Here is a 203,358-nt window from a genome sequence, read left to right as displayed (position 1 = left end):
AAAAAAAAAGCAGGAACTAAAAGTGAAATGCTTCCCTAATATTTCACAAATACATCATTCAGAACATTGTCTTTGATTGCCTCTAAATTTCCTTTCAGTGTACATTTGATATCTACGTTTGTTTATATTTTCTCCAGGTTAAGCCTGTTAGTCAGTTTCATTTCCTCTGTCATACCAGCCTTGGCTGAGTGCTGTGTTTCAAGGTTAGGATCTAAAAGGGCTCTGCGTCTGCCTTGTAGCAACTGCAGTGCAGGAGCTGGACCACATGGTGAGCACCAGAGGCACCAACTTCAAACAGTGTCTTTGTCAGTTCTCCTCCACTGTGTCTGTTAACACAGTTTGGATCAGGAAATAATGAGGTTCCCCTCTCTCACCTCATCCACTGATGTTTAATACTACAACTTCAAGGTGAGGCAGCCACAAGATTACATTACAGGTGAAGAAATTAAGCTGCAATATCAAGTATGAAGTTATGTACGATTAAGGGAGTGGCCACTGTGATTGACAGGTGAGTCTGTCAATGTCTTCTGTGCTGTTTGTGCTTTACCAATTTGGCTGCCAAGTTGGACATTCAGAGGTCTTGTTTTTTGAATAAAACTTAATTTTCTCCCTGATGAGCAGCAATTACAATAACAAGACATCAGAGGATTATGTCATTAAGTACTAAATTATAATAACTGGTGTAACTTGGCAGCATTAGTTTGCATTAATTTTGTGTTAAAATTATATGATGTATGTCCAAAACTAGTATAAGCTACTTTCACAAGGTCCATAATAATGTTCAGCATACTTCTGTTTAAATAAACACCTGAACCAGGATTACACTAACATTCAGCATGTGAATACATTTTACTTCCTGAAAACCTCCTTGTGAGTTGGGGACCTGTAACCTTAGTAACTAGCCCATCTCACCACTGCAGATATGACTGCATTGCATTGTGGGATATTTATGCTAGTGAACTGTCCAGAGTTTGCATATTGCAATATTTACCTAGAAATACAATTTAATTCAGTTCAGTTCAGTTTATTTGGAATATGCTATTCATTTACCTCAGGCTGCATGCTGTGGTTTTGGACACTGAAAATGTTGCATAGTGTTTTAACCTACTAATAATGTTAGTGTAATCCTGGTTACTATGTAACCTTAAATTACATAATTCCATACAACATTACACAAAAGCCTCGTGTGATTTTTCATGTCTTGGCCAACACAGTCACCTTCCTTTAGGAAAACTTGCTGAGAGAGATAAATAATGAAGCTTTGGCAACTTATAACAGTGAACAATAAATTGATACTGATTTAAAGTCAAGTAAACTCTTAACTGAGTCCATGATGAGTCAAGTCCGCTCTCTTTGTCCTTTGTAGACCTTCTATGGTCTTAGCAGGATGTACATCTTTATTTTAATCATCAACATAGAGCATAGTAGGACCCTGATCAGTATGATTTAAGTTCCTTTTTGATGAATCCTATAGTTAGGGCAGCTCAGGCTGCTCTTATGCTGCTATAGGTTTAGACTGCTGGGAGACTCATCTGGGTACACTGAGCTCTTCTCTGCTCCTCCTCCTCTCTGACCTTCTCTCTGCTCTTCTTTCTCCCTGACCTTTTCTCTCCTAATTTTCTCTTCTTTTTACGCGCCAGTGAATACATGTTACTGACTTGACTTCTTCCCTGGAGTCTCTGTGCTTTATCATCTCACAGGTTTTCCCAGGATCATCTCTGGACCTGCTGCTGCGGTCCTGCCTCTCTCCTGCCTTCATCGTCATCACTCACTTATCCATATAGTTATGATTAGGGATGGGAATTGAGAACCGGTTCTTTTTGAGAACCGGTTCCCAGTAGCTCGATTCCTTGCAATCGTTTGCCTGCCTGCTTAACGATTCTGCTTATCGATTCTGCCTTCGTTGTGCATGCGCAATGACGTCACACGTACCCTGCATTGTTTTGGTCAGAACAGGGCCAACATGGCATTGAGGCAGAAACTGTCTAAAAAGATGACACCAGGTCCACTTACTTGGAACACTTGCAAAGCTTCCATGTCTTCAAAAGGGTGGAATCCCTCCAATATCCTCATACATTTATCCACAGCATGTGAATCATTTACAGGAATGTCACATATTTGATACTCTGCTTAGCGGCGCTTGTGAATGTAGCAGCAGAGTGAATGCCGGGCCGGTTCCGGTTCCGGTGTGGGCAACAAATGTCGTAACTCCTCAAATACAAGTTTCTGAAGGTAAGAAGGGAAAGGAAATGAGGTGCACAACAATGGGAGACAAGCCGAGCCGAGTCGAACCGGTTCCACGTGGTAGAAATGCGGCCATAGAGGAATTAGTAAAACGTCTTTAGTTTCACACACACACACCCCCAAACAGGCTCGGCATCATCTGTTATTATTATTTGTACATACTGTATATGTTATATTTTCTGTGCAGAGATGGAAATATAAAAGACAGTTAATGCAAACACACCCGTTTGTACTCTTTTATTCCCTCACCCAATGAGAATCGATAGAGAATCGATAAGGAATCGGATCGATAAGCAAAATCGATAATGGAATCGGAATCGTTAAATTCTTAACGATTCCCATCCCTAGTTATGATAGTGTTTATTATATAGTTCCATAGGTGGTAGAGGTTTCTATTATTTGTACAAACTGTTGTAATAGTAGTATATCCACTGTTAGTACTTGTATTTATAATAGTAGTATATTCACTGTTAATACTTGTATTTGTAGCAGTAATATATCCATTGTTAATACTTGTATTTATAGTAGTGGTATATTCACTGTTAATACTAGTATTTGTAATAGTAGTATATCCACTGTTAATACTTGTATTTGTAGCAGTAGTATATCCACTGTTATTACTTGTATTTGTAGAAGTAGTATATCTACTGTTAATACTTGTATTTGTAGTAGTAGTATATCCACTGTTAATACTTGTATTTGTAGTAGTAGTATATCCACTGTTAATACTTGTATTTGTAGTAGTAGTATATCCACTGTTAATACTTGTATTTGTAGTAGTAGTATATCCACTGTTAATACTTGTATTTGTAGTAGTAGTATATCCACTGTTAATACTTGTAGTTGTAGCAGTAGTATATCCATTGTTAATACTTGTATTTATAGTAGTGGTAAATTCACTGATAATACTTGTATTTGTAGTAGTAGTATATCCACTGTTAATACTTGTATTTGTAGTAGTAGTATATCCACTGTTAATACTTGTATTTGTAGTAGTAGTATAACCACTGTTAATACTTGCAATTGTAGTAGTAGTATATCCACAGTTAATACTTGTATTTGTAGTAGTAGTATATCCACAGTTAATACTTGTATTTGTAGTAGTAGTATTAACAGTCATGGACCTTTGTTCTGGTTTCTAGTAATTCTACTAACACCAGCTGATCTATATTTGACAGTTCTAGTTCAGTTATCTGTGCATCAACTGCATCCGTGTGTGTCCCCCTACTTCCCCCCTTCTCCCCCAGTCTCTCTCTATCTCTATCGCTCTTTCTTTTCTCCTCCTTTACTCTCTCTCTTTAACTCCAACAGGTCAAGGCAGACAGCCATCTTCCAGGAGTCAGGGTCTGCTCCAGGTTTCTTCCTGTTAAAGGGAAGTTTGTCCTCGCCACTGTCACCAGTCACAAGTGTGTGCTTGTGGAGGATTCTGTTGAGTTTCTGTGAAGTGACTTAGAGTCTGGTTTTGACCAACTCGATATGTAAAGTGTCATGAGATAACTTTTGTTATGATTTGGCGCTATATAAAAAAAAATTGATTGATTAAATTTGAAGTTCTTTCACACATTTATTTTGCACTTTGCATTTATTTTACGGAGATATCAGAATAATGAATTTGGGCCCAACATACAAACTGAAACAGTGGAAATGTAAGACATGTAACTTAAAACCTGAACATCAGACAGTGAGACGCATTCAAATAACAATCAGTGAAGGTGAAAATTACAACTGGAAAAGGACAGTGTTAAATAAACAGAAGTTGGCTTCTCAAAATGAGAGCTATGGACATGCACTAAGGAGACATTCCAAACTGGAAACAGTTTGGAACTCAGCCTGTTACTGCAAATTGTAATTTGTCCTGGAAGTTATGTGGACAATGGATGTATGTTGTTAGGAACAGTGTTTTTGTATTCATTCCCATTGATTTTCCAATTACACATCCATACTTCTTCTTCCACCCTCTTATCCAAATGTATCCACTTGTTTCCTAAAAGAAAGGAAAAAAATAACATGCTATCTCAAGGCTTCAGATCAGCAGTTCACAAACCAATGGGTGATGTCACCAAGGCTTTGTTTGCTGTTTATATACAACCTATGTCTGAAAAGCCTAATTAAGCCAAGGTAAAGGTCAGAGTTCATTTACACAAGGAGACAAGCCCCAGCCAGCTGCTCTCTCTGTCTACCACACTCCTGACAGCTGGAAGACACATGGTTATGCCAATGGGTATAAATCTGCACACGGATGCTTATTTGTCCTAATTTGCTCTCCTGGTACTAGCTGTGATCAAGGAAGAAAGTGCCAAGGGGTTTAAAGAGGAGAAGGTAGAAGTGCACAATGTCAGAATGACAAGAAACACCCATGCAGGCTGACATCCCTATAGTCAAAACTATAGGGCTGTATGCGCCATACCAGAGGAGTCAATTGTCTCTTTTGACAAAGCTGTTCGTGACAGCGCCTGGACCGCCTGTGGAATCATTAGCAGAGGAAATTCAGTGTCCTGACAATCTTTCTGAACAAATGGCCTCTCTGAAGAGACAGGTGAGGCAGAGAGAGCCCTTAACACCGGACAGGAAGAATACTCGCTCCTGAAGCTGATTAAGTCACGGGGGGGCATCCGAGTCCCAACTGATTATCAACCCTAAAATCCAAATCCTCTGCTTTTGGTGCACAGGTCAGTCCTCAGTGTTTGATTTTCTCACCTTCCCTGAACCCTGACCTCAATGCTCCGGAGTGGAAAGAGTGATCAATTGTGAACCCGCTCCAATTTCACAAAGAAAATGACAGCGGTATGCACTTGGAGCAAACACCTCAGTCCCCAGATCTCCAGACAGATGGCATGTGCCATTTAGAGCACACCCTCAGCTGTCTGCAGCAACCTGCTCCACAATCTACGCGTCTACCACACTCCAACCACCATCAAAATTACATGACCAATATGTTGTGTTCCAGCAGGGGCTTAGGAGAATACGCAATTAAGGGCTATTTGCATCATGTGTTCTTTTCAGTATAATAAAACCCTGAAGAGTGAGGCAGTTTTTGGTTAATAAAGTTGAAAAACGCACATTTGTGTATTTCTGTTTTTACAATGCTCTTTATTGTGTATTTGTATTGTACTATCATATATATGTTTTCACTGTTGAAATCCTATGAAAAATGAGTCCTTTAAGAGTTCTTTAGTAATCTCTCTCAATAACCGTGTTTTAAATAACTATGAGCAGCCATTAAGAAGTCTCACTTGCATTCATAACTAAGAAGAAAATTGCCAATGTGGCGCAGTATAATTTTGTACACTTTCAAGATCATCACACTTTGAGAAGTAATTGCTGAGGCCGCCTCATAAAAGTTGCTGTTAATGTGTTTATTAAAGGGGAAATTGTAGTGACAGGAGGAGGAGACGCAGAATGTTAATCGATTCTGAGTTCCTCCTTCCTGCTTGTTCCTCTTTGTTGTGAGATTTTTCCTCACTTTAAGCAGCCTCTGAAGAATAGCAGAGGCTGATACTGTTCGACGGTAAAACAACCGTGGCCAGAAGGGACTCAGACCGATGCAGAGGCAGTCACATAATGAGGATGTAAATGCATGCAGGCAGACCGAGCTGCTTAGTTCAGCAGCTGTAATATGTCCTGGAGATCTGACAGACACTCAAACATATTCATATAATTCACACATCGATTATATGTGAAGTTCTCTCTATTCTGATGGTAGACGTTCTTTTTGTATGAATAAGCAGCACAGAGGCAATGTGTTCAATATACCTTCACTTTACAGACTGGGATTTATGCAAAACATTAGTTAATGACTCAGAGCTTGGATTCTTTTCAGCACCAGCAGCTTGTACCATTTTTCACTTTGGTGGCTTAGGCTAGATAAGCCCATACTTACATGTTAACGGAGGTATTATACCTCATTTTTGTCTATTGCACACATGTCACACATGTCCTGACAAACAAACAAAAAAAAGCTCTGCAAAAAAGGATAGTCATCCATATTGACTAAACTCTATAGTACTGATAAGTTTTGAGGGAATGAAACTGAATTCCTCACAAATAATTATTTCATTGTATTATTTACCCCTCCTCAAGGTTTTGTCCACAATTTACATTCATGTTAGTAATTCAGCATTGACCTGCAGATATTGATATTTTCTCCATGTTAAACCTTGTTTTAGCAGCAAAAACCCCAGCATGTACCTCCCTCATTAGCAGAAATGTTTGGACACACTCACAAAATAAGGTTTTAGGATATATACTGTATGTAACACTGTTCTGTCAGTATCACAGTCATTTGTGATAAATGAGGGGGGTCACAATTGGACATTAACCTAATAACAGGCCAAATTTTCCCCTTTGAGAATTGTTGGTCAGTTCAAAAGGCATTTTTAGCATCTCCAAAATTGCAAAGAATTTAAGTCTTTCACGATCTACAGGACATAAAATTGTGGAGAAACACACAATATTAAAATGCAAGTGTGTAAAAGCCAAGGGCAGGAACCAGTGTTGAATGCATGAGGCATTGCATAAGAAACTGTCATACTGCTGTGATGAATGGGCTCAGGAGGATTTTAAGAAGGCATTGTCACTTAACACAGCCACCACCGCAGCCAGAAATGCAGCCTGAAACTTCATTACACAAAGTGGAAGAACTATATCAGTTCTGCGCAGAAACAGCCAGTGGTGGCCTGTCAGGGCCAGGAAGACCTTCTCTGCTACCCTACACATCATCACATAACTGACCAACATTTACAACCTAAATTCTAATATTTGTTCCATGAAATTGTAATAATTCATTCCAGTGTTGGGCTGTGCATTTGGTACCTGGGCCTTCAGTGGGGACTGCCCCGACTTAATCCACCTCTTAATACCATCACTATCATGTCACAATTATAGAAACTATCATTACTTTACAAAAAAAAAAACAAAAAACGCAAAATAACTAGGCAAGGCATTAAAGAGAGAGAGACATTTGGTGTATTGAGGGTGAATGCCATTTTTACTAAAGCAAGAAACACAGTTAAGACAACTCCAAGCCTCTACATTACAACTAAAACTCTTCCATGTACATCATCTGGAGCAGTTCACAGCCAATGTTTATCTAAAAACATGACAAAAACATACAAATTTTAAATAAAAAAACGTCATAGCCTACTCATCAGAGATGCTCATTATTTATATACAAAATCCATCCTCCTTTTTTTGAAAACTTCAGTGACTATTGTAGAGATGATCTGTGCATTTCATTTCCATCAGGAAGTCCTTTTTATGTCCATGGAGGCCAAGGCTAAGAGTCTCCTCTGTCCAACATAAGTTTATATTCTCTTAAAGGCAGAGAATGTCCGCTCGACCAGCTAGCTAGCGGCAGAGTTGGCCGACCTTCTCACGATGTCCACCTTTTCTGGAAAAGTCCACCTTGAAAATGGATTTTTAAGTTTGTCCAAGATCAAATCATTTTTCTTTCCTCTGTCAGCCATTGTGGGGGCATTAAAAATTGTACCTTAAATGTATTAATAGTTCAATTAAATGAGTTTTATTGGCCTGGATCAAAAAGAATATTGCCAAAGCTATATCAAATAAGTTTTGCTCTCACCATTCAGTCAGAGCAGGGGTCTCAAACATGTGGCCCGCCAAAGGTTCTAATGCGGCCCCTGGGATGAATTTGCAAAGTGCAAAAATTCCACAGTCAAGGTTGTGGAACTCATTTTAGTTCAGGTTCCACATATAGAGTAATATGATCTGCAGTAAAATAATAGCAGAATAACCTACAAAAAATAATGACTTCATATTTTCTTCTTGGTTTGATGTGAAAAAAATATTATACTACGCCTATAAATAATGTCAACTTCAATTTTTTTTCATTGTTTTAGTGCAAAAAATAACATTAAATTATGAAAATATTAACATTTACAAACTATCCTGTAACAATAAAATGTGAATAACCTGAACAAATATGAACAACCTGAAATGTCCAAAGAAAATTAAGCACAATTTTAGCTCTTTTCTGCCTGTTACTAAGTGTTTAGTGTCTTTGTAGATCTGATCCATAATGCACATGTAGAAATGATAAGTTGAGGCAGAATATTGTTAAAATTGCATTTAGTTTTCTCAAGAAATTTCAGTTTTTTCAGGTGATTCACATTTTTTTGTTTGGATAGTTCATAAAAGTAAGTATTTTCATAATTTAATGGGGGTTTTTTGCACTAAAACAAAGACAAAAATTTGGAGTTGTCATTATTTATAGGTTACTATGTTATTTTACTGGTGTGGCCCACTGGAGATCAAATTAGGCTGAATGTGGCCCGTGAAAGAAAATGAGTTTGAGACCCCTGAGTCAGAGGAAGGATAAACGCTGATGACATTGGGGCCCTCTAGCTGGACCTGTGAGGTGAAAGTGAAATCTGATTGGTAAAAGAAACCGTCCCAATGTTATACAATCTGTTACACGGGCCTTCACTACTCATTCTGATAGCTTGTTGTCTTAAAAAATAAGTCAGTATTTTGGGTGATGCATACAATGGTTAAGAGCCGTCCACGTGTTGCTATGGCAGCCTGTCCACGTGTTACCACACTCTCATGTCAATAAAACAGAGATTTTTCAACATTTTACTCCAAATTTTATTTTCAGCAATGTTGTACATAATAACTAAAAGGTTTTGTCCGACTTGATATTAATTTCTGTCAAGAACCGCATGTTTTTAATGTTTGCATAAAGCTTCAAGCCCATGTGTTATTGAGCAGTAATTTGACATTTTTCACCTAAAAATTTTATCTCCCTAAATGCGGTCATACATAATGTTAAAGTGCTTATAAATACCTACTCAGATATGTATAATACATGCATATAAGTTACTCGGCTTACAGGATTTCTGTGGATTCTACTCAGTGGCTGCAGTTTGTATGTGACTTTCAGTACAGTGATTTATACTACATAAACTCAATCTTACACCTTTACAGATGAATTACAGCTGTCTTTCTAGTCCAACACCAATGTCACCCATGATAGACTAAGAAAATGAGGATTCCTATAAACAAGGATAGTGACAATAACCTACAAGCCCGTACAACAGGAGATAGTGCCTTGATACAATGGAAAGTCATTAAGCCATAAAATTGTGTTGGTAAAAGGATAGTAGGATGTCCTTGTAAAACACCCGAATGCAATGAAAAACTAATGATATTTATTTATAGTAAAGACTTTTTCTAATTTGTTGTGGCTTGTGCCCTTTTAATGCTGTTGCTGTGAATACAGCTGTGTAAACAGATAAGGGAGCGATAAGAAGAAATTGTCGGGCTGCCGTGTCCTTTGACTCGCACACTCTGCCCTTGTGTCCTCTAATTTAGCAGCTTAATGGTGCGTTAACAGAGAAAAAATCCTTCACTGTTAGATTACAGTATGTAAATTTGCCTTTCATTTTACAGTCAACATACAGCAAAGTGACTCCCCAGTTCAGTGTTCCATAACTTCAATGAGTGTATAAAAGTACTTTATGCTGCTAATCTGACTGTTGAACATGTTAGTCAAAGGCCTACATTTCTGACAATGAACAACTCAATTACCCAGAAAAGACAAAGCTGTATCATCTCAAAATGGCCAGTTCAAAGTCCCCTGCTGCCAAAAGAACAGAGATAAACAAGTCCTGAACAGACAATGAAGCCACCTGCCTCCTCTGAGTCTCAGGCCACTCAGCGGTCCCACTCCAATGAAAACCTCAAATAAGAGACCACAGCCTCGGGCCATATTTGGAGTAAAAACAAAACAAACTCTGGCAGAATTCCCAGGAATGTTAAATGGAAAATTGAGGAAGGACCCCAGAGCCTCCAGTGCCAACCAGTGGGTTAAATACTGTATAATGAGAAATGCCATTGGACAATGTTTATTGACTCAAAATGCAAAGAAGTAGTGGATGTTCGTTCAGGAAATTTTTTCCTCATATTTCCTTGATCCCAAATCAGACAGACTGAACTAACACCAGCAATGAACAAATTAATTGATTTGTTATTATCATTATTATTATCATTATTTCCTGAATGTCTTTATCCTCTGGAGGGTCTTGGTATCCCAGTGACTGAAGGCGGTGTTCACCCTGGACACGTCACCAGTTCATCATAGAGTTGACATGTACAGATGAACAGATCACTCTCACTCACAGGTAGGGAATGTGGGGGTGAAAAAAAATACATTTTCCATTTTTAAAAAAACATACACAGGGTGCTTGCACAGGTCTTGAAAGTCTTAAAAAGTATGGAATTTTGAAACTCTGTTTTCCAGACCTTGAAAAGTCTGGAATTTTGTGTGAAAGTCTTAGTAAAGTACAGAAAAAAGTTTCTCTCGCTGTCAAATTTTAGCGTATGTTCAAAGGCACCTAATCTTGTAAGATAAGAAATACATGAGGATCCCTCTGCTCAGTTTGTTCGGTTCTTGTTTAGGTCATTGTTGCCATTGTGGTTATCACCATGGTTGTTGTTAACGGTATTGTTGGTGTTCTCCTGTGGGGGTCTTCGCCACTTTCTTCTCCCCTTTTGTGCCCACTCCGCTCTCTCCTTCTCTCCTCCCCCTTTTAGAACACAATTCACTGGAGAACCTAAACTGAACCACCACAGGAAAGTATCTAAAAAACTTGATATGATTTCACTAACCGGTTGGTACTGGAATGATTCTAGTTAAACTTGTGTGTGATATCCATGCACTTCTGTGATATTCATATGTTTTGAAAATGTTTCTGTGAGTAAAACATAATTTACTGCGAATTATGCGTTCATTCATTCATTTTTTAAAATGAACTTTTCTGCTGTACACAACAGGTACAATCTCAACCAAAAAAGTGGGCACACAAGTATAAAAGTACATGAAGTCAAGGTCTTGGGGAAAAAAATGGTAGTTTTGAAAAAGTTTGGAATTTTTATTTGGATAAAGAGTAAACACCCGGCATACAATTTGGATCTTATTGGACCATTATTATTATTCTATTTGCATCCAACAATTCATTTATTATTTGGATCATTTAACAAATAAACTAAACAAGAGAAAATAGCTAAAGAAGTTAACTAGAACCAGAACTAAAATCATGTTAGGTGGTTCTCTCCACATTGACCTTACATTATTATACAACAGCTTTGTAATGGCGCTAGTACAGGCACAGAATCCAAAAGCAGAACTCAGAGGCAAGATGTAAAGTTCAAAAGATTTATTTGTCACACACAGGTGTAGGAAAAATATTAATGACAAAATCTTGAGGATAATAGGTGGTAATTTCCTCTTCGAATCAGTCCTCTGGACCGAGAACAACAACCCGTCTCCCCGTGTGGTTAGCGGGGTCTTTTTCCCGACTGGGGAAAAGCAAAGGGAGGTCAGGGACGGAAACAGGTCATACACAGGCAAGCAATTAGTCAGGCGACAGGACATAAGGGTAAGACAAAAACTCACGTACCAAAAGTCAGGCAAGGCGATCAGAACCGGGAATCAGATGAGGCAGAAGAACCGACAGGGAGCAGGCAGTAGACAAAACCGGGTAAGCAAAAAACGGGTCAAAAAACAGGAATCCAAAAACAGACAGACAAGATCAGAACGCTGGTAAGTACTTCAAGAGTAACAAACTGGCGTCTGACAGGGGGAAGAGACAGGGTTTAAATACACAAAAGGGAGGGAAGACAACTAGACACAGGTGGAGCAAATCAGGGCGGAGACAGGTAATCAGGTGAAAGGTAAGAACGATCAGGGAACAGGAAGTAAAGACGACAGACAAGACACATGAGGGGAAACTTAACAAAATAAAACAGGAAGTGACAAACAAACATAAAAGACAGACAAAACCAGACTAACGTCTGGCTGCCGGCATGACAAGCTTTGACTGTAGGGGGAACTGAATGGTTGAACAGAATAAAATTACTTTTACTTTGCACTATATGAACAATGGTTTTGTAATTCCTATGTGATCTCATGCATTCTTCCATTTGGCCTTTTTCACTTTTTTCCTTTTAAACCATGAAAAACTCAAGTCAACAATAAAACAAAATTAAAAAATACTCGTCAATTCCTTTTCAACCTCTTGTCAAATTATGACTAAACATATGCACTCATGAGAAAAACTCAAACTGAACTGAAATCAAACATGAAACTGAAGGACTGAACAAAAATAATTAACTTTATTACAGTAAACTTCCTGAACATCTACTTTGAACTCATCCACTGGACACATTTCCAGTCAGCGTTTGTTCATTAAGTAGTTAATCATTATTCTCGTCCAAGTTATCTTACGTCAGGTTACCAGGAAAAGCACCACACCACACTCTTCTAATTGTCCTAAAGGCACTGGGGAGTTTTTCCTCCATGACTGATACACAAAGAGTGTCTGAGATGCTATTGTGAGCAGTTATTACTCACATTACCCACAATGAGCAGAGACTATCCTCCAAAACAATACAGGCACATTCAACCACCCAACGTCCATCTCCTGTTTGTCTTGGCCCAAATCCTTTGTATGCATTTTATTGCGTACATGTGTTTTCTTTGTACTGTTGTATAAAGAAAGTACTGTTGTACAAAGAAAATGTGTGTACCACTGTTTTGTTTGTTTGTTTGTTTGTTTGTTTGGTTGGTTGGTTTTTTTTTTTTGGGGGGGGGGTATTTTGTGGATCTTTGCAAACAAAATTTCTCTGTCCTGTATATGCATTGTTCTTTTTCTGTTAAAATGACTCCTGTTTTTTACTTTACTTTTTTATAGGTTTTCAAAGCATTGTATGCTTTTAATTTGATGGAGAAGAGTAGACAACATGTGGATTAACATTTATCAAGCTGAACGAGTTGTTACAATAACTTTTGATTTTGCGGAAAACTCATTTGGTCACATTTTACTTTGAATGGTTTCATTAGTGTGGCTACAGAATTACATTTTTTGAGCAACGTTTTAATAAAATAGTTTCTGAATTGCTTCAAACTTGCTTGTATTGTTTTAATGCAACTTGAATGGTTTAAGGCAATGGGCTTCATCAAATGAATCGAGTAGACAAAGTATAGTACAAAGTAAAGACAGCTAGAATGTAATACTTTAATTGAATGAAAGAGTAAAGTGACTATAAATGGTAATGTTACAAGAATATATAAAATACACACACTGATTGGAATAAGTACAGTTCTGTACAGTAAAGTTGAATTAATGGAAAAAATTTAGTTCATTATACTCAATTAGAACATTTTTTTATGTTAAAATGATTTGAGTTAATCATCTTAAATGGTTCAAGGTGATTGGTTTCTTCAAACTGTTTGAGTTGAGTTTACTCACATGGTTTTACAGTGCAGGTTTTGTGGTTCAGAAGTTATTAAACGGTTTAGATCAGATCAGGTTTTGGTTGTCAGTGGCTGTTTGGGTCTTTGAGGGTTTGAGGTACATTTTACTGATAAAGTCTGGAGGTCGACCCACCTGTAGTGGACTGTAAAGGCCGGTCTGATGATGATACTTTTGAGCAGAGAAAAGCTGATTACTGACTACACAGCCAATATCAACCCCAACCCCTGTTCCCCAAGAGTTTTAACACTGAAAACACATCATGTATGTTTGAAATTATCTTTAAATTCTACCTTTATCCACATTCTAACTCCACCCACTGCACGATTCTGAAAACAGCTACACAGTCAGAGAGGTCAGTGTCTGGGTGTCCAGGGGTGGACATGAGACAGGAGTAGTTCAGGGACATCCATATGACTGAGAATCACACGATGCCTAGACTTTACTATATGATGCTCTAAAAGTGTTAGTTTGAATATCCATTTAAGTGAGTACTATATTTCATCATCTTTCCCTTCCTTAAGCCTTGAAACCTCTTAAATCCACCCGAGTTCAGCAACAAAAATATTCATTTGCATCTGGTGGATTTGTGTCACTTGTATGTTTTAATACTTTATTTCTGTTTTAAGCCAAAAACAAATTAACAAATTTGCATTTTTACAGGATAAACAGCTGCTTTCCTGTGATTCTGGTGGTTCAGAACAGAGCATTAAGTTTAGTTTGGGAGAAGATGACGCAGGTTTGACATCTGAACCTGACTGACAGACAGGTAGACTGAGCACTGTTTAGAAACACTATATACTAAGATAGAGTTGAACATTAACTGGTTTTGACCAACAAAATGTAGTTGTTTTTTTACGTATTTGCTGACTTTTATGTGCATTATCACCAGCAATGATGGGTTGCATCATAACTGAGTTAAATGATTCATTTTATAGTTAAACCACAGTGTTTAGTAAAACAGGATGATTATTAATCTGAACATCTAAATCAAAGTAATAAATGCCCAAATCATCAAATATCATGCTTGAAATCATTAACCAATCAATATGGTGTGGAACTGTACATTAAACTAAAAAAAATCTCAAAATCTGGTTCTAACTGTTACAACCAGTATATTATACGAGTTATGATTAAAGAAAATGACAATCGTTATGTTAAAACAAAATGACAACCAGTTTCACTGTTACTTTATTAAAAAAAAAAAAAACACTTCTTCAAGCCAATAAAATCAGGTATTTAGTATGAAGTATGGAGAGAAAGGAGGTCTCAAAGGGAAAAGCCAACAGTGTAGAAGTTTCTTTTCCACACCAGTAAAGTGATATTTCTATTTGGTATTTATATCAGTTACAAATGATAAATTCAATGAGTGTAATGATTATTGGTTATATACAAAATCCTGTTTTCCATGAAGATCCTCATTAGAGGTGTAGGGGAGAACTGGAGGTGGGACAGAATTTAATTGTTTCCTTGACATCAGCTCCACTGTCATGAATGCAAGATCCATCCATCCATCCATCCATCCATCCATCCATCCATCCATCGTACCCATCCATCTCATCTGGCTCCTCTCGATGTGGAGGAGCAGTGGCCATATTCAGAGCTCCTCCCTGGTGGCTGACCTCCTCACCCTATCTCTAAGGGAGAGTCCATACACCCTATGGAGGGAACTTATTTCCACCGCTTGTATCAATGATCTCATTCTTTCGGTCACTACCCACGCCTCATGATCATGGGTGAGAGTAGGAATCAACCTGTGAATTGACAGCTTTGATTTTTGGCTCAGCTCCCACTTCACCACAACAGACCAGTACAGCACTGATGTACTGATGTAGATTAGGTCAATGTAATGCAGTGGTTCCCAACCTTTTTTGGCCGGTGACCCCATTTTAACATCACAAATTTCTGGCGACCCCAGACATTCAAACAGAGACTTTTTTTTTTTTTTTTGCTAAAATTAATTGGTTTTTGATCATGTAATAGTTTGCTCTACTATGTTGTAAATAAACATTAAGTTTAGACGACATTTAGTCTATATAATGTATATTATTATGGACAGAGACAGAAAAGCCAGGTGTAGATTACTGCACTAAGGGAGAATTTTATTTTCCTTGGTCAGGATATGTACAGTTAGTCGAGCTTGTATTTACAAGGCTGCAAATGAATACTGAACAAACAATAACTCAAACTATGAATTATGAAAGAGCTGCAGCATCTGAAACCGACCACAATGAACATTTGACAGATAAACAGAACCACAGTGCAACCACAGTGCTCCCACACACACACACACATGTGCGCGCACACACACACACACACACACCTTTAAAATAAAAAATAAATGAATGAATGAGTCATGCAATACCTTCTATGACAAAACTCCTCCAACGTTACATTTCCATGCATCTGGATCATTCAGCACACTGTTCCCATTTGTGCCAGTGTATCCCAGAGCAGTTTTTACAGCGCATTGTGTCCAGTAGCGCATACAAAACCGTCATTTAAATAGGGTGGTCTGCAAGACTTTGCACCTGTTGCAATTTGCACAGGCAATCTTGGTAAATCACTCGTAAACCGTGGTCACACCCCACACGCAAAATTCTAGACTGCACAAGCAAATTCCAACTCGCAAATTGGGATCTAGATCTGGCCCTAAGTGTTTGGGGAACAACTTGGAAAACTGGGTGTTATTTTTCTTTTTTCAAGCTGAATCACCACTGTGTAATGAGCATTATACAAGTACAGTCTGTCTCCTTCTTTATGCATCAATATGCATCTATTTGCTGCACATCAGCTGTTTGAACAACATAAACAGATGGTAGGTTACAGGGTTTTGGACGGAAACTGTAAAACCTGGGTTTCTGTTATTATATACTTTTAACCCTCTGGTATTCCACACACTGTGCAGTAGCTCTGTGTCATTTTACAGAGCTTCTGTTAGTCATAAAATCTCACACAATAGAGGGAAAAAAGAAAGTTCAGTATGAATTGAACGAATGGTATAGCAATAAAATAAGCTGTACATTGTTTTAAAATGGAAAAATACAAACAAATCAGCAAAATAAATGAAAAAAAACAGAAATGAACGAGCAAAATGCATAAGAATTAAAGTAATTAACAAAATGTACAGAAAATAACAAAATAAACTTAAGAATGAACTACATAATCAATAAGATGAATAAAAATGTTGAACAAAAAATAGAACTAATAAAAAACAACTAAATATGTTACAAAATGTAAAAAAAAAAAAAAAAGTAATCTGAAATTACCAACAAAAATAAACAAAAATCAAGTAAATAACAATTTGGACATAGCAATTATCAAAATTTTCACAAATTTAACGAAAGTTACAAAATAACCAAAGTTGTGATGTGTAACAATATAAAAATATTCAAAAAACTTCAAAATAAGGCAACTACATAAACAACTAGAAGCACTCAGAGAGCGCTGACCTCCGCCAAGGCAGATCAGTGGTGCCCCCCCCCCGATCACCACCAAAATTTAATCATTTGTTCCTTGTGCCAGTATCAACATTTCCTGAAATTTTCATCCAAATCCGTTCAGAACTTTTTGAGTTATCTTGCACACAGACAGACAGAATTGGTAAAGCACTTTGTGACTCTGTCTGTGAAAAGTGCTCTATAAATAAAATTTACTTACTTACTTACTTACAGACAGACAAACAGACAAACCAATGCCGGCAAAAACATAACCTCCTTGGGGGAGGTAAATATCAATAAAACAAACAAAAACTAACAAAACAAGAAAGAAATGGAACAAAAGTGGAAAAATAGGCAGTAAGTGAACAAAAAAAAGAATAAAACAAGCCAAAGGTAAAATATCATTTTACGGTGCATCCTTACCTGAGTGTTCTGAAACTGGGTGTCCATCTGCAGCTGGTTCAAGAACCTGAGCTGAGATGATGGGACTTTGTAACTGGGTTTTTCTCTGTCTGAACTTTCACATCCCATCATCAACAGGAACTGACTGAGAGACTGATAATTGTGGACGACTGCGGCTTGACTAGAAGAGCAGTCGGTCAGGGTGTGGTCCTGCCCTCTCCAGATATTAGAAGAGGAATCATTGGTATAAAAATAAAACCCATGCTCTTGGGAAATGTGCAGCTAATCCCAGCATGCACCAGCAGGAAGGGGAACAATCAGAATAGCTCAAGTCACAGGGACACAGGTGTCTTTCTCACATTTATAAATAAGACTTATTAGGACTGTAGTTTTCAATTAGAGGAAGAGTTTTTTTCATCATCAGTGTCAAAACAGGCTCAAATCTCTGTGATACTAAAACAACCAACTACAATTTCATTGAGAGCCCTCTTTACTGTACATGTCATATGAATTGCTGTTACTAGTATAACTACCAATAACTAGTACAAATACCCATAACTGTTAATACTTCTACTCCAAATACAAGTACTAACTATGGATATACTACTGCTACTACAGCTGTTAGTACAAATAACAGAAACATCTGACATTCATTCATTCTGTAACTATATAATAAACACTATCACAACTATATGGATAAATGAATATTGATGGAAGAGGCAGGAGAGAAGCAGGACCACAGCAGCAGGTCCAGAGATGATCCAGGGAAAACCATTTAAGAAAGCATATATATATATATATATATATATACACACCTAAGTATGAGCCAAGTCTATGAATTTTGCCAAAGCTTTCTGAATGTCTGGCAGTGCAGTGCAGTGTCAGTGTTCACATACAGGATGCTCATGCATTTCAGAAGTAGAGGTTATTACCCCTTTGCAGCGACAGCAGTAACATCTGCACAGCTGAGCTCCTCTAGTTAAATCACATTTGACTCAATATAAAATTGTCTAATACACTCAGAAGAGGCTGAGCTTGACAAGAGCATAAGGAGGGTTTACCATGGTGTAATTTGATTACAGCACTGCGAGGAACATCCGAACATCCACCAGGAGGATGGAGAGGCTACAGTGGCCTCTCTGCTCATTCTCACTGTGGTCACTAACCACTGCGTGTACTGCAGGTATATGCTGCTGTACCCTGTTATGAAACAATATGCACAGCTTTAAGTTAAAGGCCACATGTTTTCCTGCCATGATATGTGAATTAATTTTCCTGTTTCAGTGGTGGAATGTAATTTATTATACAAAAGAACAAATGACAGGTTAATCCAATCTCAGTCTAATCAGGCATTTGGGGAGTCCTGGACAAACAAATCTGACCCATGACAGCACCAGATACCACGGTACACCTCCACAGGTCTTCAGGGGTGTTGGCCTCAGGTCAGAACTGTTTTTGCAACAGAAGGAGGATGTACACAGTATTAAGTAGGTGGTAGTGATGGTATGTTTCAGCAGATTCTCATTTAGGTTGAGATCCAGATGTCTGGGAACATCCAACAAGACCTGCAGTTCTGATCCTGTGAATATCATCACAATGTGCCAGAGTTCCTCAGAGCTTATTGCTGCCCCTTTTGCTACCTCTAACACATCAACATTAAGGACTAAATGTTCATGTCCTGCCTTTGCCACTACAAGATAATCAATATATTCTTACCGCTTCACCTGTCTGTCAAAGTACTTATACACAGTCTGCAGTACTACAGTACTAATCTACCCAGCAGTTTGTAATGTATCACATGTTAATGATAAAACTAAACCTGCACTTCCATTTTTATTCAGACTTTCAATAAGTGCAATGGAAATAATTATTATTATTATGTGTCTGAGCCAATAGGGAGGGTGTAATGTCCACTGACAAGAAACAAACAGAAATGTTAGATGGAAACAGCAACAAAACACCATCATGTATAAGTTGCAAAAAAACGAATGTTAGAAGGCTTGACAAACTTCAGCTCCTCTGTCAACAGCTCAGATCATTTTTCAATGATTAAAGATTATATTAAATAGGAAAAGTTTTAAGCCGTGTTGATGAAGAAGCAGTTCTTAATATTGACATAACAGTAATGGATGGAAATGCACATAATGAAGAGCTGTTTTATCTAATTTACTTTTGTTGTTTTTATATGATCCATATAGTTTTTTACTGTATGTACTGTTTTGTACTGTTTTGTCAAAACAAAAATATATTCTATTCTATTCTAAATTAGCATTTTCTTTTTCAGATTTTCAGAAATTTGCCTTGAAATTTGGAATATATTTGGATGGAAATCTGCCATAATATTCTAAGTTATAAAACCTTGAATTCTGCAGAATAAGTCGACCAAACATTATCTACATCATTATTTGTATTTTCTTTTTTTATTGAGGAATCTGAATATCCACCTCTAATTTATACACAAGAGTGTTTTTTTTTCTTTCAATAGTCCATTCAACTCAGATACTGTGTGCAATGTTTTGACAACGTTAAAAAAAAGTGTTATGGTAGTTCATAATGACTTTCTATACGTTCCAGGTCCCAGGGAGACATCCCAAAACTGAAAGAGTTTTGAGAACTGCTGCTCTAGGCCTTGATAGCTGTCCAACTCTGCACCGCTGCTGCCATGTCACATTAAAAACTGTAAAAACAAAATCATTGTCTGAGGTTGTTGAGGCACAAGGGAGTGAACAAAGATATGTGGAGGCTGTGGATGATGAGTGTACACTTGTTGAAGGTCGACCTTCCTCTCCAGCGGCCACAATGTCAACACATAAGTCTGGACACAAAGCACGGACATGGACTCTTTCTGGCTGAAATAAAAACAGAAATTCAATGTTTCTTTATGCTCAATGTAAAAGAGCAAATGGTTACAAAACATAAGCAACATAAGCTGTAATGCTCAATTCCAGGCATAAGAAACATCCTATTGTCATGTCAAGGCTGTCGAGGAACAGTGAATATTCTCTATGTTGTTGTGGTGTTATTTCATGACACAGATGCTGTAAAAACATTTTATATAATAGATGTGTCCTCATTTTCTTCAGGGCAGCAATGAAAACACTTTCCTGTCAGGAATCCTACAAAACTAACACTCAAATTTATTTGCAACAACAAATGTAATGCATTGGTATTACAGGCAACTTGCCACCTGTTCTTTGTTTGGAATACTGAAAGTGAGCAGATGGTGTAGAAAAAAACTGAAAATACTACATTTCATATTTATTGCAGAAAGTATCATGAAAGATTGATTCTGTAAAACAAAGGTCAAGTCCAAACTCAGCCCATTCCTCACTTTATCATTATCTCTTTCAGTTTGTTGGATTAATATCATGATCCAGTATTCCTGAAAATACACTGCTGAGGGTCTCATTTTGTTTATCAAATCATTCAACCGTGGATTTTATGTGACCTCTCCAGAAGTCAGCCCATGGATGGAAACATCACAATGCTTTATTGTGACATAATACCTGCAGAAAATGTCCATTAAAGTTGGAGCAGGTGGTTTGCATGGTCATGGTCTGAGATGTTACTGCAGTATGGTTTATTTAAAACTCAGTCTACTCTGTCAAAAGTCGACTGAGATGAAAACAAAAGATAAAAACACCAGGATTTAAGCTAAAGTTTATAACCCATAACACAACCACCCTTTGTATAGTACCGGATGGATCAACAAATTCATGGTCCCAGAAAACCTGCTGTGTTTGTGTCTTTGTTAAACACAATGGTCAAACATATGGCCCATGGGCCACAACCAGCCCACCAAAGGGTCCAATTCAGCCCCTGGGATGAATTTGTGAAATGCAAAAATTATACTGAAGATATTAACAATCAATGGTGTCAAAATCACTTTAGTTCAGGTTCCACATACAGCCAAATTTGATCTCAAATGGCTCAGACCAGTAAAGTACTATCATAATAATTTATAAATAATGATAACTCCAAATTGTTCTCTTTATTTTAGTATAAAAAAGTAAAATTACATGAAATTGTTTACATTTACAAACAAGTGGTGCCAGGCACAACAAACCCTGCCCCTCGCACGCACTGTGGCTTATTTTGGCATCAATCCAGGAGATGTCACCATGACTATGCATGTGCTGGTGTCAGCATAGACATGGACAGCATAGACAAACTTCCCCCATTATAAGCAAATGAGAAAAAAAATAAAGATTTTAAAAAATTCATAAAGAATTTGAACTTTGACCTACTTTTCCCAAAATGTAATCACATCTATTCTAGGTCACTGGCAATTTATAAACCCAATTTGGCATGAATTCAACCAATAGTTTTGCTGCTAAAGTGTTAACAAACAAACAGAGAAACAAACTGAACCAAAAACAATACCCCTTGCCTCCCCTTTGGGGGACAGGGTAACAATCCTTTCACAACAAAAAAAAATGTGAAAAACCTTAACAAATATGAACAACCTGAAATGTCTTAAAAGAGGTATGTGCAATTTTAACAATATTCTGTCTGTTATTACATGTTTTGTGTTTTTGTAGATCCACTATGATTTTTTAAGTTAGAATGCACATGTGTAAATGATAAACTGAGGCAGAATATTGTAAAAATTGCAATTATTTTTCTTAAGAAATTTCAGGCAGTTCATTGACATTCACATTTTTAAGGAAACTTTTGTAAACATTTTCATAATGTAATTTTACTTTTTTCACTGGTATCATTTTACTGGTCTAGCGCTCTTGAGGTCAAACTGGGCTGAATGTGGCCTCTAACCTATTTTTGTGTCTACTTCCTGATGATGATTTCTCCACATCTTATCTTTTCTAAGCGTTATATTACTTTGTGTGATTTTACCTTCTGCATTTTTCAGTAAAAATCAAGTATTTTCCTATTTTAATTTACTGACCATGTTCAAAGGTTATTCTACAAGGACAGAGAAAACTGAAGCATAATTGATTTTTTTTTTTCAACAAAATAGAACAATAACTGAATGTAAAACAAGCCTCTACAATCACTGTCATTTCTCAAATTGCACAGGTTTTACTGGTGAATCAATGTTGAAGATGATGGTGTTTCCATGTTCACTACAGAACCACTGAACAACCAAATGGATCATATCTGATGACCATGAAAACCTGAGAAACTGCATTTTATCTGAGTTCTTTAAATGTATTGATAGTATTAGTAGATCAAAAGATATGCTAAAAAGCAAAGTAAAAACATAAAGCAGTTTAATGGAATATGTAAAATATAATTTAAAAAGCAGTTTAATCCAGGACAATAATGGCAGTGTTAAAAGAGAAATACAGCTGAATTGATTTGTGCTGTTCTGTTCTTTATTTAAAAACAAATGCATTTGAATTGTGTGTAATGGGAAGGGGGTAGGGACATAAAAGATTATACTTCTGCCTACTCCTTTTCAATCATGGGGGGGGGGGGTGGAAAAGTGCTATGCAAGCACTGTGAATGTTAAACATGTTTGAAAGAAAGAAATATCTATATATCTATACTCAACATCTTAAATCAATCAATGCTTTTGGTTGCCAGTGGCTGTTTAGGTCTTAAAGGGTTATAATTGACTTCCAACAACCACAGACATTAGTAGGAGATTTCTGATTTGCAAAATTTTGGATAAAATCATGCGCCTTTTAAAACAGAAATGAAAGAAGGTGATTTCTCAAAATTCTCTCTTAGGGGAAATATGGGAGAATTCTACTCCACATCCATGTTGACAGAGTGTCTGCAGATGACTGGGAGGAGTAGTGATAATGGGGGCCCCTTTTTTTTCTCTATTTTACTCCTTTTTTTCTTTTTTCAGGCGGCAAATTGTAGATTTTTTTTTCACGTTCATTGAATGTAAATGTACATAAGGATGCATGGGTTTGTTGGTGGGGGATGGGTAAAGGCTAAAATAGCTATATCACATGTATATTATATGTGATTGTTTTTTGTACTTTTGTACTGTGGAATGCAAACTGAAAAAAAAAAAAATCATTATATATATATGTGTGTGTGTGTGTGTGTGTGTGCGCGCGTGTGTGTGTGTGTGTGTAGGTGTGTGTGTGTGTGTGTGTATACACATACATACGTGTGTGTTTGTGAGTATATATATATATATATATATATATATATATATATATACATATATATATATATATATATATATATATATATATATATATATATATATATGTGGGAAAAGACTTATATATGTACATAAATATATGTACATTATAGAATTGTATCAGTTGGAAAAAGCAAATCAAATCATTATCAAGTTATAATGTATAAAGATTCTTGTTTGAAAAAATGAAAAGATGTTTTTAAAGTTATAACAAGACATTTTTGCATCATTATGACATACAGTATAAACTTCTCACATCATGTTAAAATGTGAAAACTCTAATGTGTGATCATTATATGTGCAGCTAAACATAGAACTCTTCAGTTAACAGTGTTCAGTGAATAAATAAGTAGAATATGGATCTTTTACAGTTTTATTCAATTCTAGTCTATGTATGGTTCGATCCTGCTGTTACATATTGACTAATTGGATGATATTGTGATTAGGAAGCACATACTGAAAATGATTTTAAGATGCACAAAGATTCAAGTAAAGTTATTCCTCTACTTTACTTCATCATTTATTTTTGCTGAAACCTTTTCGTTTTACGCTCTATATTAAGACACAAATAGCTGTAGTTTCTATTCCTTTACAAACAGGCTCCTTACTTTATTTGTAATACATTCAGGGGGATTATTGATTAGTTTTTATTCAGCATCATTTTGTGCCTTCACAACATCAAAACCTACATGGATCAAACAATAACACATAGAAAAAGTGAGTCCTTGATGTACAGAGCACTGCATATTGCACAGGACAAGTGACATGAAAGAAAAAAACACAAAATAGATAAGAGAAGGAGACATGACAGTGGAGAAAAGGTGAGTAAAGTAGTTGGATCAGTACTTCTGCTGAAGTATGTGTCTACTTTTGTGACCTCTGAGGACGCACAGATCTATATAGGAGGAGGATTGAGATGTAATGTCAGAAATATCAAGGATTTAACATTAGAATAGGTCAGTGAATGCAGCAACAATGAGGCCGCCTGATCCTTCAGCTGATCAGTGACAAACGCCTCCTTCTGCACGGTCACATCATCCATCATCCATCATTATCACCTCAATCTCCATGTACAGGATTAACTTCATGAACTAGACATGACATTAAACTAATATTCACTCAACTCCAGCTTCATATCTTGTATCATACATATCCCTTGAGACGCTGGGCGGGGGTCATGTTACATTACTAAACAATCTGTATCCTTAAAATACATGCATTGTGGGGTTTCCTGCATTTATTCTTTGTAATTTCAACCTCATTAGTCGACTTTTTTAACCAACTATTGTAAGCCAGAGCAAAAAGAGCCATCAGTGTAAAACCTAGATCATGTAAGTTTCAGTCCTCTTTGCAGTTTAGTACGTCGTACACGTGGCAACTTTTAGTGCTATGGTGGTGCTAATTAAGAAGTACAAACTTGATGAAGATGGAACATAAAAATCATTGTGAGGCTGTAGAAATCCCATTGAAAGTCTGTTGCGCTGCATTGAACAAGACAGTTCTTGGAAATATTGCATACTACTTGTGACATGTCATGTGAACGTGTTGCAAAGTATTTTCACACAGGCTGATAAAGACATCAGACAGGTCTTACAGAGAAAAAGGACAGTATGGATTTTTTTATTGTAATTTTTGTGCAACAGTTAATTGTCAACTGAATTTTCATTATTGGGACAAAAAGTGCAGTTATACAAGATAAATAGCATCTTGTTTGCATAAGTTCATATGTTGTCATGTGAAATTATCTGAAAAATATCTTAGTATTTATGTTATATTATTATTTGTTTATTACTGGATGTGAATATATAACCCTACAACATATTTTTTGTGGTGTGACCGAAGTATGTTGTGCTAGATTCCGCTCATAAAAATAAATAAATAAATAAAGCTGTACATCAAAACATCAGACTTCAAGTTACTGGATCAATCTGTTCATAATAAGGAAATGTTCCACATATCCAACCTTCAAAACTGAGCTCAAACAGTGGCTGAAAGGACACCAGTCTTTAATAATTTCTAATTTTAAACCTTTTAATGTGCTATACTATCATCTTATTCTTTTATTGTTCTATTTTTATGTTTTAATTGTGATGTTTTTTGTTAGGGACTGTGGATGCACATTGGCATTTTAGCTGCAATTCATCATATTTATGTTCATTAAAGTGCACCGTCCCTACCCAATAAACTAATTTTTTAACTATCTTAAGACATAATATTATGACGACATCTGGGAAAAGATCACCCACTGAGTCAGACAATGAACCTTTAAAAATAAAAACCATGTAAACTGACTGCATGAAAATGAATGTCCCCCAATGACCATCTATTAGAAGTGCAAAAACAACACGACTCAGTTGAAAAAGAGACCAGGGGTGAAGGTTTACTCAGACTCTGGGTACAGTTACTACAGACTTTGATCAGCGTTAACACACACAAGCTTCACACAAAAACTCATCCAACATTTCCCCCAAAGGCAGAATCCGCCGTGAATTCAGCAAGCAGCTCTGACACTTTACCGTCTGGGTGAAGTGAAGGATGAAGTTAAACCACATCGGGATCAAGTAACAGGAGGAGGGACAGCATGAAGACAGAAACATTCACTCAGACTCACAGTCCTGACATGAGTACAGCTCTCATACACCAGAGATACAACAGGTCGACCAGCTAGAGCTGAGCAATACACACCAAAATATTATCACCAGAAAAATGATCATGTCAGTCAGTATCAATGATTATTATAAGTATCATTACCTGTTAGCACTGAGTGACAGTTGAAGTAACCAGTTATTTGTGGTTTTAACTTGACAAGCCATAAAATGACAAAAAAACAAAAAACAAAAAAAACAAACAAAAAACAACTTTGTATAACATGACTGCAGTGGCCAGTTATTCAATCTTCAATTAAAGCTACATTATTGCCAGCAATGACTCTAACTCTTAATTGTATTATTGTATTTTCAAATATTTGTTGTTTACTTTGCTGTAAATGCAGTTGTGACACTTGAATTTCCCCACTGTGGGCCAAATAGTCTTATCTTATCCTGATATACTGTTTAATGAATCTAAAACACATGAATACAAAGAAAGTCTGTAATAAGCTATAGTTTATTGAGTTGTTTGTTTGGTTTAATCCTTATTTGTCATTTTTGTCTCAGTGATGATGTGAGTAATAATGAGAAATATCAGCAGAATTTTATTTTTGTTTTTGGGCAGGACAATCATTGTAATTAAAATCACCACCAGGGTGGAATTTTCTAAGAATATACCTATCAGGAAACAAAGTAACAGCTTCCTCCAGTTTGTACTTCCTGAGAATAGTCTCAGTGAAATTGTATTGGGTTTTTTTTTTGGGGGGGGGGGTAATAAACAGGATGGACAATGAGTTCAGGGACACATAGTGATAGTAAATAGAGGTGGAGTGTGAGAGCGAATGAATAATGGTTCAATAATGTAAAGCACTCTGAGTGCCCAAAAAAAAGCGCTATAGAAATCTAATGCATTATTATTATTATTATTATTATTATTATTATTATTATTATTATTATTATTATCATCATCATCATCATCATTATTGTTATTAATAATAATAATAATAATAATAATAATAATAATAATAATAATAATAATAATAATAATAATATTCATGTTTTTAACATTCCATATTTCTGGTGGAAGTTGATTATCATTCACTGTGGACATGATAACACTGAATGCATATACAAATAAAAGGCTTTTGTAAAACACAAAATTGTGCTTTTAATGTGCATTACCTCTATGTAAATGATGATGACAAAATTATAGAATTTAAGACAATTGTTATAAATATGTGCTTCATTTTAGAGAAGAAAAAAAAAATCAATAAATCATCGACAGAAAAGTCACTATAACCTCATGACCCACCTCATGATAATCATAGTCACTGATCACCAAGAGAAATTATCACAACACATTATAAAAATATATCATCAGATTATAGAACATCCAGTCATGATAATTATCATTTTATCACTCAGCCCTGTTCAGCTAACTCTGTCATTCAGTTTGGATCAGGCATTGAATCTGTACATGCTAAGGCCCTTTAGCATCAGAGGATGAGGAGGAGGAGTGTGTCTTTAAGGCAATAACGTCATAAAACATGTATATGACACAGGGTGACCAGGTCCCAACAAGTCAAATGTGAGATATACAGTGAGTTTATGTCAATGTGAGACACATGGGGTTCAAATGCCAAGAGGTAGACTTACAATAAGACAGAATGTCTAACTTATAATAGTAACACACAATATTAATGCTGGCTTTCATTAAATGCATTCAAAATTAGCAAAATAAACACTAAATTAATTAAATGAACAAAATAAGACAGAATATTAGCAAAAAAAAATTATAAAACTGAAAAATTCAGCAATGAATTAAACAAAAATGAACAAAATAAGAAACAAAAAGAAACGAAACAAGCAACAACATGAACAAAAATTAAGGAAATAAACAACAAACTGGTCAAAAATGTATAACAGAAGCAACAAAATTAACAGAATGAGCAGGGGAAAAAATGAATAAAATACACAAAAATGAATAAAATGAGCAATAATTTATTTTACTAACCTGAAAATAATCAGAAAACCCACTTTCTGTTTTCCAGATTTTCTAAAAAGTTGGTTAAAATTCATGACATGTGGATGTAAACCTGACTTAAACCTGCCTGAACTCGTTCATGTGAGACACTGGATCCACATGCCCACACCAGGTGGTCCAAACCTGGTCACCCACAGTGAAAACATACACAGACATGACATGAGCTGAGTGGGATGAAGGCTCGTCCTGGACCACAGCACACTGTGGCACAGTTTGGTAAAGGCTACTCTACTGGGACAGCAGGGACCAGGTCAGACCTCGGTCCGCTCCAGGGTCGGACCTCAGTCCGCTCCAGGGTCGGACCCTAGTCCCGGGTCACTCTGGATCTCCTCCACGCTGCTGAAATGCGTGGCCAGCTCCTGCAGCACGGCTGTCCTGCCCAGGTGGTCGTTCCTCCTCTTCTCCATGATCATATCCTCCAAACTCTGAAACTCCAACACGTGTGAGTGTTTATCAGACATGAAGATTTTCAACCTGTACGGCTGTTTTCCGATCCGGATCTCCCCTCCCATTTTGAACTCCCTTTTGCCGAACCTGCACCAGGCGGCAAAGCACTCGGAGTTCCTCCAGCTCAACTCCCGGTCCTTCAAGCCCACCTGCTCCATGGCGTTCTGGACCACCATGTCCGCCCCCAGAGCTTTGAACTTGTACAGGTCGTTGACTATCCTGCACCTCCGTCCTTGACTGGCGTCCGTCAGGAAGCTGTTCTTCACCTCGGCTCTGTGCAGGTGCACCACCTGGAAGTCGCCCACGTACACGGCCCAGTGCGGGTACTGACCGGTGGCCACGAACTCGACCAGGTCCCCCGCCTTGCATTTGTTGAGCAGGTTCTCCGGGGAGTAGACCTCCAGGCAGGAGCCGGACCGGACGCTCTTCTCGTAGATGCATTCGTCTCTGTTGTACACGGCGCACTCCACCTCGTCGCGCTGGTCGAACTGCTTCTCTTCCTGGTTCGGGTCCTTGTCGGTGCCGTCGACCGCGCATCCGTCCTCCAGCTCGTCGTCGTCGTTTGAAAAGATGTAAGACACGCCGATCCGCGGGCCGTCCTCGGTGTCCACGCCGTTCGGATCCACGGTGGGAACTTCTGCGTAACTTAAATGTGACAGCTTGTCCACCTGGTTCCCCATGCCCCTGCGCACCCGTAGCTGCCTGTAACACGATCTAATGCTGGAAGCTGTTACCGGCGCACATCACCACCATCTGCCGCCCACGGAACTCCAAACGTCCCGGTCCCTGCCGTCGGACCGGGGCTTCATCCAAATTACGCAGAGAAATATCCCCGCGCTGCGAATTAGCATCAACATCAACAAGTGGAGTTTGGATGAAAGAGGAAACTGCCGAGTGGAAACACTATCCGTCCAGGTGCAGCCTCGCAGACTCACCTGCTGTTTTGTCTCCTTGCGTAAAGTTCCGTCCGCCCACTGTCACGGACACGTTAAAATCCACACGGTCTCCGGCTCCACACGGGACTGTGGTGTGTGTTTGTTTCCACTGCGGATAAAACTAGTCCACTGTGATGTCTGCGCTAACACTGCGCACTGTGCAGCAGAGATCCACTGAACCGAGCCCCACGCAGATCTGTGGCTCAGCATCGCACACACTCAAGCACACTCCACTTTTAAAGCGGAAGTGTGCGTAGTCCTCGTTGCCCCACCTTTTCTATGAGCTCCACACCTCCAGGAAACTTCAACACTCTTGAAACATAAAGGTGTTCATCACACATTATTATTATTATTATTATTATTATTATTATTATTTTTATTATTATTATTATTATTATTATTATTATTATCATGATGTGTTGTAATAATAATAATAATAATAATAATAATAATAATAATGACGATGGTAATAATAAATAATAATAATTAATGTAATAATAATTATCTCCACAACTGCCCACATTTTTTAAACCCAGGTAAGTGCTTCTCGAGACAAGAATCCAAAATAATGTTCATCTGTTGTAATATATTAATTGTGATCATTTCCTGTCAGTGGTGCTTTATTTTATTCAATTCAATGATTTAGTTATTGTAGTTGGTTTATACTGCACATATAATAAATAAAAATAATAATGGACTAGATTTCGCTTTTCAAGGCACCCAAAGTGCTTCACATTGTTGATGCATTATTCAGTCACTCTCACATTCACACTCTGGTGTATTTAAGGGCGTCTGGTAGTTTAGTGGATTGATTTAATAAAGGAAACAACCATGCATAATATGTGCACATTTCTGTGTGTATTGTGTATGGAAATGTCTGGATACACAACACTTACTGCACAAAAAGTCTGGAAGAGGCTTGTAGATTTTTTTTTTTTTTTTTTTTTTCACTTCCATTTTTTGTTTGTTTGTTTGTTTTCCATCACTCAAAGTGTGGGTCAAACTGAGGGTGATGTACTTTCTGCAGATTGTAAAGCATATCCCTGGCTGAATTGACTTACTTTATTTATTATTATTTTATTACTTGTAAACATTGTTTGATTTTGAGTTCACTTAAAAGATTTATATAACTAAATGATGCACCATTCATAACACTGGGAAAAGAAAAAATCAAGGTCCAGTTTTCTACTCATGTCATCCAGCCTTACTTTGACCCTTAAAATATAAATAACACCCATTCACCAAACATGTTATTGCATTGTTATTGCAAATTATCTATAAATGAACCCATCAGGTTGTTATCGCTGGGATCAACAAAACCATGGAATTAAACATGAAAAAATCAGTAGTACCAAAATAAACTGAGTTTCATGTTGATTTTCATTTTCTAGATAAAATAAGACAAAATGGTAACAGGTAAAATGGGACAAAATATTATGCTTGACAAGACAAGAGTGACTATGTTATGTATGTTGTATGTCACCTTGTAAAGGGAGTTGAAACTCCAGCAGGAGAGTCACTAAGAGGCGATCATACTGGTTTAACTACATAATCCAGTTATGTGACGTCATCACTTACATTGATCAACAGCATCCAGAGGGTGAAATTACAATTTCCTTAGTGTCCCTGAAGGTAGCTGAAGTTCAGTAGTAGTAGTTTTAATAGTAGTAGTAGCAGTAGTAGTAGAAGTAGTAGTACTGCTTCTGTGGTTCTTTTTACCCCAGGAAGACATGGGTTTGTACATAATGTTCCACATAATGTACATAATGTTCCACCTAGTAGCAGTAGATAGATAGATAGATAGATAGATAGATAGATAGATAGATAGATAGATAGATAGATAGATAGATAGATAGATAGATAGATAGATAGATAGATAGATACCAAATATACATATTAAAACACTCTGTTAAGACACAAAAGTAGAACAGCAGTTTGTCCACTATGTAGTATGGTTTAATCATTGTGTTTCTTTAGTTTTGATATTGCTTTAGATTTGAATGTTTAATTTCTCAGGGACAGTGCAGTGGACATAGTGTCTCATATATGACTGTGTTGGTGTGTAGAGAAAATGCAGAGTAAGCAAACTTTGATCCGGTTTTAGTAGCTGAATGAAGGCCTGATTAGAGATCTCCTTAGTAAGAGGACTGAGAGGGTCTGACATGTGCGGACGTTTTACTGTTTTGACCACCTGTCTGTCCTTGAATGAACCCAGCTGCACAGTCATTCGCTGCCTCTCCGTCTCCTGGTGGGACCATAATGTCTCCATTACGTTGGTAGTGGCTCATGGCCTGCCTAGACTTGCTCTCAGTTATGGGCTATTTTCTCACCACTGTATCCCACAGGCAAGGGGAATGTGCTCAGTCAGGATGCCCCAAAAGTGACACATATACACTGCAGCAGCCTGTGGGACAAAGCACCTGTCCTGGAAGTGGTGAGGGACAATCCAGAGGAGACGCTGATGGGTGGAAGCACATCTGAAAGGCCCTGAAGGGAAACAAACGTCCAGACATGTGTTGGAGATGGGCTAACACCAAAACTAAAAGCTGTGACCTCAGCGACAAAGTGGTCGCATACCCACTGGAGGGAGCGATTACAGACCGACCGCAAAGTCACACAGTAGATATGACAAAGGACACAGCTCAGCAGAATACGGCAGTAGTCTCCTTCTTATCCACTCATCTAGGTTAAACAGCCAGAGTGGTTTCAGTTGTGGCCACAGAGGCCTTTGAGCAGATCTCCTCATGATTACCAGGTTAATGAATGGACTGAGCTGCATGGGATCACACAGTGTGATTTCCAGCCCTGTTTAATCCACACTGAATGCACTCCTTGTTTAGTAACATTCAACCTGGTTCACTGGGTTCAATTCAGATTTCATCATGCTTGGGTCCCGACTGAGCTAGCAGTACAGTGAAGTCAGGTCATTTGGGACCTCAATAAAAATGGAACAAATTAGGTTTAACATCTTGGGTTCTTCGAATATTAGCAGTAAGTCACCAAATATGTCACTGTGCTGTTGTTGTAAATGTCCTGAACAAAGAATAATCACTTCGACTGATTAAATAAATCACTGGTTCCTCATGCAGTAAACGGTTACATGTTGATTTTCTCATTCTGGTGATAACAGTCCTGCTGCTAAAACAATAATAATACATAACACAGAAATGGATGGAAGCTGTTGTATTTGATTTCGTTTTCACTTACAATCCAAGTATTTTAACATACTCTTTATGTTTTACTGAAAAGTGCACAGTAAATACATGATGGATTCAAGACCGCCTTAACAGCATTATGGGCCCCCAGGCAAAGCAGTGTATATGGGGCCCCTAAGACAAATACTCACTGGAATTATTATTGGCTTGAAGTCAGTGGTTTTCAGGATGTCATATTCCATGCACTTCAGTGAAAGCCAGTTCAAATGATGCTGCCCCATTGTGCTACAAAGCTGATGTTTTATGTTTCAGTCTTGAAAAAGAACGTTCTCCTGTACAGTTGGTCACCATCATGCACATGAACACTCTGAGTTCAATTTCATGAGATTGAAATTTTTTAGTACACAATAATAATAATAATTTAAAAAAAGATGAATAAAGTTCAGTTAAAAAAAATCTTTTAAAAATAAAAAAATTCCAGTATAAAATAATTAAATCTACATAAAATGATTGACAAATTCTAGTACAAAATGAAACAAATCTATATAAACTTTATGGAAAAATCTGAGTACAAAATAAAAAAAAAAACAATAAAAAAAAAAACAAGTTAAAATAATTGAAAAATGAAAAGAACTTAAATAGCAATCAGTGAAATAGCTATACGCCTTTGACCGGCATGTATCATATTGATACGAGGTGCATTGAAGGGTTAACAACACAGATTAGCATGGGCCCCTGAGCTCATGGTGCCCATCAGGCCCATGATTTAAGACGGCCCTGGATGGATTCAGGTAAAATGGAACAAAAAATAAACATAAATGGGACATTTTTCCATTGTAGAAACTGTTGAGTTTCGAAGGGTGTTTTCACACCTGAATTTTGTTCTGATTCAGGGGGTAATGTTTACCGTGTGTTATCATGTGTTATCATGTGTTACCATGTGTTATCATGTGTTATCATGTGTTATCATGTGTTACCGTGTGTTATCATGTGTTATCATGTGTTACCGTGTGTTATCATGTGTTATCATGTGTTATCATGAGTTATCATGTGTTACCGTGTGTTATCATGTGTTATCATGTGTTATCATGTGTTACCGTGTGTTATCATGTGTTATCATGTGTTATCATGTGTTACCGTGTGTTATCATGTGTTATCATGTGTTATCATGTGTTACCGTGTGTTATCATGTGTTACCATGTGTTACCATGTGTTACCATGTGTTATCATGTGTTACTGTGTGTTATCATGTGTTACCGTGTGTTATCATGTATTACCATGTGTTACTGTGTGTTATCATGTGTTACCATGTGTTACCATGTGTTACCATGTGTTATCATGTGTTACTGTGTGTTATCATGTGTTACCGTGTGTTATCATGTATTACCATGTGTTACTGTGTGTTATCATGTGTTACCGTGTGTTATCACGTGTTACAGTCTTGCGCATCACCTTGTTTCGGTTCATGTTGACACTGCTCCATGCCCTTCATGTGCTCACTGAAAATCTTGAATACTTTGGAGTTTTTATGCATGTTATCAAGCATTTCCAATATATGCTCATCTTCCCAAATGCCAATGAGGCATTCTATCTCTTCCTCCGTCCAAATTGCTCCTCGACTCATTTTCTCCACTTGCTTATCCGGCAGCTGACGACAGGTATGGAACTCATTAAGCTCATTAGCCTACTATCTGTTTACATCTGGCAGCGGCACTTTTTCAACAGAGCTGCTCTACTTTATGGTAATGTTTGGGACATCACAGCGCATCATACCTAGAGTGGTAGAGAAAACTGTAGTTGTCTATTTCTATCACTGTGGTCATATTCACACTGTAAAACAAACCACTCTGCGGAGCAATTGCAATCAAGCTCGGGTGTTTTGTTCCCAAAACAGAGCACGATTACTGCTTTCACATATGCCCAATCGAACCGAGCCAAGGACTTGTTTCAGAACAATGGCTTCAATCAATCAAGGTGTGAAAACACCCTAAAACATAGACATAGGGGAGCAGGATCTGACCAAAAGAACATGTGACGATCTTTTCAGGAATTACTGTCCATCATCTGGGTCCTAATTTTCCCACCTTTTATAAAACATATGTGAGTTGCAACCAAACCAGTCTTCCTCTAGTTTTCTCTAGTTTCTGGAGCCTTAGTTTGTGTGTGAAGGCTTCTTGGTGTTGTATCTGACTAGAAACTCTGCATTTTACATCAGTTTGAGCTGACATTATTGCAACATTTTGCCAATATCTACATTAAATAAACACATGCACACATTTTGCTGTGCAGTCAGCTGCAGCGTTCCATTCATCACCAGAACTGTGGTTGAATTTGTTCCGCTGGAGTTTTACAATAAATCTTAGCTGTATAGCATCTGTCAGACCCATTATACATCAGAGTTCAGAAGATCAGACCCACCGCTGATGTACTTTGGGTAATTGTTTTGTTTTATTCATTATTTCTTCATCAGTGACAAAACAAAACATTAGACAAACTCTGTAGACTTATGTGGATGGAAACCAAACACAGACACTAAAGTATCACTATAAACAGACTGAAATAAAAGTACTTTCCTGGCAGCATTAATGCCGCAAACCCATAGGTTAGTGCAACGCTCGCTGTAAAACACCGCAATTACACAGATAAACAGGCCACTTAAAATGAACACTAGGAATAGGAAGGTTTTGGCAGCACTGTTGTTTATATTTTGTAACAGCATCAGCTGTACAATCCCACTAAAAAGTAGATCATACAACAGATTATAGTCATGAGCTAAGATCATGGGATCATTCAGCCCTACCTGGACATCCATAATGTTTAGACGATGTGCTGCAGCAACAGCCGTCCACAATTAGAAAGTGTACAACACTGACGTCTGCTATCATATGTGTCATTACCTCCGCCAAGGAGGTTATGTTTTTGCCAGGGTTTGTTTGTTTGTTTGTCTGTTTGTTTGTTTGTCTGTCCGTTAGTGTGCAACATAACTCAAAAAGTTATGGACAGATTTTGATGAAATTTTCAGGGTTTGTTGGAAATGGGATAAGGAAGAAATGATTAAATTTTGGTGGTGATCGGAGGTGGGGGGACCCACCTGCGCTCTCCGAGTGCTTCTAGTTTCTGTCTATTCTATTCTTTTCAGGCCAATAAATGTAACAGTTTGTAAAAAAAAAAAAAATGTTTTTAACAATGAATAACCGTAACACTTTTTTTTTTTTTTTTGTGAACTACCCAAAAGTGTGCAGAATAACCTGTTTTAACTATTCTTAGTGTGAAATAAATAGCTTTGAACTCAACAGGCAATATTAAATCCAACTGTGGAATGAGATGGGATGAAGTGTTGGTGTGTGTTTGAGTGCTGCATATTTGCAGGTCATTAGATTAGTACTAAGAAGCTCGGGATTATTGTGAAACCTTGGCTTACTTTTTGCAAGTCAAGCACATACTGTTACAATGAAATGAAGCAATATGCTGTAGATTCACTCCTATCGGACGTATTGTATAACTTTAGCTTATTATAAGCTTTAACTGAATTTCCTTATTTTTGGCCATAACTGTATTTAGTATTGCATGTCAGACTCAAATTTATTTATTCCACACTAGGACTACTTCAAAGAAAAGGTAATTTTGCTCATTTCTTCAGACTATCTTAAGCATAACTTGTGTTTTAATTTTGGTCGTTTTGTGCCTTTATTTACAACAGGTAGTAATGATAAGACAAGAAACTGAGGGAGGATGGAATGACATGCAACGTGGACGCGTTTATTACATGAAGAAGAACAATATTTCAAGGTTACACTGAATAACTTGGCTCCAGAATATATTATATAGCTGCTTCCAACGTATACCCCTGCCTGGGCCCTGAGGTCCTCAGAGCCAGACTGAGACCATGAGGAGACTGTTGAGCTGCCAACCCACTTGCATACTTTAAAACACAGCTGAAAACTTCTCTCTCTTTTTCCCCTCCTTTACCTTCTCTCTTTTACTCCAACTGGTCAAGGCAGACGGCCATCCTCCAGAAGTCAGGGTCTGCTCGAAGTTTCTGCCTGTTAATAGGAAGTTTTTCCTCGCCACTGTCACCAGTCACAAGTGTTTGCTCCTGGAGGATTCTGTTGGGTTTCTGTAAATTGGCCTGAGAGTCTGGTTTCAGCTGGCTCGATATGTAAAGTGTCATGAGATAACTTTTGCGATGATTTGGCGCTATATAAATAAAATTTGATTGATTATCTTTTATTTAGTACTTGAATTATTATGTCTAGTATCTGTTGTGTGTGACTTTGTTTTTGCTGTACAGTTTGAAATTCTTAGTTCTTGTTTTGGTATTATCTTATGAAACACTTTGACAAATATATATGAACAAAACTTACATAGATTAATCTTTAACTAAGAACTGAAATTTGGAAGTGCAATATCCTTATAGTGTTAGGAATACTGTTGGAGGGTTAACCCTGGGATTTTTTGTCAAGTGTTTGAACTGTGACGCCATTTACACATATGGTGTTTGTCAGTTTAGAAGATTTTATATGACAAGAAAATCATGGCTTGTGATAAATAGAATAAAATAGAATACAATACAATACAGTACAATAAGATACAATACAATACAATAGGCTTTATTGTCATTACACCAGTTGCGCAACAAAATTACAGGTGGTCTCTACCAGCGACAGTGCACTTACATCTAAATAACAAAATAAAAAAATACAGACATATATTAATCCATAAAGACCCAAACAGCCACTGGCGACCAAAACCATCTCCTGATCTAAACTGTTTAATCCCTGTTGATCCACTAATCCTATCAATACATGTCAATAATTGGTGTAAAATGCAGTTTGTCGTCTCTTTATGGTCATCAGATATGATCCATTTGGACGTTCAGACGCTCCATAGTTACTGTGGAAACACCTTCATCTTCTACAATATTGATTCACCAGTAAAACCCATGGAGTTGGATCAATGACAGTGGATGGAGATGTTTGGTTTATGTTCAGTTGTATATTTGATTAGTTGATATATTTTGCTGAAAAAGTCTTTTTTTTTTTTTTTCAGTTTTCTCTGTTTCTGATATAATAATCTTCAAGTATATTCTGAGCTTTTATGAACATTGATATGATCAGTGAATGAAATATAGGAAAATACTTTATTTTTATTGTAAAAACACAAAATACAGAGGATGCTATTAAAATAAATGGTGATAAATCACATTAGAAAAGTTAAATATTGAGAAAAGGCTATTTTGGAACTGCCACAAAAGTAGCACTGTCTTTATGGGTTAAAAAATATAAAATAGAATAGAAATAGAAAATATAAAATATGTGCAAATTAGAGATATACTGTTTGAAAGAGTAATCAAAATGTTCAAATGTAATAGTGTAAACAATGTAAACGTGCATGAAAACATACATGTAAACATACATGTGCCCATTGCACATTACAGTGATGTAAAGATTGTAAAGAAACATCAAGTTTTGTGTTAAACAGCTAAATTGATTGCATATTTTGTCACACATAATAGATGTCATCAACATCAAAATAGTCACTGACATACCTCAATTTACCTTAACCTCTTAAGACCCAGCTATGGGTTTTCTGTCCACATTTGTGGACAAGAGTTTCACAACTTTATACAAAAAAAAGAAAAGAAAACTGTCCACCACAAAGGACATTCCATATGAATTTTTAAAACTGCATCTGAAAAAACTGTTGCATCGTGATGTTTCCAATATAGGCACTTATTTAATTAAAAAAAAAAAAAAAAAAAAGCTTGTACTTTGCTGACATTTCCTGGGTCTTAGGAGGCTAAACACCGAGGGTGAGCTGACGAAGTATTAAAAGAGGTGAAAATCCCACCAGTCTGGTCATGTTGAAGCTGCAGACAGACAGTTAGAACCACACCACCTCTGGTTTCACACTCTGATACTAAAATTGTTTTACAGAAAACTTTCTTGTCTTGTAAACATATCTATTAAACAACTTATGAATAAATGGTGGCATCATTCAAAGCTCAAAAACTTAGTGGTCTCCTTCCATTGACTGTAATACAATTTTTCCAAAATAAGATCTCATGCGGAGGAACTACAAAGGATGGGGCTTTGCCTCTCTATTCCCTGGATACTGCCACATTAAAGTCTATTTAAGATTATATTGTAAAAAGTTTTCTTTGGTTAAAATTTAATGGTGTAATATTTCTTTAAAAAATACCTTTACCGTATATGTTGCCTTTTATTGCTTTTTTTCTTTTCTATTTATTTATGTATTTATTTCTTTATTTACTTATTAGCCTAATTCTTCTCAGTTTGTCTTTACAGTGCAGTATGCTACTAATAACCAGATAGTGAGTATGTTTGCGTTCATATCAAATGTTACCACTGTGAGCTCAAACACTGAAACAGAAAAGACAGAAACTGCAGCATCACAGTGACCTGGTCCACTAGTGTTAAGTGACACTGTGATGTCATCCTCCCACTTTTCATAGTAAGATAAAAATGATAAAGCAGCTGAATGCATAGTGAAAGGGATCAGAATAATGTCACAAACACCTCCACTGACATTTCATCAGATTCAGCTCATGTTTGTTAATGTACTATTTATTTACGCAACCTTTTCTCCAATCCCAGCATGCAGCCTGAAGGCAGCGCCACACAGACGATGGAGTCAAAAATAACAAATCTGCAGAATGCATTCAGCAGATGTATTACACCTTCTCCTGAGCATGAGGTTTCATATCAGTCCGAGCTGAAGGTGTTAGGAAAGAAATGAAATGTTAGAGTGGTGACACACAGCCTATTTAACCGCTTTCTTGGAGCTTCTTATCCTCAGGTGGCATGACCCAGTTTACGCCCCTGGTGCCCCCCAGTGACACACTGTAATTTGTGGTGCTGGGAAATTACTGGAGCAGGGAGGCCTGGGAGACATAGTCAATTAGGCAGGACTCCACCTGTCCAGTGGGGGCACAGCCAGCTGCACTCTGAATGACACCTTTAACTGCACCCACGATAAAAAAGACAGAAAATCATGCAGGTTTATATTTGGCCTTTAACGCTTCACATTTATGTATGGGATAGTGTGTTTTTCAACTCAGTGTCCATTTAAATTCAAGAATAGGTGAATAAGTGTTTATCTGAGGCAGATGGACGGTGCATCCGGACCACTGTGTCTTGCGCACCATCTGTTCCACCTGGCGTGATAAGCGTCTGCAGAGTAAAGCTGAATATCATGTAATGTGGTTTACTAAAGCCAATGGGCACTGTTATCAGTCTCCTCAGTGTGTGATATCGCAGACTGGATGGAAGAAGTGACGTCTCCCATTGGTTTTTGGACAGCTGTTTAGAGGCATGGACATATTAGCAGAACTAGACACCAATCAGGTCCCCCAGTGGACGCTCATGGTACTGCAGCAAAACAATCCTGTGCAGTCAAAAAGCATTTTCCCTATGAAGCACCTACATGAGCATAAACATTGGGAAGTATTCTATTTACTATCAGGTTTTATGGGGAGGTTTTAAATGTTTCAAACCTTGTAAATGTAAAAAAATATATATATATAATAAAAAAAGAAATTGAACATCTGTAATGTCACCGTGTTGTACAGCCTGAGGCCCATTGGTCCAACCAGAAAGGCAAACAGTACAGCCCAAGTCCCACTCCTTTCATAGTTCCCAATGAAAAACTATGGACAGTTTTCAATGATGATCCCATTTGAATCATGCTTCTATTTATATATATGATGTTTGTTACATTTAAAGATAATTTTACAAGTTGAGAAAGTCGGTTTGCAGTAAAGAAACATAGTTTTGTGTTAAACTGCTCATTTTAAACGGCACATGTTACCTTAATCTTTGAGAGTGAGGATAATAAGTATTAGGAGAGGCAAAAAAACATTATAAGTCTGGTCATGTTGAAGCTGCAGAGATGTCTTCAGACTCTGAACAGGTTCTGGACAGAGACTGTTACAGTGACGTCAGTTCCTCCTGTAGGGTTGTATAACATATATATTTATGTATTTTCACAGTCTCATAAACAGTTTTACCACAGACTGTAGGCGTTTCTCAATATATGTTCTTTTCTGTTGTTCTGTTCTCGCAATTTCTTGAAGCATCACCTATTGAGGCCCAAGTACTGTTCCATTTGAAAGTTTGCACAAACCAAATCAGATGGAATTCCTACATGTTGTTCTTGTCTCATCCCTTAAACCAAGGATACACTGGTTGATGGCTCATGTGGACTTGGCTGGCAAATATCCCAAGATGCATTTTGTTCTACTGTCAACTTAAGACTTGCATTCTTAGGAAGTCCATTCTCATGGACCATTCTTACCGAGACATGTTTGAACTTACAAACTTGATATTGAGAAAGGCCTTCTGACTTTAACTTGTAAAATTATCTTTGAAATCCTCCAACAAATTATATGTAAATAAGTGGTGCCAGGCTCAACAAACCCCACCCCTTGTAAGTATTTCACCCATTGCAAGTAAATGGGAAGATTCTTAAAAATCATTTAAAAATTTGAACTTTAACCTACCTTTCCTAAAATGTAATGACATCTATCCTGGGTCACTGGCAATCGATAAACCCAATTTGGTATGAATTGAACCAATAGTTTTGCTGCAAAAGTGTTAACAAAGAAACTGAACCAAAAACAATATCCCTTGCCTCCCCTTCAAAGGGCCGGTTTAAAAATGATAGCATCAAACAAAGAAATAGGGTGAAGAGAGGGTGAATTACAGATCCAAGTCCACATGTGCAATGGGCCTTTCAATGCTGGAATAACAGAAATGAGAAAAGAACAGGTGCCATTCTTGTTAAAAAAAAAAAAAAAAATCTATCTATCTATCTATCTATCTATCTATCTATCTATCTATCTATCTATCTATCTATCTATCTATCTATCTATCTATCTTTTTTTATTGTTTTTTTTTTTCTATGAACCAAAGCTCAGGGTGAAGGAGCTGTCAATCAAAGCCCAGCAGGATAGACGCCATAAACTTCTGTCCACCTAAACTCTTATGGGACAATAATCTTAACACAGCTCACTACAACCAGAATGAAACCATAATTACTCCTGGAAAAAAGTAGTGACCTGGTATTTTTTGCAAGAAGGTCAACGTAAGTCCATGAGAGCTGGGGATTTACAAAGCAGTGCCTAGTGGTCGTCTGTGGTACTACAACTGTTGGATAGTAATGTACTGGTGACACTTTGGAGATGACGTCATGACCCTTATGTGATGCAAAACCACCATCTTCAGCTTTAAGAAAAAACACAAGAAGATATTTAAAGGAAAGAAAAATTGGCAGACTAAACTTATTACATGTTTATTTATATTTTCATATACTTTGTACATATTCATTTGTAATAATAACATGTATCTGGAGCAAAAGGGAAATGGAACAAGGGCATGTTGAAGGAATGTCACTTTCTTCTTTTTTAACCCATTTAATAACAAGAGCATTATCATTATTATTAACTCAGTCAATGATATTCACAGTCCCATTGAACAAGCTACAACAAAGATTTCCTAAAATATATGAGGACATATAAAACTAGCATTTTTTTAAACACTGTGGTGAGTGTATACCTGGGGGATAATGGGGGATTTCTGGGATGACCAGAGTACTGTAACTAGATACCAGACAGGTAGGACTGGGGGAAATCTTATTGTGAAAGGTAGGCGTGTATAAAAACACACTACTGTAAGAGTGAGGTGTACAATACACACGCATACACAACATACGCACAACAGTTTCTACACAGTCATCATGCTTCAACATGACCTCATGTTAGTCTTTTTTTTTCTATTATCAGCATCACGTTATTCAAAACAACAACCACAAGTGGGTCAAAAACTGCAGAAGGCAGATTCCCTCAAAACAAGAGAAGAGCCTGACAAAATGGGTTACCATTCTAAATGCAATAAAATGTACGATATATTCGTTGAATCACGCTGAAATGGGGGGAAAAAAATCACAACAGACTTCAGGCATTTTTTGGGACACCACATTTCTCAGAACACTGGGCAAAGGATTAGCATTTTTATCCCATGGGGCTGAGGCAGCCTTCACAGAGAAATCGTCTACATCTCTCTAGACAACAAACCCCGTTCAAAACATGGTGTAAACAGAATCCTTCAGAGAGTGGGGTGAGCTGGCCAAGAGTGCACTGCTCTGCACACAAACTGGAGTCCATCCAGGGAAAGATACTGGCAGGCAATAAGCCTGGGTCAAACACACAGACCTGACTGTTCCTGCTCTGCTTAATACGATACCCTTGGTTAATCTGGTTGAATTCTCAAACAGGGCGATTAGAAAACATACTGAAATGCACATAAATCATTTGTAGTAAACTTGTAAAATTACTTTTTTCTTTAAAAAAAAAAAAGGCAAAAAAAAATAATAATCCGAAGCAAATCACATCCAGTGATTTGATCCTGACCTGGTAGTTTCTGATTGGCTGACAGTAATAAGGCAGCAAAGTAAAAGAAAGTACAATAAAACAGAAGAAAGAAAACATTATACACTAAAATAAAAAAGGTCTTTGGTGTTCTCTCATATGGACAAAGAATATTTTGCAAAACAAAGAAGATAAAAATCAGTAGTTTCTTTAGTAACCAGTCAATTTGAACTAATCCAAGAGGAAACACTCTTTGTAGCAAATGTGAGCATGAAAATTATGTGCAGACGATAAGGGCTTCGACAATTAAAAAAAACAAAAACAAAACATGAAATTACTTCATCCACAGGTTTGGAGAAATCCTGCACAGTGCAAATAAACGATGCCTCAAATATCAATTACAAGCAAAGAGGAAAAGTATTTTTTTTATGGTAAGATTGTGCGACAGAATCATGCATCAGATCACTTTACATGAGACAATACGGGGAGGCAGCGGCTCTGGACTCTGGATTTGTAGCCCACGTTGACCAGGTTGAGCCTAAAAGACTTAGTCCTAGAATGCATATGTCAAAATGATTCCTGAAGACGTCAGTTCAATACTTTCATTTATTCTGCGGGTCATTTTAATCACTTCTATACAGTATTAAACCCTTTGACGCTCCGCTCTCAAGGATCACAAAATATCCACTGATTGAAGGGGGGGGCTTTAGCCAGTCAGCACAGACCAGCACTTGTGGATCCAGTTATATGTTGTTTACCTGCATCACTGTTATTATATATACTGTGATAATAGCACCACTCCAACAGATAACACTGCCTTGCTACGAATACGAGGAATCACAGAGGGGAAAAGCCAGGGGTTGGTACTAGTGTTAGCAAGACAGTCAGTAGGATGATTCCTCATACAGTAGGTACATGACAAAGTGCCAGCGGGGCTAATGTTCCCATGAATGATACTAACATAACGAGGGTTTCCTTGTGACCGATATGGAGATGCAGGGTCAAACCTCATAAGAATCTGTTTCCTCACTGAGACTCAACACTTAGAGAGACAGAGAGAGAGAGGTTCTTTTTTTTTTTTTTTTTTTTTTTTTTATACGAGATGGCATTTTCCTTGTGACCAGTACCGGGAGCTCAAAGGTTTATGTGGGTTGGTCCTTCTGCAGGGCTGAGATGTCCAGAGGAGGAGGGGCCCGCCCACTCCACTCCCTCAGCTGTCCGTCCTTGAAGAGAAGGTTGAGGGCAGGCAGGGGGACACCGGACTCCGCCGGAGGCTGACTGAGAGGGTTCGACACGCCGCTGTCCATGTCAGAGGGCTGACTGCCGTCCTGCCAACACAGGCCAAAGGTCAAGAGATCAGAACACCCGGCAGGGAGCATGATATGTGGAACAAGGAGACATTTCTTCAGGGTAAATGAAAAAAAAAAAATGGCAAAGACTAAGTAGCACAGTTCCTGTCTGATATACAGATAGGAATAGCAAAGCCTCTGACTGTTGACAGAGTCACTATTTTAGCTTGATAAATGACACATTTTGTGGTAAATCTTATAATTAGATGGTCTGTATTGTTTTAGGTGAGTTCGACTGCACATTTAGTCTCTTAGTTGTAATGTAAACAGTGACCTGAACTGTCCTGGAATTAGACCCCAAAGCAAAGTGAAAGAAGGGCATTAGAATATTAAAACAGTGACTACGAAATGTTCAGTGAACGCAACCATTTCTTCTCTTCTTTCTCAAGTATTCTCTAGTGGGAACCCAGAGAGCAGGAGAAGTGTTTTTACCTGGAATGACTGAACAAAGCTCAACACCTTCAGCGAAAGCTTTCGGCTCGATAGAAGCAACTCCTGAAGGCTGGGAAAGAACAGAAGAGAACAAAACTCATGTTGAGCACTGCTCCACCACATGCCTTTAAAACTGTACATGTTTGATACAAAAGTGAATTCTTTGCCACAGATGTTTTATTTTGTTTATTCTTTACCTCTCGTTGCTGAAGAGTTTGTGCGAGGCGATCTTTCGACACACTTTGCGGTTGAGCTCGGAGCTGAACAGGGGCATGCCAAAGCACAGTTCGAGAGGGACCCACTCATCCTCAGATGAAAGAGCTGAAGGAAAAGGATTAGAAAGAGAAGCCAGGGGTGGATATGACAGACATTACACTGAGACACACGGTAGTATAAACAACACCATTCTGGGTTTGAGTCCAAAATAGGTCTGACCTTGTGTCATACAATAGTCTGAAACCTTCAACATCTCATCTTTAACACTTAATTAAATGAAGTTATTTGAAGATAATAACAAAAAGGAACACCTACAGTCTGTCTTTCCTTTGCTCTCTCCGTTGTTCTCTTCTGTCACCAGCTCAAAGGATTCAGTGCTGCCGTTAGTGTCTAGACCTCCTCCTAGATGGGTGTCTCCTTGTAGAAAAGCAACAAATCTTCATCAGTATCAGGTCATTAAACTCATCACGACTCAGTAACGGCTCAACTGACCTTCACTTAACAAGTGTCATTAATGGAACAACTGTTTTGATAGTTTTAAGTATGAGTGGTTTGTCTGTTAAAAATCACCCATGCATTAACATCTACGTATGTTGAACAAATTACATCAGCAGTTACAATTCACCAAAAGACTTAGGTAAAGGCTACACTGTTCGATCCATGTCCATTAGCAAAGGCTATCACAATAAAGCCATAATTATGCAGACAAACAGCAGAATTAAACTAGACTGTGGCCAATCTTCATCTAATTAGCCCAGTCACATTTAATGGGCCTTAGAGGCGAGGACACATGTTCTAATTTAACTAATGCCCCTTTTCCACTGCATGGTACCAGCTTGGCTCAGCTCAACTGGACTCTACACGGTTTGGTACAGTGATGTTGCATTTATACTGCAACTGGTATCACCTCGGCACGAAAGAGACAAAACTGTTGCGACATCGTTTTTAGGCAACGTAAGTCTCACTCGGTTTAGTAAACAGTGACAACAATGGACAGCATCGAGGTGATGCTGTACTTGTTGCTCGGTCTGTGGCTTTTTGTCAAAGAAAAGGTGAAATGAGATAGCCAGAAAGGGATACAAGCGGTGAGACGAAACACACTTGAAAAGCAAAGGAGAGTTATGAAAGCCATACGGAAGTATGAAACTGAAGACCAGCGGATAAGAGCTGCCAAGAGACGATGTCTGATGGTAAGCTAATGCCTTATATACAATAGATGTCGCATTGAACAGTGCAGTCTATTGGGATCGAGTCTCGAGTAAAATGATCGAGAAAAGTGTTTTTTGTCAATATAGGCTATCTGAAGATCTTCTCTGTTATCACTCTTGTTAGTGTGGTGTTTACATTAGACGCTCACGCCTTGTCGCACGTGTGACGACACTCCCTCTGACCAATCAGTGGCCGGCAGTGAAATTTCAATGCCGATTCAGCAAGGATAGAACCTCGATGGAGGTGGTATGGGAAAAAGTATGGTTACCAGGTACAACCCCCAGTGGAAAAGTGTTAAAACCATGTAGAGTCGAGTCAAGTCCTGCTGGAAAGGTGCAGAGGAAAAGGGGCATATATGTGTGTCAAATGCTCAAATACACACATATATAAAAGCTTCTACACACATTACAGAGTGGCCATGTTTAGAGTCACATACATAGTCACATGACTACCAGGCTTATCACCATGGATACAATTAACAGCCAGTTGTTTGGACATTTCTGTTTTTACATAGAAGAGTAAGTGAACTGAGATTGTTCATTTCAGTTGCCAAGCTCTTCTTCAGTTTATATGAATGCTCCAAACTGCAAGAAGTGCTATTTTTCTTTTCTTTTTTTTTCAGAAATAATATTGTATTTTCCTTAGTTTACATTTCTTCAGCTGCGTATCCATATATCATGTGTGTAAATACTCCAGCCCAAACCCCAGCAGAGCAAGTGGGATATCACACAGATAGTAGTGGCATACTGAGAGGTTTGGCCAACACTTTATCCATGTGGTTTCTTTCAAATCTTTTTTGACACATACTACTTAATACCTTTGATCACAATCAGTATGTAAGTAGAACATAGTAAGACTGGGCAAGACTATGAACCTTTTCATCACAAACATGATTTTGACTATATCAGTGGACACAAAGTTCAAGAAACCGTATGGTTATTTGTGGTTGTAAAGTATACATAAAAGATGATACATGACAATAACAGTGAAAACACACCCAGAAGTCCTATTCACACAGGACTAGGATTTCCTGTGGACCACAGGTAATGTGTAATAATTGTGGTGGTCATCTGTGATCTTTCTCCTTTGTGACTCTTCCATGTCTACAATTTGTAAACTATATCCCACCACAAACTACCAATTCTATTTCAGACATGGAAGTCCTGTGGAAATATTAGTCCCATGCAAATCCACATCTTTGTGACTTGGTATGATATGCAACACTTTTTGTTTACTCCACACTATCACTTGATTCAGCCTAGACCGTGGAGGCCAAACTGGTCATGACAGATCAAAGTTTGAACAGTGAGTGGAAATTCAGTAGGTTCATGTCGCAATGTAACTAGGATGTTCACTGAAGGGCAAACTTAAATCTGTCAGACGAGCGACATCTGAAAAGACGATGAAAAGGAAGATGGTATATTTGAGTAAAAAACAGATTTCACTTCTCCAATATAAATTCACTACAGGAAACTTAGATGTAGGGGATTCATTTACAAATCACTACAGGTCCACAGGTTATAGTAGTCCTGTCCAAATAGGGGTATAGTCTCTGATTTTGTGGTTAAGTGCTTTTTTTGTTATTCTTATTCAACAAGAGCTCTTTTTAATGGTTATTCTTCTGGTGGTTCTTTTTATGGTTATTATGACACGCATTTTTCAAATCTAAAGGAAACAGATTCAGTGCTTTTATAATAATGAAATGTTAGTTCCACATCCTAATGCACATAATGTAAATAAAGTAAAACTACATTTTATATTAATTTTAGTTGAAAACATGGGCAAAATAAACCCTACAGACAAAATAAAATCGCTGATTGAGTTATATTGCAATAATATTATTGGTAATTACTGTTTCATAGCCCAGCCCTAGTGTGTAGTATTTCATGCCAGACCCTGTCAGTACGTTTGATTGCCTTACCTCTACACTCACCACTGTCGCTGAGCCTGCGCCGGTGCCTGTTGTTGGAGTTGAGCATGGTGATGTAGCCACATTGGTGCTCCAGATCCACATGTTCTTTCAGCTTCCGTAGGGCCTTGTGCACACACATGTTGGAATAGGAGAACTCTTCAGGGGACAAGAAAAGACAAAGATAAAACACTCATGAACAGGACACAGCCTGAGGAATCTTTACTGCATGACATTTATATAAAATTCACACAAGGCTCTACAACATATTACATGGATGAGAGTTAGTCTTAAGCCTGAAACACACAATAAGAATGAAAAGTAATCGGAGGACTTAAGTTCCTCTTATGGTATTTGATTTACACACATTTTGGCACCGACAATACTCAAACATTTCTATCATTAGTCATGCTATCAAAATTAACATGTATATTTTTTCTAAACTCTTAGCCGAGTTTTTCTTTCTCTTTTTACATCAATATTTTTCTCATGATTTATCATTAATCTGATGTGCTTGTAAGAAATTATAGCTTTCAGAGGTGATTTGTTAATGATTGCGAAATTCTTTTTGACTAACGTTTTTCTTTAAAACAACACAGACACAATCATTAGTGTATACTTTCTTGTGCATGTTTAATGTTATATACATGAACTGCTTTAGTTTTCAAGAACTTCTTTGAAATTCTTCAGTACTGTGATGGAATAAAGTCCTAACTATGTGAAACAACCACAACCTCTGAGCTGCAACGACATGCTGAAAAAGTGCTGTTTCCACTTGCGGGACTTGGTTATTTAAATATCACAGCTCATTTTTTCACTTGCCAGTGTTTCATCAAGACAACTTATCCCCTGAAGCTATTTTACAAAGGCACTGTCAACACATCCTGTGCCTAATGGTGAGTGTGATTCATTTAAGGAAATACAAACAAGCCAGAGAGATTTTCTCCAATTCCAGAGTGGTGGTGGCTGGTGCCAGACCTATCTCCAGCACTGACACAGTTCTAATTAAGAAGTAGGACTGCACGATTTTGGCCAAAAATAAAATTTCGATTTTTTCCTCTAAAAACTCGATTTTCGATTCCGATTTTGATTCGGGCTGGTGGTTGCACTTTAGCTGGCATGTTGTTTTTATGTGCAGCCTGCCATGCAAGACACTGCTCCCACTCTGGCATGTGATGATGTTTGAGGTGCTGGTATAAGTTGGTTGTGCTGCTGTCTTTGACAGATACTGCCTTCAGGCAGAGTTTGCAGTGAGGAATGGTTTGGTCTTAATCGGAAACTTCGAAGCCGTACCAATTCCACACAACCGACTTCCTCTTGCTATTTTTTAGCCACAAACTTCTCATTCTCCTTAGCAAATGCCATTTTTGTTCTGGTGTGTGGAGACCAAAGACTGTGGAGACTCTCACAGTTAAGAGGAGGAGCCTTTATAAACCTGGAGGAGGAGCCTGCAGTAGCCCAGAGGCACGAAGCCCGGAAAGTCGAGAGAGATGAAATTCGATTTGATGATTGCTCTTTTTTAAACCTTGTCCTAATTAAATAATCTGATTTCAATTTAAAATCGGTTAATCGTGCAGCCCTATTAAGAAGTAAAGACAAATCTGTCTGTGTGAGACTTCTTTGTCAGTATTTTAGGAACACATGACATGATATTATTTATCATAAAGAGAACAACTTACCTCCCTTAAGATCTTCCTCATCGAAGGGGAATGGGATGTGAATAGTTTCTCCATGGCCATGCATGCCATGACCCTAAGGGTTACACAAGCACAGTATATATACAGTTAATGACAAAAAACAAAAAAAGAGCATCGTCATATTACCTGTTAAAATAAATCCGGCATTTACCTGAATCAGTACAGCAGAGTGTGTGAGGGCATCATTAAGCATTGTCAGAACGTTCGATGTGGGAACAACTCCAGGATCATGACCCCAGGAAGTGATCAACAACCTGTCATACACCTGATGAAACACGTTAAACAAAACTTCAAAATCACTCCACGCAAAAAGACTCATGTCATGTTTTAAACCATTTATTGCAACAAATGGTAATACAGTTAAACTTGGCAATGATCGCTGTGTTCTTGGGGGCGTCCTGATTTTTTGCTCAGTGTATGCTGACCTAAATGGGGGGGGCTGCTGCATGAATCCCCCTGTACAAGAGCTGTGTTGGACAGAAACTGAGCATTTGAGGATGCAGTCTAGAAGGTGGAGGCTGGGGTGGTGGTAGCAGTTTGGCACGGTTTGGTTGTGCTGAAAGAGCAAGAGGTATTCGGTAAAGGATCTGAATTTAAATACACCGCCTGATGAGTGAGAATGAGCTGGGATCGGATGACTACTGGGATCAGCTGACTGTCAGCTGATCGCAGCTGGGCTTATGATTACCACGTCCTGCATGAATTTACACAAAGCTTCATTAGTTGAATACCACAGCCACTGCATGACCCTTTCTGCATCAGCAAAATCCATGGCTGTTTTATTAGAACTAGACTCCATATGCCAAAATGGCACTGCATTCTATGGAGAAAATGAGGAAAAAAATCTGCAACTATGTGCAGCTACTCAGGGAAAAGGCAAGAGTTTATATCCAATTCCCTTTATATGTTCATGGTAAAATCATTGGGTTCAATGAGATTCAGTGTGATTGAGTGGCATGTAGTAGTGAAGTTGCAGGTCGCAAGAAACTGAATACCCTCCTCCTACGGTGGCCACAAAAGCCACAGTAGGCCTTTAGAGTCAGTGTTTGGTTTGTCCTTTCTGGGCTTTTTAATTAGAAGGGCATAAACTCCGGATGACATCTACTATAAAATGGAAAAAAGAAGAGGTCTGCTAAGAGCTACTGTAGAAACACGGTGGACTCAGCTCTGTAGATATACAGTAATGGATTTATTCTAAAGTAATGACTCTCAATTTGCATGGCTGTGTGATTATATACAAATGAAAACAAAATTATAATAATCATGATGATACTTCTGAATTCTCCTAAATGCACACTGGTCTTGGCTTAATATTTTCTTATGCTTTATGCTATGAGCCATTTTACCAAGAGATCCAATCAGCTGTTTTACAGGTTTTTACAGCAGTTTTGTTTAGTAAAGACAAACCTGCCAGAATTCATTTAAAAAATAACATTTGAATCTAATAAAACAACACAAGCTATTAATAATCACAGGTGTGATGGTGGCAAATTATTATGTTTACCAAATCCCAACCTGTGACACCCCCCCCCCCCCCCCCCCCCCAAAAAAAACAAAATGTGGATTTGTATGATTCACGAGAGCCTAATTTTCAGGTCGGAGAAACTGGATTTATCCGGAAGAATCACACCCTGAATAATAATAGCACTGCTAATATAATAATAGTCATCCATTTGCAAGATATTTTTATTCTGTCTTCCCCTAAGAATTCACTGCATCAGATCGTCTTTTGCTCCATCTCTCTCACATTCCCAAGATATTTGAGAAATTCCAAGACCAGTGTGAAGCCGCAGACGCTGAATTGCAGGTGCAATACTGAACTATGTCTGTGATTACGATGCACCAGGTGCATTGTTAAGAAGTCAAGGTTGATAAGGGCAAAGAGAGAGGCTCTGATTTATTTGACCTCCTGTGTTGTGATTACCTGTCTCTCCAAATTAAAATGTTAAGCTTTAGATGTTAAAAGGGAACATGTCAAAGAAGAATGAAAACGTATCCAATTGCATCAGAGCCGGAGTATAGTTTTTACTTTTCTTTTCATTCCTTTGCTTTTATCAATTCATTAATTTAATCAACCATGCAGTTAAATTTATTAACCTACTGTAAATGCTTGATTAATGATTAGTCCGGCCTAACCTGGAATATATCTGGCAGTTTGCGGAGCCGGGAGCCTTTGGAGAGCAGCAGAGATGGTGGCCCTTGGCCGGTCACATGGTATACATACAGCTTGAACCAGATGGAGCTCACCTCGGGGATGGCCGGGCCAATGTGCTGCAGTGAAAAGCAAACACACAAGTGTAAACATACGGGAGCAGAGCTAATGCCTGAATACACACAGATATCTACATGTCTTTCTCCCTCATTTGTCACACATGTAAACACTTGAAAGACATAAAAAATAATATTAGAGAAGGGAATAATCATAGCTGCTGTGTTCTTATGTTTACGGACTAGAAACTGAAGCTGCGATTAGAGATGCGAGTGAAAGGCAGAGAAAACAAATCAGCAACTTCCACTTCACTGAGTCCCAGCAGTCTGAGAATAAACAGCAGTGTGAACAGCACAACAAGAGTTTAACTTCTTTCCCGCTGTCTCTCTGAGCTCAGCTAGAAAACTGGAGTGTGGCCAGGCGGAGGAATTACTCTTGAGCTTCTCCCATCCCTCCCCTCTCTCCCTCTCTTTGTGTAATCTCGTTGTCGGGGGCAACTGCAGGCTGAGCATTCACATAAAGTCACAAATCACATTGGGCGCACAAGTGTGTACACAGAACAATAGGGCGAACGCAACCAAACAGAGCACATGCAAACACACGGGACTGAAACACTAGTGTCCTCTGCTCTCCGACACTCCATACCTGAGGCGTGCAGCTGCTGATGGGTCTGATCTCATTGCTTAGTGGCGCCATTGAGACCAACAGCTTGTAGTTTTTGTTGAGGACGCGGCTGCAAGTTGCCTGGTCCAGACCAAGCAAACTCTCACATCGCAGCATGTCCAAGGGGAAACCTAGACGCGACAGAAGGGAGGCATGGTCAGAATTCCTGTGCAAAATTGTCTCTTGGCTGATACAAGTGATTGGGCAGGTTCAAGTGTAGGCTGCATTGTTGTGATGTTTATGATGACTGAAGAAGCAGCAACAGAAGGGACTTTTCTACTTGTGTAACCCAGGAAACAAGTCAAAGAAATAAAGTTTAAAGCTGCAGGGGGTGATAATTAGGGACACACTCATCCACATTTTTTCACTTCTGATCCGATCCTGAGACCTGAATCTGGATATCTGCCGACACCAACACTATTCCGATACCAGAGCTCTGTTTGTTTTAATATTATTATTACCACTATTGTTGATTTTATATGAGGCTGTAATAAACTCCTTTCTACAGGCAAGTATGATATGTACGAATGTATGCATGTATGTCCCACAGGCAACTTGAGGCAAGTATAAGGTCACAAAAACAGGAAATCCTGTTAACAGAAAAAATCCCATCCTGAAAACAAATATGCAGCTGTAAGGGTTTCAAATTGACTGTCAATATTTATTAAATCCAAGACAGATACACAAAGAGGGTAAACTTACTTACTTACTACCACTACCCCTCTCCAAATAAAATGCAAAGGGCTGCTTCATCTGATCAGCAGTGATCAGCAGTGTTTCTAGTATAAAATATTTCCACACAGCTGACACTTTGTGATCAAAAGTTGGTTAGCCACAGTGCTGCTCAATGCTCACCTGCTAGCTGGCTGCAAACTGTGGAATGGATTTCCTGAACAGAGGCATGTCTCATTGCTCTGTGCCTCATTGAGACATGCCTCCGTTCAGGAAATCCATTCCACATTTTGCAGCCAGGTAGCAGAGCAGCCGGCAGTCATTTCAGCAGACAATATTAAAGCACAGACATGGCTCAAAGATTGGATCGGAAATGTCCGATCTGTGAATTACATTGGTATCAGAACCCAATATGATACTGGATTGGATCAGCCCATCACTAGTGATAATAAGGACTTCCTTTTGCATCTCTCTTCATCCAAATCAAAAGACTTTACGCGACCATAGATGATCTACATTTGATTCATGCCACTGTGAAAAGTGAAGCCAAAATATCACAGTTATGGGGGCTGCCATGTTGTTTCTGTGTCAAGCCATGAAGTAGAAGATTAGAGTTGTATTTGAAGAAATATTAGCCATTAATAATCATTATATCATTAGAGCTGTTTTTGAAAGTTCTACCTGCTTGGATTTTGTCATGTTCTGACCATAAAGAAAACTTTAAAACCACAAATCCACTGTCTCACTTCTTTTACAAAAACATTTAAACCTCAAAACCTTCAACTGACCAACAGGACCTAAAATCAGCCTTCAACCTGGGGAGAAATACTAATTTAACATTTACTGTGATAATTGTTGATATTGACTGATATGAAAATGTTCATTGTGAGAACATTTTGGCCCTCAACCTCAATGTGATGAAATGTCATTGTTGTCAAATGATGCCAAAACATTCTGGCACACTGAAGCTTAAGTACCCTGTGATATGATGGTATAAAGCACTCTGTGGTGAACTCTGAGATGCAGTTTTCACCACGGGAGCGATCCCTTAGTGTCTCTGCTGTATATTCAGTGCAGAATGTTGCAAATCAGGGCTGCCTCGCACGATAATGGAATTTGGGCAGCAGAACTGCTCTGTGCGTTCCCATGAGACGTAAGAGTGACAGTGGTTGGTAGTAATGGCAGCCACCGAAAGTGGTTTTCCAGCCACTGCAAAAGGACAGGTTGACATGAAAACATGGAGGAGGACAATAAAATTGTACATACAGAGGAAGAGAAAGAAGTCATTTTTCTTTGTGTGAAACAGGTATGTGCTGAAGTAAAATATGGTTATATTAAACTCTCTCTCAACTGAATGTATTACTGTATTGTGATATATACTAATCCTGGATATAATCAGGTAATAACTTATTTGAAGAGCAGAGGTCCACATTAATCACCTACAGAAAAGATGCATTTTTAAAAAAGTATTTTTTTTTTTTTTTTTTTTTTTTTTTTTTTCATATTTGTAAATAAAAGTTCTTCTCAAAGTACATGAGTGTCAATCTGCCATTCCTGTGTCCAGAGGTGTTAAGAAAAGCTGATGAAAAAAAGTATGACAGATACAGAACTGACTAAAACTAATTAAATACAAATCAAATATTCATGTAATATTTAGTGACATCTACAGGTGAAATTGCAAATTAAAACCACTTAAATACACTCCTACCTTCTCCTACAGTGGCTCTAAAACATCCATTGGGCTTTTAAGTTCAGGGTATATTAATTTTGATCCAGACTCAAATGTAGTAAGTCACAGTAATGTACCTCAACGGTGGATTTCACTCGTAAACTGAAAATAGGATGTCCTTTCTGAGCAATGGAAGAAGCATGGTGACACAATACGGTGAATATAATGCAAATATTCTCCCTCGTGCCTCATTCTAAGGTAATGAAAACTTGATTCTCAATTTCATATGATGATAGACATTTGAACTTATTTTATATAAAGCCCTTTGGACTCCTTGTATAAGTTGCTATAAAAATAAATTTTCCTCACATTTAAGTTGAGAATTATGTTATAAGGCCATACTGCTACAACTGAGAACTGTGACATAGAGTGGGGCTATGAGTCTGATTGCTGAGAATTATCAAAGCTGAGCTGACAACATGCCCTTCTCTTCCTAACTGAGCAATCATGAGCATCGCCACTAAACTTCAGTATTATTTCACCAGTGGGCTCTCATTGCTCTCACCACTCCACGGGAGCCTGAAGGAGCTGAAGACAACTGAGAGACAAGACAATGAGAAGTGAGGTGCTCAGCCAAACCAAACAAACAGCATCTGGTAACACAATAGTCTTTACATGGAAACTCAGATGAGCTTTGTTACTCTTTTCTGCTCCTCCTGGACACACCAACAGTACAATTCAGCCGTACTGTGGATTTATAGACTCTGTTTACAGAAATACAGTACATGGTCATATTTTTTTTTTAAAAAGAAGAACATTTAAACAAGTCAACGCAACATATTTGATAAGCAGACACTTCCTTTGCTGCTTTTAGTGTTTCCAGCCTTATCTGAAACTTTTACTTTAACATAACTGAACTACATTATTTCTCATTGATTTTGTGACACTTGAGAGCTGATTGTAGGATTAGAAGTGGAGTCGTATACAGTGATTTGTCTCTAATTACAGCTCCTCTTACAGCTCTGACAGCTCACCTGTGCAGTGCTGGAAAATGAAGATAAAATGGTGGTAAAACAGCTGTTGATTTGCTGCAGATTAGCCACATTCAACAAAAAAATACAACTACAGACTATAAGACTTCAGGTTCAGGATTCAGCACCAGGACTTTAAAAAACAACAACAAACTCAAATATAATCTCAGAGATGGGAATTTTAAATGAATTACATAAACAAATCTCAATACAGAGCAGGAGTCTCCTTTCTACTGATTTTTTAGTATACATCATTTTATTCAATGGAATAATCAGCAATGACAGCTCTGAATTATACACACTGTCACACTTCAACAGTACTTATATAATGACTGGACTACAGAACGTTCTGTGTGCACTCACCTATATTTGGGATATCTGGTCCCTGGTCCTGAGTGAGTTCTTTGTTGTAGCGCAGAAAGAGGATGGTGTTTTTGAGGGTCAGAGCATGGTCAAAGTAACGCTGGGCTTCACCCTCTGCCGTACTTTCCACCTGGAAGATGACAAACAAGGGAAAATAGAATGTTTGTGGGTATTCTGAGTACACAAAATCCAGCCCTGAAGTGTTTTGTGCCTTGCTGTAATAAACCTGTTCACTTCAGGATTGCGGTGGAGATTTCACTAAAGAAAAGCACCATTAAATCTGTATTTTATGTCTATTAATAGTCTCACCTTCTCCAGTTCAGCCAGGAAGCTGTCCAGAGTCTCATCAGACAGCTTTCCCACTTCAAACATGGTCACTGCATGACTCTTCAGGTTCTGGTGAAAACAACACAAAGAAACCAAGATATTTTACAGTTAATAAAGTACTTTTTAAATGATGATATATGTTTATTTGTGCTGCAATGATGGTCAAGATCAAGGCCTTCAAGGGCTGAGACCAAGGACCTCCACACAAAGATTCACGTCATTTTCTTTCATTGTTTTTAATGAAACAGCAAATTTTGAGTGGACTACTACTGCGTCTCCCTGTCCTTGACATGTAATTGTTAGTTGTAGACATCTGTGTCTCTGGTGTCAGGACACTGTTACTTCATCATATTCTCAACTCTTCTGTCCTCCAACTGCTTTGAGACTTCAGTGGGGGGGTTACAGTGTGATCAAAATCAAAGACCGCCATGTTTTGACCAAAAGCCGGTTGTTTGATCCACTTTGTGATCCTTAAGATATTTCAGACCTGCAAATTACATGCAGGTCAAATTGATGAAATGTGAAAGTCTGGACCAAATGAGGTATGTGTGACAGTGCCATAAGTCCAGAAGAAGACCTGCTCAGATACACAGTATTATGTCCTGCCTGTGTCCTCATCATTTATCATTATCAAAATGTGAATTAGGAACAATAATTTGTCACCACATGTCCTGTCCCCTCAATCTATCACAAAGCTATCCCTACATTAGCTACATCCTTCATCACAAAATACACCACTTAAATTCAGTTTCTTACGCACTTTGTTTGGAGCACATTTTACAGTACATCTAATCACAGTAAGGATTTTAACAAGTAGTTTTACTCTGAGTGTTTAGTGATATTCCCACAGATGAGATCTTGAAATAAAGTTCCAGGCCCTCTGTATTTGAGACCCAGAGACAAAGAGAAGACGGAGTACAAATACAGCTGATTCGGAGATGACAGCAAGATCTCCAAAAAGTGGTCCTGACACCTGACTAAGAGGCTGATCTGAGCACCACCAAAGTAATGTCTCCTCATATTGTCATCCTGGTACTGACCGGAGACAGGTTGCCCATCATGAGGAAGGCTGTCAGGGTGGAGTCAAAGAGGAAAGCAATCCTCTTGGTGGGTGCAGCAGGGATGCTTAGGCTGCTGACGCTGGCTGTGTCTGCTACGGAAGACAAAAGGAGAAACAGAAACGACACTTAAAACATATATTCAACACAGCATTACTGTATACTAGGGTTGGGAATCTTAGTTGTAAGGCCGATACGATACACATCTTGAAACAGCATCTCCGATCCGATATATTAAAGATACAAGTGTGGCATCTCGCGATACGATACAATTCACACCCAAATCACAAAACAGAGTGATTAAACACATTCTGATTCAGCAAATTCATTCTGGTAAAAAATATGCAGTGCAATTAAATGAGCTTGGTTATTTATTTATCAAAAAAGACAATGACTTTTCACAAAGTGGCTTTTGTTCAATTTCAGAAGACGTGCCTCACATAGTCACGTGAAAAAGTTAGGACTTTGTTTCCAAAGTCGTTTCTCTGCATGTTTCTCACACTCAACTTCTAGCTTCCTCACCGAATCAATTTGTATTGTAATGTATTGGTAATGTAGGTAATACAGAAAAAGGTTCTGTCACTTTGAGAGACACCTGTGCAAGGTCTTCTGGGATGAACTGTTGGATATATATGTCACTGTTTAAGGAAGTATCTCCAGTATGTACGGCAGTATTCAATGGAGTTGATATAGTAAAAAGTACACCTTAAGAAACCACATGTCGTCACCTCCCTTCTATGTCATGTCAGATTCACATACAGACATTACAGTATTCGTCCGCGGTGCTTGTGCCACAGTGCATCCACGGAGCTCATACTGTTAGTGTACAGTGTACACATCCGTGAATCCACGGTGCCCGTTAAAGTGGGTCTGAAGAAAAGAAAAACTTTACCCAAATAAAGAGTAACACTTTTAAATCCAAGTAAAAATATATTCTATTGAATGGGTTGAATTTTATCGATACAAACATTCAATAACCGATGTATCATGATATCATTCCAAACTTTTCATTCACTCGCAGCTTCTCTACCAGTGCACTTGGATCATGCACGCGCGTGTCGACGTATCGATACGTATCAGATAATCTTCCCACCCCTACTGTATACAGCACTATAGTATCTAGTATCTGTAGATCTAATATTGTATACCTGTATACAGTAATATAACTAATATTATGTAATAATAAATAGTAGACAAAGAATTGTGTGACTGCAAATTTAATACATTTCACTCCCCCATATTCATCTGCCTTATATGTTAATTGTCTTAATTATTCTTAATGTTTTAGTTACCTTTTATTCTTTTAATCACAACTATTGTTTTATATTTTAGAAAGTTTCTTGTTGTAATTAGTCATTAGGTCCTATTCTTTCCTGAATTTTGATTTCATTGTTTTATCACCACTGATTGTTGCTGTTCTCTGCTGCATGTAACTGAAGTTTCTATTTCAATGTAATTTGCAATTAAAGAAAGGCTGATGGAAACAAAGAATACAGAACCCCTTCTTAGTGAAATCTTAAATGATTAAAGTGTGCTTGACGCTTTTTGGAAAACAACACTTTCATAATAACCTGTTTGTTGTCTGAGAAATCCAACAGAGCCAGTCTAACATGAATAATAGGTAAAAGTGGAGGAAAAATTAGACCGCTTTTGACGAACACCTTTGAATGTGAGAATGACTTTCAGAGGCATGACTGAACCTTCTTTGGGATTAATTAGCACTGCTGTTTCTAAATTTCTGGATAAAAAAATAACAATATGGCCATTTGAGTGAGTAAGTGAGTAAGTGAGTGAGTGAGTGAGTGAGTGAGTGAGTGAGTGAGTGAGTGAGTGTGTGTGTGTGTGTGTGTGTGTGTGTGTGTGTGTGTGTGTGTGTGTGTGTGTGTGTGTGTGTGTGTGTATTCTAGCCAGTCAAACAGACAGACCTTGGTCTTCCAGGCTGGTGGTGTCTGTGTCGGTAGCGGACGAGCCTCCCTCCATCACCGGACTCCCCTGTTCCCATGACAGCAGCATCTTCTGAGGGTCCATGGTGCTCCTAACACACAGGACCAAAAAACTGGGTTTTTCAAATTGTTTTTCAAAAAGTCATAGTCTTAGCTTTACAGCAATTATTTTTCATTAGAATAATACTTCACTTTGTACAACATGGCATGAATATAGCAGTGGATTTTTACTTGTTAAATTTCACATATAATGATTAATCCTCTCAAGGATTAAGTGATACAGAAATGAAAAAATTAATTTTGTGAGCTATATTTTGCTGCTGTAGTTTAAGCATCACTATTCCATCTTTACATTTTGCACATCAATATTTATGTTGTACCTATATTAATTTGTGCTACTAATAATACCAACAGTTCTACTGTCAAATGACTATAGTATGTTTGGTTTTGATATTTTGACCATATTCACATAGTAGACCTGTGCAGCTTTGGAAATAATTCTTCTCTATCAATAGTTAAAAGTCATGATCTGACAATAGACACATAAAAAATAATCACCTTAAAATTTGTTAAAAAAAATAAGCTGTATTGACACTAATGACATTACAAAAAAAATTTTCTCAATGACAAGCGCCAGTTAAGAACAGTTGATGATGGAAAATAATTAACATTACAAGAACAAAAAATGAAAAGATCATGTTTAAGTTCGGTTTAGACTCAATTTACCGCAAAATAAAAATATAAAAATTGCAGCTCATCTAATATACATTTCCAAAACTTTATTTATCTTATTTTAAACTAGACTAGAAATGGGTTTACTGCTTACTTTTTCATAGTTTACATAGTAATACTTTATATTCTAGATATACAGATTTAGATTTGTAGACAACTTAAAGTAAAAGAAAATTATCAAAAATTATTAAGTGTAGATTTCAAAATGTGTTAGCCTTTGTGGTCTGACAGAAAACTGACAGAAAATGTATAATCTTATAATACAGTATTCATGGTCATTGGATATGACAGGATTTGTATGAATTTTACATTCATTCACGCACACACAACTTTTTTTTTAACTGGCAGACGTGTGTTCACTTCTGACGTTAAAAATGAAAGAATGAAGGACATACAGAAACACAAACACTCAGATAGGAGTTCCTTCGGTACATACTTGAGCCTGTTGACAGATGGGGCGTTCTTCCAAGTCGGGTGGAGCTGGTCTGAGCTGAACACCTGACCTTTCTTTACAGCAAAGCCGAGCCGGCAGTACATGGACACAGCATTCTGATAAAACACAATAGCCAAAATCTTTGGCTTAAAACTTTTCATTGTGCTTTTTCATTGAAAGAAACTGAAATCACAAACTGTGCAGCTGACATATGACAGAACTCCATAGCAACTGTGTGAAAATTAGACCCAATTCATTTCTACATTTAGTTAGGTAATCTGTTATTTAAAAATTTTAAGTTTCTGAAAGACTTAAATGGTTTGAAGTGATTGTCGAGCACCACTTTGTAGCTCAGGATGCTTTTAGATTTTATCAGAAATCTGTAGCTCTTTCAGACTCATAATCCACATGTTATTAGTCACATGTTCTGTTATTTGTTTAACTCTGCCACAAGTCAGCAACAAATATTATAAATCTATCTGAACACTTTCGGTTGAAAGCAGTAAATGTTATGCCTGGTGTTCCCAAATGGAAAAAAGGTAACACTGTATTTTCTACTTGATAGTTACCTGTTTTTTTTTCATCATTTCCATAATTTATACAGTCATCAGCTTACATCACTGTTACATTTTTTACCTAGATAGAATAATAGTGAATTGTGGTGGGCATGATTGCTTTCTGCACCTTTTTTGCCCTTGAGTTACAAGCTGACGTCAGCTCTTAGCCATCCTCTTATCATATCAAAAGAAGCACAGCAGGGGAATTTTTTTTCCTGAAGTGGCTCAGGCAATGAGGTAGTCATTACAAGAGGAAAAGTTCAAACCATGATGAGAAAAGTTCTGGACAAATGAGCCCTCTCAGACGTCTCAATCATCTATGAAGTTACAGGGTTGTTTCTATGGAACCATTGTCACAGCCCTCTGTGACTTATCTGAAGTACTGCTTTTCATCGGTGTGAAAGAGATGACACTGAGGGCCAGAGAAGTTCAGCTCTTCACAACTGAGGTCAAACCCATGAGAGGGAATTTGGCTCTGACAGGCAGCGAATGGGAAACGATGGACAACTAGGTCAAGCTCACATACCAATTCAACTGGACTGGTCCTGCACAGCGTACTGGTTTTGTTTGGGAGGATAATGGGTCTAATCCATGTGTCACAGTCATAGTCTAATATATTTCTGGATGAGTGAAACTGTGTCTAAGCACTAGGTTGACTGATAGTGGATTTTTAAAAGTCAGTATAAGTTAGTGATGTACCTGCTCCACCATCAACGTATTCCTTATTTACCCAATTTATACATGTTCTCCATTTCACAACTATAACGAGAGAGAGAGAGAGAGAGAGAGAGAGAGAGAGAGAGAGAGAGAGAGTCTTATACCATTCAGCTGACTACTAAAATGTATTCACTTCTCACTGTCAGTCAGAGACAAACATCCAAATATCTTCCCCTACAGCGACTCTACTGGTGTTCACAGATTTGTTCTCCTGTTTTCTGAACTTCACTGCAGACACCAGGTTCTTCCCTAGGTTTCTGGGTCACTTGTTGGCTGTGGAAATTCATAGTAAATGAATAGAAAACGTCATGTTATATGACTAAAATCTATGTACGTGTTCTCACATAACTTGACTATTACTACTGATTTTTCCCTACATTTTTGGAAATTTCATACTCTCTTTTTTCCCTTTTTTAGAGACTCTTTAAAAAAAAAGAAATGTTTGGGGTTTTTTGCTGTTTTGTTGAGGCACAAATACAAATGTTTTGTTGGACTTTGTTGGAAGATCTTACATTAATGATGGAGAGCTATGGTAGACCACTATGTAAAGTTTTCTCCATCACTTACCAAAGATCCTCAATGGGGTTCAGGTCTGGACTCTGTGGAGGCCAATCTATATAAGTAAATAATGCCTCATGCCCCTGGATCACACTATCACAATGTGATCCTGATGAATCCTGGTAGTGTCATCTTAGAATATACTTTTGTGTTCAGGGAAGAAACAAATCCACTGATGTTTAGACCTGTTCATTTAGTATATTCATTCAGCTAAATGAGTTCGGCTGGACCTGAACTCATTTTACAGACATAATGTTGTGAACCAAGACCTGACCAATCGAATGAACCCAGATCCTAACACTGCCATGACTGACTTGTCCTGTAGGAACTAGGCATGATGGGTAACCAATTCATCCACCTCTCTTCTAACCCTAGAACAGGGTCAATCTGGACTCATCAGACTACATGACCTTTTTCCATTGAATCACAGTCCAATCTTTATGCTCTCTATCAAACTGATGGTTGTTTAAGAAAGAAGAATCTACGGCATCAATTACAGTTAAATATTGTATCAATCACTGCAGTAAATATCCAGTGGAAAGATCTGAACTATTTGCTGAGTTAAATCCAGGTGGACAATTTTTTTGGTGATAACAGCCAAGGAGCTTCAAGTAAAAACATGTATAAAGAAGACCAACTGAGGACCAAGAACAACAATGAGATGTGAGAAAAGTCACTTAGTTATAATGTTTGTGCTGTTATTTGATTTTGTTAGTTTGGTTTGGATGCTGGGCAGAAGCCTTAAGATGACAAGAAATGTCAACAACAATCTTACAGAATGTCGTTGGTTTTCATGGCTTGGAAGTTGCCATTTTAAAACTCCATGGGTTTTCCATGTTTTTATACCCATGGATCATGTATTAACTCACTAATAGAATTTTTGCTAATATGGATGGTGAAAACCTTAATACACCATCTGGTCCTCTGGTATGTATCCTGAATAAAACAGCCATCATTAAAACTGGCTGCCATGCACTAAAACATAGTACTGTAATAAAATGATGTGATATATGTTAAGGTACAAATTGGCAGCACCCTAACTGAATAACAGCTTACCTTTGGACAGCAAAAGGGAATTACAAGGCAAGAGAAAACAAATATTACTGAAATATGGTTTTAATCTCTTAGATTTGAAGCCAACCTCACTTCTTAATTTTCACAAAAAAAAAAAAAAAAAAACACATTGTTTGTTCTCTTTCTTCCACTACCTCACCATGTGCTTCCAAGCAGATGCAAAAAGCACATTTGAAAATCTCTGTGAGACTGCAGTGTACGCAGAGAAAATTACCTCCTAGTTTTGTCAATGTCAATTTAGGAAGCAGGGCTATAATATTTCCAAGTTGCACAATTTTCTATCTTCTGGTGAAAAACAGCATTTTAGTTCATGCATTATGTGAAGTTTGTCATTCTTCTGCAAAATGAGTACTCACCTTCACCAAGTCCAAGTCAATCTCCAACACATTTGCCAGCTGAGAGGCACAGAAGGAGAGAGAATCAGGAAGAAAGAAAAAACATGGATTGAAACATTGTTCAATAAACACAGACATGTACAATTATGTAGAATGGACATAGAAGGACAAGGATAATAAAAACACATTTCTACAGCCTACCTCCGCTACATTTGTCTGCTCATCAATGGAAACAAAGATTTTGTAGAGAAGCGTTTCAAAGTAATCACCCTGGACTCGGTTCATGACAAAGCCTTCCAGCGGAGGCACTGAAAGATGCAAACAGTGACGAACAACACATAATCATCAGAATCAGAATAATTTATTAATCCCAGGGGGAATTATTGGGTGTTACAGTCGCTCCATTCAAGTATGACAAAAAATAGCAGGAAAGAAGTGGAGTAACCACTTTAGGAGCTCTGTCAGATCAGTACAAGTGCATTACACACATGTATACCATATGTGGCTAGTCAAGTTAACTACTTTACAGCAAGCGCATAGATGCTTCGACATACACATGTACAGATGTACCTGAGATGCAGCTGTCATCAGATATGGGAACATCCAAGTAGATGAAGCCCCGATTGTACAAGCCTGGATGGAGTTAAAGAGCAAGTAATCATGAATAGTTATATGTTAATATAAAGTAACTGCAGATGAAACAAAAAGGTGTTGAAAAATAAGCCAATCAAATTTTATCTTAATAACCTCTCCTACTAAAAAACTGCCACCCAAGTAAAACAGGGTCATTATTGGCAAATTATTTTCAACTGCACAAACAATCCAAGCAAATTTGAGCAAAAATTCCATAATGCATATTCACACATACAGTATATATTTCATTTTATTCTAATTCTTCAAATTCTAACCAGTCTAATTCTTCACTGGTTTTACAACAAACTGCGGCTTTCTTACAAGCATAACTTGTGTATCTGGTCTGTCACCATTGACTATAAAACAATTTTTTCTGAAATAAGGTCCCATAACGCACAACCAGATAGGGCGGGACTTCCATAGGCGATTGACAGAAGTAACTATCAGTGAGTGATCAAACTGTCAGATTTTACCTTGACATGACTCCACTGTTCTACTCTGTATCTCAACATAAAAGTTTGGAAAAATGGCTTCACTTTTCCATAATAGCTTGGTGAAAGTTCATCTATCCTTACATTCACTCTTTTTGTACGGACAGAAGAGAGAACAGCAGATGGTATTAGTGTATTTTTACTAGTCAGGTCCCCTCATTTTGGCTCCTGCAGCTTTAATATCAGGGGCCATCTGCCAGCTGCCAAGGTTAGGGATTGTATTGGTTTTAACAAGTTAAAACTTTTATTCTTTTAAGATTTTAAGATCTTTTTACAGTCCATGGCAAGTGTAATAACCAATTGTTGGTGCAGAATAAGTCATCATGAGCCGGCACTTTGCTGATGCTATTCTATCCTGTCAATCCTATTCCAGTCGATTATTACCAAAAATTCCCCTTAATTTTAACATAAAATGTAGATCTACTATTATTATTATTATTATTATTTAAAGAACATGGTTTGAGATGCTGGAGGGTGAGTCATCACGTATAAAGATAACAAAATAAAGCCTCTAATCTAATAATGAATGAAAGAATGAAGTGGCCTCATAAACACTGATGTGGGGGAAGAGTGTTGCTGCTGACTGCAGTCCCAGGTGTCTCTTCAAAGATATGCCTGTAGACATTCACACCCTCTCCAATGGCGCTTTATATCCACATATAGGCTACTCAGGATTTAACATGTAAGTTTGGAAAGCACTGGGATGAGCTGGGTGTCGGTTTAGCAGAGATATTTCATCATTCACAAGCTTTGGTGCTCAAATGCAGGATGTACAGTGATACCACACTGCAAACTGGTCTGAGGTAAAATTTTCCTTTTGTGTTATAGTCTTATATAATATAGTCTTATTTGGTGAGACTTTTATTCAGTGTCTGTAACCTATTTTTCTTTTTTGGGACCAGCAGTTTTAAGTGTCCCTCTCACCCACAGAAAAGATCTGCATTAAGGATTACAGACCAAATCAGGTCTAATTCAGAGCAATATCTGGTGATGGCAGGCATTTTCTGGTGGGTCTGTACTAAGAGACAATAATGGCTTTAACCAAGTCTCCTAATTTGCTATTTCTGCACAAGGAACAGATTAAAAAGTGCCATTTTCAACAGCCTTCAACCAGAGGCTAAATGCTGTGTTCTTGATCTTGTAAACTTGATCTGTAACTTATTCATATTAGTAGAAAAATTGATCCTATTTTAACAGAAACCATTTTGAATAGTTACTTCTACCACATCATACTCCCACATCGTGTCCTGATAACAGTTATTACTTTTGTGTTGGTCTCATTTTGTAGATTTTTACAGCATAATCAATACACATTTTTTTCATAAACATATATAAAGCCTAATCCAGACTAAAGCCCGACCAATTAATCAGCCGGCTGATTAATTGGGCCGATTATAGTGTATCACCAATTAATCAACATCGGCCAATATGTAGCCGATATATTAACTTCTTTTGCTGCGCGGAGATTCTGTCGCTCGCTGCTCCTGTGTGTGTGTGTGTGTGCTGCCCGGAGAATAAGAGGAACTTTAAAGCGAGTTAGTTTCACTTATCACTCCTGCTCGGAGAATGACACTATCACCCCCCACACATACACAATCAAGGACCTAACCCCCCCCCCCCCCCCCCCCCCCCCCCCGCTTGCGCGTTCTGACAAGGATGGACCGCTAACCCCCCCTCCCTCTTATGAAGTATTCACCCTCCACATACACACCCATGTCTGTGCACTTCCTGTCTACCTCACAGTTTCATTCTGCCAGCAGGCCTGGGTGTTAATAGTGTAGGGGAGACTGGGGACAGTTGTAACGCGGGTCAAGTTGTAAATCTTGCAATTGCTCCAATCAGGAACAACTTAGGACTCACCTAATTCACTCTGCACATGCTCAGTTTAGTCCTTAGTCCACATAAGAAGTTGTAGTCCCGTGAGGCAGACACATCAAAATTTGTGAGTGAAAACATAATAGTGTGGTCAGTAATATTTTTTGCTCTAATTATTTTTGTGATTGCATAGTTTGCATTTGAAAGTTGTGTAAATTATATCTGTGAGATAAACAAAGATTTATGCAACTGTTTATCCACCTTTCCACAATTATCTGATAAAAGATTATTATATCCTGTGTAGATCAGTGTTCTTATTTCATATATCGGCCAATATATCAGTTATCGGCTAATATCAGATATCGGCCGATATATTGGATATCGGCTTTTTTTAGCCCCCAATATCGGTATCGGCATTGGCCCAAAAAATTCCATATCAGTTGGGCTCTAATACAGACCTAAGGTTGACAAACAGAAAAGCTGCTTCTTTCAGCTCTCTGGTCTGCACCATTATGAATACTACCAGTTCACGGTTAGGGTTCCCATTCCCATAATGCACTTCGCACAAAAATTTCCGAAAAGGCCAGAGTGACATATTGATTTGGTAGGTAAACAAATGGACTGCTTGTGATGGAGCACACTTTGAAGTTGTTCACCGTGAAAGAAGTGTTTCAGGTGCTTAATCACGGAAAGACTAACGGATTCGTGATACTTAGGCTATGGCTCGGGTTTTGCAGATTTGATGAAAAATTGGTGACGAAAGTCTTACGCAGCTTTAAGGACCCACAGCAACTTTTTTGAAAGTGATATTCAACAAAATTTGTAACATATGGAGTAGAAAAAGAATGAATAGAATGCCAAAATATTCTTTAATTAATTCAAAGAATATTTCCTATTTTTGTCTGATCTTGCCAGTAAGGTGTACTTTATTACAGGAATCAAAGGTATGCTTGAGGGACAGTTGGACAACAACATGGGTTACATCATTAACATGAGACAACATGGGAAGACAAATGTACTGGAAACTCACTTAGAACCACATTGTACTCCATTGATCCAGCTAGCTGAGGACCAGAGTCTATCATCTTATCGATAGCTTTCTTCTCCGCTGGAGAACAGATCTGCAATTTCACACAGCAGACAGACGACATTAGAAACTATTTAGCTGCATCTCCAGTAACAATGGTACTTGAAGGATTTTGGGATGGTAAGTGCATTTGCATTTGAGAAATGTGTGGATTCAGTTCCAATGTTCATTGTGTTTCTCCTGGAAGGTAGAGAAACTGTTGGGAACTTGGCAGGTATTTATTTTTAGTCAGGTAAGATCTCCACATGCCATGCAAGGGCTCATGGGATGAGGAGTGGTAGCTTGGCAGGTAAGGTGTATGAATGTCAATGAACACTCAGGATAAAACAAAAACAAAGCAACACACACCCTCCTCTGATTCAACTTGTACATCAGTAAATGTACATTTTGTTTCTTCTTCCATCCTAAAACCCTTGAGCTGCATTTCTTCTGAATTTAGCCTAATGTTGCCAAAATAATTGATGTCAACATTCATCCTTTGATGAATAAACCCAAAATATGGAGAAGGGAAGAAAAGACAACCCCATGTCTCACCCTGATATCGTCCTCAGTGATGTATCCTGTCTGTGCCACCCACCACGGCTCCACAGAGATTTCCACAGGTTTGGTCGGTAGCAGGTCCCGCGCTGATTTCCTACGGAAAAATTTCTGAAGGAAGGCATAAAAATGACATTCAAAATGTAAGATGGTTACAGTCTGAGATGAGTGTTGTGCATATTGTAAGTACTGTACTTATACTAAAAACTGCCAACAGTGAATACAGATACAAATAAACTTTATTAATCCGTCGGTGAAAAATCAACTAACCTTCAAAATCAACCTTTAAATCAACCAATTAATTATAACAAGTAATCACTGAAGCATTTACAGAATATTCAGCCTATCTTAAAACAAAATATATCAAGTATAAAATGAGATAATATAACTTTAAAACATTAGGAGACTAAAACATACAATAGCATCATAAAACTAATTAAATCAGCCATTAGCAATATTATAAAAGCAGGGTTTTAAAAGTGAGGGGATGAAGCTTGCAGCCTAGACCTCCTCACATGGGCCCTTCCAGAACAAGGACTCCATCACCTTTATTATTTAAGCCTTGGAGTCTAAGACAAGAAATGATGCATCTGAGCATCTCAAGGAGAAGGATGGGACATGGGATAGTGAACAATCTGTTAGATATCACAAGGCAGGGCCTTTCAGGGCTTTAAAGGGTTATCAATAGTCATTTAAAATCAATGAAAGCAACAGGCAAATTTATACCTGGACATAAAAACGGAGGATGTTAGCTATAGAATAAAAAAGGATTTGAAAAAAATAGGAGATCTCTATGTAGATGGGATTTTACTTTGTTTTTAACAAATTAAGCACAAATACCAAATCCATGGAAAACATTGTTTCAAGTACCTTCAACTAAGAAAATGTGAACATATAATGTCTCTGCCACCTTTATCAGCTCTTGAAGATATAACGCTTGCAAATCTATGGTTTCACATAGTACTGAATCAACATTAGACAAACTAAATGCCTGGAAAATGGACACACAAGAAGACATTGAAGAGGCACACAATAAATACAAGGGCTAGACTTCAATATTAGTGGTTAATGAGAACGTATGTAACTCCTGTTCAGCTTCATCATATGCCTGCTCATGTTCCCAATATTTGTTTTGAATATTTACAAGAGAAGGGCACTTTTTGTCATTGTCTGTGGGAATGTCAAAAGACCCAAAAGTTCTGAAAGGATACTATAAAATGTTTCTCAAAGACTTTTAACACCACTGTCCCCTTTAATGCCAAATGGTGTGTTCTTGGAATATACTAGATATATAAAATATATGTACATCGAAACATTCTGTACTGTTGGACTTTGGACTTGTTCAGGAGAGTAATTCCGCTCTGCTGGAAGAGGACGAATGCTCTTTCTGGCTGCATTGGCCTGGAAAGACTAACATATGTTGCAAAGGGCAAAAGGAAGGACTTTTACATGCTCAGGGAACCATATATGTATATCATAACTGATGAAAACTGTCCATTTGATTTTCAATTCTTTTTTTTACTACAATTATTGATGGTATTTCTGTTCCGCCTGTTATTGAGGAACATCTTAATTTATTGTGGTGCAAGTTACATATGTGTGTGCATACCTGTATATGTGTCTGATGTTTGTAGAATGCTAAAATGTAAAAAGTCAATAGACATATTATAGAAAACAAAGAAGCATCAGGCAGCCAATGTTGATGCCAAGACTGGAAGGAGGTGTTTATGTTTCCAGGACCAAGTTAAAATCCTAGCACCAGAATTTTGGATGAGTTGGATATGTGAGGGTTTGTTCGCCACTGCCAGAGAGCAGCGAATTACAGCAATCAAGGCAACCAGTTATGAGAGTGTGAATGAGTGTTTCCAGGTTCTTATGCAGAGAAACAAACTGATTTTTAAATGTTTCGGAGGTGATAAAAGCCAGATTGAGCATTAGATCGAATATGTTTATCTAAGCTGAGGTTGAATTTCTGCCTTCCAGACGACCTGACAGACACAGTGAACCAAGGCTATTAGACATATGTGTCTGGGTAATATTCCTTCCAAAATTTCTACTTGTTGGTTGATATTCATTACATGAACAAGTCAAGATTTGTAATGAATATTCCAGAGCTAAAGACAGAATCCTACAAGTCTAATCTATGAGGGTTAATTACTGGAGATACAGCTTTGGAAATAGTTAATGGATCACAGTGAGGGGGTGTTAAAATGTATTCTCTTCCTCTTTCTTTGTGCATCTTGGTAGAGTCAGACTTTATTTTCTTCTTTAGGTTGTGATGAAAAACACAGTTTTACTGATTCCAAGTCTTTGAGCAGAGACTCATTGTCCTTTTCATGACTGTCCATTTCACTTTTTATTTAACAGATGGGCATAGTAATAGTGTATAAGAAAGCATTTGGTCATCTAGTGTAAAATTTGGAAATGTTACTATTTGAATATTATGCTTCATTACACATAATTTAATGAATACCTTTTGTAATTATCAGGTTTTACCACATCTATTGCACATTTCTGTAAATATTTAAACACTTTGGTGAATTTTAAACAAAATCCCCAACGCTGAAATGTTGTTGAGTTGAACTGCTACAGAAAACTACTGGTGATCTGATAGTTATTTCCGACAATGACTAATTTGTACAATATAAATATAAAAGACTGTTGCAGAAACATGTCTCACTTTAGAGGATCTGCACTGATTCATCAGGTCAATGTACTGGTTTCTCCCAATGCCGAGCAGCCTCAGACCTGTGGGACAACAGGGACACAAGTTAGTAAGTGAAGCTCAATCATGCCTCAGTAACTCACAATGAACTTGTAATAGCAACCACAGTAAATAAATCTGGCTGCAGTGCAGCTGGAAAAGTGTCTAAGGCATTTTTCAATTACAGCCTCTGAGACTTTCCAAAAAAAAAAAAAAAGGGAAGGAAGGAAGAATTACAGCAAAAGACCAAGTTTGCAAATTACTTTGCCTGGACATTACATACTTCATATTGGAAAGCTGTGAAAGCAAAAGGAGCTCTGCAAGAGGTAAGAGTGACTCATCAAAACTGCACACCTTCATTGAAAAACAATCTCTCCAACACATACTTAAGCATTACAAATCCATTTAATAACACACACACACTAATCTCAGAAAATAATAGGAGTGTGCATGTCCATGCATTCTGATCTACAATTCAAGTCCAAGCTGTTATTATTGTTATGCAAAAAAAGGTCATGTATCAAAAGTTTTACACTCTATCTTGTAAAAGTATGCAAATGTTGTCTCTAATTCCCACATTGTCCATAGTAAACTGTGTCCCTCCTCTAGCCCTCACTGTAGAGGCCAGAAAAGGGCACTGCGAAATGTGCTGGAACGGCTGCCAATGCAGGCAGGGAGTAGAAGGGGATGTATGTCAGCTTCACACATGCGCACCCTGCTGTTTCAGCGAGACGCAGACAAACATCCACCCACAGAAAACTCTTCTCACACACATTTGCTGCCTCTCCATCCACCCACTTCTGCATGACATGCTCACAAACCTCCTCCAGGGATATTAGAGGAGAGAAGTCCCTCTGAGCACGGCTCTGACAGCCTGCTGGCAGCCTTCTGTCTCCACAGCGTGAAGGTCCTGAGCAGCCAGGACTCACTCACTCACAGGCCAATGCCAAAGCCTATTTCACTGCACTACAGAAAGTCAAACAACTCCACTGATAACCTACACTTCATTTTCAGTGTTGACATGATCTCTGTTGTGTTTTGCCAAAATTTTCACAGTAAACTACATTTTTAAGATGCAGTGGCGTCAGGATTTTTGATTCACCATGAAATAGGATTGAAATCATCAAAGCCAAACCCATTTGCAATGTGTTTTAAGTTGTTTATAGAGGCACAAAGAAATGAATGGTTTTCATTTATGCTGCTAGTCTCTGTGACAGTATGTAATTATCATAAGGCAGTAACACTAGACTATGATCTGCATGTAATTTGAAAGCTGAAGGAAATTCATGCCTTCATTATTTAGACAAAATAAATGAAGAATCAAACACAAAATACTCATACCCTTCTAAATGGAAATGTACACAGGTGCCAATCTGCATTTAGGCCATAATCACATGGCAGCCATTTCCCTCTGATGTCACACTCAGGGTGTGTGGAAAAAAATTGCTGTGTTCATGTCTTAGAATCACAGAATCTGAAAAACTGTTGCCATATTACTGCTTAGCAGTTGATCAACAACTGAAAAGAAATAGGGATAATGAAAATCCAGCGTAAAAAATCTGTCTGTCTTTCTGTCCTCTCACTTGATCAAGTGTTTGGAACACACTTTTGTGTTGGATGTAATCTGTATGAACATTACACAGGCCTATGTGTTGCATAACGTTACTGACTGTCAGAACATCTCTGAGTCAGGTGAGAAAGATAGAGAGGTGGCTACATGTAGCTACATTGCATGTTTGATCCTCCAGTGTTTAAATTTTAAGCTGAAATAGGCTGTGTGGTGATATTTCACAAAGTCACACTTCTTATTGTATTATCTGATGTGATCAAATGGTAGTGTTAGCTGGGAAGTGGTTGAATGCCATCGTTAGCTGTTGTTTACATTGGTTCAATGTCCCTCTGGATTTTCACCATCTGCTGTCTTTTCAGTTATTCATCAAATGGTTAAGAATGATAAGATGAGAAATTGTCAGATTCCCTGTGTTTATATAACTTGAACACAGACGTATGACATTATCCTTCAGATAAGAGCATTCAAGCTTTGCACCCTGAACATGATGTCAAAGGAAAATTGACATTATTAGTAAAAAAGAAAAAACAATTTCAGACTTTGTGTGTGTGTAGCCTAATGTATGCAACAAAATATTACACATATTACACATATCACACATAATATCAAATGCTTCCAACAATGTTCAAATGCATAGAAAAATAACAGCCCATTTTACTTGGTCACCTGTTAGTGGCTACAACAATCAATGTTACTTGCAACTGAAAAAAATTCATGCAGCCCCACTTCATCTACTACAATGTCGTCTATTGTTTTGAATGATGGACAACAGTGGCAGAACTTAGAAACCTTTGTTTAAATCACTGAAGTCTGTGAAAACACTGTTTGTTTGTTTTTTGGGTTTTTTTGGGTTTTTTTACACGTCATAGCTACATCAAAAGGCTTTACAAATGATGCAAAATGTAGAAAAGATACAAAAAGAGAGAAGGAGCAGAAAGAACACAAAGCAGCAATAAAGTCATTTCAACACAGAAATGCAGAGAAGAGGAAATCTGAGAATAAAAAAAACTCACAGTCAGCAGCAGTGAAGTTGGGCAAGGAGTCGTAACTCTTCTCACTGTTCATAATATCCTGGAGGTACAAAAAAAGAAAGGAGAAAAGAGAGTGGGAAAAGAAGCATTAAACTAATTTTTCCTCTCCCCTTTTATGTCCCCTGCCTCTGATTAATAACAGGATTAGCAGATCTGGGCGGCCGTGCTAATTTCTACTCCCCATTTTCATTAAGTGCTTAAAACGGATTATCAGAATATGACATAGCCAATGGCAATTTGGTGTCCACAATTAAAGCTCTGTCAAGTTTAGTTTGGCATGGAAAGTGGGCAAAGCCTTTTGTCAGTATAAGCTACAAAAACTGTTTCCTCTTCATGTTTGAGTTAAGTTGTGAGGGCAGACACTGGGCTTATTAGTCACATCTGTTAAAATAAAATGGGGAGGACACAAAGTGTGGAACAATCAAATGTGGCAGCCACCATCTGCAGTGCCCAATATGAGCTCTCAGGAGTTATGAAGTAATGAATATATCTGACAGCTTTATGGAGAAAAACACACACATTTATCTATAATCAGTAAGTAGAACAGATAGCTTTTCAGAGGTAACCTTCTCCTCTGTGTACACACACACACACACGTTCAGTGTCTGAAATCTAATTGAGGCTGTCAGAAGTCAAGGAGAACTGAGTGGGTCAAAGTCTGTGACAGACTGGTGTTCTGGGAGCCCAGCTGTGCCGGTTCTCAAACAACCGGTGCAGATTTACCAGCAAAAGGAAGCAGTTAGCGCAGACAAAGGCCAAACCGGCTGCAGAACAAACACCACAGACTTTCTGTGGGTGTGTTTGTCCTGGGATCAGCCCACTGTGTTTCTGTGAGCTCGTACAGTCGGCTTTTCTAGACACCGACTGACACCTAGTGACTGACACTGAATTTATCAACACTGGAAAGTAAGGATGGGGATCGTCGGCACTCTCGACATTTTATATCACAATAAAGTTTAATATCATGTTAGGATAATTGTTTTGCAAATTTAATTAGGATTATAAAACATAATCTAATAATAATAATAATAATAATAAAACTAATAATAAATAAAATTATAAAATAAGCAGGGTTTCCAAGGTTTAAGTACAGTCTATGCTCTAATTGGTAGCTGATGGTGTTGTGTGCAGTGTTTGAAATCATATTCATTTTCTTCACAATGTTTTTGAGCATTAGGAGTTCCTCACAAGAAAAGTAACTACTTTCGATGACAAAAATATAATTACACATCATTCTGACAAACTATTATATACACAAATTATGTCTATAAAACTTTAAAAAGGCTTGAGCTGATAATAAAATGAACACCCAAAAAGCTGCTTGCAGACAAAACTTGCCAAAGAAGTCCACTGAGAACCAGCTGCAATCAGGTCATTCAGTGTGTTTTGATGCTCTCCATATTGCTTTCACATTAATTTGGCTTAGGTGGTGCACAATGTGGGATGGGTACTGCACGTAAAAATACTTTAGCTAATCGTCAGATGTGTGCCGAGCTAAGCCTTAAAATAAGAGGGAAAACCCTGATAACCATGATGTTACTTCTACATGGAACAACCATACAAACACAAACAAAAGCTTCACATGAGACAGCAAACACAAAACAAAAACATACATGAAACAGTAAATCTTACATTTCTTCACAATGGAAGTTCAAGTTTCAAACAAGATAGGACAAAACAAACAACAGTGTGCAAATGATAATCATGTAAATAAGACCAATATTTTCCATTTTGTCATTAAACAAGTTAAGCAGTTCTGCTCCTCAAATCACTTTGCAAGGATTTTTAATATTCAAAGATCATTTGATATTATGGGAGAAAGCAGAATGCTGTCATGACACTAAGATTCAAGTTGACAATTAACTGCTATACTAGTACAGTCAAGTGATATGGCTAAAACCTCAAATCTTGATATCTTTAAGAAAAATGTCAAAATAAATAGCATGGTCAAAATAAAAGGTCCCAGAAATTCAAATGGTGTTGGACTGCCTTTGGCTTAGAGTATGCATTTGCTTTGGCGCCACCTCAGTGAGTTTATGCAACATCACGACATTTGTCATTTCATTGCTGAACCTGACCAAGTGAAGCAACTCCTGATCATACTGTAACACTGCCCCACAGGCTTGTACTGTAGGCACTAGGTAAGATGGATAATCACTTCATCCTCCTCTCCTCACCCTGATGCCTCCATCACTCTAGAACAGGGTCGATCTGGACTCATTAGACCACATGACCTTTTTCCATTAAAACACAATTCAATCTTTGTACTCTCTATCAAACTGATGATTGTTTAAGAAATGAGAAGCTACTCACTGAATTAGTTAGAATTAAAGAACTTGCAGATGAAACATAATCACTGTAGCAATTATCCAATGGAAGGATCTGAACTATTTGTGGAGGTAAATTTTTTTGGTCAGGATGTGTACTAAACAATATACATGCAATATAATGTTACACATCTTATTTGTAACACCAAAACAAGTTGACTATGTTAACAGTAAATTTCTATCCAATACACAGCGTACTGGGCCGGATCTACTAAAGGTTTGCATGTATAAAAACGAGTGCAAACTCATTGCCCACACAAAAAAATGTACAGGCAAAACAATGTACAAACTGATTTACTAACAGTGCGCACTACAGGTTGCATCTTTCAAAGGTGCAAAATAGCACATCTGCATCCAGTTAGTATGTTTGTTACAATGAATATGCAATATGGGGCGTTTGCACACAATTGTGCATGTGCTGGGAGGAGAAAATGTAAATATATTAATTTAGCAATCGCAAAGGGATTTATCAAACCCGAAACCAATTTTGCTCATAGAAACTGTCTATACTTACCACATCTCAAAGGGAGGTGCAAACGAAATTGTGCACACATGGCTGTGGTTATTGATGCAAGGAGACATTGAAACAATGAAACAAGATGCAGAGAATGCATTTTTCACCCTCGTGTGAACATTTTTGAAATGACGGAAGAAAAAAATAATTGAGACGTATGCTCCCTCACACACACACAAACACACACAAACTCACACACACACTTTACTGGACTCTTTTCCACTTGATCTGATGATTGTAATTAAAAATACGCACCAACATTAGGCTACAGTGCGACAAAATTATGTGCACCTAACAGTCAATCCAACAACCTCCATGGACCTCCCCACCTCTAAAATGAAAAATAAATGAATGAATGAGTCATGCAATACCTTCTATGACACAACTCCTCTCAACATTACATTTTCTTGTGTCTGGATCATTCCAGCGCACTGTTGCCATCAGTGCTGGTGTATTGTCCCAAGGAAGGTACATATAAAATTTGAAATGAATCCGACCAGTGGTTTCAGAGAAGATTGTTGAAATAGACACTGGTGACCTTGAGTTGGACCCTTCAAGGTCACTCAATTTCAAAGGTCATGGTACCAAAAGAGAGTCCATATATGACTTCTTATTAGTGTTCAATAGTAACTATATTGATATTTCTAACTATTTCCATCTCATCAGCCATCAAATTTTTGGCCTATTATAAGTAAAGTAAACTACATACAAAATTTTAAAATGACTGACCAGTAGTTTCATCGGAGAATGTGTTTGAAGAAATTGCTAACGAAGACAACCACAAAGACAATGACAATGCCTGACACAGCGCCTTGCCAATAGCTCATGGCCTACTGGCTGGTGAGCTTAAAATGCTAGGGCTCATCCTACACTTAACTCACAACAGAAAGGAACGCATAATAATAATGTGACTACAAGAGTTCCAGACAAATGATGGAAAAAAACATGGACACAATAATAAAACATGTTATTTCTGTTAGTTTCACTGAACTGCTTTTAAGTATTCAGAATAATCATACCTTGTTCAAAAATAATGACAATGAGACAAGAGTGTAATAATTGTGACAGACCTAATAAACAGTGCACACCTTGGAGCAGATGTAATTAGATCCACTGCATTTCTCTCTTAGCAAAGAACACCTTAACTGCAGGAAGTTGTAATGGTTTGTGACAGTTCTGAGTAAAATCTCTATGATTCCTCTGGTTGTTTCCAGGGATGCCAAAATTGAAGACATTCTTCAATACAAATGAACAGAGACTGGATAGTTCAAAGCCAATTAGATCAGCTTTGTTGCTGCTGCACAGTAGACGTCCCTGCTCTCCTATGAGTTACTGAGCTCTTTGTTCTCAAAGTGTTAATGAATTTGTGAAATTCCCATCTTATTGGCTCATGTTTTAGAAAAAGGGAATGCAGGACTAGTGAATTAGGCTGGGACTTCACACACTGTCTGTATCAACATGGCAGTCAGTCCTGGTATTTGACAAACTGATCACTGAAGTAATACAACTGTCACTTGTAGTATATCTTGTGTTTTCTACTATATGGTGAAGTGGAAGTTGCTTACCTCCATGATTCCTATGTAATATGAGAATGGAGTGACTCGCAGCCCTTTGACCATGATGTCGGACAGATGGTAGGGGTACAGCATCAGGTGATCTCGGCTGTACTTCAGGAGCTCCTCGTAGTACTTGCGTTCATCTTTCCTCACATGGCGCACTGTTCGTGAAAACACACGCACCAGTTTAAGTACAGTCAATGAATGGGAATAGACACTTCAATCTAAACCAGATCGATGCAGGTAGAAGAGGGACTACTGATCCAGGATGTCTCGACAGGTCCAGAAGGTCAAAGAGGAAATAATACAATTGATTATACAAAAAATATATTCTTACACAGAGACCGTTAGAAATGATTCCAGTTACATATTACTGAAAGAGTAACAATTACTTCCAACATAACTTGAGGCAACATCCTTAAGAATAGTGCCAGTATCACACAGTCTGTAGTCAGGATTACAGATAAATAAACTGACATGTGGGGGATATTTCAGTGTAATCACATATTCATAAATTCTACACAGTGAGATATAAAATACTACTGCCACAACTACTAATTGTGTCAAGGTGTCCCTTCATTGTCATTTCTGACAGTGCTTGTAAATGAAGTAGCTGCAGGTCACATGAGGGAATGTTAGTATTCATGTGGAATGGATGAATACATCACTTTCATGTGGACACACTCAGAGAGATGTGCTTACACTTTTGCCTTTTAATTACTCTCTAGTCTCTATGGTTACATTCACACTGCAGCCTAAAGATTCAATTTACAGCATCACATCTGAGTTTTATTTTCCATTAATTCTTCATATTTTTTTTTTGAACGAGGTAAATATCAGATTATAATATCAGATGTATCACCGTGAAAGTTGTACATTTCAAAACTTACTTTTTAAGAAGCAATTATTATTATGTATTATCTAGTAGCCACTGTGCAGTAAAATAGTTTAATTATATTATATATGTATTATTAATGATGTTTGTGGATTCATTTTCCTGTTGCAATCATGTGTATGTACATTTAACTGGGGTATGTGTATATATCACTGTGAGGCCGTTAGCAACACTTCATAGTACCCATCTGCAACTCCAGGGCAGAGGTGGAAAGAATTTCAGCTTAAAGTGACTTAACAGCAGTGGTGGAATGTAACAAAGCATTTGTACTTCATTACTGCACTAAAGTAAATTTTTGCGTATCTGTACCTAATTTAAGTAAAAATAATAATGCATACTTTTGATTTTACTGTTACATTTTGCAGCAATTATCTGTATTTTGTACTCCACTACATTTCTACAATTTATGCTGTTACTTGTTACATTTTATGAACACAATTTCCTCAAAATAATGCATGACAAAATAGTTTGCCTACTGATTGCATTGTGGTATTGTTTGCCATTGCATCAGGTGGCTCTATTAGCTCCAATGATGGCAGAGTGCGCATTTGGCTGAATCTCTGAATCTCCGTTTCAATTTATGTGGAAAGTGCGAATGTCAAACTAATACTGTAAAGTCAATCATGGTTGAAGGACAAGTAAAACCAAACTTACGAGACACAATAAAAACATAATTTTTCAGCAATAGTATCATTATGTTTGGTGCTCATTTGGTGCAGGAAGAGACACTAAAAATGGACTTCTGCAAGGAATTTCTTGCAGGCAGGAAGTGCTTGCACGAAAGAAAACGTATCACTGTGTTTTTGTTGGTGGAAAAGTGCACCACATGGACCTATTAGAGATGTCCACACTGCACCATGCACAATCTGGTTGTGGAAGTAATGGTGACTGCAATAAGATTAGCGAACTTCAAGATTTCAGATTTAGCATTGTTTGAGTATATAATTAGTGCAGTGTGAGTCTGTAGTGTAGTTAGGTTTTGTTTTGTGTGAGTACTTTTACTTAAAAAAATACTTTAAAGTAAATTTAAAAGTAAGTACTTAGTACTTTTACTTAAGTAAGTTTGTTGATGTAGTAATTCTACCTCTACTTGAATATATATTTTGCCGGATATTTGTACTTTTACTTAAGTACTAAGCTTCAGCACTTCCTCCACTACTGCTTAACAGTCATGTGTATGGTGATCTGACTGTTCAGACTGAGGTCATGTTGAAAAAGATCAGATCTGTATCCAATTTAAGACCACATATGGAAGTGTCCCAGATCACTTTAAGGCTACTTCTACCTGCGGTGTGAAAGGAGCTCATATAACCACACAATGCATATTTCAGACTTGCACATGGGACAGACTTGCTCACCTAAGTTATTGCGGAATCGCAGCTGGTTGCGGATGCTGTACAGCAAAACATGCTTCTCATATTCACGCTGAGAATTCCCCAAACTCTGCAGAAAAGACAGAACAGAAGAGGTGAGGAACATGTCTGGATTTAAATATTTATGAGTAGAAAGCAAATACTAGTATCCTATTCACACTCCCTTTAACTTACATGTACAATATACAATAGTTTCTCTACACATCTGATGGTATTTTCTTACTTCAACACATCAATTAGAAAATAAGTGTAACATAAAAAAAACATCGAATTGGATAAATGAAAAGGTCAAAATTTGTTTTTGACAGTGTCTCTATACCATATTAAATAAAACCATCCTAAGGCTAAAGGACTGCACATCATCTTGTTATAAAATACTGAATACTTTTTATTGAAGAAATTCAGTTTAAAAAAGTCTTGATCTTTGCCTTTTAAATGTCTTTTACATTGCCATTTAGTGCTCATCATCTGACTATCTTTTCTCTTGTGTGGTTCATTTTGCTTTTACAAATACTATTTTCTCAAAAATAATGGTTTCTTTCATCATTTCCTTTCATCACAATTATGGTAAATAATCACTACCCTGAAATACACCATATGGCAATTACCTTAATAACTGTGACAGGCCTACTCTGTAGATAAATAGCTAGTTTTAAGCTGATAAAAAACCCAAAAAATCTTATTTCCAAGTGCTTATACACTAATGAGAACACATTTATGAATATTATATCCAACTTCTGTTATTAGATCTTAATTCCCCCAACCCCAAAAATCTGTCACATTCAACCATTAAAGATCCAGTGTTTGATTTTTTTTAACATTACAGGGCAAAACTTCCATAATTATCTTTCAGCATGTTTTAATTCAACTGGTCTGAGAGGGCAGGAGCCTTTTGCGTCTACTTCTTGCCTGTGTTTTCAGTCTTTAGAAAATCTACGCCATGATATAGATGTTTGTCTAATCACGTGTTTTCAGATAGATAGGAGGGTTAAACATGTGACTGACAAATGTAATAACCGATCCCATTTAGCCGTACAGGACCCTGATGCAATTCTACTGCTGTACTCTGGTCGTTGCTTTTCCACAACATGAAACTTCAGCTCATCTGTATTTATATTTAGTCTTTCAATAGGGACCAAGAGGAGAGAGCTGTAAAAGGAAGCTACGGAATTGTGACCTTACAGCGTTTTATCCTCCCGATTTTGCCTCTTGCAGCTTTAAAGCATGTCCCCACCCCACAAAAAAGCCATTTTACATGACTATTTTCACTCCCAATAAAAATCACACCAGTCCCTCTGGAATGATCAATTCATTCCAAAACTAGAAGCACTCGGAGAGCGCAGACCTCCGCCAAGGCTGATCAGTGGCCCCCCCTGTGGGCCCCCCCACCCCCGATCACCACCAAATTTAATAATTTCTTCCTTATCCCATTTCCAACAAACCCTGAAAATTTCATCCAAATCTGTCCATAACTTTTTGAGTTATGTTGCACACTAACGATCAATGCCCCCCCCATGGGCCCCCCCACCCCCGATCACCACCAAAATTTAATCATTTCTTCCTTATCCCATTTCCAACAAACCCTGAAAATTTCATCCAAATCTGTCCATAACTTTTTGAGTTATGTTGCACACTAACGGACAGACAAACAAACAGACAGACAAACAAACAAACAAACCCTGGCAAAAACATAACCTCCTTGGCGGAGGTAATAAAAATATTTGTCTGATTAATCAGTGCAAATAGGACAATACAAACTATCAGATAAGAAGAATCTGTATCCAACAGTAGCTAATATTAGGCTTCTCAACTCCCTCATACCATATATGTTTACAGTCAGATTAGTGTTAACTTTCTGATTTATTAATAAACTACGTTTTGATGTTCGGTGATCTACATGTCTGTGTAATGACTAATTAGTCCAGGTGAACATTCCAAGACGTTTGGATGAGAGACGTAACATTTTCAGGAACAAAAAACATTTGAAAGAACCTAAGGAAGTTCAGGGATCTAGATGTATTCATCTATGTATTATTGTAACAACAACTTGAACTGCAATGGTTGATAGTTGCTGGTGCTACTGAGACATAATAATTACCTTTCAGCATTTTGACACTAAAATGGCCTGAGAGGACACAATAATTCTACCCATTCTGCCTATAGAAAATCTACAAGCTCAAGCAGACTTGGCTCGTAACAGGTGCTTTCAGGTAGATGAGGAGTTAAATAAGTGACTAACAGCTGTGATTATAGATCACTGATTAGATTCTGTCAGATTTGACTCTACTGATGGTTTTCAAGGGAATCTTGGAAAAGTATCCTTTCTACAATGACGTGAACCAGCATCATGTTCATCTACATTTGTATTTAGTCTCTTCATTCGGTCAGAGAGGAGAGAGTTGCAGATGGAAATGTAGTTTCCTGCTCCAATCTATCATCTATATATTGGCATTAAGTACACAGTGAGTCAACCTCTAACATCTGCTCAAACCATAAGGTGAATATTTCTGTATTTTTAGATTTATATGCCATTTACTGTATATATGGGTAAGTCATTCTGAATGTCAGTTTCTTCCAGTATCCTGCAACCTTTGGTGACACACAAGCCTCTGAAGGTGTGGGGGATTTACCCAGTTAGACACTGACAAGGTAGAACAGGAGGACAAAGCCTAAAGCTTCTATATGTACCCGCCTCCACTACCAAAGACATATTAGCATAATGGCAGTCGTTTATGCAGGAGGAGGAATTCATGACTATCAATAGTCAAATGTCCTTCAGAATTAGAAAATCCAAGTCCCAAAACATAGTGTGGCAGCATTTTGTGTAATTCAAACATCTGCAAGTAACATCCACGCGTAAGCATATGGCGCCACCTCTCAAACAACCTGTCATGTGATGCCTGTGGAGTGTGCAGAGGCAGTATGTTGGATGGCTGTTCATGTACTGATGGTCAGTTATGGCTCCGGTGCAGCCGAACGGTGAAGCCCTGCAGAGGTTCCGACTCTGACAGACAGCTGCCCGTAACCCACACAGCAGTACCGCGGTGACATTGACAGCCACGACCCCACGGACACAGAGATGCGCCCCCTACTCCTTCGTCTTCCTCTCAGATTACCTGCCCCGTGGACATGTAAAAACACAGTACCTGTTTGACATTAGCTGGGAGCTTGTTCCACGGATAATTCTGCCTGATGTGAAATTCCACGTCCGTGTTCATCGCTAGCTAGCTAGCAGGCTAAAAGCAGAATCCCTGGAGACGTTCACAAATGGGTCCTCGGGAGAGTCCACGTTGACTTTATTCCCCCGACACCCACCAGCCGAACAAAGCGACTCCCGCTTTGACGAAATGCTTTATCCGCAGATTATTTTCCTTTACAATAAGACGGTCACTTCCTTGTTGTATTTTCGAAAGAGCCGTTCGTCATGCTCGTGGCTATAGTCGTCACTTCCTGTCGAGGCGTGACCGTGGATGTGAATGGAGTTCGACAGAAAGCAAAATAGAGCTAATAAGGTTATCAAAGCTGATTAATGATATTTTACGCCGTACTTTAGCTTTTAAAAAGGTGTCTTCGTGGTCTAACAACAAACCAGTCGTCACACTTTAAAACCATTCATTTACATCTAAGTAAAGGTTGCAAAGGATTTTTATTGTATATTTTTTTATTATTATTATTTTACTGGACAAATTTTTACCTCTGACTTGTCTCTGCTTGTCCTTTAGTATTTCCATTTACACAAGTAACATACTACAGCTCAGAGAACAACACTGTAATAAAAGGTAGGGGGAAAAAAAGGTTTTATCCAATCAGATGAGGCAATCAAGTACATAGTACAAACTTTTGCAATTATTAAAATGCAGTTTTTTTTATTATTAAAACTATTATCTGATTTAAATCCTTTCCCAAAATACATCTGTCCCACCCTGTATCAAAAGCTTTATTTTGACATTTTTATCTTACTCTATTTGTGGACCATCACCATAATGAGAATTAATTCTTTTTATTTTTCAGTTTTAAAAAAAAAAATGTATGTTGTGTTTATAGTATCTAGATCAAGGAAAAAGTAGTTGCTTCAGATTTCTACTTTAATGCAGGAACTAGAGTCTCTTAATGTCATACTCATTTTCGAGATTCTGACCAAAGTATTGTCCGGAAAGTAACAAGGATGCTATCAGGTTAAATGCTTAAAATGCAAGAGAGAAATTTCAGGCTTATTGTTAATAATATGTGTAGCATACTATTGTACTGTACATGTACTGTACAAAACTAAAAACCAAATGCGACTATGACTTAACCTGCAAAATTAGACAGTAAATAACCTAAAAATGCATAAATAGATCCATCACTTATTTCCTTACTGCATTTACAAATTAGCAGTATTCAGATCTAATGCCACCATGTGAAAATACTCCACTGTAAGTACAAGTTCTGCATTTCAAAACACTGATTAAGTAAAAATCTGCCAAAGTATAATAATCCAAAAATGAGTACTGTTATGTTATTAGCTCACCGGCTGATTGGCCATGAGCTACTGTGAAGGCGCTGTGTCCAGCGTTGTTTTCATAATCATCATCCTCATCATCATCTTTGTTAGAAATTTCTTGAAACATCTTCTGACAAAACTACTCTTCTGATTTATTTTAAATTTTACATGTAGCTTCCCAAGGACAATGACTACATAGGGTGTTCACACTCAGCACTGACATATTTTGGTATTAGAATTTTTTATAAATTTTTGAAATATTACAAATGTGCCTTTACTTATATTGGGCCATATTTTGCTGGTTTGTAACAATGAAATAGTTGGAGATATCAATATAATTGCTATTGAGCACTGATAGGAAGTCATACATGGACTTTCATTTGGGTTCATGACCTTTGACCTTGAGTGAACTTGAAGGGTCAAACTCAAGGTCACTAATGTCTACATTTTGATAATCTCCGAAACTCCTGGTCAGGTTCAAATCATATTTTTTGTAGCTTTATTGGGACAATGTCTACAAAGTTTGATCACAATTTTCAGAAATTTTGATATTTGAATTTTTGACAAATTTTTGAAATATTAAAAATTTGCTTTTACTTATAATAGTCTATATTTTGATGGCTTATATCATGAAAATGGTTAGATATATCAATATACTTACTATTGAGCACTGATAGGAAGTCATATAGGGTCATTTAATTTGTTGAGTTATCCCCCAGTGAAAATACCACCCACTTCTATTGGGCGATTGATCTCCTGCATCAAGACCACAGGTCTCTAACATAGCGGCAGAACCTGACAACCTTGCAAATTCAACTTGTTATTGATTCTGGACGGAACATGCCAGTGAGCTCCAAAGACATTGGTCCTATTTTTTTTATTTTTTTTTTTTATCACTAGGAGGAGTTGTTTATTGTTCATGCAGTCCACTGTGTTGCAGTGTTTTTCGACAGTGGCCTAGAGCAGACTTCTTCTACTTCTCTTTTCTGTTTTATTGCAGATACAGCATCCTGTGTTAAGGTACATTACCTTTGAAGTCTGAACGTGGACCGAAGTTAACATCCCCTTAACAATGAATGTACTCTGCCTAGCCAAAAAAATCCCCAAATGCAATAGTTTGTTGTTACTTATGTTTTATTAAATAATGTCTATGCACTGTCACAATAAATGTCACATTTTTAGATCCATAGTTGCACTAATTTTTTTGAGAGGTTCTTGTGTTGATGACACCCGCTTGTCAAATCCTCTCTAGTACATTCCAAAAATTCTGAATGTGTTTCAGGTCCAGACTCTGTTGTGGCCAGTCCATGTGTAAAAATGATGTCTCATGCTCCCTGAACCATACTGTCGCAATTTGAGCTTAATGAGTCCCGGTATTGTCTGGTCTTTATGCTCACTACAAACAGATAGTTGTTTCAGAAATGAGAATATACTGCATCAGTTAGGGTTGAAGAATTTCCTGTACCTAAAACAGACTGTGGCATGCTGCTGGTATATTGCTGCATTGCATTGTGGGTGTTGGACATTTTGTGTACCATGTTCTGGATTATGTCCAGAGGTTCAGGTGGTTATTGTGTGTATGAGAGTTAAGGTGAATGTGTGGGTGTTACAGTAGTTATCTTGCATTTTTCTGTTCATTTTTGTTTTCTGAAGTAACACCATGACTGTCAGCTGTAGGCTGAACATTGCTTTTACCTGTTAGAGCATGGTCCTGAACTTATTGATATGTTGCCATTATTTGCTGTGATCTGCCAAAATAAAAACACTTCCTATGGTCATAAAATCTAACACAAATCTTACACAGAGTACACATTCTACTGTCAAGCCTATAAGTGCTACAATATCAATACTGCAACTAATTATCCAATGGAAGGATCAGAACTTTTGGCTACATTAAGTTCAGATGGCCTATGGTCAGACTTCAGGCAAATGTGGCCCAAATCAGATTTTTTTGGCCGTATGTGCCTGGTATCTGATGTGTTAAAAAGACAGTTTGAACAGTACAAATCCTGTTTTTTCAAATCTGACCCAAGCCACTTTCATATGTGGTCCTAGATCCAATACGTATCTGATATTTTGTAATGCGACTTCAGTCGGAATGGCCAGGTGGCATTTATCCAACCTTAACGTCATTGAAATGCAACAAATGTCATTAATCTGCGTCCCAGAAGTGTTGCTCCTGTAAACACAGTCTGTGCCTGTCACATATTACATCAGGACCTCTTTTATGCATGCAGTTCACTTAAGGGTTGCATTCAGTTCATATTCAAAACTGATAGAAGTCGCATTTAATGTGTAATATGAACAAACACACACAAAAAATCGGATTTCACCCAAAAATTCAAATTGTGCATTAAGACCTGCTGTCTGAACGTAGCCCAAGCTGTGTATAAAACCTGCACTTTTACTTTCAGTTTTCAGCCATTGTAGGTGAGACTGATGGAGTATTCAGTTTTTTTGCGATCTGCATTTTCACCACTGGATATCACTGAATATCACTTTATCACACACTGAACTTTTAATGTATGAAAAATCAAAGTTGTCACTATGACTAATCAAGGGTTTGCTTAGAAATCAAGTATCATGAAACATACATGTAAATCCAGATTCCACTGAATGTATTTTTACAAAGTACATTCAAAATGCAGTGCTTATTGTTTATATAGAGTCTATAGCTTTAGAAAAGAAAGAATATTTTTGAATCACGTTTTGTTTTCAGTTCATGTAACCATAAAACGTCTGATAAAAATTACAAATCATCCATAACATTGAAAAAAAGATATTTAATTATTTGGCCATGTTGCCAAGCTCTACTCTTAGTGTTTCATTGTTATGTATAATGTTTTTGGATTCATATTGTTATATTACCTCATTAATGTGTATGTTGTATTTTAGTCCTGTACAGTAAAGGCTATTGGTTTAAGGTTATTTTAAAGGTCCAGTGTGTAAGGATTTGTTTTAAAATAACCCTAAACATATACAACAGTAAGCAACAATCAAACAAACAATCTCCACTCCGACTCAACCAAATTTTTTATGCTTTACCCCCTAAAGGAGTCTTTGGTACATAACACAATATGTGAGATAAGTACAAAGCCATCACTAGTGACGGGTGGGAACAGTGTCAGATTTCACTGTGTCCAAAGTTCATCAAAGCTGCTCACATGTCATGATGTCTGACTTGCTGACAGCTAACTTTCTTACAGCTATGTCATCCAATCTGCCTACATGTAATCCCAGTTTCTTGTCATGTGCCACTAAGTAAACATGGCAGTAATTCATCTTGGTGTCTGAGGAGCTTCAGGAAGTACAAGTGAGAGGGGTCCTGAAGATGAAGCTCCTTTATGAGATAAAAAAAAAAAAAAAGACAGCTATATGTATTCAGTGTCAGCATTGGAAGAAGTTTTTTTTTCTTTGTGTTGAATTTAATGTTGTGCTGTGTAGATGTGACAGTCTTAAAGGTGCATAGGCAGGAATTCTGTCATAGGCAATATTTTGATGTACTAACAAGGTTACTGTAGTTAAAGAAATCTAAGAGTGAAACCACAAGTAAAATTGAAGAAATAATGTGAACTGAAATAAAACTTTAACATCACAGTTTTCAGAAACACAAGACTATGATGAGATCAGGTCTGATATTTTTTTTTACATCTTTATTAGAAGTTGTGTCCACCACCATCAAACCCCCACAATTATTCTTGGACTCACTTGAACTGAAAAGCCTTTGGTGATCAAAGGTCACTGTGAACTTATATCTGTCCATTCTTACACATGTGATATTGTTGTATACATGAGACTATTCCTTCACATTTATCACAAACTTTCACTTTAATTCAAGGATGAATTGATTGGATTTTGGTGGTCAAATGTGGAGGTCGTTGTTCAATCACAAAGCAGATTTTTCGGCTGCGACTGCCAACAAATTACAGAACTGAATAAACTGATTAGGATGCAAGGGTAGTGTTCTATTTGCAACAAATAAAACTGAATAGAAAGATGCAAAAAAAAATGGTGACAAAGACAATTATACAATTTATTTAATGTACAAAAAAGATCCTTACATTTAACATAACATTACAATCACACAAGACAATCCAGTCACTACTTCTAGTGTAAAACCTCCACTAAATTAGCCATGCAAAATACCAAAGAGGAGATTTTTGGGATGTGGTAGAGGAGGACATGCAGATAGTTGGTGTGTAAGGAGAAGATGCAGTAGACACGGTCAGATGGAGGCAGAAGATTTGATGTAGTGACCCCTAAAGGGAGCAGCTGAAAGGAGTAATAGCAGTACCATCGTAAAAGACAGTACTCAAGACCGTTTAACATATATTTGTCCTTGGATGAAGTTCCATATTTAGTGTAAGGATCAACCAGTGCACATAAAAGTTCTTTGAACTAACCTTGTTAAATTGCAGAGCCCTGTATCTCTGGTTTGTGTTCACTGTTTAGAACATGGCTGGATTTAGAAATAAGACTCTTGCAGTAGACTGATTCACAGAGTTTCTCAAGACCATGCTCAACAACATTTGAGAAGATTTTCATTTGATGGAGCAAGGTAAACAAAATAGAAGTGCAGATAAAATCAGCTTTGTTTTCATTTTCAGTCTCAATTTGCAGAACTCCAATTAGTCCAAAAAATGTTTTTAAACATTTTAAACTCAGGTTTTATTTTCATGCAGTCTTTCATCATTTTCTCTTCTTCAGTAGAAAAGTGCTTCAAAAGCCAACACTTAAACTTTATAAAAACAAAACTAAAAACCAGTCAGCTCCTCCAAATAAAAATGAATCTACTCCACTCATAAACTTAAAACTAAAAGTAAACAGATATGAAAACTCAAACTGAATAAAGATAATAAATATGACTAAGGTCCAGTGAGTAATATTTAGTGACATCTAGTGATGAAGTTGTGTGAAAGGTCTTTGTTTGTGTAAAGTCTGTGCAAATGGTGGACACTGTGGTCTGTAGATATAATTCTAAGGTAAGAAATTAACATTTTATTTGATCTGATCTGATCCATTTAAATCCCTGTAAATTTTAACACAGAGGACCTTTGATATCTCTGTGTTATTAAATCACTCATTAACAATCAAAAATTGGACCATTTCAAACCAGAAATGTACCTTTACGGGGCCAGTAGTACAGGGTGTCCACCTAGTCTCTTTACAATTTAAAAATTTTATTACAAAAGCGGTTGATGAAATAAGTAAATGAGACTTGTTCAATGTAGTCAGTGGTTATCAACGTTTTTAATCATACTGTGGGATCATGGGAAATTGAATCATTGGTCCATGTTTTTTTCAACAAGAGATCAATTACTGCAAATATTTACCCATGACTGAATATGGGGCACTGCAACTGGATGACCTTTACCCACCCATCATTTTCCAGGTAGATGGTGCACCACCACATTGGGGACTGTATGTTGGTGGGTTCCTAAAACGAACATTTCCAGACCGGTGGATTGGAAGGGATGGCCCCATTCCCTGACCACCTCATTCACTAGATATCACTGCCCTGGATTTCTTTCTGTGGGGTTATGTTAAAGATATCGCATATCAAACAAAGATACAGGACATCAACGCTCTGAAGCAAAAGATCACTGATGTCATTGAAACCATTGATCAGGGTATGATACAGCCAACATGGCAAGAAATCCAGTAATGGTTAGATGTGCTTTGTGCAACTAATAGTGCCAATATATAGGTGTATTAAATGAGGGAAAAAATCTTCAATATCTACTTTTCACTTTGTAATAATTTCCACAGATTTGCCTATTCATTTGCTTTTGTAAAACATTTGTTAAATTGTAAAGACAGTTTATGGACACCCTATATATCTTCACTGCAGCTAAGATTGTGGGAAATGTATGCTATTTGTCAGCATGACACATACGGTTCCTGACACCTTAAACAGGTCAGAACCAGTAGCTGTAGTTCCATCCAGCTGTGCACCAGTCTGAACACACACATACACCACTGCACCGAACTGAATCTAGATCTTACAGCTGTTTCCCCGATCAAGTTCACCCCTCCGTGCTGCTCTATATTTACCGACATCCTGGGTTACACACACACACGAGGGAGGAGGAGGAGGAGTAGGGGAGGGGGCTTGCACGATGAGATGGACAAGGGTTAGCAGCTTGGGGACACTTTGATTAAACACCAGCCTGTGTGGGCTTTGTGGCTGAGTCGGGACCCCATGATGATTCTCCCTCCCTGGGCTATTGTAAACACTTTCTCTCCCTCTCTGCTGGACCCTGGCAGAGCCGCTAAGCCGGCAACTGGGTACCAAACAGCTCTGTGTCACATGAGAGGGCTTGGCTGGAGTCACGGTGGCCCAGGATACTATTCTTAGCTGCAGGAATGTACACAGTGGCCTCATGGCGAGCTCCACAGCTCCTAACTGTAGGAGCTCGGTGAATCTCAGTGTCATGCCTCTTTCTCCTCCCTGGGTCCTCTGATCATCTAACTCTCGCTCTCTGGATAACATTTGACTTCCCTTTTGATTGGAATTCTGTTTTTTCACCAGACGGACAAGGCTATTATTAATGGTTATTGATTTTCCAAGAGTTAGAAGGTAAGATTTTACTCAGTTACAGATGTGCTGATGAATTAGTCAGTAATGCTTCATTCATATGTTCCCTCTTCCCTCCTGTCCCTCTTACTTTATAGTAAGGCTGTCCTTCCAAAGTTAAGATCATAATACTTTGTCACTAAAAAGAACATGAAGACACAGAGTTACCTGTCCTCTTAACATCCAGCAGGTCATTGTTCATCTGTTTTAGAGTTAGGGTTAGTATTACATTTGAGCCATGTTTAACCCTTACATACTATTGCTATCCTCAATGTGCGGTCCAGTTCACATTTGACCTGGCTCAATAAGTCCCTCAAAATGGTGTCCATATCAAACCTTGAACAACAGATCTATTTAAAATAGCTAAATAGCCTCTGTGACATTAATACATGAGAGGTTAATCCTTGCTTAATGTTTCGGAGAGCAGAGATGTGTGATTTTTAGGTTTTACAAAACTTGTTTGTTGGGAAAAAGCATTGGCTATCATTCAGTATTGTGTCCTACTTTACCAACAGCTGATCATGATGAGTAAATCTATATTTTATTAAAACTCAAATGATCATATTTGATGTAGAGCCCAGACTTTTTTGGCACTTGTAGGGTCATTAAATATCAGACAAAAAAAAGACAATTATACAAAGCATTTTTACTACTGCCTAATGTTAAAATGTATGTAAGGCTTAAACTGATGTCGTTTAGGTTGTTTCATCCACATGAAACCACAGGAAACTAACCATAAGTTAGGGTTAGAGAATACAGACTGGACATTAAGACCCTACAAAGAATAGATGTCAAAAGGTTAATATACACTTGGTTATGGGTTTCTATGATTGGTTCCTGTTAAAGATCTAAGCAAAGGTTGTGAAATGTCACTCAGAGCCACTGGCATTTCATGATGTACAATAACGATTAGAGGTCCAAATATATCAGACAGGCTGGGCCCCATAAGTGGGAGTAAATCAGTAGCTGTCGCGGGGGATGATTAGAAGACTTACTGTTGCTAATAGCCCAGTGAAATTCCTCCTATGTTAATGTCAGGATTGTGAGAAAAAAGAAAGGAAAAATGAGCAGAAAGTGACAGAAAAATATGGCACTGAACCAAAAGATCAACAGAGATGAAAGGGGAGTGAATGATCTGAAGAGAGACAAGTCAACGGGGACAGGAACACAACTACAGATGGCACTTTAACGCAACTCTGATAAGGATCTCAGTGCTTTAAGATAATTTACAACAGGTTAAAAAAAGAAATCTGTGAGTCGGTAATCATCACATTAAGAACAGCTGCTCTGCAGGCGTTATAAGGCATTTACTGTTGGCAAAGATGAGCTGCTGAAGGGTTCTACATTGTTAATTTCAACATTGAACTCCAGATCAGATGCTATTCTACAGACAAATCTTTTATTAGCATATGTATTATCAAGTCATTCTACATGATGAGTTTGTGTATATACATGTTAATAAAGCTTACAGACTAATTACTGTAGTTTACTTTAATTCTGTCCATTTCAGCACATATAACACAAACAAACATGTACAAATCTAAATTTTATTACACTTTCACTTCGTACATTCTGTTGTCATGGTTTTCTTTTGCAGATATGAGGCAAATTTCTGGCACAAAAGACTGACATGAAATCTGAGATAGAAAACGTGTAAACAGGCGTCACAACCCATTCTGCGTTGAGATTTCTTGTCAACATCACAATACACAGAGTAATTTTGGTTTGATGTAGTTTTGTTTTTTACCCACTTTAATTTTGTACACATGTATGACTTAAGAGGACCATAAAAGCCAGAATCAGTATTAAAAAAAATCTATGATCAAAAGTATATGTATTTTTGCATTTAAGCCTGTATTATTCTGCAGTCTACTCTTTGTTTTCTTCTTTTGCATCATGTGTTGTATACTCATCAAAATAATTAACCTACCCTATGTGAATGTAGCAGAAGTAGCAAGAGTGTATGATAAAGCAAAATGATTCTAAATCACTTTTATGACTTATCACATAGCTAGTTGTTGGTTGACTTGTTTGGTTGTTTGTTTGTTTGTTTGTTTGTTTGTTTGGTTGGTTGGTTGGTTGGTTGGTTGGTAACTAAGATGAAAGTTTGTCTGCTTCTTTTTTGCCATCTTTGTTTTCCTTTTCTCTGTAGAATGGCCTGTAGACCGAAAGATGCTTTCTCTTTCAAAGACCCTGAACTTCCTGCCCACCTGCTCACCCAGCTCAATGTCCTCCGGCAGGACCGTATCCTGACAGACGTCCTGCTTTGCACTGAGCAGCAGGAGATCCCCTGCCACAGGAACGTCCTGGTTTCCAGCAGTCCATACTTCCGTGCCATGTTCTGCAACAACTTCCTGGAGAGCAGCCAGGCTCGTGTGAATCTGAAGGGAATCTCCTCAGATGTCCTCAGTGGCATTGTGGACTATGTCTACACAGGCTGCATCACTATCACCATGGAGATTGTGCTTCCTCTCATGCAGGCTGCATCCATGCTCCACTATGGATGTGTCTTTGAGGCCTGTTCCCTGTTCCTGCAGGAACAGCTCAGTCCAGAAAACTGTCTGAGCATGATTCGGCTTTCTGAGATCCTTCACTGTGACAGTCTGAAGGAGAGGGCAAAGGAGATGGCTGTGAGATGTTTTTCTGACGTTGCTGCTACAGAGGACTTCTGTGAACTGTCTCTTCCTGAGCTCATGTGTTACTTAGAAGATGACCGGCTTTGCGCTGAGGAGGAGCAAGTGTTCGAGACTCTGCTGGCTTGGATCCACCATGACCCATTCTCACGGCGTGGAGCAATCCACGACCTGTTCAAGAAAGTCCGTCTCCGTTATATCCATCCAACATACCTCTTCCAGTTTATCGCCAATGACCCTCTTGTGCAGTCTTCCACCCTCTGCACTGAGATCATCGAGTCAGTGCGGCGCCTCATGCTCTCTGTCAGCACCAAGTGCAGCCGAGAGCTCAAGCCACTGTGGACCACACCGAGACGCTACACCTGCAGAGAAACTCTTGTGGTAGTCGGAGGAAGAAAAAACAATGAACAGACCTCACGGGAAGCCTTGCTATATGATGAAAGGACGCATCGATGGCAGTGGCTGGCGAAGCTCCCTCTACGCCTCTATAAAGCTGCTTATGTCTGTATTCATAGCATCCTTTATGTTCTCGGTGGGCTCAGCCTCTGCATGTCATCAGGGGACAGTTCAGTCAGTGCCACAGTTTATACCCTCTCATTGAAGACTAACCAGTGGCGGACCGCTGAACCCATGCTGCAGCCACGATATGCCCACCAAAGTGTGTCCTATCTGCACTTTATTTTTGTGTTAGGAGGCATTGGGATAGACAAGCGGATCTCTCAGTCAGTAGAGCGGTATAATAGCATGTTTAATCAGTGGGAGGCCATGGCACCAATGCCCACAGCTGTGCTGCATCCAGCAGTAGCAGCAAGTGATCAGAGAATCTATGTTTTTGGAGGGGAGGATGCCATGCAGAACCCTGTCAGACTGATTCAGGTAAAGGAGTTCTCATATTTTGCATATGTAGTATGGATTGGTGCTAATTACCTTCAATTTTATTCTATATTTTTCTAAACTGTTTACATATGATTTGTTTTTAGATGTGTCGTTTTTTTTCTCTTTTCATTTGTCTGTCAGTTTTCAGTCTAGTGTTTCCATTTGTTTTTGAGGGAGTAAATTCTTGATGATATTAACTATAGATAATTGCATTTAGGCTGCTCTAAGTCAATGTCGGGAAAAATTCCAAAGATTTCCAAAAATCTCCTAACACTAAAATTTCATGCATTCATTCAAGTCATATCTCAGTCCAAAGTAGTCTGACTTGGATTTTAATTTATCACCTAATTATTTAGTGTCAAGATCTAGAGCCATGAAAGATTGATCCCAAAAAGTCACATTTCAAAGTCTCAGTAAGCATTTTTCAAAAAAAAAAAAAAAAAAAAAAAAATCACTATATCTCCAAATTTTCTACACATATGTCTTTCAAATTTTAACTGAGGATTTCTTGTAATATTATATTCTATAATGTAAAATAAATTCTTCAACAAATGTACATACCATTGTATGCTGGGATGTTGGTCCTTGGGGTATTAAGGTGCCTTGGCGGAGTTTTTACTCTCTCTGACTGCTTTGTAGCTTTCCCTGTTTTATTGCAATTTTTTTTCTGTTTTTACACACAACAGATGAAGATTACCCTATTTTCATCTGTGTATTAACTCTGTCACATCAGGGCTACTAGGGTAGAACACATCTACCCTTGTCTATATTTTACTGAAATTATTTTGTATGATGAAAGTTCACTGCATAACACGTAAGCATTCTTATTTTGTGGCGTGAGCTGAATAAATAATTAAAATGCAATTTTACCAGGAAATTTGAGATGTGCTACACTTTTTTTTGAATATTTGACTTTCACTATACCTCTATTACTGAAAACCACTGAAGCCCAACTTCCTCCCCCAGCTGACACTGACAGTTAACCTTGGTTGCTAACTTTGGATCATTCAGTCTTTTATGCTTCTGTAGATTATTGAACACCATCCCTGTCAAGTAAATGAATAATGAAATGAAATTAAATGTTTTAGTAGTAATAGTTGTCAATATTTTTACGTAAAGGTTCAGTATGTGAGATTTAGTGATATCTAGTGGGGAAGTTGCATATTACAACTGACTGAAGACCCTTCCAAAACGGATAAATGTTACACACTAGACCTTCAAGCAGATGGTGGATTACAGATTAAAGTGTGATCTAACTGTCAATATTTGTGGTGGGTCAACAGGTGTATCACATCTCTCGCAACTTGTGGTCCAGGCTTGAGACAAGGACTGTGAAAAATGTTTGTGCTCCTGCTGCCGTCATAGAGGATAAGATCTACATTGTGGGAGGTGAGGTTTAGTAACAGCATACCATCACAGGCTTCAATCTGAAGATACACTGACTCTCAACTGCAGGAGTCTTGAACTTAGCTGAGGGGCCACATTCAGCCCAATATGATGTGAAGTGGAGCAGACCAGTAAAATAATAACATAAAAATACATAAATAATGTCAATTCTAAATTTGTCTTTATGTTTTAGAGTGAAAAAAGTAAAATTACATTATGAAACAAACAATTCTGAAAATTATTAAGAAAAATAAGTGGAATTTTAACAATATTATGCTTACAGATCACAGTAGATTTACAAATACATAATGGGTCTAAACACAGTAATGTCCCATCAGAGAGCGAACTTTAATTGATTGCCATTCCAACATTTATTTCAATATAAAGTAGCTCCCTGTTTTGGATAATCCCTTATGGTCCAACTAAAGCAAAAATGAATTTAAAAGTAAAAATGTGGGTCATTTAGCAACACTAATCTGTCAGATTTTCTCTAAAATGTCCCGTCAGAGATTTCAAATATCGTGTTTTGACCCAAAAACATTTAGTAACAGAATATTTTAAAATTGCACTTCTCTTAAGACATTTCATATTGTTCATATTTGTTCAGGTTATTCACATTTTTGGTGAAAGTAAATGTAAATGTAAACTTTGTGTAATTTTACTTCTTTTTTTTTTAACAATAAAACAAAGAGAAAAATGTGGTTATTAAATTAAATAATTAAATTTAATTGATTATCGTAATATTATTTTACTGGTCCAATCCACTTGAGAATGAATTAGGCTGAATGTGGAACCTGAACTAAAATAATTGTTCTATAGTATCTTCAGTGTAATACTTGTCCAAATTCCTCCCATGGGCTGGATTGGACCCTTTGATGGGCTGGTTTTGGGCATATTGGGCATTTCAGGGCATATGTTTGACACCTGTGCTCTATAGCATATTTAAATCTGGCTAAATAAAACTATAATTTTCAGGTTACACCCGACGCATGATAGCCTACGACACCAAAGCCAACAAATTTGTCAAGTGTGAGAATCTGAAGGAACGCCGGATGCACCACAGTGCCACAGTGATCAACAACAAGCTCTACGTCACAGGTGGACGCATCCTTAACGGTCATGACGTTATCGAGGACTCAGACTGCTTCGAATGTTATGACCCAAAGACAGACGTGTGGACATCCAAAGGCTCTCTGCCATACAAGCTGTTTGACCACGGATCCCTACCACTAGTCTGCGTTTCCAACAGACCCAACCCTCCTTGAAAAACACCGTCCATTCACCCACTGGGTCGAGTGCTTTTGCGGCATGTTCCTCACTTTCCCTTTGCCGTGATTTATTAGCCTCTAACGACACAAATGGGAAACCACTTGAGAGTGACTGCATTCCCTCACGCATCTCAGCTTCTGCTACAACTTAGTGGCATGTTAGGCCAGATGGGCATCCACACAAATCAAAGGGGAGCTCAGCTGACATGCAGAGGTGTCATTTCTAAAGCACATGGGGTGAACTGAACTGAAAACCCGAGATAACGAGAGTCAGACTTACTCACACAACAAGCAGCTGTTCAGACACATGTAATCCAAAAAAATCCTTCCAGGGGTAACTACACTCTTGTCTCAAAATAAAACTTTTAATTTCTCTAATACTTCTACACATTGTATATGGATGGCAGCTGCAAGTCTTTTCTCTAATAATTTCAACAAAGGGGTTATGTGTCTCTTTATGTTGTTTTGACTGCAACCAGAAAGTTGATACATTTGCACTTCATAGAAAATACATTCCTCCTTGACCCACATTCATCTATCAAAGCGCACTTTCTGATGATACCCGTTGAGACAGATCACGGACAAGCTCCCCCTGGCAAAAGTACTGTCACTGCAGCTTCTGTCACGTTTTGTTTGTTGCAGAGAAGAACAATTTTAAATGAAACTATATGATCTGGGCCAATGATATTCCACTTTAGCTTGGTTAATGACTTGATGAATTATTTCCACAGCTCCCACTACTGCATGTCCTGTAGATTTTGCACCTGCAAGGTACAGAAGGTTTAAAGACATTTTGAGATAAATCGAGGCTTTGTATATTTGCCTCTTCCACATACAACTCTTATAAGAAACTGGAGTTAACTTTGCAGGCAGCTGATGTATGTTGATGTATGTGTGAAAATGTGATATTTCTGTCTTTGAGGTAGTGACTTGCAACTGGAAATCCATGAACAGGAATCGTCAGTTTTTAAGTTTTTGCATCCAATACAACAGTAGGCTCAACTATGAAGAAAAAACAACCCAGATCCAAGAAACTTCCCAATATTGTGTAGAATCCTCACCGATTTAGCTACAGTCATGCACAGCAACCATGGCAACCACTGACCTTTGAGGTCAGTGGTTGCTCTGAAGAAAACAAGATCCTGTTGATTTTAGATTTTTTACTAAATACAAATCCCATTTACAGAAAATTACTGACATTTTGAAAAATGTAATACACACCACTGGAATATGTTATTTCTTAATTCAGTTGAGCCTGTATTACTTGTTAGTTAAATTAGTATTAAATATAAATAAATTTAGATTGATGCATGCAGAACACTCCAAACAAGTTGGAACAGAAACACAATGAAAAGTTTATTAAATATACTGTATAGGCATCACTATGGTGTCAAATTCCAGAAAAGTCCAGGTTTAAGAGGATTTTTCAGGAAATACAGATGTCATGTTCCGTGTATTAAATATGGAGGGAAAAAAGAGTTTATCAATGAAAGGTGCAAAAGCAGCATCTGTGATGGTCTGGGGCTGCATCAGTGTCCACATGGCTGACAAATCTACATTGTTTAAGTTTACAAAATTGACAATTAAATAGGTCAGTGAATAAAATAAAAATCTTTTCTTTGGTTCAAATAAATTAATGGGTCACAGATTACAGTTCCTATTGTATTTTAGAAAATGGCAGAATTTTTCTGGAAGTGAAATTTGGAATAGTTTGATGCAAAAATTAACATTATTTTTATAAGAAGCCTTTTGCAAGTGTCACTGTTGTCAAACTACGAGCAGCCTGCCCTCATTCATGAATCTGAAGATGGTGATGGCGTAACAGAACTGAAATTCATTCATGTATCAGAGGAAAACAAGTATCAAATGTCACAATGCTCTAACACGGAGGCTTTACTCTTCCAAACACTAGTAGCTGCTACACTCTTCAGTCTATACTATGGCAACCCTCTTGACCCTTATGGAGCACCTCATTCACAGTGCTCAGCCAGTTTCTGGCCATGGTAACAATTGCCATGGCAACCCAGTTATTACCCCGTTGAATCATCCATGCTGTGCATCCCTGTAGGGCTCTATTGAAGATTACATCAATGTTGTTGAATGTGTTGATGGTACTTGCACAACTCAGAAACTCTTATTTTTTAATATATTGTTCAACTTAATGTAATTGCATTTTGGATATGAATTCTGTGTGACTTTTTTATGTATTTATGTGTGGAAAAATGCCATTTCTAATTTAATGCCTTAAATCTATCTACACAAATACAAATGTGTGAAAATATGTTAGCGGCGGGGCAGTGGTAGATAATTTGTCTGAGCTTTACTGCTCTTCTTAGATTGCAGTGGTTTTCCTTTTTTGGAGACTGTCCAAGGAGCATTGTTAACACAGACACACATAACATGTTCAACAGCTATCAGGTGACACATATGCTCAGTGTTCAGCATTACGTGACAATGCAACTTCCCATATTTTGAGTGTGACGTTGAGGAATTTGAGATAAAAAATCTTAAGAATATTTCTCTTACACAAATGAATACATAAGTTTATGCTAAAGCAGCTGTTCTCTACCATTGGGCATCAAAGTACCATCTAATGGAGTGCAGGGGAATTTTATGTTTTGTTTTATTTATAGAATTTACAAACCTAGTTGTTCATATTCATAAATGGGCTTTAAATTTCCCATAAATGAACATGTTTCAGTTAAAAGACATAATCTACCACCTCCTTCTATATCGGTAGGAACATTGAGCTGTTTTAGCTTTTAGATAGCTAATGTTCCCTTGACATGACACAAAACAAAACAAAAAGCTGATATTGAAACCTGTGCCGGTAAAAGATCCAAAGGCCAAAGGTGAGGAAATATGATCCTATATGTGATATATAACAACAGGCAGTGATGAGTAGAGTGTTTATTTTGGTCATCACAGCTGACAGAAGCATAAAACCTTAATGGTCCAGTTTTTTCCTCTTTGTGTCACATTTTTTAGATCATTGTTCATATCACTTCAAGAAAGTCTCCGTCCATCAGTCCATTGGTAGATTCCCATAAATTTTTAAGCTCAACATCTCAAGAAGGTCTTAACAAAATTTTCTAAATTTTGATCACAAAGATGAATGAAATTTGTTTTGGTTGCCAAAGGTCAAAGGTTAGAGGAATGCAGTATGTTAACAAAGCCTTTCTTCTGTCCCATGTGAACATTTGTGCCAAAGTTAAACTACTGGTGATCGAAGTTCGAAATTGCTGTCACCTGGTAAAATACATTTTAGCCTGAACTCAAGAATATATACACCAAGAGAGAAGAAACCCTCACTCAAACATGTACTAGTATAACATGATGACATGTTGACATTTCATATCCAAAAGGTCATAAGTTGACTTCACACTCATGAATGCAATGCTGTCCTTCAAGGATTTCTCCACTTTTGGTACGTTTTTTGTCAAAACTTCACTTCAACTCATGAATGAATTGATTTGGATTTGGTGGCCAAAGGTTAAGGTTGATGAGACCTCATGAAACATGTTTTGTGCCAATGCTCATGTAAGATACAAGGGATAGTGGACATATCTGACTGAATATACAGTCCTAATTTTGATTGTTTTATGTGGGAAGAAGATGGTCCTCAAATTTTTTTAACAACCAGAAATGGATTTTAAGTTACAGAAGGTTGTGTCCACATATAGCTGACATGTTCTAACCTTATGGATTTCAAGCTACGTTCTCTGCATAAAGAGTGTTTGGCATGACTCATGTAGGCTACATATCCAGTTACTCGTTTCTCCCTGAGAGGCTCACTGTTTGTATGGTATGGCCAAAGCTGACCTTAGAGGAAGAAATGCGGGATCAGATTTCACTCTTAACATTTTAATCCCTGCCCATTAGAGGGGAAACACAGAAATGAGCTCAAGACCAGGAACTCAAAAAATGTCATTACAATCCACAGTGGGGCTCTCACTGTGTTAAATGACTCCTTGTTAGCACTAAATGAAACATCCACCACCAAAACATTAACAACGGGAGGATAAATACTACTTAGAAAGGCCTGCTTTCTAAAACCTAAGGTTGTTAAGACAAACTGTGAGCGTCATGAATCCTTTGCTGTTGGCTGAGTCAGATGTCAGTTAGCCAGAGCAGCATCTAGGAATAAGACTTCGTGAAATGTTTTATTGAGCCACTGACGCTAAATACATAGCCTATTGAGATTTGTTTACTGACATGTGTTTGCTTGTTGCCTTTCCATAGAAACCAGTGTGTGAGGGTCACCCTTCAGGGAGGCAGTGGCCTGCTGGGTTATTTTCAGTGTCTGTTACTAACCCATCAGGGGATAACATTTCACTGCCAACCCATTCTCTATCTATGTATGTGCCTGCGAATGGACACGATTATGATTTAAAGACCTACACCACTGGAATAAATTAAGAGGCCACTCCAAATCTTGAGACTCGAACCCCACTGAAAGCCTCTGAAATGTGACAAGAGGAAGATGGATGGTCACAGTCCATCAAACAAAGCTGAAGTGTTTGCATTTTTGCATCAGGAGTGTCATAAAACTGCCAATAGAGATGGGAATGACTGATGGAGAACATGCCAAGACACACAGCAGCTGTGACTGATGACCAGAGTTATTCCACCAAATGTTGATTTCTTTAAAAAAAAAGCACATAAATGTATTTTCTGCGTGAAAGTCTTAAATACACTGTATTTAGACTATTATGACCAGTTTTTTTCAGAAAACCATATGTCTCTTAATGTTTACCAGCACTGTATATAATAATAATAATAATAATAATAATAATAATAATAATAATAATAATAATAATAATAATAATAATAATAATAATAATAATAGTAATAATAATAATAATAAATCACACTTATATAGCACTTTTTTGGACACTCAAAGACATGATGATAAGATCAGCATGCACATAAAATAACATCCAACAGTTCACTGCAGGCATTTTACCATTTTAAGATAAGTGTAAATTAAGATCCTTTGGTTCACAGTTCCAGTAACAGTGCTCACCAACAGGAAAAAAAATAGAGATGAGGGGTTTTCCTGCTGCGTCATGTGAGAAATTGTCCATTACCCCTTTGGAGAGAGGTTTAAGAAGGTTTATACATATATAGTCCTGACTGATTTAGAATGATAGGCTGTAGTTTTACATACTTATATTATTACCAAATGCATCAAACGTCTTCAGATGTGGCACTGACATGAAAGAAGATACAACTAAATGTCTTATTACATGTTTCAAAAAAGTTACTTGGAAACCCTTATAAAGCTACAAACCCCATTTCCAGGAGAGTTGGGACATTCTCCAAAAACAAATAAAAGATGTTTGTAAGACTCAAGTTTTTCATCATTCCATGGTGGATAATTCTCCTCATAATAATGTCCATTCATTGTCAGTAGGAGACAGATGTGGACTGTACCCAGGACAGCCACGACAACACATTTCCATTGTCTTTCAGCCCATTTGAGATGAGATCGGGTCCAGAGAACTCGGTGTCTTTTCAACAAAGAGTTTTTTTCCATATTCAATAGAGTTTCAGGCTGCATTTGTGAAATTGGTTTCCAAAGTCCTTTTCAACCCATGTCTTCATGTTCATTGAGGTACTTTAATGGCTTCTAATGCAATGGGGGTCAAAGGTCACATAGATTCAAGGGTCCATCCTTGGACTCCTGGAAACTTCATTATGTGTTATTGTCCCAAGTTTTCTGTAAATGGGGTTTGTAGCTCAAATAAACATACAGTGAAATTAATCAACAAAAGAATATAATGAAACTTTCTGCATGAATCCCTTGATTACTTGAACAAGGGTAAGAAATTTCAGGTGTTGAAATTATTTAATTTTGCAGTCAGTCAACAAGATATATTTAAAACAGGGGTGTCAAACTCATTTTTGCTCAAGGGTCACATACGGCCCAATATGAGTGGGCCAGATCAGTAAAATAGTGTAAAAAAGTGAAAAAATAAAATTTAAGTTAAAGGTACTTTTTGAAAAAGTTGATATCTACAAAGTTTCCTTAAAAATGTGAATAACATGAACAACCTGAAAAACAATCTTAAGAACAATATGTGCAATTTTAACAGCATTCTGCCTCAAGTTATCATTTACTTATGTGCATTACAACTTACAGTGGCTCTACAAATACACAAAATATTTTGTAACAGGCAGAATATTGCTAAAATTGCATTTAATTCTCTTAAGATATTTCAGGTTGTTCGTATTTGTTCAGGTTATTCACTTTTTTTTTTTTTAAAGGATAGTTGTAAATTTAAATATTTTCATGTAATTTGACTTTTTAACACTAAAACAAAGAGAAAGTTTGGGGTTTGTCATTATTTATAGCTTATTATGATTGGTCTGTATGTGGCCCCTGAACTGAAATGATTTTGACACCTTTAATTGTTAGAATCAACAGTTTCGTCTATACATTTCACAACTTCATCGCACTGGCCTGATTGGACCCTTTGGCGGGCCATTTCTGGCTCATGAACCATATGTTTGACACCTGTTATTTAAACAGTTCATGAAAGTTTTAACAAAAGTCGAACATGCCGTCATTTGTTCACAAAGAGGACATTTTGTGCGATCCTCTTTTGTTTTGTTACCAGTTCTAGAATTATTGCAGTACATACGTTCTGCCACCTGATGTCGCCACCAGCACAGGACTGGAATAAGGAGCAACAACAGATCTGCTTTGCTTGGATCTCGGTCACCCTACCACCCATAATGTACGACATGTGATATTAAAAGAATAAAGACCATGCTTGAGAATGTAAAATCATGATAATTTTATTAAAATTTCTTTGATAAAAATGGGGGGTGGGGAGAACAAAATCACAGGACAGCATGCACACATTCCTTAGAGGTCTGATACAAGGAAATCTGCTCAGCTGAACTACTGGAACATGGAATTTTGTATGATTTCATACTATTATTTTAGAGGCTGAATAGACTTTGTGTTCATTTTGTAACAACTGCCACAAAACAAACTATGTGGATATACTGTATTTATGTGATGTTTGTGTGGTGTGGGACTATTGATGTGGATGAAAAGTAAAGAAAATGTAAGAAAAAAAACAAACAAACAATCCATGACATTTCATAGAGCATTTTGTTTTTCCTTTCACATACTGTAGCCATTCACACACATTTTCATTCATGAGCCCAGGGAAATGGCACTATGGACCCCAAAGAGATGAATAACAAAGTTTTTTAATAATTATATTAATTAAGACAAAAACCCAACATAATAATAATAATCATAATAAACAATACATTGAGCTTGTAAAAGTGCTATCTGAGATTTAGGAGTATCTTTAACACTGCGGAGTTTATAAACTATACAATAGAAATAAAATTATAATATAACATGGATCAATAATCATAATAATAATAATGATAGAGAAGAATTTCAAATAAAGACTGAAACTCCACAGGCAGAAATCTTTAAAACATGATAAAATTATAATTCTACTTATTAAAGTTGTATTCTTATTAAATTTGAAATACATACAAGATATACAGCATGTACACATTCATAACCCTTCATGTCTGTGCTTCTTTTGCTCAGCTTGAAACATACAGAAGGGCCTGGTTACATCCCATTTTAATTACATATGTGTACAATAGGTCCGTCACTGCGAAGGCATTCAAAGAAAAAAAAACAGAAAAAAGACATTTGGCACCAGGCACAGAATTGAAAGAACATACATAATAACTAGTTGTTAAAACCCGCTCAGAGAAATATACTCAACCTTCTCACTAGTCACGTTTTCATCCCCAATGGCATGACAGAGGAGTAAGTATGCATTAGTCAGACCTCTATGACTGATGAAAATGTATGTTAAAAAAAAAAAGAAAAAGAAAGAACGATGTAACATTTGGCATAATTGTTGCTGGAAGAGTAAGAGAAGAAGGGGACGGGGGGCATGGAGCCGCGGAAGTTCACCCCGGTAGACCTGACAAAGAGGAGGATCTACAGTGCATTTCTGTCAGAAGAGACAATCGGTTGTTTTTCCTGAGTGCTAGGAGTAAACAGGAACTGGAAAAAAATCATTATACTTAGCTAAGATTAGGGAGGAGCCTTTACGCTATCTACACAATCACCGCCACATTTGGCTTTATTATTCTCTCTTATGTTGTATACATTCTTTTACCTGCTTCACAATAGCAACACCATCAGCTCAGTTTATCGGTTACACATCATCAATGTAGTAATACAGGACTAACAGTTTGGTAATAAAGTAATAACCATGTAATAACTCCAGTAATAATGAATGCTCCTTCTTAGAATTAAAAATGTAAAGTAAAAAGTAATACTATGCAAATGATATATTAAATACAATGGTGTATTACCTGGACATACTTACTTGTGGTATTTTCTCTAATCATGAATCAGAGGTGCAAAACACAAAAATAACTTTAATTTCATTCTGAAGATAAGATTAAAACAAGCATTAAAAAGCACGAACCAATGCATGTGATGACTGGTCAACCAAGAAGGAAAAGGTGTAGAGATTAAGAAGTCGTCAGTGGAGATGAGCATGACATTCATACGAAACTTCAGGAAGCAGGATTATATTGATGGTTTCATTGAGGACAGCAGGACATAATGTAAGTAAGTTCAGCCTTTTCTAATGTTTTCCATGTCAGTGAGGAGTTAACACTAGCTGACATCAGTTTCAAGGTTACACTGAATAAATGATATATTTGTATATTATGCTGCTTTCCTGAAAACACTAATGATATTTTCTGTGTCGTATCCATGAAACTAAGTTGGAACGTGCAAAACTACTTGCTTGTATTCAACTGTGTGGTAAAGTTAGGTTAAAGCTTAAAGTATGAGCCAATCAGGACTTTGAATTCAAACATAACAACCAACCGAACCAAGAAGTGCAGAGATCACCAAAGATTTTGTGGAAATGAACTCAACATTCAAAAGAAACTTGAAGATGAAATATGAAAATAGGACATGATCCAAATAAGATCAACCTTTTACAGCTCTAAGGTTATAGTGAACAAATAATATATTTAATGCTGTGACTTGTTACCTGGAAAAAATGTGTTGGTTTCTGTGTAGTAACCATGAACCAGGGATGCAAAGTGCAAAACTATCTAGTGTTCTAGTAACATTCGACTAAGTGAACAAGAGACAAGAGCCAGAAATCTGAATGAGCACAAGGGGACCAATCAGGTTCTGCAGGGACAAGACACAAAGAACAATAAGAACAAAGTGACATCAGTGATATGTCTCATCAATAATAGGACAAAGTCCAGACAAGTTCAACCTTTTTTAATATTTTTAGATCTTGCTAAAGGGTTGATTTTCACTGCTATGTACCATATTAACCTGCTAACACTAGCTACACTTTAGCTTGACTGTAACAAATAAAGTAAAAAGACTTAAAAAGACTAGCATTCAGAATCTACTATTAGCTAGCATCAGCCCCTAAGTTCTTCAAGTTTCAAGTTCTGACCACTGCTATTTTTCCCTTCGCTGTCTAAGCAATATGACAAAAAGCTGAACTTTACCAGTCCTCTTGTGCGCATCCAAAGTCCTACTTAGTTCATGCCTTCTAATGTTTGGCTTAATCTAACATCACCGTAAAATCAAACAGAAATGACTAGTTTTGCATGTTGCAACCCTGATTTATGGTTATTACACTGAAACAACCACAAGTGTTTCCTGGTAACAAATCACAGTATTAAACATATCAGTTTCACAGTTCAATAATGTGATAATTACCATTTCTACTTACAACAGTTTTCATTTGTTGTTAATGAAGTTATTACATAGATCATCATGTGGTATTAGCACAGTAATACCTATTTATTACCAAACTATTCCCATGTTATAACTGAGCTGTAATGTAAAGCACTCCTGTTTTTTATCCATCGTTAACATGCCCTGAATAATCACTGCTGTTTAAAGTAACATGGCTCTTTGCGATTATCTGGCAGCTAAAACAGAGTCCTGGCCAGTCATTTTCATCATGACCAACAATAGCATGCCAACATTTCCTGAGAGGGGGGGTAAGGTGCAATTACCTTTACTAACTTTGGGGCGGAATGGACTGGCTTCATGGTCACTTTTGTTCATCAATCATCATTTATGTACACTGCAATTAAGCATTTTGCAGGGATTTTCAATAAAGATAAACACGCTCCCGGAGAGGGGGTGGAAAAATAGTGCGCAGGCTTGTCCTACTTTCTACACTTCATTAATGGTGCGCTCAGACGGTCTGAAATTGACTGAAGCCGATGAAGACATGTAGAAGGACTGGGTTTTACGGTTGAGGCGGGCACGCTTGGTGGCCACGCTCAGACTGCGCCTGCTGGAGGTGATGATCTCTGTGATGAACTTCTTGCAGTCTATGCAGACCTCCATGGTGACCCAGTCCTCTGTCAGCTCTTTAGGTAACTCCGGCTCGTCCTGTGACCGCCCCTCTTTGCTGCCACTGCTGTGCTTGGACAACCTGAAAACAAAAAGGTCACTGAAAGGCTGAGGCGAAGTTTGTCTTGGGCATAGTGATATAGTCAGCTGGATTTCATGAGATTAAAGTCAGACTAAGACAAGAGGAAGTTTAGAAGGAGAGGTTTTTCACTGATGGAAGCTCTTTCATCCCTCCATTGCCTTCTTGAAACATTACATTTTGCTGATGTTTGCACATTTTCAACATCCTGCTGTTATCCTCTTTTCTAATGCTGTGTGATATTTAGTGATATCAAGTGGTAAGGTTGCAGATTGCAACCAAGTGAGTATCTACCACCATCTCCCTTCTCTGTAGTTAGCATATGTTCTGTCTATTGTGCTTTTTGTTTCTTTTTTGTGGGGATTTTAACTCCACATTAAAACATAGTAAGTGACAGTAATGCACCTCTGCACTTGATGCTACCTGATATAAAATATAAGAGGAAGTAGTTTGTAGAATCATGGTCCACAGCATTATGAACCGTGTTCCCTTTGTAGAATGTGAACAACTGATTCTACAGCACAGGTGTCAAACTCCAGTCCTCAAGGGCCGGTATCCTGCATGTTTTAGATATTTCCCACTTCCAGCCACACCTGGTTCAATTAATGATCAGCTCATCATCATGCTCTGCAGAAGCCTGATAATGACGTAATGGCTTTCAGGTGTGATGGAAGAGGGACACATCTAAAACATGCAGGTTACCGGCCCTCGAGGATCTGTGTTTGATACCCCTGTTATACGGTAACAAAATTACAATCAACTGTGTGATTATACAGTAATGAGAACATAATTATGAATATTTTTTTGCCATTTTTGCGATCAGACCAGCCCTAAATTGCTCATACATTGGATCGTTAAAAGAAGGTGTGTTTTTCCTTCTGTCCATCTCTATTATCTTTGTCTCTGTTCCAGGTGACTGTAATCAAAGCCCTCTCAACTCCAAGTAAAAAATACAAATGACTCTTCTAAAGAATCCTCATAATATTGACATAATATCAGTATACAGTAATGCATCATCTCTTAGACACAAAACTCTCTGCTCTAAAAAAAAAAGGCTAATTCAGAATATCCAAACTGAACACAGTTTATATGACACCAAATTAAGAATGCTGAGTGTCAGTATTCATGAACCTGAGCCTTGGGAAGTTAGGTGCTTAAATGTTTAATGTTAAATATTTGTTCTACATTAAGCTTTCGAGTTCAAAAACTTGAACCTCAGCTTCAGGCGGTTTCATCTGCAAGTCTATGCTTATTATATAAAGTTAAGAGGAACTTCTGCAGTAACCTACTTGTAGACACTTCTGCGTAGACTGTGGCGGTGATGTCCAGACCCAAACGGTTGTTTTTCTGGATCAGTGGGTGCCGAGTCTGAGCTCGCCTCTTCTTTAGCCATAGAACTGGGGCCCAAAGAGTAGATGGGTAAAGTGGAATAGGGTTTGGACGGCAGCCGCATCTGAGGAACACAAGATCCACAAAATGTCAGTGTGATTAGAATAATGTTACCCTAATGCAGATCCACTGTTAATGGTTCATCATGCTCCAATTATAGGTTAAAAATTCTGAAAATATTGTGACTAAATAAATACTAGAATAGAACAGAAGACACGTGTACCTTTTTACTACACTGGGAGCATACAGGCCTGAAAAAAAAAAAAACACCAGTTAAACCATTGGAAAGACAACTTAATTAAGTCAACCTTAAAGAGGTGATTCAATTTACCTCTTGCAGAACTGGCATGTGTACGACCAGGTGAAGAGAGAAAACCTCTTGGTCCGACATGAAAAGCAAAGCTAAAAAGGACAGCATGCAGTGAGGATGGTTAATGGAATATCAATCAATCAATCAAAGCTGATTTATATAGCACTTTACAGCAACATAACGAAGACCAAAGTGTTTTACATCTAAAAGCATGATTAAATTATAAGATAGCACAGTTTAACTAAATACCATAAATATGCATAAAACAATAAGACACTGGAATAGGCTAAACTGTAATGACTGAGTGGTCAGATAAAACAAAGACCATGTCCAGGGTGGTTGGTGTTTACCTTTCCTTTCTTGAGGGCATTGTAGATATCTTTGTATTGCTGAAACTTCTCCAGTTCAGCCTTGACCAGAACCTGCCTGATGTGCATCACCTCCTCTACTGTCAGAGCCAGACACTCCACTGGGTAACAGAACTCCTCCTGGAGGGAAGGACACAGTGCATCAACAAACTACCAGCAGAAGAGTAGGCGAGTAAACAAGATCTCATGACACATGACGGCAGCGGAAGCAATTTATCTGCTGAACAAGACACCATGTGAATGTTAATAAATCCATAGACCAAGTATTATAGTTCACACCAAAACACAAGCACCCAGTGCATACTGTTTTCACCAAACATGGGATGTCAGCTGTTTTATGAACCATATATGATGCCTTCACTGGCATGACACAGTGACGGTTATCAGAAATACAGACATTCCTTACAAAGGCCATGTTGGTGGTCCACTGTTTCCTATTCAATTATTCTATTACCTTTACTCCAGACCACAGGTCCATCTTAACAAAATAAAAATACTTTCACCAGCTAACTGCATTTCTAAATTTAACATGTGCACATCACCATGTTATGATAGAGGGGTGTTTTCATGCTGCCTCCCCACATTATGGTGTAAGGAGATTAGTGGCATACTGTATCCACGGGATTCATCAGCAGTTTCTCAACTAAACCGCCTTTTAACATTCAAGGTCACATGTAAATATTGTTGGATTAGTAAAATAGGAGACTCTGTTGTGAATAATTCAGCATGCCACAGATCTGCCATTGACATTGATGTTCATGACACTATAGATGGAACCGCTTTATAAGAGCACCCTTATATTGGAACTGGAAGGTTTTTTATTTATTTTGTTTTTTTATTTATTTTTGATTATTTGGTTGAAAATTCATAGTAAATCATTCATCAAGTTTTTATAACACATTAGAAAACATGGACATTAGTGGCCCGTTACTTGCCAAATAGTGAGCCTTTATTACGTTTACTGTCCAGCCTCAGATCTCATTGGTCACTGAGCCACTGTCTCCATCAGCAGCATTTAGACTTGTCATCTGACATTTGTTAATCAGTTATTACCATTTAACTCAGAATATATTGAAACTGAAAAACTTTTGTTTGCTCAAGTGTAGCCATGACGAAATTCTTCACATTGATCATCATTGCAGTGGTCAAATTTCCTGCCAGAATCTCTAGAGATTTGTGTTATGTGCTGAAATGTCTGAGTCCATAACAATAAGTAAAAATGTATAAGAAATGATGGATCAAGTTATAAACTGTGTTTCAAGTGTCAGTGATTTGCATGCCTGTGTTTACAATACAACCAATTAACATATTAGATACAAAAAATTCTATGCATGTGTACATTCAAGGTCCGTTTGCATAATGATGCCAAATACACTGTATAGTAAGAGCTATGAGTGTTTTATGTAATATGGGTCTAATTTGAGGTAACAGAGTTGTATTCTGCTACGTTTTGTGTATGTGTATGATGACAGCAGTGGCTCTTCCTGAACCTGACTGGTATCCTAAATATTAGTAACTCAGTAGTAAATGTGGATGGTATTTTAAACTTTTGCAAGTTATATATTGTATCAACTTAGTAAATGGTTTAGCATGTTGACTGAAGGCAAAGATAAAGTCAACTCAGCAATTAGCAAGATCTGAAATGTAACAGCATCAACCTGAACTGACGTTAATGGTTGATGAATCCTGTATAAGGGAACTCTTATGATAAAGCGGTACAAAACAGGTGAAAGATATTTAATGTTCCTCCTTGCATTTGTTGGTGCTACATTAACAGTAACACCAACACATGCAAGCATCAATAGACAATATTTAGCCCCAGATTCAATCTTTGCTCCTGTAACACAATGTTCCATTCCCATAAAACAAACCCATTCAGTTCTATTGTTGTGGATGGGTTCCCCACATGCTTCTGATGATACAGTTGGATTCGGTATAGTAGTAGTGACATACCGTTCCCTGTGCACCGCTGGCAGCTTCCACCTGGCCAGCAGACAAAGGGAACAGGATAGTCACATATATTCACAGATGGAATCGTTAAGGCCAACACACTAATCACATGTTTAATCAGATTTAATAAAAACAGCTTTGGAATTTTATTTTTACAAATTTCATTGCAGTAAATCCACTGATGAGGTTAGAAGAAAATAAATTACATTTTTACTTGCATTTTGTAATGATGCCAAACCTCCTTATGCATGTGCTCATACTACTGATCAACTGTTTTATTCACATGATGTGCAGCATGAAATCTTATTTCCTAACAGTAAAAGTCCATTACAGCTAGTGATGGAAAATTTGTCTTTCAAAGGGAGAGATTTCACAGAGAATGCAGCCTATATTACAGGATCACATTCTTTTTGCTAATAACCACAATCAGAGATTCTGTGAATCACAGTGAGCGCTGACTGATGGTACAGTCCTTAGAACTAAACACCCACTGCCCTTTCCCTGTAATATGTCTCCTATTCTGCTTCTGTCTCTGCTTCTCTCCTGTTCTTGAAACATGCTGTAATAAGAACCAAGGGAGCTGCTGATGATGGACAGACAGATACACAGACGTTACCTTGGCACTGGGATCCGTCAGCTGCAGCATTAAATAAAATAGGAAATGACTGTGTCAGTCAAAGAGCAAATGATGTGCTGCTTCACATCTAGTAAAACAGCCATCATTGACTTATTCTATCTTATCCACTCCATCATGTCTGCCACACAGAACAACTAAAAACTCATAAAATGGGATTAGGAGAAATTATGTTTTGGTAGTTAAGGGTTTTTCAGAGGAGATGAAAATAATTTGGAAAGATTTATTAACTCCAAATATGTTTGTTTACTGTAGTATCTAAATGCTATAAATCCATCATCATCTTATTATTATTACTACACACTGTAAGCTTCATCCCCCAATTACAACAGTAGACAGTCAAAGCCACATAGACGTGATTCATATTTCAGTACTACTGTGCAGTTATGTTTGTAAAATTACAGATTTCACCCATGATGCCTCAGTCAGACTTCCACTCACAAATATTGTAAAATGTATTAAAATAAGAGCTCATCAACTCTGCAATCTGCTGTGTTTCGTATGGGAAAGTATATGGTCAGTACATGGACAGTAAATTAATGATGCATTCAAGTACAGCTAATAAAGTCATAAATCTATACGTTTATGTAAGAAAAAACTGGTTTAAAACAACAATTTGTCCAGTTGCAAACACACATTTCTGTTTATTAAGGTTTTGTTATCTGTCCCACCTTTTGTGCCAGGGAAACAAAGAATTCAGTATTATATATAGAATAGGTTCACTTTAACTTTTTTACAAGTCTTATCTTTGAATGAGATAAAATTTAAGATCTACCTAGATTATCTGTGAAATGACTTCTTGAATACAGATGACAATATTGGACGATATCAGCCAATATTGGCAGATACATTGGTGCATTCCTACTTTCATGTCCACAAAGATTATTCGCAATAGCAAAATCCACACATTTTATCATTTTAAATACCTTTAATAAATAGACATACATACATCTATTATTCCTTTCATTACAACACTTGCACTAATAATTGGTGCTAAATTCATAACAATATGTCACTCCTTTCTACATAGACAGATTTCAACAATTCTGTACAAAAGCTTATCAAATTAAATTACGTTAATTATTATTAGTTACATATCACATTCATATCTAATAGGTATACATGAGGTTGTTGAATTCATGTGTTTTATCAAAGACTCTATTGCTTTTAGTAAAATCAGTTTTGTTTTCTTTTTATCACCAAAAGCATGACTACAATTTGTGGTTTTGGCATTCTACAAGAATTTCTACAATTAATAAACGAAGAAAACTTTTCAAAGATAAAGTAAAAATAAAATATAAAATAATAAAATATAAAATATAAATAAAATATAAAAATAAAATATTTGTAAAAATACAGCAGTGACTAGTTATAGTATTTCAGTAGTAAACCTGACCGTAGTTTTAAGTTGATATAACTTAATACTAACAGTCTCACTAGATTGGGAACACATTTTATAAGCATTGTCCTCCTGGGTTTTGAGGCTTAGTTCTGGTTAGTTGCCCATCAGCTGGTTGAAAATAGCATGTGTGGTTTGGCGCCATGAGTCTGCTATTTAACATACAAAGTGGACCGAGGTTATCTCAGTCCCCTTCATGCAGCGGCCTGTCCTGTGGTTTCAATTACATCCATCAACCTCACCAGAATCATACGACCAGCACAGAGCTCCTCAGAGCAGCAGTGACCTCATGGCAAACGAATGACCGGTCACAGGACAAGGCTAAAGTCAACAGATATATTGTATGTGCAGTGTTTCTGGTCAACGCAGACAGTAAGAAGCAGTAAACATCCCAATTCTCTGCTTTTCACTTATGATTGGGATTTAAAGCCTCAGTCTAACATTAAAACTCAGGCTGTGACGGTTAAAGCCACACATAGTTGACATACCAGAGACTTGGAGCTTTGTCTGGACGGGGGCACAAAAGGGCGGACACTGGTGGGAGTCTCCTTTTCAATGGAGTGTCGCCTCTGGGGAGACTGGCGTTTGTCTGGCTGGGGGGTGGCGGAGATTGGCAGAAACTTGGGAGGGGCTAGAGAGATAATGACAAAAGCAAAACACAGTGGAAAGTTTGAACCGTGAGCATTGCAATGATTAAGGACCAAAGACTTTGTGTGCAGATAAAGACAGGATAACACTCTGCATCTCCATCATCACAACATCTAATGGTGCTCATCCCTCCAGTAGTTATCTGAACCTCAGACCACTAAAGCTGTTCTGGAAATCCAACACCTTACCAAGACACTTTATGATGGTTATTCCTTTAAAGTGGTACTAAACACTGCCTTAATAGTGATGAAATAGATTAATACAGGTGATTGCAAAAGTTAAAAAAAATCTTTAAAATAAATAAATAAATATATATATATATATATATATATATATATATATATATGGTGGCTTAGCTCACCCTTTCTTTTTTGCACGTTAACACTAATGCCTCCAATGGTTTAACAACCCTTGCTCAGTTTACAATAGGTTCAACTCAAGCCTTTCTATCACTTTGTTCTGAACCACCACTCACATGAGGGTAGCAGTTTTTGTAAAACCATTAATTTGATGTGTTAGTTTGTCCAGTCGGATCTGAAATAACATTAAAACACCACAGTGACAACAACACAGGCTGTAGAATCGTTCTTGTTGTCAGCAAGTCTCGTAGGTTTAAGTTCCCCATAGGAAAGAGCTGGATGATGAGGAGAAAAAGCAATGAAAATATTCTAAATATAGTGTACATCTAAACACAAACTGGTTTAAAGGCAGCCCTTTCTCAGGAGGTAAAACCAGTTTAACAACTCAAACTAACCCTTTCAAAGCCTCATGTGGTTCTGCACCAGTATCTTGTGATTCCCTGTCATATGGATGTCAACAAACTACTCCTGTATCACATCCACACATGAACATTCAGACATTGATCACCTCCATCTCAGCCTCTGTCTGACTTTGAAGCTGTTTGCAGAATCATTGGGTTAGACTCAGAGGAAGATTGAAAGGTTAAGCTCTTACCCTTCTTTCCAATGACAGACTCAGGAGAGGTGTCCTCCACCAGAGACGTGGACATACTGGAGCTGCTTTGTGTGGGTTCCTCCTTTTACAGAGAAGACACCCTGGTTTAGTGCTGACACAATGAACTACTTTGAAAATTCCACAGCTGTGTATTTTCCTGAAGGAACAAAAGTCATTTCACTGTTTTTTTCTGTTAAGTGACATATTCAGGCCCTGTCCACACCTCGCAATAAGATGCTCCTACATGTGTCAAGTGACTTTGTGATCACACCTCACTTCCTTGCTCTTCATAAAAATAGACCATCTCATCTGCAGCTAAAAACAGTGAATGATTTCATTCCAAGTTGAACAGACTGGACGTGTATCATTTCTGTGCATATATAATTTACTGTTGTGTTCACTTGTACTGTTCAAAGCTTATAGAGCGACATGTCTTGCCTTTTCTTACTCTGTGCATGAGCCAACATTATGAATCAGTCACATCATCTTAATTATCAGTATGACAACTCGGACCATTCCATCAGTGTCGTTAGTTGTCTTGCAATCCATACACCAGGGGTGTCAAACTTATTTAAGTTCAAGGGCCACATATAGCCCAACATGTTCTCAAGAGGGCTGGATCAGTAAAATAACAACAGCAAAAAAAGCTAAATTACATCATGAAAAATAAGTGCAATTTTAACAATATTATGCCTCAGTTTATCATTTACACATGTGCATTACAACCTACAGGTCACAGTGAATCTACAAATACACAAAACATTGTTGTTAAAATTGCCCTTTTTTCTCTTAAGGCATTTCATGTTGTTCATATTTGTTCAAGTTATTTACATTTTTTCTAAAACAATAATTTGTAAATGTAAATATTTTCATGGAATTTAATGCTTTTACACTAAAACAAAGAAGAAAAATTTGGAGTTGTCATTATTTATAGGTTATTGTGATAATATTTTACTGGTACTACCCACTTGAGATTAAATTATTCTGTATGTGGAACCTGAACTAAAATGATTTTAACATCCTTGATTGTTAAAATCTTCAGTGAAATTTTATATTTCACCAATTCATCCCACGGGCTGGATTGGACCCTGTGACGGGCTGATTTTGGCCCACAGGCCACATGTTTGACATCACTGACATACACTTTACTTTATCCATCTTCCACTTTACTAACTGAGCTGTAGATAACTTATTTACTCGCAGAGTGAAAATAGAGGTGGAGCACTACACATGATGCACAGGTAATACTTTAATATTTGAAGGTATTTGGAGAATTTCAGATGTCTTTAAAACACTTCAGTTTAGACTGATATGATCCCATGTGGACAACTATATTGCACTCTGAACATACTGAGGACACATCAAGATCTGATCACTCAGAATGTATGCAGAGGTGGTCTTAGTCTGACTTTCTTTCAGTAGTCTGAAAACAAATGTCGGAACTTTATATTAATAACAGGTCTAGACAGGGCCTCAGCCACAAGCCATTAACTTTACCCAGACTACAACTTAATTATGCACTGTTACATAAAAAGCATAAGAGAGAAAATGCAATATGTTTGCAAGCCAGGGTGAAGTATATAGGTCTGAGTTAGAAGCTGTAGTACACTTCCATCCTTCGTCACTGTTACTCACTGTACATTATGTGGAAAGGAAAATCAACAGCTTAATAGAAGTCAGGTATCTTACATCAGATTCAGAGCTATCCAGCTCGGCCAGCGTTGGTGCCCTGAGCAGCCTCTTCCTTTGGGAAAGCGGCTGGACTCCACTCTGATTGGGCCCTGGGGTGCCACTGGCCAGAGAGTGGGTGCTGCCAGCCAACTTCCTGGGTGCATCAGGAGTGTCTGCATGTCAGGAGTACATGAGATGTATTTTTTACAATGCTCTGTGATAAGATACATATAAATGCCCCACAAATTAACTCCTTATGTAACAGCTGTCCGTCGTGGCTTCTGTGTGAACTCTGGGTGTTTTTGTTTTGTTAGTATATGGTGCTGCTGAGTCAGGAGAGTCAGGATGTGCGGATCAAGATAAGCCTCGGCTACAAACTAGTATTACAGGTTCCTCCTCAGACATTTTACTGATATACAGAGGTGGAAGAAGAATGTTGATTCTTTTACTACAACTAAATGTTCTGCATTCAAAATCTTTACTATGAAAGTATTAATCTATTCATTTATTCTGGGTCACTTTCCTGTTGTACATGTTTAAAGTGGAGCGCAATTTAACAATTTTTATATACTGCCAGTAGTCTACTTTGCATTACATGCAATAAGATCATCATTTGTTTGTGTGAGAACCATCTATCGTTGTCCATTTTTCAGTGTAAGAATAAAGGGCCCATTTCCAGATTCATTTTCCAGCAAATGCAAGATCATTTTTAAGGCATTTATTTAAGAATACTTAAGAAGAATTTCCTTAACACAGAGCATTTAATGTGTTTAATGTCATCAACTCGTTTGGGGATAAGTGGCTTTTAACTGGACATGAAATGAGTGAAAAATTTTGATCTGAAAAGTAACTAAAAGTGTCAGATAAACAGAGTGGAGTTAAATGTACATTTGCCTCTGAGATGTGGTGAAGTAGAACAAGAAGCTGAATAAAATGTTAAGCATTTGTACTTAAGGTCCAATGTGTAAGATTCAGTGACATCTGGTGGTGAAATTGTAGATTACCCCTGAACAAATACCCCCACCCTTTCCACAAAAGAGTAACGGTGTTTGTTGCTGTGGGCAAATAAAACAAACACTGTTTCTGTATCAAATGATGTGTCTTTGACGAAAAAAAAAAAAAAAAACATTAAGAGGAAGCTACTGTTAAAGCACGGTGGTCCAACATAATTCCAGGGTATCGTAAATGACTACAAGCTAATGGAAATATATTTATGAATATCATATTTAATTTCAGCATTTAGATCCTGCTAAATCCCCCTAAATGTTACACAGTGGGCCTTTAATGCCAAGATTTGACAAAAGGTACTTAAGATATATTCCATCACTGCTGAAATATAACACATAAAAACTTAATTTTATTATCACCACTGACCCTTGACCCCTGACACTGCCTTTCATGTACACTTTACCTGAGCTGCGGAACAAGTCCTGAGGAGTACTGATGCTTTTTCCTGCACCTGTAGAGAAATAAAGGAAATCACTCGGACCACACATATGAATATGCCAGACAACAAGACTTAACAACAACAACAAACATCGGTCACACGGGGTTGGGAATGCTGTGGGGATGCTGGTGCGGTTGTAGGTTCCATTCACAAAAATACTGTGCATAAAAGCCCCGGGGTGTAGGCAAGGAGAGGGAAGTGATGGGGAAACAGGGAAACACGGCGTGCAGCCACAGTGCAATAGGTTATTCCAGTACATCCACCCGGATTATGGTCATCCTGTGAACTGTGCTGCCTCATTCAGACTGTCATCTGCCATACAAATATTTATCGGAGGTTGGCCGCTGACACCACTGTTACGTAATTTTTCACTCTCTCAGTGAGAGCAGATTAGGGTGACGAGCGGTGCAGGCCGGCTGTACAAGCAGAGCGATGACTTGGAATAATCTCACCCTGCGAGCTCTGTTTCTGCAGCTCATCACCTTGTGAAGAGCTGCTATACCCAGACCTGACAAAACGACTCAAAGGACAGACTGTGGTCAGAACAGAAGGACTGATTCAACTTCTGTAATACAGCACAGGTGAAAGAGGACAGGCTCTGAAATGTACTCAACATAAGAAGCTAATAAGTAGTGTTTAGTTTTTTCTTGTTACATCTACTATGTTCTTTTGACTTGTTAAGGAGGACTGCACTAAAAAAGTAGATTTCTAAAGACTAAAAGTGTTTCATGACTTCTTTTGACATCCTGGTTTTGTTTCATCTGTCATGGAGCTTTAACGTTTTCACCTTGTTATGGTTTTTGTTATTTTCACCTTGTCTTTTGACATCATTTTTATCTAATTTCTTAATTTTTCCCCCTCATTTAGTCTCTTACGTATATTTGTTGTTATGATTTTGGTCTGGTATTTTTGTTTTGTTAGATACTGATACATTTTTTTTATATCATTTTCATCTTGAAATTTTTTTGATTTTGTTTTCATCATTGGTTCTTTATATTGTTTTGTTACTTTTATTTAATGGCATTTATTCAATTTTTTTGTTTTCATCTTGTCATTTTTTTATGCTGTTTTCATCTGGTTTTACCTCATGCACTTTTTTAAAAGTTTTTTTTGTTCCCTTTCTTTCATTTATATAATTTAAAAAGTAATGTGCAATTTTGTTCTTGTTTTGTTAGGCCTTGTTATATATGTCAATGTTTATGTCATTTCTCGTGCAATGTTTTTAATGTTTTTCTCATCTTGTTAAACTTTATGCATCCTTTGTGTAAAAGTAAGTTTGTCATTTGTAAATGTTACATCTCAACTCATGTCTTACATTACTCCCATTTGGATCCACTTTCATGTCAATTTTTCTTTTATGAAGTTTTCTTTGTTGTCTTTTCATCTTGTACCGATGGATTCAACAGATCATATTTTCTTTGTTACTGTTTTATTTAAGTTGAAATTGGTGTTGATGTTGTGGAGGCGTGACAATGCAAAATAAAAAATAATTGAAATTTCCCCTCAAATGTATTAAAACTAAAGTAATAAATCTGTTATGAAATTGTAAGTACTAGAAAGTACAGATAATTGTCTTAAAGTGTAGGGAAAATAGTAAGAAGTTGTTCAGTTTTCCCTGAAAACAATAATGAAGTATCTGTACACAGATACCTTTCATGTATGATTATATTCAGAACTTTTAAACTTATACAGTTCACAGTAGGTCAAAAATCTGTGACATTTTCCTAGAATAACACAGCTCGAGATAAAGTTGCACTGCACCTACACATTTGATCCCGTCAGCCAATATGTGACAGGAGTGTGTCATTCACACTCATTGTACAAAGGTGAGAAAAGGGGTGTGTGTTTACATCAGGGAGAAGCGGGAGGGAAACCTTAAAATAGCCTGGAATGAAACACAACAGTAACTCCACGACAGATGACTTTACCTGATGAGTCAAAACTGTACGACATGCTAAGAGGTCGCATGACTGAATGATATGCCCACGTTTGACAAAAAAAGGAGAAGGAGAAGGAGGAAAATTAGAGAAAAGAAATCAATGAGAGTTAATACAGATGGTATAGTTAGTGAAAATTAGTCCAAATTTATAAAACCTATTCACTGAGATGAAACTAATTCAGGCTTTACAATTTCCAAATCTATTTCAGATTATTCTGATGATATGCCTTTACACAGTATCAAGGTGCTTGCTCTTTAACCATATAAAAATTCCAGACTTTTTCACAACTGCTATTTTTTTTCCAGAGACCTTGACTTTATGTACTTTTGTACTTGCATGTCTACTTTTTGGGTTGAGATTGTACCTGTTATGTGAAGTAGAAAAGTTCATTTTAATAAATGTATGAATGTATGAATACATAATTCGCAGTAAATTATGTGTTACTGACAGAAATATTTTCAAAATGTAAGAAAATCACACAAGTGAATGGATATTACACAAACAAGTTTCACTAGAATCATTCCAGTACCGACCAGCTAGTGACATCAAATCAAGTTTTTTATATGCTTTCCTCATGTATTTCTTATCTTACTTTTCAAGGTCTGGAAAATAGCATTTCAAAATTCCATACTTTGTAAGACTTTCAAGACCTAAGCAAGCATCCTGCAGTATGATTATGTAACAACTGGTGCATATTGCCGTCTAAAGCCAATGACAAAAGGCAGCCTGTGTTTGCTGCTCATTGCATTTGTGTGGCACACACTCAGAAATAAGTTGCTGTTTATGGTATTACATGCTGTGAGACATTGGCAACTGCATACCATAGGGATAATCAGCTTCGTTGAACATGGCTTGGTGTTACAAAACTGAGGCCACAAGAAAATATTCATAGTAAAACTGGAACTGGTGTGACCATTATAAGTGAAACCAAATAAATCATTAGTCCAAGAGAGCATTTCTCAGCTACTGTAAGAATAGCAGCAAACAAATGAAAGCTCCCGCTGCAGTCGAAGTGATCCTTGGTTAAACACTACGACACTTCAGAATAAATGAACAAAATGATGTCAGAAGAAGATGAGGAATGATTCAGTAAAAGCTGATGGTAATGTTGTGTTAGAGAGAGGAAGAGGTTTTTAATAATTAACCAAAACATTTTTCAGTTGAAAAAAATGTCTTGTTTTATTATTTGAATAAAAAATTTGATGAGTTAAGTGAGTGTGTTTTGCAAAGATATGTGTTTGTGTGTGTGGATTAGTTTCTCACCCAGACGATTTCTGCGGATCATGTCCGGTGACACTGGCCTGAGCTTCCTTTCAGCTTTAATGTCCTCCAGAAGTCGCTCATGGAGGCTTCTGGGACGTGGCGGGTGGGGTTTCAGTTTACGTGCTGACACCTATCATGACAACAACAGCAGTGTTCCATTAACACGGAGTCGGCCCTTAGAGACAGTGGGGTTTAAAATGGCCCATTTACAGAGATGGACTGCTAAGGCTCATACGTCAGTCTGGTTACATGTTGTTTTTTTATGGGGGTTTTTTTTGCACAAGATAAAATGCGACAGTTCAATAATACTAATAAATGTAAAAATGCATCAACCACATAAATGTCCAGAGGTAAAGAAGATGGGTGAAAAATAGCATATTAGTGCACAGAACAGCATCAGCACCATGTGTTTTTTTCAGTAACGTATTTGAATTTAATTTGTGTTTACTACCCTCATGAAATAATGTCAAACAGACATGTAGTTGATACCATGCCACTTGGAGTGGCAACACCAGGCTAAATAAATATTTACTACACATAAAGCTGCACGAGCTGAAGTCATTGGGAAAATACAGTCCTTTCTTCTGCTTCTTTCTCATCTCAGTCCAAACCAAAAGACTAAAAAATTTAAAGATAGAGGAATCTCTGACTGTTTTGAGTAATTATTCCCCTGTTTGTGTGAAAACACCAGTGAACCAGTGATTTTCAACGCTCTGAAAACAGCCAAGGAGTAGATGTAGAATTCAGGTTTTCTCTCAGAGTACTTGAATTACAATACGCCAAGAGGTAATTATGGGATTTTTTTGCCCAATTAGGATTCTTTGGATGTGAATACAACATAATTGGAAAATGAATCTAAGTTGCATGATTTCCTCCAGGACACATGGCTATTGCCTATAGTGAAAAGGAGGAACACACCTAGACTTATGACAGAGGATATCAAGAGGATGTTGGATATGAGCAAATAAAAAACAAGTATTTGAAGAAAAGTAAAAGTGGAAAAAATATTTTTAACAGTTATGTATAGCTGTATGTAGGTATTAGTGGAATATCAATTATCATTTGCCATTTCCAGTTTATTCGGTTTTTAGCTTATTTTGTCAGAATAAGGGCAAAAACTGGAATATTTTCCACCTGGCACTGCTGGAGTCTAAGTGTCTTTGACAGACTGCTGGATACAAGCTGCATTACTTACAGGGTTGAGAGGAGGTCGTGATCGGATAAATTCTAGAATGATCTCGTGGGCGCTCTTCTTTAACCTTGGAGGAATGTCACCGTTCACCTGGAATGACACGTTCCATTTAAGGTGGATCAGGATTAAATAAGACTGAGGAGAAAAATACAACCCTCTGGGAGAGGATATGCTGATCTATGTTTCAAAGACAATGAAAAACTGTGACTGTACATTATGCAAAAGGATAATCCTCATGTAGCTTTATTCATTTATGTAGATGACATAACGCCGAACTTACCATGACTTTTCGTAGCTTGTATCGTTTGGAGCGGATATCGTCCATCAGCATTTCATAGGGGGTGAGCTGGTACTCAATGGGTAGTGGGTTGTACTGACGCTCCTGGACTTTCTTCAGCTTAACACCATGTCGTAGATCTCGCATTACCTGCACCCAGAACCGAGCCTGTAGGGACAGAAAAAAACTGTCAATCCTGCAATTTTCTTATTGTGCATAAACGTACAGTACTCACAGTCAGAGGGTCAAATGTACTTAGTGCTTACCCAGTCTGCATTTTGTAGCTCATCTAGATCTTTCACCGGTTCCTCCTGGCCTTCGCCTTCCATTCTCCGCAGGTTCTACAAGACAAATAAAGAAGGATAAAGAAATATTAAAAGTTCTTTAACACCTTTCATCATGTAAGCCAATGCATTTCCAGCCTTGCAGATAGATGGTACTGACACAAAGTTCACAGCCATGCAGTTATTCAATCAATGGAGGTTATTTAACATGAGTGTGTCAAACATTTAATTCATCCCATATTGACTGTCTAGACCAGCAATCGATAGTAAACTAATGACTGCTGTTAATGGACAGAGACTCTCTATAGACAGAAGAATCACTTCATCTTAAAATCTGTCAGTTCTATTTATATATAATAGACTTTATTCTATGGCTTTGCAGTAAAAACACAGTAATATGGAGGCCTATTTGAAAGATTTCTAAGAAATAGGGGTGGTATACTTGCATTTTACTTTAATTTTTTTTACTTATTATTGTATTTTTTCTCTGTTTTATCTGATTGTTTTGTTCCTTTTTTCCTTTTTGGGAGTTTACAAATGAAAAGTTGAAGAATAGGCCATTAGATTTGGAAATTTTGCATGTGATACTATTCATTTCCATCATTAATGTGTTGAAAACAAAAATGCTAACAAAAAGACTCACTTCATTTTCCTCCATCATAAAGTTTGCTTTCATCTGAATTTCTCTGCTGACACTTTCATCTGCTTTTTTTCTAACTATCCACACATGTATGCACTGCTGACACACTACCCTTTTCACCTTAGCCTCATCATTTTTCTGCTCATTTATTTTCTATTCCCACTGATGTAAATTGCATCCTTTTTACTTCTTTTTAAAGCACTTTTTTCCAACAGCAAATTAGGGCTTTAGAATTTATTTCAGAAAAAATACCAAAGAGAGTGCAGGGAAATTCAGAGCTGAAATAATGCCTGAGTAGTAACAGTATTAGCTGTTATGTTTAAAACGCAGATTAACTGTTATGTTTAAAATGCTGCTGGATCTGCAGTTTCCACAGTTTCAGCCAAAAACAAAGACCTGTATTGTGCACAAAGCCTTTTTTTTTATTTCTAAAAAGATATGTTAAACTCTGGGTTTATATCTATCTATCCATTCATTTTAAGACTTTTCTCTTTCAAGCTAAATTTTTTTAAAGAATTTTAGAGAAGAAACAGAGACAGGAGAACCCAGGAACAAAAAACACGTAAAACACTTGCATTTATTTCAGGAACAGTAGCCAACACAGTGCTGGGAATTCACAGGTGAAACAACACCTGAGCAGAAGTATTTACAGTCATGTTAAAAATAGTACTGTCTGTGATTTCCACTCTATCTGCCAAAAACATCTGTCTTAGATCTGTATCAAGGTCCATAACAGAAACAGAAACGTCTTTGTTTCTAAAATTAAATAACTCTGTGTTCACATTTTTTCTTTGTTCTAAAATATTTGTTTCCACATCCATACCTTTTACAGTAAATGAGGGCTTAAACATTGTTAGTAATTTTAAAAAGTTAATATGACCCAAGGACAAAAACTAAGGAGTCAAACACTGAAACAGTGGTCAGTTAAAAACAATGTATGTGACTGTGTATGGTTACTTAATACCTACAAGTGAAAGGCAGCCCCTGTACCCTGGAGCCCCCTCTGTAAGCTCTTTAAACTGCTGTAATAAGGTTACATATTCCATAACATTATGTTACATAAGACTATACGCAATGAATAACCCCTACTGTATATGTACATACTGCAAAGTCTGAAAAACTGTCCACATGCTGCCAAATACCTCCTTAAACCTAATCATTTTTTTTCTGACAGGATCCTTTCATGGAGCAGTTCTTTAATTCTTAAATCTTGTCATACAGTTCTAAAACAGCCTGTTGTTATTCTCACTATTCATATTTTATCAGTCTGGTACCACGTACGCATCCTATCTGCCAAATTACATCCACAGTAAGTTATGCCATGGAGTCGCAGACGTGGAGTTCTGGAGCTGGTGTAATAAAGGTAAAGGGGTCAGACAAGAACACTTACACAGTCAGAATCCCCCTGGACCTTTACCACCATGTGGGCTGGTTGTTTTGTTGTTATTGTCCTATTCCTGGGCACTGCTCTGTTTATTTTCTTTTCCAAGACTCAAAAAGCCCAGGGGTCTATTAGGGCCATTCCACCCACTCTGTGACTCTACTTCCTGAGCTGGGTCATTTTTTTCCCCATGCACACCCTTCACTTTCAGTTTCTTAGATGTGTGATGTGTGAGTATGACTCATGCACAAAAGTATGTAATAGAAGCAATGAATGAAATTATTAAACATGAATGTGGGATTTACTAATGAAGAGGTATTAAGCATTATTCCAGGCAAACACATTCATCTGTGGAGGAGCAGATGGCTCTAAATATGTTTCCTCATGAATGTGACTCAATACCTCACACAGTCCAGAGTCTCTTACCTCCTTGGCACTCCTGATTTTTTCCAGGAAGGTGTGCAGTTCCCTGGTCTCTGCATAGAGTGCTCGACATACAGCCTGGTAATGATTGGGGGCGTCTGAGGGGCTGGGGAGGTGGGAGGAACACAGCTGTGGTGGAGAGAAGGAGAGGTTTGGTTATATATGTGTGTGTATACACTGGTAATGTGCAGTAAGCATTTATTATACATAGGTAACATTAAAACTTAAGAAGTACTGTGTTGCATAACTTGAACATGCACTAAAATAAAATTTCATGTACACGAGTTTTAATTTTAGTTTTCAGATCCACACTTCTGAGTCATTCACACACCGCTGTTTTCTTTTTTTTTTTCTTTTTTTTTTTTTTTATTTTACAAATGTTCGCATTCACTTTAAATGAAAGTACACCAGGCAGAAACAGCTGAGGCTGACAGAATACTCTTTCCATGTCTACCTGAGGCCGACTCCAAAAGTGAGTTACTATCCTCCATGACGGTTAAAATGTACAACTTTACAGCAGATGCTTACAGTCTGGTACGAAAAGCAGATTTGGTTTCTTTGGTTGGTTAATTTACCCATTTTTGACTGTATGTGATTTTTTTTTTTCTTACGTTATTCACCCATTCAAATAATCTTGAAACTTGAAGTTGATCACTGTAAGTGTCAGGTGACAACTCTCTGCATCTGTCATGTAGGTTTGGACTGACATCCATCTCAGTGACTGTAGACCTGCTGTAACAGGGTCTCACCTCATAAACACCTCAACGTCACTTTGTTTGACAAAATGATTGTATAGTTAATGTTGGATTTTATCAAGCAGCATTGTAATTACCAGTCTATGGATAAGATGTTAAAGATCATCACAGAGTTTGTTTGATTTTATGGAACCAACAGTTTTCACATAGGACCACTCCTCCCACAGGACTCCATTCACACAGATCAGACTCTCGTATCCCTCCGTGGGCATGACATGGTTTAAACCTTAATGTGGAATCTTGTGTCTTTAATCTATACATCTTTGACATGACCCGAGAACTTTTACCCACTGTTTGAGAACAACAGCACTAACAGTGTGTGGTGACTGCACTGGATATGTGAGAATGCATCTGTCAACATTTATGAAGTAGGTGAAATTACTAAATGGTATATATTATGGGATGGTCACTGTTTTCAATAGTACTAGCTTCACCCAAAAGTCCCCATATTTTACCCCAAACATGAGAACTTTGGTTTCTGAAAAAGCATGATGGGTATGACTGGAACACTAAACTTAGGCATTAAAAAAGATAGTCCACAAACCAATGGGTGACGTCAAATCTAGTATAGATTCAGCCCTAAAACAACATTAAAACTTAAAGAGTACAGTGTTGCATAACTGGTGCATACATTAAAATAAAAAGGCAACATGCACACATAGAATTTTACTTTTAGATGTCAGCAGCCATTGCACATAATATGAAACTACAAGCATTTGTTAACTATGAGTCAGCTAAAATGCAGCTAACTCAAAATATATCTCCGATCTAAGCACTAAAAAATGAGACTATATGAACCTGATTTTCAAGTAGCAGCAGCACACTACCTGTCTATAGTCTCCCATGCGCCATTTAACGCTCTGACCTTTATGGTATTCTATTGTGATTGTAATGATAATAAAGGAACACCTGTCACAGTTATGAATGAGCTGTCAAATTATTCCAAGTTACATAAAGGAGGAAACCAGATGAATGACATATTTTCATCATCTTCAGAAGGGCTTGGCCAGCCACAGGCAGGTTACACTAAGTAATGTCTTCTTCCTCATTCTCTGCTGGGAAATTCACAACATCTGAGCAGTGAAAGTAAGCCTGTTGTTTACTGCCATGCTTCAAATACTGCTATATCAGTAGTTTCCACTGTTTGGGTAAAAACAAAGATCTATATCAAGCATAAAGGCTTTTTCATTTAGAGGAACAAGGAAAAACTGATGACTGTTTTCTGATTGCCATGGGTGGCGGTGGGTATGTTTTTTCAATGAAATATACAGACAAATTCATCATTAACCCAGTTCATCAAAGATCTGACAGTAATTAATGAACTGACCAAAAAGTAGAGGGTCCTTTTGATAATCGCCCTGACAACTGATAAATAATGTCAGTTCTCTTTAAGCATAAATGCCCAAATTTGGTGCTCAAATTTAAAATTTTGGCACTGTGAGATATATAGTAGCCTACTTTGCAAAAGTCTTTGGTTTGTTGTTTGAGCAACACTATGACCAGACACAGGCATTTCTCAGACTTTGTAGTCATATAAGTACAACTGGAATTCATATGTATACAGTATCAAAACCAAAAATGCATTTCAGAAAAAAAAATCTGAATATTGAAGAAGCTATATGGGATCATCTAGACAAAGGATAAAAGACCATGAAAACCTCTAGGACTTTCTGAATGTGTGTAATATAACATGATTATTTAAGAAAACATCCTGACAGTCAATCCAAGAGAGTTGAAGATTTACTGAATCCAAATATAGGCCACATTGAATACTGACGTTACCTAGAGAAGCTGATTAGTTCTGCTGTGCACATGTTTCAATTTTGAGAATATTTCCCGCATTAAAACCCTGCAAAAAAAAAGCTAAATGCCTTTGCACAGTTCTGTAAATGGTGGTTAATGAAATCTCTTTGGGAGGTGGTCTCTTAGATGGTAAAAAAGTCATTCCCTAGGGACTCTGGGGAATTACAAAGTACATTTTCACAGTTTTGGGGACTATCCAATCAAGAAAATAACTCAGTTTAATAAAAAAAAAAAAATTAATAAAAAATAGGACCAATGGCCCTGTAGCTCATTGGCATGTTCTATTAAGAATCAATAAGTTGAATTTGCGAGGATGTCAGGTTCTGCTGCTCTATTAGAGTCCTGTGGTCTTGATGCAGGAGATCAATCTCCCAATAGAAGTGGGTGGTACTTAGACTGGACGATAACTCAACAAATTAAATGAAAGTCCATATATGACTTCCTATCAGTGCTCAATCGTAACTATATTGTTATCTCCAACCATTTTCGTGTGACAAGCCATCCTCCTTCTGTCTGACCTCCTCTCTCCTCCTCTCCTTCAAATATGTTACTGACTTGACTTCTTCCCCGGAGTCTCTGTGTTTTATTGCAACACAGGTTTTCCCTGGATCATCTCTGGACCTTCTGCTGTGGTCTGCCTCTCACCTGCCTCCATCATCATTATTCATTTATCCATATAGTTGTGATAGTGTTTATTATATAGTGACACAGAAGGTAGAAGTTTCTGTTATTTGTACTGACAGTTGCAGTAGTAGTACATCGACTGTTAATACTTGTATTTGTAGTAGTAGTAGTATTAACATTTATCAACATTTGTTCTAGCTATTGGTAATTATACTAGCAACAACTGTTCTACTTTTTAACAGTTGTAGTGCAGTTTGCCGTGCATCCATGTGTCTGCCCCCTATTTCCCCCCTCCCCCAATCTCTCTTTCTCCCTTTCACTCGCTCTCTTTAACCCCAACTGGTCAAACCAGACCACCATCCTCCAGAGTTGGGGTCTGCTCCAGGTTTCTGCCTGTTCAAAGATAGTTTTTTCTCGCCGCTGTCACCAACTGTTTGCTCCTGGAGGATTCTGTTGGGTTCTGTAAACTGGCTGAAGAATCTGGTTTAGAGCAGCTCTAAATGTAGTGTCATCAGATAACTTTTGTAATGATTTGATGTTATATAAACAAAATTTGATTAATTGAAAATATAGCCCATTTCAAGTAACGACAAATTTTTCATATTTCAAAAATTCATCAAAAATAAAAAAACAAAAATTTCTCAAAACTGTGAACAAACTTTGTAGACATTGTCCCAAGGATGCTACATATAAAATTTGAAATGAATCCAACAAGTAGTTTCACCAGAGAAGATGTTGCTAAGATAGCTAGACGTTGCTGATGGCATAACGGCCGGTGAGCTAAAAATGAAAACAATTATATTTACAGTGTCATTTAGATACGTGGGTGTAAATGATCGGCATCTTTTGTGTGATGGCAGCATTTGATGAGTAACCACCAGCAGCAACAAAACCAGGGTGGACTACAGTCCAAATCCTAGACTGACAGCTTTGGTCTGAACATGACAGCTCATAAAATTGCTTGTCAGTTCACCTCACTTCAGTACAGCGACGAGGAAACTCATTCAGCACACTCAGCATCTAGCTATTACGGTCTTCATAGGACGCTTCACTAGCAGGTCCTGTCACCTTCAGTCAGCCTCAAGCCTTCCTTGAATCTCAGCACTTAAGAGACCATTATGGAATGGCAGACTCAGGAGGGAAAGAGGTCAGTCAGTAATGTGCAGTTATCTAATCTTTCCACATCACACCAACATACATAGCAGTTCACACTCAGGAGAATGATTGTTGAAGGGATTATATGTCGGGACTGAAACACCATCGCCAACGGACCCGAAATTTGTGTTACATATCTGATTTATAATATGGAAGAAACAGGCTGTGAAACCTTCTAAGCCAATTCCCCAAACAGTAGAATGTTTGCAAAGCTATGATTACCAGTCGCATATTCAGAAGCTGCTTGGGGAATTTACAGTGTGATGGCCCCCATTTGTTTGGAGCTGTAGTGAAGATGATGATGATGATGAATGTTGGACGAACAGCTGCGCTTATGGGAAAAAAGTCCATGAGGTTTAACATACGCAAACAGAAAATATTCCAAGCTAATTTTGGCACAATTCATTTGCTCTGACTACCTACACAGAAATTTCAATTCATCATAGATTAGGCTGATCGATCAATACATGATGATTCACTGAATTCACAAACAAAACGACACGCTGAATTATTTTGTCATGGGATGATTATGAAAGACAGGATTGTACTTTTGTTTTGAGCAGAGACATAGTGAAGCCATGAAGACCATAAAGCATGCTAAGTTATCATTCCTACTCCGTGCCTTTCTAATATTGGAAACATCAGTCTGTATGCCACAAGATAAATTCACTACATGAAAAAAATAATAAAGGCTGTATTCTATATCTATGTATTTATGTTTTATATTTTGATATACTGCTATGTACCCTAATACACAATATTTTTTTCATTATTATTGCTGCCGAAGAGGTTATGTTTTTACTGTAATTTGTCTGTCTGTTAACAGTCTAGTATCCATAACTGTGGAGAAATAGTGCAGGCTAAGGACGACAGACACAGCACCTTCACAATAGCTCATGGCCCATCAGCCTGTGACTAAAAAACAAGTGATAGTTGCCTGTAGTTTAAGAGTCAGCATTCAGTCAAAATGTGAAGTTCTATGAATTAATGAGAGAATAGGTTTTACTCAAAAGGAAAGTTTGTCTATGAGTTACAATTCTACCTCAAAACACTGTCTGCACATTATAATACATTCACTTCTCAATCTCCTTCTATTGTAAGAATTATTAATCTGCTATGCAATTACACATTGACCTGTGTTCATATGCAATAAAACTATCATATATCTTACAGACATTTGTCATTGTTTTCTGATTCATCCTATCAAGGTATTTAAGTTCTATTGTATTTGAACTCTGAAGTAGATAAGTTCCAAAAACAAATTGTAGACCAGTGTTATTTATTGATTTATTTTTACTTATTCATATTTTTCTGATATCCTTGCTATAGCCGCTAGTATGTATTTTTGTTTAATTATTATTAGTTAGTATTTCCAGATCCGTGTAATGACGGGGTTTTTTGAGTATGATAGGAGTGAAAAGTGAAAAATGGCAATAAACTTTAAATTGTGAAAATATTCTACACAGTCAGTAGGGTATATCCATCTCAGATCTTCATGTGTAAATAGAGAGCTTCATTGCACTGTTGCTGCAGAATCTCAATGTACCGTGATGATGTCTCTGTATCCTCGGACACTGCTGACTGTACTGGCTGTGGTAACAGGCTCCTCCTCCTCCTCTTCCTCACACTCATCCTCCTCCTCCTCTGTGGCCTCGTAGCCTTCATCAGGACAGGGGTCACTCTCTGTTTCTTGGGTGTTGGTCATCATGTCAATGAGGCGCTCCAGAGGCGGGCTGAGCTCTCGCTCCTCGTTTTCTTTAAGCCCATAGTCCAGAGCTTTGTAGATCATGACACCCAGTGAGTCAATTATCTGTGGAGTAGAGGAACACAGGGTTACCTAAAAATGTGAACGGACTAGAAAAGTTTATGTTCACTAGTCTGGACTTAAGGCCTCTGGAGTCACTGAGAAAAGAAATGAGACTGTTTAGTTTCTATAGGCGGACTTGACACCACTTTATTTATAATTTAGACATGGCAAATGAATGAACCAGACATTAGCGTTTTAGTCAAGACCACCTGAACTAATCCTGCCTTCGCATACTATGGGAATTATGGTAAATACTAGTTACAAACTCAAAAATTGCACATGAACATCCACTATTTTCCACTAGAGAACTGTGGAAAAATGTTGATACACAAGCTGCCATGATGAAAATAACCTTTGAACTTTTCAACATGGTGGAAAGCAACAAGGGATTCATCCGAATGATGACTTATTAACATTCTGCTGCTGTTAGCTGATGCTTTTGCTTATTTATAGCATACACAATATGCAAAAAAAAAAAAAGCTGCAGCAGATTTACACAATAAATTGTATGTCAGCCATTTTTCATTTCACTACAACAAAAAGCACTTGAACACAATGCACTTGTAACTTTGAATTCACAAGTAGAAAGGATCATCCTTCCGATAGCACGAGGGCAGCATGAGACCCAGTCAAGACCAAGACCAGACCAGACACACAGCGAGGGGATTAATCCACCATATATGGTCGTGTCAGTTCATTTTCTCACCATAACAAGTGAATAAGGTATGTTTTTCAATAAGTAAGATTTCACAGACAGAGGTTAGATGTGTATTCTTCTTAGGAGGGGGACTGAGCAAACCACAGGTACGATTAGATTTAAACACAGCCCAGGCAAATGAAATATTCCACACACAAATATTTCACTAGGCTGCAAATGTTAGGTGTTTTTTAGCTCACAGCTGCATAAATCTTTCTCCCATTGATGATGGGAGAGTCTTAACACTGTGTGAAATCTTCTCCAAGATTCTCAAAGCGGTTCAGGTCTGGACAGGTTCAGGTGGTGGTCAGTCCATTTGTGAAAATAATGTCTCGTATTCCCTGAATTCCTCTTTCACTCTTTGTGCCGGATGAATCCTGGCATTGTCCAATCTACATGTTCTCTATCAAACTGTTTGTTTAAGAAATGAGAAACTACTCACTGCACAAGTTAGAGTTAAAGAACTTGTTGCAGCTGAAACATATTGGTCACTGTAATATCTGTCCAATGGAAGGATCTGAACAATTGGCTGAGTTAAATCCAGTTGAGTTAAAACTCTTTTTTTGGTTGGGTAGTGTACACAACTAGCCTGTGCTGCGCAGCTTTATGTGTTCTGTCTTTGTGGTGATTGTTTATCACAGGCAGAAGGTATCTTAAGAAGAACAATTCATCACCATACTTTATGTCCTGTCCCCTGAATCTCTCACAAAGCTAACACTGTCTTAACTACATTCATCAATATTTGCTAACTAATAGCAAACAGCTGGTAAGCACCTGAAAGAAAAAGCCTGAAACTTACAGTATAAGCATATGTGCCCAATATTTTAAGTTTCTTCTCTAAAAATGTATTATCAAAAGTGATTTTTTTATTGTCTTGACCAGTCTGTAAGTAAAATCTTTCACTGGATTTGTCCAAGACCAAGAAAAGACTTGACTCTGGATCAAAACCAAGATCCTTAAAAGTGATGGAGACTGATGTTGAGGATTACAGCACCATCATACAATCATATCATACAACATCTCTGTAGATGTTGTATGCAGCAAATACTGACTTTCATACTACAAAAGCACAGCAAACTGGGTGAAATAGTGAATTCACAAAAGTAAATTAGGATTAGCTAACATAACATAGTTGGCCTTTACATTGAAGTTGTGAAGAAATGTTTGCCCAAACAGTAGCATTTTCAGTCTACAGGAAGCAAGTAAAATAAAAACACAATGCGGCTACCATTATAATACAGATATTTAAAACCCACATTTGTTTGGTTTATTTGGGGGCAGTCATGGCTCAGGTGGTAGAGCAGGTCGTCCAATAACCGAAGGGTTGGCGGTTCGAATCCCGCTCTATCCTAGTCAGTCCGTGTGTCCATTGTGTCCTTGGGCAAGACACTTCACCCTCCTTGCCTCCAGTGCCACTCACACTGGTGTTTGAATACGTATGAATGTTTGGTGGTGGTTGGAGGGGCCATAGGCACGAATTGGCAGCCACGCTTCTGTCAGTCTGCCCCAGGGCAACTGTGGCTACATATGTAGTTTACCACCACCAGAGGGAGAATGTGAGAGCGAATGAATAATGAATCAATAATGTAAAGCACTTTGGGTGTCTAGAAAAGCGCTATATAAAATCTAATCCATTATTATTATTATTATTATTATTATTATTATTATTGTTATTATTATTATTATTATCATTATTATCATTATTATTATTGTTTTAAAAACATATTCCAATAATGTTTTTATTCCAATAAAGGCGACACAGCAGTGCAGTGGTTAGCATTCGTGTCTCACAGCAAGAAGGTCCTGGGTTCAATTCCAACACCATTCGACCAGGGTGGGACCTTTCTGTGTGGAGTTTGCATGTTCTCCCCGTGTCTGCGTGGGTTCTCTCCAGGTACTCTGGCTTCCTCCCACCATCCAAAGACATGCACTGATAGGTTAATCGGTTAATCTAAATTGCCCATAAGTGTGAATGTGAGAGTGATTGTTTGTCTCTATATGTCAGCCCCGCGATGAACTGGCGAAATGTCCAGCGTGTACCCCGCCTTCACCCGTAAGTAGCTGGGATAGGCTCCAAGCGACCCCCGTGACCCTAGTGAGGATAAAGCAGGTTCAGGAAATGAATGAATATTCCAATAAAAACAAGAAAACACTAAAATGGTGCTGCATTCTCATGAGGGTCATTTCTAATTGAATTACATGTTTGGTGTAAGTTGTTGAAATGTCTGGTAATAGTGACAACACCATGTTGTTGACATCTGACAGATGACACTATTTTAAGTTCCTTTCCCTCTGCTGCTCTATAATTAATTGCACACGAGCACAAACAGACCCAGTTTCATAGTTCCAGTTTTGTATAAACAACTCAACAGTAACTCAATTCACCTGAACAGACAAGAAGACAGTTCACAGCCTCAGATCAGATGTTAAAAAAAACAAGGACACCATGTTCCTCCAAACAGCACGATTATTACCATAATCTGGGGATGATTTCAGTTCATCACTGCTTCCTGTCATTAATAAACAGGGAATGACCTATCTTTTTTTTCTTTTTTGCAGTTTACTCCAGTTCAGTTTAATGTTTTAAACAACCACCAGGTTCTTTCACCCTTTTTGTCTGACACTGGCTCAACTCCTTCATGTCCTCTATAGATGTTAATTCATTTGCTAACCTACAATGCCTGGATCAAAAAATCCCAAAAGCAGTATTTCATTGGAACACCAGTGTTAGATATTTTTACATCCACAGTTGCAACCATTTTTCGCAAAGATCTTGTATTCATGATGAGAGTCAGACTACTGCATAAAGTCTTCTCCATCACATCCCAAAGATTCTCAGTGGGGTTTAGGTCTGCACTCTGAGGTGGTCAATTTATGTGTGAAATGTTCCAGTTTCAACTGACTTTATTTTATGGACACATAATGTTATTGAACCTGACCAAATGAATCAACCTCAGATCATAACACTGCCCCCACAGACTTGTACTATAGGCACTAAGCATGATGGGTAATCACTTCATCCACCTCTCTTCTCACCCTGATGCACCCATCACTCTGGAACAGGGTTAATCTGGACTAATCAGACCAAACAACCATTTTCCACTAAAATATAGTCTTTAGATTTAGATGAGACTTTATTGATCTCACAACGGCTCTTGATCAAACTGATGGTGGCTTAAGTAATGAGACGCTACTGACTGTATTAGTTGGAGTTACAGAAGTTGTTACAGCTGAAACATATCAGCCCCTTCAGTAATTATGTAATGGAAGCATCTAAACTATTAGCTTCATTAAAACTTTTTTGAGCCAGTCTGTGTATTACATATTGTGAGTCCTCCCCACTGTTAATGGAAGTACACTAACAAGGTAAACAAAAACTATTCAATTTGTTTTATCCCAACAAGGCTTATGTGACTGAGTATTTGAGACCAGAATACAACAGGCAGATATTGGTGGGCTGGGACTACCATTCTCACACATGATCAGCCACTCCCAGGACCATCACTGAATGCAATAGTTGTTTGAAACCTTTACCAAAAACTCTGTTTCGCACTGTCTCTGTGACATAATCTGCCCAGCACCATCGGGATTACTCAGTCATATAGGTCTTTTGATACTCGTGGTATCATCAGTTAACATCACAAACACATGTATTTAACTAATTTGACTGCAACTCTAAAACCTAATGTACTGTAAAACATGACCCATTGCTCAAATTATTTTCATTGAGCCACTACGCAGCACCTGAACATATCATTACTATTGTCACTACCATTTTTTCCATGCGAGTAAAAATCTGTGGTGAAAAACCAACAAAACAAATCAAGTATTCTTTGTTTATGCATTTGTTTATGGACTGGTACACCTCAGATAATGGGAGGATTTCAAAATGACACTATATTTTATTTTGCACAGAAGGTACAGTATTTAGATATCCATTAGAGATACCAGATACATCCTAAAGTGTAAATTCTGATTTGAAGAGCATGTAATGATGGTGGTGTATTTTCTCAGTATAATCACTATTGTAAACTGAAATTACAGCATCATAAGCATATTGACAGCTTCAGTTCATCATCGCCAAGTTAGTACAACTGCTGCGTCCGACTAGATGCTGACTAGTGTTAGTGGTGTTCAACTTACAAGTCTACTCTGAAAATACAAAACCAACATTTTTAGTGAATATAAATAACTGAACCATGGACCAACTTTCAGAAAATTAGCTGTAGAATATCAACACAACACCAAACATCACATAAGTGGAACCTGAACTGCACAAAACATTTCTGCTTAATTGATGTGTATTGTTTTCTACCAAGATAAATCTTAATTGACTCAATGTGTAATTATTTAGTTAATTATATCAATATCTTGAACTAATTTAAGCCATTTAGTCATTAGACATACTGTAACGTATCCATTTCTACAATAAGTGTGGAGTGAATCATGCCCTTTGTTGAGCATAGCATTAGTTAATGGTAAGCATCTGTTAATACCTGTGATGTTTAGTTTTCATAATCAATACACTGTTACTGCGCTTTAAGACTCAAGACTGCTATAAACATTGCCTTAGTTGTGTGCTGCAATTGTTGTTTTCTGTAATATACCACAGCAGACTTGTGTCAATGTGCTGTGGGTTGTGAATCAGCATGAATATCCTAAATTGCATGTGTTGACTACATAATATTTGTTTGTGCTGCGCCCTTGTTATGGAAGATTACATCTCTTTGTTTGGACTATAGAACAAGTTTCAGTTGTTGTGGTATTAGTTAGCAGTGTGGTCCATGTTTTCAGATCCTGTCACGCAAACGTTTCCCAGACTTTTCCGGTGCCTACTTACAATATCTGGTCTGTTGGGATAACAGCTACATTAGCTGTGACCTGAACCAGAAATCCAATTTGTTCAATACATGTGCATAAATAAGGGATCAACATTTTATTAACTTAAGTGAAATCAGAAAATTAGGTCAATTTAAGTCAAGTAGTCAAATGTCATGACATTAATATTAACATGTGCCTTCCTGGTCTGACAAATTTAAGACTTAACTTAACATATGCAGCACTCAAGCAGAAATAGTGCTGTAAACATTAGATATGTGTCTCTATGAAGTAAAGAGTGAATCTCCTATAACCCTATATCCTGTATGTTGTAACTGTTAAAACCAAAGCTAAAATTTAGATTATTGACTTTCAATCCCAGAAAGTGATTTAATTATTTAGACATACCATTGACATTAAATATTATGTTAAAAGCATGTATATTGTATGTTTAGAGTTTTAAGCCAAAATGGCAGGATAAAGTTTAACATAGTTAGGAGCGCGACAGGATTAGTTCAGAGAATTTCTACGGCTTCCCTATCACTCTTCAGGTTCCGCTATCATAACCAAACATAAGAATTCATGAAATGACAACTGTCCAATCATCAATTCATCTGATGGGATTTTAGTAAAGATGATTATTGGAGAAATAATCTGAAATCCCTCGAACAGACTGAAGACAGAATAAGCCTGTGCTAAGCAATCCAACTTCATAGCCACCAAATTAAATCAACCCTGGACTGCACTACCAAACAGCAGAAATGAATTGGCCATCTTTATCCTACAGCTAGAGCTGAATAATAATAATGACTTGGTCAGCCCTAATAGCATATTCCAACAGATCTTAACACTGCAGTGAAAAGACTGAGATAAAATGATAACACTACTGGTCTTAATGCTGAAAAAAACACCTCCAGGTTATTTTGAAGAAGCTTTGATCCAGTAATGAAACGATCAGCACTTAAATATGCATCATAATCTGGGTACAAATATGAGTCATTACTGCACTGTATGTTCAGAAAGGAATGAAGCAACATTGTTGAAAAAGGGAGGAGTCCAAATACAACAGTGGGTTGACGCGGGTGAAACTCACGTTGCCAAGTGTAGTTCAGGTGCCAGGGAACAGCACCTGAATGTGGTGTCTGGGAGTGTCCAACAACACGAGGGAGTGGTGTTGACAGAGCATACTTTGGCTCGCTGACTTCAAAAATCATTACCTAAATTGAATTCCATGTTCCAACTCCAAGTGACACCCTTGTGTTTCACCAAGTCTCATAAAGATGTTTCCAAAGCACTGATGGTTAATAATAAGCTTTGTTCATATGTAGCACTGTTCTTAACAAAGTGCTTCACACAGAGTTAAAATAACCCAATAATGAAACACTTGTGACCAAACTGAAGAGATGAAAACTTCTCTAAAAAGGAAACATGAAATTAGAGACTAAAAACTTCAGTGTGTGATATTGAGTGACATCTAGTTGTATAATTGCAGGCAACAAGCAAATGCATGACTACGATGGCTGGAAAAATGTAGACTCTGTTCTAGACTGAGTTAAGGGGACGTAAACTCTGGTGACATAGTACACGACAAATGCACGTCAACACAGGATGTCACAGAAAAAGGCAAAAAGACAAATGCAACTGTGGCAACATGGTAGGTTCCATGAACAGTAACCTGGTCCCTCTAAAGGTAACAAAAATGTGATTCTTCTTTTTGTGTGAAATACATGAGTGAAAATATGAATATTATATTCTGTTTCTGTGATTAGATCTTTATAAATCCCCTTATATCTTTCACGCTGAGCCTTTAATATCAGTAAGACGTTTATAACACCCTGTTGCAGCAGGTAAGCTATTCCAGAGTTTCATGACCCACACTGCAAATGTCCATGATCATTATTAAACAATGGGCTCTAGGAATACCAAAAGACAACTGCTTAACGGTATTAATAGGCGATCAGGCTAATAAGAGGTTATAAGACCCTAAATAGGAGCTTGGTTCTATAAGGACATAAAAATTAACATTACACTGTACAATCCAGTTTTCTTCAACTCATAATAAAGGCAGTGAAATACCTGTACAGAGGGCATTACAACAGTCCACGTAGGAAAAGATAAAGATATGGAGTGTCCTAAGTCCTCAGATAATAAAATACAGTAGATACTGTTTAAGATTATGTACAACAGATACCAGACAGCAAATCCCATACTATTCTTGGGTTTTGAGGAGTGTGTTCATGTAATTATGATTCATGATTGCTCCATCTTTCCTCAGAAACTGCCGCAGTCCTCACATGTCTCAACAGCTTTGATTTATCTTTAGGGGAAAAAGGTGAAAAGCGATTATAACAGCTGTGTCTGAACCACAGATGGGAACTAGCCTCATGTCAGTGTTATTATAAATGTACACATGTAGGAACATAAGCGTCTATTTGCTAGTAATCTTTTTTTTTTTTTTTACTTATTCCCTGTCAGAGGACTGATCAACACAATACCTAGTCAGTATCAGAAACACTATACTCTTTTCAGTTTTTATTTTTGGTTCCAAGTCTTTCTATAACACAGTATTTATATGTACACATATACAATAAAATTACCAAATCAGTATTATTTAGAGGTTTCCAAACCCCTCCTAACTGATCCCATAGATCTAAACCGGGCCTTGGTGTATATCAAGTTTTGTACTGTTATGATTTATCAACCATCTATCTCAGTGGGCTGCTGATAATCCTGTTCCGGTGCTAAAACAAATATCCTATTCCTTAGTGTCTTATTATGTAACACATTTAATCCATCTGCAGGACGGCTGCGCTGTTGTGGGCGGGGATACTGGACAAGTGACAGGCAGCACAGAGGGTCTCATAGGCCACGAGGATGCTAAGCTCGTAGTAGTAACTGTAAATATGGTCATCAGTAACATGGTACAATGGTTGAGGACGAGAGGATTTAGCCAACAGTTGCTGTTTAAATCCATTTTCCCTCCCCAATTCAGAAATGGTTTGTAATAATTCACTGACCTTCACAAATTAATCTCCTTCACATTGGATTCAGGTGTTCAACCAGACCACTATAAGTATGTGTCAGAATGAGGAATAAACACCTGAAATGTTGATAATCAGTGCCAAAGCTCTCTGACAGGCAGAACAGGAAATGGAGAAAAAAAAACAGCTTGGTTTTTCCAATTGCACATCACAATCTTATTTACAGACTTGTGACTCAGAGGAGTGATGCAGGAAGGCACAGCAGAGGAGCAGCAGGAGGAAGGAGGAAGGAGGGGAGACGAGTATGTGGGTAAACAGTTGGGTAAGACGGCTTGAAAATCCACTGCTGCTGGGTTTCAAGCACAGGTTGAAAGATTTAGAACAAAACCACTAATTGAAACCTCCGGCTCCATATGGAATAGGCTGTCACAGTGGACGACACACACATACAGTGTGTTCCTAATATTACTGCACTCAGCCAATCCCAGGTAACGAAGGACATTTCCTACACTTTAATGGAAAATGTAGCAAGATGAGTCATCAGCATGTCAAAGAAAAAAAAAATACTGCCAGAGAATAAATTCAGCACAGTGCTGTATATTAACAAAAAAAAAACACAAATAATATGTGTAATCAAACAAACCCACTGTTCAGACTCCAGACCTTTCCACAGTCTATAAAGACATAATAATACTGCATGACATCAAAGACTAGACTATTAAGGACTCACACAATGAGTTTCTTACACCAAGGAATCTCAATTTACCACGAAAAGCAGAGCAGAGGCGTTACCTTGAGAATCAATGACAAGAATGAAAAGAATTTTTTACTCATGAACAACCTTTGTCTACTTGATGATAGACTGAATATACTCAATATATCACTGCTTGTACACATCCGATCAGGTATAACAGCCTGACCACTGACAGCAGGAGGACTAATAATGCTGATTATCTTATTATAACATCACCTTTCAGTGGGTGGTATATGTCAGGTAGCAAATTAATATTTAGTCCTGAACGTCAATGTATTGGAAGCAACAACATTGCAAGACACAAGAATCTAAGCAACTTTGTGATGGCAAGATGACTGTGTCAGGGCATCAAAAGATTGCAGGTCTTTTTTGGTTGTTCCTGGTCTGCTGTAGCTGGTACCTATCAAAAGTGGTTTAATGACAAACATCCTGATCTCAGTCCAACTGAGCATCTGTGGGATGTCCTGAACAAACAAATCCAATCCATAGCAGTCTACAGGATGTAAAGGTCAGAGGGTTTGGGGTATTTTTTAGCAGCAAAACAGGGACCAACACAGTTTTAGGCAGGTGGTAATAGTCGTATGTTCCTACAAATTGTAGAGACCCACTTGTCCTCCTTTAGATCACTTCTGGGAGGTTCTAACCACTGCAGACCACAAACAAACAACAAGACTTGCAGTTTTATCAATGCTGTTCCCCAGTCATGTGGCCATCGCAATTTAGCTCACATCATTACACTACCCATTTTTATGCTTCCAATTAACACCTCATTATCTCATGCCAATGCCACAAAGTCCTCAACATTATTACATCTTCAGTTGTCAGTTGTCAAATGTCATGGCTGATGTGTGTGTGCTGCCAACATCGAGCACAAATTGTTATTTGCAGTCATTGCACATGGGATTTGTTGCTAGGCTAGTAAGTTTATTTAAGTCCATTTACAGCCATTCTTCAGCAACGCAAGCATTCAGGTTTTCAATTTTGACCTACAGGTTGGGTATTCCCTGGGTTTCTAAAATGCTTTTAGAATTTTCTTTTGTCGATGTTTGTTGCTTGTTATCATTAGGGTAATAAAATGTTTTTCAGAAAATTATAATTGCACATTCTTTTCCTCTATTGTAGCAACATCTTTTTAATTTTTTTTTTTTTTATTGTACAAAAAGCTCTAAAATAAACCTTACTAAAGAAATCAAGTAAGCCAGGAAAAGTCATTTAATACACTCCATATTGGCTTTTCATGAATATGGCTCAGGTCATGGCCAAAAGGGCTAGGGTGTTGCACCTACACCTTACAATGGTAGAGAAAACCCTGGCAGGCATTTGTGCAGTGTGTTTTGTTGTAACAAAAGTCATGACGTATGAGAAGGAGCTCAGATTATGTCCCAACATCTTTGCTGAGGAAGTATCACAGATCACACGCAATGAGGTCAAAAAGATGGAGTGAAGAATCAGTAAGAGGACTGGACAGTTTGCAGACTTACAGTATGTACAATATTTTGTTCATGAAAACTTAAATGTACTGTATGTGTTGCAGGTACGCTCGTGTATTGTACTTCAACATCTCTCTCTTCACAAACATGGTTCAATACACAGTATCCAGCTGCCTTACTACAGCATTAGCTGCCCATTTTCTTTAATTTTATAACAATTTTGTATCAGTGTTGTCAGATAGGTTCTCATCTAAATTTCATTTACAATTAGACCTGACGATTTGGCCTACATCCAAACTTTTTGTTCAATTCCTTTTATGTTTTAAACCTGTATCCTAATTGCAGTTATGTTATTAAAACTAAGCTCACTCACACACTGTCAAACTGTTATTTATGATAGGTCACATATTCATTTGTCATGTACTTTATCCTTTATTTTACACAAATAAAAAATGTTTGATACACATGGCTATGGTTTACAGGTGAAGCAAAAATAAAACTCCCTAAAAAATATTAAATCAAATGTCTTTCTTATACAACGCCATGTGTCTAATCAACAAAATGAAATATATGTTTTTCCCTACTTCTGTTCAATCTAATATGGATCAACTTACAAACACTGGCCCTTTGACGCTGTAACAAAATAGAGCAGGACACATAATTGTTTTACCAACATGTCTTCGTCCAAGAAAAATAGCTCACGAGAAGCAAAGAGGCAAGTGAGTTGGGTTAGTCATGAGGAGAAATGCTCTTCTGGTGAGGTTTCAACTCATGAGTCCTTGGCTGCTATGGTGACCTAGGCTTATTATTCATTGTTAGTGTGACCACCACTTGTGAGAAACACTCCAATAACAGTGTCATCGTGGGAAAAATGGCATACTGTATTAAAAAAAGCCTTCTGGTATCTGCTATCAGAGCACATAATTAAACTGAAAATTCAATGGGAAAAATTGAAAAGATGAAAAAACTTGTCAAACAGTACAAAACAGAGAAGCAACCATGTTGGCTGAAACATCAGTGATTCAAGCATTACGCAGATGGGAAAAGAATGAGTTGCTTGTGTTGGCAAGTACCATTAACACTCGTACAGAAACACACGAGAAAGGACAAGTCAAGTTTATCTGGTGTGACTGTGCAATGACATGTAGGTCAGTTCATAAAAAAACAGTGTATGGGCCAAGCATTTTTGTCAACCTTCAATTGTTTTGTTTCAGCAGGGTTGTAATGAGCATCCATATTTATTTCACGGTCTTTTTATTAAAACGCAACAAGAAATGTAGGAAATATGTCCACAGTATTAAAAAACTATTGTGAATTTTTTTTTTTAAACCTGAATTAAATGGAGTCTACAAGTCAGCATTTAGCGTATATTATTTCTCATGTCTCTATTTGCTATGAGTATATCTTCAACTCTGTTGGGTCATCATTACTTGACTAACTAGAAAAGCACTCGGAGAGTGCAGACCTCCACCAAGGCAGATCAGTGCCCCACCCCCATCTCCACCAAAATGTAATTATTTGTTCCTTGTGCCAGTATCAACATTTCCTGAAAATCCATCCATAACTTTTGGGTTATCTTGCTAACAGACAGACAGACACACACAGACAGACAGACAGACAAACCCCAGTGAAAACATAACGGTGGAGGTCTGCGCTCTCCGAGTGCTTATCTAGTTGTGGTATAATATAACAAGCTTCCTTCATACCCTCTCTTCTTTAGACTGTCTTTTAGGCTGCCATTTATTTTTTCTCCTTCTGGATAAGAAATCCAAGGTTGCACATAGGGGTGCTGTACGGCAACCTTACGACAAAACAATTCATGAAATGGCTGTAGGTATGACGTAGGAAGGTCCCAAGGCATCTTTATGAAGAAAGTGACAATACACAGTACAACACAAAATCACATCATTTTTTCATGGAGGCCTCAAGTTGCTCTTGCAAATTTAACGGCAGCTGTACCAACTTCGTAATACAGCTGTAAGAAACTAATGCTTCCTTCATGAACATCTACGAACTCCAGATTTCGTACAAACAGGAAGAGTCATATGAACCTATTGTCTGTAAGAATCTTTGTGATTCAGCATCAATGAAAAAAAAAAAAAAAAAAAAAAAAAAAGGTGTTTTTGGTCCATTTTGGTCCGTTTTTCCATTTGTCAGGTCACAACTTTTTTTTTTTTTTTTTTACTTGAAAGAGAAAATAAAAATCAATCAGTTTTTTTAAATTTGGTTTGTTTTGACCCTGAAAAAGAAAGATGCCTTGAAATTCAATTTAAATTCTTCTATACTAAAACAAAAATGAATGAACCACTAGTTTTTCTTTTGTTTCTGAAAAGAAAATCCAATTACCAAAAGATACACTGACCTTTCTAAGGTCACTTTTGAACTTACAACATTCAGTAATACTTAAGTACAGGCAGGACTGGGAGAAAAGTAGCATTGAACTCTAACTGCAAGCTCCACAACATTGATAAAACCTCTTGTGGACCCTAACATAAGTGTTACAATCATCAGTCCCAGTCAGTTTGCCCAGGGCAACACTGAAGCCATCAGAGTTCATAAACCAGTCATATAAGTACTCTTCAGCAGTGACTGCAGAGCAAAGCCATCATAACACAGACAGTTACATAACCAGAGCTAAATCTAGAGGTCTTCCAAAGCAGCAGACAGGATGCATCAATATCACAGTTCATACTGGAACTGAGCAGGAGGATACTGCTTCATGTCATGTCCTTGTCAAAACTGTCAAACCTGCACCTCTGCACATAGTCAAGAAAAGAAACCGTAGAACAACTGTAACACGAAGATTTGATAACTTCATGATTTGGACAGATTAAGGACTGTTGATCTCTCAGGAGGCTGTGAAACATGATCAAAGAAAGCATCTACTGTTTTATTTCATGTATCATATAATAATTGTCATCATAATAAGGAATTATTTCAATTTAAGGTGAAGAACAGCTACAACAGGTGCCATTACCACTGGAGGCGAGAGACTTATCTACCATTTAAGTCTTTAGCACCAGTGATGTGTGAGTGAAAAGAGATGCTGACTGTTTTCTATGGCATACCATTTTCTGTTTTTCACTCAGGACCAGAACTACTGTACTTGGTTTGGTTAAGTCACCACAACTACACAAATGCCACTCTTCCACAGCCCTCACAGCCCTTGGAATAATGTTGTTGGATGGGTCCATCCAACAACATTATTCCAGTATTGATGTATGTTATCATGTCACAAAGTGGAACACTGGTGCGAAGCTAGCTGGAATTTAAGTACAGACCATTCTGATCAATCAAAACTACTGTATTTTCACCTGAAAAAAAAATCTTAATACAAAGATCCCACCCCTTCGAGCTGTGTTACATATATGATGTTTTGTCAGTTTAAAAGCTAATTTTACAGGTCAAGAAAGTCACAGTTTGTTGTAAAACTACTGAAGCATCAGACTGCAAAATACTGCAGCCGGGTCTAGAGTTATGGCTCAGAGCTTGGGACAAAAAATCATGTAGTCATATTTTGTGACAGCAGCCTACACAGCAGCATGGTGTAAATGTGTGGTGTATGTCATATCTATTATTGGTAAGAAATTTAAATGAATGTTATTCTACTAATATCATATTATATCTCATATCATATCTATAAATAATCTAGTACGCTGCATTTGTTGAATATAACTGTAATAAGAAATAGATCTTTCTATATGGTCTAAATGACTATATATGTGTGTGTGTGTGTGTGTGTGTGTGTGTGTGTGTGTGTGTGTGTGTGTGTGTGTATTTATAACACATTTTGTGTATATGTATAACACATTTTGTTTCTGGACGTAGAATGACCCATTGTGAGTTCCTGTCTTATCACACAGCATTACTGGATCTCAGGGAGAAGGACAACTATATTTATCTGTTTTGGGATATAAATAGTATGACCTGACTGAAATGGTTCATGTCACTCAAACATTGATTTTCTGTGGCTTTTTGTTTCCTACAAATATCCCTTTACAGGCTGTAAATAAACCCAAGGTACAAGTGCTTTTAAGCTAAACTGTCAATGTTTTAAAAAAAAAAAAAAAAAAAAAAAAAAGAAATTGATGTATTAGAATAAAAGCAGGATGTAATAGACTGAAGTCACTACACTGGTCATATTTAATACACAGAGATCAAACTATCACCCTGTGTCTGCCCAGCTTTGGGGAAAAAAAGCATGCAGACTGTCAACAAACAGACTACTATATAAAGGAACCTAAATCTTTTCTTAAGACCTTACAAAAATCTGTCTCTTCATCTATAAATATGCAGTCTGACGTCAGGGCAAACAACAGTGAGGACCAGTCTTTGGACACTGAACACACAGGCCTCACATTCAGACACATATAGAACTATGTACAGCCAGCTGCAGTGTACAGGCCTCTACTGTACTGTAAACATGTAGAATTATGCACTATTCAACTCTGTCTCTTACATTTTCAGAACAAGAAATAACAGGTGGATCTGGAGTGGACTTTCAGAGTTTTAACATTAGCTGAAACTAGGAACGTCCTGATCTGATCTAAAGATTGGTGTCAACTGCCAATCTGGCATTTTTTAGAAGGTCAGATTGGATTTAGTCAAAAGATCGGGCCAATCCGGGCCCGGTTCTGGCGGGGGGCAAGAATTCCTTCTTAAACCAACATCCTACCCCCTCAAATCAAAGTTTCCGAAGGCAGGGAAAAGGAAAATGAGCTGCACAACAGGAGGAGACTTAGAGGAAGTAGTAAAGCGTCTTAAGTTTCACTTTCATTTTGTATGGTCGTATGGTCTGCGTGTACTCATTGTCAGGTAAGTACAGAACGGAACACCCCCCCCCCAATCCCTGGACGGACCTTTCCATAGATGCGCTATAGCAGGGGTGGCAAACATATGGCCCACAGGCCAAAATGGCCCTCGAAAGGTTCTAATTTGGCCCTACTGTATGAATTTGGAAAATGCAAAAATGATACTAGTTATTAATAGTCAAAGGTGTCATACTTATTTTAGTTCATGCTCCACATTCATCCAAATTGTGATCTCAAGTAAAATAATAGCATAATAACCTACAAATAATGACTCCAAATTTAAATCAAAATTTCCTAGTAAAAAGTGTCAGTATCAGCAAAACTAACCATAAAAAAAAATCGGATCGGAAGCAAAAAAAATCCAGATCAGGACAGCTGAAACCCAGCCTATTAGGAACCATTTCAAAACTCAGGGCTTTATTTTCATACATGATGCTGGCTAACTATCCTGGCCTATAACTGACCCTTCGAGGTAGACTAGGAAAACTGGAGACTTGTAATAGGATACTAGTCTAATCTCACCTTAATCTGAATCTGAGGACAAAGTGGGTTAAGCTCATCTGTAGGGGACAAAAGAAGCTCCATGTCTCACACAAATTATAGAATTCTGTCTGAATTCCTGTAAGGAATATTCACGAGTGTGTTATGGTGAGGACAATGATGTACTACATGGGAAAAGCTAACTCATAATCAGATCTCAGTTATCTGGTCCTATCACTGGTTCTGCTGTCAAGGGGGAGTGGAGAATGTGGGTCAACTTTACACAAGCATGTAATTAGAATCCAAAAGTGTGTACAAGTGGGTTAAGCGAGGTTGGTTCAGAGAAAAAATGAGTGTTGCTGTGTGCAAAAGTAACTCCTCTGAATGACCAAAATTAAATTAGGTCAGAAAAATTTGGTCAAATTTACAATAATGACATATAAACAGCTCTAAGAACATCAAATTGTGTTAACCCTCAAAGACCTAAACAGCCACCAGTGACCAAAAGCATCTACTGATCTAAAATATTTAATAACTTTTGGACCACTAATCCTATCAATACATTTATATAATTTAGATTAAATTCAGTTGGTCATCTTTTCATGGTCATCAGATACGACCCATTTGGATGTTCAGAGGTTTCATAATGAACGTGGAAACACCGTCATCTTCTACAATATTGATTCATCAGTAAAACCCATGGAGTTTGATAAATGACAGTGGCTGGAGACACTTGTTTTATGCTCATTTAATGATACATTTAACTGAAAAAGTCAGTTTTCTTCAATGTTCTTAAATTGGTATAATTTACTCTAAATATCTACATGATTACTAAATTAAATACAGGAAAATATTTGATTTTCATTGAAAAAGGCTAAATGCAGAAGAAATAATAACAAATAATCTTCTTTGAAAAGAAAAGAAACAAAACAAGTAGCACAACAGAGGCACCGATGATATGAGTAGACAAGTCAAATGGCACTACTGGTTAAAAAAAAAAGTGCAAAATCAAGTTGGTAAATATAGTGGAGAACTGACAGGAAATGACAGAGATGGAACAAAAAAACAAAACAAAACATTTTAGAACAAGGTGTGTCCTTTGGTGATTGTATCAGACAGATATGTGGATGTCCTTAAGTAACTACTACACAACATGTCATTCCAAAGAAACGGACAGTAACCAAAACACACGCATGGTAAAATGGAACATAAAACTCATTAACTTACTGAACACCCACTAGAAAACATACTGTACACAAAGAAATATAAGGAAACGTTCATACTTTTTTACCCTTTTAAATTTGTATCATTATTATATTTATATTATCATACAGTATCGGCATATAACAGTAGTGTTACAAAATATCGATATGCCAAACAATGGCAACATTTAATCATACGATGGATTATCAATGTGCTCTTGCCACGTATTGTTTATATATATATATATATATATATATATATATATATATATATGTCAGGGTAGAGACTGCGATCTGGTAGGATCGGCGATTCTACCAGTAGAGACTCCGATCGTAGTCTCTACCAGTAGAAACTCCGATCAGAGTCTCTACTGGTAGAAACTCCAATCCGAACCCTAACCCTAACCCCTAACCCTAACCCTAACCCTTCTACTGGCAGGATCGGAGTTTCTACCAGTAGAGACTCTGATCGGAGTTTCTACTGGTAGAGACTACGATCGGAGTCTCTACTGGTAGAATCGCCGATCCTACCAGATCACAGTCTCTACCCTTACATATATATATATATATTTATATATATATATAGCCACTATAAACTCCTTTCATTGTTCCTCCTTTGTGAGTCGAGTCATCATTTTACATGTCATCCAGGGGGTGCTCCTTGTACACGTACCTGAAATTTGGACCGAAGTCACAGAAGAAGAAAAAATAAACAACAGCACTAATATGGCAGACTCACACAGTAAAGTTAAACTGAAAGATGCACTGGCATCATTTAAATCAAAAGTGTGGACTCACTTTGGCTTTTATAGTGTGGATGGGACAAAGCTGGATAAGGACTTTGCAGTATGTAAGAAGTACGAACTGTCTCACAAAATACGATACAGGGGCAGCACCACAAACATGCACACTTGAGAGACATGAGATGTCATGTTTTCCGAATGAGTTTAAAATGACACTGATCTCATGAAACAGTGTTGTATGTCATGCCAGTTCTTACAGTATTTGGCATTCTATACGTACGCATTGTCGACCTTTCACGTGTTACTCAATGCCATTTGATGGCGTGTCACCATACACAAAGATCTCCAGTTCACATAACCGTAACCCCTAACTGTAACCCTAACTCTCAGTGCACGGTATTTGACGCATCGATTCAGGTTGAACAGGGGGCTAATAACGAAATGAACATACACACGGAAAGCTTATAATGTATACAGATAACACGCCAATTAAAAGTGGCATATATATTTACGCAATCATGATATCCCATTGTTTAAAATAGTGTCACTGTCAGACACCTGAAAAAATCCTGTTTACAGTTATGTTGCACTAAAACAGTGTCATTGTTTTTGCACTATTGCTGTTTGTCCTCTGGTTAAATTATGCAAAATATAAACAATGAAATTTATTTTGTTTGTTTTTGTTTCACCTCTATAAGCACATAGATATATTGTAGGTTATTAAGAGCAATATATCGATAATCATAGTATCACCATATTGAGATATTATTGTGATCGTGAGCCATGTATAACATATCGTATCGTATTGTATCGTATTGTAAGGTACCCTGAGATTCCCAGCCCTACAATATAATTATGAATATTGAACAGAATTTCTGCAGTTAGATCCACCTAGAGCCACCCAAATCTTATATGCTGGACCTTTAAAATGTAAATATTCCAAAGATACAATAAACTACCATTATTCATTCATTCTTTTTCATGGAGGAGCTAGAGCCTATCCTGGCTATTTGTGGTTTTAAATTACACACAAAAGATGCAGAAAGATTAAAAAAAAAAAAAAAAAGTCACGAAAGACCCAACAACCACGTAAGAGATGTGGTAAGCTGAAAATTACATAAGATTCAAGACAAAACAAATTAACAACCAGATGAAAACAACATTAGACACAGAAGTTGAAAATGACATTAAAGACAAAAATTATTTAAAAGATGCAGGAAGATGAAGAAGAGGCAACATGACAAACCATAGCAAAAGACAAAGCAAGACAAAAACAACGAAACAAGATCCAACAACACAAAATGACATGAAAGACAAAACATGATAAACCAAGATGAAAATAAAGACAAAAATAATGTAACAGACAAACAAGGTGAAAAGGACGTAAAAAATACCTATCATCATTGAATCACCTTGCCCTAGTTTTGGGCATTTTATAACAGTGTAAATAAGCGTCAGCTGCAGTCTGGTGTCAGTGGTGAGCTCCATCAGGCCTTTCGACTGCCCATCCTGTGAGCTGAGGCAGAGGAATGTCATTTCCAGCTAAACCATGGAGGATACAGATAAGGTGCGTGCCTGTGATCACATGAACTAGACAAACACGAAGACCAATCTGACTGCTGAGAGTTGACAGAGCGTTCCCTGTGTAATTAAGTCTGTCCACATAATGAAGCTTTCAGAAAAACTTCTCCTGACATTACACTATGAACCTTGCAAGACCAAACACACACCCACGTGTCCTTTTTATACAGTTTTGGTGACGTTCAGCTGAGCACTGCCAAAACCATCAGCAGATAAGTCTGAGCACCGAAATAAAAATTTAATGCACTTATGAAAAAAAGCTGTTCACGCAGTAGAGTACACACAAAAACCAGAGAACAATAAAAGACAAATGCAATTTGCACAGAGAGCAATGACACTCACTCACATCACGGGTCAGGCCTCAAAATCTGGGACAAACACTCAAAAAAAAAAAAAAAAACATGTCGTGTTTACACACTGTTATATTTGGGTAGGTAAACCATCCCACCCTGCACACATCTCTCTGAAGAGGTACAGTACAATCATGTGCTTTTAGTTTATTTTGTGACTCCATGTCTATGAAAGCATGTGCCCTCATTTTAACTCCTGATAGACTGAGCAGATTGAGAGGCAAAGCCACAGCCCCACACACAAGACCACACCAATATCAGCAATATACCATTCTGAGGCTAAATCACTGAGGATATTTACACCCACATGAATATTCGACCATTATTCTGAATATGACAATGTTGTGAATGTGACTGGTGTCATGTAAATAGCATACTCCATTTGGATATTCTAGGCCTTTTTCCAAATACAGCATTTTCCGACTGTGATGTGGGATATGAGGATTCTTTGGACGTGTCTTCAGCACATTCAGAGTACATGTCCTATTTGTGGATTGTACCACAGGTTGATATGCACTAAGCCTGTTCACATCAGCTGGAGTACAGACAGGGATGCTCCAAAAAAAGACCAGAAGGAGAACATAATGGAATATGATAAACACATTTCGGACATGCGCAAATACTGAAAAACTTGTATTTTTAAGAAGATGTTTCAAGAAATGAAAGGGGGGGACTGCATTCACACATTATAAACCACCCCATGTTTCCACAGGTTTTGACTGGCACCATTCTAATGCATGTGTCATTAACAACACACAGCATGGTAACACATTAGGGTGACCACTACTGTTTTTAGACTAATTTATGTCAGTCTCGACAACCCTTAGGTGGGTTTTTGTGTTTTTAGTCCATTTACTTTTCATGTGACACTTTGCATCTGTCCTTTTTCGTACTTTTTCTATCCTTCTATGTTGCTGTTGTCATCTTCATCCTCTATTTACAATCTGTACAATATAACAAGCAAGTTCTCACATTTCAGTTCAAGGGAAGTCCCAGATTCTGAATCTATTTATTTTTAATTGAAATGCTTTGAACGGTTAAAATTAAGGTTCGTGAGCCAGAAGACATTAAGAGCTGGATCTACTAAAGGTTTGCGTGTATTAAAACGTGTGCAAACTCATTGCACACGCAAAAAAAATTTACTAACTGATTTACTAACAGTGTGCACTAAGGGTTGCGTCTTTCAAAGGTGCAAAATAGTGCACCTGCATCCAGTTAGTACATTTCCCTCAATGAATATGTAATATGGGGCGTTTACACACAATTGTGCGTGTGCTGGGAGGAGAAAATGTAAATATATTAATTTAGCACAAGCAAAGTGATTTATCAAACCCGAAAGCAATTTTGCTCATAGAAACTGTGTCTATATTTAACACGTCTCAAAAGGAGGAAATGATGAAACGATATGCAGAGAATGCATTTTCACCCTTGTGTGCATTTTCACCCTTTTTAGCATGACGGAAGAAAAAATAATTGAGATGTATAAATTAGAGTATGCATAGCTGCATGTAAACCAGAATTGTACTGAATATTCTTTTTCATTAACCATGAAAACAGCTTATTATGGCTTTTGGAATAAACTGAAAAAACAACCTGAATATTCTGTGCTTGTAAACATAGTCTGCGTTTCCTGACAATTAAGCATAACCGAAATGTTTTTCTTCCAGCTGATGTCCACAGTTTTACGACACAGTAGCCACACCAGTCTCCTACAACACTTGTGGTGCGATTGCTCACTAATAGCATCAGCAGTGGGGAAGCTGTGAAAACAGTATCTGAAATAGTTCTGCTGGTGTTGACATGCTACGTGAAGCAAATAATGAGCAGCTGCTGTTGAGAGAAAATAAATCAGACAACCGGAATACTTCAAAAGAAACAGGTTGAAGAGGCAGCTATGGGTCTTTTCCCTAGGGTCATAAAAATGCAGGATCATGCTGCATGGAAACCATTCACTGCTCTAACAGCACTGGTCTAAAGGGAAAACTTCAGAAAACTCTCAATGACTCAGTGTAGTGTGATGTAAAACTCACCTCTAGTGACGTAGGGGCTGATCTGTATTCATCTGTAAAGATAGAACAGAGACGGTGTTAACAGTCAAACACTGCCGATGGTGCTCAACAGCTGTTTGTCACATACAATTAACTAAGAAAACACACCCTTTGAATTATTGATGTGCATGTGCCGTACAGTTTAGGCACGGCATCTTTATGAGAAATCACACTGTGGTACAGAACATGAAAAATTAAACATGATGTCTTGAGAGTGTGAATGGAGGCTAAACACGAGCAGCGGAGGGGCACCATTACCCAGCATGCACTGCAGTAAAACTAGAGAGTGAATAAATTAATGTTTTACCACCACACACACCGCCTGAGGCAAACGGGTATCAAAACCTGCCACAGGGGGCTGGTGGTGATAACAGGACTGTTCATTCATACTACAGAGAAAGACATCGAAACAATGTCCTCTGGTGTTGCCATGGTAACCCCCTTTCTTATTGATCGGTCAAAATAAGGAGAGCAACTAACCTTGCTCCTGACCTTTCCATAAATCACAAATACAGCAGGACAAACACCAGTCTGCTTTCGTTTACTCTCATTAGATAAAATATTTAACATAAAAAAAAAATCCATATCCTGTCCGTCTTGTTCTGAGTAAATTTTCTGACAAGATTTATATCTAAAAATGTACACAGAAATACAATGATTAAATCTAAAATCATGTTCATTCAAACATCTTACAGTGAGTCCTCGACAGACAGTGATTTGAGCCACAGAGTAATGTCGAGAGATTAAAGTGCACATAGTGCAACATATTTGCAGACTTCAAAGCCAGTCCAGACACTAAAATGAGGTCATTGCTTAAATGAGACTCTTTGGCCAGATGGAAATCTTTATGAGTGTTAACAGAAGCCACCTGAATTCCACCAATATGAAAAATGACTCAGTAGTTTCCAATTAAACTAGATGACTCTGCTCCTGCTACGATAAATGATACACTGTCTATGTTTACATGCACTACATATGCCAGCATTTGCAGTAATACCTTAAAAAATAAAAACTGACCTGGATCTGCAGAGTTTTACAGTTAGTCTGAAGTTCAGTTTCAGATTTATTGACTTATTTAGTTATTTATTGGTTTGACTTGGATGTTCAGCTTAACATTTGACCAGGTAATGTCTGACAAGTGTTATGTGACACTTAATCAGCTGTTGGCTTTTAATAGTTATGAACTATCCACGACTGGCCATCCTCTTATTTATCTCCTCATCCTCCATCTTCTAGTTTGTGTTAGAGTTTGACTAATAGTGGACTTTTAAAGCCCAATATAGTAATGATACTTTGGAGCAAGAAAAAGCTCATCATCTCCAACCCTGCCCCTTAAAATGTTGAAAGGGAAAATGTATTATGGATATCTTTCATTTCATTAAAAAGCTGATAGGCCAAACTGCTGAACTGAACCTCAAAAACTCTGTGATAAATACTAAGTTTTTTAAGACACTGAAAATCTAAGAGGAAGCAATTTCTGTCATATATTTTGTCAAAGTCAGTTAATACTAGCCAACAGCTACTGTTAATGTTAACTTCTGACAACACTGATACTTTATCAAATGTCCTACCCCTTATGTTATAACCCAATGAACCGTACTTTGGGAAAAATATAAAGAGTGATCAACTCCAAGACAAATATTTTTCAGCCCTGTTTAAAAGATGCCATCAACTATAAATACGATATTTGAAAATTGGTCCTGGTTCCAATCCTAGTGCTGGTGCTGGTGGGCTCTTTCTGTGTGGAGCTTCTGCCATGTCCGTGTGGGTTCTCTCCAGGTACTCCAACTTCCTCCCACCATCCAAGGACATGCACTCCTAAAGGTTAACTGTTCAATCAAAATCGCTCATAGGTGTAAATGTGAGAGTGAATGGTTGTTTGTCTGTATATGGTGAGCCCGCCTTCCCCCGATGGTAGCCAGGATAGGCTCCAGCATTCCCTGTGAGCCTCTAAAGGACTAAGCAGTTCAGAAACTGAATGAATGAATGAAAGTCAAGAAAATCACAGTTTGTGATAAAAACTGTAAAATCACATCTAGTTTTTTGTGACATGACTAAGTGGACTGCATCTCTTGTCTCACATGACACATCACCAAGACCAAACTGGCCGTCTCATGGCATATTTTGCCCCCTTCTTCAAGAAGGGGGTGAAACAATATTAATAGAAGTGAAAATCACCACAAGTCTGGTCATACTGAAGCTGCAGAGACATCTCCAGTGACTATAAACAGGTGACTCGAAACAGACTGTTACAATGATGTGGACTCCTTATATGTATTTTAACATTCCAATACGGTTTTACCACAAACTGTCGCTTTCTTGACTTGTAAAATTATCTTTTAAACTGACAAAAATTGTGTATAAATAAGGCATAATTCAAGTGGGATGAAAAAATACTTGTCTCTTGCCATTGACTGTTATACTTTTTTATCCAACATAAGGTCCCACAGGAGACTTACTGCAAGGCACAGGACTTCATCTCTTTATTGGCACAGACCTACTAATCAGTGCCAAAAGGTCAACCCAAATACTATCTGTATATTCTGCGTGTTTTCGTAGGAAAACACTTTACTGGGAATAATGTGGAAACAGAGCTTACTGTTTACATGACCTGTATCACATTCTGAGTATTGTCAAATGGTCAGAATACCAATGCAACAGTTTTGCCATTCAGAGCTATTACAGGAACTGAAAATACATCCTTCATAATGTAGCCCAATTTTTTGCAGGTCACAACAAATTACAGCAGAGGACACGCAGGGGAAAATAAACAGTCATCCACCAACGCTCATGTGGGAAACACTGAGTCCTCTGTTTGTCTCAGCCAAGGAGAAGTTGGTGGCTGTAGTCCCTTGTCTGTACTAGGGCCAGTAAATCACAGTCGGCATATTTGGAGTGGTGCACGGTGTCACCTGGGCTATCCTGTTCAGACAAATATCAACCTTTGTGGTGCTACTTGGCTTTCACACACAGTCACAGTCACATACACATATGTGCATCGTAAGAGTTTTTTTTTCCTTAAACCAGAGAACCATTGCAGAGATTTAGCTCTTCTCCTTCAGCTTCTAATCGAATAATCAAATCCAGACGTCACTCAATTTATCACTTAGATGCATGAATGTAGCCCAATTTAAAATACAGCACCAACACATAATAGAAAAAAAAATATGTTGCCTTTAAATCAATAGATGAATAAAGGTTTCTTATGTATGAAAGTCAGGACCAGATTTATATGGAATCCTTATGGAGTTAATGCATGGATTCATGTATATGTTTTTGCTGTGGCCTTTTTATAATCTCACACACAAATTAAGGCACAACTTTGCTTCTATACATCTCTTTAAAAAAGAGAAATAATGACATTTTTAGTATTATAATTTTGATATAATATTGTGAGGATTTTTCTTTGAGATCAATGGTTATGATTATTGCAATCTCATTTTAAATTGCAATTTTTATTGTTATTGCAGTATAATTTTTGGTTCTTAGGATTTATTTCGTTTGCATGTTGAATCATATGATGTTTTACTATTCTAATTTCACATCTGTAGTTCTAGATTTATGAAATGCTCTATAGTTTTATTTCAGCCTGACTGTAAGGAACAGTTTAGAAATAAAAAGAAATTATGGTTCAACATGTGGCATGATAATTATAGACTGGATTAACTATTCTGATCATGGTATATTATTAAGCCCATACTGAAATTCTACAAAGTGCAATAAGAAGTGGTGCAAGCAGTGGCCATAGATTTGTAATGCCCTCTGTAACTGCAAGGCCATGTATATATTTGTAGTTGGTTATCTGCTAAATGAAGAATCTTAAAACATGCAGTAATGCAGCATCTGTGCATAAGGTTAGAATCACGTTAGAAGTTGGAGTAAACACAAGGTTCATCCCAATGCAGCGTCAGACTTCTCTACGCAACACAGAGTGGGAGTCAATGTGTTCTTCCTCTAAGCTCCGCGTGAATTGATCTTACTGCAGCAGGAGCGGCAACTGAGCTTAAAATAACTCTACTTGGACTCATCATTATCAGTCAGATTCTGTTTGTGCAGTGTCACAACAATAAAAACATCCTGTGTTTCCCACGGCAGCTTGATAGGTGACCGATGCAAACCTGTGTGTCTGTAAATTAGTAGTTAAACAGAAGGACAGACATCGGCCAGGAAGGTTATTCGTGGTCTGGGTGTCAGCCAACTTGGCATGTGCTGTCTTGTCACTGACTCATGTCCACCCCATACATACTGTAGGTTGCATAAGCACTGATTTTGTCCTGGGGAAGTAACTCTGAAAGAAGCCTCTGAGCTCCTGAAAGCTTTAATAGGTCTCATGTCTCTCTCATCTCCAGGCCTAATAACAATCAGGACAGGGCCAAGCTGTCCCAAAAATACTTCATCCACACACCAGGGGAACGGCAAAACACTCAATCCTGTAATCCTCCAAATCATCTAAAGACTTCGATAGTCTGCGAATCTACTCATCACGTTTGTTTCTGGCTGTGCCGTGACGATGAGTCAATCTGTTTATAATGACATCTCAAATTAAAATATTCAGTAAATATAATCAGCTGGATACAGACCCTGAAATGACCTGAAATGATGAAAGGAAAGGGAAAGGAAAAGAAATACAAGAACACCAGCAAACAGGTGAGAACTAAACTATTAAGTTCCCTAGTGAAACTCGACATAACCTCAATGCCTGAGGCTGTGCCACTCCTCCTCCTCACACAACAAACTTTATCACTGACATATTAATGGAATGCAGCACAAGGCTTTGAGACATTCTGTCTTACTTAAAGCCTATTTAAATGGAAAACCTGTTTATGGACTTAGTCAGGTATTTAAAACCAGACTAGACTCATTTAAAATCAAAGCCCAGGTCCATGGACCAGTAGTGAAAAGTTCATCCAATAAATACTTGTTATATTAGACTGGGCACCTGAGAAAATATCATGTATCTAAAAGAACATCACATTTCTTTACAGTTGTACCATTTAACAGATCAGTTATTGACTATTAAATTAATCTGCAACTACTTTGATTATCAACTAACTGTACTGAGTGACTTATCCAAATTGGTGCCTTAAGAAAATAATTAGTGGAGTAATCAACAGCAAAAATTACGATGATTTGCGCCCCTAAACTGTTTCTTTGGTGTAGCCAACAGTCCAAAAGCCAAAGATGTTTGACTTATTACAAGACATCTAAGAATCTGTGTTTTGCCTTAGTCAAGCTAAGTCAAGAGCTCTGACTCTGTAGGTAACTGGACATCCTAATGAGACATACCTCAGCATATTTACTTTTACACCAAATCAAGTCATCATACAGTCTGAAAACTGATGGGTTCAAAATTACCCAATCTCAGTAACCTTGTGCAGAGTCAATGTGAACAAAACCAGCCACGAGTTACAATAAACCAGGAGACTGGATTATGGGCTCATTTTTACGCCAAAAAAAAAGGATAAAATAAAAGAATACATGCACATATATCTAACTTTTTCCCCAAACAGAAAAGCAAAAGCTCTCCAAGTTTGCATTAACTCTATGTCCCTTTCTTACAAGTAGCTCACTTATAAAAACTGGTGAGCAGCCTCTCCAGCTGGTATAATAAAACATTTCTACACAGAATAGAATCTTGTTGGCACACACCAACAGACAAAGACCACAACACCAAAATGAAGCTGATGAAGAAGTATCAAGTATTCAAGTTACAACACAGTTGACAGCTACTGGGGTTGGCTCCACAAAGACCTGGCTTCCATAGACTTATATTTGACTTCTCCATATGAATATTAGGTCCATATGTTTTCCCATGCCTTATTCTGGCCTCAACTATACATTTGGATCCTCTGATAAATGATCTGAACGTTCATCTATAAGTTACGCCTAAATTAATCATGTGTAAGGAAAAATCAAACCGTAGCTGCATGGCATTAACAGATATGGAGTAAACTGAAGTATGTTTTTATATTAAGCTGGTGTAAGATCGTGCTTCTATACTGTCCTGCCCAAGCAAAGACAAAAGTTCAGGTCTAAGTCGCAGTCTGCATAAACGTGGCAGGCTGTAAAGATCAACAAGTGTTGATTTCAGAACAGATCTCCAAACCCAATGCACTGGATCATTATTATTAACACAATATTAGGTCAAACGGACCCAACCTAAGACCCAGCAGGCTTGAACCCTGCATTTTTCAGTGTATTCAATGAGACAGTAGCAAACAAGCACCTGCTCTGAACTCTGACCCCTTATTTTTTCTTTTTTTTTTTTAATTTCCCACCTTTACCTAAATGTCCAAACTCATATAATGGGGCAGTTAGCTGCTCCATGACTCATGAGCCTGTGGCTTTTGGCCAGTTTTTTTTTTCATCATACCCTTCTCTGATGTGGCTGTAGTGTTTTATTGCTTTACTCTGGACTGGACCCAGGGTGCTTTGCAGTTTGAATTCATCACATGGCTCTTTGTTTACCGAGGCTAACGGACCTCTAAGTGTCAAACACAACCCCAGCAGCCATAACTGAACACCCCGCATGGATGAACCAATGATACTGGGTGAACCTGTCTGTGAAGCAAATAAAGATTCTGTTGTGATGACAAGCCCTGTCTGTCTGTGAATAATCGATAATATAGCTTTCCCGGTCGCTTGGATTTTCAGCTATGAGATGATCTGTAACAACGGCATCGAGCGTCTGTAAACAAATTCACCACATGGCTGGAAGCAAGCAGCCACAACAATATGGCCTCTTTGTAGAGATGCTCCATTCGTTTGGCCTGCGAGTGATGTGGAGGAGAAATGCTTCATTGTTGGCTGCTCACATCGACAGCAGAGTCGTCACGGTTCTGCTGCGCACTCACTCAAAACCAGACAACTGATCGAGCCAGTCCCAACAACACCTGGCCCGGCCCGCCTCGGCTCGGCTCGTTTACCTGAGCTGTCTTTAAAGTGCAGTTTGACAGTCCCGTCTCTGCCGATCGTCACATCCCCGGGTCCTTCAATCCTCCTCGGTAACTCTGCCGAGGGCTTGGAGCTTTTCCTCCGGTGCTTCTGCGCTAACGTCCTGCAGCACTGGTAACACACGGCCCACGCCTGCTCCTCGTTTATCGGCTGGCTGTACAGAGTCAGGATCTCCTCCAACGACACCTCCTCGGATCCTCCGCCGCCGCCGCAGTCCATATCCACGTCCCCGGCGTTGAATTCAGCGGCAAAATCCCGGAGAATGGTCGGAGAAGTCATCATCCCATCATCAGTCCCCGGTCGCTTAGCCATTGTCACACCATTATATCCACATAAGGTGAATAAAAGCACGAAGGAGATGGTTCAGTTTGTATTAGAGTGCGTCTCTGTTGCGTAGTCCGACGATAACCTCTCGATCAGCTGTTATCTCAGTGTGAACGGACGGGCACCAACGGCTCTGGGAGAAACCGAGAGGACACCAACTGACGACTGTGTGGTCCTAGAACCCGCCGATTCACTGCGCATGCCCAGTACTTCATCAGCGATCACTTGTCAACACTACGACCAGCAAACATTCTGCTTCCAAAACCCCAGTTTCCTTCTTTAACCCATAAAGACCCAGTGTAACTTTTGTGGTACTTCCGAAATGGATTTTTTTTTTCTCTATATAACCTTTCTTATGTGATTTATCACTATTCATTATAATATCTGTAATATCTGTATTATGTGTTTCTTCAATAAAAATCAGGTACTTTCCCATATTTAATTTACTGATCATGTAGATCAGGTGTGTCAAACTCAGATCCTCGAGGGCCGGTCTCCTACATGTTTTAGATGTTTCCCTCTTCCAACACACCTGATTCAAATGATAAGCCTCTCATCCAGCTCTGCTGAAGCCTGATAACCACCGCCAGGTGTGCTGGAAGAGGGAAACATCTAAAACATGCAGGATACCGGCCCTCGACGATCTGAGTTTGACGCCCCTGATGTACAGGGTGTCCCATAAGTCTCCATACATAGCAAAAATAAACGTTTCTTGACATAAACCATTTTTATTTATATAATATGCTCTATATGACTGCCATTTTGTCGGGAACACATTTCAATGCGTGTCCTCCACTGCTGAAGAACTATAAAGAAGAAATATGAAGAAATACATGTTAGAACCATGTATGTATGGAATGTATTATGTCTCCTATGTATGGAGACTTATGGGACACCCTGTAGATGTTCATAAAAGCTCAGATTAAAGTTAATTGACATAATATCAGAAACAGAGAAAAATTAAGAAAAAGTGACTTTTTCAACAAAATTTATCCTTAACTGAATATAAACCAACTGTCTCCATCCACTGTCATTGATTCAACTCCATGGGTTTTATTGGTGAATCAATGTTGTAGAAGATGACGGTGTTTACACGTTCACTACGGAGCCTCTGAACGTACAAATGGGTCATATCTGATGACCATGAAAAGATGACAAACTCTATTTTGCATCAACTATTTACATGGATTGATAGAATTAATGGATCAGAAGTTATTAAACATTTGATACTGATTGATGATTTTGGTTGCCAGTGGTTGTTTGGGTCTTTATGGGTTAAAGTAGACAATATAAAATGAGTTTACGATATAACGCTATATACACTATAAGACAAGATACATTTGTCAGTCCGGACTTTGTCTGTAACAATGATTTCTGTACCAAAGGGCAATCTTACAGCTGATATAGGCCTACTGTTGACACCCATTAGATGCTGTTTCAAAAAACCCTGACTCACAAAGAGTTCAAATAAACTTCTCAATATTAGTTTATGTTTTTTCCAGGAGGCATTTTGATCTTGTGTGTTTCTAAGTGCTCTGGTGGTCTGTTGAATTAAAAGCTGGTGGTGTCTGGTTCAGAGAGATTATAGAGGGCCCCCAACACCTTTTACGGACCAGTGACGAAGGGTCGATTGACGGTGCAGGGAGCTGCCTGATTTAATATTTCTTTCAGAAAAAGAGCTGTTTGTCCTATTGTCAAGTTTGATATCAGTAAGCCATAACACTACTTTCCAAACAGTCAACAATGGGAAACCCTATATGTCCATTTACTGTAACAACTTTCTTTAATGAGGCACTGGTTATGGTTCAGAAGGGGCAAAATGAATTTATTCAGCTCAATACAATGATTAGTTTTCATAGTCAGTTTTTACCAGCAGTACATCACAATTTTAAGTGTCTTAAATACTGTTGAAGTTACTCTTGCGCTTACAGCAGTCCATTGCTTCACTTCATGCTCAGCTTTGTGTTAACATAAGCACCATTTACTGAAATTGTTATATCTGTATTTAATGTATGAATATGTTCAGACAGCCAAAGCCACAGCCCTCCAGGTTGTGCCCCATGGGACCTAACCTCAGAGGAAAAAAGTATTACAATGAATGGCTATAGGGACAAGTTATAATAGTTTGTCCTTTGTCATAACTTGCACATGTGATGTATGTCACTATGAACTATCAGACAGTAAAATACAGAAATAGAAAGACCACACACCCAAAAGCAGGGAAAGCGACATCCACCTAGCTGTCTGTTCAAAGTTCAAAGTTCCTGCAGTTTCAGCATGACCAGGTTGTACTGATTTTCACCCCTTTTAATACATTTTTCACCTTGCTCTCGAAGGTAAAATGTACCAGGGCAGCAGCTGTTTTGGTGTTGGTGATGTGTATGTATGATCAGAGATGAGTCCATCGTGCTATTTCATACAAAACTAGATGTTTCTTTACTATCTTGCCACAAACCACAATTTTATTGGTATGTAAAATGATACTTTAAATTAATGAACATCATATGTGTTAATGGTGTCACAATTCAAATGGGATTTAAAAAATTCTGTCTCTCCATTGACTACTGTTTATATTTTTTCTGCAGTTAGATTGGATGGGACACAGAATAAAATAGAATAGAATAGAATAGAATAGAATAGAATAGAATAGAATAGAATAGAATAGAATAGAATCTTTATTTTGCCAGTAGGGGTTCATACACATAAATATGCACCACACACCGAAGTTTGTCTTCTGCCTTTAACCCATCACTAGGTCATGCATCACACAAACTGCATGCTAGGAGCATGTGGGCTCACTATATCAGGTGCCCGGGGAGCAAATGAGGGGGGGGGGGGGCGGGGGGTTTAAATCCCTTGCTCAAGGACACATCAGCCAACAACTCTCCACCAGCCCAGGGAATTGAACCCTTTGGTCACAAGCCCACTCTTCAGCCCACTCTCCAGCCACCTAGGCCACGGCTGTACCCAGTGGAAGGGATGGGCCTTTGGTTCTGTATGTGGCTCCAAAAAGTTTTGCCAAGCTCTCATTGCTCTCATTGGAGGATTAAAGAATCACTCTGGGTCACAACTTTCAGTGCCCATAGCTGATAAGGATTCTCTTAATTTCCTTGTGCATATGTAACTAGATGATTTTCACTGGGTTGTCAAGTGGAAGCAAGTGAGACACTTTGAAGACTCCAGGATGAATGTAAAGTAGACAATTAACCTGCTTCAACTGCTACAGGTAACAAAATTTTGTGTTGTTAAACCTGTTATACCTCCATTCAGGCTCTTCCATCTCAGTGTTTTACGCATTTTAGTTTAAGAGAGAATGAGGATGGATTCTACTTGGCTATTTGGCCAGATTTATCCATATTAGTGAAAACATCAGATAATGCAGCTAATTTACTGTGGTTATTAAGTACCAATAAACTTCATGACAGAATGTACTGATGGTCTTGTTAGTGCAAGTTCCTACAATAATTACAGCAGAGCTGCCTGTCAGGGACAGAAATAGGTTTTATGCAATGAACACGTGATCTGAATGTCAGACTCAGCAACAGCTAACTATAGTAAAACACAAACAGTACAGAAGACACTGACAGCCCCTGTCAATACCAGTGGCCATAACCGTAGGCGGAAGCTTTTGTCTTAATAGAATCTTAAAGTGTTAATTATATCAAAATTCACTGACATGCAGTTGTCAACATAAGGGGAAATTAACTGTAGAGACCAAAACTGTTTCTGTACCATTATATAAACATGTTCATAGCTGCTGTAAGGTTGGTCATTTTAACACGAGGGTCTACGGCAGGGGTCGGCAACCCTGGTCCTACAGAGCCACTATCCTGCATGTTTTAGATGTTTCCTTCTTCCAACACACCTGATGGTCATTACCGGGCTTCTGCAGAGCGTGATGATAGGCTTATCATTTGAATCAGGTGTGTTGGAAGAGGGATACATCTAAAACATGCAGGATAGTGGCTCTGTAGGACCAGGGTTGCCGACCCCTGGTCTACAGGAATTGAATCCCTCTGGGAGCCAGCCCCCAGTCGACATTCTCTTTACTGCAGGTTTTGGCTCTTAAGCATTTGCTTCACTTTTCAGGGTGCTCCTTGTCCTGTACATATCATGTAGGCTTTACTGAAGCACATGTGGGTGGCTGTTGCATATTGTGTTCTTTCTATATTTACTTATGGTCTTGTTGACAAATCGTAAGTTTCTATCACATGTTGTCTGAACCTCTACTCCTGTCACTGTGTTACACTACATGTGTGAATCAAGCTTTGTAAATAACCCACAAAGCTGTAGCAAATCCACCGGAGCAGCATCACGTGGCAACTACAGAGTTCCATTCTGTAAAACACCTTTTGCTCAGACATCACCCTTTGCCAAAAGAATAAAACTTTGGAACTCAGTGTCTGATCACTTGAATTCTGCCACTTGAACAATGCCATGTTCAAGAGAACCATTAAATCCTGATTTATTCAGAGACAAACCAGTGTTCTTCTAATTTCAATTGCAAAGGTGAAATACCTAACAGAGGTGCATATTTTACTTGATAAGGTTCACACATGCTGTCTATTGTTGGCATATTTATTTGAAATGAATTTATTTATTTTTATCGAGCACATCACTTTGCGTAATATGTAAGTCCATTCTGGCAGGTGATTGAGCTGTTATGCAGACCTGTCAGTCAAATGTCAATCAATGGCAGAAAACAAAGTCTTGCATTTGCCCTGATTAACAGAGGAACATTTTAAGGATAGATGCACTTATTGGAGTGTCCAAATAAAAGCAATGAGTATGTGGAAAAAAATATTGACTTATTTTTGAGGTTATTAGACAAAATCATGCCAAGTCTCAGGGGTCCAGGGGTTTTTGAGTCACCTCTTTCGGCAATCAGCAGTATCATATCTTAAAGATACTTCCATATTGACTTTTTTGGTCCACAATGGATGACACCTACTATAAAATAGAAGATTCTGTAGAAACACACAATGTTGATTCAATAAACAGTGACATCTATATGAACAACTCATTTTAAGATCATGAAAATCCATGGAAAATCCAGAGAAGTGAGTTAATGCAGTACCTGTCTTCTCTGTGTGGTTGAGTACTATAATTACAAAAATTCCCTAAATTCCACCATGAATGATCACTGGATCTTTAATCATCCTTATGTGCATGAGGTAATTGTGGACAAAAAAAAAAAAAAAAAAAAAAAAAAAAAAAAATGAGCAGAGGTTTTTTGTGGATGTGCGGTGATTTTTATGTAACCTTAAAGTGACTAAATGTAGTCATAGTGCAGCAAAATGAACCCTGTAATTGTTTTCCAATTATATCTGATGTTTTATCTGATGTTTTCAATAAATCTCACCGCTGCACTTGTGTACATTTAAGGTTAAGCTCACTGGAACTACTTTATAAACAGCTGATAGTGTAATTTACAGAAATGCATCATATTCTATCAGATCATCATATATTTGTAGCTCAACTGTCCTGTAAGAACCATGTATCTCTAATGGGTTGCCCTTCATGACCTCAGAAAAGAGGTCCTGTTTTCAGCTTTGTGTCAAAGCATGTGCAATGAATACGAGAAGGTTTAAAGAGTTTATTAAGCTTAAGAGAAAGGAGACCTTTCTTCCTATTAAGGAAACACTTCATCCTTCAGTTCACAATACTGAAGCTGAAATTAATCTTTCACAAAGTAATTGTTGACACTAACAAGCCTGAGAGGTTTCCTTATAGACCTCAGATGGGCAAGCACCGCCACCTGGTGGTTTTAAATGAAGTCTTCTGATCATCCTTTTGCTCCTCATCCAACAGTTTGTTTTAGATGATTTTTTTTTTTTATATATATATTTCAGTTTGATTAATACATGCAGATCAGTGTAAGCCACACAAAGGACACATAATTACAATACATTATGGTAGTGTAACATTACAAAACAAAACAGAAAATGTAAGAATTGGAAAACACCAAAATGGCTGAAATTTTAAAAAATAATTTCAAATCAAACACAAGAGCAGTTCATATCAAGATGACGTATAGGCACATGCGGGTTTGTATTTTTTTTTTTCCTTTTTCTAGCAAAAGCTGGAAAAGACAGTCTTCAGGCTTCAAAGCTCCAAATCTCCATTTCTAAACAGCACTTCGGGTTCTTGTGAACGTAAATAATTTACAGCATTTACTCACATTAAAACAGCATCATCACTGGTTCCCACACTATCAGTTTTCATTCACAAAAAAAGGAAATATTTGCACAGGAAAAAAAATGGAGCAAATCTGTTTAGGAAGGCCTCACACAGCAAACGTTAGATGTGCAGATTGTGATTATCATGTGCATATGAAATGCTCTCTCAAAAAACTGCTGTTTTCTTTGAACTGGTTTTACACAGTGACACATTCTCTGACCACCAGAAGCATGAGTATAAGCATGGTGGAGAGTGTGACCACGCTCTGCTTCACACATGCATTTGCAATGGCACGACAAAGATGCAGCATCCCAAGATCTTTGGATGGAGACATACGCAGGTGCTTACGTTGTATTACCACTGAGACAGGCAGCCAAGATCTTACAGTCATTAGCAAACATCATCCACACTTTTCTGCCAACTGCCATCCCGTCGTGTGGTGAACCGCTCATAGTTTCTTTGGCTATTTTCATCTCCAAAGAGCCTGGCCTTTTCTTCATCTTTCGTCACACACGTTTCCAGGTTCAGAGTCTCCGCTGCCAGTGATTCCAACAGGCTGCCCATCTTTAGATGAAGCGGCGACCTCCTTTGATGCCCTCCTTTTGGAGTCACGAGTGGTCTGCTGTGAACACATGTTAAAGATGTTGAATGTCATGTCATTTAAATGTCATCAAGTGGACAAAGATGGCCACCTGAGACCTGAAGCATTTCCCAGAAAGTGGACAAATAAATAAATAAAACCTCAACATTGTACAGCCGCCACTGACAATGTTATTTCTTAGGTAAGAGAATTAGATTTTCACGTTTCTTAAATTGAATTTTGTAAAGGACAAAAACATCTATAACTTAATCATGAAAAACGGATCCCACTACTGAATCCAAAGCAGAGGTTAAATGATTTTTAAAGCCTTGTATAACAATAGTTTGGATTAATTGGCAAATATCAACGCTAAAAAAATTTGACAGTGGGTCTAGACGATCTCATGATCAATCTTTTTGTCATGATCATGATTGTCATGGTGAAGAAATGTCCTTCTTATGTCCCTTCAAACACTGCGGGACAGGTGACTAAATCTCTAATTTTATGTCACCTAAATTATTGTGCATCTGTATGGTCCTCTGCATCTAAAGGTCAACTGAAGAAATTGCAAATAGCTTACAACAGAGCTGCCAGGTTAGTCTTACATTGTCCTGTAAGAAAAAGCACAGTTAGTACGCACCGGCGTCAACTCTCATGGTTAACTGTAGAGAATAGGCTTGTGTTCAGCACAGTTAAATTTTTCAGTAACACTATCTTTTCTACTCAACCTGTTTTCCTTTACAAACAAATTGTCAGATGCAGTCAAGTTCACTCTCATTTTACTAGGTCAGCTGATTATGACTAGATTAGGTTGTCACATCCAAAATCAAATCCTTTAAAGAGAACAGTTATTTATTGTGCCATCAATCACTGGAATATTTGCCCCTGAACATATGTAAATTAAATGGTAAATCATCTTTCTAGTATCACCTGAGAAGGGACTACTTAAATTTCTGAGCAAGTACTGTATGGAGGGGAGTGTATGTTATTTTTTTTTGATGGATGCAACTCATGAATGTAAAAACTAATGTTGTATTTTACTGATTATGTTTTATGTTTTTAATAATGTTTATAATGGTTATTGCTTTTAGATCTGCATTGTTAATAATGTGAATTGTGATTGTCATGTATATCATGTATTGTTATGTTCTGTGTTTTGTATTGTCCTTCTGTGTGGACCCCAGGAAGGTTAGTATGTCACCTTGGTGGCAGCTAATGGGGATCCTTTTAAACATTAAACATCCTTTTAAACATTAAACATCTACTTTTCAGAGGAATTGTATAGATTATATCATTAAACAAATAAATAACAAAACTTCCCTACTCAGCTGACAACAATATGGTATTTCACAGAGTATTGCACTAACCTCTGGCCTTGTAGCATTAATGTTGCTAAGCTAGTGACATTATTTCAGCAGTACTTTTGCTGAAGTGTTTGAGGTACATTCAAGTCCTTTATTTTTCAGAGTTTGTGAAATGTTTCGTTTTGATGCTGCTGAAGAAATGACTGACAAAATGCCGACTTCAGAAAGTGAAACAAGACACATGCACGTGTTATAAATATATGAAATCAACACCTATGTCTGCACAAACCTCTGTTCATTCTTTTGTGCAATTATTAATCAAAATATTACATTTGGAGGAAAAGTTTTTGTTTAATACATAATAATTCATACATAAACATTCATGATTCAAGTGGTCAACATGTGTCTTAAGGGCGCAGCAGCATGGCTAAAAAGATACATACATTCATTTATGTCACTTTTTATTCATTAATCTGAAACCACAAAATAGTAGTTCACTGTCATATATGGCAAAGAAAAGAGGTACATCATACTATTTTCCAGTTATTCAAATTAAGGCTTAATTCATCTGTTTAACCTTAGTCTTCTCCTCCTAAAAACAATGAAAAATGCCTCCATTGCAAAATCAGTATTTCCTCTAAGGGCCTGAACTGAAACTCAAAATGTAGCCTGTTTGTTTCTTGGAGTGAATGTGTTTCTGTGTTTCCTACCTAATAGTGGTGCTTTTATTTAAAATTATTTTTAATTTGTTACAAATATAGCACACTAACACCATTGAAACTTACACTTTTTATACAATTTTAGGAAGGAAACTGTTTTAGAACCATGATTTTTTTAGTTCAGGTTTGGAAAAACTGATTCAATTAAAATATATGCAGATAAACTGATCATTTTACATATGTGGGTAAATGTGTGCGTATGTTGGCTATTGATCCATATTTAGTTTAAACTGTCTGCTTCTACTATAACCTCACACAGAACACAAAACAGATTAATATTACCCGTAAGAACTGTGCATATTTGCTGTCCAGCTCTTATCTGTAAACAGTGTGTTTGCTTTTCCATGTTCAGCCATATGTCTGTTTGTATTTTGTCATAAATCTGTTCTCTGCTGTTTTTATTAATGCAGAGCTACTGATAATGTGAAGCAAATAGATTATGTGTTCTGGTGAAAATAATAAAAGCTGAAAAGGATTTTGCAGGGAACAAGGGAGGAGGGTAATTGTCACCACAGTCATATCCTGTACATACAATATGCAAATTGTTTAAATACAATCAGAATGAAACTGACAAAACACACCTTCCTTCTGCACCTCTCTCCTCTCACTCCCAAGAAGAAGACTAAATATAAAGATGGATGAACCACTGAGGAACAATGAAGTTTCTACATCAACTCACAGAATCTAAATAGCGACTGATAGCAGCTGTCAATCACATATTCAACCCCACCTACTTAACTGAAAACGCCTATGAACGGCCAAAATCTTGCATCAACAGGTAGATTTTTCTACAGCACGAAAGAGTTCAGAGAATCAGACTTTGTTTGACCCTCAAATTAATATCTGTAATGCCATGTTTTGCAACACTTTACCTAGTAATATTGAAAAATCTGATATTACAGAAACAAGTCACACATGCTATGTCGTAGACCAGGGTCAGTGCTCCAACAGAGCCTCTGTTCCACAGTTACAGCCCTCTGAAGATGACTGAGTGTAATATCTTTAACAAGTCTTGTATAATGTATAAAGTATATGAACTCAATGGTAGAGTGTGTGGATCTGTCCCAGTTAACTTTAACTTTCCTTCATACACACACACAGGACTAGAAAAAAGCATCTTGTGAAAGGGGGTAAACCATGAATTCATATGTATAAGATTCATAGCCCACATAGCGGACTTTAGGTATGGAATGAGACTGATAAATTAATACAAATTTTTACCATCTGTGTCTATTTTAATAAAGGACTTTAGGCAACCAGTTATTGTTCAAATATGTTCAATTTTAGATACCCAAAGGAGGTCCTTTTTTTTTTTTTTTCTTGAAATCTATTTTAAATGTCAAGTTACTTCTACTTACTGTTATTTGTGTGATACATTCTGCAATTTAGCAGAGGAACAAAAAGATTTTCAAAAAAACCTTTCACTAATAACTTCTTTTTTTTTTTTTTTTTTTACTTTAAGCCATTTCACCTCCCCATTCAACTTTAATTTTTCATTTTAACAAGATTTCTGCTTTAAGCCTCTTCACCAGTGGTTCAGCTGTGTTCCAGCAAAACTTAAGCCATTAGCAATCACACACAATCTCTTCAAAGATTGCAGTTAATCCAGTTTCACTTGTTATATGTTTCTGTCATATCTTATTTACTTATGTAGTGGTTTAACTGATGAATTAAAATGTCTCTAGATTATTTAGTCATTTGAGTGTTTAGTTCAGGTTCAAGAGTAGGTTTTGTATTTAGTTTAAGAAAATCCTTTTACTTACTTAAAGGATTTCAGCTGGCCCAAGTTGCCTATTACTACTTTTTGAACTTAGCTGTGTAACCTCATATTTCACTTTGGACAACTTTCAAGCTCTATATAGCTTCTCATGATATCCCATTTCACAAATCTCCTTTAAAAATTTTTTAATCATTGACTTTGAAACTTACAAAATGCTGAAAGCCATAAACGATCATGTGCTGCAGCTTGGAAGGTTTGAATCAACCTAATATTTGTTAGAACCACCATGAGTCTGAATAATTTGGCAGATTTTGTCTTTAGTTTCTGACTCAGCAGAGTCTCGGCCTATATGGTCAATGTTTCTAAGAACAGAAGGTGTTCTTCCAGCTGTCAGCCAGACCTGCAGATGTTACCTTCAGTGACACCCACCTCACTGAAGGAGCGTCTGGGTCTCCTCTGGTGGTTGGAGCCGGTGCTGCCGAGGGCCTGCTTCCCACACTGGGTGCCCGTGTTCACCATCCTCTTCTCCTTCAGGCTGGCATCGAGAGGTTTACCTGAACAAAGACAGGACAGCTGTTACAAGGTTTTATTATCACTTGACACACACAGATCCTGTCTCACTTTAAGGTAATGACACAAGCCACTGTGTAAGACAGTTGACAGCAGTTGTGTGTCTGCTTTTTTCATTTAATCTTCAATGTGAAACCAGATTTCACCATTTACCAAAAGAGACAAGGAATGTGGATGCCCCCTCATTTCCCCATTTGGACGCACAGGTGATACCATCCACACAGGAGGCTCTTACTGTTAGGTACTGTCAGTGGGGTGTCCACGTCGGTGTTGGTCAGCCACGTCGATTCCGTTTCCCTGGTCCAGCTTTCATGGTACCTTGGCTCGATGATGGCGTCCGCCCGACTCCCCCCACAACCCATCGGGAAAAGCATCCACGACGGCAGGTGTTAGGCCAGCGGCAGCGGCGTGGGGCTGACACGGGACGGAAACAGCACGGTTGGTGTGGCGTCAGATCGGCCGCAGCATCCTATCAGTCACTGCATCACCTGCAGCCGTGTTTCCCATCCCATCGTCCGTCGGAGCGGCTGCTGCTGTGAGCTGCTCCACAGACAGCAGGAACCCACGGAGAGGTCTGCGTCATCACGAGGGAGGAGGCAGTTAAAGCTGCATCCACAGCCACTGCCATCATCACTATCATCATCGTCGTCACCATCATCATCATCATCATCATCATCATCATCATCATGAGCAGCGCAATGGCAGTACTGGGCAATATGATAAAAATGTTCACATCAGTCCAACACCCGGTAAGGTAATAATTATCAGAAGTAGTGGAAAACTTCTGTTTCTATTTTCCATCTATTTTCCTGATGTAATATTTTTTTCATGGGGGAATATTTTGGTCTCTTCATTAGTCCTACCTGTTGAACTATAAGATATGTTTTTACACTCAGCTGATCACTCAGGTTGGTTAGGTGCTGTGGGCCCTTTCAAGGTTTAGATCTTTAGATGTAAACACGTAGGAGACAAGAGTATGATCTCTTTGAATGGAGCCTGTGGTGGGACTGCAACTCAGTTCCTTGAATAAAGAACTCTTTCCTGGGTTCATAATGATCAGACAACCCGACAGCTTCATCTGCTGGTGGGACACACATATTACATGCAAATGTCATCAATGCAACTGTCACTGAAGAGTAGATATTGACTCTTAACACAGTTGTTTACTGTACAGATTCACTGACCACATGGCCTTTTTCCACTGAAACACAGTCCGATGCTCTCTATCAAACTGATGGTTGTTTCAGAGATGGGAAGTACTTACTGCATCAGTTAGGGTTAAAGAACTTGTTGCATTTGAAACATATTAATCACTACAGTAAATATCCTGAGGAAGGATTTTATGTTTGTTAAAGAGATCCTCTTTTTTGTCCGAGCTACTGGTGTGTATACACCAGTAAGATTAGAAAAATATCTATAGCTACATTGATATTACACATGCATTGTACATGCACATTTGCAAGCAAATGTGGTAATTTTTGTCTGGAAAATGCAGCAATGCACAGGTACAGTTACCCGCACATTTTAGTTTAGAACTGAAAGACTGCTTGGAATGAAGTATGCAAATGTCTGCAAAATTTACAGTCCACTAGTGAACTTTTACAGTGGGGCTTTTATGAATTTTAGAGGAAGTACTTGTTGAATCCATTTTGTATGAAAGTAATCAATTCATTTCACTGACAACTGATATGTGTGTTTTCAAAGAGCTCATATACAATATAATCTACAAACAAGGAAAAGGGGAGTCAGACAAGTATTACACATACAGTATTTATTTTCACATTTATTTTAAATACACGGTTCAATTTTCAGTCACTGAAGGTATAATATTTGCACAGAAACATAGAATTTCTCAAACTGCTTAATATACAGAAATCATCAGCGCATACAATCAGCAAACATATTGCTTCTTTATATTGTAAAATGACTTGTTTTCAGCATTTCACAGAATTAATAGAGTATCTCATGGAGAAACAATGGTCAGTATCTACTTGTAAACAGACATTCCTTTACATGGAACTAAAACCACTTTAAAAAACTGAACAAACAAAGAACACACTCACTGATTTTAAAGCTTCAAATAAATACTATATATTTAACATAGACTCATTTCTTTCCCTGTTTTCCCAACTATGTACTGTTTTTGTTACCTTGAATTAAGTACCACTATAACAATGCATGTTTGTACATGTCCTCTGGTGCTTTAAGGAATGTCACCTGGTGTAAACGATGTAAAGAGGAAGTGACCACAAAGGAAGGACCGATATTCATCAAGTAGTATTAGTTTTCAGTAAGTACTTAATTCAATGTGGACCCAGGAATGTACTGAGAACATAAGTGCGAAAAAGAAAGAGAGAACACAAAGGTGAAAAGAGGAAAAAATAGGGAATGAATGTGGAATAAATTAAAGCTCGGAAATGTGAACATTTCACATCATCAAAACACAATGGACAAAGAGAAAGAGGATGATGGCAATGTATCTAGACTTTGAATTCCAGCAGGTTACAGTCAATCTTGTAGGAAACGTAGGGGTAGTACTCCTGCTGACTCAAATTCAGCCCTGGGATGTCCATGGAGGCCTGCAGACACATGGAAGTTACATGAAGACACAAGATTACATACATAATCAGAGAGCACAGGGCACCTGCTAGAATACTGTCCCAAGTACAATGCCCTAAGGCAAAAACTGTGGATGGAGGAGACCACTCTAAAACAGAAACTCTACACTGTCTTGGAGGACCTTCGCTGTACGGCAGCTTTCATCACAGAGACAGGGGTGTCCATTTAGAGCAATCGAGAAGAAGATACATAATCACATAATTTTGGCATAAATTCTTAATGTAGATGTTACTGACTGCATATTTGCCTCACACCTCACCCTTTATTGTTATTATTATATGCACAGACCATGAACTATTCATTAAAATTCCTAAAAGAGCTGCACAGTTCTTGTCTGAACGCTGGTCTTGTTCCTCTTGTACATTAGGAACACAGAGGTAGCATGCCACTCAAGAGTGAATATGAAAAATCTAATATCATAAAATACATTTTTACCATTTGTTATAGATAAATAATCCTCTCCAAGTCTGACAGCAGGTGCAGCTCTATAAACCTACTTACAGCACATATGTTGTTTATGGAAAATGAAAAAAGCTTCTGATATTTTTGTGTACATTTAAGGTGGTCTATAACCTTACTGAAAAAGGGAAAATGCACTAAAAGGGAAAAGAAAACACTGTTTTTTAAAACAAATTATTCTAATAAAAACATGTAATGTGGACTGGGGACTTTGAAGACAACATAGCTGCAGCCTTTTCAGAAGTAATGAATACTGAAGTACTTTTACTCTGTTTATTAGAACCATGTAGCCCATCATGTGACAATACCACACTGCCTTGTTTATTCACTACACACCAGTTTATGGATTCACTTTAATTTACTTTTCTTTTCAGAAGTTTGCTTCAAATTCACTTGACATTTTATGGAAATATGGCTAGTGACTAAAATTTGGCTCAGGGCAACCCTTTCCAGAAGGAACAAGACACATCTGAATATGATATCAATTTTATGCAGGTTTAGTTCAAAGCATGTGAAAAATAGTGATGTAAAAATTAAGTGACTTTTTCTGGACTTAAAGACAAATATCCATGTCACTGTGTTTTGATTTATTAATGGGTTTAATGGGGCAGCTGGAGGGAGATCATGTCACTTAGAGGCTTGTGGCTCTAATTCTATACATGCCTGGGATTTGGGAGTAACACCATATAAACAAAGACAAATGTACTGTATCTATATTTGTACTGAATACAGTGTACTGGATGTAAACAGTCTAAGTGATGTTTCTCTCCCTTCACTCCATGAATTTTCCCATGTTTTGATTTGTTCGTGTTCCTAATTCATTCAGAGGATAAAGAATAAAGAATCATATTATTAAATGAACTGAATGATAACATGCATATGCTTATGCTTATCTAGACTAGGTACCACAATTACTGTATTGTATATTTGTATTTGTAAACCATATAGGAAGTTGCAGCTGCTGCATTGGATCTTTAATCTTGAACATTTAAAATAGCTGCAATAAATTCATCTGGTAACTTGCCAGATCCTACCTGTTTCTTCACCTGTAAATTCTCTCAGAAAATAAAACATTCACTTTGAATGATGTTGATTTACAAAATGCCTGTTGCATCAGTGGTGGGCTGTCAGGGCCATGGAACAGTTCCATGGCTGACCCCTGGAGGTAAAATACACACCTGACCAAAATCTTTAAGACCAGTTGAAAAATTGTATGAATTTATATTTTGCTCGGTTGCATCTTAAGAAGGTTCTAAGTAGAGTTTCAAAATGCAAAAAGAAGAAATGGGAGTGAGTGACCAAAAAAATCGAGTAAGCAATTTATTGAAAACAACAATTAAACTGAAATAGGCTGTTCAACAGCCGATTAAAAGTTTAAGACCACAGCCTTTCAAAGCCAAAATCAGCTGTTCTTGTAGAGAAACAGGAAGTAAATGGACTCACATCGATGATGGCAGCGCTGCTATCCAGGTGTTTGTACAGGTCGTACAGCACCTCTCTCAGCTTCTTCATATTCTTCTTGTTAGGCTGCAGCAGCATGGCCTGGAAGTTGACCGGCAGCCCATATCTACCCAGTCAGGAAAAGAAGACATCTTTCATCAGGAGAAACGGAAGATAATACATGTAGCATGCTCATTAACTTTTCAAAGCTGAATTTTCCCTCACCTTAACACTGACTCCACAAATACACGAAGAGCTTTTATGTGAATCCAAGCAATGAAAGCCTCACTGAAATTCACCTTCAACCATCGAACCAAAGGCCCCTAAATGAACAGCAAGAAGACGAAGTTAAACATACACTTTTTACTAATGTCAAACTGCTCTTATATTTCATTCTAATTCATCCCAATTTTTTTGTTTTGATTAAAAAAAACTACCTTCATTTCATTACCAACAGCATTTAGTGAAATTATAACAGTTTTTTTCTATACAGCATTTTGCAAACATCTGCATCCACATTAAGCTTTGTTGCTTTTGCAGGGTTGTAGAGAGCATACATTTATATTTAGTTATTTATACAATTAGTTCTCTGTCTTTGTTAATTTACAAGATTTTCTCAAGACATTGGATTACAAGTCAATCTGTGGGAAAATCCCTGGCACCTGACATGGCAACCCACTGCTCCTAGTCTGCAGTGTGTGATGTGTTCCTGCATGTTCAGCTAGCGATGGGTTAAATGCAGTTTAAATTTACCAGCAGCCATACTGTATGACATGGATCTAGCAAATCTTGGGACCACATGCATGCAGACCATGAAATAAGAACACCACGTGTCATCTAGCAGTGCTGCTAAAGTTGTAAATAATGATTCTAAGTTAATGATGGTGTTGTTATAAAAGCGGTATTTATAAGTCCAAGCAATACCTCCAGTCAGGATGAGGAAAAGAATGAGCAGCGGGCTGTGACTCAGGAAAACAGACCAAATTGAGATGACAATTTTGGAAAGACTGTTGAAATTAGTATTTAGCAACATAAACTTAAGTGCTGCATTGATCAGCGTGTGTCATTTTCCTGCAAAATTTGTGTTGGTTGTTAAGTAGAAGATGGTCACAGCAGCTTCACACTGTGACATGGTCAAACTACATGTTTGACATAGTCAGAATTTTGTCCCAGACTGTTTTTAGTCACAAGTAAAAGCCATCTGTAAACCTTTCTCACTGTGCAATGCAGAACTACCTTTTTCCTGCACAACCTAAATTTGCCACATTTTGTTATCTTTGGTCTGGATAGCCCACAAGTAAAAATGTTTGGTCAGGGCTGTAGTCATCAAAATAAATCCAGCACACTTTGCACAGAGTGCTTCTTAGTCATACTAAAATGTTAGCAATAGGTTTGTGGTGCTGCTTGAGCAGAAAAAAAGCATTCGTACAAACTGTTTTTTCTTGTCAGTGGACAAACGTGTCATCTCCTCTTTGTCTGCCTTCATCTCCTCTTCGTTGTACTGGAAATCACGCACTGTAAACCTGGGTCAGGACACACAACAGTGGCCTGTTGATCAGCTGTTTGTGAATACACACACATAAACTCAAGAGCACCCCTGAAAATACACTGCAGGCACAGACATAAATATAAATGCACACAAGACCCTGTGCTGTGCTAATTGGAGAGACTGTTGAGTGCCAACCAAATTATGCTTATTATAGAAAGGCTGCAACAAGCCTACGCTTGCTTTTACAAATAGGTACTCTCTGTGAGTTGTCATTACTACTCTTTGCCGGGTGGTGATGATTCATTTCCCAAGAGATATATAATTTTTTATAAAATAATTAATGTTAAAGAAACATAACAAAGACCTGTGGAAAAATAAAACATGAACTCAGTGGTCCTCATTTATAAAACAACTGGATGGAAATAAAAACTGAGTGTACAGTCATTCCCATGCGAATTTCAACATTTGTCAGCATGATCGTGAGCAGGGGGTGTGAGCAAATCATGACAGATCTCAGTTTGAGGATAGGCAGTAGAGTAAATCTGGCTGATATACAGTACAACTGCAAGACAGATAAAGTGAACCCTTTCTAGTTTTCTGCATGAAATGGCAATAAAATATAATCTCATCTGCATCTAAGTCACAAGTACAGGCAAAAAATGTTCTTAACCTACTACCAACAATGATAATATTTCATGTCTTTATTGAACATACTTATTAAACACTCACAGTGCTAATGGAAAACATAAGTGAACCCCCTCCACTTCTGCAGTGTTGAGGCGCTCACTGAAAAGCTTCATGTATTCAGTGGTGGGTTATTGGAAAGCTGCAACTTCCTCTAAACTTGTATAATCTTTTACATATTGTAGACTCATGAACAGAGATGTTAATCTGTTCCAACGAGTCCTTCAAGCCTTTAGGTGTTACTCTAGGGTTCTTTTTTATTTTTTTTTATTTTTTTTATCTCACTGAGCATTCTGCATGATGCCATCAGAGTCAGCTTGGCTGAATGTTCACTTCTAGGGAAAGTAGTCATAGTATTAAATCATCTCCATTTGTAGACAGTTTGTCTAACTGTGGACTGGTGAACCCCTAAAGTCTGTAAGATTACTTTGTGACTCCTACCAGTTTTAAACAAATCAAAAATTCTCGATTGAAGGCTCTCTGAGAGGCATGGCTCACATCAGCAGTGAACAGCAAACACAAAACATTCAAGTGATTTTTAAAAGGTGAAAGGAGCTCCACACCCCAACTCAGATCTCAATTCACTGACTGGACTTCAGGTTTGCAAGTTCCTGACTCCAATTAACCCTTTTTGGAATTATTAGCCTAAGGTCTCATTTATTATTTTGAGCAGCACTCTGAGTGTTTAATACCTGTGTTCAATAGAAGATATGAAACATGATAACTGCATATGTGTGGTATAAAAACATTGTGCTTGCTTGTACTTGTGACATATTTTATGACCAATTCATGCAAAAAGGTATGAATTTTTAAATAGGTTCACATAGTTTTTCTTGCCACTCTACTTTTAAATTACATCTGAGCGGTATGTTTAATATGTGTTTGTGTTTTTTTCTTTGTGTCTTGTATGACTATTGAAAAAAAAAAAAAAATCAATAAAGAAATGTATAAAAAAAAAAAAGAAAGAGAGAGAAAGAAATTAAATATTCAAATCTAAGCCACAGTTTGCTTCGTTGACAGCACCTGAAGTTGTGCACTGCTGCCCTTACAAATGGAATAAAATGTTTTTACCTCTTCTCATGCAATGATTGTACCAATGTGATTTATTCTTGGTAGATAAAGTGTAACTGGGATTCAGTATGTAATCATTGTACCTGGTCAAAGATGATTATTGATGTGTATAAGTAGGAAAAAAGAGGAATGTGTCAGAAAAAGTTATTCCAACTTTATTGGCAACAGTGCATTTTCTGTTCAGATGTTGGAGAAGTTTCTTTTCTTTGTTGTAATCTGTATCTATATGTCATAACCTCCAGATGCAGAGGCAGAATAAATAGGGATGTGTGTTAAAGGACCATTGTTTTCAACTGCCTCATTTATCAGTGCTGGCTGATTTGTACAGCAGAATTAGGAAAGTATGACTGTCCACCCCAAATACTGACCTACATTTACACATTACATTTTTATATTTGTTCCATAAAGATGTATTACATTATTACCAATAGTCTATTCTCTGTATTTTTTTGCTTTTCTTTTGGTTGTGCTGCTTCCAGTGGTGTATGAAATGTGTATGTGTTGATGATGTGGCTGTAGTGAAAGTAGACCTGCTGAGTTGTGTTCATTGGATTTCTTGCTTTGGTAATAGCTTTCATTCTCACTACAACAGATACCGGTCTGTGATCTAACACCCTGTTATATTGTGTTTTTTGTGTTGTAGTGGTAGTATAGTAATTTATTTTAAAAGGTGGATTGAGTCAAGTGGAGTAGTAGGAAATTTCAGTGCAGAAATTATCATCTGACTCAGATGTTATAAGACAGTGAAACCATACTTGTTTTCCCTGGCTTTGTGTTTGAAGTCATCCACTGCCTTCCTGAAGAGAGTGACACTGAACAGGCCGCTGTCATTGTCTTCAAACAGGAGCCTTGAGGACACAATGGACAACAGAGCCTGCATTAGGACTGAAGTGTCTCATATCCTCCTTAGACCCAGCAATGCATTTTTGTCCTCTGCAGGGGATAAAAGTTTCAGTTTTACTTAAAAAATGCTGTCCATTGCAAAGGACATTCCATTAAATAACAAATAAATAAAAAATATTTTTAAATTTTATATGAAAAAAACTGTTGCAATACGCAGTTTCCAATCAAGACAACTGTTTAATGTAAAAAAGCTAAAACTTTCATTTTCCTAGGTCTCAGGAGGATAAAGGAGTGGTGTGTTTGCAGTCACATTTCAGTAGGTTTTCATAATACACCAAGAACATTCCTAGAGACAAAAACCCACTCTCTCCTATTACTTTCAGTAGTCAAGTAAGTTTTATCTAAATAGGCCAGTGTTTCCCAAACTTAGGGTTGGGATCCAAAACAGGCTACAAATTTGTTTTCATTGGGCTGTCAACTGTTTAAATGTGAAATATAACAATATTGGAAAGAAAATAAGGTGCAGCAATGTAGGTGAAAACACCAACAAGTTTAGCTATTGATCCTAAGCTGAACTGTAACAATGCAATGATTAGAGAAACAAGAAACATCCATTTGACTTGTACAACTGGACCCTGATGAAGATTACTGTTCATATTTTTTATACTTCCTACAGCCGGTCATTGACAAAAGTAGATGTACGTCTTGTTATCCTTACTTAGTGGAACGTGGTACAACCATTTCTGCCAGGGTTTCATATGTCTTTTGCCAGTCAGCATAGCCTGTCCTGTAGAGAAAAGACAAGAGTGATTTACTTCACGTTAGAACAAGAATTTTTACCTCCGCCAAGGAGGTTATGTTTTTGCCAGGGTTTGTTTGTCTGTCTGTTTGTCTGTCCGTTAGTGTGCAACATAACTCAAAAAGTGATGGACAGATTTTGATGAAATTTTCAGGGTTTGTTGGAAATGGGATAAGGAAGAAATGATTAACTTTTGGGGGTGATCCAGAAGAAATCCTGGATTTTGGATCACTTTGAAATTTTCGTTAACATTGTGGTAAATGGGGCCAAAATTTTCATTTCCCAATATCTCACTTAATTATTGACCAAAACTCATGAAATTTAACTCAGGAATTGACAATGGGGTCCTCTATCACATTTCAAAGGCTGATCCGGATCTGATCCAGAAGGCGGATTTTATTTTTAAAAATAAATGTAGGATTTGTATCACCGATTATGTGGGGAATTTTTGCGCTTGGCGGAGGTCTGCGCTCCGAGTGCTTTTCTAGTTCAATCTGGTACCAAGCTTAGATGTTCTCAGGTGAAACCGATGAGACTATTGAGGACTTGCAGCTGACGTCGCTGGTCATGTGATTGTTGTTTACACCACCATATTGGTAGGCACGCTATCTGGATCCACAAAGTCAGAACTGTTGCTTTATATTGTGTTTTTCTTTGGACTCGCGTTTGCGTGTTTTGTTATTTGCGGATATGTCTGCATGTGATAAAGGCACCATATGCCACTACCTGGTACCGGCTCGGTTCAACTCGACTCGACCTTTTTACGTTTCCACTACGAAAAAGGACCTGGAATCTGGTACCCAGTACTACTCTTTTGGTATCACCTCCGCCAAGGTTCCAAGAATGGGGAACAGATACTAAAACGCGACGTGTAAACACTGCAGACCACTGATTGGTCAGAGTTGTCTCTGTGACCCGCCGTTTTACAAAAAACAGATGCGGAAGTTTACAGTAAATGTAGCGGTAGGTTAATCTACATGATGACAGCCTGCAAAACTACACCATTCAGTCAGGAGATTCAGTCTTTGATGGTCGACGTAAAAATTCAGCATGAGCTTGACGAGACAACACGCAACGAGTGTTCAGCAGCTCTGAGCAGATGACACAGAAGTAACTCGCCGCATCACTATGACATCCTGGTACTGTAAAGTCTGTAGTATCTGTAATGGAAACGGTCTCCAAGAACAATATCTGGTACCCGAGTCAAGTCGAGCCGGTTCCACGTAGTGGAGACGCGGCAATAGATGAGTTTCAATGTTTACTAACGGTGATGCGCAGGCAACTTGGAGGCAAAAACACGAGTACCAGCTCCAGCCGGCTCACATCAGCCGTACACCCCCAGGCTCTGCCCTGGAACTCATGAACGAGCCGATATGTTAGCTCTAAAACGGTCCATTAACTGTCTCTGTTCAAAAACCGAGCTCATCTTCTCTTTCACGGCCACATAATTTGAACTGACGGCATGGGGAAGGCTGTCCCATAGTAGAAAAGCAGACTTGCACAGATGGGTGGCAGTATTGTCACCAGCTCCAGCTGAACTCACCGGTGTCACCTGCACAGCTCCGACTGCCATTTCCAGCTGAGGAAACTCTGGCTGCCAAGGGAGCAGGTAGATCCACAATCACTCTGTTTTTATAGGGTGATAGGTCAGGGGAAGCCCTCCTGGTAGGTTTAAAGGGGTCTGCATCACCGTACCACATGATGACAATTTTTTTTCCCATGCCGCTAAGCCCAACAGATACACAGGCTAACTATACTGAGAAGCTACACTAACCGCGGTAATAACTATAAACAGCGGTTGGCAGAACAGAACCACCACTGCCACCGATGGAACCGAGCGGTTTTTCTGCCTAACTTATAGTTGGTGAAAGCTAAGTAACAAATGGCACACAGGAGTTTAGCAGGTCCATCGTTTAACACGTTGTACAATCCAAGGAAAGCTTGCCTACCAATATGGCGTCGTAAACAGAAAACCACTTGATCTTGTGACGTATGTGCAGAACCTCAATTTTCTGTCAATATGGGAAAGCATCCAAACTGGAGTACAACTATTTGAAAACATTTTGGGTGTTGGGCATTTTTTTAAAACAGATGCAGTAAATAAACCTGACTTAATATTGCTTTTTAAGACTGTAAAACAAAATTGTGATAAATTATTTCACGAGTAGAATTCACCAAATGGAACATTTTTCTGTCAGTGTGTAGATTTTCTTTCTTGTTGGCTTTTTTGACAGGCATTGCTTGGTTGTCGTATTTTTTTTAAACAGATCTTAAGTTGGAGTTGGATGAAGTTAGATGTATTTTATCAGTAAAGCTGGGTACATAATCCAAACATAAATCAGTATTACACAGGTGGTAGCAGGTCTGTGGACTGTTTTCTAGCAGAATTAACAAATCTTCATATGGCTTTTTCGCTCTTCATTGTGGTTGCTGCTGCTAAAGCTATCAATTTATTGGTGGAATTAAACACAAGATTGTTTTTGAAACACAACTTTTCAAGTTACATGTGTTGACAACCACCATTGGCTGCAGCAATACAGGAAATTTGCTCCAACAGTTGTGCTGTGGGTGAACTGATGTGCATCTTCTATCAGGTCTGAATCCCATGTTACTGCATACAAATGAAGTAGTACCCGCATATCAGTACACCAGAATAACAGCAGAGTAACATCAGTGGCAGAGATAATGAACACAGCAATTTGTGTATACAGCCACATTTCTAAGCCACATTTCAGGTCTGACAAATAAATGAATACACATTTGCACTCTTCTGCTGTTTATATTTTCTTTAATGCTGGCGAATGTCATTTTATTTGACTTCATTAATGCCAACTCCCATCACCGCGTCGTGTCCTGTCAGGAAGCCAGGCTACAGGCTCCGAGCGCTGGCTCCTGTCCGGCTTGCACACCGGTGCGCTCGGAGGGCTTGATACGTGCGCGAAGCGGGGCTTGGAAGTCGGAGCACAGCTTGGTTCTGAGTTCTGTAAACGAAACTAGTTCCATGATCTATAAACGGAACCGGTTACAAGAACGGAAAAAACTTCATGCACCCCGAAGGCTTTTCAGCAGCACAGGTAGAAGGAGCTCCTGCCTGGATCAGGGACCACTGTCCCACTGACACAGATAAACAGAGCCAATTTAATTTTTTTCAGGAAACAGTATCTCATAAACTCAGAAAAACAGAGCCAATTTTTTTTTTTTTTTCAGAAAACAGTATCTCGTAAATGCAGAAAAACAGAGCAAATTTATTTTTTTTCCAGAAAACAGTATCTTATAAACTCAGAAAAACAGAGCAAAAATTTGTTTTTCCAGAAAACAGTATCTCGTAAATTCAGAAAAACAGCGCCGATTTTTTTTTAAACGTATTTTTTCTCGTAATTATGAGATAATTATTTCGTTAATTCAGAAAAACAGAGCCGAATTAAATTTTTTGTGTGAATGCAATACACTTCCGTATTGTTGAAACAAGTATTTCACACATATTATTCTGGAAACAATGTGCATACAATAATGGCTTGATTGACTTACGATAGGTCAACTTTGGTCATAAATTGTAGTGAAATATGTTGGCAATATGTATCTCAAAGTATGTAACCATCAAATAACAATGGACTTTAAGGATTTATATGCAGCAAAGGGTGCCTGAATGCCTTTGCAATGAAAATATGGTATTTCAAGACGGGTCATCTATCATGGTATTTGGGGGGGCTGTGTGGTCCAGAGGGTTAGGTGATGGACAGACATACCAGAGACTATTATTGTATTGATCCACTTCCTATCTCTTATAATGGGGAAATTTTTCAAAGTCGCACCAAATCCAGAATCAGATCCGGATCCAAATAATTTGGCTAACTTTTGTTGACATCATCATAAAGAAGCTGTATACCAAGTTTGAAGTCAATCAGAACTGTAGTTTCGGAGAAGAAGACGACTGAAAGTTTTGTAACCGACGACAGATGACGACAGATGACGACAGATGACGACGACGCTGGACGCTGCATGACGACAATAGCTTACAGCCTATTGGCCGGTAAGCTAATAAATAAGAAACGGTTCCCTTCCAATCTCCTATGTGGGTATGGTCAAAAGGGTTGATAATATCGTGTACAAGTATAAAAGTAGATCAATAAGGTTTAATTTCAGTAATACCCAAAATATACTGCAAAAGCAACCCAGGAGCTTTTGAGGAGAAATGGAATGTTCTTCAGTGGCTGAGTCAGTCACCTGATCTCAACCCAATAGAGCAGCTTTTCAGTTACTGAAGACTATACTAAAGGGTGAAAGACCCACAATTAAGCAGTAATAAAGGCCTGGGAGAGCCTCTCCAAGGAAGACCAGCACTTGATGACGTCCATGGATTCCAGACTTCATCCAAGAATTTAAAATATTTAAATATTAAAATTTAAAAATATCTATCTACCTATCTACCTGCGGGTGGGTGAAAAGTAACTAGGCATTAGAAATTGCTTCTAAATTAACTATACATATAATATAGTTTCTATAAATCTACTGGTATTTTTGTTTTAATTAATATAATGTTTACTACAAGTGTGTTATTAAAGATTTGAATGGTAATAAAGACATATTATATTATAATAATTGTAGTTGTTATTCATGGTAATGCAATGCCTCTACTGTATCCTATTGTTTCTAATTTAAAGTTATTCGAAATGCAATAGAATTCAATACCATAACTGATGCCAACCTTATTAAAGCCATCTCTTTGCTTTGGTTCCAAAAGAGTTCATATTAATGAGGTTAAATTGTATCATTTTATTGGTGAATGATAATAAAAAAAAAAAAACCATTTTAAGCGATTTGAAGCATTTATCCTGTTAATTTAGCACCGGCTTCTATGGGTTTCTGCAGGTATCAGCAATTGTAATTTAATGCTTTTTAATGCCACTTTAAACAAATTTAATGCCTATGTCCAACTGCAGATACATACACACACACACACACACACACACACACACACACAATCACACATATCAACAATCATCACACTATACTTCTGATCAAAATTAATCAAAATAAATTCTGAATAACAATGTTTTTTTTCTCCATCAAGTGCATTTAATTAGTATTTTTTAATGCCTTTGGACATTGAATTTAATGCTTTTTAATGGCCCCAATTTTCACAAAATCAATGTATATTTAATGCTTTTTAATGATCCTGCCCTGCCCCCCCCCCCCGCCATTTTTCCTGGATCCACCACTGATTTGTCTCACCATCCACATACAAATAGATATGACAGCATGTGTAATTTATTAATGTTGGTGTGCCGTATGTGTACTCACTTTGGGACAACTACCAGCATGGTAACCAGGTATTCGGAGTCCAGCACAAAGTCTTCTTTCTTTACTATGTCGGCCAAACTCCTGGTCAACAAGCTTCCCCTAAAGGAAAATCCACACTCCAGATAATTGATTATGAATTTCAACCTTGATTATACACAGATCTCTCACTTTCATCTAATAAAATTGTACCATTGTTTTAAGCACCACTTTATTAAAAATAACTTGTGCCTACATAAAGGCAGGAAAATGAGACATCTGAGTTTTTGTTTCTACTCAACTGGAGCAATGCCATTATTTGGTTTCATGCCATTCTGAATGCAGATTTTCCATACTTTAATATAAAGTTTGAACATATGAATTCTACATATACTATTATATGCTACTCACGCATTTTTTCTCTCCAGGTTTTGCAGGTTTCCCTTCAGGTTGTTGTAAGCTGAAGCTCTGGCCTTCAGATCATTGTCTATCTGAGTCGCTTGCTACAAATCAAGCAAAAAAGTGTCAATACTTGGAAGAATATGGAGGTAAAATATAAACATACACAGCTCTAAGAAAAAACATGCTTTACAAGCATGGGGGAAAAAAAGTATATTCACAACCCAGATGAGTCTGTTTCAACATACCTTGGAGATGATCTCAGATATGTTTTTCAGTGACTGTTTGATGGGATACTTAGCCATGTCCCACTGGAACCTGGTGATGTAAGTGACCAAGTCCACTGCAGAGGGAAGGAAGGAGATAATGGGCCTCATGCAAGAAACCATACATGAACAAACTCTATATTTTTACCTCTGCCAAGGAGGTTATGTTTTTGCCAGCGTTGGTTTGTCTGTTTGTCCGTGTGCAAGATTACTCAAAACAGTTATGGACGGATTTGGATGAAAATTTCAGGAAATGTTGATACTGGCACAAGAAACAAATGATTAAATTTTGGTGGTGATCGGGGGTTGGGGGGCCACAAGGGCCCGCTGATCTGCCTTGGTGGAGGTCTGTGCTCTCCGAGTGCTTCTAGTTAAATTTGTGGTTGGAAAATATCATATTCATCAATTGAATTGGAGCGTCTGAAAGAAAACTTTTGTATCACAAAAAATGAAGACAAAAATAAATAATTAAACAAAAGAACATCCTTGGGGCACAGTGGAAATAAATATTTTTTACTTTAACTTGTTATGCCTCAGATTTGTTTTTGTCATGGTAGACCATATACAAATAAAATTAAGGGGTGGGGGGCAAATAAGTCCTTTCAGATTTTCTTGGGGGAAAAAAACAAGACTATGGCCTCTATTGGGATGAAATTTTTATTTATTTATTTTTTAAATTCTGAGCATAAATGGCAGTCAGTCTTCATTCAGACGGCATGTAGTCCATGTGGTGGTCTGTTTGTTTGCTTATAACCTATGCTTAGAAATTAATGTATTTTTTCACTGCAAAATGGAGGACCATAGTTTTTCTTCTCCAACAGATTCAAACAGGACTGGGATCCCCCTTTTTAGCACAGGTACCTGCAAAACTATAGAGTACCTGTCAGAGATTATTTTTATATCAAACACCTTTCTTCTGATCTCTGTCATTGTGCGTCCCTCTGTTACCACGGTATTCACTTGGACGGTCTGAACATTTGGTGCATCCAGATTTAATACCTCTAAATGTTTCTCTCTCTTTTTTTTTTTTTGAAATTCAAGTTTTTATTGAACTTTTCATAGGCTTGGTACATGGCAAACTTAATATGTTTCTCCATACAAGAACAGGTAGTATGTAATTAACAATTAACCCTGGCGACAGACTCAACATACTCTTTATCACATAAACATAACAGATCAAAAATAAAATAAAAAAAAAAAAAGACAGGCAGCAGATACAAAAGAAGGTGGGTACATAATAATATCAACTAGTAAATATCTGTATAGACACACTTACCTGTACATGCACTCATACATTCATACATACAGACCAATCTACTTTTATGTAATCCCAAAACGTGTCCCAGAGGGTCACCCCCTTCCCTCTGTCATCACTTAATCTACTGATCATAGATTCATAGGATGCCGTTTCAGTCATTGCACAGACCCATTCTTTCATCTGTGGAGTTTCTGATATTTTCCAATGTCTTAGAATGACTCAACAAGCTGTTGTTGTACCCACTGAAATTACCAAAAAGTTACATTTGGTTATATTGGGTAACTGGGATTTATCCTCCTGTAAGTGGAACTCTGGGTTTGAGGAGATTTCTGCTCCAAGCCAATTACTTAAAATATTTAGAATTTGAGTCCAGAAGGGTCTGATTAAAACACATTCCAACATGCAATGATAAATGTTTCTCTCTTAATGAAAATGCAAGAGAAATTTAAGAGAATGTTGCTGCATGAGGCCCAATGCCAATTTCTTACAGAACTGGCCAACTTTAGGTTGTTCTGTGTTTCTTAGTTAAAGGAGCTGTATGTAAGAATTAGGGATGTAAACAATTAATCGACTATCAATTATTTGTCGATTAAATTACAATAATTGTCAGTTAATTGCCCCTTTCCACGGCGGTATCTGTGATGTCAACAGTAGGGGGCGCTACTGCCTAAACTAGGTTTCATCGCTGAGGTTGAATATGGTGGGAGTCATCCTGTCCACCTGTCCCACACTGTCTGAAGGCTGCCGGCTTGTCCGCGCTGCGACGCCACGACCAGAGCCAGATCGTGGCATTGATGAGTTACAATTGCTTTTGGGACATGGCGGATCAAAACACAGACTGGCCCGTCTGTTTATCCCACATGCTGCAGGTTGCCAATTTGCTATTGAAAGAGAAACTCAGGTTCACAGGAAAATCACCGCTTATCAATTAATTATTAATTGATGGACAAGGTCAACCAACTAATGATTAATGAATTAATCGATAATTTACATGTGTCCACGTGTACTGTGTGTAAACTGTATGTTGTCTTATATTTGTGCTTTGCATTATCTTCTGTTCTTCACTGCAATTTTCAAAGAAAAGGGTTTTGTGGTAGCGCTCTAGCAGGTGCAGCGGCCCGATGTCCCTAATCATCAAACTCAATTTCGTTTGATGTACTTTGTACTGTCAAATGACAATAAAGGCAATTCTATTCTATTCTATTCTAGTCTAGTCTAGTCTAGTCTCGTCTAATCTAGTCTAGTCTAGTAAGAATGTATTCCAAGTAATCATAAAATGGCCCTGATATGTCACCAGACATTAAGGAATCATGTTCATTTCAAATACTGATATCACTGACAGTAGTAGTTCAGCCAGAATATGTGCATTTGAAAAGCTAAGTGTCAGTCCACAAGTAATGTTTATGTTGTCATTTTGTGTTTTGGTCTGATGCTCCACCCATCACCTATCTCCAAATCACGAAGTCAATAGCGTTTCGGCATCCAGGTTGCCAGTTCCCACTGAGCTGCAGCTGGAACATTTCTGATCACAAATATCTGACGTTAATAAACCTAAAAGGCCTTGTTAGGATTCTCACGTACGTCGTGGCAAAGTGAGAAACAAAACGAGGATATGTACAGGAGATGCTTTTGAAAGATGGAGATGGTTGAAAACAGAGAGGAATTTGAAGACCGCCACTGAAGTTGTTAATTTTCTCCTGAACAGGTAAGATTCAGCTAAGTTTGGCTATTCTGCAGCAGCCAACCCGGGTGCCGCAGCTTCGTGCCACTAGTGCCAGGGCTTGAACTCATTCGAGAATTTACAAATAAATATTTTTTGCACAACTATAGACTAATATGCACACACACAATCTTTTTGAAAGTTTCCTTACCCTGGCAACCTCAAGTCTGGGGGGGGATACCACACTCCACAGTATTTTGAATGTGACTGCAGTACCAGTTTTGTCCACAAACCTACATATGGCTCCTTTAAGAGTTTCAGTTTTACTTAAGAGGATGAACTCCGGTCCCCACTCAAACAGAGGATGCCACCTGACTCTGACCTGACTCTATCAAATGGTTCATTCTACAGTGACAAACACAGGGTTTTCATTTTTATGTAATATAATGCTGCAGCTACTGATTATTTTAATTGTTGGTTAACCTGTAAATTATTTTCTTGATTACTGATTAATTGTTTGGTCCCTAAAATGTGTTTTTATGTTACAGTGTTTCCCCATGATCTCATCCTCAGATGTTTTTTAGGCCCAAAACCTCAGATTATCACTTTACCAATCAAAGAGGAGGGAAACTAGAAAATAATCACATCTACGAAGCTGAATTCAGAGAATTTAGACTTTTTTTTAATCCTTAGAAAATTACTCAAATCGATTATCAATTATCTCTGGGAAGAGATACAGAACCTAAAAACTTGAACTAAAAGACTGTTGTACAGTTTCTTCCCACAGGCAGTTAAATGCATGACCCCTCAGTCTAAGACTGAGCTGCACTTAACATCCAACCAATATCAGTACTCTGTTCAGAGCCTGTTTCATAGCACGGTGTTTTATTTAGGGTGTTTTTTAATTATTCTTGTTGCATTTTTACATTTACGGTCATCAGAGCTGCTGAATATTGTTTTGTTGTTTTTAACAATGTTTCTAAACAATGGCAATAAACTTTTTTCTTATCTTATCTTCTGCAAGTCAGTTCATTGTTGCAGCTTTATACTAATGGCAATAAGTGCTTTACAAAAGCCAAAATACAGGTAATACAAAATTACGACCTAAAAATGCACAATGAATAAAACTGGAAATACATAAAAGACAGATCGTCTAAACAAATGTGTCTGTAGTTGCCTTAAACAAAATCTGCAAACTTCATTGCAAATGCAGTTTATTTCACAACTCAGATGGTGCAGCCTCAAAGCCTCAGTGTGAAAACCCAGTCGGTATCAGTGTGAGAACAGTAATTACCTCCATTTGCGAGCAGGTTCTCCTGAACTTTGTCACGACTGTCCTCCAGAACATCAGCCATGTACTGAGCAACCTTCTTGACCACACTGCCTCCCCGTAAAAATGGAGTAATAGACCAACCGGGAGGGCAGAGACACACAAAGTTAACAAACAACACACTTATTCTCTCAATTGTCCCAATTACTACACATGAAATGCAGCTCATGAGTCTACACAGTTTTAAGACCCCTACAGCCAGGTTGTCTGCATGTGTTTTACTCCTTTAAAGAATAACTTGGGTTTTTTTTTTTATTTCTAACTGGGTTTATGCCTGATATTAAATAGAAACAAATATGAATATATGGATGAATAACATTTTCTTACAATTCTAATGATAAATACAAAAATTCAGAGGAGAAAGCACTGTTCTTAATAAACAACATTTTCTCCAGCAAGCTGAAAATACTACAACTGTGATGTGTCATGACAGCATGAATTTATACTTTTACCTTCATTGCTGCTAAAATTAGCATTGCTATTAATATATTTCTTATATATTTCTTATCGTTAAATATGTGCAAGTTTGACTGCCCTCCTTTATGTTACGTTACAGGCATCATCATCATTGTCAAAGTAAACTCAAAACCTTGAGAAAAACACGTGTTAAAAATCCTTCCCTAACACATTAATGATCTGTTGTTGTTAACCTGAAAGCTGCTTCTGTATGTCTGTGGGAAAAATGTACCTTTCCACAAAGGTGTCTAATTTAGCCAGCTCATCTGACAGACCCACTAAGACATCTAACGTTCCAACCTGTTAGAGAGAAAACACTAAATTAACAAAAAAACAGCTTCTGCTCCTGGTTAAACATAGACCAACCACAGAATATTGTTGTGTGTCACCTTGAGGTCAGGAATGTTGAACTTGTTGTTGGTTGACAGGTTGTTGGTGCGTGTGGTGGCCACCATCAGCTTATCCCAGGTCTGCTGGCATGTCTTCTCGCCTGGCGCTGAGATCAACCAGAATTCAGTCATGGCTGCTGCTCAGAGGTTTGTCCACCAGGTCTCCAATCACTGAGTGAAGGAACACAGAGATTATTGGTAAAGCTCTGCTGTGACATGTTCCAGGCTATGTTCACACTGAGGCAAACCTGGCCCAAACCTGATCTTTTCTCTCATGTGGGAGTACGGTCTGTTTCTTTGTTTTTTGTTTTGTTTTGTTTTTTTCATGAAAGTATGAACAGCCCAAATCACATAGAATCTGATGTTTTCAATTATGATCAAGGGCACTTCCATATGCAGCCCTGAATCAGATACAGATTTGTTCTTTTCCAGTCTGAACAGTCAAATCAGAATTAGCACAACCTTTACTTCAGTTTAAATGGAGATTCTTATAGAATGTGAGTGACTCCCTCCAGTGTAGAGCTGTGACGAATCTCCATTTCAACAACTCTGTACTGGTGGGAGTCACTCACATTCAATGAGAAATTCGAATGCAACATATACATGAATGCAGCAGTAAAATGAATCCAAAACAACATATAAAACTGTAAAACTCTGAAAGGGATCATTCTACCGCACATGAGCATTGATACTTACATATTTTAACAACAAAGTAAGGTTTTGAATCCACAACTTAATCTTGTATTGGGGTATTATCACTGTGTGAATTAGTTCTTTAACAGGGAATCATCAAAATGCTTCTGACTCTTGTGGTTTTGTGCATATGGTTCAGTTCAGGACTGAGTCCAGTTCAGACTGGAATTTTATATCTGACACCTTTTAAAAAATAAAAACATCCAAACAGTAAAGAAATAAAGTAGTGTGAGAATTCAGAATTAAGTACTAAGCCTGGCAGTGTGAGTGTGGCTTCAGTTTTGCTGTTCTGTTTACACATCCCTAAAAGAGTAGGCAAGTGAAAAGAAAATGGCCTCTTTAGAGAATATACTAGAGTTTGCAGGGAGGCAAGGAGGATAAATATACACTGTAGACAAGATACAGTTAACAATCAGGAGTTTAAACATCTCAGTGTACACATTACTTGCCTTGTACACATTATCAGAGGTCAAATTGGCTTTTTAATGGCTGATTTAATAGGAAGAGTTTGAAACAGGAAAAAGATGAGAGCTGATTAACTGGCTCATAAAACCCCAGAAAAATAGCCTCCATTGTTGGAAAAAAAGTTAGGCTGATTCTTTTGCCTGACAGATCAATTAAAGTAAAAAAATAAATAAAAATAAATCTGTATCAAAAGCACTTGACTCCAATAGCCAATTTCAGACTCATCAATCAGAAGAAATTACTTTGACAGAAAGAAAAAACTTTAAAAAATGAAGAAGAAAATGCTAACTAACCTGAATTACTTTAGATGTTTAAGTCAAAAATGTATTTTCAATAATCAAACTAGTTTAAATCATCTAGTCTCTAACAAAGTAAAAGTAGTACATTTCCAGTATCTTACAGATGGATTTGGGCTTTTTCATTTAAAAAAAAAAAAAAAATCCATTATCAGTTGACATCTTGTTGTGAAACTAACCATTTTAACTTTTGGAAATTGCTAAACAGTGCAACTGAAAATCTAAAACATGCCTCACCAGAACTTTACAGGTCAGGACCCTAAATGCAGTCAACAGTAGCTAAAGGCTAAAGGAAAGTAATAAGTAAACATAAAAAATAATAATAATCTGAATGAATGAAAAGATGTGGATCACAAGCACCTTCTGCCTTTATACCTGTAGTTTGTAAAATATCCTGGCACAGTTTAATTGGTCTACCTCTAATAATTTCATTGGCATATGTCACATACTTCTGTAGCAGATTCAGATCCATACTGACATCTGCTACATGTTATGTAACTGTCACCTAGGTTGACCTGCTGTTCACAGTGTACCCCTAAAAGTTTGCAAGGTATACGTAAACATTTTGCAGATGCCTCTTATCCGGACTTCATAATACCTCTTAGAAGCGTGTATCTGAACGAATAAGAGTCACGTTATAAATCCTCCTGTTCCTCTTTTGGTCTGATTCATCATAGGACTTCCTCAAGTCCTAATGCTGGACTATGGTTCCTGCAGTGTACAGAGCTGGCTGACCGAGACTCCGTGGAGACATACTGTACGTATCCGTGTCTGCTGATTGACTGTCATATGATCAGCTGATGTGTTAAGGAGAAAACACACTGAACACATCACACATCTTTCACTTTAGTCAACACACATACATCACCCACATCGCGTATTTCATGAAAACAAATCTGCTCTTAATCTTAGATTATTCTTTAACATAAATCCACAACAGCCAACAAGATGAATCAAATTCCTGTGTGGGTAAATTAGCCTGCTGCTGACACGAGCTTGTTTGCACTGCAGTTTCACGTTGTCACGACATCAATAACTGGTGTATTTTTTTTTTACCTACCGACGTGTTTAATGGATTCAGTACTTGCTCGGTGAGGTGTAATTCAATGACAGAGTCGCGATTTCCCATACATAGCGCGTATAATAGCAGGTTTTCGGCTTAAAGGTCCTTCAACATAGCATCCCACTCAAAGTCAGCTGATCAGCGGAGACGTTCTGCGCCTGCGTAACGGCTGATGGCGCACTATTGCTGCCTTCACGTGATGGAAGTCAGGAAGAAGACGTGTTTTCAACGGCTGGATTGTGTTAGGATACTGAATAATTCGTGTTGTCACGTAGGCCTTTGCTTTAACTTTTTTTTTTTTACTAGGTGAACCCAGTAATCTAACCTATTGTAAGTGTCGTCTACTGCAGGCTATAGCTCTACCTAAACAGAGATGTGAACATACGATTTTGTCTCCAGCTGTGTTTGGTTTTTATTATTTGTATACCTTACTGGTGAACTGTTATATCTCCGCCCGATAAAGACTCAAACTACCCTTTGGTGGCACAATTTGGGGGTAAAATTATAGTGTTTCCGACGGTCTTTAAAGGCAGCATGCCTGTTTGTTTTGACAGCTCAGATTGTGCCGCTCAATGTCGACCTATAGTGGTGAGATATACACATTACATACAGTAATATAACAGTACTGTGTCTAGGTGGCAATGTATCCAGGTCTGTAAAGCAAAAGTACAGCTCACAGGTCAGCTCTGTCTCTACACTCATGAAATAATTAGACCCCTTAAAAACCACGGAACAAGCAATTTAATATCTCTTTAATATGGTCTGCCATGTCAAAATGTAAAAGTAGCCATGATCATTGTTTGGTAAGGCAAGTTTAACTGCACATCTCCATGACAAAGTAATTCAAAGTGCTTTACAAAATATAAAAGCATTTGAACAGAACACATTAAAGAAGTGAAATCATCAGAAAACAACAAGAAACAACACAGCACTCAATATCACTCAAAGTCAGCTGATCAGTGAAGATGTTCTGCGACTCTGCAATGGCTGTATAAAACAATATTAAAAGAATATAAAAACATAAAATAAAAGATATAAGCATCAAGGTTATAGTGCAGTGTGATAAGCAGTGCCACAAAGAAAGGTTTTCAGTCTTGATTTAAAAGAACTGTGGTTTGTGGCTGCTCTGCAATTCTGTGGGAGGTGAGTGTCAATATTAGGGGCATAAAAACTGAATGCTGCTTCTCAGAATCAGAAGTACTTTATTAATCCCATGATGCAAAATTATTGGTTGCATCCTCCACAGAGCAAAGAGAAGACATAGTGCAAAACAATCCTAATACTGTTTTTCCTGCAAATTAAATCTTAATGGTGAAAGTTTTATGGAATTTATGAAATGAAAATTTATTTCAGAATTTGATTTAAAACCTAAATTATGTCTAATCCCTCTGGCAAAACAAGAATGCCAAAAAGGAAAAAAGGACTTGTAGTTTAGAAGATGCTCTGATTCATTTGGCCTTTGTCGAAGTCACTCAGATCCTTTTGCTGCTTCTTACACATCTACAGAAGTGGTTTAGAGACAATGATAGGAATGTTCTTAAGTGGCCGAGTCAAAGCCAAGACCTCAATCCAAGAGAGAATTTCTGGCTGGACTTGAAAAGGCTCTTCACACCTAATCCCTGTCCAATCTGACAGTTCTTGAGGAGCTTTGCAAAAAGGAATGGAGTAAAATTGCAGTGTCCAAATGTGCATGCCTGACTGGGTTCTATCCACACAGACTCAGTAGCCCCTTTTACACAGCACTTCTATTCCAGGAATATTTCACCTTCATTCCGGAACGACATCTGTGTAAATGAAATGGTGGGATCATTTGTACCCACCTTTATCGCAGCTTTGTAACGCCTCTGGAGGTAGTAACCAGTGGTGTAGTCCAGCGTATACGGGGGTACACGGAGTATACCCACTTATTTTTCAGTCAACATTGGGTATACCCACTTCTAAATCCCCCTGATGCACACCATTCAGTATAGTATAGTAGTATCTGAGCCAAATTGGGCATTTCTTCCCCTAGGATGGTGAAGCCATGACCTGCCTTACTCTGCCTCTAATTAGCTAGTACTCACTGCTGTCACTGATCAGATTGGTTAACTTTAGGCATGAGGACTGATGAGCCAATCAGAGGCACAGTAGGGAGGGTCACTCAGAGGAAAATTTTGCTAACTAGTGCTGGCCACCTCTGGAATCTGACTGGACATCTCAGGTGCCAGTGCCACCCCAGTTGATTGACAGGTCACTGCACGTCTCATTGAGAGATGCGCAATTATTGGAAATATGAACGAGAAAGGCAGAATAAATATCTTTCAAATGAGTGACACATATTGAAAGAACCTATTTTCATGGAATACATAATTCTGAGGTAAGTTTTAAGGTGGTTTTCAAATGAGCTACTGTTTTAAACTACTGGTCATATGACTGCACATTTAGAGGAGAAGAGATGGTGTCACCAATAGATCAACTATGCGAGTAGACTAACATTATGAAAGGCTAATGTTATGAAAGGCTAACATTATGAAAGGCTAGTGTTATGAAAGGCTAACGTTATCCTATGTTTGCCTCATGTGGAATATATTTACATTCATGCAGCTGCATGTGTGACCAGTAATACCTACAAACTGTTCCTGATCAAGTCATGATAATTTTATAATAGTGAGAAAATACTACTGATGGATTTTTGGGTAAACTAAACAGAGTAGTCTCACATGTCACTGTTTCTAAAACGGCATTTTTCTAGACTACTTACAAAACAAAAAAAAGGCAAAAATTCAAAGTATACCCCCTTCTCCAGGGATCACTACACCACTGGTAGTAACTGAGCTGTGATAGAGGTGGAATCATGATTCAGGAACGCTATGCAAAAGGAACACCTCTCATTCCGCAATCAAGTTATTGTTTTGATGACGTACTGCGCATCCAAACCCCAGATTTGTACAGTGCAACTACTAAATACTGACTTGAAATTAAATATTTATGCAGTTGCTTATTTTACATTATTTACTTTCAATTAACTAACATTACACTGTAGAAATTTGTTTTCACACTGACATAAAATGGTGTTTTTGTAAATTATTTTTAAAAAATAAAATTATATTGACCATCAATACAAAATAAATAAAAGGGGACAACATCACATCCAGGGTGTACCTTGCCTTCACCCATTGGTACATGGGATAGGCTCCAGAAACTTGTACCCCTCTCGAGGACTAAACGGTTCAGAAAATGAATGAATGAATGAATGAATGAATTAATACTTTTACAGGCATTGTATCTTTCTTTCTTTTTTGTTTTTAAACATTTGATTTCTCATGATCCTAGCAATTGTTGACCCATAAAGAACTAGATGTTAACATGTAAGTTAGCTGACATTATTCTCTGTATAGGGCAAAGGCTGTTGATGTCAGCCAAGGTTTTATTTTAACCAACATGGCTTAATGATTTCTTAGATTTTTGCCCTTTTCTGAGTGGTGAAAAGCTCCTCATATCTTTTCTCTTTGTTTTTCGGGGTGTAAAAAAGTACATAGTGTGTTGATACTTACATTGTTATTAATGTGAGCAAATAAGAATACATTCCAAAAAACTTGATAGAGACACTTCTGTCCTTTCTTAAACATCCATATGCTGACCTATTCCTTTTACATAACATATCTAATTTCTATAAGCCTTGTTAGATTACTGCTTGTTTCTTTATGATTCTGTCAACCAACATACTTATACCTATATACCAACCTATATTTGGATTTAATCATTGGTACCGTATCTATTGAGGATAGTTAACTTATCCTGTTTATTTGTTTATCTCTATTACTTCTGGCTTAAAATGTCATTACTGTTTCGAAGACAGTAAAGTCATGGAGCTAAACTCAGCAGATCTGGAGCACAAAATCAAATTTTTCTACGCACATCAGGCAGACCCTTACAGCAACTGTAAACATTTAGTTTTTACTTAAAATAGATTGACTTAGTATGTGTACTTGTTTTAAAATGTTCCTAAGTTCCTAGAATGGTTGATAAGTATTTTATTGTCACAATTTCTTCAAACATAAATTGTAATCGCTTTGGGCCATCTTCCGAGAACTCTGTTTACTCATCCAATAAAATGCTAACACGTCAACACTAAATTAGCAAATGAGAGTTCTGCTTACCGAAAGATGTTCTGAGGGCAGAAACTGTTTTCATTGGTCCAGTCAAGCAACCAATCAAAACAGAGGAGAGGTGAGAGAATTAAGTGTTGAACGGCTAATGGTTCTTGTTAGGATTGTCATTTTTGTGGATTGAAGGCCCTATGTTCTTCATTGCGGGAAGGTGAGTTTATTTTTCAGTGAAATAATAGTGTGGAAGTGCTCAGTTAACAGGAAAAGCTATAGTAAATTTTTGTGCGCATATCCATTTTCTTTACTCAGTAGTATGCTTACTAATGCTGATACAGTTAGCTTAAGCACAGCTCTGTATGATCATTATCATTAGCTAGTGATTCATAAATTCATAAATTTGGACATTTGATAGTCAGATAAATTTGATAGCCCACATTTTACCCACAGAATCAGTACATTTCTGTGTCTTTAATTAATGTAATTGTAGTAGTAGTATGTTGTAGCCTTTTCTGGAAAAAAAAAAAGTCATTGTGAAGCTTTTTCAATCCGCGTAATTCTTGAAAATGTGGGATGAAGCGTTTGGGCTGCGGAGTCCCCTGTTAGCACTGTCCAGACTGTCTTATTCATTGGTGTTGGAAGACAAAGACTGGGTAACATAGGCTTAGCAACTTTCAGGGCTTATAACAGAAATCTAAGAAAGCTATTACAAAGATATACAGACAATTTTTTTGAGACGGGTTTAACATAGCTCCTACATAGCACCTTTTGGTGCTATGTAGGAGCCAGTATGACAGCCACCCTCAGACTAGATCCATTTTGAAGAATGAGACTTTTTGGGTGGCTGTTTGAAAGGCAAATTGCCAACTTCCTGTTGCTCATGGGGGTCAGCATATGAGTTGTAGCGCTTGATGAGACAAAAAACGTGGTTTTCGTTTCATGCCTCCACGACATTCCTACTGGCTGCTAGGGCCGTTTTCATGTACCTGGGAGGTGCTACAGAGCACACTTTTGCACTTATGGGGTTCATTTTTCTATTGCATAAAATTTTTCGCCACACGTGGTGATTTAGTGAGTTTTTGAGCATATTAACTATGCCCAACAGCATGATAGGCTATTTATGCATTTCCATTAAACAAACGAACATTTGTTCAGCATAAGTAGCAGAAGAACTAATACTGAACTGTTAACTATGAACTTATGAACTGACGACCCTACCTCAGGTTGGTGCTAGCTAGCTAACGATAATGACTGTACAGAGCTGTGCTTAAGCTGACTCTATCAACGTTAGTAGGCATGCTACTGAGTAAAGAAAATGGATACACACACAAAAAAAAATTACTATAGCTTTTCCTCTTAACTGAGCACTTCTACAGTATTTTATTGCACATTATTATTTCACTGGAAAATAAACTAACCTTCCCAAGATGAAGAACACACGACCTTCCATCCACAATGATGACGATCCTAGCAAGAACCGCTAGCCACTTAGCATTTCCTTCTCCTGCCTCTCCTCTATTTTGATGGGTTGCTTGATTGGACCCATCACAACAGGTTCTGCCCTCAGAACATCTTTCAGTAAGCAAAACTCCCATCTGTACTAAATTATTTCATAACCCATATTAGAATGTAATTTTGTAAAGTATTATCTCTATAGTTGGATGTCATGATACGTCATTTGTGTTTTCCTTGTTTGAACTTTTAGACACCTTACTTTATCTTATTTTATGACTCTGTTGTGATATGACACTGCTCATACTTACTTTGTAAATAAACCTTGACCATTTAAAGCCGTAATTGTTTGTAAAGACCTGGCATTACAGGGATATATGTTTCTATCTTCACCTGCAAGTACTGTAAATATACAATATTCCCCATTTATATTCTTATCCAGCGGGGACTTTGCTTGTTGTTTTGAATTCACTGTTTTCTACACAACATCGCTTTGTTAACATCAAGTGCCCTAGAGTAACTGTTATAAAATCAAGATAAGAGTTATCAGAAAGTGAGACAGTCACAATTAAGTGGATGAAGCCATGCCGTCATACGACTAAAGTAGCTGGAGGCTGACTTGTTGAAGAAAAATACTATCTTGCCAGTCTTTCTGTGTTGTGCTGAACTTCTAACCGCCATGCTTCATTAAATAAATTTAACAATATGAATTCCTTCCTTTTCACACTGAACTCCATAAAACACTGAAAATATCGCTGTTGGAATAAAGCTGGAAATTAAAGTGACAAAGGCTTATGGACTAATCGGCAAAATATTCGGTAAGCTCATGAATAATAATCTCCTTCATTCCACACACAGAAGCACAATGAATGTTAAAACATACTTCACCCTAAACAGGCATTTCAATGTAATGGGAGTCTTAAATTTTTGTTTTAAGATTTCAAATCAAATCAAGTTTTATCTATATAGTGACAAGGCCAGACTAAAACTTTCTACCAGTGGCAGTATTTCATTAAACTTAGAGAGGATGTGAAAACAGTATCGACATGTCAGTGACTGAGACTGTTGTAATCAAAAAGCTTTTGACCTAGTCCCTCTCTCCAAGTCAACACTTTCTGAGACATGAGCATGTACTCTCCACTCACACACATCCTCAAAACTCATGGTGTTGGTATTATAAAAAACCCCAACAACAACTGAATGTGAACATGCCTACACCGTTCAATATTACCACAGAGAAAAGTCCCTGATTTTACCTAAATCAAATATCCTGATTTCCACTCTGAAATCATAATTTTAACAGCAGGCCAGGTTAAGAATTACAGCCATTAGCTGCATTTCATGCTAGTGTTTTATTTCTATAAATTCTAAGTGGACATATAGACAATAGTTGTGGGGACAACCAGTTACACTGATGTTACATATTTGAAATGCGTATATTTTGTTGAGGTGGTCTTCATGGTTTAATTACTTTTTATGTAGCTGAAATCAACACATTTTGACATTGTATATTGATTTCCCAGTTTTATCAATCAAGTAAAAAGGACTAAATTACTGAAACTGCTATGGGCCCTGATTTTGTTGATGAGATTGTCATCTTTTACAAAGATCTGTTAGTGTGGGCCATCATTAGGGCTCATGACACCAGGTTTGTTTGTTTTTTTGTTGATCTCAAGCCTCACACCTCAGTGACCTGGGAATCTCAGCTAAATTACTCATATTTCATCAAGTAGAAACAAACACCCCATCAAATAGAGTCATGATATCTGAGCATTGTACACCTGCAGGAGCCTCTCTCAGTTTTGTTGATGTATGATCATAAACAGGTAAAACTGTACTGAGCATCCTGTCAGTTTTTTTGTGTGGACTG

The 203,358-nt window shown here is 37.7% G+C and overlaps 6 protein-coding genes across 13 annotated transcripts; 1 reads left to right on the top strand and 5 right to left on the bottom strand.

Annotated features, from left to right (window-relative positions):
* Positions 1-27,951: 27,951 nt before the first annotated feature.
* lratd2a (LRAT domain containing 2a) lies at positions 27,952-29,714 on the bottom strand. Its single transcript, XM_030146490.1, has one exon. It carries the CDS (start codon positions 29,240-29,242, stop codon positions 28,397-28,399), a length of 846 nt encoding a protein of 281 aa, XP_030002350.1. The 5' UTR covers positions 29,243-29,714; the 3' UTR covers positions 27,952-28,396.
* Positions 29,715-42,198: 12,484 nt separating this feature from the next.
* Positions 42,199-84,166, bottom strand: fam91a1 (family with sequence similarity 91 member A1). Of its 2 annotated transcripts, none has more exons than XM_030147506.1 (24): positions 83,872-84,166; positions 80,711-80,795; positions 78,467-78,618; positions 74,043-74,100; positions 71,436-71,503; positions 68,753-68,866; positions 68,162-68,252; positions 64,763-64,825; positions 64,394-64,500; positions 64,214-64,252; positions 60,955-61,067; positions 59,769-59,878; positions 57,826-57,938; positions 56,768-56,854; positions 56,459-56,588; positions 52,706-52,854; positions 51,988-52,122; positions 50,003-50,116; positions 49,834-49,906; positions 48,167-48,313; positions 45,352-45,453; positions 45,018-45,141; positions 44,821-44,890; positions 42,199-44,367 (listed from the first exon to the last, which is right to left on the bottom strand). In XM_030147506.1, exons 1-24 carry the CDS (start codon positions 83,941-83,943, stop codon positions 44,182-44,184), a joined length of 2,502 nt encoding a protein of 833 aa, XP_030003366.1. In that variant the 5' UTR covers positions 83,944-84,166; the 3' UTR covers positions 42,199-44,181. The 2 variants fall into 2 exon arrangements, with proteins under 2 accessions (XP_030003366.1, XP_030003367.1); XM_030147507.1 differs by having other exon boundaries at positions 48,179-48,313.
* Positions 84,167-91,585: 7,419 nt separating this feature from the next.
* On the top strand, positions 91,586-100,227 carry klhl38a (kelch-like family member 38a). The gene is made up of 4 exons (XM_030146559.1): positions 91,586-91,788; positions 93,938-95,294; positions 96,578-96,683; positions 97,656-100,227. Exons 1-4 carry the CDS (start codon positions 91,760-91,762, stop codon positions 97,943-97,945), a joined length of 1,782 nt encoding a protein of 593 aa, XP_030002419.1. The 5' UTR covers positions 91,586-91,759; the 3' UTR covers positions 97,946-100,227.
* A 4,509-nt stretch (positions 100,228-104,736) lies between these two features.
* On the bottom strand, positions 104,737-162,071 carry spire1a (spire-type actin nucleation factor 1a). Of its 5 annotated transcripts, XM_030146575.1 has the most exons (20): positions 161,571-162,071; positions 154,627-154,658; positions 132,489-132,752; positions 126,609-126,734; positions 124,144-124,218; positions 123,881-124,045; positions 123,604-123,690; positions 122,409-122,538; positions 121,134-121,175; positions 119,170-119,217; positions 117,777-117,931; positions 116,088-116,169; positions 114,974-115,116; positions 113,069-113,089; positions 112,456-112,485; positions 110,485-110,622; positions 110,156-110,226; positions 110,048-110,075; positions 109,725-109,888; positions 104,737-108,438 (listed from the first exon to the last, which is right to left on the bottom strand). In XM_030146575.1, exons 1-20 carry the CDS (start codon positions 161,908-161,910, stop codon positions 108,174-108,176), a joined length of 2,406 nt encoding a protein of 801 aa, XP_030002435.1. In that variant the 5' UTR covers positions 161,911-162,071; the 3' UTR covers positions 104,737-108,173. The 5 variants fall into 5 exon arrangements, with proteins under 5 accessions (XP_030002435.1, XP_030002436.1, XP_030002437.1 ...); XM_030146576.1 differs by lacking the exon at positions 113,069-113,089; XM_030146577.1 differs by lacking the exon at positions 112,456-112,485 and having other exon boundaries at positions 161,571-162,070.
* Positions 162,072-167,504: 5,433 nt separating this feature from the next.
* LOC115427868 (brain and acute leukemia cytoplasmic protein) lies at positions 167,505-173,645 on the bottom strand. 2 transcript variants are annotated; one of them, XM_030146584.1, is made up of 3 exons: positions 173,231-173,645; positions 172,855-172,979; positions 167,505-168,721 (listed from the first exon to the last, which is right to left on the bottom strand). In XM_030146584.1, exons 1-3 carry the CDS (start codon positions 173,367-173,369, stop codon positions 168,599-168,601), a joined length of 387 nt encoding a protein of 128 aa, XP_030002444.1. In that variant the 5' UTR covers positions 173,370-173,645; the 3' UTR covers positions 167,505-168,598. The 2 variants fall into 2 exon arrangements, with proteins under 2 accessions (XP_030002444.1, XP_030002443.1); XM_030146583.1 differs by having other exon boundaries at positions 167,505-168,724; positions 173,231-173,640.
* Positions 173,646-174,746: 1,101 nt separating this feature from the next.
* Positions 174,747-196,106, bottom strand: atp6v1c1b (ATPase H+ transporting V1 subunit C1b). Of its 2 annotated transcripts, none has more exons than XM_030146582.1 (13): positions 195,949-196,106; positions 193,435-193,643; positions 193,278-193,345; positions 192,554-192,639; positions 188,324-188,418; positions 188,088-188,179; positions 187,701-187,799; positions 182,319-182,387; positions 181,513-181,605; positions 178,943-179,036; positions 177,739-177,836; positions 177,517-177,640; positions 174,747-175,574 (listed from the first exon to the last, which is right to left on the bottom strand). In XM_030146582.1, exons 2-13 carry the CDS (start codon positions 193,564-193,566, stop codon positions 175,476-175,478), a joined length of 1,149 nt encoding a protein of 382 aa, XP_030002442.1. In that variant the 5' UTR covers positions 193,567-193,643; positions 195,949-196,106; the 3' UTR covers positions 174,747-175,475. The 2 variants fall into 2 exon arrangements, with proteins under 2 accessions (XP_030002442.1, XP_030002440.1); XM_030146580.1 differs by having other exon boundaries at positions 193,435-193,605.
* Between the last annotated feature and the right edge of the window lie 7,252 nt (positions 196,107-203,358).

Source organism: Sphaeramia orbicularis, chromosome 11 (assembly GCF_902148855.1).
Source record: "Sphaeramia orbicularis chromosome 11, fSphaOr1.1, whole genome shotgun sequence".
Taxonomy (NCBI): domain Eukaryota; kingdom Metazoa; phylum Chordata; class Actinopteri; order Kurtiformes; family Apogonidae; genus Sphaeramia; species Sphaeramia orbicularis.
This window is presented reverse-complemented; position numbering and strand designations above follow the sequence as displayed.

What these genes read in the sequence shown, in the direction of transcription:
- lratd2a (XM_030146490.1), bottom strand. Translation starts at nt 29,242, where the DNA reads ATGGGGAACCAGGTGGACAAGCTGTCACATTTAAGTTACGCAGAAGTT.
- fam91a1 (XM_030147506.1), bottom strand. Translation starts at nt 83,943, where the DNA reads ATGAACACGGACGTGGAATTTCACATCAGGCAGAATTATCCGTGGAAC. An exon ending in AGCAGACAAATGTAGCGGAG is followed by an intron (nt 64,253 to 64,393) that starts GTAGGCTGTAGA and finishes TGTGCCTCTCAG; the next exon opens with CTGGCAAATGTGTTGGAGAT. An exon ending in TGAGGAAGATCTTAAGGGAG is followed by an intron (nt 48,314 to 49,833) that starts GTAAGTTGTTCT and finishes TGTCCCCTGAAG; the next exon opens with AGTTCTCCTATTCCAACATG.
- klhl38a (XM_030146559.1), top strand. Translation starts at nt 91,760, where the DNA reads ATGGTTATTGATTTTCCAAGAGTTAGAAG. An exon ending in GATTTTCCAAGAGTTAGAAG is followed by an intron (nt 91,789 to 93,937) that starts GTAAGATTTTAC and finishes TTTTCTCTGTAG; the next exon opens with AATGGCCTGTAGACCGAAAG. An exon ending in ACCCTGTCAGACTGATTCAG is followed by an intron (nt 95,295 to 96,577) that starts GTAAAGGAGTTC and finishes GTGGGTCAACAG; the next exon opens with GTGTATCACATCTCTCGCAA.
- spire1a (XM_030146575.1), bottom strand. Translation starts at nt 161,910, where the DNA reads ATGGCTAAGCGACCGGGGACTGATGATGGGATGATGACTTCTCCGACC. An exon ending in GGACTTGTTCCGCAGCTCAG is followed by an intron (nt 117,932 to 119,169) that starts GTAAAGTGTACA and finishes CCTGACATGCAG; the next exon opens with ACACTCCTGATGCACCCAGG. An exon ending in GCTCCCAGTGTAGTAAAAAG is followed by an intron (nt 109,889 to 110,047) that starts GTACACGTGTCT and finishes TGTGTTCCTCAG; the next exon opens with ATGCGGCTGCCGTCCAAACC.
- LOC115427868 (XM_030146583.1), bottom strand. Translation starts at nt 173,369, where the DNA reads ATGCTTTTCCCGATGGGTTGTGGGGGGAGTCGGGCGGACGCCATCATC. An exon ending in CCCACTGACAGTACCTAACA is followed by an intron (nt 172,980 to 173,230) that starts GTAAGAGCCTCC and finishes GTCTTTGTTCAG; the next exon opens with GTAAACCTCTCGATGCCAGC. An exon ending in CCAGACGCTCCTTCAGTGAG is followed by an intron (nt 168,725 to 172,854) that starts GTGGGTGTCACT and finishes ATGTGTTCACAG; the next exon opens with CAGACCACTCGTGACTCCAA.
- atp6v1c1b (XM_030146582.1), bottom strand. Translation starts at nt 193,566, where the DNA reads ATGACTGAATTCTGGTTGATCTCAGCGCCAGGCGAGAAGACATGCCAG. An exon ending in GAACCTGCTCGCAAATGGAG is followed by an intron (nt 188,419 to 192,553) that starts GTAATTACTGTT and finishes TTCCCTCTGCAG; the next exon opens with TGGACTTGGTCACTTACATC. An exon ending in GTTGTACCACGTTCCACTAA is followed by an intron (nt 181,606 to 182,318) that starts GTAAGGATAACA and finishes TGTGTCCTCAAG; the next exon opens with GCTCCTGTTTGAAGACAATG.